This window comes from Nomascus leucogenys, chromosome 9 (genome assembly GCF_006542625.1).
Source record: "Nomascus leucogenys isolate Asia chromosome 9, Asia_NLE_v1, whole genome shotgun sequence".
In the NCBI taxonomy this organism is placed as follows: Eukaryota; Metazoa; Chordata; class Mammalia; order Primates; family Hylobatidae; genus Nomascus; species Nomascus leucogenys.
In genome coordinates this window covers 32,735,724-33,018,056 of record NC_044389.1, presented here as the reverse complement: position 1 = coordinate 33,018,056, position 282,333 = coordinate 32,735,724, and the positions used below count along the sequence as shown (strand labels likewise).

Sequence of the window (282,333 nt, the reverse complement as noted above, 5' to 3'; positions counted from 1 at the left end):
CACCGCGCCCGGCCCTGACTGGTGTTCTTAAAAGAAGAGGGGCTGGGCACAGTGGTTTATGCCTGTAATCCCAGCACTTTGGGAGACCAAGGTGAGAGGATCACCTGAGGTCAGGCATTCGAGACCAGTCTGGCCAAGATGGTAAAACCCCCATCTCTACTAAAAATACAAAAATTAGCCAGGCATGGAGGCATGCTCCTGTAATCCCAGCTACTCAGGTGGCTGAGGCTAGAGAATCGCTTGAACCCAGGAGGCAGAGGTTGCAGTGAGCCAAGACTGTGCCACTGCACTCCAGCCTGGGTGACAGAACAAGACTCCATCTCAAAAAAACAAAGAAGAGGGACATTTGTCATGTAACAATGGAGGGAGTGATTAGGGTGGTGCATCTACAAGCTGAATCCAAGAATTGCCAACAATCCCCAAAAGCTAGGAGGGGGACATGAAACAGATTCTTTTTTAGAGCCTCCAGAGAGGATAATCTTGCCTACACCTTGATTTTACATTCCAGATTTCTAGTCTCAAGGCCTGAGGGGGAATAAATTTCTGTTTTGTTTTGTTTTTTATTTGTTTGTTTGTTTTTTAGGTGGAGTCTCTTGCCTAGGCTGGAGTGTAATGGCGTGATCTTGGCTGACTGCAACCTCTACCTCCTGGTTCAAGCTATTCTCTTGCCTCAGCCTCCTGAGTAGCTGGGACTACAGATGTGCACCACCACACCCGACTTATTTTTGTATTTTTAGTAGAGACGGTTGCGCCATGTTGGCCAGGCTGATCTCAAACTCCTGACCTCCAGTGATCCACCCGCCTTGGCATCCCAAAGTGCTGGGATTACAGGCGTGAGCCACTGTGCCCAGCCTAATTTCTGTTGTTTTAAACACCCAAGTTTGTGGCACTTATAACAGCCCTAGAGAACCAATTCATAATCTTTGATAACTTTTTCACTACATGGTATGAAAATGTGTTTCAGGCTCATCTCGAATAGTCTGTGACCCAGGCCTGCAGTGTTTCTTGGCTGATTTTAATAGAGTAGGGAGAAAAAATATGTATATATGTGAAGATGAAATACTTCATGAGTTCATAGTGATGTTTCCAATTTGAATTCAGGGCTGGTATTTCTGATTCAAATTCTGAAAATCCTGTTTCTCAAGGACCTAAGGATAATAGAATATTCTACAGTTGCTCATCTGCTTTATCCTGCATTATAAATACAATAGTCTCAGAATGACCATATTAATACTACCACAAGTCATTATGATTATTGAAAACAGCTTAAAAAATTTTGCTGCTCCTATACCCATTCTCTGGTTATGCTAAATTTGCATTGTCAGAGCATATAACTATTACATATACTATACCCTCTGTCTTTTAACCTTCAGTTAATGTAATTCTACAAGTGATTATATATTTAATGCTCACCAATCATCTCTATGCTGATTGTTCTCAAGTCATTTGGGTTGTCTAATGCATATTGTTTAATAAATTCCTTAAGAAGGGCTCATGGAAGCGATATTCCTTAAGTTCTTCTTACATGATAAATTTGTCAGTGTCCTTTCTGCTTTAAGGTTAAATTTGGCCAGATTTAAAATCTTTAGTTTATATTTTCCTTCCTTGAGCACCTTAAATATGTTACTCCATTTGCTTATTAAGCATTATTGTTGAAAAGTCTAATGATAAACTAATTTTCTTTCCCTTACAAGTAACATGCTCTTTTTACCGAGATGCCAAATGGATTCCTTCGTTTCCTTTAAAGTCTAAAAATTTTACTAATATATGTTTTTGGCTTTTTTTTGTTCATGATCCTAAATTTTCTAGAACTGTTAGAACATGTCAAAAATTTTACTAATACATATTTATTCTCAAGCACATTTATATACTCTTGCAATATATAGTTTCAAATCTTTTCCTTGAGGCAGGAGAATCGCTTGAGCCTGGGAGGCGGAGGTTGCAGTGAGCCAAGATCACGCCATTGCACTCCAGCCTGGGTACCAAGAGTGAGGCTCCATCTCAAAAAAAATATTTTTTCCTATCTTTTTTTCAATTTTAGAAAGTTTTTTTTTTTTTTGCTTTTTGTTTTTTGTTTTCTAACACAGAGTCTCACCCTGTCATCCAGGCTGTGGTGCCATCACAACTCACTGCAGCCTCGACTTCTTGCACTCAAGTTTTCCTCTCCTCTCAGCCTCCCAAGTAGCTGGGACAGGAAAGTTTTCTTGAGTTTTAGGGTTGAGTATTCGTTCTGTTTCTTTGTTCTGGTTTCTTCTTCAGAACTCTCATTATCTTTATATCATATCTTTTAGCCTGTCTTAAATATTTGTCATTTTTCTCAAATCCTTTTTTAACCTTTCTGCATTCCTTTTTGATTCTTATAATTCTCTGCCTTTTGACTTTCTATTTCTGTTAAGTTATATTTGTTATGTTTGTTTGGTTTTGTATTCATTCTAGTTTGATCTTTATTTTGATTTTTTTCCTTTTCTTTCTATTGCCTAAGTTTTGTCACCTCCTTTCTGAGCTTATTTAATTCTGATTTATATTATCTAATTCTGATACGACATTATTTATTTATTTTTAATTTTTAATTTTTTTAAATTTTATTTTAAAACTAGAGATGGCATCTCACTATGTTGCCCAGGCTGGCATCAAACTCCTGGGCTCAAATGATCCTCCTTGGCCTCCCAAAGTGCTAGGGTTACAGGTGTGAGCCAATGTGTCCAGCCTCTATTTTTTTATATAATTTTTTTAAAAGATGAGGTCTCGTTTTGCTGCCCAGGCTGGAGTGCAGTGTCGTGATCGTAGCTTACTCTACCCTAGAACTCCGGGGCTCAAATGACCCTCCTGCCTCAGCCCCACTCCTGAGTAGCTAGGATTACAGGTGCACCAACATGCCCAGCTAATTTAAGACATTTTCTTAGTGTCTTTTACTTCATTTTGAAAAAAGAATACTATTATTTTGATCAGGTATTTTGGATATTTCTGTTTTTCTTTTTTCTTTTAGCATATCTTCCTGTCATGATTTCATGATCTATGGGGACATTATTACTGTTTTCCTTATAAACATTCTGTTTGAATTTGAATTTGACACATTTCTGTTGCTCATTTTTATGGAAATTAAATTTTCTAGAACTGTTAGAAGGAGCCTTGATTCAGGTAGCTTCTCTAATTTCACAGAGCTTCCTCCTCTATTGTTTTTGGGTCATATTGAAAAAACAAAACCAAACAAAAGCCTATAGGGCTTGCTTTCTGAGATTTCAGGGTTCTGTTCTCTTCCACCACTTTGCTCTGACCTTCTCTTTCAGTTTCTTTATTGTGCTGTCCTGTTTGTTCTTCAATGCACACCCAGCAGTTCCTCCTCACATAAGATGGTGTCCAGGATACCTGCAATGGTCAGCTCCCCAGGTCCGGGGACTGCACTCCAGCCCCTACCTGCAGGCCTTGCTGCAGGCCTTGCTGCAGGCCTTGCTGCAGGCCGTTGCACCACCTGCCAGTAGAGTGTGTTTCAAACTACCCTCCTGTGCTTTCCATACAATAACTCTTGGCTATTTTGTGGCTCTCCTGTTCTCAGGCCCACCAAATACTCTGACCCTTTCCTCTGCCTTGATGCTGATACCTGTCCAGGTCTGTGGCTATAAGTAATTTGTTTCTATCCACTTCTATTTTGGGGTTCATAAGGATACTTCATCACCTAGTTTTGAGCTAAATGTTGTCCAAGGGTTTTCATTCTCATTCCATTTTTTATTTTTTATTTTTTAGGGGGATGGGAGCACACAGCGGTGCCTTCTTGAGTCACTGCATCCTTGACCTCCCAGGCTCAAGCAATCCTCCTGCCTCAACCTCCCAAGTAGTTGGGACTATAGGCACACGCCATCACACTTGGCTAATTTTTGTATTTTTTGTAGAGATGAGGCTTCACCATGTTTCCCAGGCTGGTCTCGAGATCCTGGGCTCAAATGATCCTTCTGCCACAGCCTCCCAAAGTGCTGGGATTACAGGCGTGAGCCATGGATCCCAACCTTGGTTCTCATTCTATTTTCTGTTTCTATGTGAGGATTCAGAAATATCCAAAAACTAGGCTAACACTGCTGTTGCCATCTTTCCAGAGGGATTCTTTCCAAAAATGTCAGATCATGCCGCTTCTCTGTTCAAAAATCTTGAAATGAATCCCCATTTCACTCAAAGTGGAAGCCAAACTACTTACAAAGGACTTACAAAGCACCATAGGATCAGTTAGTTCCTCAATGCCCATCACCTCTCTGAAGCTTCTCCTACTTTTCTCCTCTTTGCTTCCTCTGCTCTAGCTACACTGGCTTCTGTGCTGTTCCTTGATGTAGCACACATCTTCCCATCCCTGGGCCTTTGCTTTAGCAGTTTCCCCTACCCTGATCTCTCTTCCCCCAGCTGTGAGCCTAGCTAAGTTAACCACTTCCTTCACATCTTTGCAGCTCTCTGGGTCAATGACGTCCAGCCTGACCACCCTATTTAAAGCTGCAACCTCCCCATCCAGCACAGATTTCCTTTACTCTACTCTGCTTTCTCTTGTTTCCTTAACATTTAATGCCGTTTAACATATTAAACATTTTAGGCCGGGTGTGGTGGCTTATGCCTGTAATCCAAGAACTTTGGGATGCTGAGGCCGGTGGATCACTTGAGGTCAGGTGTTTGAGACCAGCCTGGCCAACATGGTGAAACCCCGTCTCTACTAAAAATACAAAAATTAGTCAGGCGCAGTGCCATGTGCCTGTAATCCCAGTTACTTGGGAGGTTGAGGCAAGAGAATCACTTGAACCCAGGAGGCAGAGGTTATGGTGAGCCGAGATCATACCACCGCACTCCAGCCTGGGCGACAGAGCAAGACTCTGTCTCGAAAAAAAAAAAGCAAAACAAAATTTTACTGATTTATTACGTTCATTTTTAATTATCTGCTTTCCCTTTGCTAGAATGTAAAATCGTTGAAAACAGAAATGTCTGTTTTGTTCTCTTGTGTGTATCAAGCACCTAGAAGAATCTCTGATAGGTACAATTGCTTAATAAATGCATGAATGAATAAAAGAAGCAGCCAAGGGTGCAGTGTGCTCTAAACCAGCCACTGGGGGCTCTTTCCATGCAGTGTCACTGTTTTCATCACCCTCCTGCTCCAGCCCCTCTGGATGCCATGGTTGGCAAGCCCATGGGTCTGAGTCAGTACAGAGCCAGGCAGGGTTTGTCCCTGGGCTTCATGGATTCTCAGAAGGCAAACAGTGTCAGAAACATTCTTTCTAGGACTTGTGAGTTCAGCCCAGGCCAGAAATAGCACCCAGCCATGTGCCTTCTAGTATTTCTGCACATCAGCTGCTCCTCCCACTGGAATGGCAAAGAGGAGCGTGGAAGGCTGAAAACAACAACTCCAGGCCTCGGGAAGAGCTTCAAAGGTAGGGCAGAAGATGAGAACGCACCGCTTTGCGTGTCAGTTTCCCTGCCTGGTGCCGGCCCAGGCCCAGCTGTGTGCTTACCTCATGGGAGGCCTGTAGCCTGAGTCAATTGTATCCTTGCCCCTTTGGAAGGCCTGCCTATTACTTACTTGGTGTTCCCAGTGAGGTCTCAGGGAACAGACGTCACATTGCCCGTCTTCTAGCTGTTCCAGCATAATTAACCAAGACTGACTAAGCAAGTACAGGGCTCAACAGTTTTACCTTCTGAACAAACCTAGTGAATCGCAGGCAGGCAGGCCCCCTTCTTCCCTTCCCTCAGGACAAGGAAGGCTAAGGTGCAGGCTACTTTAAGGGGGGCCTTGCACCAAACATTTTCTTCTAAACTCTAATGAGTCTTGGAAAATGCTCCCTGAGCTTGGATGCCCAAATAATCATTGTCCAGTGAGGAGGTTGAAAGCATATTGCCAGCCCCTTGCCCCTCCCCCCACCCCAAAAAACAGGAAAAAATTGAGGGCTTTTCCAGCCCTGAACTTAAGGTGCTTAGCTCTTTCCTTCAGTTCCTTTTTATTTGGGTGGAAATTGCAAACACAGCAACCAAGATTAGCTCCCATATTCTCCCAGGTTGTCACTGGGCAGGACTGTGTCAGGGCTTTCTCCCCCACCACCCATCTTTAGGGTAGTCCAAGAAGCACATTTCAAAGCCCTTTCTTCTCTTCTTCCCACCTGTCCCCCTGCCCCTTATTGACATCCGTGGATAGATATTCCTTAGCCAGTCAGAATGAGTGGGGTCCATGTTGATCAACTGAGAGTAAGCCAAGAATCCTCAAATCAGAGGAATCTAAACCTCCAATCATCACTCAGGGTTTCCAGAGTTTTCCTGAACCTGGACCAATATCCAATGATCCCCATCACCAACAGCACCTGCTGGGGTCCCCCAATCCAGCTAAGAAAGGGACTGCTATGTACTAGACATGGTATATATTATATTTCATTTGCTCCATGTGAGCCCCTGAGATAAATACCACTATACCCATTTTATAGGTGAGGAAACTGAGTGCAGAGAGGTTGCATGGCTTATCCAAGGCTATCCAGCTTGGGAAAGGCCCCATTAATTTGTACTACCTTGTGAGGTCTCCCAGCCTGTTCAAAGGGCTCAGCAGGCTGGGTGCGGTGGCTCACGCCTGTAATCCCCACACTTTGGAAGGCCAAGGCAGGCAGATTGCTTGAGGTCAGGAGTTCGAGACTAGCCTGGCCAACATGGCAAAACCCCATCTCTATTAGAAATAAAAAAATTAGCTGCGCATGGTGGCACGTGCCTGTAATCCCAGCTACTCTGGAGGCTGAGGTATGAGAATCACTTGAACCCAGGAGGCAGAGGTTGCAGTGAGCTGAGATCGTGCCACCACATTCCAGCCTGGGCAACAGAGTGAGACTCCATCTCAGAACAAAACAAACAAACAAAACAAACAAACAAAACCCAAAGTGTCTCAGAGACATTTGCACTCTGGGCTTTTGAGAAACCATGAAAACAGGACTTTCAAATAGGGAGAACATATATCCTGGTCTCCCCAGGAAAGTTCTAGTTGCAATCTGATATCACAGTGTAATTATTGGTATTGCCCACTTCTTGAAATTGTCTTAGTCACTATCCAATATATACTGGGAGCAAAAGAGTGGGAAAAAACTACACAATGAATTGCTCGAGAGGTCACTCAGCAGTCACCATGAGAAAGGTCTGGTTAGAGCTGTGACGTTCTCCAGGCTTGCCCCACTCCACATTCTCCTGCTGGCCTTGCCTCAAATGTTCCCTTCCTTGCACAATCCCAGAGATATGACCTACTGAACAGGAGGAAATGAGGTTGGACCATGCCAGAGAGTTCTTACTACCTCGGGCGACCCTTCTAAGGGGTCCCTGAATCACCACAAACACACTAATTTTCCAGGTGTGTCCTTCCAGCCCTAACAGGTAAAGCATTCTCTTCTGTACAGGAGAAATCTAAGCAACCACTAGGGGTTTGAAGGCCTGTCAGGGAAGAAAATAAAAATGTCTTTGACCAAAGCTTTTACTCCACATTGGAGATTCCCCTGAGACTCCCCTGTATGACATACTGGGATGACACAGTGGAAAGAGTAAATATTTAGAAATTAGAGATCTGATTTTATATTCTAGTTTGCTTATTAGTTGGTGACTTTGGGTAAGTTACTCAACCTCTCTGAGCTTCAGCTTTCTAATTCATCTGAGAAGTGGGTATAACAATGCCTGCTTTGCAATGTAATTGCAAAATATTGGATAAGATTATGTTAAAGTGTCTGGCACATAAAAGTTACTTATTAATAGTGATGATGATGATGATCATGATGATGAAATTTATCTTTCACTGAATGTAACAAAGCAATGCTGATCTCTGGGCATAGAAGGAATATTCCAAAGACATGAACTCCAAAAAGAAGAAACAATAAATACTTCTAAAGCAGTCATAAGGTTTGAGAGGAGAAGGTTCAATTATTTAAACAATCCAAACTAAACAACATTTGTTTAGCAATTAGTATGTGCCAAGTGCCATCATAGGCACTGGAGATTCCAGGGATACATATAAAAAAGTTCATGACCATAAAGTGCTCACAGCCAAATGGAGGGGCCAGGTTAAAGGGGGACATGTGTCTCCACTTCAGCATGATGTCAGGCAGTTTTGAAACATTACCAGAAAGAAAGGATGAGACAGACTTGTTTTGCTTAGCAGGTTCAGGAACCTCATAGAAGAGCGGGCAAGTGAACTGGTCTTTGACAGCCAAGCAGGATTTCCAGGCATCTGACAGCATGTTTGTGTTCTAGGCTGGGAAATTCTGTTCTATTCTTCCCTCTGAAAAGAAGAACAAGTTGTGTCTCAAGAAGGAGGACAGAGGACACTCTTTCATACTTCTCTTCCACTTTCTCATCCAAAGCCAGTGGCCAACTCCAAAACTGAATGCACGTTCTGAGAAACACTGAGAAGGAAACAGAACTTTTGATGCAGAAATTCATCAAGACTTGGATACAAATTTGTCACATATAAAAAAAGTTTCAACTTCAAGTTAACTTTGAGACATTTAATGGAAAACAAGGCATTGATTCACAACATACATATATAAAATATGATTTATCAAAAGTAAAAAGACAAACAGTACTTGAGATATGTGACTGCGAAGAAATATCAACCAAAGTCACTGGCTGGAAAGAGAAATTCACAAATTTATTCATTATCCTTTGGCTTCCACCTCTATTCTCAAACCTTTTTTAAACTAGTAAGTTAGAGCTTCTTGGTTAGATAAACAAGTACTTGGCTCTGGAACAGAAAATGAAACAGAAGCATACTTCGGTCTAATAGTTCTTTCTGTCTGGATACTAGCTAGTAGACTATGAGGTGTTTCTATTTTTCCTCCTTTTGCTCTAAGGCTGCAGCAGTATTTCTCAAGGTGGGGAGATTGCTTCCTAGAAAACACTTGGCAATGTCTGCAGACATATTTGATTATTAAAATGGAAGCTGGGGAGGCCTGGAACAGCGGCTCACATCTGTAATTCTAACACTTTGGGAGGCTGAGGCAGAAGGACTGCTTGAGCCCAGGAGTTCCAGGCCAACCTGGGCAACAAAGTGAGACCTCATCTCTACAAACAATCAAAAAATTAGTCAACCTTACCAAGCAGAGTCTCATATTTAGAATTAAACTTAAAAAGAGAAAAAGAAAATGTAAAAAGGTAAATACATTTTTTAAAAATTAGCTGACTTGAGCCCAGGAATCCAAGACCAGCTGGGCAACATAGTGGGACTCTGTCTCTACAAAAAGTAAAATAAAATAAAAAAAATAGCTGAGTGGGGTGGCATGCACCTGTGGTCCCAGCTACACAGGAAGCCAAATCATGGGGGTCACTTGAACCCAGGAGGTCAAGGTTGCAGTGAGCCGTGTCCATGCCTTCATGTGGGGAGAGGAATGCTGTTGGCATTTAGTGGGTAAAGGCCAAGGATGCTGCTGAACATCCTACCATGCACAGGACAGCCCCAGAGCCAAAAGTTATTCCCCAGTATGCCAATAGTGCTGGGGGTGCCATGGAGTGAAGCCTGGGTAAGGTAAGAAAAATCTTGTAAAGTGAAAACCAAGGATAGGATTCAGAAAATTAATAGCTTTCTTAATCATGAAAATGTGAGAATATTAATATAAGCAGGTATTTAAAATCAAGAAAGTATATATTCAGGGAAACTTGAATCTATGCTCCCAGGAAAAAAACAATATTACAAAATAGATACGTAAATAACATCTACAGCAATTTGAGAAGACCCGAAGGAAAGAGGCCAGCACTGCTTCCCAGAGCGCAGCCGTCACTGTGCTGCTCAGGCCCTGCCTACAGTGATTAGATTTTATGAACTCCAAATTAAAACCATGGGGCCTGGGCATGGTGGCTCATGCCTGTAATTCCAGCACTTTGGGAGGCCGAGGCTGGCTGAACATTTGAGGTCAGGAGTTTGAGACCAGCCTGGCCAACATAGTGAAACCCCATCTCTACTAAACAAACAAACGAACAAAAACCAAAAGTTAGCCGGACATGGTGGTGAACACCTGTAATCCCAGCCACTTGGGAGGCTGAGGCAGGATAATCACTTGAACCTGGGAGGCGGAGGTTGCAGTGAGCAGAGATCGTGCCACTGCACTCCAGCCTGCACTACAGAGTGAGACTTCATCTCACAAAAAAATTTAAAAAATTAAAAATTAAAAAAAATTAAAACCATGGGTTGTTTTTCTTATTAATGGATTTATTTTTATAAAATATTTAAATAACAAAAAAAGTAACGTGCATGTATATGTATGTTTACATCTTTATCTATATATACATACACTTATAGCAATTCCCACTTATCAAAAGGTTCCCACTTATCAAATTATACATATTATTCCCACTTATCAAATTATATATTATATATATAATTTAATGTATATTATTTTTAATATATAATATTAAAAATAATGGTGGGTGCAGTAGCTCATGCCTGTAATCCCAGCACTTTTGGAGGCTGAGGTAGATGGGTAGCCTGAGCTCAGTAATTCAAGCTAACAAAAAAGTTAGCCGGGCACAGTGGCCCATGTCTGTGGTCCCAGATATTTGGGAGGCTGAGGTGGGGGGATCTCTTAGGCCTGGGAGGAGGTTGCAGTGAGCCTAGATCGCAATGCTGCATGCCAGACTGAGTGACAGAGACTCTGTCTCGAAAAAAAAAAGAAGAAAATTTTTATGGACATATTTATTGATGAAATGATAGGCTGTCAGGAATTTCCTTTAATAGAGAAGCTCTCTGTGTTTTCATGTGGAAATATCTTTGAGATATAATGTGAATTGAAAGAACCAAGGGGTAGAACACAGGTGGGGCTCAGCGGGCCTTAGAGAGGAGAGAGAAAAATGTCTTTTCATATGTACCAGTACTTGAATAAATTCTCAAATAACATTCAAGAAATTGATTAAAGTGGTTACCTGGGGCATGGGTAAAGGAGTTGGGAACCAAAAGGATGAGGGGTAAGCATGGGAGTAAGATTTTTCAACATATACCTTTTGGTATTTTTAACCATGTGATTGTATTACGTATCCAAAAACCTCAAATAAGTAAAAGTGCATTATATAAAAAGTAATCTGTCCTTGGGCTGGGCACGGTGGCTCACACCTGTAATTCCAGCACTTTGGGAAGCCGAGGTGGGTGGATCACCTGAGGTCAGAAGTTCAAGACCAGCCTGGCCAACATGGTGAAACCCTGTCTTTACTAAAAATACAAATAATTAGCCAGCATGGTGGTGGGCGCCTGTAATCCCAACTACTTGAGAGGCTGAGACAGGAGAATCACTTGAACCTGGGAGGCAGAGGTTGTAGTGAGCCGAGATCACGCCACTGCACTCCAGTCTGGGCAACAAGAGTGAAACTTCATCTCAAAAAAAAAAAGAAAGAAAAGAAAGAGGGGAAGGAAGGAAGGAAGGAAAGAAGGAAGGAAGGAAGGAAGGAAGGAAGGAAGGAAAGAAAGAAGGAAGGAAAGAAGGAAGGAAGGAGAGAGAGAGAAAGAGAAAGAGAAAGAGAAAGAGAAAGAAAGAAAAAGAAAGAAAGAGAAAGAAAGAAAAAGAAAGAAAGAAAGAAAAAGAAAGGAAGAAAGGAAGAAAGAAAAGAAAGAAAGAAAGAAAGAAAGAAAAAGAAATCTGTCTTAAAAAACTAGGACATACTGGTGTTATATTTACATTCCAGCCTTGAACAGAACTGGATACTGCTTTCACAAAGATTATCTCCTTTATCTTCACAAAAACCTTGAAAAATTAAAAATGAGGGTAGTAGGGGAAGAGGTAGGAATTTCAGTCTGTTACAGGCTGGGCACATCATGTGAAACAGGAATTAGATTTGTTCTTCCTGACCTAAGGGGCAGAAAAGGACCAGAGTATACTGTTGGAGATAACATTAGACTCAACAGAATTTTCAAACACAGAAAACAGTCTAAGGAGACCTCAGGATGTATTATAGCAAATTCTGTATGTAATCACCAGACAAAATCTTCGTGGGGCGTGCAATTTAACAAACATTTATTGAGCTTAGACTGCTAGACCCAAAGGTATTCCTGAGTTAAAGATGAAAAAAACACTTTCTTAGATATAGCTATCTCTGGGTGAGAGGAGAAAATTATTTGGCAATATCTTTAAATATTTAAGAGGCTCACATTCTGAAACCCAGACATTTCATTTTATGGTATTTACATAGGCATCAGAGGCATATGTACACAGATATTCTTTGTGCAGTTATTTCACAGTAGCATAAGTTGAAAATAATCTATTTGTCAATTAATAGGGAATTGGCTAAATAACCTATAGTATTATCCATACTAGGAAATACCAGAAAGCAGTCTGGGAAAAGTAAAGAAAACTTGGGAAACCATGTGTATTTTACTTTTGCCATGGTTGCCAAGCTATATGGTTGATTTTTTTTTTTAATAGGGAGTTAAAGAATGATTCAAACAATGTGACACAAGTGACATTTTTTAAAACCTTCATGTCCGCAGAGGGGTTAAAAAAAAAAAAAAGACTTATTTTCTGTGGGTATATATATGCATATAAAATACGTAGGAAGTGGACAGAAGGAAAAACAATAAATTGGTAACAATGTGTACTTCCAGGGGTTGGGAAAAGGGATGGTGAAGGGTAGGATTGTCAAAGAGGACTTTAGCCTTTTCTGTGATGTTTTAAATTTTTACAAGGCAGGTGAATTTATGTCTCACTTGTGTAGTTAAAAATATTTGCTTTCGATACTTAAAAGTGGAGGAGGAGAGAAGTAGCAACCTTGGCTCAAGGAGCTCACAATCTTTTAAATGATATACGTTAAAATATAATTCAGTATGATCTGTACAGCAATTAAAAAATAGCTAATATTTTTTGAGTTCTTATTATATACCATGTGCTATATATCTATTAAATTGTTTAATCTTGACCACAACCATAGGAGGTAGGAATAATTATTATCCCCACTTTACAGGTGTGAAAACTGGGGCCTTGAGTGACTTGACCAAGCCCACAAAGCTAATGGGTGGTAGAATAGGGATTGGAACGCATTTCTGACTCCGGAGTCTAGACTTAACTATTATGCTGTATTGCCCAAATATAGAGAGAGCATGGATGATCTACAGGGGTAGAGTCAGGGCTTGGAAATATTTGTGAGCTTATTGTGGGTACTGTGGAAAAAGTTCTATTTGGCCAGGCATGGTGGTTCACGCCTGTAATCTCAGCACTTTGGGAGACCAAGGCAGGCGGATCACTTGAGGTCAGGAGTTCGAGACCAGCTTGGTCACCATGGTGAAACCCCATCTCTACCAAAAATATAAAAAATTAGCCAGGTGTGGTGGCAGGTGCCTGTAATCCCACCTACTTGGGAGGCTGAGGCAGGAGAATCACTTGAACCCGGAAGGTGGAGGTTGCAGTGAGCAGAGATCGTGCCGCTGTACTCCAGCCTGGGTGACAGCGCGAGACTCTGCCTCAAAAAAAAAGAAAAAAGAAAGTCCTATTTATGGCAAACAGGGCTAACTACCTACAAAATATCCATTTTCCCTTTCTTTTTCTCTAAGAGAACCCTGACTTGGTGTTCAGTGGCAAAGTCCCTAAGTCAAAACCCTCAGCCTCATTTGCATGTTAGGGGCAACCAGGTGACAGTTCTGGCCAATGAGATGCAAACAGGGGCTGCATCCAGGAAAGGGCTTGTTAAAGGGGCAGACCCTTTCTGTAATTATAGAGGCAGAAGAACAAAAGCAACGGGGGTGGGGGGCAACCTCAGCTAGTAAGTGCCACCTGGCCTTTTGCCCTTTACCATTCATGCCTTTTTCTTGCCTAGATTATAGAAATGATGCTGGGAGATTCCAAAGGCCATCTATAGACCATAAGGAGAAGAGCCGCTTACTAAGGATGGTGAAGCAAAAACATATAAAGAGTTTGGAAAAAACAGTTCTGCTGAGCAATCCAGGGGGGAGAATTTAAAAAATTTAAAAAAAAAGAAAAAAGTTTGGACATCATGACATCTGGGTGCTGTTGCACAGTCCTGGCAGCTACTCCTCACCTAGTTACATGAGAAAAACAAACCTATTTTTTGTTAAGCGCACAGTCAGTTTTCATTCCATGGTGACAAATGCAATTTAATGAACTCACTGGGGTTTAGAGAGCCTCATCCTTAGGAAGGAATAGAGATACCTGAAAGGGTTAGCCTGCCTAGCCTGGCTTTGAAAATAGGAAAGTATTGCTCTTCCACCCTGACTTACCCTAGGATCCCCTGAGGCCCAGGGCATGTGCCAGCCACCAGAAGGAGCCACAGCCCTCAAAGACAGAGGGAATCATGAAACGGAGCCAGGGGATTTATGGGGCTTCAGATTCCCCTAAGATCCCCCTAAGCAGGAGTAGGGCAGCAGAACGGCCTGCTAGAGGGTTGAGCATTGGCAACTTGACTCCAGTGTTTGGGGGTATAGATCCCATTCTATTTATAGCACCAGCAGGTGGGCCAGGAGGAGGCAGTGGTGCTTTTGGCAGCTGTTTGTTTTGAACCTGCCAAGGCAGCTCCCTGAACATTTGTTTAAAAAGCAGAAGAGGGAAGAGTAGAGTTGGGATGGGGATGCAGGAACAGAGCTTGGAAGAAAGAAGAAAAAGAATGGCACACACCTCCGAAATGGAATTGTAGGGTCTAAACTCTATGAGGGTCACATTTCCCCAAGGCAATCTTGATGTTTTTGGATGGGCCAAATATCCCCCGACATGATTCCCTGAGCCTCACCATCCTTTGGGCCTGGGCTTGGCTAGACTAGAGTTAGAGGCTGTTTGAAAGTCAAAAGCAGTCAGAAGAGACAAGAGTGCCAGGTCACTGACACTAAGGGGAAGAATATTTTGAGAAGAAAACTGGGCCAAGCTTTTCAGAGAGGCAGGGACGTTGGGGGTGTGACCAGCTGGCTTGCCAGTGGAGGTGGCTGGGGTTGACCATTCTCTCTTAAAATCTAGCAGTGAACAGAAGAAAAAAAATATGGTAATAGCTTGATAAGTGATGGAGTCAAGGAAAAAAGGAAGATAAGCCTGTCCAGGCCAAAGAAGTATCAGATAAGACTGAAGGAGCAAGCTGAGTGAGAATTTTAGATTGTGACAGGCTACCGTCATGCTCCTCGGCCACCTCCCAAGGGACCTATTGCCTCTTTTTTGCTGTTAGTGTCCTTCCATCTTTTTTACTTTTAGTATCTCCCAGAGGATACAAACTTCACTGGACACTGTTTATGTTTGCTGTTGTTGTTGTTATTTATTTATTTTTTTTCTTTCTGTGAGACAAGAGTGCAGTGGCGCTATCATGGCTACTGCAGCCTCGAACTTCTGGGCTCAAGGGATCCTCCTGCTTCAGCCACCTGAGGAGCTAGGACTTCAGGTGCACATCGCCACACCCGGATAATTTTTTTATTGTAGTAGAGATGGGGTTTCCCTAGGCTTGCCCAGGCTGGTCTTGAACTCCTGGCTTTAAAGTGATCTGCCTGCCTTAGACTCCCAAAGTGCTGGGATTACAGGCATAAGCCACCATGCCTGGCTTGGACACTCTTAAAAATGTGAAGCATTTGTAGTATCCAAAAGCATAAAGTTATAATGGTAGATGCCAAGTGGCAAGAGCAATGTGACCATCTAAACTACACTCCATAGGCAGCTGTCTATTCATAGAGCCGGCACTTGGATAGAAACTTGGGTGTATTTTCCAACGACTAAAAGGAGGTCAGGAGATTTGAACTTGAAAGTGAAAAAGAACTTGTGTCCAAACCCCTTACTTTATCAATGAGAAAACTGAAGGTCAGAGAGAGGAAATAAGTGGCCCAAGTCACGCAGCTAGTTTAGGGTTATAAAAGTAAACATGGACTGCGTATAGCAGGAAATTTACCATTTATATCTTTAATTCATTTGATTTTTACATTAACCCTGTGAGGTAGATATTCTGACAGGCTAAATCATTCACCTGTGGTCATATAGACACTCGGGGCAGAGCTGAGACTTGAACTCACATAATCCTGCCTTCAGAGCGTCTGTGCTCTTCACCACTGCTTTTTCATCCCTTAGCACTTTGTCTCCATTGTCCCAAGCTACTTCCTCCCACCAACCCCTGACTCTCCTCTATCCCTGCCTCCTCCTCTCAGGGTCACCAGGTCGTCCTTGCCTTGCTCCTACGCTCTGATAGGGGCAGATGAGAAGTTTAGTTTTTTTAGGGGTGAAAATAATGGCAGAGGAAGAACAAAAAGGAGATGCAGATTTCCGTGTGAACACCGTGGGAACCAGGAAGGGGCTGAGCATGGGCCAAAGAGGGTCAGAGTCTACAGTGTCTGCTGAGTGCAAGGAAGAGGGGGAGGGGATGAAGTGGCCACATGTCCCTTTCTCTTAGTCTAAGCAGGAAGTATGATGTGGGATTCACAGATACTTGGTGAGGTGGGGACGATGAGCCCCAAGAAATGGTATGCAAAATTTTCATCATTTGCACCCCTGTCATCCCAGCTGCTCAGGAGGCTGAAGCAGGAGGATTGCTTGAGCCCAGGAGTCCAAGGCTTTAGTGTACTGTGATCATGCTCTTGAATAGTCACTGCACTGCACTCCAGCCTGAGCAACAATGAGACCCCATATCTAAAACAACCAACCAACCAAACAAACAAACAAAACCATTTCTCTTTTTTGGAGAAATATATTTAAAAAAATGTTTTTAAGAAAATAATTTTGAACATGTGCATTTTTTCTCCATCTTTCTCTGTCCAATATAAAAGCTAGTCTAGAAAGAACCATACCCTTGATGCCGCCCTCTCTCAGGTCTAGGATCCCATAAAATGCAGCCATTATGTAGAGGCAAGAGCACTGACGCTGGAGTTAGAAAACCAGTGCTGAAATCCTGGCTCTGCCTCTTACCTGGCTGTGTGGCCTTGAGCAAATCACACTACTTCCTGGAGCCTCAGTTCCTTGTTACTTAAGTGAGGATAATCTACCTCTCATGCAGAGGAGCTGTGGGAATCAGATGAAATCCAGCTGAGGGTGAGTGCGCCTTTAAATGTTTTCATTATAAAGTAATACATTCTCAGCTGGGCGTGGTGGCTGATGCCTGTAATCCCAACACTATGGGAAGCCAAGGCTGGAGGACCTATTGAGCCCAGGAGTTTGAGACAAGGTTGGGAAACTTTGTGCGACCCTGTCTCTACAGAATATTTAAAAATCAGATGGCTATGGTGGTGCGTGCCTATAGTCCCAGCTACTCAGAAGGCTGAGGCAGGAGGATCGCTTGAGCCCAGGAGGTCAAGGCTGCAGTGAGCTGAGATTGCACCATTGCACTCATGCCTGGGTGACAGAGTAAGACCCTGTCCCTATAGAAAAGTAAATTCTCATTACTAAACATTTAGAAAATGTAAGAGGCTTCCTTTTTCTGGGAAGAAAATAAAATGGGAAAATCAGCCATAGTTCCACCATTTAATTTTAACATTTAATATACTTTTGCCAGCTTTTTCAATGCATGCTTCTTCTTTATTTTGACTTTGGTAAGATAATTGATAAAAATAATCTAATTAGGTTTTATTTGATCGTAGGACAAAATTATACTCCCTGTATTAGTTAGGGTTTTCAGAGAAACAGAACCAACAAGAGATTATCTATATCTATATCTGTGTAAATGGGTAAAATGAAAGAGAGAAAGAGAAAGAAAGAAATTTATTTTAAGGCATTGGTTCATGCAGTCGTGGAAGTTTAAGGAGTCCAAAATCTGATGGGGTAGGCCAACAGGCTGGAGACTCAGGGAAGAGTTGCAGTTTGAGTCCCAAAGCATTCTGCAGGCAGAATTTCTTCTTGCTCAAGGGAGCAAATCCTTTGTTCTAAGTCTTTATTGTAAGTCTTTTGTTCTAAGACTTTCAACTGATTTTATGAGGCCCACTCACATTAGGGAGGGTAAATGCTTTGCTCAGAGTTCACTTATTTAAATGTTAATCTCATCTAAGACCACATCTCAGAAATATCCAGGGTAGGCTGTTGCGGTGGCTCACGCCTATAATCCCAGCACTTTTGGAGGCTGAGGCAGGTGGAACACCTGAGGTCAGGAGTTTGAGGCCAGCCTGGCCAATGAGGCAAAACCCGTCTCTACTAAAAATATAAAAATTAGCTGGGTGTGGTGGCAGGTCCTGGTAATTCCAGCTACACGGGCTGAGGCAGGAGAATCACTTGAACCTGGGAGGGGGATGTTGCATGAGCCGAGATCATGCCATTGCACTCCAGCCTGGGTGACAAGAGTGAAACTCCATTTCAAGAAAAAAAAAAGAAAGGAAAGGAAGGAAGGAAGGAAGGAAGGAAGGGAGGGAGGGAGGGAGGGAGGGAAGGAAGATCCAGAGTAAAATTTGATCAAATATCTAACACTTTGTGAGAGCTTTTTATAAATAAAAGCTATGGAGCTCTGTGTGAGTTTTCTCATACCAGAACAATATTTGCATAAAGCTTTGTAGAAAGCAGTTCAGATGTTCAACCTTGAGCAGGTTGAGCTTAACTCTAGGAGGCACTTGTTTTCCAGTAAGCCATGGTAGTCTATGTGGCATGAGTTTACTGTCTGGAGCTGCCAAGCACACTGTGCTGTTTAGATTGTATGATGGGGATGGGGGTGAGTGGAGCTGATGAAGATCATGATGGGGGTTAAAGTCCCCTAGACCTTCCCTTGGTGGTATCACTGGGCTTGAAGAAACCAGGTGGGACAATGATACACTGTCAGTGCCTCTTAAGGAGATATGTTCTTCTTCTTTTTCTTTTTTTTTTTTTTTTTTTTTTTTTTGAGACAGAGTCTCACTCTGTCACCCAGGCTGGAGTACAGTGGGGCGATCTTGGCTCACTGCAACTTCCACCTCCTGAGTAGCTGGGACTACAGACACGCACCACCACGCCTGGCTTATTTTTGTATTTTTAGTAGAGACGGGGTTTTGCCATGTTGGCCAGGCTGATCTCTGGTGATCCACCTGCCTCTGCCTCCCAAAGTGCTGGGATTACAGGCGTGAGCCACCACACCCAGCAATGAAACATTCTTATCAGTTTCCCTATCCTGTCCTCTGGAAGGCCTGTCAGCCCAACCCTGCTCCTCTGACAAAGTTCTATTACCCTCAGGATAGAGCTTCAGGCAGCCATGGCAATGAAGTAGAAGAAAGCTCTGACAGCGTTGGAGAGACTTCAGGCCGAGAAGAGGCAGGGACTTAGAGCCAAGAGCCCTGCTATTTCTATCTTCTCTGAGATTAACAGTCTCCAGGCAGGCATCTCTATCAAGAGAAAGTTGCAGAGTCTGTGAGCCAGTGGGTCATATGTATCTGATGAATGCACAGTCCCACCCCTGCCCCACCTCCCAACACACCCCCAGCAACCTCTGTCATCAGTAACCTTAGTCACTGACAGCCTAAGATAGAGGTGTCCTGGAGCCCTAAAAGGAAAGGTCAGCCGATTTAAATAGCTACAGCATCTACAGCAACTTTCCTGGCCTCAGAAAGGAAACCCAAGCCGTGAGAGATGACGTTCCACTGGCTCTACCGCTGCCGGTGGGGGGGACAAAAAGGGAGATGTTTGCTATGTTCCCTACAGTGTGCTTTGTCACGTAAATGCGGCAGCCTTACTTCATCCTGAGGGCTGTACATCACTGTAACCACTTTATAGACGATGAAACTGAATCTCGGATTAACTGACTTGCCCAAAGGCAATCAGATCAGATACTGCTCCTTCACTGAAATCTTTCCATAAGATCTTATGATCTTATGAAAAGATCATAAATGCATGGTTTAAAAAAAAAAACTTTAAGCTTGGAGAAAAACAACAACACACAATTCTCTCCCAACCCTGCCTCCAGGTTCCCTTCCTAGAATAAGTCACTGATATCAGTAATTGTAGACTTTCCGGCGATAGTATATGCATCTGGAGTGTGTGTGTGTGCTTTTATATATACGCATATATACACACACACAAATGGTGGGATGCAATATGCTGTTTTGCACCTGTTTTTTTCACTGAATGGCATAGCTTCAATTTCCTTACCAATGCACATAGATCTGTTTCATTCTTGTTAACAACTGCATAATGTTTATACGTAGATGGGTCATATTATCTAATCAGTTGTTTCTTCCAGTAGTTTGCTAATATAAACAATGGGGCAATGAACTTTCCTATACATATGCCGTTGTGCACATATGCAAGTACATCTATAGATAAATTCCTGGAAGGAGAGTTCCTCGGTCAAAATGACATGTCCATTGGAAATAATATTAAAATTGTAAAACTACGCTCCCCGAAAGATGTCTCAATTTACGTTAACCATATTTCAACCTGCCAGAAAGGTTTGGAGCTTTCTCTACCTAAATTGTGTCTAGCAGAACCAGTGCCCAGACCAAAACCTTGTTTTTTAATCTAGTGTTTGTTTATTTTTCCTTTTATGCAAAAGTTCCCTTCCACACATACATGATTTAAAGGAGCTGGGAGAAAGTTAGAATATAAATGAAATAGAAGGAGTAGCGTCTCTACTCTTGGAGCTTAACTTCTAGGAGTAAAGAAAGCAAATTTTTCTGCCAGACACTGTGGCTCACACCTGTAATCCCAGCACTTTGGGAGGTCAAAGCAGACAGACTGCTTGAGTCCAGCAGTTTGAGACCAGCCTGGGCAACAAAATGAGATGCCTATCTCTACAAAAAATTGAAATTAGCCAGACATGGTGGTGCACACCTGTGGTCCCAGCTACTCAGGAGGCTGAGATGGGAGGATCACTTGAGCTTAAGAGGTTGAGGCTGCAGTGAGCCGTGATTGTGCCACTGCATAACAGCCTGGGTGACAGAGTGAGACCCTGTCTCAAGAAAAAAATAAAATACAATTTTAAAAAAAGAATTTTAAAAGAGATTTTAAAAATTTTAAAAAGAGAGAAATTTTAAAAAAAGAAAAGAAAGCACACTTCTGAATAAAAGTCACTAAGGAACCAAAACTCCAATGGCCAGTCTTATTTTGAACCTCCCAAGTCAGGAGTTTGCATGGAGCTGCTTTAAAATGCTACATCGACTGCACTGGATCTCCTGATGCTCTCCCTGAGCCTCACTGGGTTTTCACTATGTGGGTCAAGAAAGCTTTTTTGAGGCCGGGCACAGTGGCTCATACCTGTAATCCCAGCACTTTGGGAGGCTGAGGCGGGTAGATCACTTGAGGTCAGGAGTTTGAGACCAGCCTGGCCAACATGGTGAAACCGGTCTCTACTAAAAATGAAAAAATTAGCTGGGCACGATGGCGGGTGCCTGTAATCCCAGCTACTAGGGAGGCTGAGATAGGAGAATCACTTGAACCCAGGAGGCAGAGGTTGCAGTGAGCTGAGATCGTACCACTGCACTCCACCCTGGGCAACAGAGTGAGATCCTGTCTCAAAAAAAAAGAGAAAGAAAGCTTTTTCTTCCTTTCTTGTCCATTCTACTAGTTTGCCCAGAACATTGAAGGTGCCCAGAGCATTTCTTCATTCATGCCATTATGTTGGGAAGGAAACTATAGCAAAAACATTCCATAAAGGGTTCTTAAATCATTCTTAAAATGACCTTATTGGGTTGTAATTTTGTGAATGTGAACATCTTTAGAAATGCTGCACCCAGTGTTCAGTAGTAGGAAAAATTCTCTTTACCAATATTTTATAGATGTTATGTCATCAATCCTAACAACAACCTTACAATTCTACATTAACCTTATTCTACTGATGAGAAAAGCAAGGCACAGAGAGAGTAAATTGCCAAGATCATGTAATAGATAATGACACCTAAAATTAATCTAGATTCCAAGTCCCAAACTCTTTCTAGTATATCATATTGGAAATAATAATTATTCTAAAGAATATAGATAACAAACACAGAAATGAATAAGAAGGATGATAACATTGTGCTAATTATAATACTTGTCCTAAAAGAAATCCTAAAGTTGATGTGATAGAACCTAACAGAGGAAAGAGTAGAGGTGTTAGATGATGTGATGATAGAAGGCTTCTCTGAGACCTGTGAGAATCAGACAGCTCTTCTTGGAACTTCAGGATGATCCTCTTGGGCCTGAAGAAGCAGCAAATTCAAAAGTCATTGTCTTGGAGTGGCCTGAGAACTGAAAGCAGGACAGTGGAGCTGAACACAAGGAGTAAGTGCACCCTGCTCTGACATGAAGCTGGAGAAGCGGGGAGGGTCCAGATCAGTACAGGGTCTAAGAGATGACAGAATGGAGTTTGAACTTCATTACAACAATGGCGGAGAGCCATTAGAAAGCTTGAGGAGGCTGGGCATGGTGGCTCACACCTGTAATCCCAGCACTTTGGGAGCCCAAGGCAGGTGGATCACTTGAGGCCAGGAGTTCAAGACCAGCCTGAACCAACATGGCGAAACTTCATCTTTACTAAAAATACAAAAATTAGCCAGGAGTAGTGGTGCATGCCTATAATCTCAGCTACTCAGGAGGCTGAGGCACGAGAATCACTTCAACCTGGGAGGTGGAGGTTGCAGTGAGCCAAGATCATGCCACTGCACTCCAGCCTGGGCAACAGAGCAAGACTCTGTCTCAAAAAAAATTTTTTTTGAGAAAAGATGGGACATAATCTGATTTAGGTTTCTAAAAGATTACCCTGGTTGCTGTTAGGAAATTAATGAAAGATTAGAGTTGAAGAAGAAAGACCATTTATGAGGTACAATATAAATACGACTGAGAGATGATGGTGACTTGGACTAGAAATGTGATGGTAGAGAGGATAAAAATGGAAGGATTCAAAATATAATTGTCAATAAAATGTGCACTATTTGCTGATGGACAAGATGGGGAGAAAGCATGCCATAAGTGGAAAGGAGAAATCAAGGTTCACCACCAGGTTTAGGGTAACAATGGAAGGTGCTAGAGAGATAAGGAAGAAAAGTCTTGGAAAGAGGGTTTGAGGCCAAGTGTGGTGGCTGACACCTGTAATCCCAAGGCTGTGGGAGGCTGAGGCTGGAGGATTGCTTGAGTCTAGGAGTTTGAGATCAGCCTGGCCACATAGTGAGACTCTGTTGCCACTAAAGTTTAAAAATTGGCAGGGCATGGTGATACATGCCTGTGGTCCCAGCTACTCAAGAGGTTGAGGTAAGAGAATTGCTTGAGCCCAGGAGGTCAAGGCTGGCATGAGGCATGATTGCATCACTGCATGCACTCCAGCCTGGGTGATAGAGCAAGACCTTGCCTCAAAAACAAAGAGAGAGAGAGAGAAAGGGAGGAAGAGAGGGAGGGAGGGAGGAGGGAAGGAAGGAAGGAAGGAAGGAAGAAACGAAGGAAGGAAGGAAGGAAAGAAGGAAGGAAGGAAGGAAGGAAGAAACGAAGGAAGGAAGGAAGGAAGGGAGGAAGAAACGAAGGAAGGAAGGAAGGAAGGAAGGAAGGAAGGAAGGAAGGAAAGGAAGGAAGGAAGAAACGAAGAAGGAAGGAAGGAGGAAGAAACGAAGGAAGGAAGGAAGGAAGGAAGGAAGGAAGGAAGGAAGGAAGGAAGGAAAGGGCTCTGAAATCAAGAGTTCCATATTGGACATATTCAAGTTTTAGATTCCTGTTAGAAATCCATTCAATGGTATGGTGTCATAAAAAAGGAAAAAAGGGAGAAATCCAAGTGGGGTTATCAAGTAGGTAGTGGGATGTACAAGTCGGAGCCCAAGAGAGAGATATGGACTGAAACTAAAGATTGGGACATGTAAACTGAGTGAGATTAATTATGGAGAGAAGTGCATTAAAAAGAGTCTAGAACAGAGCTCTGGAAAATCTCAAAAATTTAGAGGTTGGAGCCAGTCAAAGGAGGAGTAAAGCCAGGTAAAGAGATTGAAAAGGAAGGGCCAGATGTGGTGTGGAGGATGAGGAAGAGACAAGAACCCATGGAGATATCTGGGAAGCCAAGAGCTCTGGACTCATATGTCCAGCAGGCCGTGAAGGAAAGCCTTGTCTGTTAAGGCAATGAGATGGGGGGGAATGTGCAGAGAATAAATTAGTACTTTAAACAAAGCCACAAACCAGGGGCCCCAGGGAGCAAGGTTAGAAGGGTGTGATATGGGGAAGAGAAGAGTACATTGGTCCACATTAAGGACTGTGTGGAGCAGTGTAGGTGTGAAGACCCTGTGATAAAATTTGAGGTCTGAAGCTCTGGCTGGATTCAGAAAAACAGGGAAGGCCGGGTGTGGTGGCTCACACCTGTAATCCCAGCACTTTGGGAGGCCGAGGCAGGTGGATCACAAGGTCAGGAGTTTGAGACCAGCCCATCCAATATGGCGAAACCCCGTCTCTACTAAAAAATACAAAATTAGCTGGGCATGGTGGTGCACACCTGTAGTCCCAGCTACTTGGGAGGCTGAGGCAGGAGAATCACTTGAACCCGGGAGGCAGAGGTTGCAGTAAGCCGAGATTGTGCCACTGCACTCCAGCCTGGGCAACAAAGCGAGACTCCATCTCAAAAACCAAAACCGAAACAAAACAAAACAGAAAAACAGGGAAGGGGGCTTGATGGAATTGGTCTTGGGTAATCAGCTCAAAGTATGGTCCAGAATAGTCTTAATGTATGGAGGAGGGGACTAGGCTTTTAGCAACAAGCTCTCATCTGCAGTTTGGAGTATTATAATTCCCACTCTACAAGTATAAAAAAATTAATCTGGATGAATTTATGTAAATCAGTGCCAGATGGAGAGTGACCATAGGTCCTTGGAGTCCAAAATCAAGGTTTTGCTCAGCACTCTAAAGCCGGCTGTTAGGTATTTCCTGAACTGAACTAATAAGAACCATTTGAGATGGTTCATAAAAATACATACTCCCTCTCTCCTTCCTCTGGAGTTAGGTCTAGAGTGATTTTGAAAGTTTACAATTATCTCATACTGCAGGTATGGAAAGGAAATGGTGCTAAGAACACAGAAGTCTTTGGCTTGGGTAGTTTGGAATTTCAGAGGACTGACTCTTCTATGGTGGTGATGTTTGAGGAAAAGGTGGAAGGAAGGTGAAAGGTTATTTCTAGCTTAGTCTAGTGTCTCCCTGACAGTTAAAAACAAATAGCATACAAATAAGTGCTTTGCCTTTTGAAAAGCAAAACGTATGTGGCCAAAGAATATACTCGCTGCATAGTAATTGCCACTTTCATATCTAGAAAGCATTTTAGAGACTTCAGGGACACCACCCTTAAATGCTGTGTTCCTTTCTTTACTCGAACCTCCCCTTCTACCCGCCTTATAGGGATATCCTGAAGCTGCGACAGGTTTGCTATCCCCTAGTACTTAGACGGAGGGAGCCCAGTGAACAGCGAGAATCATAGGGGAAAATTCAAGCTGTTTGTGTTCCCTCACATCTATTTATTTTATCTCCCATTGCAGTTCTTTAAAAATATATTAGAGCCAGCTTTGTTACGCTTAAGTCTTTTCAGATCACAAAGGAAAGCAAAAAGGATATGACATATTTCCTTCAGGATCTTCTCTCGTTCTCTCCCTTTTCTCCCAGCAGAAAGTCGCCTTCCAGTCAGTGTTCATTAAAAACTGGGCGGTTCTACTTTGCAAGGGAGAAGACAGAACACGGAGGCATCAAGAAGTCAAACTTCCCTGAGTTATAAATGTGCCTTTTCTGTGACATGAAAGCAAAGGAGCACGCACAAAGAATACAGTTTCTTTTTTGTTGTTCTTCTTCTTTTTGAGTCACAGTCTCACTCTTGCTTAGGCTGAAGTGACATGATCAAAGCTCACTACAGCCCAAACTCCTGAGCTCAAGTGATTCTCCCACCCCAGCCCCCTGATTAGCTGGGATGACAAATGTGCACTACCATACCTGGCTATTTATTTATTTATTAGACATGGGGTCTTGCTATGTTGCCCAGGCTGGTCTCAAACTCCTGGGCTCAAGGGATCCTCCCACTTCAGCCTCCCAAAGTGCTGAAATTACAGGCATGAGTCATGTTGTCTGGCAGAAGAATATGGTTTCTAAGATAAAACGGTGCCACGTCACAAAAAGTTAAAACAGAAAGGGATCCGTAACTCTTGCAACCAAAATAAACACACGTTGTTGTCACATTCATACAATGGTATACATAGGGAAGTTCTCACTGCTATTTTAAGGATGAGAAAAAAAGACTCTGAGTCCTAGCAAACTGTAGGGCTACACTACCTGGGATCAGATCCTGACTGCTTCTTACCAGTATTTGGTCATTGGCAAGTCATTTAACCTTTAAGTACCTCAGTTTTCTTCTCTATAAAATGAGGATAGTAAGGCCAAGCACAGTGGCTCATGCCTGTAATCCCAGCACTTTGGGAGGCTGAGGCAGGCAGATCACTTGAGGTCAGGAGTTCGCGACCAGCCTGGCCAACATGGTGAAACCCCATCTCTACCAAAAATACAAACATTAGCCAGGTGTGGTGGCGGGCACCTATAATCCCAGATACTCAGGAGGCTGAGGCAGGAGAATCACTTGAACCTGGGAGGCAGAAGTTGCAGTGAACAGAGATGGTGCCACTGCACTCAAGGGCAATAGAGTGGGACTCAGTCTCAAACACACACACACACACACACACACACACACATCATAATAATAATAATAAAATGGGGATAGTAATAGTAACACTACCTCATAGAGTTATTGTGCAATTAAATGAGTCAACACAACTTAGCATGCAGCAACTACAATGCAGGGGAAAAAAAAACAACAGATCTTTTTTTGGGGTGAGGGGCGGGGGAAAGGATCTCACTCTGATTGCCCAGGTTGGAGTGCAGTGGCACAATTTTGGCTCACTGTAGCTTCAACCTCCTGGGCTCAGGTGATTGTCCCACCTCAGCCTCTCCAGTAGCTAGGACCACGGGCTCATGCCACCACGCCTGGCTAATTTTTGTACCCGCCTCGGCCTCCTAAAGTGCTGGGATTACAAGCATGAAACACCGTGCCCGGCCAACAATAGACTTTTCAGATAAAGTATCATATAGAATTTTGTAGAGCTTATAATTTTTTAAAGCACAAGCTCAAAAGATAGAGGAATACAAGCAAATAGCTTAGATCCCTAAGAATTCATCCACTCCTTCAACAACATTTACTGATTATCTTCTAGGAACTTGGCTAGACACCAGGAGCAAATGCCAGTAACAGGTTAGAGGGTTCTGAATTTGCACCCACACCATGTCACTTTATTTCATTTGCTTTAATCAAATTAAATCTGAAGCCAATAATAGTGGTGCTGAGACATGGCCTGGTGGCTTTAATAATACCATTAGAATCCCTACCCAGCCATTCCAAATAGATTTACAAACTGAGTAAAAATAGTGTCCCTGCTATGCAAATGCAGCTCCCTGATATGTCTTCTAGCTGCTCTCACACCCAAAGGGCTGCCCCGTGTCTCTCTTTTTAAAAATGAAGCTCTCACTTAACTCTGAGCCTTCATCCGGTCAGCCTGGCAGGAAATTCTGCAGTGTTGCTGGGGTCCCTATCCCTGCCCAGACTTGGAAATAAATTCAAGAGAATTACCTAGTGCCCAGAAAGCAAGGGAAAGGTAGCAAGTGGCTGCAGCTATATGGTTAAAGATCCTGTGGTCTCTTGGAAGCAGGTGGCCTGCTCAGTTCTTTGAACCAGCCTCTTCAGGTCCTATAGTCCATCCCATTTTTCTAAAAAGTTCTCTCACCTTCCCAGCATCCTCTCATCTCCCACAAGCAATGTCAATGTCTTTTCTGTCTTGCAGAATGTTTCCTTGAAGGATTCACAGGGGATCCCTTTCTTGGGTAGCCCCCTTTCCCATTCCCCATAAGATTCAGCGTTTGAGCTTTCACTAAGGACTATTGGAGAGGCGGCCTTGCAGCAGCTTTGCATTTCCACCCAGTAATCCAATCCTCCCTTGAGGCAAAGAAGCAAAAATCCTGCTAATCTCTGGTCCAGGGAGTGAGGCCCTCCAGACTAGGGAAAAGGAGAAATACCTGCTAATGAGATCCTGGAACCATTCTCATTAAACACGCAGAAACATTCAGAACAGAAGTATACCGTACACTGGGTGAACGTTGCCCACATTTCTTTCCTTCTTTCTTTCCTTTCTTTCTTTCTCTTTCTTTCTTTTCTTTTTTTTTTTTTTTTTGAGACCAAGTCTCACTCTGTCACCCAGGCTAGAGTTTCATGGCACGATCTTGGCTCACTGCAGCCTCCACCTCCTGGGTTCAAGTGGTCCTCAAGCCTCAGCCTCCTGAGTAGCTGGGACTACAGGCGCACCACCATGCCTGGCTAAGTTTTGTATTTTTTAGTAGAGTTGGGGTTTCACCATGTTACCCAGGCTGGTCTCAAGCTCCTGGGCTCAAGTGATCCACCCACCTCAGCCTCCTAAAGTGCTGGGATTACAGATGGGAGCCACCACACCCAGCCTACATTTCTTAAAATACAATTTTGATAATGAGACTGACAAGTTTTGTAATACTGGCAAAATTGGAGAAAAATTATTAGAGCAAAGTTTCAAGTGGTGATCAGAAACAAAAATTGTGATCATGATGAACAAATAGGCTAATGAAGAGAAAGTTATGACAACTCAGATTTTCTTTTTCTTTTTTCAAATAATGTCTCTAGACTAACAGATAAGGACAATATTTTATTTTGACATAATGCATCAATTTCAGTAAGACATTTGAAATAAAACCTCTTATGAGCAAACTAAACAACCTAAAAAATGAACTGGATAAAGGAAAGTTACAAAGATGGTATCTGGTGAAGCAATCACTATTCGTAGAACATTGATTCCAACCTGAAAGGAAGACTTTTGAAGTTTTGCAATGGAATGTTCTATTGACCTGTGCCCCCATTCATCTTTTTGTCATTTACTTGATTTAATAATTTATAATAATGCACTTAATAATCTATCAGTAACTCAAAGAGAGAGAACAAGGTAAATTCAAAAAGATCACAATGGCCTGAAAACGATGTACAAAATTAGCAGGATAAAATTTAATGAGGATAAACTTTAGATCCTTATGATGTCCCAAAAATCAACAGTGCAAGTGGATAGATGCTGGGTTTAAGAGCAATGTATCCTTTCTTTCAGGATTTTAATAGGACTACAAAGGAACAGGTGTGATAAGACTTCCAATAAGTCAGTGACATTTTTATGTTAATTAGAAATTTGGTGTCTTCTGAATAGGCATCTCCTTCTTCTGATGCCTATTCAGAAAAGACCCTGTCTCAACAACAGCAAAAAAGACCTTTCACCAGCCAGCTCAGCTCTCATTCCTGTAGATATTTTTTGGATTATCAATCCAGAGAATAGTTCCCTAAGACTGGTCTTACGGGTGTAACTTCTGAATAGACATCTGCTTAGCCTTAGAGAACTGGCCTTTTAAAGAACTGGGTTGACAATCCAGAGAATACCTAGAGGAATGAGAGCTGAGCTGGCAGGTGAAATATCTTTTTTTGTTGTTATTGAGACAGGGTCTCACTCTGTCACCCAGGTTGGTGCAATCATGGCTTGCTGCAACCTCAATCTCCTGAGCTCAAGCGATCCTCCCACCTCAGCCTCCTGAGTAGCTGAGACTACAGGTGTGCGCCACCTCACCTGGTTAATTTTATTTTTTATGGAGATGAGGTCTTACTATGTTGCTCAGGCTGGTCTCCTCCTGCCTCAGCCTCCCAAAATGCTGGGATTACAAGCATGAGCTACTGTTCCCAGTGAAGGTGAAAGATCTTGAAGTCATGATGAAACAAGTAACTGAGAACGTTTAATCTGAAAAAACAAAAAGGACTCAATGGAGATGTGAGTCCTCTCTTCAACTCTCTCAAGGATTGTCACATGAAAGAAGCATCAGCCTTGGTCTGTATAGATTCAGAGGGCAAAATAAGGACAATGGCAAATGCTACATAGAGACACATATGACCTCATCATAAAGAAAATCATAAAGCAGTTCATAAATGGAAAGGGCTTCCTTATTATATATTGACCGCCCTGCCTTAGAGGGTTTGAGCATATATTGGATGATCACCTAATAGTGCAGCACCGTACAGCAAAAGATTCTTTACAAAAGTTTCCTAAACAAACAGAGTGACCTGGAGACGAGGGATTCTTAACCCCAATCCGTGGTTGAGCTTCAGGGAGACTTTAAACACACTGAAATTATATTTAAAGCATATTTTCGAGAGAGAATATTTGTGACTGTTTTGTTTTAACCAGAGTATCAAAGAGGAGAATAACCCAAAATAAGTTTAGGGTGAGTGACCTAGGCTGACTTTCAATTCTGAGATTCTAGGATTAAAATTCATACACCAGGCCGGGCATGGTGGCTGATGTCTGTAATTCCAGCACTTTGGGAGGCCGAGGCAGGTGGATCACCTGAGGTCAGGAGTTTGAGACCAGCCTGGCCAAGATGGTGAAACCCCATCTCTACTAAAAATACAAAAATTTGTTGGGCGTGGTGACACGTGCCTGTAATCCCAGCTACTCAGGAGGCTGAGGCAGGAGAATCGCTTGAACCCGGGAGGCGGAGGTTGCAGTGAGCCAAGATTGCGCCACTGCACTCCAGCCTGGGCGATAAGAGTGAAACTCCGTCCAAAAAAAAAACTTAACACACCAACATCTTTGAGCACCAACAGCCAACGAAATTTCCATTGAGCATGCACTGGTGGGAAAAGAAGATTCTTTATATGCTTGGAACATTAAATAGTGGGTTATGTTTTTCTGAAATACAGAATAGGAGAAAGGCCTCAGGTCTCCAGACTCTTTCGTGCTTCCCCATTCACCAGCCTCCAGACTCATATAGTCAGCATGGAGTTGTGAAGAAGGCTGGGCGGATGGAGGCAATGTCATTCATGTCTGTTTGCCTTCCACCAAGAACTATCAGTGCCACACCATGCCAGGCAGCTGCTGCCTCCAATAGTGATTCCTGCAGGATGCTGGCACTCAGCTAGCTCCCCCCAATAGTGTGAGCTGAAGACCTGATGCCCAGCTAAAATGAGGGAAGAAGAACTTTTCAGGTAGCATATCCTGTCCACTAGAGCCCAAGAACATAGGAACAGGCAGTAGAAATTACATAGTCTCACTCTGTCTCCAGTCTCGCCTCCATTTTTTTCTCTTTCCCTTCCACTTCTCTGGTCTTTCTCTCCCCTTCCTAATTCTCCGTTTCTTTGTTTTCCTCCCCATTCCCCTCCCCTTCTGCTGTGACCTCTAACTTGGCTCAGCATCATTGTTCAAGATGTTAGTTATATAACACGGCTTATGAAAGCAAAAGCAAAATAATATGCTGCCTGCCATGCCAGGTGAAACCCAGCATGAAAAGAAACTACTGGTATGCGGCACTTCTGGGCTTTTTTGGGCTATGAGGAGGATCAGCTGAAGAGGGCTTAGATGTTCCATGTGCACCAAACTTCAGATCTCTCTTGAGACTAACTCACCCAGATTTGGGAGCATTTCAATTTTTTTTTTTTTTTTTTTTGAGACAGACTCTCATTCTGTCGCCCAGGCTGGAGTGCAGTGGCACAATCTCGGCTCACTGCCACCTCTACTTCCTGGGTTCAAGTGATTCTCCTGTCTCAGCCTCCTGAGTAGCTGGGATTGAAGGCGCCCACCACCACACCTGGCTAATTTTTGTATTTTTAGTAGAGATGAGGTTTCACCGTGTTGGCCAGGCTGGTCTCGAACTCCTGACCTCAGGTGATCCACCTGCCTCGGCCTCCCAAAGTGCTGGGATTACAGGTGTGAGCTACCACACCCACCCATTTTTTTTTTTTTGAGACACAGTCTCACTCTGTTGCCCAGACTGTAGTACACTGGTGGGATTACAGCTCACTGAAGCCTCCATCTCCCTGGCTGAAGCCATCCTCCTGCCTCAGTCTCCTAAGTAGCTGGGACTACCATGCTCGGCCCATTTTTAATTTTTGTAGAGATGGGGTCTCACTATGTTGCCCAGGCTGGTCTCAAACTCCTGGGCTCAAGTGATCCTCTCACCTTGTCCTTCCAAAGTGCTGGGATTACAGACATGAACTACCACCCCCAGCCAAGAGGATATTATTAAAGGACTTATGATATTAAAGGAATCAAAGGAAACGAAAACCTTTCTCCCTAGGGTAACACTTTAACTTTGACTATTTTCTCAGGGTCAAACTGCTCCTCGTGGTAGATTTACAGAGAGTTCCACAAATTCTTCGATACTTCTTCCTTCAAGAAATGGAGCTTTCCCTTCCCCTTGAATGTGGACGAAATTTAGTGATTCACTTTTAGCAAATGAAGTATGGTAAAAGTAATGGGATGTCCCTTCCAAGATTAGCTTATAAAGGAACTGAGGCTTCTCTCTCTCATTTTTTTCTTTGGATCACTCACTCTGGAAAAAGACATGGCATGGGCAGCACTATGAAGAGGCCCACGTGGCAAGGAACTGAACCCAGTCAGATCTTCAGAGACTGCAGCCCTCACAGTTTGACTGCAACCTGCTAAGAAACCTCAATGCAAAAGCACTCGGCTAAGTCACTCCCAGATTCCTGATCCTTCGAAATTGTATAAGATAATACATATTTCTTATTTTAAGCTGCTACATTTTGGGGTAATTTGTTATGCAGCAACAGATAGTACACTCGTGATGCATTTATTTATTTATTTATTTATTTATTTATTTATTTATTTATTTTTGAGGTGGAGTTTCACTCTTGTTGCCCAGGCTGGAGTGCAATGGCGCGGTCTTGGGTCACTGCAACCTCGCCTCCTGGATTCAAGCGATTCTCCTGTCTCAGCCTCCTGAGTAGCTGGGATTACAGGCATGGGCCATCACGCCCGGCTAATTTTGTAGTTTTAGTAGACACAGGGTTTCTCCATGTCGGTCAGGCTGGTCTTGAACTCCCGACCTCAGATGATCTGCCTGCCTCCACCTCCCAAAGTGCTGGGATTACAGGCGTGAGCCACCGCTCCCGGCCGATGCTTTTAAATGATATATAAACCCTCAGGGATAGAGAGTGCTGGGCTGAGTTACCTGAGGATGATGGCTATATAGCTTTAGGACTCCTAAAGTACAGAAGCCAGAGCCCTGGAACAGAGAGAAATGGTTCTTCCTAATCTGAAATAAATCTATGCTAAATCATTTTACGATTAAATATTCCTATCACTACTAATATAAAATGCTGCCTCATATGCCCTTCCCTACCCCTCCATGAAACCAAAATGCTGTGTTAAAATATGGCCAGGCATGGTGACTCACGCCTGTAATCCCAGCATTTTGGGAGGCTGAGGTGGGCAGATCACCTGAGGTCAGGAGATCAAGACCAGCCTGGCCAACATGGTGAAACCCCGTCTCTACTAAAAATGCAAAAATTAGTTGAGTGTGGTGGTGCACACCTGTAATCCCAGCTACTTGGGAAGCTAAGGCAAGAGAATCCCTTGAACCCAGGAGGCAGAGATTACAGTGAGCCGAGATCACGACACTGCACTCCAGCCTGGGTGACAGAGCAATACTCTGTCTCAAAACAAAACAAAACAGCTTTTTCATCTTTTTCCAACTTCTCCAACACTTAATTCAGCTGTGAACCTTGATGACAAATAACCAATCATAGGCTGGAGGAGCTCTTTTATCCTCTAAGATAGCACATTTCACCAAAAACTGCTTAACTTCAATGTTGGGTGTGATGGTTCACAGCATAAAATTCCAAATTTGGAAGGAATTTTGGGGATGTCATAGCTTATCTCAGGCTGATTTTGTAAAGAATGGTGTCAATTCCTGGAGGAGTGAACCATTTAATGACACAGATAATCTAAGTATATTCCCAACCATCCTCTTCCAAGAGAAGGGAAGAACCTGGAAACTCAGCAGCTTCCAGGACATAGCATTTCAGATGACCACCCCAAAGACCCTGCATTTGGCATCAGGGAGAGGAGGATATTTCTGAACTAAGTAATTTGGAATTTACTGCAGGAGTGAGGCAGCTCATACACAAATCATTAATACCTATGATTAATGCTATGATTAATAGGCCTCACACCCCAGCCTTCTATCTACTTTCTTTAGCCAGTGACATAGTAGTGACCTTTCTCTGATAATGTAACTCAACAAACATTTATTGAAAGCTTCCTTGGCTAAGTGCTATGCCATAGCGGTATTTATATAAAAATGTTAATAGATTGGTAGTTTCTGGATCTTAGGCCCACCTAGGAATGAGCCTGGTGGTAGATTGTTTGGAGAGATGGATCCTCTCTTGCAAAGGAAGTTCTGGAAAAGTGCATTCTCTTACTGTACTGTCTCTCTAAATTTAGCTAATTAGATCACAGGTTCCTTCCCAGAGTCCAGGCAAGTGTTCACTTCTTCCAAAAAACGAAAAAAGGAATCCTTTTCCCTCTCCTCCCACAATGTGATACTATATTTCATTCTGTGTAGCCTTATTTAAACAGTTACCAAAACAGCTTACAAAATCATTTGAGAATCAACTGGGATACATAGCAATGGGCCCAGGAGTCCCCTTCCTTTTGGTGCTGCCAGTGACAACCTTTAGCTATAAGCGGAGGGTCATAAAGGAGACTTGACCATTCACTTGACCACCCCTCATTCATATGCTTTCCCCAACACACCAAAATAGTGCCTATTTGACCCCCATTTCACTTGATTATTAATTTTTTCGTATCTTAAATGCTGATTCAATGTAGTGTCAATAGAGGAGTAAAACAGAGTCACAAAGAAGGAGTTATTCTAAACCTTTGTTGAAAGGCAAATGCAGAAAGGCTTCAGCACAGAGGATAGATTTAGTGACTGAGGGCCCACTGGAGTTTAACTAAAAATCTGCTGACTACGCCGTATAGTGGGGGAGACAGGCTGCAATCTCAAGACAATGCAGGTAAGTCAATCTGAAATCCATCAAAAAGAGGACAACTTGCTCAGGTACAAGGCCCCTGAAAAGTAACTCATCAAATGACAATAGGAACTGTGTGGACACTCCCTCTGTATCATGGACTAGGATATCACTCTCCTATGTTAGAGGAGCTCTAAGCAGTGTATCATGCTCAAGTATTTATTGACAGTGCCTGACAACCTCCTGTCCATAAAGCATGGTAGAGTGGGTAATTAATTGGAAAAGAGTTGGCAGTAGAACTTTAAGAACAATTATACCTTCTACATCTTACCACTCCCCATTCCTAGTGACAACTTTCTCATCTCAGCGAATTCTCTTGTGTACTGTTTCTGGAACATATATTCCTAAATTCCTGTCTCCTTTACAAAATGCTGTATCTTGGGCAAAAGGCATATGTATTGTGCTTGTAATGTGTATCTAATGTGTACAGATATGCATATTCTCACAAATATGGTATACATTTATATTATGCATGTGTATGGACATATATCTGCATATTGTAAAATGAAATAGAATTTTTTTTTCTTGAGATGGGGTCACACTCTGTTGCCTAGGCTGGAGTGCAATGGTGCAAGCTTGGCTCACTGCAACCTCCGGCTCTTGGGCTCAAGCGATTCTCCTGCCTCAGCCTGCCACTCGGCAGGGTGGGATTACAGGTGCCCACCACCAAGCCCAGCTAATTTTTGTATTTTTAGTAGAGACGGGGTTTCACCATGATGGCCAGGCTGGTCTCAAACTTCTGACCTCAAGTGATCTGCCCACTTTGGCCTCCCACAGTGATTGGATTACAGGCTTGAGCCACCATGCCCGGCCTGAAGTAGAATTTTTTTTAATTAATGGTCAGAGATCGAGCTAAAGGCTATAAAATGGCAGGGCTCTAATCAGCTCAGTTTACAGTAGAAATGTACACAAAGTCTTTGGAGTTAAATGATGAACTGGCACTTTATTTATTCATTTATTTATTTATTTAGAGATGGAGTCGCCCTCTTTTGCCCAGGCTGGAGTGAAAGTGGAGTGATCTTTGCTTACTGTAACCTCTGCCTCCCTGGCTCCAGGGATCCTCCTGCCTCAGCCTCCTGAGTAGCTGGGATTATAGGCACCCACCACCACATCCTGCTAATTTTGGTATTTTTAGTAGAGACAAGGTTTCACCATGTTGGCCACACTGGTCTCGAACTCCTGAACTCAGGTGATCCACCTGCCTTGGCCTCCCAAAGTGCCGGGATTACAGGCTTGAGCCACCACACCCAGCCTAAACTGCCAGTTTACATCAGTTATAATTTTTTTGTTTTTTTTTAAGACAGGGTCTCACTTTGTTGCCCAGGCTGGAGTGCAGTGGCACAACCATAGCTCACTGCAGCTTCAAGTAATCTTCCCACCTCAGCTTCCCAGGTAGCTAGGACTACAGGTGCATGCCACCACGCCCAGCTAATTTTTCGTATTTTTTGTAGAGATGGGGTTTTGTCATGTTGCCCAGGCTGGTCTCAAACTTCTGAGCTCAAGTGATCTACCTGCCTCGGCTTTTCAAAGTGCTGGGATTACAGGTATGAGCCACCATGCCCGGCCTCAGTTATAACTTTTTTTTTTTTTTTGAGATGGAGTTTCCCTCTTGTTGCCCAGGCTGGCTGGAGTACAATGTTGCAATCTCGGCTCACTGCAACCTCCGCCTTCCAGGTTCAAGCAATTCTCCTGCCTCAGTCTCCCAAGCAGTTGGGATTACAGGCATGTGCCACCACACCTGGCTAATTTTTTGTATTTAGTAGAGACAGGGTTTGTTTCACCATATTGGTCCGGCTGGTCTCGAACTCCTGACCTCAGGTGATCCACCTGCCTCGGCCTCTCAAGGTGCTGGGATTACAGGCATGAGCCACTGTGCCTGGCAGTTGTAACTCTTAAAGCAACACAAGGCTCTTGGTAGCCTGATTACAAGAAGAATTAATTAAGTACACTATTTTCCACAGTACACTCCCACGAAGTTTTTAGTCCTGCCATAATGTTTGTAGTAAAAAGAATCGACATTTTCAATTTTTTGGGGGGGTTTTGTTTTGTTTAGGCAAGGTCTTGATCTGTCAGCCACGCTGGAGTGCAGTGGTGCAATCACAGTTCACTGCAGCTTCAATTTCCTGGGCTCAAGTGATCCTCCCATCTCAGCCTCCTGATAGCTGAGACTAGAGGCGTGCAATTTAAAAAAAGTTTTTTTTGTAGAGTCTGGACTTCACTACGTTGCCTAGGATGGTCTCAAACTCCTGGGCTCAAGAGATCCTCCCGCTGCAGCCTCACAAAGTGTTGGGATCACAGGCGTAAGCCACTTCACCTGGCCTTGATTCTTTTTAAGCTCAATAAAAATGGAACTTTGTCTTGCTTTCATGGCCAGAGTTAAAATACAGTCAAACAACAAAGACCTCATAGAGTTAAAGCTCACAAAACTGATACTTAAAAATAATTTATTAAATAAGTATTGCAGGCACTACAACAGGTCCCAAGATACAGTGGTGAGCAAGAAAAACAGGATCTCTTGCTTTCATGAAGTTCAATTAGAAAGTCCTATCAAATGATGAGACATCTTTCTTTGGGGCAGCAAGTTACTTTCACTTAGTGGTAAAAGGGCCAGGAATAGTTCAGGAACTTCTCATCCATTTGTCTACCCTTCTACACAGCAGCACAGATCTGGCTTTTTAAATGGCCCTAGGCCAGGCGCGATGGCTCACGCCTGTAATCCCAGCACTTTGGGAGACGGAGGAGTTCAAGACCAGTTCAAGACCTCACTTTGGGAGGTCAGGAGTTCAAGACTAGCCTGGCCAACATGGTGAAACCCCATCTGTACTAAAAATACAAAAATTAGCTGGGCATGGTGGTGCACACCTGTAGTCCCAGTTACTTGCGAGGCTGAGGTAGGAGAATCGCTTGAATCTGGGAGGCAGAGGTTGCAGTGAGCCAAGATTGCGCTACACTATACTCTAGCCTGGGCAAGTGAGACCCCGTCTCAAAATCAACAAAAGGCCCTAGACAGCACCCATCCATGGAATTCTTTCAAATTCCCTATAGCCTGTGCTATCACTTAGTTGTTATCTAGTACCTGGCAAGATGATATTAGGGGAACTCATATTTAAGGAGTTCATGGAGACCTCCTTTTGTAAATACTGGCCTAACTCCTTAAGGTTGAAAGCTTGGTCATTATTCTGTTTAATCTATCACTGATAAAAGTTATCACATAACCCATTGTCTGCATATGAACTATAAAAAACACCTTAGAAATACAAGGGGATTGCACTGTGACCTGTAGGTCAAAGCTAATTCTAGGTGAGAGGGTGAAGAAACAAATATGCTGGTTGTTTTCACCTAAATTCTGATCCCATGAATTTAAAATTCCTTCTCATGCAATCATTTTCTCAGGCAATTGATTACAATGAACAAAATCCAAAGTGCTCAGGTCACTGCCTCTTCAGTTTAGTGCTTATACTGTGTAGGATACACCATCCAAGAGGCTGTAAGGGTGACCAAGCAAAGGGAAGACAACTTCAGTTGGGGAGGTGGAAGTAGAGAATGAATGGAAATAAGGGTATACATCATTTAATGACAAAATCAAGAAAATGCTAAGGATGAAAGAGGGTACTCAACAATCATGCTGAAACAACAGGCGTAAACTAGGACCACGCCAGCAAGCTAATAGGTAGATGACTCTACTTTGAATATTAAATCATATCAGGAGCCAACTTTCTTAAGAAAAACCGTGGATATCTAGGATTACTTGACTAGTGTAAAATACATAGTTGCCTGAAGAACTTGTGTTATCTCTAAAAACGATCACAGGCCCCAGCTACCTACACTGATAGAGTATACTGCCTTTTAAAAACAATCAGTACTGCCCACATTATTAGTAGTATTAGTGCTATTAATAATATTGCACGCCAATGTGTCCAATAATTGCTTTTTGCTAGGTATATGCACAGCATCATGGGAGCTGGAGGGAGCTTTTACCCAACCTCATGAGGAATGAATGTAGGAATTGGCCAGGATAAGGTGGAAGAACTCCCAGATATACGGACCAAGATAGAGCAAGAGGCAAGGGGCACAGGTGACAACACAGAGCTTTTGAGAATCACAATCGGTCCACTAGTGTTCCTGCAAGGCAAGATACACCCAAGGACGAGCCCATGCCTAGGGCATAGCCAGCCTTGGAAGGCTTCAACCAGAGTAGCAGGGTAGCTAATATTTGTTATTTAAATGAATCACTGACAGCAGAGAGTAGAAATTGTAAAGCCAGTTAATCATACATTAAGTATGTTAGGCTATTCTATTAGGCCAGGAATGGTCAAAACAATGTTATGCTAAGCCAAAACCAAACTCAGGGGAGCACAGGAAGGGGGAGGAGTGGGGCTCGTACCCTGCTACAAAACTCTAGGCTACGAAATGCCAAGATTGTGTGTTACTAAGACTAGGTGAAAAACTTAATCCCTTAAGTCCCAAATACCCAACTTAGAGAGGTACAGGAAAAGGGCTGGTCAGCAACATCACTCCAGTGTTTTAAAAACTCATATATAAACTTGAGCTTATTTTGCCTGTTTTAGGAAATAAAGGAATATAATGGCACATAGGGATTTGAAAGAATCACAAACACATGAGAGAGATCTTATGTTAGGCTGATTTATAAGTGCTGCTTTGGGCAGTTACAGTTTGTTTACAATGAGGAGTTATTTGACTTTGAACATACTGTACATGGCAATTAGAAGTTGTCATGGCAAAAGAAAACCACAGCTGGGCTGCCACAGCCAACACAAGAACCAGAAAACGGTAGATGAAATGAAGGAATAAAGGTGGGGTTTATTTCTTATTATAAAAGAAAAAAAATAATTCCTCATCAGTCTTAACAAAGACATCAGGATACAAAATTACAAGTGTTTTGACTCCAGCCCTGTCCCCATCTCCTCCAAGAGCAGAAGTAGGAGACAGTTGAAGCAAACAAGCAATTCTGTAAAAATTACCTAGAAACCCTACAAATTTGATTAAAATCTAAACTTCTATAATTTTGCTTTTTAAAAAATTTAATATCAAAAGGCCTGCTTTAGTGACATGCTATTCCTACCAGAAAATAACCCCAATACCCCCTGTCAGTAACATGCTCAAGTTGACCAGCCAACTCTTATCTCTAAATCCATGTGGACAAGTGTGTCTTTTAAACCAAAGCCACGGAGATCAAGTGACTGCTAGTAACGTGTCGTCTGTTAACTAATCCATTGCCCACCTTCTCCAGAGGGTGGGCAGGGCAGAAACCCAAAAGGGTCATGAGGGCCTAACCCCAGATCACCATCTTTCTAAGAACCACCTCCCTCGCTCCCTACTCTAAATGAGATGCTTTATTTCTAATCCGACTATTTGTCTCAAATTTGGTGCTCCGTGACCTGGATGGTTTTTTCCTTTAGCAAAACACACATAATCCACAAAACCATACATATAGTTTTTTGTCTTTACATTTAAATATAAAAATACTATTCTGCTTTGTGTGATAAATCAAGGACCAAGCAATAAGAACCTTTTCTTCTTTCAAGGTAGGGATATCCATCAGTTTATACTGAGCTTTGTGTTCAGAGCAGGGCATTTAGTCCCAAGCCAGGCTAGTCCCACAAGCAAGAGACCAAAGCCATTCTCTCTGATTCCCAACCCCTACCTTCTCTCCTAATTCCCACTTTTAATAGAAAAGTTGGTTATAACTTCTTAAAAGTTTCCACCACAAGGGCAAGTCCTAACCTAACCAGAGTAAGTCAGGTCTTCCCCTTTCAGCTACCTGGAAGAAAAGTCCTCCTCCTGCAGACGTGCTCTGTCCGGATAGCTACGCCTATTGGACAGGTGCACCCCATTAAATGGAAGCAGTGGTTATGTTTCCCCACCCTCCTCCCCACTAATGCACTAAAAAGCCTCAGTGATAGGGAAAAAAGGGAGGGTAGGTGTGAAGAAATTAATAACTTGACCCCTCTATCCCAGCCAAACAAAGAAAGCAAGATTAACTGGGCACATGGAATGAAAAAAACGACCTTGATATTCCACCCTTTGAGTTACAATCGGGACAACTGGGAGAGGGGGAAGAGTTGGAGTGGGATGAAGAACTAGGAGGGGCTCAACAGCTGGAGGTCTAGTCCACTTAATTTTTGTACTGGAAGGGCTCATCGCCGGTTTCATTGAGAAGACACGTGCGGATGAGGGCTTCTGTCACCGAAAAGGGGTCGCAGTTGGCAGACGGGCGACGGTCTTCAAAGTAACCCTTCTTCTCCTGGCCAACAGTCCGGGGAATGCGTATGCTGGCGCTACGATTGGCTACACCAGCAGAAAAGTCGTTGATGTTGGAGGTTTCATGGAATCCAGTTAGACGTCGGGCATTGTCCAGGCCTCCCTTGGGATCATAGGCACGGATGTGGTACTGGTGCCGCTTGCTTAGTTTCTCAATGGCCTCCTCGATGTACCTAGAGGAAACAGAAAAGATGGCGGTCCAACCTTGTCTCCAGGTATGGAGCCAAGAATGAAGTGCACCAAAATACGATACCAGTAGAACAAATACTTCATGAGGGCAGCGGCTGCGTCTTCTTACCTGTGTGTCTCGGTGGTCAGAACAGTGCCCGACAAGCAGTAGAAAGTTACTATTTGTTGAAAAGACTAATCATCTGAAACTTTCTCCCCCTCATAAGCATTAAGCTTATCCACATGCCTGTATTGTTACTAATTTAGTTCTAAAAGGTTTTCAAATGCATGAATTTGTCAGCTTTTCCCTGTCACCATGACATATATGTCACAAATATATATAACGATATATATTTATATAATGATATATGACGAATATATATTATATAAATTATAACAAATATTTATCACTGTGAATCAAAAGTATTATTTGGTATTTTTCAAATAGGAACAAAATGAGAGAATTTGAAGGCAAGTGTCAACAGCTAAAATACATCCAGACTGAGAAGTCAAGTTTACTCATCTTTAGCAGATATTTGCAAGTCATCCTGCAAAGGAGACTTTGCTGAGAGATTGCTAAGTCTCCTCCCAAGTTTTCGCCACAAGAGATTAAAGATGGCCCCAGCAGAAGGTACTCACTTCAGACCATTCTCCTCCCGCATGGCCTTGGTGCTGAAGTTGGTGTGGCAGCCTGCACCATTCCAGTTCCCAGGAATGGGCTTAGGATCAAAGGTTGCTATCACTCCAAAGTCTTCACACACACGATGCAAGATGAAACGGGCCACCCAGAGATGATCTCCCATGCTGATTCCTTCACAAGGTCCAATTTGAAATTCCCACTAGAAACGAGAAGCTTGGCCATTAAAACAAAGCCAACTGCTCACTCCAACTCGGAAGCTCCTAAACCTGTTCTCTTCTCACCTGTACTCCAACCCGTTCTTAGATTTTGGGTTAGTGAGTGGTGTATCAGCAGCCCTTACTAGCAAAAGTCCTATGTGCACCTACCTACCCTTCTTGATGGATTGGAGCTATATTTACCTGGGCAGGCATGACCTCGGCATTAGTCCCCGCAATCTTGACTCCAGCATACAAGCAGGCCCGGTAATGGGCCTCCACGATGTCCCTGCCATAGGCTCTGTCTGCTCCCACACCACAGTAATATGGACCTACAGAAGCATCAAGACAAAACGCTAAGAGTCAAGAAATCCAGAGAATCCTGAAGTCAGAGATCAGAAGGCCCTTAAGCCTTGCCCTCTTGAATCATTATCCTTGCCTTCATCTGCAGGTGCAGGGCAGGGGAGGGGCAATAGGGAGTTCCTCTTCACTACAGCTTCAGTGGGGCCAAAGGTTCCCCCTAAAAACCTTACTTTATATATTTATATCCATTTTTGGACTTTGGTGATGTGAGGGCTGTTTCGCCTTTACTGTATTATTTTGCTTCTTGATTCAGAAAGTCACTCCCATCCCTGGGAAGGGGCATTCCTGAACAGTTAGACACTTCTGAGAATTTCACCGCTAACCCAAGAAGACTTACCCTGGGGGCCTGGGAAGCCGTTGGAAGGCCAACCAAAGGGGTGCCCATCTGTCCCCATGAGGGTATATTCCTGCTCCATGCCAAACCAGGGGTGCTGGTTGCTCACCATGTCCATTATCCGTTTACAGGTGTGCCTCAAATTGGTCTCTAGAAAAAAGAGTCAATAATACGCCATCAGGGATCTAAAGACATAGATGCTGAATACCAATGCTGATGGGAGAATAGTCCTTGAATTCTATACAACTGAGGTGTGCACTATGGTACGAACTGAGCCAGTACAGGCGTTCTTGGGATCACTGAGTCACTGAGTCAGAAAAATGAGAGAAGCTGTTAATTGTACATCTGTAGGAAGACTCTGAAAGACTTCAGTTTTAACTAAACTCAGTTACAACCAGGTCATATGGGAGTGGATTTAGAACAGGGCAACTTTCACTTTATCTGCATTCTGGCCACCTCCCAAGCACCAAATGCCAGGCACTTAACCCTCTATTCACAAGACAGCTGCTTCTGGTTGTCAGATTTATTCTTCATTTCTCAGGCACTTGGAGCCATTCTCTAATTTTTGAGAAACATTTGTCCATTGGTTTACATTTGTCCTGGCCTACATTCCAGGCAGGAAGGCTGTTACTGGGGACTCCAAGACCGGCAAACAGATCTGGACAAATCCAATGCTATTTTATGCCACCAGAGAAGACCATAGAAAGATGGGCCATATTATCTCTTCCTCAAAGCAGAAGTTCAGGGAAGAGAATCACTCAGATTCTTAAAATAGTCCTGCAATAGCCTAGTCTTCCCAATACTGATTTCAGAATGTCTTCTCCCTCCCCTTCACAGCATTCACAGATTGAGGAGGGGCATCCATAGCTGTGCTATACACACCTGCAGGCCTTCGATTGTACTTGAAAACTTCACATAACACCAGCTTGTTAGGGTCCTTACGGAAAGGGTCCCGAAACATGGCAGCAGGCACGAGATACATGTCACTGTTGGAACCCTCAGACTGTAAAGTACTAGAGCCATCGAAATTCCACTCAGGCAACTCTGGGGCAAAAAGAGGGAAAATTACATTTAAAACATACAGGAGCTTTCCAAGCAATGCAAATACAGCCACCCCTTCACTCACCTTCCCATCTCTAAAGATCTCTTTTCCAGGAATTCATTAAGGCATAAATGCCATCATTAATATGTATACTCTGGCACCTGTACCTGATCCTATAGCCCTTCCTATCTGAGTTCCAAAGTAAGACCATTGTACCAATTCCTTAAAAGAAATATACCAGATACTCCCTTCCCAAATGTCTTCCAGGAGACAACTGAAGCATTCTGTTATCACTACCATCCTATCAGTCACTTAAAATATTGAGATACTGAAGGATTCTGATTCTTCCTTTAGGTAATGTGTCGCTTCCTTCTTCTCATGCCCTCATGCCCCAGTGTATTCTGGCAAGTTATGTCCTTATTTTACAGATGAGGGAACAGACAACTAGCAGGATGACTTACTCAAGGATGCTCCCTTATCATCTATCCACCTTTCCCACTGTTTTAAAGGCTGCTTTGTCTCTCTAGCTGACTGAGTTCTCTGAAGGAAGAGACCAGACTCTCACTTTGTATCTTCAGTGTCTGTGCACTATCTGCCACATAACAAGTACACAATACAGGCTTTGTATTATGATCATTCACTTACTCAAAAAGGAAAAGTAAGCTATCCTAAACTAGGTAGGAGGTGATACTTTCTTATGGCCCCTTTCCAGAAGAGGGAAGACTATGGCTTGTTCTAGACTGAAAAATGAAGGTCACAACTATAATCTAACTGTAGCTCCTACAGGGATAAGCAATTAGTTTAGGAATTTCCAAAAGTGGCATCAACTAAAAATTAGTCGTATTTAAAAACCATCGTAGAGCATTTGCTTCACATCTAGAAGCCAGTGATATGAATATTAAACACAGTTTTCTGAGAGTTTGTAAACTAGATGGTATTCTCAGGTTAGAGCAGTGGTTTTCTGAGGGTGCCTTAGAGCCAGGTAAGTGGGGATGTCCAGGTCGGCAATCTCTAAGCCCCATGCCAACTCTCCATAAACCAGACTTAGTTTTTCTTCAATACACTGGCCTACATGCACAATTCCATTGAAACCAAGGGTTCCACTGTCGCTCTGCTTTGAGGCAGTGTAGGAGCTTAATGTTGACTGAATGAAGTCTGAAAAGCCCTGCCTTAGGAAACCTTTACAAACAGAAGAAAGAGGCCTAATCCAGAGGCTGAGTCAAAGGCTGCTGCCCACCCCTCTGCAGATCCCACCCAGTGTGTGCCCCACTCCACATTGCTGTCTCACCTTCCACACACTTGGGCTCACTGTCCAGGGTCCGGGTCTTGCAGCGCAGTCCTTCTCCAGTACCATCGATCCAGATATACATGGCCTGGACTTTCTCACCCTGAGGCAGGGACATGTACACCTGCTTGATGCCTTTATTTAAGTGGGAACTTGCTGAGGTGGTCATGGTGGAAGGTGTTCTGGAGAGAAAAAAAAAAAATAATGACATTGTTAACGTCCACTCCAAACTGATCCCCTGCAAAAATGGCTCAAGAGGGATGACTGAATCAAAAGTCAGAGTGTAAGTGCCAACTCCTTCCCCTGTGGAAGTCAACACACAAAAAGTTACGTTTACTCACTCTTTCAGGGGGATTAGTTTTATAGTAGGCAAAAATCTCCTTTATAATAGGCTGTAAAACTGATCACCACCTTTCGAAACAATTAACACAGATGCCTGCTAAAGAAAAGATCAGGCCCTTGGTAGTAACTCAATGCCTCTGCATCCCTGAGCTCAGAGGCTTAAGTTCCACAGCTACTGCAGAACCCAGGCTTCCAAGCTAGAATTTATACTTGTGAGGACTAAGGTCTATTCCCGCAGTGTAGCTGAGGTAACACTAAACTATCCAAATACTAAGCTATCAGAGGAAACAAACCAAAACCAATACACAAATTTACAAAACATAGAACTTCTTCCAATACAAGTAAAATCCAGCCACAGAACAGGCTTGGCTTCCACAGTTTCTGTTTTTCTATTTGCCTTTCATCCTAGCTGTGGTCTTAACTCAAACCCACCGCCCCTCCCCACCAAAAGAAAGCTCACTACACATTTAGATTCAAGGATGAAACAAGGTTACAACATATTTTTTAAAAAGGCTAGCAGTTTCCTACAACAAAAGCTGATTCAAGCCAGATTCTAAGGGGCATGCTGCCATAATTTCCATAGGTCTCATGCAAAGTCTCACTTAAGATAGTAAGAATCACAACATTATGGAATTCTACAAGAAGACTTCAAGTAATTAGGAAATTTCCACTTCTAAATCAAAAAAGTCTAGAAATTTAAAAGCCATGAGGCATACTAATAACTGCCAGCCACTACCACAAAACCTCTGAAAAGCCACAACAGCCGAAGGGGAAACGTTCTCTCCCTCCCTCCTCCCTCCGTGGCCCAGGATGGCTAGAAAGGGAACACATTGTTCTCCTCCAACGACTAGGGCAACGTTCTGAAGTACAGTGGTAAAGTTTCTATGGGCAACCGTCCATGTTTGCCCAGCTGAAAACATAACTGCTTCTCCCTCTGACAGCCTCACCACCCTTGCCCTTGGGGAAGACCAACACCCCAATATTGCCTCTAGAAGACTCAGCTGGCCAAATCCTACTTCCCACCTCCATCCCAGAACCCTTTAGCTCCTGCTAAAAGCTACAACCCACCGAAGCGGGCGGATCACCTGAGGTACGAAGTTCGAGACCAGCCTGGCCAATATGGTGAAACCCCGTCTCTACTAAAAATACAAAAATTAGCCGGGCGTGGTTGTGCACGCCTGTAATCCCAGCTACTCGGGAGGCTGACACAGGAGAATCGCCTGAACCACAAAGGTAGAGGTTACAGTGAGCCGGAAGATTGCACCCCTGCACTCCAACCTGGGCAACAGATCGAGACTCTGTGGAAAAAAAAAAAAGCTACAACCCAATTTCTCGGCTGTCCTCTCCAACATGTTACACCACCAATATCACGCACACTTTGTCCTAAGCCTCAGTTTCGGATCTCTTGCTCTTTTCCGTGAGCCGAGTTGGATGCCAGCAGCCTAGTGCCACTCTATCAACTGCTGCTGCCGCGGTGCCAAGTTTACGTGGGGGGAATCGATTCTGAAGTTTTCAGCCGTTTCTGCAGCTCCCACCAACTCCGGGGTCGTCCTCCCTGCCCCCTCACTCACCCCAGCCACAGAAAGTCAAGCGTATTGTTAGGGTTGCCCTCTTTAACCCTTCTCTTTTTGGAGCGGCGTTCGCGCCTCTCCTCTTTCTCAGACTCTAGCTGCTCCAAGCACCGGAGCTTTCTGGGAGAGGGCGATGGAGAAGGGGACAGACAGCGGCCGGCCCGGGGGGTGTCGGAACAGGCAGGTTGGTGGGTTAAGGTCTTAATCTTGACTCGAGATTTCTCCCCGGAGTTCACGGAGTAGGCGACAAAGCCGAAGCAGCTAGAGCGCGACCCCGAGGAGTCCGACTTCTCGTCGTCTTCATCATTTTCATTCGTTGCTTTCTTCGTGGACTTGCGGCTGGGGGAGGATCCCCGCTTCCCGCCCCCGAGGGAGTTATAATTATCCACTTTGAGAGCAGCCCCTTCTCACTGAAATGTCCCTAAAGTGGGCGCCCCGCCCCTCGGGCCCCCGTCCGAATCTCAGGGCCTCACGGAGGTGGCCATACCCCGCCGCCGAGGGGTTGGGGGCTCCGGGGGAGGGTGGGGGCGCAGTCCGGAGGGACTGCACGCTGCTGCTGCTGCCTCCGCTCGGCCCGGCTTCTCCACTGACTGCGCCGAGGCCCGGGCTCTCCATTGTTCGGTCACATTGGAAGGCCCCCGGGACCCCGAGGCGGGAGCCGGCCGCGCAAACAACGCTCACCGTTACACGCCGCAATCGTGGCGTCTCAACCATCGCCAGAACCACGACGATTGTTCCGAACGCCCCACCACGAGGAAGGCAGCGAGGCGCCCGCGCCAACCAAGCGCCTTGTTTGCGCTCCACTGGGGACCACACCGCCACTCCATCCACAGCACAAACACCACTGCGAGCCCCAGGGCGCGGGCCGGCCCAACGGCCTCCAGGGGCGGCGCTTCAGCCGCAAGTAGTGAAAAGAAGATCAAAACAACTCACCCCGCCCTTCCCAGAGCCTGGCCAAGGGCGCGCCCCACCAGCGCCGGCCCCGACGGGTCCAAGCCACCGGCGGCGGAAGCACGCGGGAGAAGCACTCGTGCCGGACCTCAGGCCCGGGCGGGAGAGGCTGCAGCGTAGGGCTGGGACTGGAGGGGCAGGCGGCAGAAAAAAGAGAATGGGCGGCGCGCATCGCTTGGGTGCCACCGGGCCGTCCGGGGTCTTACCTGGGCGCCGAGCAGGCGGGCGGGTAAAGGTAGGCCGAGAGAGCGAGGTTAGGAGAGGAGAGGAGGCCGCAGTACTGCTCACACGCTCCGCTCTTCTCCCACTCTCGACTCTGCAGGCCGCCAGCAGCCCCGCACCCTTTATCCGCGGCCCGGGGCCGCCCCCGGTGCCCTGATTGGCTCCCAGCGGCCAGGAGCCCGGGCCGATCAGCTGATGCGTTCCCGGGCCCCGCGGCCATTGGGCGAGGAGCCCGGCGGGCGCCGCTGGGGTGGGGGCAAGCGAGCTGGGAAGGAAAGAAAGAAAGAGAAAGGGGCGTGGGGGAGGGGCAGGGCGGCGTGGGGGAGGGGAGCGGAGCCGGGAGGGCTGAGGGCGGAGGGGCGAGTTGCTGCCAGGCCGGGAAGCCTCCGCTCGCCGCTCGCCGCCCGCCCGCTTGCAAGGTGCCGCCCCACGGCCCCCAGCCCGGGGTCCCGAGGCTCCCAGCAAAGCGCCCTGGACCTCTGCCCTGCAGCCTTCACGGGGAATAGTTTTACGAGGAGAGCTCCCTGGGGAAATGCGGAACCAGGGAAACCGAATTTAGCCTTTTGTTGCGAGGGAGCCTCCGAGCCCCGCTTCCTGCGGACAGGGGTTAGCTTGAGAGGGAGCGCGGGGCGCGGGACCCGAGGGAACCTTGGGCGGGCCTGGGCTAGGGCGGGTGCCGCTCGGGTCTGGGGACAGGCCCGGGTTCCCAAGGCCTGGAAGAGCCGCCCGCTCCGGCTCTCTTGGGTCTGGGGAAATAAACAGAACTCTGCCATTTCACATTGGAAATCAACGTGCTGTTTCTCTTGTTTCTCAGAGAGGATTCTGGAGGGCGGTAGAAACTAAGTCTGGAGACCTGTCTCATACCGCTGGCCAGACCCTAGGCAGGTCTTTGAGGGCCCAAGTTTCCTCATCTGCAAAATAAAGTGGTCGTCGAAAATGACCTGTGGAGCCGCCCACTAGATTTGAAATTCTGTGTGCAAACTGCCCCCGGAGCAGCTGAAAGGAAATCGAGGTGTTCACTTGCCCTCTTTGAAGTCCAGGGATTGTCAAGAAATTCCTTAAACGAATTCTCCCTGGTTTTGCTTAATCAAGTGCGGCTTCTTGTTAATCTGGAAAATGGGAATACATACCTCTCCTCTCAGCTTGCCGTGATGGTTGGGAAAATGTGTATGTGAACACAATCTTGAAATGTACCTAGAGACACAACATAGGTAGATAGGTAGGTAGGTAGGTAGATATTGCTACCCGTACTATTACTCGATCATTCTGTTTTTAGTGCCTGAAATCCACCTGATGGTGTCCAGCTTTTATTGGTTCTTTCAGTTTAAAGAGCAAGAATTTATGCTTCCAGTGCCTTTGGAAGAGGAAGGGAAGAAGTTTGTTCTGGTTATGTTTTGTACCGCAAATGTGGAAAAGAAATGTTGCCTGCGACCACACACACATAACTTAGCTTCTTCGGTCAACATCCCTTTCCTTTAAGAGTGTATAACACTGTAGTGCTTTTACATGACAGATGCAGCATTCATCTCAAACAGGGGTTTTGTTGGGATTTTTCAGACTGGTGACATTTTGGATTGTGTAAGGTGCCTTACAAATTCCTTGTTAAATTTCAGTGCTGCCCCTTGAAGCATTACATTGTGGTGGCTAAAGGCACGGCTGCAGGTCAGGCAAACCTGGGTTCAAATCTGGGCTTTACCTTCATACCAGCTTTATGTTGGCCAAATCACTTAGCCACATGAAGCCTGTTTCTTTGTCTATAATAAAAGAGGGATAATCATTTTTACCTTATCAAAGGATTAATTGTGATAGCACATGCAGAAGAGATTGAGTAGTCCCTGGTGCATCGTAAATGTTTAGAAAACAGCAATTATATTATCATAGGCCAAGTTCTATAATCTGAGGTGATTGGATTCTTTCTTTCCCCAAAGTGACTTTTGAATACAACTTTTCTGACTCAGTGTAATGCTTTACCATTCATTATATCAAACTGGACTTAACCTTGGTAACACAGTGAGCTGTCTTCATTTCTTTCTGTAAAGGTTTGAGTTTAAATGGTCGAGGAAGGGGAGCAAAGGAGGAGAAAAGTGATGTTTTTATTTTAAAAGATGTTATTAATCATTTCCAGATACCAAACTACCGAACCATAAGCCAGAGCCTCTGCTGCACACACCACCAGCACCTGAGGTGGGGATGGCAAGCATAACAGTGGATGGAATGGTAAGGCGCGAGTGCGGTTCTGCAGGCTTATAGTATTTCTGCCATTTGAGTGCCTGCTTCCCTTGCTAGATGTCTTGACCTCATTGAGCAGTTTATTCATTGTCATATCCCCCAGTAGTGTCCAGGGTGAGTGTTCAATAAATGATATTTGTTAACCACGCAGAAGTGACATGGGCACCATCAAGAGAACATGTGCTTTGAGCTGCTTTTCCGAGAATGGAAATGGATTTGCTTTGATCCATTCATGTGACCAGGGGCACGCTTTGTGAGGGTTAGGAACATAATGCATGACCACTGACTCTTTCAGGACTGAACGAGAGGCCTTGTCCTCCTTGGCCAGCCCCACATTTACTTAAAATGATGAAATTAGGGCCCAGATGAGTCCAAGAACTGACCAGGGAGGCTTGAGCATAGGCAAGAAGTAAAAGCAGAAGAAAACCCTTAACTGGTTCACCCCCAGAAACCCAGACTGTACTTTTAGAGAAGTTAAAAGTAAAACAGCCTGTTTCATCCAGTTTGACTTTGCTGTGTCTGCTGCCCTTTCTTCTCCTTCCCCTTCTTCCCTAAATTGCCACCTGCCCCCATTCTTCACCCCCACCATAAAAAGAGCATTAGAATGCTTGAACCCATGAACTTTTCTGTGTCTTGGTACACACCGTATCAGTGCTGACAAGGGGTTCCATTGCATGTGTTTTGAAGTCATGTTTTTCTCTCTTAGAGTAGAATTGCCATGTCCAAGGGCGGGGGGGTGGAGTGGGAGAGCAATTACAGGGAAAGATTTTGTTCCAAATCTGCAGAAATAGACTGAGATTAAAAGTATTTCTTCAATATTGTTCTGCTGCCTTAAATAAAAGCTTTGTATTAGGATTTTGCTCTACCCCCAAATCTTATCTCTATTAGGAAACAACTTTTCTTTTTTTTCCTTTTTCTTTTTTTTTTTGAGACGGAGTCTTACTCTGTTTCTCAGGCTGAATGCAGTGGCACGATCTCAGCTCACTGCAACCTCCACTCACTGTAACCTCTGCCTCCCGGGTTCAAGCAATTCTCCTGCCTCAGCCTCCCAAGGAGCTGGATTACAGGTGTGTGCCACCACATCCAGCTAATTTTTTGGTATTTTTAGTAGAGACGGGGTTTCACCCTATTGGCCAGACTTGTCTTGAACTCCTGACCTGATCTGCCTGCCTCGGCCTCCCAAAGTGCTGAGATTACAGGCGTGAGCCACTGCGCCTGGCCCTTTATCTGTCTTTTAAAGGATCCATTCTCCCTCTGCAAGTATGAAGTCCTTTACCTGGGGATCTGGAGTGCCTTCCCAGGGCCTGTGTGGTTGCCGTATACACATTAGACACAAAATTTAGGGTAGGGCTCACATTGACCCCGTGTATGAATGATTCAACCGGCATTCAGTGAGACCTTTAAATCATGTTAAAGAGATACAATTGAGACTCAGGGTTGGGGAACACCCTGGAAACCCAACCCAGAATTGTAAAATATTCTTTTAAAAATTATTGTTATGTAATAAACCAACATCAATTCTTTCCAAAAGAATGGACCATAGTAGAATCTTAAACCAAATCAAAATAATAAGAATAAAACTGAAGAAGAAAAGAAACAGCTCTGGAAGTTGATAGCATTATTCTTAAACCATAATTTAGGGAAAAGCTGTAGTTGGCCAAGCTTTCAAATTTCACTTTATACAATTAGAGAAGGAAAGACTACATTTACATTATACTTCAGTTCAATAACTAGCACTGAGAATGGAGGAATTGTTCTTTATAGTTTTTGATTGTTTGATATTTTTCAGTTCAAGACAGGAAATTGGAAATATCTGTAGCCTGATTTGAGTTTTGTAGGATGCGTGCTGAAATCAGTCAAATACAAGGAACACTTCATTTCCCCAACTGCATGTTATGATGGAAGGTTTGGGTCTGTTTGAGCTCTACCCTGAATCATGTCTGTAGCAGGAAACTACGTGGAAAGTTGGGAAGAATGAAGTTCATCTTAGTTAACAACCTGGGGAAATATGTCCTATTGAGAAAATTAAAGCCATACAATTCTAGAATTAGATCTTCACATCATTCTATCTTAAAGATGAGGAACTGAGACTTAGATAACTCATAGTAACTTGATGAAGTCACATTAGGTTAGTATTTTAGGGCCTAATGAGCTTTCGAGGTCCTGTTCTTTTTCTGTTCCCTTTCCTTTAGTCTCTTTGGTCTGTGGGTGATCTGTTCCGGGGCCACCATCTCTAAAATACTGAAATTCCTACAGTCTGTGTGTGATCTGTTCCAGGGCCACCATCTCTAAAATACTGAAATTCCTACAGTCTGTGTGTGATCTGTTCCAGGGCCACCATCTTTAAAATACCGTAATTCCTACAGTCCTCACTGAGGGAGGTGCAGAGGACAGGGAGCGACCCTTTACCTCTCAATCCTGGGTATGCTTACCCAGTGACTTCTGTATAGCAGACACTCAGTATATATTTTCTTTGTGAATAACTAGATTAGCAGAAAAAAACAACACCATAGGACAGATTCTCTTTGAAGGACTCTTTGGAGATCATTTTTCACATCTGATAATCTGCCTCCAGTTTCATTGTTTTGTGAATGTGGGGTTTTTGTAGATACATTTTGTCCTTTATTCTCAATTTACACTGTACAAATCTTTGTTCTGTAGATTGATTGGAACATTATTGAAGCTAATTAAAAAATTTAGAGAATTTAGCATTCTGATCAAAAAATTATTTAGATCAAAGTATGTGCTTTAGTTGGTACCATTCCCAAAGAAATCCTCGATGGGATCCACAGCCCTTCCTCCCTCCCCTCCCACCTCATCAGTTAATTTGGATCCCTGTTTATTTCACATTCACTCGCCAAATTTTAACGGGAAACAAACAGCCCTAGGGTATGTTTTCTGGATGCTTGGGCAATTCTTAGTCTGGTTCTGGATTTTTCCTGTCCGTTCTCCTCTCCCACTTCTTTTAAACCCGTTCTCCGGAGACTTGTTTACTGGGGTTGGAGAATCAGAAGCCTGGCCGGGGTGGTGTGAACCTAGTGCCCTCTGGTGGAATTTTGTGAGAATGACAAACTTCTCCCCAAAAGCTTGAGTGTTTTGAGTTTTTTCTTGGGTAGCCTTTAGTGGGAGGACCTTTCTGTTACATCTTAAATCTAGTAAGTTAATAACATGCAGGCTTATTGCCTACACTGAATATTTGAAAGCTATTATGTTGGGGGGTATCACTTGATTACCAGAGGTTTATTGTTATAGAATTAGGCCTCATTACAGGAAACAGGCAGCTAAGTGTTTGTGCTTTTTCATCACCTCCCATTAACGTGTAAGAGAGGTAAAGAGAAAAGAAAGGCTCCCAAAGAAAAGTAATTGAAAAAAGGCTAGGAACCAAGAGTAAAGGGGAAATGGCAAACGTTAGAAGCCTTGGTCACAAACAAGTCTTATCCCCAGCCCTTGCTTTGGATTTGAGCCCAGAAATGAAAGACCCAGCCAGAAGTTGAGAGTCTGCCAGATTCTCACCCCCCGGGGGTGATGGGGGTCAGGGTAGGGGACAGAAAGTGTTGCATAAACACACTCCTAAGGGAGGTCTAGGGTGTTTACACTGTGCTGTTTGCTTTACCTGGGCTTTCTGGCTTGCTTTCTTTTCTTTCTCCTTTCTTTTCTTTTTCTTTCTTTCCTTCCTTCCTTCCTTCCTTCCTTCCTTCCTTCCTTCTTTCCTTCCTTTCTTTTTTCTTTTTTTTTTAAGACATAGTCTCACTCTGTCACCCAGGCTAGGGTGCAGTGGTGCAATCTCAGCTCACTGCAGCCTCCGCCTCCCAGGTTCAAGTGATTCTCCTGCCTTAGCCTCCCGAGTATCTGGGGTTATAGGTGCGGGCCACCACGCCTAGCTAATTTTTGTGTATTTAGTAGAGACAGGGTTTCACCATGTTGACCAAGCTGGTCTCCATCTCCTGACCTCAAGGGATCCACCCGCCTTGGCCTCGCAAAGTGCTGGGATTATAGGCGTGAGCCACAGCGGCCAGCCATCTTTCTTCTTTCTTTCACAATTTCATTTTTTTCATTTTGAGATAACTCGCTTCTCCATTGCCATTAGCAAAGTCATTGTGGCCCAGAGGACACAGTCACACTTGCGTCAGACACACCTGCACTTAAATTCCTGTGTTGCCTCGTACCAGCTGTGAGACTTGGGCAAGTCAACCTGCTAGAGTCTTAGTTTTCTAGAGACTCCTTATAGAAACATTTGTGAGGATTAAAAACAATAACAGAGTCAACTTCAGAAACAAGTTACTGGATTTTATTATACCCCAAAACAAGGAAGAGAGTGGGCACATTACTAAGGCAATGACTCAGTGTTCAGGACTGTTGTTGTCACCCAGAGAGATTCACAAAGCCTCCAACCTGTCCAGCAACGCATTTAGAAGAAACAGGATTAGGGAAGACTCTGGAAGCAAAGAAGCCTTTATTAAACATAACCATGATCCATAGCTGGAGTATACATAGGAAATTTGGTAACTTGGATAAGGCAAAGTCTTTTCCCTTTAGGAGCCTATACTTTAGTGGGTGAGGAAAAATCTTCTGAAAGAAAATGATTTCAGCAGCAGTATAAAAGAAAGTGTGTCACCTGTATGAGCAAACTAACAAGGCAGATTTAATGTAAGTGCCCAAGAGTTCCAAAACAAGGGAATCAATAAGAGTTCTGGAGAAGGCCACCCTGGGGATACTTGGTGCGGTGGGGGGTAGATGTAGGTTTATTCTGGGAATCGAATAACGTGGTAAATATGTGACTGTAGGATGACTGGCTGTGATATGCAAGGAAAAGAAATTTGCAAAGACCCAAGAATGGTATCTGCTAAATTGCATGTGCAAGGGTGGTCATGGTGAAATAGGAAAGTTTGGGCTAGAGTAAGAGTAATAAAATGAGAAGTCAGGAAAGTACCAAGCATTTGAATTCTATAAAAATGCTGTAGCATTTGAATTCTATACAAATTTAAATTATGGAAATTTGAAATGTTATTAAGTATTTAAAAAGTCTCACTTTATGTGTAAAGTTTGAAATGAAGCCGATTCTTGAAAGCTGCGGGGAGAGAAGGAGGCAAAAACGAGCATAATTTCAGCCTGTATGAATTAATTATAAATTCTATCATGCTATTTCCACATGGTGGCACCACTTTGGTGAGCATATAAAGTACCCACTTTTCTTTATCAAGATGGGACTTGAATGGGTCCAGTTTTGAGTTGTGAGAAGTCTTTATTCCCTCAGGTAAAAGGCAATCCCTTGTGCTGACGAAGAAGCTAGTGACAGCATAACTGCTAGACTCTGTTCTCCTCCCTTCACAGCTCTTCCTTTTGTTACGTTCTCTTCCCCCAGTGGCTTTTCTTGCACACTAAGAAAAAGTGTTCTCCTGGTCCTTTTCCCTCCCTCCCGCAAATCCCATTAGCGTCTCTTTTTCAATCCCTCTCCCCTTATCTTCTCAGTAATTAGAGGCTCAGGGACAGAAAATGCACCAGCACGGGCATGGTGGCAGGCTCCTGTAATTGCAGCTACTCGGGAGGCTGAGGCAGGAGAATCACTTGAACTTGGGAGGCGGAGGTTGCACTGAGCTGAGATTGTGCCTTGCACTCCAGCCTGGGCAACAGAGCGAGATTCTGTCTAAAAAAAAAAAAAAAGAAAAGAAAAGAAAAAAGAAAAAAGAAAAGAAAAAAAAAAAAAAAAAAAAAAAAAAAAAAAAAAAAAAAAAAAAAAAAAAAAAAAAAAAAAAAAAAAAAAAAAAAAAAAAAAAAAAAAAAAAAAAAAAGAAGAAAAGAAAATGAACCAGCAGACGGGACCAATTGCTAGCCTTCAAGGCCATTACCTTCACCAAGGAGGGTAGCATGCTCGTGGCTGAGGAGCCCACAGGAGGAAGATGAGGTGGACGATGTGCCAGCCACTGTAGGCCCTGTCTCAGGGGGAGCTCTTTGGAAGGAGGAGAGCCTGGTCCTCTTTCTCTGACTGCTCCACTTCCTGTAGCAACTTGTAGAGGGGTCCTGGAGTGCTTGCGTAATATGGAGCTTCTTTGGGCCCAGTCAGCTTCAAGCTGGGTCTGAAACAATGATACCAAAAGGAAGAGAAGCCATAGATTCCCAACAGGAATGAGGCATCGATCATCACATGCCAGCAGAAGAAGGTGGTGACAAACATGATGTCACTGATGTCATCGTCCTGCCATGGATAGCCAGAGACAGGTCTGTACAGAATAAAGCCTGCCTGCATCAACCAGGAGCCCATCATCAGGATCAGAAAGGTCTCCATCAGCTGGAGATGACACATGTTGGGAGCCCACAGCTCTGCAGTCAACACCAGCAACAGCAGGAACACCACCAAGAGGAGCAGAGAATGAACGTGCAGCTCCACCCCTTCTGAATCTTTAACATGTGACACCATCAGCAGCAGGAGCTCGTAGATGATCAGGACCAGGGTACCTTTTTCTAGGCCCACACACCTCTGAGGCAGCATGTTCTTGCTCATGAAGTCCACACAGCCATTGAGAGTCAGGAGGATGAACATGGTGAGGTGCTGCCACTCTTTGGGGTACATGAACCTTGGTGGCAGCTCCCTGTTCATCAATATCAACCCTCCTTTAATGCAGCTGACCTCATAAACTGTCAATAGGGAGCCAGTCGCCATCTTCAACAAACCTCCATAGGATATTTTCCACAGCCTAGCACATCTTCCCTTATTCCTGGGAGGGGACGAACGATACAGGAGAGAGTCACTGAATATTATAGCTTTGGAGATTACTACTGCCTGATACAGTCCATATAAGAACAGAAACAGCCCTGGATACACATGACCAATAAAGGTTCCCATGGAACCATCAATCTGTCCACTGAAGGAGAGAAGCGTGATACTCAGGCACAGCCTCACTTTATGCAGCCACTTCAAGTTCTGGGCTTTGGAAAGAACTGCCTTCCACCTACTTTTATTGTCTCACCGCACCCACTGCTCCCCCACAAAGAGGAAATGTTTCTCAAGACAAGCCTACACATTCGGTGGAATATGGCCTATCATTCCATTCCATTCCGGTACATTGGGAATGCACTAGCTTCTGCCAAAGTAGTTGGTGAATGGGCTTTCAGAGGACCCTCTTACAGCCCTTGAGGTGCTTCTGGTTACACTCATCCCTGTGTCCCATGGCTTCCTTCCTCTTGTCCTGCCGAGAGCTTGGAGGAGAAAAGGAGAGGAAAATGGAGTGGGTTGCCATGACGGTATCTAGCACAACATGGACACTCATAAACTCTTGAGTATGCTTCAGTCCTTCTTAGACATTATTTTGGTCCAATTGTAAAGTCAGACATTTTCTTTAGGGATACATACTTTTGAACATTTGGATATATAGTATATTTAGCACCCATCTGGCTTTTCTACTTATCTGTGATAGACACATCTTGAAGACCTCCAAGAAAACCCCCTTCAGCATCCCCCCGTTATCCGCTCACATTCCGCCAACCACCACCACTTCAAAATTTCTACTGGCCAGGAGATGAATCTGAAAAGCCACCCCTGGGTATTGATTGTAGGGGCTGTGGTGATTTTGTAGTAGTGTCAGCATAACTGAGCTTGAAACCCGGAATTTCCTTCCCAATGTGGTTCCAAATTAGGTATGTCTACAGGTGGAATTTACATGAGAATCCGAAGGCAGAAGTGAAGCAGCAACCTAAGAATACTCCGAAGGCGTAGGGTGCTGGGTACTGCTGTAGCTCATGCATTGTGTCACTGTTCTGCGGGCTCACCTCCCAGATGAGCAGCAGCCAGGCCTAGAGCTGCCCCGAGCTATTTCTGCAGGTTGCCTGCCATTGAGGTATGAGATAGGGAGAGGAGGACATGGTCTGCAGTTTGTCCTGGTAGGTTCTGGTTTTGGTTTGTCTTTGGTCTTCCCTCGTTCATATAATATGGTTCTTGCTGACTGCTGCCACCTCAACCTGAAATGACTTCAGGTCCTCCACACAGCAGAGAGAAAACAGCTTTCCGTAGATGTTGTCACCAGATCCCATGTGTAGTCTAGTTTCTATCAGGCATCCATATCCCATCGCTCTACTTCCATCAGCCATCCCTAACTGATACAAGGAAGTAAGATGAGTCCTGAAAATGGAGATACCACTGAGAGGAATCACCCTAGTGAGCTGGTATTGGCCACTGATATTTTAATGTGAAATAGCCACCAGCTTCCTTTCTCAGTGATTACTTGATGAATGTCTAATACATCTAGGAGGACAGAGTTCTAGGTATTGGGTAACAGCCCTCTGAGCCTGAGAAAGGGGAATGGTGAACAAGGTACAGGGAATGCGAAGCATCCCCAGGCACACAAGTAGTTCTGGGTTTATTGCAGAGGGTCCCAGCAGCAGGAGTTTCTCTGAGGGCAAATAGGTGTGCTGAGGCGAGCGGAAGTTCATCGCAGATGATGAACCTTGCTGACTCAGTCCTCTGCGTAATCATCCGTGCTCACACTACAAGCAATGCTATAAAGCAGAGGCAACACCTGTGTGCTGATGGCGCCCCCAGTGGGGGGGAGGAGAGTTTACACACAGGGCACAGTGCTGCCTCTGAGCCCACTCTCCCATCCAAATGCCTACCTTACACTTTCTCAAGCCCACTTTATGCCAGAAAAATTAGATATCTCTCTCTGCAGTTGCGCGTGGCAATAATTCATACTTCTTGCAGTTGTGAGATCTGGTGTGGCTGGGGAGTGGAATGTGAAGGTAGGCTATAAAAACAAAACTTAATTCTGCTTTCTGAAGTAATTTACTTTGCTTAAATTTTAATTTTTAGGTGTTCTTATAGAATTAATATAGAGTCATTGTAGAAGAATCAGGTTTTTTTTTTCTTTTTTTCTTTTTAAAGACAGATTCTTACTTTGTTGCCCAGGTTGGTCTTGAACTCCTGGGCTCAAGTGATCCTCCTGCCTTGCCTCCCAAACTGCTGGGATTGCAGGTATGAGCCACTGTGCCAGCCTTTTTTCCCTCCCTCCCTCCCTCCCTTCCTGCCTACCTGCCTTTCTTTCTTTCTTTCTTTCTCTTTCTTTCTTTCTTTCTTTCTTTCTCTCTTTCTCTTTCTTTCTCTCCCTTCCTTCCTTCTTTCTTCTTTTTCTTTTCCTTCCTTCCTTCCTTCCTTCCTTCCTTCCTTCCTTCCTTCCTTTCTTTCTCTCTTTCTTTCTTTCTTTCTCTCTCTCCCTCCCTCCCTCCCTTCCTTCTCTCTCTCTCCCTTTCTTTCTTTCTTTCTCTTTCTTCTTTCTCTCTTTCTTTCCGTTTTGTTTCTTTCCACATCCCGTCAATACAACATAAATTATATAAGCAAAAAGAACATTAAAAATCATCTGTAAGGCCAGGTGTGGTGGCTCACACCTGTAATCCCAGCACTTTGGGAGGCCAAGGTGGGTGGATCACTTGAGGTCAGCAGTTCAAGACCAGCCTGACCAACATGATGAAACCTCGTGTCTACTAAAAATACAAAATTAACCAGGCATAGCAGCACATGCCTGTAATCCCAGCTACTTGGGAGGCTGAGGCAGGAGAATTGTTTGAACCCAGGAGATGGAAGTTGCAGTGAGCTGAGATCGTGCCATTGTACTCCAGGCTGGGCAACAAAAGTGAAACTCCATCTCAAAAAAATAAAAAATCTGTAATCCCACAACCTGGAGGTGACCATTGTCACCAGTGAGATGTAGAGACAGTCTTCAGAAGGCAGCATGAGGAAGCAGAAAATACATTGATGTGAAGTCAGAATCTGGGTTCTAGTTCTAGTTTTCTCTTGATTTCCTGAGTGTCATACCCTTATCTATTTTCCTACAGTGAAAATAAAAAGGCATAGATGTTGTGACACAGAGGTAAGCATGTTTGTCTCCTGTCTCCTTCTCCCTTTTGGTGAACTATCAAAATACATGGAAGCACTATAGACCTGAATGCTCAGAGGAAGGAGATTCAAAGAGAAAATCTGAGAGCAATACTTCTGAATGAATCACAAAGAAGAGAATCTTAGGGACTCTCCTTGGTTCTTGGATTTGTCCTGGGAGAAACAGGCAGTCATGGTGTTCAGGCCTCAAGAATAAATGCATTTGGTCACTCTTTTTTGGTGGTGTGGTGGGGGGCGGGGTGCAGTATATGGCATCTATCACAATGGTTACTCTTAATATTGCTTCTTGAATCTCAGGTTTGTGGTCCACACAAGGTGGAAGTAGCAGAGCTTATTCCGGCTCTCACACTCATTTCTATAGCTGCTCCTGGCAGCTGAGAGCTGGGCACCAGTGGTCAGAAGAGGAGGGAGAACAGCAGCACTGACTCAACAGCAATGGGAGGTTGAATGTGGCATGAATGCAGGACATGCAGCCCCACTTACGTTCCTGTCTGGGATGTTCAGTCCTCTGCCTTGGCCAGACATCAAGGCTGCACATAGTTCATTAAAACATGAACATCCTGATTCCAGGACTTTGAAGATAGGAATCGCCCATTCCAAACCAGACACTGCCCACAAGCAGCTGAACAAGGAGCCAAAGATGGTGAATGATTAGCAGAACTGCCAGACAGCTCCAGAGTCTGTGGACACGAAGTACCTGGAAAGCTGTTTCATGGGTGTGATATTATGATTATATACATGTTGGTGTTTGTCCATGGCTCCTAGCTCATATCTCCCTTAACCCTGATATAGTCTTTTGTCTTAATGTTGGGAGCATTTTAGGCTTCAGAAGCAGACCTCAGGAAAAAGACTCTCTCTCTCTGACCTTCTCCTCCCCTCTTTTCACTTGCCCAAGGCAGGACCCTAATCTGATTGCAGGTCATAAGACCTTCATTCCAGAGAGGGTCGTGCCCCATACTCTGGAGGAAGGAATGCTGCATGGAGAGACCAAGAAGAATCTGAACAGACAGGCCTTCCTGGGTTTCCATCATACCCTTTTTGTCGAATCACATTTTGACATAGTTGTCCATGCATCATTCATGGACAATCAATGAAGTCTCCTTAAAAGGCCCAAAGGGCTGGGAGTGGTGGCTCACGTCTGTAATACCAGCACTTTGGGAGGCCAAGGTGGGCAGATCACTTGAGGTCAGGAGTTCGAGTCCAGCCTGGACATATGGTAAAACCCCGTCTCTACTAAAAATACAAAAATTAGCTGGGCGAGGTGGTGCACGCCTGTAATCCCAGCTACTCAGAAGGCTAAGGCAGGAGAATTGCTTGAATCTGGAAGTGTAGGTTCCAATGGGCTGAGATCATGCCACTGCACTCCAGCCTGGGCGACAGAGTGAGACTCCATCTCAAAAAAAAAAAACAAAACACAAAAGCCAAAGAAGTGTTGAGAGAGCTTCCAGGTAGCTGAACAGGTGGAGGTTCCTAGAGAATGGCACACCTATGGAGGGCATGGACGCTCTGTGCCCCTTCCCCCATACCTCACGCTACACATTTCTTCATCTGTATTCTTTGCAATATCCTTTATAGTAACTTGGCAAATGTGTTTCTTTGAGTTCTGTGAGCTGCTCTTGCAAATTAATCAAATCCAAAGAGAGGGTTATGGGAACCCCAACTTAAAGTTGGTCGTCAGAAGTTCTGAAAGCCAGTACTTGCAACTGCTGTTGGGGGGGGGCAGTTTTGGGGATTGAACCCTCACCCTGTGGGATCTGACGCTATCTCCAGGTAAATAGTGTTGGAATTTAATTACCAACACCCTGCTGGTGTCTGCCAGTTGATATGTGTGAAGGAAAACCCCCCAAATTTGCTTACAGAAGTCTTCTGTGTTGAATTCTGTGGTGTGAGAGCAGAGGAAAAACACAGTTTAAAAGTTTTTCCTAAACAATGGGAAACTGAGTTTCCAAACAGTTGCTTGACCATGGGCGTCCAGGAGGTCCCTCCTTGCCCATTTGCTCCACGGCGAGACTCCCCCCAGACCTGCCTCCCCACCTGCCGCCCCACATTCCTGAGGGACCCCAGGTACAACCACTGCCTTTTGTCTGGCATCATGAAATGCCAGAGTACTCAAGAATGTCCTCAGGAACCCAGTAAACATTGGATTTCCTAACTGCTGTGGACCCTTCTGAGTCTGCAGGGCTTATAAAGGAGTATAAACACAAATTATTTCCGTCTAAGAGCTTACTGTTTAGTTAAAGGCACAACACCTCTACACACACATGCACACACATACACACACACATTAGGGAACTATTTAGACTACTTTTTAGGCTACTTCTGTTTCGTAGAAATCAAACGTCACGTGTAAATTTAAATTTTCCAACCCCCACATTCAATAAGTATAAAAAAGGTGAAATTGGTTTTAATGAGATTTGACCCAATATATCAAAAATACTATTTCAAAATGTAATTAATATAAAAGTTACGAATTACTTTTTTTTTTTTTTTTGAGGCAGAGTCTTGTTGTGCCACCCAGGCTAGAGTACAATGGCACAATCTCAGCCCACTGCAACCTCCATCTCCCAGGTTCAAGCAATTCTTGTGCCTCAGCCTCCCAACTCCTGGGATTAGGTATGTGCCACCACGCCTAGCTAATTTTTGTATTTTTAGTAGAGATGGGGTTTCACCATGGTGGCCAGGCTGGTCTCGAACTCCTGGCCTCCAGCGATCCACCCACCTTGGCCTCTCAAAGCACTGGAATTACAGGCATGAGCCACAAGTTGTTTTATTTTGTTTTGTTTTGTTTTGAAGAGACAGGGTCTTACTCTGTCACCCAAGCTGGAGTGCAGGGGTGCAAACACAGCTCACTGAAGCCTCAAACTCCTGTGCTGAAGCTATTCAAGAGCCTCAGCCTCTTGTATAGCTAGGACTACAGTTACACACCACCACACCAGCCAATTTTTAAAATTTTGTGCAGAGACAGGGTCTCCTTATGTTACCCAGCCTGGTCTCAAATTCCTGGCCTCCAGTGATCTGCCCACCTTGGCCTCCCAAAGTGCTGGGATTACAGGCATAAGCCACCATGCCCAGCCTGAATGAAGTATTTTATATTTCTTATTTCATACAGAATCTTCAAACTCCAGTGTGTACTTCACTCTTACAGCCCATGTCAATTTAGACAAGTTCTCAATATTATTATTATTGTTATTATTATTATCTTAATATGATTATTATTCTCAATATTATTCCAGGTTCTCAATAGCCACGTGTGATTAATGGCTACCATGTTGGATTACACAGATATTGGATGGGATCGAATGACCTATTGAGGGAAATATCCATTTTAAAGTTTCAGTGAAAGAAGCAGTTCATTGAAGAGGTAGAAGTTTGATCAGAAATGGCATCTAGAGCACTACACTATAAACTTCTTAATGACCTTGGGATTTTTCCCACAGACTATGATGTTTTTCAAAGGCATATTTTAATTTAACTCTGTTTAGGAGGGGCATCGTCGGCAAAGCCAAGTACACCTTAGGAAGACAAGGTCAGAAGGCTGGAGGCTTGAGAGGGTCATACAGAGAGTGGGTCCAGGGAAATCAGAACAAGGTCAGAGATACCTCATCTGCTCATGTTTCAAACTTTCATCTTCTTTCAAGTAAGGGTTACTAAGCCTTGGGATTTGTCACTGACTTACCAAAACAAGGCTTGTAAGAGCTGGAAAACTTGCTGCTGCCTGCGCCTGCACCACTGGCCCAGGCACTCAGGTGGAGGCACAGCAAAAAAATTAAATCAGAAAAGAAAAAGAAAAGACAAAGAGAAAAAAATAAAAGATATGGAAAGCAACATTCTAATTTTTTAGTTCAAGAGTCATATATCCTTTGGCCGGGCACGGTGGCTCACACCTGGGAGGCCAAGGCGGGTAGATCACCTGAGGTCAGGAGTTCGAGACCAGCCTGGCCAACATGGCAAAACCCCGTCTCTACTAAAAATACAAAACATTAGCTGGGCGTGGTGGTGGGTGCCTGTAATCCCAGCTACTTGGGAGGCCGAGGTAGGAGAATTGCTTGAACCTGGGAGGTGGAGATTGCAGTGAGCTGAGATCGTGCCATTGCACTCCAGCCTGGGCGACAGAGTGAGACTCTGTAAAAAATAATAAAAAAAAAAGAGTCATATATCCTTGATTTCACCTGGCACACTAGCTCATAATTTTTCTCTTCAAAATTGTGTATAATGTGAGCTTTATACCTCCATTGCATAACCATGACTTCGTTTTCATCATTTGTATAAGTGGTTTCAGGTGCTTTTCAACAATTGCATTTCAATAGCTGCAAACTTCTTTTTTTATGGAAACTTTTGGCAAGGTGGAAGCACATACTCACCCTACCTCTGTTATTCCTTTTTTTTTTTGGTTTGAGATGGAGTCTCACTCTGTTGCCCAGGCTGGAGTGCAATGGTGCAATCTCGGCTTACTGCTACCTACGCTTCCTGGATTCAAGCAATTCTCCTGCCTCAGCTTCCCAAGTAGCTGGGACTACAGGTATGTGTTACCACACCAGCTAATTTTTGTGTTTTTAGTAGAGACAGGGTTTCACCGTGTTGGCCAGGCTAGTCTTGAATTCCTGACTTCAAGTGATCCGCACCCCATTGGCCTCCCAAAGTGCTGGGTTTATAGGTGTGAGCCACTGCACCTGACCCCTACCTCTGTTATTCCTATGTCTTCTCTTATGACCATGCTATGGACTCATAACCCGTGGCTGAGGACAGAACTCAAGCTCCCTGAATCTGTTTTTCCAAGATCATTTTTCTTTCAAACCAGAATATGCATCCCCTAGTTAGGAGTTAACCTTTACTTCCTTTTGTTCAGGATTCTTCATTCTGCAGTTTGGGAATCCCCCTAAACTTCAAGTTTCATGTGGAAAACACAGCTATGTGACCACCAAAAAGTCTCACTCCGTTCCACAGGTAGAGCGGTGGGAGGGGGCTGCCCAGGCAGGGACTACATTTCCCAGCCTCTCAGGGACTGAGCTTGAGCCAATGGAATGTGTGTAGAAGTGCCGTATTTCACTTCAAGGCATGGCCCATGGAGGCCTCCCTCCTGATCCCCATTTCTTTTTTCATATCTGTTGGCTGAACATAGAGAACTGGGGGGCTCTGCAGAAGGGCAAAGACACAGGATGGGTCTTTGAAATACTTATGAAAGACTATGTGGAAGGCTCTCTGCCAACTAGGAATGCTGGCATTCAACTTTATGTATAGGGATTAATAACCTTCTATTGTGTTAAGCCAATAAGATGGAAAGGTTTATCTCTTTAAATCAGTTAGTTAATACATGCTGTCTACCATTTCTCTAAGAGGACCACGGGAAGCTCGTATAAATGCAACTCCTGGCCATCAATTATGACCAACTACCTGAAGGGTTAAGCTAATTATTCCCACCCAATCCTCTCCTCTGCCTTCACTATCTCAGGTCTACAATATTTATGTGCCCTGTCTGAGTCATCTGCTTTCTGGGGCCCAGGAACCTAAGTTCACAAAGGCTTCCTCATGACTATAGACCCAGAGCACAAGAAGTAAATGGCTGTGAAGCTGCTTCTTCTCAACAGTATCTGCTTCATTTTATTATTTTTCTTTAAATTTTAGATTCAGGGGTACTTGTTTGTTATATCAGACAAGGGTATTACATGCATCATGGTGGGGGTTGAGCTTCTAGTGTACCCATCACCTAATATTGGACATCATACCCAGGAGGTAATTTTTAAACCCTATCTCCCTACCCCCCATCTCTTGGAGTCCCCAGAGTCTATTTTCTCTCTCTTTATGTCCATGAGTATCATTTGTTTAATAACAATGGTACTCATGGACATAAAGATGGAGAAAGCTCCCACCTGTAATTGAGAACATGCAATATTTTATTTTCTGCTTCTGTGTCAGTTCACTTAGGATAATGGCCTCCAACTCCAACTATGTTGCTGGAAAGGACATGATTTTGTTCTTTTTTATGGCTGCATAGTATCCCATGGTGTATATGTACCACATTTTCTGATAAACTGTTGGTAGACATTTAGGTTGGATCCATTACTTTGCTTTTTGTAAATAGTGCTGCAATAAACACGAGTGCAGGTGTCTTTTTATATAATGCTTTCTTTTCCTTGGGTAGATAGCCCGTAGTGGGATTGCTGGGTTGAATGGTAGTTCTGTTTTCAGTTCTTTGAAATATCTCCATAGTGTTTTCCATAGAAGTCAAACTAATTTACATTCCCACCAGCAGCGTACAAGTGTTCCCTTTTCTCCGCATCCTCACCAATATCTGTTATTTCTTGGACAGGCGAGGTAACTCACACTTGTAATCCCAGCATTTTGGAAGGCCAAGGTGAAAGGATAGTTTAAGCATAGGATTCAAAACTGGCTGTGGGCAACAAGGCAAGACCTCACCTCTACAAAAAATAAAAAATAAAAAATACCCTTGTGTGTTGATGCTCACTTGTGGTCCCAGCTACTAGGAAGACTGAGGCAAGGAAGATCACTTAAGCCCAGGAGTTCTAGGCTACAGTGAGCTGTATTCATACCACTGCACTCCAGGGTGAGACCCTGTCTCAGAACTAATAATAATAAAAACATAAATAAAAGAAAAGGAAACATCTGGGTTTTTTTTTTTTTGATGTTTTAATGAAAGCCATTCTGACTGCTGAGAGTTGGTATCTCGGTTAGGTTTTAATTTGCATTTCTCTGATGATTATTGATGTTGATCATTTTTTCAGGTGTTTGTTGATCACTTGTATTTCTTCTTTTGAGAAATGTCTGTTCATGTCCTTGGCCTAGTTTTTAATGGAATTGTTCATTTTTTTCTTCTTGAATTGAGTTTCTTGTAGATTCTGGATATTAATCCTTTGTTGGAGGCAAAATTTGTAAATATTTTCTCCTGTTATGTAGGTTGTCTGTTTATCTTGTTGATTTCTTTTGCTGTGCAAAAACATCTCAGTTTAAGTCCCATTGTCTATTTTTATTTTTATTGCATAAATGCTTTTGGAGTCTTTATCATAAATTTTTTGGCTAGGCTGATTTCCAGAAGAGTTTTTTTTTAGGTGTCCTTCTAGGTTTTTTTTTTTATAGTTTCAGGTCTTACATTTAAGTATTTAATCCATTTCCTTTTAATTTTTGTATATAGTGAGAGATAGGGGTCCAGTTTCATTCTTCTGCATATAGCTAGCCAGTTTACCCAGCACTATTTAGGGTCTCTTTCCCCCATTCTTTATTTTTCTCCCCTTTATCAATAAAGATCAATTGGTTGTTGCTATGTGGCTTTATTTTTGTACCATGATCTATGCATCTATTTTTGTACCAATACCTTGCTGTTTTAGTTACTTTAGCTTTGTAGTATAATTTGAATTCTGGCAATGTAATGCCTCTGGCTTTGTTCATTTTCCTTAGGAGTGTTTTGGCTATTTAGGCTTTTCTTTAGAGCCATATGAACTTTAGGATTGCTTTTCTAATTCTGTGAAAAATAATGTTGGTAATTTGATAAGAATTGCATTGAATCTGTAGATTGCTTTGGGTAATATGGTCATTTTAACCATATTGATTTTTCCAGTATATGAGTATGGGATGTTGGGATGTTTCTCCATTTATTTGTGTCTTCTACAGTTTATTTTGTCAGTGTTTTGTAGTTTTCTTTGTAGAGATCTTTCACCTCTTTGGTCAAATGTATTTCTAGTTTTTATTTTTTTGTGTGGCTATAGTAAATGACATTGAATTCTTCTTTTTATTTTTTTTAGATGGAATCTTGCTCTGTCACCCAGGCTGGAGTGCAGTGGCATGATCTCAGCTCACTGCAACCTCCACCTTCCAGGTTCAAGCAGTTCTCCTGCCTCAGCCTCTAAAGGAGCTGGGATTACAGGCACCCACCACCACGCCTAGCTAATTGTTTTATATTTTTAGTAGAGACAGGGTTTCACCATGTTGGCCAGGCTGGTTCCAAACTCCTGACATCAAGTGATCTACCTGCCTCGGCCTCCGAAATTGCTGGGATTACAGGCATGAGCCACCGCGCCCAGCCGGAATTGAATTCTTAATTTGATTTTCAGCTTGAATATTTTTAAGGTATAGAAATGCTACTGATTTTTGTACATTGATTTTGTATCCTGACACTACTGAGGTTATTAATCAGATCTAGGAGTCTTTAGAGTTTTCTAGGTCTACAATCATGTAGTCGGCGAAGAGAGATAATTGGACTTTCTCTTTTCCAATTTGGATGCATTTTATTTCTTTCTCTTGCCCAATAGCTAGGACTTCCAGTATTTGTTGAATAGTAGTAGTGAGAGTGGACATCCTTGTCTTCTTCCACTTCTTAGGGGGAAATGCTTTTAGCTTCTCTCTATTTGTTATGATGTTAGCTGTGGGTTTGTCTTAAATGGCTCTTACTATTTTTACATATGTTCTGTCCATGTTTAGATTTTGTTTGTTTGTTTTTGTTTTGAGTCAGAGTCTCACTCTGTTGGAGTCATGAGGCTGGAGTGCAATGATGCGATCTTGGCTCACTGCAACCTCCACCTCCCAGGTTCAAGCAATTCTCATGCCTCAGCCTACTGAGCAGCTGGGATTACAGGCATGTAATCCCACACCTGGCTAATTTTTATAGTAGAGATGGGGTTTCACCATGTTTGCCAGGCTGGTCTTGAACTCCCAACCTCAGGTGATCTGCCCACCTCAGCCTCCCAAAGTGCTGGGATTACAGGCATGAGCCCCTGTACCCAGCCATTTTTTTTTAGGGTTTTTTTTTTTTTAAATCATGAGTCGATGTTGGATTTTATCAAATGCTTTTTCTGCATCTATTGAGATAATCATATGGTTTCTGTTCTTAGTTCTGTTTACGTGGTGGATCACATTTATTGATTCGTGTATGTTAAACCATACTTGCATCCCTGGAATAAAGCCCAGTTTAATATAGTGAATTAACTTTTTGATGTGCTATTGTATCTGGTTTGCTAGTATTTTGTTGAGGATTTTTGCATCTGTGTTCATCAGGGATATTGGCCTGTAATTTTCTTTTTGTTTTTGTTGTATCCTTGCCTGATTTTGGTATTAGGGTACTACTGGATTTGTAGAATGAGTTAGGAAGGGATTCCTCCGCTTAGAGTTTTTGGAAGAGTTTCAGTAAGAATAGTACTAGCTCTTCTTTGTTCACCTACTTCATTTTGGATATAATCTCTCAGTTACAGGGCCACAAGTCTCAGGATGATACAGTGTTTTCTATGCTCACAGTGCTGGATAAACCTTTACTAAAATTTAACACCACCTTTACTAGTTTCCTATTGCTTTGTAACAAATTAACACAAATTTAGGAGCATACACAATGAAAACTTACCATTTCAAAGTTTGCATGGGTCAGGAATCCAACAGGAGTGAACTGAGTCTTCTGCTCTAGAGGTTGCTCTTGGTTCTTGGCACATGGCTTTCATAGGCAAATCACGACATGGCTGTGAGTTTTCTTCCATGCCAGCAGGAGTGAATCCTTGATGATTCACCTTCTTCTAATGGGCTCATTAATATATTTAGGAATCCTAAATATATTAGGGATGGGTCAGACTCATCCAGGACAATCTTCCTGCTGATTAATTCAAAGTCAATTGATTAGTAACTAAGCTTAGATTTGATATTTCCTTATATGAACTGGTCCCAGCAACACTCAAGGCAAGGGGATTAACCTGAATATGTATACCAAAAGCAGGAATCTTGGGGACCATCTTAGAATTCTGCTTACCAAACCATCTAATTATCCTTTTCATCCATTACCATAGTTACAATATAATTATGTATATTGTTATTTGCATTTTTCTCATTATTTTATTGTCAATCCTTGCATAGTTCCTTGAAAATAGTAGCTCTTTAGGATTCCTAAATAAATTAATCCCTTGGTCATTTTGATTGGAGGTGAAAAATCTTCTCCATTAATTAACCACATGTTTACAAATAAGTGTCCTTCATTGGATCTTCACTTTTGTGAAATTCAGTAGTGAAAGTTTTCTTTTTTCCCTCTTCCCAACATCTGAGGGTGAACTCTTCCTAAGGTTTCGGCCTGCGGTGTAATTCCTCTACTGGTGTTTCAGGTAGGGTTTCAATTAGAAATAAATGGAAACCCAAATTGGGATAGTTCAAAGAGGGTTTAATAAAGGTACTCCTGGGCTGGGCGCAGTGGCTCACACCTGTAATCCCAGCACTTTGGGAGGCCAAGGTGGGTGAATCACCTGAGGTCAGGAGTTCGAGACCAGCCTGGCCAACATGGTGAAACCCCATCTCAATTAAAAATACAAAAAAAACTAGCTGGGTGTGGTGGCGGGTGCCTGTAATCCCAGCTACTCAGGAGACTGAGGCAGGGGAATTGCTTGAACCCAGGAGGTAGAAGTTGCAACAAGCTGAGATTGCACCATTGCACTCCAGCCTGGGTGACAGAACGAGAATATGTCCCAAAAATAAATAAATAAAATACATAAATAAAGGTATTTCTTTTACAGATGTGGACAGAGTATAAGGAAACCATAAGGGATACTTGAGTAATAGTTGGAGCTGTTAACTGCCTCTAGGCCCCAAACAGAGGTAGGACATGGGACATGAGACTTCTTTATATATGAAAGGATAGTGAATTGAATGGTGGCACCCAGAAAAATAGGTCCAAGTCCTAACTGCTAGAACCTGTGAATGTGATCTTATTTGGAAAAGAGTATTTGCAGATATAATTAAGTTAGGGACCTCAAGATGAGCTCACCTTGGATTTGGGGTGGGCCCTAAAGCCAATGGCAGGTGTCCTTATAAGAGAAAAGCAGAAGGAGATTAAAGGCACAGAGATACACACAGGAGAAGACAATGTGAAGATGGAGGCATATACGGGAGTGATGCAGGTATAAGCCAAGGAATGCCAAAGATTACCTGCAGTCAGTGGAAGCTAGGAGGGAGATACACCGCATATTTTATATCAGAGCATCTACGAGGAACAAACCCTGCCTATACCTTGAAACAAAGTTGTTGTTTTTACAAATAAAAAGCCAGTTATTCCTCACATTAATTGAAGAAACCATTCATAATATGTATTTAATTCTCACATTCCATATTTTTGTTTCTGGAGCCTCTATTAAGCTATACCATGTTCATTTATGGACCTATGTTACTTGCTTGCTCCTATACCACACTGTTTTAATTCTTGAATTAATTTCACAATGGACTATGAAAGCTGGCAAAGCAATTTTCTCCCTCATTTTTTTCTTCTGGGAAAAAAAAGGCTTGAGCTGTCTCAGTGTTTCTTTCTCGGGTATATTTTACAATAGGTTTGCTGAATTTTGTTAAACTTATATTGGGAATGTTTTTGGAGGGGAGTACACTCAATTTAAATATGTTTCTACAAATGCAGGTATATCAGTTGCAAGACATATTTTATGAGGTATTATATTGGGAGAAATTCACTAATTATCAGAGATTTGCTTAGCAGTTTAGAACTAGGATATGAATGACTTGATAAGATCAATAAGGAAGTGTTTTCTGGGTTTCTTCATTATTTACCATGACTGTATTCAAGAATGGCAATAAGGCTGGGTGTGGTGGCTCATGCCTGTAATCCCAGCACTTTGGGAGGCCAAGGCAGGCGGATCACCTGAGGTCAGGAGTTCAAGACCAGCCTGGCCAACATGGTAAAACCCAGTCTCTACTAAAAATGCAAAAACTAGCCGGGCATGGTGGCACATGTCTGTAGTCCCAGCTACTTGGGAGGCTGAGGCAGGAGAATCGCTTGAACCCGGGAGGCAGAGGTTGCAGTGAGCTGAGATCACGCCACTGTACTCCAGCCTGGATGACAGAGCAAGACTCCGTCTCAAAAAAAAAAAAAAAAAAAAAAAAACAATAAAAAATGAGAGCCCAGATGATAAATAATGAAAAAGAGCCCAGTAATTAGTAATTAGACATAACCCAAGAAACAAGAAGGATTAGAAGCATCTTGTCTCAGGCTCCAGTCTGACCTGTACCCAAAACATTAGCCCTGCCAGGGGTATGGAAGCCCAGCATCCTCTGCACACCCAGGGCAGCCTAGGATGGAGACAGAAAGTATGACGTGCACATACTCTTTAGGAGGCCTGAGGATCCTTGCAGTGTTCTATTCATGCACAGTGGGGCTTCTTGCCCCCTGCTTTCTACCCATCTTGTTTTCCACATCAGTCACACTCCTCCACCTTTCTCTGCAGAGAAGTCATTTGAGCCCAGACAACAGAAGCAGGGGCTTGACTTTCAGAGTGTATGCTCCTGTCCTGTCTCGGGCCAGCCATGAGTCTTTGGGCACAGACACCTATGGAAGTCTTCAGGTTTTTATATGTAAAATGGAGACATCTGGGAAGCCAACAGGGCATACCTCATAGAGGTCCAGTAAAGGATGATACACAGAGTAAACTGATCTCCTAAACAGGTCAGTGGAGTTTGTTTTATACACAGACCCACTGCTATGTGATGCAGTCTTAGCCTGTGGCTGCCTCTCCGAGAGTTCACATAGCAGACACTACATTTAGAAGAGACAGGAAAGGGAGGCGCTTGAAGCAAATGAGACTTTATTAAGCATGAATTGTGTGGAGGACAATGTTATATTCTTCTGGAACATGCAGCGGAAATGGGTAACTAGGACATGATAAATTCCCTGCTGTTCAGGAGCCTGCCTTATAGTTGGTGGGGCAAAACTTCCTGGAGAGGAGCAATATGAGATACAGAACAAAGGAGAGTGTATCAGCAGCACGGGCAAATAGCAACGCAGATTTACACGAGTTGCTGAAGATCTCCAGACCCAAGGAGTCTATGAGAATTTTTCTGGAGGAGGACTTTTTGGTGGAAGTGGTGCAGGAAATTTATGGCTGAGTGTAGAATGACACTGTGTAGTAAAAATGTGACTGCCAATGGGTTTTGTAGAGAGCGTTATTTCGAGAGGCTCAAGTGCAGGATATAGTAAATCCGGATCTAGTAAACTGCTGCTGGGGCTAGTGGTGGTTAAACAAGTAGAAAAACACTTTGCTTTGTCTAGATTAGAGGTCAGGAGTAAGAGATGTGGTGGCATTTAGTGAAAGTTTGGTTTATGGAGACTTGAAAAACTATGATGTAAACAGTTTTAATTTTCACTTTATGTGCAGAATTTGAAACTATGCTAATCCACCCAAGTTAAAAATACATGTGAGATTCTTGTTTCAATCAGGTGAGTTAAGTGAATGGTACTCCATCTGTTTACATTGTTTCACCTTAGCTGGCCAACAGAAATACCCATCACTGCAATCTTGATTTGTGAGAAGTCTTTATTCCTTAGGTAAAAACAGGGCCAGGCAGCTGGTGAGGGCATCACTGCTGGGCTCCACCCTCCTCCTTTCAGAGGCCTCCCTTTGATTGTTTTCTTCCCGCTATGGATATTTCTTGGCCACATTCCTACCCCTTTGGGCCTCTTCCTCCTCTCCCACTTAACTCCATCTGTGCCCCCTCTTCAAGTTTCTCTCTCCCTATCTACTCAGCAATCTGAGGCCCAGCTACAGGGACAACAGTCGGGGCCAATTACTGTCCTTCAGGGCCATTCCCTTCACTGGGGACCAAAGAGGGTGCCATGTTCGTGGCTAAGGACCCCACACGAGGAAGATGAGGTGGACGATGTGCCAGCCACTGTAGGCCCTGTCTCAGGGGGAGCTCTTTGGAAGGAGGAGAGCCTGGCCCTCTTTCTCTGACTGCTCCACTTCCTGTAGCAACTTGTAGAGGGGTCCTGGAGTGCTTGCGTAATACGGAGCTTCTTTGGGCCCAGTCAGCTTCAAGCTGGGTCTGAAACAATGATACCAAAAGGAAGAGAAGCCATAGATTCCCAACAGGAATGAGGCATCGATCATCACATGCCAGCAGAAGAAGGTGGTGACAAACATGATGTCACTGATGTCATCGTCCTGCCATGGATAGCCAGAGACAGGTCTGTACAGAATAAAGCCTGCCTGCATCAACCAGGAGCCCATCATGAGGATCAGAAAGGTCTCCATCAGCTGGAGATGACACATGTTGGGAGCCCACAGCTCTGCAGTCAACACCAGCAACAGCAGGAACACCACCAAGATGAGCAGAGATTGAACGTGCAGCTGCACCCCTTCTGAGTCTTTAACATGTGACACCATCAGCAGCAGGAGCTCGTAGATGATCAGGACCAGGGTACCTTTCTCTAGGCCCACACACCTCTGAGGCAGCATGTTCTTGCTCATGAAGTCCACACAGCCACTGAGAGTCAGGAGGATGAACATGGTGAGTGCTGCCACTCTTTGGGGTACATGAACCTTGATGGCACCTGCTTGCTCAATAGCACCATCCCGCCATCAAGACAGAAGACCACATAAAATGTTAAGAGGGAGCCAGTCACTATCTTTAGTAATCCTCCATAGGCTATTTTCCACAGCCTGGCACATCTTTGCTTATTCCTGGGAGGGCACAAAGGATACAGGAGACAACCTTTGAGTATCATGCCCTTGGAGACCACTGTGGCCTGATATAGTCTATAAGAGAAAATAAATAGCCCCAGGTAAAAATGACCAATGAACTTTCCCATGGAATAGAGGCCTGTCTGACTGAAGCATGAAGAACAATACTCAGGACCTCTCTGCTCTCCTCTCCCTCACAGGCCTTTTGAGTTTTGGGTCTATATATACCTACTTTTATCATCTCCCTCTGCCCACTGCTCTGTCACAGAATGGAAAGTTCTGGGCAGGAGCCTAGGTTTTTAGTGAGGTGGGTCTCATTGTTCCATTTCATTCCAGTACACTGGGAACTAATCGAGTTCTGCCAAAGTAGAAACATAAATATTTTTTAGTATGCACCTGTGGGAATTTGTGCTCTCAGGAGCTCTGCTTTTGGGCCCCTGAGGACCTTCTGGTCACACTTGTCCCTCTCTCTCATGGCTTGCTTCCTTCTGCCCCTGTTCAATGCTCAGAGTAGGAAAAGAGAGGTGCCTGAGCATGGAGATTATCCAGAGAAGACCTGGGTTACTCACAAACCTTAATGCATCCTTTAAGACTCCTTACTCGGACAGGCATGGTGACTCAAGCCTGTAATCCCAGCACTTTGGGAGGCCAAGGCAGATCTTGAGGTCAGGAGTTAGAGATCAGCCTGGCCAACATGGTGAAATCCCATCTCCACTAAAAATACAAAAACTAGTTGGGCATGGTAAAGAGTGCCTGTAATCCCAGCTACTCGGAAGGCTGAGGTAGGAGAATTACTTGAACTCGGGAGGCGGAGATTGCAGTGAGCCAAGATCATGTCACTACACTCCAGCCTGGGTGACAGAGCGAGACTGTCTCAAAAAAAAAAGACTCCTTACTCATATGTTGGGTCATATACTAAGAGCAAATACATTCTTCCCAGACATAAAAGTTTATAAACATTTGGATGTGTGCTCATATATATAGATACTGAGCTCTTGTCCTCTTCATTCTTCTGTAACAGTTTTTGGGGATCACAAAGAAAGCCACTCAATTGCCCCAAATTATCTTTCCACAGAACAGTAGATGAACGTAAAATGTCACCTTTTGAGATCAACTTTGGAATGTTAAGGTGTAATTTTTTATTAAAATGCAGATATGTTGAGATAAGTAGATCCAACAAGCTGCTTATATTTTAATGTGAATTAGGTCCTCAACTTTATTCTCTCTTTAATTATCATTTACTATGTGTCTCACACATATAGGCAGAAAGAGTTCTAGGCACTAGGTAGCAGCCAGATGCATATGAGGGGTTGCATCCAAGGCAAGAGTCTTCATTTATTTATTTTTATTTTTATTTTTATTTTTATTTTTAGACAGTGTCTTGCTCTCTTGCCCAGGTTGCAGTGCAGTGGCTTGATGACGGCTCACAGCAGCCTCAACCTCCTGAGCTCAGTCAACCCTCCTGCCTCAGCTGCTGAGTAGCTGGGACAACACACATGAGCCACCACATCCAGCTATTTTTTGTAGAGATGAGGTCTCACTATGTTGTCCAGGCTGGGTCTCAAACTCCTGGGCTCAAGTGATCCACCCACCTCAGCCTCCCAAAGTGCTGGAATTACAGGCGTGAGCCACCGTACCTGGCCCCATTTATTTATTTATTCATTATTTTTTATTTTTTAAAATGAAAGCACGTTTATTAAGAAAGCAAAGGAATAAAAGACTGGCTACTCCATAGGCAAAGCAGCCCTCATTCATTTTTTTTTAATAAAAATTAGTGTCTATATAGCCCCTCCTTATCCATGGGTGATACTTTCTAAGACTCCCAGTGGATGCCTGAAACCTGGGATAGGTTAGTACTGAACCCTGCATATACCGGTTTCCCCATACATATATACATACCTATAATAAAGTTTAGTTTACAAATTAGGCACAGCAAGAGATTAGTAATAATAACTCAAAATAAAATAGAACAATTATAAAATGATGCTGAAATAAAAGTTGTGTGAATATAATTTCTCTCTCTCTCTTTCAAAATACTATAATATTTTCAGACTGCAGTTAACTGTGAGTAACTGAAACCTAAGAACATGAAACTGCAGGTAAGGGGGGACTACTGTATTTAAAGTGTACTACTTTTTTTTTGTTTTGATTTTTGTTTTGAGACTGAGTCTCTTTCTGTTGCCCAGGCTGGAGTGCATTGGCACAATCTCAGCTCACTGCAACCTCTGCCTGCCGGGTTCAAGCAATTCTCCTGACTCAGCATCCCGAATAGTTGGGACTACAGGTGCATGCCACCACACCGCTTAAATTTTCTATACTTTAGTAGAGACGGGGTTTCACTATATTAGTCAGGTCGGTCTCAAACTCCTGACCTAAAGCGATCTACCCGTTGGCCTCTCAAAGTGCTGGGATTACAACCATGAGCCACCGCGCCAGCTGAGGTTCATCCATATTGTTGCAAACAGCAGGACCTCCTTCTTTTTTAAGGCTGAATGATATACCATTATATATATGTTTCTTTACTTATCCATCTGTTGGTGGATCCATCTGGGCTCAAGTGATCCACCCGCCTCAGCCTCCCAAAGTACTGTGATTACAGGCATGAGCCACCGTACCTGGCCCCAACTTAGGTTGTTTCTGTATCTTGATTATTGTAACATAAGAGTGCAGATACCTCTTTGAGATACTGATTTCATTTAATTTGGATATATACCAAGGAGTGGGATTGCTGGATCATATGATAGTCCTTTTTTAATTTTTTGAGAAACTTCCATACTGTTTTTCATAATGGCTGAACCAATTTACATTTCCACCATATTGTACAAGGGTTACCTTTTCTCCACATCTTCAGAAATACTGATTATCTTGTGTCTTTTTTATTATAGCTCTTCTAAGATGTGAAGTGATATCTCCTTGTGATTTTTGTTTGCATTTTTCTGTGATTGGTGATGTTGGGCACCTTTTAACATACCCACTTGCCATTTTTATGTCTTCTTTGGAAAAATGTCCAGAAATGCAGGTTCTTTACTCATTTTTATTTATTTATTTATTTATTTATTTTTATTTGAGACAGAGTCTGGCTCTGTCCCCCAGGCTGGAGTGCAGTGGTGCGATCTCGGCTCACTGCAAGCTCTGCCTCCCGGGTTCACGCCATTCTCCTGCCTCAGCCCCCCGAGTAGCTGGGACTACAGGCGCCCGCCACCACACCCGGCTAATTTTTTTTGTATTTTCAGTAAAGACGGGGTTTCACCGTGTTAGCCAGGATGGTCTCGATCTCCTGACCTCATGATCCGCCCACCTCAACCTCCCAAAGTGCTGGGATTACAGGCGTGAGCCACCGCGCCCGGCTCTTTACTCATTTTTAAACTGGGTTATTTGTTTTGTTGTTTTGAGTTGGGACTACATTTAACCAAGAAGGCGAAAGATCTGTATGCTGAAAACTATAAAACATTGAAGAAAGAAATAGACGAAGACACAAATAAATGGAAAAATATCCCATACTCATGGATTGGAAGAATTAAAATGTTTAATATGTCCATACCATTCAAACCAATCTATAGATTCTACACAATCTCTATCAAAATTCCAATGGCATTTTTCACAGAAGTAGAGTAAGTAATTCTAAAATTCAAATGGAAACAAAAAATATCCCAAATAGACAAATCAATCTTGAGAAAGAAGAACACAGTTGGAGGCATCACACTTCTGATTTCAAATTATATTCCAACTCTATAGTAATCAAAACATTTTATGTCTCACATAAAAACAGACACATAGACCAATGGAACAGAATAGAGAGCCCGGAAAGTAAACCTATGCATATATGTTCAACTAATATTCAACAAGAGAACCAAGAATACTCAGTGGGGAAAGGATAGCCTTTTTTTTTTTTTGAGACGGAGTCTCGCTCTGTCGCCCAGGCTGGAGTGCAGTGGCACAATCTCGGCTCACTGCAAGCTCTGCCTCCCAGGTTCATGCCATTCTGCTGCCTCAGCCTCTCCGAGTAGCTGGGACTACAGGTGCCTGCCACCATGCCCAGCTAATTTTTTGTATTTTTAGTAGAGATGGAGTTTCACCATGGTCTCGATATCCTGACCTCGTGATCCGCCCACCTCGGCCTCCCAAAGTGCTGGGATTACAAGCGTGAGCCACCGCGCCCAGCAAGGATAGTCTTTTCAATAAATGTCTTAGGGAAAACTGGAAGTTCACATGTAAAATAATGAAATTGGACCCTCATCTTATACCATATACAAAAATTAATTCAAAATGGATTAAAAACTGAAATGTAAGACCTGAAACCATAACCCCTATAAGAAACATAGTGGGTGGTCATGTGTGGTGGCTCATACCTGTAATCCCAGCACTTTGGGAGGCTGAGGCAGGTGATCACTTGAGGTCCAGAGTTCGAGACTAGGCTGGCCAACATAGTGAAGACTGTCTCTACTAAAAATACAAAAAATTAGCCGGGTGTGGTGGCACATGCCTGTAGTCCCAGTTACTTGGGAGGCTGAGGCAAGAGAATTGCTTGAACCTGGGAGGCAGAGGTTGCAGTGGGCCGAGATTGTGCCACTGCACTCCAGCCTCGGTGACAGAGTGAGACTCTGTCTTAAAAAAAAAAAAAAAAAAGAGGACGTGTGACCTGAGCTATCACACACAGCTCCCTCATTATTTGATGCCCTGTGCTGTCTCAGGACTCCTCAGGGAGTCCTCACCAACAAGAAGACACTCACCAGATGCAGACCCTTGTTGTTGGACTTCCCAGTCTTCATAACTATAAGAAATAAATTCTTTTTCAGTTTCAGGTATTCTGTTACAAGCAACAACAAATGGACTAAGGTGCCATATATTTGGTGAGAGGCAAATTCCCAAAATATATGAAAGTCTTCATTTAGAGGGTGTGGAAAACAAGGTACAGGGAATGTGAGGCATCCCTAGGCACACAAATATTTCTGGGTTTATTACAGAGGGTACATGGAATAGGAATTTCTCTGAGGGTGATAAGTGTGCTTAGGGGAGAGGAAGTTCATCACAGAACATGAACCATGCTGACTTTGATCCTCCACATCTTGTATCATCTGTCCTCATGATACAAGCAATGCTGTAGGGCAAAGAGACAGCATCTGTGTGCTGACACCCCCAGTGGAGACAAGGAGAGTTTACACCTAGGTCACAGCGCTGCCTCTGAGCTCTCTCTCCCATCCAAGTATGTCCCCACTTAATCCCATCTCATCCAAATATTTCTCACACTTACTTAATAAAATTATGTGCTGCATAATGATGATGGACCACATATTCAACCATGGTCCCATAAGATTATAATGGACCTGAAAAATTTCTGTCATGTATTGACATCATAGCTGTCCAACATCATAGCTTAACACATTACTCACGTGTTTGTGGTGATGAAACCATCCATATAAATTTTATAAATTTAATCAGGGAAGAAGGAAGGGAGAGAAATAAAAACAAACCAAGCTTGCAGCACATTCAGCATTAATCATTAGGTGAGCTTGCTCTCTGACCTGCTTCCTCATAGTTTTTTGCTGTCTATTGCCCCAGAATCATGCAGAGCCTAGATTGTAGTTCTTAACTGCTCTACAAGCAACAACTTGAGCATTGTGAAACATTACTTTTTTCATTTGAGATATTCTTTCAGGTCCTATATATCAGTGAAACTACTGACGTCAGCTAGTCCGAAAGACCCCACAAAGAACCGACTCACTAAAGAATTCAGTCTCTACATCCTGATGGTTTCATCACCTTTACCCCAACCAATCAATTACCTCAATTTTCCAGCCTCTTGCCCTCCATGATCTCCTTAAAACTTCAGCCCAAAATTCCTCAGGAAGATAGATTTGAGGGTTTCTCTTATCTCCTCACTCAGCTGCCCTGCAATCCTTAAACTCTTTCTCTGCTACAAACCCTGCTGTCTTGGCATATTGATCTGTTGCTGCACAGTGGGCAAATGAACCTGTTGGTCCTGTAACAGTAATGCTGGCATAAACAAACCTACTGCACTGCCAGTCCTATAAAAGCATACAGTAATGTCCTAGGCCTTCACATTCACTCACCACTCACTGACTCACTCAGAACAACTTCCAGTCCTGCAAGCTCCATTCATGGTAAGTGCCTTATACAAGTATACTATTTTTCTTAATCTTTTATACCATATTTTTACTGTATATTTTCTATGTTTAGGTATGTTTAAATACATAAATACTTAGCGTGTTTTACAATTGCTCACAGTATTCAGCACAGTAACACGCTGTACAGGTTTGTAGATTAGGAGCAATAGGCTATTCCTTTTAGCCTAGGTGTGTAGGAGGCTATACCATCTAGGCTTATATAAGTACTCTCTAAGATGTTTGCACAATGATGAAGTCACCTAATGACACATTTCTCAGCACATATCCCCATCATTAAGTGACACATGATTGTATCAGGAAAATCCAATCTCTCTATACCCTGGTGGGTGGAGGCCACTTTTTGCCAGTGGGAGAATGGAGATTTGCATGTGAAAATACTGTAGGGAAGAGAGCGTAAGGTTGCTTTCCAGAGGGACTTGACTTCCTTATTCCATTTTAACTTCAACCTTTTTTTAATCTATATACAAGTGTGGCATATACTGACTAGCAATTCATAGAATTTGTTTCTTTTTCTTCTTTTGTTTGCCATCCTTCCTTGCAGTTAGATGCAGGCTTGTAACTGAGTCCTAGCCAATGAAGTGTGAAGGAAGTGATATATATTACTTTCTGTTCTTATCCATAAAATCCTCCCTCACATACTTTTCTATGCTACTTTTCTTTCTTCTGGCTTAATACAGAATATCCCAGCCTAGTTAAAAGTCATATTTTGTTGAGGATGGAGGAGCTCCAAGACGTAAGGGACAGATTTCCTGGATTACTCATTGTAGGAGGCTTATACGCAGATCATGAACACTCATTTTGGACTATGCATGAATATAAAAATAAATTAACTTTTTTAAAATTAAGGAATGGAAATTATTGCATTTGTTTGTTAGTGCAGCTAGTTCATCCAAGCTAATGCGAAGCTAATGCATAACCCTTATAGAAAAATCTGGAAAAATACAGAAGCCAAAACTGAGAGTAAAAGAAACACTTTGCAATCCCATAACCTGATGATAACCACTGTTGACATTTTGTTGTAGAAACCCAGCTTTAGGAAGACAGGGTGATGAAATGGAAAAAAAAGATTGACTGGAAATTAGTAGATCAGGGTTTTGATCCCAGTTTTCTCTTAATTAGCAAAGCCTTTTTTCTATTACAGGAAGGAACGGCTTCGAAATGTGTTTTCTAAATTGAGAGAGAGAACAGGGTTGTTGCATAAAAAGAGAGTATTTATTACCCCACAATTGTCTTCTTTTAGCTAGTGGTCAAAACATCCAGAAAACTTCAAAGAGCTGCATGCTTAGGGAGAGGAGGTACAAGGGAAGCTGTGGGTGTGACTTTGTGATGGAGCAGACCAGGGAGGAGAAATGGTTGGGATTCTCTTTGATTCTTGCCTTTGCTCTGGGAAATCACTGAACTGCCGTGAGGAAAAGTGGTCCCTGGTGCAGTGAACTCTAATGCTCCCATAAGTGTTTACCATCAGCAAAGAACCAGTGCCTGCTTCTGAGTAACCTAGTTCTACCTAGAATGGACTGCAGGCATGCAGGTGGGCTGAATTTGTTCACTAGTAATATTACTTCTACTGCCTTTGGGGCAGTGGGTCTAGGGACGCAGTAGATGTGGGGGACAAACAAATACCATTCATCTTCTGGCTACCCTATTTAACTCCTGACAACTGGAACAGGGGTGTCGACAGTCAGAGGAGAAGAGCAGAAGTGTGCACTGGAACACCAGATGTTGGAGGCTGAAAATGATATGGATGCAGAATAAATAGCCCCAAAATAACCTTCTATCTGTAGTGTCCAGTCCCCCTCCTTGGCCAGGCATCAAAGCTACGTGTTGTTCATTTAAAACATGAACATCCTGATCCCAGGACTTTGAAGATAGGAATCACCCATCCCAAACCAGACACACTGCCCACAGTAGCTGAGAAAGAAGCCAAAGGTGGTGAATGATTAGCAGAACTGCCAGACAGCTCCAGAATCTGGACGCAGAGTACCAGGAAAGCTGTTTTGTGGGGGAAACTCAGACTGACCAAAAGAGCCCAGGAGGTCCTTTGTGGCCTATCTACTCCATGGTGGGACTCCCCCAACGCCTGTCTCCCCGATGCACCATCCCACAGTCCCAAGGGGCCCCAGGCACAGCCTTTACCACTGTGTCTAGCATCATGAAATGCTCCAGTGAGCAAGAAGGCCCTCAGGAGTCCAGTAAATATGAATTTGCTAATTGTGGTGACGTAATCTTGTCCTCACAGAGCTTATAATATTGCTAAAAGTGTAGCACACATACACACTACATATACAAACCTGTATTAAAGAATTATTTAGAATTACAGAGTATCATGCTGAGTGATGTGTAGAATGCATTTTAGAGGATTTCAATAACAAGATTTTTTTGTGGGGTAGGTACAAGGAATCATCTCTAGACATGTCATAGAAAACTGCCTGTTACTATGTTTTACTATAAGATTCTTTCAAAATCACCTTTTTAATTTGTCCCACTTTGGTTGCTTAAGTTTTTCCTCACTGTGTTTGTCATCATTAATGTTTATAACTCATTTGATTTCATGAGGAAATAGCTCCAGGAGAGGGAAGACCAGCTGCCTTCATCAGGAACTCACAGGTGGCATTTCTGTGGGGAATCAGCACAAGGTCAGAGTCCAGGCCTCATCTGTCCAGACTTTTTTCTTAATAGTTCAAACATGGCTGAGCTACTGTAGTAGCACAAACAGAGAAATGTTTTGTTTGCTACTCTAGAACCACCCTCCACCCTTACCCACCCTTTATGCCTCTGGAGGCTGTACTTTATGGATGGCAATAACAACCTTCTTCACATTCTGGCCTCTGGTTGGTTTGTTAAAGGAAGGCACAGGAAGGCGGAAGGAGGGTGGTGAGCAGGAGGAGAGTGAGTCTGATGTATCCATTCCCAGGTAGCCTTTCTGCTGAGTGCAGAGATTGTTTGCATCACCTACAGAGGGCCCCAGCTCCAGCAGGAGGCCAGCTTCTATAGCTAGAGCTACCCCTCAGGTCTGGTCAGCTGCTTCCCTGTGCCTAGGTGTGGTTAGTGCCTCTTCACTGTTGCTAACCCTTGGGTATGTTAGCTTTCCTGCCAACACTGTTTTAAATGGCTCCTTTAGTTAACACTTAACAGTTTTACCCCATTTGAGTGTGCAATTCTAGATCAATGATTGATAGAGTAACAGATATCAAGAGTGGCCCTGAAGATAGAATTCTGGGACTAGGTTGCTCTCACACTTGAGAAATGCATGGATGACCTCCTTGCCAGGGAAAAGGAGACATTTCATTTCTAAGTTATGGTGGCATCGCAATTACACCATTATTGCATGGACTGAAGTGCAAGTGGAGGACAAGGGGTTGGGAGAGGAAGTGGCTTTGGCAAATTGGTAAGACGATGACAATAATGATTATAAAAATTTTGGGTCAGCTAACTCCTTTTGGTGCCCTAGAGCTGCGCTGTCCACTCTGGTAGCCACTAACCGCATGTGGCTATTTACATTAAAATTAAGATTAATTAAAATTAAATAAAATTTAAAGTTCGGTTCTTCAGTCACGCTAGCCACATTTCAAGTGCTCAAAAACTGCATGTGTCTAGTGACTGCTATATTATAGGGCAGCACAGGTAAAGAACACTTTTATCCCTGCAGAAGGTTGTATTGGACAGTGCTGCCCAAGAGAGTGTACAGAGTGAAAAGAAAAATTGAAGGCCTTAAATACTCAATTCAGAAGATGGGTGGGAAATGAAAGCACTTTTATGCCAACTTTAAAGGAATCCCTAATTTCTTCTAGTTTCATGGCAGATATGGCAAAGATGACATCAAGTGCTGTATTGTATGGCTTGTACAGTGGCAGAGCCAATTAAATGCTTGCCCCTGCCAGTCTCTAAGACTAACTTAAGGGCATTGGTGGGAGAAGGAGTGAGATCCTGAGATATGAGAGGGAGAAAAGGTGAGGCTGAAAACTTTGGTTTTTTAGTTTTGTTTTGTTTTGCTTTTTTGAGACAGGGTCTCACTGTCACCCAGGCTGGAGTGCAGTGGCACAATCTCAGTTCACTGCAACCTCCACCTCCCAGGCTCAAGTGATCCTCCCACCTCAGCCTCCCAAGTAGCTGGGACTACAGGCCCACACCACCACGCCTAGCTAATTTTTGTATTTTTAGTGAAGACGGGGTTTCACCATGTTGGCCAGGCTGGTCTCGAACTCCTGACCTCAAGCAATCTGCCTGCCTCAGCCTCCCAAAATGCTAGGATTATAGGTGTGAGCCACTGCGCCTGGGCAGGCTGAAAACTTTGAACTCCCCAGTTCCATATGACCTCCTTTTTTGATTGAGGAAACCCCTCTTCCCACCAGAGAGGGCACCTTTCTCTGTATAAACACCTTTCAATGACTGCACCTGGGAGAATGCCATCCCCGTGGGATGCTGACCTCTGTAGGATCCACTCCCACTTCTCTAAGTACCTCCAGGACCATAACAAGGGTAGGTCCAAGGTAACGATGTACAAGACCTGGTCTGAGATAGGAGAGGAAACTGATACACTACAATAATTATGAGACTTTACCAATCAGTTTTGGCCAGAGTTTGGGGAGCATGGCTATGAATGAATCCTAAAGCTATTTGACCATCTAAAGTAAAATTGAAGAGCTGACTTAACCACATTTCTTGATATGAGTTTACTTCCCTGAGATTCTGAATTTAATATATTGGCTTGAGCGAATAGAAGTAGTACATACAATCTGCTAGGTTGGCCAGTTGAAACCTGGACTCGGTGGTGGCCTACAGTCAGTGGAATTGACATTTTGGAATGTCCCTGGCAAACATTAGAGAAGCACTGCCAAACAGAACTTTCTATTTCTATGATGGAATGTTCTGTAGCTTGTGCTGTCCAGCACAATAACTTCCAGCCACCTGTGGCTATTGAGTACTTAAAATGTGGCCAGAACAGCTAAAACACTGAATTTTAAATTTTATTGTTACTTTGATTAATTTAAATTTAGCACTTGGGGCTAGCGGCTACTGTATTGGATAGTGCCACTCTAGTTTAAGAAGTCTGAAGGCTCAGGGGAATTGGCAATGTGGGATGAACCTATAAGGGGCAACTAGCTCAGCCACCCCTTAATCATAATCCCTGGATGGTTTGGAGGAGACTTTCTTTTTCTTCTGATGCTACTCTGGCTGCAGTCTAGAGTCTCTGATACATGGAGTTACCATTCACTTCTTACTAGTTTTTCCATTTTTATTTTTATTTTCTCATTAACACAAAAGTTACCTAGAAGAATGTCTTAATTTCCAAATAAATTGTTTTGTTTCCTTTTTACCATTCTTTTTATGTTGATGTTATTTCTGTTTTGAGCAGGGTGGGGGGGAGCAAGGGGATGTATTTTTTTCTTAATAAATGTTCCTTGTGCAGTATTCAAATCTTCAAAATAATTCAAATCTTCAAAATTAATTCAAAAATAATTTTTATTAATTTTATATATGATATGATTATTTCTGAAATGAATGTATTATGTTCTTTGACCATGGCTCTGTATTATTTCTCTTTATTTCCATCAGCATTTATTTAATGCATATACTTATATATACAAAAATATAATGCCACATTGTCAATGCATTAAGATTCATAACTGTTATATCTTCTTGGTGAATTGAATACAATTGAAAGAAAAATATCTTTGTCCCTCTTAATTGTTAATGCTTCTCATTTCATTTTCTTTTGTCAGATATTAGCATTATAGCATGTGCTTTCTTTTATTATTTATCTAGTATACTTTAATGCCTATTTTTCAGCCTTTCTGTACCCCCTTAGTTTAAGAATATGTCTTTTCAATATTTTTAAATATTATATAGTTTAACACTATAGTTTAGAGTATTCAGAAAATCTGTGTTACTTTGACAAAGGAATTTAAGATACTTAAATTTATTGTGATCATTCATGTATTTAGACTTACTAATATATTTTGGACCCCAGTTCTTCCTTTAAAAAGAATTCCATAGGAATGAGTAACTTACTAGAATTAAAATTTCCCCTAAAACAAAGATAAGTATGTTAGAATGGAAGATTAGAGAAGTCTGAGATTGAGGACAATTTACCATGTCTCTGTGTTCTCCAGCTTTCCTCACTCCTCCAGCTCCAGCTTTGTCAAACTTTACAAACAATCCATTGGATCTTAAGAATCTTGACATGCCATAGAGGCATGTCACAGGCAAAGATGTCCTTGGTTTCTCATAGCACCAATAGTTTGTGTGAAGCCCCTACTTTTTTGTTCCTTAAATAAATGAATTTTATATATGAGATTTAATTAACATCAAGGCCTCACCTCACTGGTACCTCACTCAGAGCAGCACCATCTAATGCAGCAGTTATTGGCTAGTGTCTTTTCTTCCTGTTAAGAAGGACAAGGTGCAATCCCAGCACTTTGGGAGGCTGAGGCGGGCGGATCACGAGGTCAGGAGATCGAGACCATCCTGGCTAACACAGTGAAACCCCGCCTCTACTAAAAATATAAAAGATTAGCCTGTAGTCCCAGCTACTCAGGAGGCTGAGGCAGGAGAATGGCGTGAACCTGGGAGGCAGAGCTTGCAGTGAGCAGAGGCTGTGCCACTGTACTCCAGCCTGGGCAACAGAGTGAGACTCTGTCTCAAAAGAAAAAAAAAAGAAAAAAAGACAAGGACATTTTGAGATACCCTAACAAGCAATACAGTGAGGCGTTTAGTGGTACGGACTCTAGGACTACTCCTGCTGTGGTTGGAGCCTCACCTTTGTCATGTTTTCTGCCACTCAGTCGTTATAAGAGCTCAGGCCAATAGCTTAACTTCTCTCACTTCAGAGGGTTACTGTTATTGTATGGATTAGAAGACATAATTTATGTAAAAATACTCAGCACAATCCTTGTAGTAACTCAGAAAATGGTAGCTGATGTTAATAATTATTAATAATTGGTGTCTTAGTCCTTTTCCAGGACTCTAGACGAGACTTCTTACAAAAATTGTCATTTCTTTCTTTTCTTTTCTTTTTTTTTTTTTTTTGAGACAGATTCTCACTCTGTCACCCAGGCTGGAGTTCAGTGGCACAATCTCAGCTCACTGCAACCTCTGCCTCCTGGGTTCAAGTGATTCTCCTGCCTCAGCCTCCCGAGTAGCTGGGACTACAAGGGTGTGTCACCACGCCTGGCTAATTTTTGTATTTTTGCTAGAGATGGGGTTTCACCATGCTGTCCAGGCGGGTCTCGAACTCCTGACCTGAAGTGGTCAGCCCGCCTCAGCCTCCCAAAGTGCTGGGAATACAGGTGTGAGCCACTGCGCCCAGCCAGTTATTTCTTTAATACCCCAAGAAGCAGAACTGAGGAGCTCCTTGAATACTTTAAATATCTCTATAAAGAGACATAATTGGCTTTCCTTGATATTCTTAGCATCCCCCAAGCTGACTGAAGATATCAGCCCATGAACAGAGGGCCTGAGGTTTAAACAGGTGCCACATTTGCTGGCCTCATACTCAGAACCTCTGCCCTATTTTTACCTGTTTTGTCTGCAGTTGCTGCATTAAGGCCTGGCCTTAATGAAATATTTGGTTCTGGATCTTTTCATGTCCCAAATTAACTTTAATGAGCAAATAGGGAAAGATCAAGAGAGCTGCGGCTGGGGCTTAGGAGAAACTTTGAAGCAGAAGCCAGGATGGGGTAGATGCCCTCTGGCAACTGGCCAGCGTTTGCTTTTGATGACAGCGAACCCTCAGATCTAGTTCATCTGAGCTGCAAACAAGGGGCTGTGGTACCAGCATACCTGAGATTTCATCTTTTGCAATGCCTCTTTGTTTCTCATGCAACCAACATGTGTCAAACACCTACTGTGAGCAAGAAACTTCTCTAATGCTCCTATGAAATTCTTTGGGTCATACCTAGTTGAATGAGACACTGTTACTGTTCTTAAGGATTTCACATTCTAGGAGAGGAAATAAGATGTACATAGGTGGCCACATTAGGAGAAGACTGTGACATGTCAAAAAGAGGTAAAAGTCCCATCTGATAGAGAAAGATACGCTTGCTTCCACCTTGGAGTCATCTGAGATGGCCAGATGCAAGAGTTAGATGAGAGTTGCCCTTTTAAGATTAATGGGGGTTGGGTGCAGTGGCTGACACCTGTAATCTCGACATTTTGGGAGGCTGGGGCAGGAGGATCACTTGAACCCAGGAGTTTGAGACCAACGGGGCAACATAGTGAGACCCTACTCTACAAAAAATAAATAAAAAATTAGCCAGGTGAGTGTGGTGATGCATGCCTGTAGTCCCAGCTACCTGGAAGGCTGAATTAGGAGGATCATTTGAGCCCAGGAAGTTGAGGTTGAGCTGTGATCACATCACTGCACACCAGCCTGAGCAATGGAGCGAGACCCTATGTCAAAAAAAAAAAAAAGAAGTGGCCCTTTAGGTGGAACACACAATGTGAGCACTGGCAGGAAAGTCCAGGGAATGTTCTGGGAGAAGCAAGTTGTACCCACCCTGTTTCTTCCATCTGTGTTTTCATGGGAAAATCTCTCAATCAATTTGAGCCTCATTTTCCCTATAAGTTAAATAAAGCTAGTTCCATCCACTCCTCAGAATTGTAAAGGTCAAATGATTTGTATTGTAATAGGCTAGGGAGGTAGATCATTGTATGTGCTCAAATAATGGTGGTTAGTGTCTCTCACATCTATTTCTGTTTCTCCTTCTTTATTCTAGTCCTTAAGCTGGTAAGAAGCAGATCTCCAAGACTTCCTACTGGGATATGGAGTTTTGGGGCAAAAAGGAGAGTGGAGATCAACACTGATATTTATTTATTCATTTTAAAATAATACACTTTCAGATAGAGGTTGAGAAGTACTGATATTTAAATATGGAGGTTTGGGATTGCCAAAGGCAGCCCCCAGCAGGGGCAGTTCCCTTCTGTCATAAAAGGACCTCAGCGTCCTGGGGAGAATGAGTTCTGGCTTGGAACCTCCAGACTGAATGCCCCCACTGTTCCTCTCCTTGTTACTACTTCCCCAGTGGTATGATCTTTTATTCCCAGTGTCCTGCCACATTCACATCCCCAAAGAACTCTTTTTTCAAAGACATTTCTTTCCCTGCCTCCCCAGTCTGAAGATGTTCCTGGCAAGGTGCTTAAGAATTCATCAGATGCTCTGTTCTGGGCAGCACTGGTCTTCTGAGCATGGCTCGGGAGCAGTAGACCTCCTTTGGAGCCGTATCTTGTCATTTTCCATTTTTGGAATTCATTTCAACCAACATTTGAAACAAGATCTTCACAGTAATCAATCCTCTTGTCTCTGAGTTTCAGCAGAAGCTAGTAATAAAAGTGTTGGTGGGAAGTCCCACTGTCATTCCAAGGCGTGGTGCTGGAGCCCATGCAGGAGTTTGAAATACAGTGCCGCCATCAGTCTTTGGTCATCCCCAGCTTTGGTCCATGTAAGGAATAGAGGTTGGCAAGAGGTTGACAAGGGAGATTTCTCTGCAGAGAACTGCCAGTGTCCTGTGCACTCTCTGCAGCCCACCCTTCCCCTGGTAGTGGGAAAGATGAGGGGTACCCACCCCTGCCCTTCAACCACATGAGAAAGGCTTCAAGGATGCTATGTGGAGAGCAGGCATGTGTTCTTCAGGGTCTGAGGGACAAAGAGGCTGTGTCATGTGGGGCTGGGCCTGCCTGGTCAGAGGGAGGAGGGGCTCAGAGTGGGAGTTGGGCACACACCCACTGATGGGAGAAGGGCAGTGGCAGTTGTCTGTAGGGTGTACATATGAACCCCAGGGAAGCCAGCAGCATTGGGATTTTCTTCATGGGTTCTTCCCCCAGAAGACACCCTGGAGGGATAAGAGACCTTTGGAGTTAGAGGAGGAGTAGAAGGCTCCTCCTTCTATTTCACTGTCTGGAAGAGGGGCATCGTAGGCATCAAGGATGCCTCAGTGCTTGATCTGAGGATCTCTGCAGCAGCCACAGAGACACCTCTGGAGAGAGATGATTCTGAGGACATGAGCAAATGCATCAGCCACAGAAGACAGTGCTCTTTCCCCAGTCTCTCCTCCCTGGGCCCCAGGGAAGCAGAATAACAGAGGGCAGTTACAGAGTGGTTAGGAGGTGAAGCCAGGAAGAGAGAAGCTGACCAAGGCCCTGCCACAGCCAACTCCAACCTCTGCAGGCTCCTCAGCCTGAAGCAGCCCAGCGAGGTGGAGGGGAGTTTTAAGTTGGAAAGATGTTTATAGTTTAGATATTACCTTGAATTGGGATGACTTATTTGATGACTATACTGGACTGGACCTTTTTTATCTGAGTGACTGAGGTTTTTGTCCAAGAGCAAAGAAAATTAGTTCCACAGGGCAGGTTTATAGGGGGCTGCGGTAAGAAAGATAAACTGCTTCCAGCTTGCACTGGGATGGGTTGAGCTCATTTTGTTAGCCACAGCTTGTGTCATCTACCACACCATTAGGAGCTGTCTGAGCCACACAGACAAGACCCGATACCTGCAATTTAGGAGCTGGTAGAGAACAGTGACAACTTTAATAAAAAGCACACTCTTGGGGAGAAAAGAATTTTGGGAAAAGACTAGGAGTTTACTTGGGGGCATTTAAAGTTTGAAATGTTCAGAATAGTAGGAGTGATAAAAATAAAATAAAATAAAAATCTTGAGATGCCTGAATGATGTTTAAGTATTGATGGCCGTTGCTGGTTATAAAAGTCTGGAGTTCAAGGAAAGGTCAGGAAGAGAGTATAGATAGATTTGGGAGTTAGCATATAGTTCTGGTGATTTTCAGTGGAGTAAGTATGAGGAACTATGAAGAAAGTGAGATTTTTCTCCAATTTACAGGCTAACAAGTTAGCCTGCCACAGGTTCACAGATGCTGCAGAAGATACAAGACTCTCAGCTCACAGACAGAGGGCTTTACTGCTGCAATAGCAGGAGCCAGAATATCTGCAGTTTGCTACCCCAGATCCCAGGTCTCAATTCCTCAAGCCGCATGAAGAGTGCAGAAGATGCCTGCACATGCAGTAAGTCGCATTAGAGGAAAGCAACCCAGGCTTAGGAGGCCTGAACCTTTTCTAATGAGCAAGAAACATACCTACCTTTTGCTCCAATGGATCCACTCTTTCCATATCCCAAAGCTTTTTGCTATACAATTATCCTTGAAAAGACAGTCCAGAATAAAGCCAGTCAGTGGCCCCGCTCATGAGCCATGCAGAAATGAGACAGATCCATGGGAAATTGTCTGTCAACAAAGTATCACCTTCCTAAGGAGCACTGCGGAAATTTTAAAGGGCAGTTTTGATTTTCACAATGATTGACAGTGCCACTGTCATTTCATGGGCCAGGGCCAGGTATATTAGATATTCCACAATGTATGAGAGAGTATCAAGCAAAATGAAGTATCTCATGCCCCACACAAGTTTTGAATGTTCTGGTAAGCATTTACTTAAGTGGGGAAAACAAAAACTCTACAATTTTTTTAATTTTTTTTTTTTTTTTGAGACAAGGTCTCACTCAGTTGCCCAGGCTGGAGTGCAGTGTCGCGATCTCAGTTCACTGCAACCTCCACCTCCCGGGTTCAAGCGATCCTCCCACCTCAGCCTTCCTAGTAGCTGGTACTACAGGTGCGCACCATCGTGCCTGGCTACTTTGTGTATTTTTTGGTAGAAACTGGGTTTCACCATATTGGCCAGGCTGGTCTTGAATACCTGACCTCAAGTGATCCACCCTCCTTGGCCTGCCAACATGCTGGGTTTACAGGCAAAACACCTATAATTTCTGAGCCTACACCCTGTCTCCACTCTACAAAGTATTCTTAGTACAGCTTAATATACACTTAAAATTAAATCATTTAAATAAAAGAAACGTTGTACTTTGTTTTGTTCAGAATTCTATTAAAAGTTATTCAACATTGGGGGAAAAATACATTGCTAGCAGCAACACCAGTTGTTTGAATCACCACACTTGTATCAGACTCCAATTATGGCTGATATAATAGTGATTTTGCTTATATATAAAAATGTACTTATTCGGCCTTTAGTTCATAAGGTGAAATACGAAGAAAAATATTTTCTGGAACATTATCTTACTTCTCTTAAATAATACTTCTTCATTAAAATAACATGTTGTCAGATGCTTGTATCAAATATTGTTGAGAGGTTAATGAAGAAGAGGATTAAAAATTGACCACTGGGATTAGCAGTGTAGAAATCATTACCGACTTTGAACAATTTCAGTGGAGAGGTGGGGTCAAGATTCTGTTTGAAGTTGGTTCAAACAGCAGGGGAAGACAGGAATTGAGAAATGACTATAAATGGCATATCTGAGATTTCCTGTAAAGAGGAGCAGAGAAATAAGGTGGTATGCAAGGCAGTTGGTGCCTAGGACATAAAAAAGACTCAGTAAATGTTGTCCAAAAAGGAGCTCCATGACCCATAGGAGGTGCCCAGTAACTGGGGGCCTACTGAATAAGTGTTAGTAAAAAGGACTGCAGGGATAGGAGCATCTTTTTATTTGAGTTTTAAAAGAAATTATGCTGTTAGAGGAGGAACATAGAGGTGAAAGGGTGTTTTAAGCATAAGCCAAGGCACAAGTATGGGAGGGAGAGGGGTTTGGGGAGGAGCAGCTTGCCTGCCAAAGTTGCAGGGGGAAGGGGGGTCGGTATAAGGGGAGGTGAAGGGGTGGGAGGACCAGAAGGCTTGAATAGAGGGACCTGGAGTGACAGCTGACAAAAGATCTTGAAGGCCTGATTGTGGCGTTTATGTTGGGTCTGATCAATAACAAACAAGCCAGAGGTCTCGAGCAGTCAGGGACATAATGGGAATGTAGCAGTAGCTCTATTTTTCTGTGCTGTGCTTCTGTTCCAAGTGTTGAAATGGGGCAGGTTACAACTCAGGCTCTGGATGATCTAATGAGAAGTACCCGTTTTTATGCTAAGCTAACTCCAACCTTCAGTTTCTTCTCTGAGTTAGGGCAATCTTGGGAGTAAAATCCTGAGGATAAAGAGTAATAGGAAATAGAAACTTGCTTCAGGCATTTAAGGGTGGGCTGGGGAGAAAGGGTCCTCCTGAATGAGTGCATTGGATGCTGGCTTTACAACATACTGTGCAGAAAGCCAGGCACCGTCCTTTCATCTGGCTGACAGCAGCAAGCTCTGATTTCTCAGACAGGGGCATGTATGCCTTAATGAGCCCTCTCCCATTTCCATGGATCCAGGTGATAAAACAGTGAAAACTCAGACCTAACTGAGTACCTTAGAGGCACAGTAATTCATCTTGTCACATATGGTATTGAGATTGGCCAGGCATGTTGGTGAAGTCCATTTACCCAGAGGATAGAGTGGTGAGGATGGGTCCGAGAGGCAGTGAGTATGGCACAGCCACAAGCAAACCAGGCTTTGGCCCCAGCTGGACCTGGCTTTGAATCCTGATTCCGTCTCCTGGCTGCATGGCCTTTGACAAGTTCTTGAGCCTCGATTACTTTACATGTCAAGTAAGAATGATGCTGATTATGAGGATTAACTATCTACAGTGTTTGCTGCATAAGAAGAATGTTTCTCGTCAATACGAATTTTTAAAAATATCATCCTGTTCTGGCCAGTTCGTAAATGACGGAGCAAGTGGACAACTGCAGAAGCACTGATGTTTTTCTGGCCTAAACTTGACAATTCTGCCTGGTGAAGTCCAGTCAGCTGCAGATGATAGTCTACTCTTTGACAATCCTATTTTGTTCATACGGTCCAGGTTATCAGGAAAGCTCTAACAGGAGGATGCCATCATTTCGGAATTCTTCAGACTATGACTCAATATTCTTTTTGATCTTGGGGATTCTGTTTGAACTTTTAGATTCTGGGGTACATGTGCAGGTTTATTACATGGGTATATTGTGTGACACTGAGGTTTAGGGTATGAATGATCCTGTCACCCAGGGAATGGGCATAGTACCCAATAGGTAGTTTTTCAGCCTTTGTCTCCCTATCTTCCTCCCCCTTCTAGTAGTCCCCACTGTCTGTTGTTTCCATCTTTATGTCCATGAATTCCCTATGTTTAGCTCCTACTTAAAAGTGAGAATATACGGTATTTAGTTTTCTCTTCCTGCATGAATTAGCTTAGGATAATGGCTTCCAGATAAACCCATGTTGCTACAAAGGACATAATTTCATTCTTTTTTATGGCTGTGTAGTATTCCATGGTGTATATGTACCACATTTTCTTTTTCCACCCCACACTGATGGGCACCTAAGTTCATTCCATTTCTGCTATTGCGAATAGTGCTGTGATGAAAATACAAGTGCATGTGTCTTTTTGGCAAAATGATTTATTTTCTTTTGGGTATATACCCAGTAATGGGATTGCTGGGTCAAATGGTAGCTCTGTCTTAAGTTCTTTGAGAAATCTCCAAACTGCTTTCCACAGTGGCTGAACTCATTTACATTCCCAACAGTGTATAAGTGTTCCCTTTTCTCTACAGCATCTGCAGCTTCTGTTATTTTTTTAGTTTTCAGCAATAGCCATTCTGACTGGTGTGAGATGGTGTCTCATTGTGATTTTGATTTGCATTTCTCTGATGATTAGTGACATTGAGCATTTTTTTAAACGTTTCTTGGCTCATGCATGTCTTCTTTTGGGAAGTGTCTGTTCATGTCCTTTGTTCACATTTTAATAGGGTTATATTTTTGCTTGTCAAATTTTTTTTTTTTCTTTTTGAGACAGAGGTCTCACTCTGTCACCCAGGCTGGAGTGCAGTGGTGCAGTCTCAGCTCACCACAATCTCCGCCTCCCAGGTTCAAGCAATTCTCCTGCCTCAGCTTCATGAGTAGCTGGGATTACAGGAGTGAACCACCGCGCCCAGCTAATATTTTTGTATTTTTAGTAGAGACAAGGTTTCACCATGTTGGCCAGGCTGTTCTCGAACTCCTGACCTCAAGTGATCCACCCACCTCGGCCTCCCAAAATGCTGGGATTACAGGCGTAAGCCACCATGCCCAGCCTGCTTGTTGAATTGTTCAACTCCCTCACAGATTCTGGATATTAGACCTTTGTTGGATGCATAGTTTATAAATATTTTCTCCCATCCTTTAGGTTGCCTGTTTACTCTGTTGATAGTTTATTTTGCTGTGCAGAGCTCTTTAATTAGGTCTCATTTATCAATTTTTGATTTTGTTGCCATTGCTTTCGAGGACTCAGTCAGGAATTCTTTGCCAAGGCCAATATCCAGAATTGTATTTCTTAGGTTTTTTTCTGGGACTTTTATAGTTTGAGGTCTTACATCTAAATCTTTAATCCATCTTGAGTTAATTTTTGTGTATGGTGAAAGGTAGGGGTCCAGTCTCATTCATCTGCATATAGCTAGCCAGCTATCCCAGCACCATTTATTAAATAAGAAGTCCTTTTCCCATTGCTTATTTTTGCCAACTTTGTTAAAGGTCAGATGATTGCAGCTGTGTGGCTTTATTCCTCGGTTCTCTATTCTGTTCCATTGGTCTATGTGTCTGTTTTGGTTACTGTAGCCTTATAGTATAATTTTAAGTCAGGTAATGTGATACCTCCAGCTTTGTTCATTTTGCTTTGGCTATTTTTCTTTTTGTTTACATATGATTTTAGAATACCTTTTCCATTTTTAAAAATTTTAATAGCCATGTGCAGTGGCTCACGCCTGTAAGCCTGTAATCCCAGCACTTTGAGAGGCTGAGGCAGGTAGATCATCTGAGGTCAGGAGTTCAAGACCAGCCTGACTAACATGATGAACCCCCACCTCTACTAAAAATACAAAAAATTAGCTGGGAGTGGTGGTGGGTGCCTGTAATCCCAGCTAGTCGGGAGGCTGAGGCAGAAGAATCACTTGAACCCAGGAGGCAGAGGTTGCAGTGAGCCGAGATCATGCCATTGCACTCCAGCTTGGACAACAAGAGTGAAACTTTGTCTCAAAAAAAAAAATTTTTTTTTAAATAGAGATGAAGTCTCACTATGTTGCCCACACTGATCTTGAACTCCTGGGCTCAAGCGACCCTCTTGCCTCAGCCTCTGAAAGTGCTGGGATTACAGGCATGAGCCACTGTGCCTGGCTGAATTTTTTTCTAATTCTGTGGAAAATGACATTGGTAGTTTGATAGAAATAGCATTGGAATCTGTAGATTACTATGACCTTCTTAATAATATTGATTATTCCAATTCATGAGCATGGAATGTTTTTCCATTTGTGTCATCTATGATTTCTTTCAGCAGTGTTTTGTAGTTCTCCTTGTAGAGATCTTTCACCTCCTTGGTTAGATGTATTCCTAGGTATTTTTTGTGTATGTAGATATTGTAAATGGAATTGTTTTCTTGATTTGACTATCAGCTTGATTATTATTGGTATGTAGAAATGCTACTGATTTTTTACACTAATTTTATACCTTGAAATTTTACTAACTTGATTAGCTCTAGGAGTCTTTTGGCAAAGCCTTTAGTTTTTTCTAGGTATAGATTCATATCGTCAGTGAAGAGACATAATTTGACTTCTTCTTTACCTATTTGAATGTCTTTTATTTCTGTCTTTTGCCTGATTGCTCTGGCTGGGACTTCCAGTACTATGTTGAATAGGAGCAATGAGAGTGGGCATCGTTGTCTTGTTCCTCTTCTCAAAGGGAATGCTTCCAGCTTTTGCCCATTCAGTATGATGTTGGCTGTGGGTTTGTCATACACAGCTCTTATTATTTTGAGATTTGTTCCTTCAATGCCTACTTTGTTAAGGGTTTTTAATCATGAAGTAATGTTGGATTTTATTGAAAGCTTTTTGTGCATCTATTGAGATGATCATATGGATTTTGTTTTTAATTCTCGTTATGTGGTGAATCACATTTATTGATTTTTGTGTTTAACCAATCTTGCATTCCAGGAATAAAGCCTACTTTGATCTTGGGGCTTTTGATACTGAGAGGCTGGGCAGGTGCATGGGCAGAGGGAACAAGTAGGCAAAGACAATATTTGTAAACTGGTGAGTTTTGGCTCTATCAGCAGCTCAAAACTATAGCTTTCTATTGGATTATTCACTGTTTTTTACTTTTCTTTTCAAATAAACCTGTTTGACTTGGAATGAAATATCTAAAGCTACAAATTCTCATTGCAAATAAAAAATCTGAAGGCTTGTTAGTAGCTGGGCTGTGAAGAGGCCTTAGGCCCTGGATGGCATTATCTAGACATCAGATATATTTCCCTGAGTGCTATGGTCTTGCTTGTTTCGTTTTGTCATGGAGAAGCTGCAGTGTCAGCTACATATGGGCAGGCGTAGAAGCCCACGGTGCCCTATGAGAGAAGAAAGTCTGACACCTCCTCCTAGAAGGGAGTTTGAATTCCTTCAAAGTGGAACTCTGAAGGTTGACTATGGGAACCAGCAGCCAGGACTGCCTCTGGGGTGTGATCTGAGGGGCCTTTGCAAATTTCATCCCCTAAATCACCTCTTCTCTTTCCCTGATCCCCAGCCCCAACACCCCCAGCCAAGATATCTGAATTCTGTCATTATGTGGAGACTTGGGGCTGGGGTCTGGAATTGGTCTGCCTGAACTTAAACCCTGACTGTAACGTGTATTAACTGCATGAACCTTGGGTTAATTACTAGGCTTTCTAAGCTTTAGTTTCCTCATTCTCAAAATGAAGATACTAATTGACATTATTATTAACACAAATTAGGATTTTTTGTGAGATTACATGATAAAAAATATATAAAACCTAACTTAGCATCTGTCACAGAGTAACTCATAATAAACCTTGGCAAAGTAGCACTAAAAGCTTAAAGAATAAAATAGATAAATAGATAAAAAAGAAATAATAAAATAGATAAAACATGGACATGTGAAAATGTTGCCTTGGATAATGATAATATAGAAAATATTCTTACTAGCATTATTATTTTCAATTTGGACAACCTCCTAGTGACTAAGTAGAATTATCAGTCTTTTAAAATAGATGATGATTTTTGAGGTTCAGAGTAGCTATGTGACTTTCCAAGTTTATGTAGCGAGAAAAATTAGGAATTCAACTGGATGGCCTAACTCTGAAAGCCAATTTTTTTCATTGCAATGTGCTGCCAGCATGAATGCTTAGAGAGGAGAGGACGGGGCAATATTCGATGTCACACAAGAAGGAAATGTGAAAGGGTGCCCAGATTGACACTTTTGTGCATGGAATTAGGTGTAATCGTGGAATCATTGAGAGTCCACATTCAGTTGCACTCCACTATCTTTTAAAAAATCTTATATAAGAAACTTCAAGTATCCAAAATATAGAGAATGTTCAAGAAAGAACAGGCCAGGCAGACTGGTTCACGCCTGTAATCCCAGCACTTTGGGAGGCTGAGGCAGGCAGATCACCTGAGGTCAGGAATGGAGACCAGCCTGGCCAACATGGTGAAACTCCATCTCTACTAAATTAGCTGGGTGTGGTGGTGTGCACCTGTAATCGCAGCTACTAAGGAGGCTGAGGCAGGAGAATCCCTGAACCTGGGAGGCAGAGGTTGCAGTTTGCCAAGATTGCACCACTGCACTCCAGCCTAGGCGACAGAGCAAGACTCTGTCTCAAAAAAAAAAAAAAAAAAAAAAAAAAAAACCAAAAGATTACCCTTAAAAAACTTCAGCTAGAATCAATGTTCTAAAGTTTCAGGCACTGAAAATTATGCAGAGAGCCACTTTACTCAGAGCCATTTACTTTCTTTAGACACAATGTTAACCAGTTTGCCTAACTGATTCATTCCCGACATAATAGGAGATTACAAGAAACATACTAATTGAAGCAGAAAATTGGCAGTGACAGTGGAAAGAACAAGACAGCAGTCTGACAAGAGAATAAACTCTGACAAGCAGAACAAAATCCTAAAAGATCTTAACAGTTTGGGGCTAAGTGTAAATAATCACAGCACTCACCCTGCATCCTCCTCCCACTGCTCATGGTGCTCCTGTATGATGTGGGACAGGACAAGTAAGTGAGCCATAAACAATTAAAAGTTAAGTACATTCAACATACTTTATCAAAGATGGCAGAGATGGCTCAACACACTTTAACAGTATTAATGTCTAACATGGTTTTAAGACTAAAAAACCAAAAACTATTTTCATTCCAGTTTCCTAAACAATTTGATGGCAGATAAACTGAGGTTTCATTATCACTAAAAAGTGATTCGTGTGCATAACGATTATTAAGCTCAGAGGACTAGCAAAAGCTTCAAATCTCAAAGTCATCATACCTCATTTTCTGGTGTAAAAAAGTAAATCAACAAAAACACAACTTTAAATCAATAAGATATTTCAAAAATAAATAAAAATTGAGCAGAAATGGCTATTATGCCATCAATGTATAAGTGGCACAGTATATTATATATGAAATTTTTTTTGAGACAGGGTCTTGTGCTATCGGCCAGGCTGGAGTGCAGTGGAACAATCACAGCTCACTGCAGCCATGACTTCCCAGACTCAAGTGATGCTCCCATGTAAGTTGGTGGGACTACAGGCATGCACCATCACACCCAGCTAATTTTTTATTTTTTGTAGAGATGGGGTCTTGTCATGTTGCCCAGGCTAGTCTTGAACTCCTGGGCTGAAGCCATCCTCCTGTCTTGGCTTCCCAAAGTGCTGGGAGTAAAGGTGTGAGCAATCACGCTTGGTCTATGTATGACACTTTTTAAAAATTATTATTTTTTTCTTTTTTGAGACAGAGGCTCCCTCAGTCACCTAGGCTGGAGTGCAGTGCCACTATCTTGCCTCACTGCAACCTCCGCCTCCCAGGTTCAAGCAATTCTTCTGCCTCAGCCTCCCACGTAGCTGGGATTACAGGTGCCCGCCACCACGCTGGGCTAATTTTTGTATTTTTAGTAGAGACAGGTTTTCACCATATTGGCCAGGCTGGTCTTGAACTCCTGACCTCAGGTGATCTGCCTGGCTTGACCCCCCACAGTGCTGGGATTACAGGCATGAGCTACTGTGCCTGGCCAAAAAATTAATTTAGAAAAACTGGAAAACTGAAAAAGAAAAAGAAAGAAGGGATGAAAGGTCTTGTCCTGGGTCTACCAAAAGGGTGGCAAATAGGCCTTTGCGTTCCTGAAGTCTGGATCCTTCTAGTCACCCAGGACAGAAGACAGTTTTTTTGTTTTTTTTGTTTTGTTTTGTTTTTTCCCTAAAATGCAAGCCCCTTCTGGTGGTACAGTACTCAAACTATTGAAGAAGGGTCAGAATGGACCTTTTGGGTTTTAGGAGATTAAAAAGCAAGCAACAGTCCACCCTGCAAGAAATCCCAGAGACTGGGAAGGGCACAAGACTGTGGGTTTGGCTGGCAGTAGATGCAATCACTCATTCTGAGCAAGATCTCAGAGGAAACAGCAAGAGCTGATGGGATCCAGTGGGACAGAAGGCTCTGAGGCCCATGCAAGGAGCACTGGTGTTGGAGGTGGCTCAGGGTGAATGTGGTCGCTCAGAGAGCTGTCCTCCTTCAAAAGCCCCTGCTGGCTTGAGCAGGGACCAAGCTGTGGCAGTCCCTTTATTTCAGTGGGCTACAGCAGTAGGGAGTTATGAAGTCAGCTCCCCATGGTAGATGAGGGTGAGAGGTGGAGGGTAAGAAGGGTAGGGGCTTGTTACCATAGCAACAACAAGAGCACTATTCATGCCTCTCCCTTTTCTGAGAATGGCTGGCTATTCAACAGATTTTGAGACTGTATTAGCCGTGGGGTTCTTAGAGAAAAGGGGAAATCGAGGTGGATGATGAAGGGTCCATTTCCTGACAGTCTTGGGGGCTAAAGCCAGTTTTTTCATTTCAGAAATGAGTGACATGGCCAGACACCATGGCTCACGCCTGTAATCTCAGCACTTTGGGTGGCTGAGCTTGGCCAACATGGTGAAACCCCATCTCCACCAAAAATACAAAAAATTAGCCAGGCATGGGTGGCAGACACCTGTAATCCCAGTTACTCAGGGGGCTGAGGCATGAGAACTCGAGAGGCAGAGGTTACAGTAAGCTGAGATTGTGCCACTGCATTCCAGCCTTGGTGACAGAGTGAGACTCCACCTGAAAAAAAAAAAAAAAGTGAGTGACATTACTTCTGCTCAGAGAGTGTGAAAATGTTTATGTATAATTTTTACATCTGCATAGGCAGAAAATCAGGAAAAACAGCTATGTCCTCTCTTGTCTGATGTTCACATAGCCAAGCTGTTGATTCTTATGACCATTCAAATGATGAGAGTTATTTTGATGCACCTGAGTCAACTTTCAGAATGACTCCAATAACTACAAATTGTTGCTCTGGGTAATATGGAAGTTCTCACTTCTCTTGATGGGAAACTCAAGCAAGTTTCCTCTCGCAGTGGCATATTCAGGGCCCAGGCCTGATTTTCAATGTGGTGTGGCACAAGGCTGTTCTGGAACATCTTGGGCTGGGTAACTATTAATACTTGTCTAAAGCACCACAGTACCAAATCTTGTTGATGCAGTGGGACTGGTAAGACCACCTAGGAGGGACTTCATGTTCTCAGAGGCCTTAAAGTAGCAGACCCTCATCTGTTTCCCTCATCTGAGAAACTGGGCTGGGTGTGAGTCCATGGTGGAAATAATGCTAATGAGAGTGGGCAGGTACTCTTACTTATGATCTGAAAAGGCTTTAGCGGGCTAAACCTTACACTGAAAAGGGTTTAATGGGTGATTTGTCATGCTCTAACCTTGACTTCAGTAGTTTGGATTTTCTGTACTTGGCTCTCTTATGTCTCTCCTTCCAAGGAGAGGAGAAATGGAAATCCTTTTCAGGTGGCCCAGGACTCCATTCCAGTCCAGCAATGTTCTCTGATTTTTCCTGAGTATTAAAGGTTCCTGATGAGAATGGAGAGGAGGAGAGAGAGTCACACTAAGGACCCTCCTGTGGGAGGAACCTTAGCCTCCAGGAGCAGCTCTTTCCATATTGTGGAACACCCCCTCCCCACCACATGCTTACAATGGCTTGGCTGAACCATGCCCCAAGAAGAAACAAAGCACTCACCTGGATGTGAGAACTGCCCCAACTCAAACGCCCTTACTTTCTCTAGAAAACAGACTTTTCTCTAATACCTACTCCAAGGACTTCCATTTTTGGCAACATGGCTGGCTGATTTAATTCTCCACCTCCCAACCCTGCAGGAAAAGACATGCTGGATAAAATAAATAAGATAGAGCATTAAAAAAAAATAATTGTTTTTAGTCAAGATCTAAAGAAGAAAAACAAAATCCCCAGGTGATGAACCATAATATGTGACTCATAGCTAGAAGACAAATTCATGAGTTGATCCTGTGGCTGGCAGGGTGAGACTGGCCCCACATATAAGTCCTAATAGCTGGGGTTTCCATGCAAAAATGCGGACAGGAGATATGATCTTAAGGAACTAAAGCTCAGATTCCTACATAACAGCTGGATTAGGAAATTTGGAAATGGGGCCCCGTCTTCGTAAGGGAGGCTGGATGAACTTCTCCAACCAGCTCAAGAGATAGAAAAGAAACTGCTCTCTGCTAAGAGCTCCAGGTGGAAAATAAAACAAAGCTCCCATGAGAATCTGAAACCTCTCCAAATTCACACTCCATGTACAGGGAGTGCATACATGCCAAACTAAGATATTAATGTAAAATCTGGTACTGGATTAGTAAAATCCAGTGATGTCCAGCACAAGCAGATGAGGCTCCCAAAGGAAAAAGCAATCCTGACTGAAGTGCGTTCAGAACTGCATTTAGAGCCCCCTGCCTAAGGAGACTATATTAGCTTGCCGGGGCTGCTGTCACAAAGCACTTCAAATGGAGTGGCTTAAACAGCAGAAAGTTATCGTCTCATGTTCTAGAAGCTAGGATTCTGAGGTCAAGGTGGCAGCAGAATTGGTTCCTTCTGAAGGCTGTGAGGGAGAATCTGTTCCAGGCCTCTTCCTCCGCTTCTAGTGCTTTGTGGGCAATCTTTGACATTCCTTGGCTTATAAGCATTATCCACATCTCTGCCTTCATTCCATATAACCTGTGTTATAGCTATAACCTGTGTTATATCTATAGCAATCCACCTGTGTTATGTCTACATTCTAATTTTCCCTTTTTATAAAGACACCAGTCGCATTGGATTTGAGGCCCACCTACTTCAGTATGCCCTCATCTTAACTTAGGTAATTACATCTGCAATGATACTTTTTCCAAATAGGGTTATATTCTGAGGTACTAGAGGGTTCAACATGTGGATTTGGGGAGGAACACACTTGAACCCATAACAGAGGCAATCCCAGCAAGGAGGGTGAGCGACACACAAACACGGTAGGAGAGTAGCACCCCAGGAAGTGACAGAACAGTCTGAAAGGAGCAAGGCTCTGAAACTCACTCAGGCTCAGTTGCCCCAGTAGTCACAGGTAGAGAGCATCCTTCATCTAACACGGCTTTTATAAGGATCAGACTAGATAGCGTATGTGCAAGCACCTTGCACGCTGCAACATACTATGCTAATATTAGTTTTCATTTTTATTACTTTAGTTAATTAAAGACACTGTGATAACTCTTATTTATTCAGGGCTATGCTAAACTCACGTTATCTCATTCAATTCTCACCCATAACCCTGTGTGGTAAATATCTTCATTTTGTGGATAACAAGATTACAGTTTAGATAAATTAAGTCATTTGCCTGAAGCCATATGGCTAGTCAGTGGCAGGGCTAGAATGGAAACTTTGGCCTGTCAGGGTCCAAAGTCTGAGCCCTTCTTTATTCTGAATCTTTCCCAGGTGTTAAGGCTAAGTTTTAGGCAGTGGCCAGGGTGAAGAAGAGGCAAAAGAAAGGCAGCGTACTCTATCCTGAGAAGGAAAATCCAGTGAGGAGGGTAAATGGAGACTTATTTAAAAATCAAATAAATATGATGTTGGGGACACGGGGCAAAGAGAAAGAGAACGATGAATGAGACCCAGTCCCTGCTCTGGAGGGCAAACAGTAGATGTGCATGAGTGCTCAAGGGGGCAGGCAAGCCTTGTGACCCTGGAATGAAGAATGGCTTGGAGGTGCGGGTCAGAAGAGCTTCAGGATGAGGTGACGTTGGACCTGATCTGGAATATTCCAGGGTATGGGCTTGTTTTGAATCCCAACTCTACTGCTTACAAGTTGTACGACCCTGAACAAGTTACTTAAATTCTCAAAACCTCAGTTTCTTGCACTGTAAAATGAAAATAATTATTTGCCTTCTTAATAGTCACGTGCCTCTTCTTTCTTCCTATAGAACCCCCATTTTGGTTTTTTGTTTTGTTTTGTTTTGTTTTGAGACAGGGTTACCCACACTAGAGTGCAGTAGAACAATCTTGGCTCACTGCAGCCTTGAACTCCTAGGCTCAAGCGATCCTCCCACCTCAGCCTCTCGAGTAGCTGGAACTACAAGTGTGTGCCACCATGGTTCACTATTTTAAAAACAAATTTTTTAGAGATGGGGTCTCATTCTGTTGCCCAGGCTTGTCTGAAACCCCTGGCCTCAAGCTACCCTCTTGTCTTGGGATCCCAAAATGCAGGGATTACACGGTGCCTGGCTTTTTTTTTTTTTTTTGGTATCTATTCTCCTTCCTCTGCTGTGCATCAGAGGAGGTGGCCTGGATGCCTGCATGGCTGCAGAGACTGAAGCAGATGGAGCCCAGTCAATCATAGGGACTCCCCTTTCCTCCCGTGGTGATACACTGAGATGTGGGTGGGAAATCCAGGTCTAGTTAGGGAGATGTGTGAAGGATTCTGCTGCAGGGTCTCTGGATAAAGTCCTCCCTTGTCATTAATGTGAAGACTATAAAGAAATATACTATCTAGTATATAGATACAGATATGTATTTATAGAATAAAGCTCTCTTTTCTGCCCCGGACATCTGTGAGGATGAGGTAACGGGAAGTGTTGCAGCCATCTTGAAACCACATTGGTTGCTAATCTGAAGATAAGGTCAATAAGAATGACAGAGAGAAAGACTCAAAGTAACCTGAATCCCTGATGACTTTGTTCAGCCACTGAATTTAGCAGCTCAGGCTCTGTACTACCTCTAGAGTTGTTGCTACGTGAGAAAATAAATGTTTTACTCCTTAGGGTCCTCTATTATTTATAGCCAAAAACATCCTAAATGATTTACCTCATATATCTGTAGGGAGTAAATGAAGTAATCCCTATAAAGTGTTCAGCACTGTGAAATGTTAACAATTATCACTAATATAGTATTTTATTATGAAATTATATACTGCTTTCTTCTTTACTAATGTTGGGGCTGGGAAGCTGATATCCTACAATATGGCACTTTGACATGCTGAACTGAAGAAGCCTCAAGGTCTCTCTGTTCTCTTCCCCACCCCGCTGTCTTTCCCAAAACCTTTACCTGCCTGAGATCCAGACCCAAGAGAAACAATTGTTTCTTCTTCCGCTCCCTGTAAGACCAAGAATGTAACCACACCTGAACAGGCTTTTTCACAAGATAATGAGCAAGTTAATCTTTGTTCACTGATCCATTCATTCACCTTAGTAATCCTCTCAACAGATCACTCTTCTCTCTGCTCCCATAACCTGTTTTGCCAGGATGGTATACAGGCTTCTGAACCCCGCTGGGAGGTGGACAGTCGCTCTGTGATTCTCCCCATGTATACACGGTGAACACATTTGTATGCCCTTCTATTCATCTGCATCTCGTCAGTGGTTTTTCCGCGAACCTTCAGAGGGCCGTAAGGAACATATTCCTTGGCTCCTACACTAATATGTATCCTATTTCTCCAAATATATGTGAGATTATTTTTGGCCAGAACCCAAGCTGCTTCTTCTTTGATATCCCACTCAGCAGACAAGCAAAATGCATAGTTGATGTTTAATATTTATTTCATCATTAATCACTACATATATATTTTCCCTAAATATAACCCTGATGGACAATCCAACCCAGACGCTGCCTTTTTTTTTTTTTTTTTTTTTTTTTTTTGAGACGGAGTCTCACTCTGTCGCCCAGGCTGGAGTGCAGAGGCGCAGTCTCGGCTCACTGCAAGCTCTGTCTCCTGGATTCACGCCCTTCTCCTGCCTCAGCCTCCTGAGCAGCCTCCTGAGTAGCTGGGACTACAGGCTCTCACCACCACATCCGGCTAATTTTTTTTTATTGTGTCCCCACGAATGTTTTATTTTGCCACAGAGAGGTGAATTCCAAGAGAATCAAAGTAGTTTGAAAAAGGGGAAAATGGCAGACCTTTCTTGAACTGGAAGCTGCCAGAATCACAGTCACAGGCTAGAAAGGACTTGGGAATCATTTGGTCCATCCTCATTTTATAGTGGAGGCCCAAAGGCTTCCTGAAAGGCACAGCAAGATGCCAGGCTGGGACTCCTAACCCAAACCCTTTTCATTATTTTTCATAACTTCTCTAATTTCTCCAGAGTCAACGTTCCTCACAATCCGAATGAAAAGGAAGTCCTCTCCCCAGAGTCTGTTTGGGCTGCCAGGAATCCGTGCATCTACTTCTTACCAAGGTCGCTCTGCAGAGCTACAGCCAGGGGCCAGGTGGCCTGGCACGAGATCTGAGATTCGGCATCCTTTGCTGAGTGCAAACATCAGCCCCTCATGCCTGAGGGGTCACTGAGGGCGAGGAGCTGGGAAGAACCCTCTCCCTGTCCACACACTGATCAGCTCCTAGTGTGGAGGTCTGGTGACAAGGATCATGAGAGACTCCACAGCTTCATCTGTATCAGTGCTAAGGGGAGCGTGGCACTGACAGGCTGGGTGCGACCATCCATTCCTGGGTGAGATCTTGTTCCCGCTGTCCTAGGCTGGCTTTTCAGGGGGCCTACCTCCCGCCTCCCAACCAGAATGCTCCTACGCTCACCCGCTTCCCCACCCCCAAGTTCTTGGCCTGTTCCACTTAAATTTCAATGCAAATGTCTACTGTTCCATAAGGATTTCCCTAACTTTCCCCCACCAAAATTAACCACATCCTCCTCTATGTTCCCATTGCACTTTTTAAAAATACCACCAATATAAAATTTAAGGATGATTTTAGTTCAGTCTTTTCTGCTAATCAGTCCTTTTCAAACTTTATATGCCTACAAATCAACTAGGGATTTGGTAAAATGCAAATTCAGATTCTGTAGGTCTGGGATGGGGCCTGGGAGTCTACATTTCTAACAAGTTCCCAGGCGATACTGGTAGCCTTTGAAAGCTGCTATTACAAAGATACATAAAATATGTTACCTAGCCTTAAAGAATTCAAAAGGTACTGTTTTTGAATTTCTTAAGGCTAGGTAACATATTTTATGTGTCTTTGTAATGCCAGCTTTTAGCACAGGATCTGGCAGATTATAGTTGGTTAAGAAATATTCATTGAATTGCGGTGGCTAGTAGGTTAAGATTTCTGGGGTGTTCCTTTTATACACAAATATGTAATTTCTTTTCTTTCAGATTATTTTATCTTTATCTTTATTATTTATTTATTTATTGAGACTGGGTTTCAGTGTCACCCAGGCTGAAGTGCAGTGGCAGGATCATGGCTCACTGCAGCCTTGAACTCCTAGACTTAAGGGATCCTCCTACCTCAGCCTCCCAGGACTACAGGCTAGTGTAACCACGCCTGGCAAATTTTTAATTTGTTTTTTTGTAGAGATGGGGTTTTGCTTTTTTGTCCAGGCTGATCTCAAACTACTGGCTTCAAGCAATCCTCCCACTTCACACTCCCAAAGTCCTGGGATTACAGGCATGAGCCACTGCACCAGACCCATTTTATCTTTAATAACCTGGTAGTAATTTAAAATATGAAGAAAAGAGTCAAACTTTTTCACTTTATGGGAGATTCTACCATGATTGCCTCACACAAGCATGATCAAAGAACTTGATAAGACTGAATTCCAAAGGGCATGGCTGGTAAAAAGGCTTCACGGCTCACAGATTGAAGACTTTGGTTACAGAGTCTCTGAGGGGTAGCAGGCAGCAGAAGAGACAGGAAATTTAAGAGATCCTCAGAGAAGAGGTCACAATTATTAGGTCAGGAGCACCTTGAAGCATTTCTTTTTCTTTTCTTTCTTTTTTTTTTTTTTTTTGAGACGGAGTCGCCCGGGCTGGAGTGTAGTGGTGTGATCTTGGCTCACTGCAACCTCTGCCTCCTGGGTTGGAGCAATTCTCCTACCTCAGCCTCTCGAGTAGCTGGGATTACAGGTGTGCGCCACCACACCCAGCTAACTTTTGTATTTTTAGTAGAGACGGGGTTTCGCCATGTTGGCCAGGCTGGTCTTGAACTCCTGACCTCAGGTGATCCACCCACCTCAGCCTCCCAGGGTACTGGGATTACAGGCATGAGCCACTGTGCCCAGCCGAAGCATTTCTTAATGGTGCTTCAGTGTCACGAGTATTTGTCACCTGGGGAGAATCCAGCAGAATGGGTTGAGCATGATTTTGGACTTCCAAGTAAAAAAATAAAACAAAACAATAAGGATGAGCTGAGCAAGTTTGTTGTCCCATAGGGTCAAATTTCTTCGGCATATAGACCCAATCTCCCTGCTCATTAAGGTAATATGGAAAAACATGACCACACTTAAGCCAGAGGTTCCAATTCTGTCTGCAGCTGCATCTGCCAGACTGCCTCACACGTTTCCACATGTTTTTCATGTATGTGATCTGAACAGTATTAGATACTGTTGTAGCTGAAATGGCAGAAAGAGGGGTGGGAATGTGGGGATCACAGAAGGCAGGATAAATTCTGAGCAGACCAAAACCTCAGCTTTACAAATCCAGAAACTCAATTTTATCATTTGATTAGGCTTCTGAAGGACTGACTGACACTAATATATAAACCAGAAGGCCTACTTATTCATTAACATTAAAGGAGCTATCTTTCCATGACTGAAATACTCATGCCTGCTTAGAAGACCCCCCATCCCCCATTCACACCACCCACACATGCACACATACCATCCACACTTTCCTCTTCTCATGCCCTGGGATTAGGGTTCCTAGGGACAACTTAATTAGTACCTCCTGGTGACCATTGACTCAGCATATAGATAACTGGGTACATGCATAGGAAAAATACAGCAGGTAAAGGAAAAGCTAGACAAATTGTTCCTTCTCCAAAATGATTTCACTTCTGTAATAATTACTTTTTTTCTCCCAAATAACATCTTTCTCTTTGGGCAATACTGGATAAAGTCAGATAAATTCTTACTTTTAAATATCTGTGTTTCTGGACTCTATGTTGACCAGCCTCTTCCCTTCTGCCTTCAAAATAACTGGAGATTTGCTTAGAGCTTTTATCAATTGTGTTCTAGACTTCAGGATTTATACAAGCGGGCATTTGAATGGTAGGCATGTGGATGGCACTGGGTATCTCTTAGTGTAAGACACTTCTGCAGAGATGGTTGCTGTTCTTTGGTGCTGACTTTCCTTGTCCCCCAGTTCTGGTCTCTACTCCTGACAATATCACCGAGAGGTTAGACAGTGTGGAACCGAAGATCAAGATCCAGCTCATAGACCTGCCTGAGTGCTCGGCTCTCCCATGAGTTTGTGGGCTGCCTGGGAAGAAGGGCTCTCAAAAGACTGCAGTGACAGCCTTGGCCCACTTAACATTTGTGCCTTGTGCTGAGCTGGATGGGGTGTTCTTGTGTTTCTTGTTGACAGTTGCCTTGTGACTGAGCATCTCAGCATATATTTTATTACCAACTAACCCACTAACCATGTGACATCCAGTAAGTCACTTTTCTGTGGGCTTCAGCTTCTTCATCTATAAAAGAAAAAGAGAAATTTGGAAGAAATTAGCTTTACTGGTCTCATCCAGTCCTAAGACTAACAAGGTATTTATTTATTTAATATATTTATTTTATATATACTTATTATACATTTAATATATTTAGCATATAATGTAATATAATACAATACATAGATTTAATATAAAAGGATTTATTTATTTAGGTTTTGGTGTTTTGTTTTGTTTTGTTTTTGAGATAGGGTCTTGCTCTGTCACCCAGGCTGGAGTGCAGTTACATAATCATAGTTCACTGCAGTCTTGAACTCAAATAATCCTTCCACCTCAGCCTCTTGAGTAGCTGGGACTACAGGCACACACCACCAAGCCTGGCTAGGTATTTATATTCACAACTTGCTTTAAAATACAATATTTCATGGAATCCCCATAATTCCCTATTTACGTATGAGGAGATTGAGTCTTAGAGAAGATAAACAACTCGTTATTGTTGTTGTTTTGAGATGGAATCTTGCTTAGTTGCCCATGCTGGAGTGCAGTGGTGTGATCTCAGCTCACTGCAACCTCCACCTCCTGGGTTCAAGTGATTCTCCTGCCTCAGCCTCCTGAGTAGCTGGGATTACAAGTGCATAACACCACAGAAGGCTAATTTTTGTATTTTCAGTAGAGATGGAGTTTCACCATGTTGGCCAGGCTGGTCTCAAACTCCTGACCTTAAGTGATCCGCCCACCTCGGCCTCCCAAAGTGCTGGGATTACAGGTGTGAGCCACTGCACCTGGCCTAATAACTTGTTTTAAAACATCCACCTAGAAAATGGCCAAACCAGGTCTCAAACACAGTCAGGCTCCTCATTTTCTTAATCACTAACCCATAATGTCTCCAGGGGCCTGGACCAGGAGGAATTCTAACTTCACCCACACCCTTGAGAGAGAAAGTGCAGCTTTCCGGCTTCCTTGAACCCCCTTCCTCACTTCTGCCTTCTCAGAATCTGGACTGCTTTCAACCTCTTTGTGTTCTTTCTGACTTCTCCGTGTTCTCTCTCAGCCTTCTCTATCTCTCTTTTTCTCCTTCTCCTATGCCTCCCTCCCTTGGCCTTCTCCCTCCCCTGCCCTCCCTGTCCCCAGCTGAGTGCCAGCCTCTCCTGGTAAACATCGCTGGCTTCTGCTGTTATAAAGATGTTGCCACACACTCCTGAGTGAATCTGTGGGTCAATGAGGGTGGGGAGATGGTGTCCAGGTGTGGCCTAATGACCAGGTTGGTGGTTTCCAAGCACCGGTGAAGGATGGCCTGTACTGGAGTCACCAGTGGTGGGAGAGGGGTATGATTTATAATGCAGATTCCTGGGATCCAGCCCATTAGGGTCGGGGTGAAACTTGGAAATCTGTGTTTTTAAAAAGCTCCCCAAGATGACTCTGATGTGTAGCAATGTCCCCACTTCACTGTTGGGACTTATGCCCCCTAGAGACTATCCCTGAGGGGTAAGCCAGAGAGCAACCAAGTATCCACAGGCTTACCTGCAGGGTTGTCTCAGGTAGAGGCCATGTGTGAAGATTGTGGAACATCAGTTGGTAAGTTTGACCACTTGCTCCTTCCCCATCCTAGGTGTCAGTGGTACATCTGGCTCAATAGCAACAACTCCCTGCTCCTGCTACCTTTGGACACGCAGAGTGACGTTAAGTCTTCATAGGGAGAAGGTGGTGAGTAGAAACATGTTGAAAAAGGCTTCTTAGGGACACAGATATGAAAAAAAGTGTTAGAAAACACTGGTTTATGCAAAAGGGTCTGTGTCTCTGGCTGAGAAGTTATAATTACACCAAGTGTTCCACATCTTTTCATTTTGCATCTCTGTGCCCAAAGACAAAGGAGTCAAGGTTTGAACTCTCTTATCATAGTCTCTTCATCTTGTTAAGTAAGAATGATCACATATGCTCTGATTCTGCAGTTGGAGTGAGCTCTCTTCTTTAATTGCATAGCTCTGGTCATTTTTTCCACTCATTTGGCACTTAGCACTTAACAAACAGTGACCTGGCATCGTTTGTATGTATCTGTTCTGTCTTCATAACTAGATTATAAAGGCTTTTACGGTAGAGACTACATGATCATTTGATAGTTTATGTACTTATTCATCCATAAAACATTTATTCAGCACCTCCAGGCATGGGGCTAGATACTAAAGAGGCAAAGATGACGAGACATAGTCTCTGACTTTACAGACATCTCCGTAAATAAACAGTTATGAAATGGTGTAACCAGCGCAATGATACAGATATGTGCAAGTTGCATAGAGAAGTATTCTCCCCAGCTGGGAGGATGCAGTGCTTAAGCTGAAACTTGAAGGAAAAAGGAAGAAGAGGAGTTCTCCAGATAGAGATGGCGTAGGGGCCAGAAAGATGATTCCAGGTTGAACTAGAAGCTTCTGATAAGCCTGGGGCAATGGCACATGTGGGAAGGGACTGGAAATGAGACCAGGCCAAAGCATAAGGATCCTTGAAGCTTATTCTAAAGGCATGGATTTTATCTACAAGGCTGTGAGATTCCACTGGATAACTTAAATTAGTCAATATTATGATTAGCTCTCAATTCCCAAAGCTCATCTATCTGTTATTTGGAAAGGAACAGATGAGTATTGGAACTTGATTAGACATGTGTCAATAACTCAGAGTTGGTGATACCTGAACAAGGGCAGTGGGTGGGGATGGAGTGGAAAGAACTGCCTGGAAAGTTTACTTGTGGCAAACTTAAAGTACTTACTTATTTATTCTTATTTATTTAATTATTTATTCTGTTTTCTGTTGCTATAATAGAGTATCACAGGCTGGGTAATTTATAAAGAACAAAAGCTTATTTGACTCACAGCTCTGGAGGCTGGGAAGTCCAAGAGCATGGCACCAATATCTGGTGAGTGAGTGGCATCGCAGAAGGCATCACATGGCAAGTGAGTGCATGAGAGAGAGAGAGAGGAAATTGGGCAGACAGAGGAAATTGGGCAGAACTCATTCTGTTTATGAGGGACTCACTAAGTACCCATTCCTGTGATAATGGAATTAATCCATTCTTGAGAGCAGAGCCCTCATTACCTAATTACCTCTTAAAGGTCCCACCTCTTAATACTGTCACTGTGGCAATATTACATTCCAACGTGAGTCTTGGAGTGGGTATTCAAATCACAGCAAAACTGCCTTTGAAAAAATTATAACAGGCCAGGCGCGGTGGCTCACGCTTGTAATCCCAGCACTTTGGGAGGCCGAGGCGGGTGGATCACGAGGTCAGGAGATCGAGACCACGGTGAAACCCCATCTCTACTAAAAATACAAAAACTTAGCCGGGTGTGGTGGCAGGCGCCTTTAGTCCCAGCTACTCAGAGAGGCTGAGGCAGGAGAATGGCGTGAACCCGGGAGGCGGAGCTTGCAGTGAGCCGAGACTGCGCCACTGCACTCCAACCTGGGCGACAGAGCGAGACTCCATCTCAGAAAAAAAAAAAAAAAAAAGAAAAAATTATAACAGTGAGAGAAATCTAACCTAACTGACTCCATCTTGCATCTAGACTCACAGGCTGACTGTCCTTGCTCATTTCTGAGCATAGGCCAAGCTAACCGTGGGAAGAATTTAGTTTATAGTTTAACTTTGAAGCAAGAAAGATAATAGTCCCTCCCTAAAACTGACTCCCTCCTTGTTTGGAGACTGAAACTACCTTTGTTTTTCTTGTTTTTTTGTTTTTTGAGACAGAGTCTCACTCTGTAGCCCAGGCTAGACTGCGGTGGTGCAATCTCTGCTCACTGCAACCTCCACCTCCTGGGTTCAGGTGATTCTCCTGCCTCAGCCTCCTGAGTAGCTGGGATTACAGGCACGCACCACCATGCTCAGCTAATTTTTGTATTTTTAATAGAGACAGGGTTTCACCATGTCGGCCGGGCTTGTCTTGGAGTCTGGATCTTAAGTGATCCACCCACCACAGCCTCCCAAAGTGTTGGGATTACAGGCGTGAGCCACCATGCCCAGCCTGAAACTACCTTTGTAAGACTAATGAAAGGCCACAAGATTAGGTGATCATGGCTCTCTGCAGCCTTGACCTCCTGGGCTAAAGGGATCTTCCTGCCTCAGCCTCCAGAATAGCTGAGGCTACAGGTGCACACCACTGCACCCAGCTAATTTTAAAAGAATTTTTTTGTTTTTTTTATTGGTAGAAATGAGGTCTCACCATGTTGCCCAGGCTGGTCTCGAACTCCCAGGCTCAAGCAATCCTCCCATCTCAGCCTCCCAAAATGCTGGAATTACAGGCATGAGTCACTGTGTCTAGCCAAATTTCTGGTGTTTATAAGCCACAAGTTTATGGTATTTTGTTATAGCAGCCTGAACAGACTAGTACAGGAGAGAGGTAAGGAAGGTAGTGATGGGGTCGAGGGTTAGTGGGAGGAGAGGAAAAAGGGGGACCTCTAGCATAGTCTCCGAGAATGGCAGACGCCCAAGGATTATGCTGGAGAATATGCTTATTTCATTGTTTGTCAACGGTTAGCTGATTACCAATGAACCAGAGCAGAAGACCAGACGGAAACCATGACACCCACCCAACCATAGGTTTGGGCCTCCTCCAAAACCATTTCCTTTCTGTATGTGGATTCAGTGGGCTGGATAGAGAATATAAGTAAGCCTCAGGAGGCCCCCTCCACACTCTAGAGCCTGAGGTGGCCCTGAGTGAATGGTCATTCCTGAGCCTTTTGCTTCTGCCTTTGATCAGACCTACTTTCAGTTCAATGGGAGGCTTCGAGGGTCATCTGTACCCAGGGCTGTCTTTCTTCTTCTATGGACTTTATCATGCACAACTTGTCTCCAGAGCCTTGATATGCAATGCCCCTGTCCAGCATCCACCACGCCATCCCTGGAGCAAAGGAAGATGGGCGAGGCTATGGCAAATATACTACATTGGGTTGGTGAAGATACTGAGTGCCTGCATTTTAGTAGCCCAAGAGTTGCACAGCATTCCTAGACAGTTTGTACTTATCAGCAAGATGTATCATCAGAGAAACTTTATGTTCCGCAAACAGTGGCAGCATCTCACTCTCTATATGACTTTCTTGCTGAGTGGGTGTGTAGACATGGTGAGCCAGAACCTGCTGCCCAAGAGATGTGCTGCTCTGGAGCAAGGTGCCCAAGCTCTGGGCATGTTCATATTTCTGCCCCTGATGGTGTCTCACCTGCAGGACACAGAAGGAGTGGAGCTTCAGTCTCACGTGCTTCTCACCCAGGCCATGTTCCTGCTGACTCTGGTGGTGACCGCAGAGCTGTGGGCTCCCAATATGCCACTGATCTGGATCATGAAGGCCTTTTTGTATATGATCACAGGCTCTTGGCTGATGCACATAGGCTTTATGCTGTTCAAACCAATCTCTGGCTATCAATGGATGGATGATGACAGAAATGACATTATGTTTGTCACCACCTTCTTCTGCTGGCATGTGATCTTCAGTGCCATTTTGATGATCTGGATCTATGGCTTCTCCTTTTGGTGGTATTGCTACATTTTTGTTAAGGCCTGAACCTGGATGTGCCACAATTGGTTCTCTATTGCCTGCATACTCCAGGACATCTGGATGAGAAGTTGTGGGAGGTGGAGCTGCCAGAGAGGATAATCCTGCATCCTTCTTTCAGAGGTGTCTCATGCTGAGGCATCAGACTTCTCTGGGACAGGCATACCCTCCTTCCCCTTCTGGTTTCTCTCAGTCTCATTTCCTGAGCAGTGTGCAGAGGACAGGAGAATGAAACAAGGCATGCAACTATGGCCCTCACTCTTAGCTCCCCAAGTATTTCCCTCCCCTTCCCTCTCTCCTCAATTCCAGCAATAGTAATCTGTGTGCCCTGCATGTCTCTGCATCCCTCATTCTCCTTCCATGAGGATATTAAAATAAATTCATGATATCCTGGCTTTGGGCCTTTTTATAAATATCCTTCACCCAGCACATAGAATTCCTACGCTAGTCATATTTAGTACGTAATAATCTACCCATTACAATAACCACCTCCTCATTCTTTCTTGTTCTGGACCTCTTCAATGCTCATATTGAAGAGACTGTTTTTGACTCTACAGATCTCCTAGAATGTTCTTGAGGTCTTTCCTTTGATTACTTTGTGATTTATCAAATGAAACATGGGACTCTTGAAGGTAACTTCTTCTGCAGGATTTTTTGTTTGTTTGTTTGTTTGTTTGTTTTAGACAGGGTCTCACTCAATTGCCCAGTTGGAGTGCAGTGATGCAATCACCACTCACTGCAGCCTCAATCTCCTGGGCTCAAGCAATCGTCCAATCTCAGCCTCCCAAACGGGTCTGCAGGTGCAAGCCATCATGCCATGCCCAGCTAATTTTTTATTTTTGTAGAGATGAGTTTTCCCTATGTTGCCCTGGCTGGTCTCAAACTCCTGGGCTCAAGTGATCTACCTGCCTCTGCCTCCCAAAATGCTGGGATTACAGATGTGAGCCACCATGCCCAGCCCTCTGCAGGGTTTAATAGAACAAAGCAACACCCTGCATGTAGTGAGAGCTCAGAGGCTTGTCTGCTTCCAGACTTTCTTCAGCCCTGTCTCCCCAAGTGTAGAGTCTAGAAAATTCTTCTTCCAGGCCTTTCAGCTCACTGCTCTGTACATATCTTATTGATTTCCAAGCAGTAAACTCATCTGGAACCACTCCTTTGTGGTTCTCATGTATAATAAAGTTCAATGGCTTGTTTATGCTCTCTGTATTTTTCTTTTTAATCCTCACAAATGTCTTATCAGGGAGGTTTAGAGGTGAGTAATCTAAAACTCAAAAGGGTTAAGAAAGTGGCTTAAGGTAGCTAGATATTTAGCTATGTCACACAATGCTATAGCTGGGTGTCAAGGAGGGTAGAACGCCAAGTAGAGTCAAATTACTGAGGACTTGCAAAGAGTGCCCCTTCATGCCTCCCATTCTGCTGCTCCCCTGCTTTTTTTTTTTTTTGAGACACAGTCTCGCTCTGTCGCCAGGCTGTAGTGCACTGGCGTGGTCTCGGATCACTGCAACCTCTGCCTCCTGGATTCAAGCGATTCTCCTGCCTCAGCCTCCCAAGTAGTGGGGATTACAGATACATGCCACCACACCCGGCTGATTTTTGTATTTTTAGTAGAGATGGGGTTTCACCATGTTGGTCAGGCTGGTCTTGAACTCCTGACCTCGTGATCCACCTGCTTTGGCCTCCTAAAGTGCTGGGATTACAGGCGTGAAGCACCGCTCCCGGCCACTCCCCTGCTTTCTTCAGGACATGAAGAATCTGTCAAGCTTTCCTCACTCCTGACAAGACTAAAGCATCCAGTTAGGATAGAGGAGGGCGGGATGAGGGACTCTAGAGGGTTATCATCTTTCTTGTTTCCTTTTCTTTTCTAGTTCCTAGAGCAAATGCATTCTTTGGTTCTGGCCCTACTCTTCCTTTTTAATTTTCTCAGTCAAAAGCGAAAGTGCAGCAGGAATGAGTTGTTTGGTTGTCAGGGACCTACACCCCCTGGTTTTGGGGGTTGGTGGGCATTCTGAGTTATTGCGGGGGTGGAGGGTGCTTCCCAATGTCATTGAGAGGTGGGGGCTCAGCCACGTCTCAGAATATGGGATGGCATGCGTGTGCTGGATGTTCGGCATGTGACCAGCAGGCAGCTGCCACAGAAAGCTGACACCTGCATTGTTGGAATGATCAGGCAACAACGCTGCTCCCCACTAGAGATAAACAGGCGTCCCTTGAGTGGAAGTAAAATATACCTAGGTGCAGTTCAGATTCCGTGCTTCTCTCTGGTCCTGGGGACCAGTGGAGCTCTGCAGCACCCCCTGTAGGTTCTGCCCTTTTCCTGGTTGTCACCTCTGGCACCCAACCCCTTGTTTCTCCCCAACAACGTTGGATATAATTGCCTTGGCCAAGCCTTGCAGCTCCTCCTTCCTCTAGCTTTGTTGAACCTCCTCTAGTACCCTTGAAGTTGAGGGGGCAGGGAATCTGCTCCCCTGTACATGCTTTCCCATTGATATGGTAAAGTTGTTTTCTACTTCACTCAGGCCTCCTCCCGATTTTTTTTTTTTTTTTTTGAGACAGGGTTTTGCTCTATCACCCAGGCTGAAATGCAGTGGCGCCATCTCAGCTCACTGTAGCCTCGACCTCCCTGGCTCAAGCAGTTCTCCCGCCTTAGCTTCCCCACAACCCACCCCCTAGAGGTGGAATTACAGGTGGCACCACCACACCCAGCTAATTTTTTTTTCTGTTTGATTTTTGTAAAGACTGGGTCTTGTCATGTTGCCCAAGCTGGTCTCAAACTCCTGGGCTCAGGTGATCTTCCAGCCTTGGCCTCCCAAAGTGCTGTGAGCCACCACCCCTGGTGACACCTCCCCTTTTTGATATTAAGAGCATATTTTAGATTTTTTTAACCTAAAATTGACTTTCTGTTTTTTGCTATGATAATCTGACCTCATCTTGATGCAAGATCTTTGACTAATAGAGGAAAAGTCATCTGCAAGTGTTGGGAAGCAAAACCCAAGTATTAGTATTTCAAGATATTATTTCTCCACAAAGATGAAAGTTGAAGAAATACCAAAATCACGTGTTAACCCTTAGACCCGTTTCATTTTGAGTACTTTTGAAGCCTTGTTAAATACTAATTTTCACTCGCGTCCATGTGAAGAGACCACCAAACAAGCTTTGTGTGAGCAACAAGGCTGTTTATTTCACCTGGGTGCAGGCGGGCTGAGTCCGAAAAGAGAGTCAGTGAAGGGAGATGGGGTGGGGCCGTTTTATAGGATTTGGGTAGGTAAAGGAAAATTACAGTCAAAGGGGGGTGTCCTCTGGCGGGCAGGGGTGGGAGTCACAAGGTGCTCAGTGGGGGAGCTTTTGAGCCAGGATGAGCTAGGAAAAGGAATTTCACAAGGTAATGTCATCAGTTAAGGCAGGAACAGGCCATTTTCACTTCTTTTGTGGTGGAATGTCATCAGTTAAGGCAGGAACCCGCCATCTGGATGTGTACGTGCAGTTCACAGGGATATGATGGCTTAGCTTGGGCTCAAAGGCCTGACACTAATAAATTCATCTCTTGTAGTAAATGATTGCCTCCAAACATTATATCTCACAACATGTATCTTCCAGGTAAAATAATATTAGCAGGCGCCTACAAAGCTACAAAGAATTATAGTTAAGGCCAGATACGATGGTGGAATAGGCAGACTTACTGTTTTGTAAGTCCCTCTCCTGGCCCTGGCAGTAAGGACATGGATATCCTGTCCTAGACTCAGCAATCAGCTCCTCCACCCAGAACTTTTATGTATATATATTTATATTTATAAATTTATATTTAATTATGTATTAAAACAGACTTACTATTTGGTTGATAAGGGCCTTTCTGTACTTCTCATGTCACAGCAGGTGTGAGCACTCTGACAGTGATCCTAATTACTTTGGAAAGTAAAACGAACTGAAGATTATGTTTGGGGAAAAACAAAAACAAAACCTTCAAATTACAGAGTGGAGTTTTGAAAAGAAAAGTGTAATGTTCAACACTGTGCACCAGAGGGCACCATATTTACATGAGCCTGGAAAGGGAACTTGCTCCCCATTTCATATTGAATGACCCATTTAAACGAAGTGACAGAGGGATAGAGAGAAGAGCAGGAAAAGTATATAAGCAAGTATTGTCCAAGCACCCAGTAAACATCATGTAGTTCTTCTTCCTGTTAAACTTAGATGCATATGACTAAGCACAGAATCCAGTTAACATAGAGATACGTGTATCTCAAAAAACTTTTGGTCACTCACTCTCTGACCTTCTTTTTTATTTAGAGTGAAAATTTATTGTGTGAGTCTTGGAGGTACTATCTCCCACTATGGATGCCAGAGGGGACCAAACAGTCCCTCTCCTGGCCCTGGCAGTAAGGACATGGATATCCTGTCCTAGACTCAGCAATCAGATCCTCCACCCAGAACTTTTATGTATATATATTTATATTTATAAATTTATATTTAATTATGTATAATGCATATTTAATTTTAAAATTACATATATGATATATACATTCGCTTTTAAAATTTAAATATGATATAGACATTTAATTTTTAAAATTAAATATATGATACAGACATTTAATTTTTAAAATTAAATATATGATATAGACATTTAATTTTTAAAATTAAATATATGATATATACATTTAATTTTAAAAATTAAATATAAATTAAATATATGATATATACATTTAATTTTAAAAATTAAATATAGGCCGGGCGCGGTGGCTCACGCTTGTAATCCCAGCACTTTGGGAGGCCGAGGTGGGCGGATCATGAGGTCAGGAGATCGAGACCATGGTGAAACCCCGTCTCTACTAAAAAATACAAAAAAAATTAGCCGGGCGTGGTGGCGGGCACCTGTAGTCCCAGCTACTCGGAGAGGCTGAGGCAGGAGAATGGCATGAACCCGGGAGGTGGAGCTTGCAGTGAGCCGAGATTGCGCCACTGCACTCCAGCCTGGGCGACAGAGCGAGACTCTGTCTCAAAAAAAAAAAAAAAAAATTAAATATATGATATATACATTTAATTTTTAAAATTAAATATATGATATATACATTTAATTTTTAAAATTAAATATATAATATATAATTAAATATAGAATACATACACATTTAATTTTAAAAATCATTTTTTAATGGGGGGGAGTCTTACTATGTTGCCCAGGCTGGTCTCAAACTCCTGGACTCAAGTGATCCACCTGCCACAGCCTCCCAAAATGCCGGGATTACAGGCTTGAGTTACCGTGACCAGCCCAAAACTTTTCATCTTGAAGGAAGACTCAGAAGCTCAGGAGCAATGAGAGGTTATGCATGGCAGTGCCTATGACAACAAACACTCAATAGTGGTGGTGCTGGCAGTAGTGGCACAATGGGGACAACCACAAATGCTGAAAAAGATGTGTTGTAGTTAAAATTGGTTCTTATTTCTACTGGAGGTCGTGTTAACCATCAAAAACAAAATAAGTATATTTATCATAATAGGCAGTTGAGCCCATGTGGATATCTGAATGATCTAACCCACAGATTCTTTGTAGTGGTTATTGATCATGGAGTCCTTAAAAAATGTGTGTTCATTCAATAAGATTCTACTGGAGAGTATAAGCTCTGTGATGGCAAGGATTTTAGACTGTTTATTCAGTGATGCATCCCAAACACCTAGAACAGTTTGTGTCACATAGACCTGCCCGATAAATATTTGTTGAGTGAATGAACAGGAGCCTAAAATGAGCCATCGTGGTAGAGAATCAGGCCCCCATCCAATTTTCAGCCCTGAGTCAGATCTAGAAGCTCTGAAATAAAAAAAAAAAAAAAGCATTTTACCAGTTAAGAAGAATCTTGCAATATTTTGCAAGTATTTACCATGAATATTCTTCTTAATCTTTGCCAAAGAGACCTGCTGTCATTTCCAGAGTAACTGTGCACTTGGGAAAAGGAGATGCCCAGAGTTTTGCAAACAGGATCAGATCTAGTAAATGTCAGATTTGAGATGTGAATGCAGCTCTATTTCATTTAGAAACCAATTTTTTTGTTTGTTTGTTTGTTTTTGAGACAGAGTCTCGTTCCGTTGCCCTGGCTGGGGTGCAATGGCACGATCTCAGCTCACTGCCTCCCAGATTCAAGCAATTCTTGTGCCTCAGACTTCTGAGTAGCTGGGATTACAGGTGTGCACCACCACATCTGGCTAATTTTTTTGTATTTTTAGTAGAGAAGGAGTTTCCCCATGTTGGCCAGTCTGATCTCGAACTCCTGTCCTCAAGTGATCCACCCACCTTGTCCTCCCAAAGTGCTGGGATTATAGACGTGAGCCACTGCATCTGGCCCCAATATTTTCTATATTTGCCTGATGATAATAATTATCTGGGGGCACTTGGAAAATATACAGACTCCTGAGCCTCACCCCTTCTAAATCAGAATTGCCAGGGGACGGTCCTGACAATTTAGGTTTTTAACAACAACCCTGTCAATAAGGTAATTCTTATTACCACACATTTGGGAGACATCTGGTGCCCTTTTCTTTTGGGAACTAGAAGGTCATGAAAGGGTCAGGGATCTAACCATTATGCATTTCAAGATTTAGCCAGTGATACTGGCTTTTCATCTTTACCGTTTTTTAGAGTGACCCCATTTGGTCGTTAATTGCTCCAATAGTCAGCCTTTTTGAGCTGTGGGAAAGACGGTGGGGCAGCAATTAGGACTCAAGGGTAGGTGCACACAGCTTGATTGTAAACAGTCTGAAAGCATTCCATCTTAAAGAATGTGAGCATATATTACTACTGTATATGCCATTATTTTAGAAGGAGACCACTCTATTTTGCAAAAGAGGTGATAATTCAAGGAATAATACGACATTGTAGAATCATGCAATGCTTCACACTGAACTCTCTTAAGATGTATGCATGTTAAACTGACTAATTAATAAGGTGAATAAGGTAATTGATAACAGATTGAAGAAGTATGGTAAGCTACAAACTCATCTTGCAATACATAAAACATCAAGATGTACAGCAAGAATCTCTTCTCACTAAAATCACTTTAAAATGCAGTATTTGGTCTTTATATATTCTAAAGAAAGTACAGCACTTTTTCAAATGTAAGTGATATTTTACTGACGATTCATTATTAACAATAATCCTTCCAGTTTTCAGTTTTCCCTCAACCCCCCATATGAAAGCCTTTTGGGCATTATATAAGCTTCCCTACAATCCCAAGACTTAAAAACCCTCTCTGGGTGTGACACTGAAGAATTCTATTCTCAGTAATTCTTGGCTAAATTTTGAAGGGTTATAGGGTTTTTGGTCTTTCATCTTAATATTTACTTCCTATTAGGGAAGAACAGGAGAAATGAAGAGTTGTTTAATGAGAAAACCAAGTGCCTGAAGAGCCTTCAGAGAAAAGGAGTTCAAGCCTCTTGGAAGCTGATGTTTTAATTTTAATTTTTTAAAGATGAGGTTTCACTCTGTTGCCCAAGCTGAAGTTCAGTGGTGTGATCATAGCTCACAGCAGCCTTGAACTCCTGAGCTGAAGCTATGGAGGTTGATGTTTTAAATGGGCAGACTATCCAGGAGATACTGCTTATTAAAATTACATCAAATGTAATCATTTACAAGACCCTTAGGAGCTGAGTTTAGCAATGCAAAAGTCACCCTAGCATGGGAGAGGTTGGACAGACAAGAGATCTTGGGCACAGTTATAAAGAACTTGTCAAATAAAATAGTATGAACTAAAGGCTTAAGTATAGGAGGAGTCTTGTATGTCCAAGGGGATTCAGCAGATTAGGTAAGATAAAGACTTATCTTCATATTAAGGCCTACGCCAGAGGTAAGTAGGTCACTGCCAGATAGAATCTGGAACCCCTTAGAGAAGGTGTCATTACGTGTTCACAATGGATAAAGTTCTGTTCGCTGGGGGGTAATTCTGCCCCTAACAAATTACTGTGTCAGGAAGAGCATGGCAACATGAGCAGTGCTGGTGAGTCTCTGCGAGGGAGGTCTCCAAGGCCTTGAGTCTCTCAAATAAGGCAAACCATTCATCTTCCCAATTGTTAATAGATCTGAGTCATTCAGGGGCACCATGGGTGACTTTTATGTTATTCATGCCTTTGTTTTCCTTCTCCTTCTCCTTCTTCCCCTTCCTTCTACCTTCTGCCACCAGATCTTTGAGGATAGTACAGAGCCTTATTAATAAGACAACTAAGGCAAGAGGGAGGAAGTAAAATGTGGATTGGGCCACCTCTCCTCCAGAGAGAAGACTGGTATGGGGTTTGAGATTATGCAGTGATTTCATTTGTTGCCAAGTCAATATTATTATGGTGTGGAAAGCCTTATTATGGTGTGCTAAAAGCCTTCTCAAATTATTAGGAAGTTTGAAGGCAGAACAGGTAAGAAGGAAAAACAAGAATGGAGAAATGAGAGGATGAGGAAGGGAAGGATGTACAGAGCCTTGTCTCTATATCTCCTTAAGACTGTTTTGTCAATGGCAAGCCCTAGCATAGTCAAGCCCCTTGCCACCAGCAGTGTGTGTAGCTATGAAAAACAATCACTAGGGAATTTCTGGCAAACCCCACTTTTCTGTATTCAGATGGGCTCAGTAATGTACTCATTCAACAAATCCATGTTAGACTCTACGAATGATAAACAAACAAAAGTCCAAAAGATTGAAAATCATCAGCTGGGAGCGTTGGCTCACCCTTGTAATCCCAGCACTTTGGGAGGCCGAGGCAGGTGGATTACCTGAGGTCAGGAGTTCAAGACCAGCCTGGCCAACATGGTGAAACCCCATCTCCACTGAAAATACAGAAATTAGCCAGGTGTGGTGGCATGCACCTGTAATCCCAGCTACTCGAGAGGTTGAGACACAAGAATCACTTGAATCTGGGAGGCGGAGGTTGCAGTGAGTTGAGATCATGCCACCGCATTCCAGCCTGGGTGACGGAGTGAGACTTTGGCAAAAAAAAAAAAAAAAAAGATTGAAGATTATCTTTTGAAAGAACAATTTATTCCACATTTATAGAACTTAGACATTGTGCAAACACTTTTAGAGCCTAGAGGAAGAAAGGTGAAAAAACAAAATCCCTCCTCTCACACGCTCAGTCTGATGAGGAAGACAAATATATCAATGGATAAAAACAGTAAGACTTGTTAATTGTAATAATGGAGGATATACGTGATGGTATAGGGAGATAGTGATGAATTCTACCATTGCGGTAGATTCTACCATTCTTGGTTCACCAAGAAGATTATATGTAAACCAGTTCTTAATGGATGACTATTAATTTGTGAGCTGACTGTGCTTGAGAAAACATTTTAAGCAATGGGAATATGGGAACAAAGACATGGAGGTTTCAAGTGAGAGTACCTAGCACATGCAGTAAACAGCAATGCCTTGGCTTAGCTTGCAAACAGGAGGCAGAGTGTGCGGAGAGGCAGGAAATGAGGCTGGGAGGAAACTCAAAAGTCAGATGGGGTAAAGCCTCAGATACTATACTAGAGAGTTTGGACTTTACCTTCTAGGACATCGAGGAGATTTTGAAAGACTTTAACAATAATATCAACAGATTATGGTGGCAGTACGTGGAGTGTGGTTGGAAGGGCAAGAGGTGGGAGCTAGGGAGACCATTTAAGAAGCTGATGCAGAAGTCTAGGTGAGAGAGCATAGAGGCCTGTAATGGGAGAGTAACTTTATGGATGGAAAGGAGAAGACAGATTCCAGAGATAGGTACAAAGAGAAACCATATAGCATGGTCCCCCATTGCATGTGGTGGCGTGGAGGGGAGAGAGAGAGAACAAGAGAGTAAGAGCAAGAGTGAGAGAGATTGAGAGTGAGGGTGAGAGTGAGAGACAGGGACAGAGACAGAGAGAAGAGTCTCAGTTTTCAGGATTAGATAACTTATTGAATGATGATTCCAGTAACTGGGACTGGGAATGTAGGAAAAGGAGCAGGTTGGGAGGCTTGGATACATTGGACACGTTGAGATGAAAGTGCCTGATGCATATGCACGTAGAGCTGGCCCACAGCTCATGTATATTTAAAACCAGAGTCAAGAAGAGAATCCTGGACTGAAAACACGATTTTGGAATCACCCATATGGAATAGATTAAATAAATCAAGGACTGCTTATAAAAAGAAGAGCGGAAGGCTTGGGAGGGGTACAGATAAAACACACATAACACTTGACAGCAAGAAAAAAGATGTATGTGAACAGAGGGCAAGTGCTGATACCAGCTGTGTCACTCACAACAGTGTTTGTCTGGGTTTCCTTTTTTTGTTTTTTTGAGACAGAGTCTCACTCTGTCGCTCAGGCTGGAGTGCAGTGGTGTGATCTCAGCTCACTGCAGCCTCTACCTCCTGGCTTCAAGTGATTCTCCTGCCTCAGCCTCCCAAGTAGTTGGGATTACAGGCTTCCGCCACTATGCCTGGCTAATTTTTGTATTTTTAGTAGAGACAGGGTTTCTTCATGTTGTTCAGCCTGGTCTTGAACTCCTGGCCTCAAGCAATCCACCAGCCTCAGCCTCCCAAAGTGTTGGGATTATAGGCATGAGCCACCGTGCTTGGCCAGGAGTTTCTAATTCTATTTCTATTATATGAAGCCAACAACCACCAGTGTCATCAGGAAAAATGATTGTTTAGTTTTCTTATATCATAACTACATGTTTGTGACTGCATGGCACTTACTGTCCTCATCAGATGCTTAGGTTGAGAGATGAGCTTAAGGCATAGTATTCGGACCCATTTTTCAGTCTTTCATTATGAACTTTGGGTATGACTGAGTGATGGTGGGCCATTGACAAAACAATTAGTTTATTATTCACTAGCTGAACATTGTGCTCTAAGGAGCATAGACAGTAAATTAGAGGAAACTCTAATTTACTAAAGGAGTTAGTTGCTTCATTCACTGGAGTCTCCGTGTTTGGCTTTATGACATTCAATATTTATCTTCTTGAATTAACTTGGGCAGCACGATGATCACACCTGAGCGAAGTAATAAGTATGTTGCATGATCAAATTAATATTCAAGAAAGCTCTTGTCAGGCAATAATGTTGGACCAAACCTACCAAGTTGAAATTTGACTGGAATAAATGTACATTCCTGCCCTTGGTTTCTGAAATGTGACTGCATAAGTAAAAGCATAATGGAGTTAATAGTGTAATATGAGAGCCCCCAAAGCTAACCCCATTTCAGGCCCCATTACACTAGCATCAGATGCGACCTAGGCAAGAGTTCTCTTATGTTCTGCTCTGGGAAGCATTTGAAGTGTTTCAGTTGTGAGTACCACTCCAGCCAATGAGAGAGCCAGATGGAGAGAAGGCCATGTGAGGAATGGGTTGAAGAATTGCTTGGTGACTAGCTAGCAGGGTTGGAGGTAAGCAGACGTCTGTGATGTCTTTATAAATACTGGAAGCACTGTGCCTTTTAAGGGGACTTAAGTGAATTCTGTCAAGCTTCAGAGGGCATAATTTTTACATATAGAAGGTAAAGGAAGACAGTCACAGTAGGAAAAAAGAAATCTACCACTTCACCTTCTTCATAAACGGAATGGGCATACCTGAGTCAGTGAGCTCCCCACAGCTGGGAGTGTTTAAGCAGAACGATATTGAAAAAGAGAGTCCTGGAGAAGGGGAGAAATTGAATTGGATGACCCTAAAGGCTGTCATCATGCTGAGATTTGGCAATGTGAAATGATCCATTCGATTGCTTCATTTTCTGAACCTGAATGCAATTCTGGTTCATGTTTTGTTTTTTTATTTCTCTCTCTCCATATAGAGATAATTGGTTCTACAAATCTTATAATTCTGCTAGAGGATGAAATCTTTGCCGATTTTTTCAACACATTTCTTTCCCTCCCGGTAAGCATTCTCAGATTTAAATACAAATATTTCATTAGCAGCTGAATAGTGAAACTCACAGAGATGAGCAACTTTTTTTCTTTGTTTGTTGTTATTTGGGGTTTTACTAAATTTCTTCTTAAATAAAAATCTCTTTTAATTTGAGCAAATAAACATGATTCAGAGCCACCTTTAAAATCTCCAAAAGCTTCCCATTGTTGATGTCATCAGATCCTAAATCCCCAGTCTCCTTACTTGCCTTTACCTGTCCAAAGTTACTTCTCATCATACCCTCTGCTGATTGCCAGTGCTCTGTTGACAGAGGTCTACCCTCACTGGGTACCCCTGGCATTCCACCACCTCTGAACCTCTCCTTCGGCTGTGTTTGTTTTCTGCCAGGAATACCTTTCCCGTAGTTCCACCTATGAAAATCTTAAATACTCTTCAAATCTCTGCTTAAATTCCATTCTCCTTAAGGAATTCCTAGGTCCTCAGCATTGGAACCTCCTGGTGGGAACTTCTCTGCTTCTGAGCCCCTTGGCACTTTGCAACTCTCTTGAGTTGCGTGTGTGTGTGTGTGTGTGTGTGTGTGTGGCCCCCAGTAGATTATGAGACAGTGAATTTCTGCAGGACAAGGACTGAGGATTATTTATTCTGCTCTACTCCCTTTACCAGATGTTTAGTGCATAGAAATTGTTGTTGACTGGAACAAGCCTATTTCCCTAATCTATGCAACTAAAACAAACCTCAAACATCAAAGTATTCTTAAACTCAAACCTGGACTTATCCTGAATCTTTTTTGGTTTAAATCCTTGGTGACATTTTAACACTGGTGCCTTATGAATTGTGGCTCATCTTGATGCACCCTTTCCCATAAGATGGTATATACTAAAAGGCGAAATTTCAGTCAAGTGGGAAAAGCACCCTCTATATCCCACACATGGTTATTGGGTGGTTACTTTGTGCCAGCCCCTGGGCTGGGCTTAATATTGGGGATGCACATATTAATGACACCATCCCTGCATCCCTGTCCTCATGGAATTCCCAGTCTAGTGTGAGAGATATTTATTGAAATTCTGGGTGACATGACGGAAGTTTTTAGGAGGCAGTGGGGGTACAGTACTCACGAGAGAGAGAGAGATCATCCCTACCTGGAAATTCAGGAAAAGCTGACACAAGACAAATATTAAAAGACAAGGAGGTACTTGACAGCTAACTGGAAGCAGAAGGTGAGGAGGAAAGGATACATAAAGAAATAGGAGGAGGCCGGGCACGGTGGCTCATGCCTATAATCCCAGCAATTTGGCAGGCCAAGGTGGGGGGATCACCTGAATTTGGGAGTTTGAGACCAGCCTGGCCAACATGGTGAAACCCTGTCTCTACTAAAAATACAAAAATTAGCCAGGCGTGCTGGCGGGAGCCTGTAGTCCCAGCCACTCGGGAGGCTGAGGAACGAGAATCACTTGAGCCCAGGAGGCGGAGGTTGCAGTGAGCCGAGATTGCACCGCTGCACTCCAGCCTAAGTGACAGAGCGAGACTCCACCTCAAAAAAAAAAAAAAGAATAAAAATAGGAGGAAAAGACTAGGGAGTGAGTAGCAAGAAAAGCAAAAGCATTATAGACAGAACAGAGAAAGTAAAGGCACCAAAGAATACAATCCTTTGACACTTTGGGGCAAATTGTAAGTAACTCAGGAAGGCTGAAGAATGGTTGTGAGGGTGAGACGCCACAAGAGATAAGCTGCACAGGCAGGCTGTGCCAAGCCCTGGAGATCAGGCAAACTATGCCTAGGAGTTTGGACATTACCCTAAGGCGTTAGAGAGCCATCGAAGGATTTGAAGTAAAAGAGTAACATGTTCAGGCTTTCATCTGAGAAAACTACTCTGCAGAGGTCTGGCCGATGGGTGGGCAGGAGACCTTAATGGAGGAAGGGAAAGGGGTCGTTTCAATCATCTAGGTGGGAAGTAATGAGGGTCTAAAGGGAAAGGGGAGAGGAGGATGGGATAAGTAGAGGAGACTGTTAACAAAACAAAATATAGAACCATGTCACTGTTTAAATGTTGGGCAAGGTGGTAACAGGAAGAAAGGAAGCAAGGGTAACAGGCTTGGGTGCTTGGATGGATGGTGGTGTCAGGCAACAGGATTAAAACGAGGATAAGGAAAAGGTTTCTCTGAGAGTGGGTCTTTTATGTGTTTCTCACTCTTACTATTGTCTCTGCCACTGTCTTAATGAAGGTTTCAGAAGTAATCTTTTTTTTTTTGAGACAGATTTTGCTCTTGTTGCCCAGGCTGGAGTGCAGTGGCACAATCTCAGCTCACTGCAACCTCCACCTTCTGGGTTCAAGTGATTCTCCCGCCTCAGCCTCCCAAGTAGCTGGGACTACAGGCATGCACCACCACGCCCAGCTAATTTTTTGTATTTTTAGTAGAGACGGGATTTCTCCATGTTGGTCAGGCTGATCTCAAACTCCAGACCTCAGATGATCCGCCTGCCTCAGCCTCCCAAAGTGCTGGGATTACAGGCGTAAGCCTCCACGCCCGGCCAAGAAGTAATCTTAAGACCCGTTAATCAGTCAATTCACCAACACAATTAAAACAATTCACAATAATGTTCTAGAAACAGAGAGTGATGTGGGGAGGGGAGTTCCAGCCAAGAGTATAAGAAAGTCCTGGCCACTTAGGCAGCTGTGGCCTATAAAGAAAGACAGCAGTAGTAGTTCATGTTGAATACTCCTTAAGTTTACAAATTTCTACCACTTAATTCCCATAGTCACCGTGTGCAGTAGGAAGTATTTTCCCTTTTTACCAACGGATCTCAGAAGTTAAATGATTTGCTGTAATCCCAGCACTTTGGGAGGGCGAGGCAGGCGGATCACTTGAGGTCAAGAGTTCAAGACCAGCCTAGCCAACATGGTGAAACCCAGTCTCTACTGAAAATATGAAAATTAGCTAGGCGTGGTGGCACATGCCTGTAATCCCAGCTACTAGGGAGGCTGAGGTAGGAGAATCGCTTGAACACGGGAGGCGGAGGTTGCAGTGAGCCAAGATCATGCCACTGCACTCCAGCAAAGGTGACAGAGCCAGACTCCATCTCAAAAACAAAAACAGAAACAAAAGTTAAATGATACGCCTAAGATCACACAGTGAATCTAGGGCAGTTCTAGGAGCTGACCAGGTCTGCTGGCTCCAGGCCTGATGTGTTTTCCACATTAGCCTGTGCCCTCTATGGTATAAATGTCGGGTAGTGAAACTGCTTCCAAATCCCACTCCCACATAATCTCACAACTTCACAGTCCTACTGCCACTCCTTAAAGGTAGCTTAACACACCACTCAGGGTGTGTTGTGTTACACACTGAGTGCAGAGCAGAGAGAGATCCCTAAGGACTGAGTCTCCTTTACAGACTTATAATTGTAACATGCAGACAGCAACATCACCTTCCTTCAGCACCTCACAGCCAGTGTGACAAGGGACAAATGGGATTGAGGGAAGAGGGCCATAGACTAACAAAAGTGTGAGGCTGTTCATCTTGGGGAGATGGTCAGACTGACATGATGTGCTGAGAGTTCAGCCAAGAATTGGAGCTTCAGCCCCTCTAGTTTTCTGCAAATACTTCTGGGACACTTTGAAGACATTTTGTTGCCCATGGTGAGACTGCTTAAGTTTACATATCTGTAAACATAGAAGTCCTTTCCCATCCATTTCAAAGGTGGTTGCCTAGGTGACAGTCTCTTTTCCATGACAAAAGGGGATGGTATCCTAGAATTACATTATCAATTTTGGACACCCTCAATGCCTCCCTATGTAATTTGTATCCCCAGTCTCCACATCTTTAGTCCTCTCTGTCTTCTCCAGTTTAGGTAAATCCAAAGCTATTTTTCACTGGGAAAACGTTTTAGACATTTGCTAAGTCCAGGGAGAAAAGTGAATACTGAATACACAAAGTAAATACGTTCTAATATCATGGACCTTGGCCTTTGCACACAAGCAAATAGCTCTCAGGTCGGCTCAGGCTCCACAGGAAAGATAGCTCCCAGGTTGGGGCAGGGTGGAGCCAAAAGATAAATGAATCTTGCAATTCAGTCTGTTTAGAGCTTGTTTGCATGTGTGCAGGGCAAGTTGATGCAGTAGAATAAATTTAAGAATTAATGTCCCTTGAAATAAAAGAGCCATGGAACCTCCCTTCCTCTGTGGCTGTAGATGGACTGTCATATACATGAAGAGAAGCTCTACTCCCTTGACTGTTTCCTAGCTTTCTTTTGCAGGTTTTTGGTCAGACACCATTTTATACTGTTGAAAATTCACAGTGGAGCTTGTGGCCAGAAATACCTTGTAACTTGGTGAGTAAAATTATTCAGAGGTAGAGAGTTTAGGGTGGGAGAATGAGGGAACTATAATTGTTTTTTGTTGTTAATTTGTTTTTGTTTTTGAGATGGGGTCTCATTCTGTCACCCAGGCTGTAGTGCAGTGGTGCGATCTTGGCTCACTGCAACCTTTGCCTCCCTGGCTCAAGCAATCCTCCCACCTAAGCCTCCCAAGTAGCTGGGATCATACAGGCATATGCCACCATGCCCGGCTAATTTTTTGTATTTTTGGTAGAGACGGAGTTTCACCATGTTGCCCAGGCTGATCTTGAGCTACTGAGCTCTAGCAATCCACCTGCCTCGGCCTCCCAAATTGCTGGGATTACAAGCCTGAGCCACCGTGCCTGGCCTGAGGGAACTATTTGAAATGTGAATTGGGAGAGGGAGAAAAAGAGGAGGTCCAGAGGGTAACTATAGGAGAAACTGTAAAGCAGGTGAGTAGAACAGACAGCATCAATCCAGGTCTACATTTCTCCTTTTTACATTTTTTACCTCTTATCCCAAGCAATTGCTGGTGAATTCTTTCCATTATATTCTAGTCCATAGTTAGGAAATGGGATTCTCACATCTACCATGATAGGTTAGACACTTGGGAAACTGTGCTGAGAAGAACTTTAAGGGCACATCTGAGCAAGAAAGAGTGTGGGAATTGACTGGCAATGTCTGTGATGGGTGTGGGATGGGAAGTGGCAGCCCATGGGCCACATAATTATTGTCAGTATGCATTATCAGATATAGATCAAAATAAGATGCTTCTCTGCAATTTCTAATGACTACTCGACTATTCTCCAGAGGGATGTTTTTCTCCCAATTTTTTTCTTTATGCCCTTTTTCTTTTTTCTTATTTTTCCCCTTGTCCCCACGCCTGTTTTCCTTTTCCACTATGTAGACCTTAGACTTACCAATGGCTTCCACATCCCCTACAAGGGGGCATATGGGATCAGAAAGACCACTCTAAACCCTGATAACAACAAGGTTTTTCTTTCCATGAGTTCTGGAGAGTTGAGAAGAGACATTCTATTCTGATGCTTACATTTGATTTCCTAAGGATAACCCTGAAAGCTGAAAAAAATTATCTCCTTTCTCTGTGGCTTGATCCTTCAGGAATATATCCTGTATTCTAAACGATGTTATGTGTGAATCTTTGTTTTTGTACCTGTAGTGTAATTGATAGGGGTTAGGAGTTTGTTAGAAATTATGAGTGTGTTTACAAAGAAGCAAGTTGAATAGAGTTATGATCTGACATCACAGACCCAAATCTTTTCTGCTTTTCTTCTGTCAAGCAAGACTTAGATGTTTTCTTTAACAACTTCACTCAGGGATAAGAAAGAATTTTTTCATGAAAGATCAAGCTTTTTATTTTCTACCAATCCACTTACTTCTTTGCAAGCCTCTGCTCCTCTTTGATACTTCTTTTTTTTAGGTCCAGGTTCCAGGTTTATAGAAATTATTTTTAATCAACACACCTCTCCTTCTGGCCAGACACTGCAAGTGTGAGGCGATTAGTTGCCCCTTACTAAGTTGTATTTTTTTTAGCAGTTCAGTTTCATTTAGCATTTTTGTTTCCATTTTGCTTTGACTCTAGATTGCCAAATACAAAGGGTTATTGACCTGGTTGGAAAAATACCGATTACCTTTCTTCTGTAAAACAAATTTGTGTTTCCATTACATTCTCTGTCAGGAGCTCATCAGTTTCATTAAGTCCCCAGAAGGAGGTAAGCATTGGTGTGCGTGTGTGTCTGTGTGTGCGCAGAAATATAGGAAGTCACATTTCATAATGATCTTATGCAGGTCAGTACTATAGTAAGGTATAAATATTGGCTGAATTTATAGATATGTGCATAGCCTAGCCCATGTTATGGCAATAGGTAAACTCTTAGCCTGAAATATTGGTATCAAGAGAAATATGCAGGAGGCTGACAGACTGGGCTGTTTATCTCACTGTAGCCAGAAATGAGAAAATTAATGGCGGCTGCAGAACATAGTAAAATTGCCTAATCTAGAACCAACAGATTTCACCACATTCATTTCTACCATCTGGTTTAAGCCAGCAGAATTTTTTACCTAGTTAATGAAATCATCTCTTAATTTGTCTACTTGCTTTTACTCTTGCTCTTTTGCTCATAGAAGCCAGAGTGAGACTCTTAAAAAGTAATTGGTGGTGGTGCTGGAGGGACTCCTAGGAAGATGATGAAATAGAAAGCACTAGGAATCTGTTTCCTCATCCAGGCAACAATTGCACTGGCAGAATCTATATGATGTAAATATTTTGAAACTCTGGAATCTATTGAAGCTTGCAACATTCAGGGGAAAGTTTAGACAGTAAATTGTAGTTGATCTCATTCAGTTTCAGCTCTTTGCACAGTAGCAGCTACTTACCCTCAACCCCAGCCCCATGGCACACAGTTGTGCACATGTTCCTGGGGCAGCTTACAGGAGCCAGGGTGGGCAAAAAGAACCTTGTCTTCCAAATATTAAGGATCTGTGCTCCGATTGCTGCTTCTGATCACAGAAGTACAGACAGACGTGGGCAGTCATTGTTGTTGTACTTTCCCATTGTTGTAAGCCCCTTTCCCTCTAGCTGAAGCGACTATTTAGGGGATTTACAGAGCTGACATCTTCCCCCTTCTTCATTTTCTTTTTTTTCCTTTTGGGAGGCAGATCTTAAGGATTAGGACATTCAAAAACAACTGCATATATGGAGAAAATTAGAAAGTAACTGCCTATGCTTAAAGAAAGTTGCAGGCTCAGAAAAGATATAGGAAGACAAGTTTACACCTCAGGCCAATTCTTGGCACAGAGATATCCTACAATAACAATAAAAAAAACCCAAAAATAATAACAACAAAAAAAACCCCAGCAAACTCTGTGAAAATGAGGGAATCTGATTTCCAGAGTTAACACATCATTAGGTTCAAATATTCAGTTTTTAACAACAACAACAAAAAAAATTCAGAAGGCACACAAAGAGGAAAGTATGTCTAATTTAAAGAAAATAAAGATAAACCTAAAGAAGCTGTCCTTGAGAGAGTTCTGAGGGCAGATCTACTAGATAAAGACTTTAAAACAACTGCCTTAAATATGGTCAAAGAACTAAAGGAAGATGTAGAGAAAGTCAGGAAAGTGATAAATGAACAAAATGGAAATATTAATACAGAGAAAAACCTTAAAAAAACAAAAGTGATTCTGTAGCTGAAAAGCAAAACTAAAATGAAAAATCTACTAGAAAGATTTAAAGGCAGATTACAGCAGGCAAAAGAAAGAATCCATAAACCTGAAGATAGCACAGTAGAAACTATTTAATCTGAGGAACAGAAAGAAAGAAGTTTAAAGAAAACTGAACAGAGCCCCTTGATGGGACTTGTGGGGCACCATTAAGCAGGCCAACACACACACATTATGGAAGTCTAGAAAAAGAGTAGAGAAAGAAAGGTGCAAAGAGAATATTTGAATATATAATGGCTAAAAACCTCTCAAACTTGATGGAATACATGAATATAGACAACAAAGGGCCCAATGAACTCCAAGTAAGATGAACTCAAAGAGATCCACACCAAGACATATTATACTCTTGAATGCCAAAGACAGAGAGAGAATGTTGAAAACCGTAAGAGAGAGAGAGAAATCATTCATCACTTTACAAGGGATCTTCATAAGATTATAAGCAGATTTCTCATCAGAAACTGTGGAGTCCAGCAGGCAGTAGGTTGATATATTCAATGTTCTAAAAGAAAAAAAAATAACCAAGAATCCTATATTCAATAAAACTGTCCTTCTAAAGCAAGGATGAAATTAAGATATTTCCAGATAAACAAAAGCTGAGGGAGCTTTCCTGCAAGAAATGCTCAAGAGAGTCCTGCAGGGTGAAATAAAAGAACACTAGACAGTAACTTGAAGCCATATGTAGTAAAGATCTCAACAAAAATAAATATAATTCTAACGTCATAAAATAATAATAAAAGAAATATTTAAAAGCTATCATCATTGTAATGATTTATAACTGCACTTTTTTAAGATTTAAGAAATTAATATATGTTTTACAAGAATACTAGTCTAAAAGATAGTATTATTGTAACTTTGGTTGGTAACTCCACATTAAATTTTGTTTTCCACATAATTTAAGATATTAATGCATGTTAATTAATTATTAGTTTATATTTTGGGGAACACAATGTAATTCTGTGACATCAACAACCAAAAGGGGGAGACAGAGCTGTCAAAGAAGCAAAGTTTTTGTATGTGACTGAAATTAAGCTGGTATAAATCAACTTAGAGTGTTATAAACTTACAATGTTAAATGTAATCTTCATGATAATTGCAAGGAAAATAGCTACAGAATTTACACAAAAGGAAATGACAAAGGAATTTAAATGTTTTACCAAAAAATCAGTTAAACACAAAAGAAGACAATAATCATGGTAATGCAGAACAAAAGAGCTATAAAGTGTATAGAAAGCAAACAGCAGAATGACATTAGTTTCTTCTTAATAGTAAATTACTTTAACTGTAAATGGATTAAACTCTCCAATAAAAAGACAGAAATTGGCAGAATAAATTTTAAAGCAAGATCCAATTACATGCTGTCTGTAAGAGATTCACTTTAGAGTCAAAGACATAGACTGAAAGTGAATGGATGGAAAAAATAATCCCTGTAAATAGTAACCAAAAGAGAGCAGGGGTGCCTATAATGATATCAGACAAAATAGACTTTATTTAATTAATTTATTTTTATCCTACAAAAAATAGACTTCCCTCTCCTTCCAAAATAGACTTTAAATTTTAAAAAAAGTTTACAAGAGACAAAGAAGGACATTACTTTTTAATGCAACATTCAACATATCAAGATGTAACAACTATAAACATCCACACACCTAATGATAGGCCCTCAAAATGTATGAAGCAAAAATGGACAGAACTGAAAGAGAAAATAGACAATCCTAAAATAATCACTGGAGACTTCAATACCCCACTCTTAATAATGAATAGAATAGTAAGACAGAAGATAGGTAAGGAAATAGAGACTTAATACATTAAACTAGCTAGATCTAAAAGACGTATACAGGACACTGTACTCAACACCAGTAGCATACACATTCTTCTCAAGTGCACATGGAACATTTTCCAGGATAGATTGTATATTAGGCCAGAAATTCTCAACAGATTTTAAAAGATAGCATACAAAGTATCTTCTCTGACCACAAAAGGATGAAATTAGAAATAAATAACAGAAGTTAAAGTAGAAAATTCACAAAATTGTGGAAATTAACACAGTATTAAACAATGGATCAAAGAAAAAATTACAAGGGAAATTAGAAAATACTTAGAGATAAATGGAAATGAAAACATAACAAAACTTATGTGATAAAATAAAAGCAGTGATAAAATAAAAGCAGTGCTAATGGGAAAATTTATAGCTACAAATGTTTACATTTTAAAAAGAAAAATCTCAAATAACAAACTTTACAACTTAAGGCTCTAGAAAAAGAACAGCAAATCAAACCCAGAGCTAGCAGAAGAAAATAAATAATAAAGATTACAGCAAATAACAATGAAATAGAGAAAATCAATGAGATCACAAATTGGTCCTTTGAAAAAGTCAGCAAAATAAACCTTTAGTTAAGTGGATTAAGAAATAAGAAGACTGGCTGGGTGCAGTGGCTCACTCCTGTAATCCCAGCTACTCGAGAGGCTGAGGCAGGAGAATCACTTGAACCTGGGAGGCAGAGGTTGCAGTGAGCCGTGATCATGCCACTGCACTCTAGCCTAGGTGACAGAGCAAGACTCTGTCTCAGAAGAAAAAAAAGAAAAGAAAAAGAGAAGACTTAATAATTACTAAAAAAGACTATAAATCACTAAATTCAAAATGAGTCTGGGCATGATGGTTCATGCCTGTGATCCCAGAACTCTACAAAGCCAGGATGAGAGGATTGCTTAAGGCCACAAGTTCAAGACCAGCCTGGGCAACATAATGAGACCCAGTATCCACAAAAAATAAAAATAAAAAATCCATACAGGTGTCATGCACCTGTAGTTCTAGCTAATTGGGAAGCAGAGGCAGGAGGATTGCTTGAGCCCAGGAGTTTGAGGCTGTAAAGTAATTACATTAATTACATTAATGTAATGTAATGAGGCTGTAATGAGTTCTAGCTAATTGGGAAGCTGAGGCAGGGGGATTGCTGTAGCCCAGAAGTTTAAGGCTGTAATGAGGAGTTTGATATGCCACTGCACTCCAGCCTAGGTAACAGAGCAAGACCCTATCTTAAAATAATAATAATAATAAAATGAAAGTGGGGACATTACTATCAATTCTACAGAAATAATAAGGATTATAGAAGAGTACTCTGAACAATTGTACACCAACAACTTTGGTAGCCTAGATGAAATAGAAGGATTCCTAGAAACACAAAATCTACCAATGCTAAATTAAAAGATATAGAAAATTTGAGTAGAATGGAATACTATGCAGCCATAAAAAGGATGAGTTCATGTCCTTTGTAGGGACATGGATAAAGCTGGAAACCATCATTCTCAGCAAACTATTGCAAGGACAAAAAAACCAAACACCACATGTTCTCATTCATGGGTAGGAATTGAACAATGAGAATACTTGGACACGGGAAGGGGAACATCACACACCAGGGCCTGTCATGGGGTTGGGGGAGAGGGGAGGGATAGCATTAGGAGATATACCTAATGTAAATGACGAGTTAACAGATGCAGCACACTAACATGGCACATGTATACATATGTAACAAACCTGCATGTTGTGCACATGTACCCTAGAACTTAAAATATAATAATAAAAAAGAAAATCTGAGTAGACCTATAACTAGCAAAGAGATTAAAACAGTAATCTAAAATCTCCTGACAAAGAAAAGTCCTGGACCTGATGGTTTTACTGGTGAGTTATACCCCAAACACTTAAAGAAGAATTAATACTAATTCCTCTTAAACTTTTGCAAAAGATTGAAGAGGCAGGATCACTTTCTCACTCCTTCTTTGAGGCCAGCATTACCCTGATACTAAAGCCAAACAAAGCACTATAAGAAAATAAAGGTATAGGCCAATATTCCTGATGAACATTGATGCAAAAGTCTGCAATGAAATACTAGCAAACCACATTCAACAATATATTAAAAGGATTAAACACCATGACCAAAAGGGATTTTTTTTTCCTGGAATGCAAGGATGCCTCAATATACAAAAATGAATGAATGTAATATGCCACATTAACAGAATGAAAGAAGAAAACTACATAATCATCTCAATAGATGCAGAAAAAGCATTTGACAAAATACAACACCATTTGATGAAAAAAAAAATCCAACAAACTAGGATTAAGAAGAAACTATCTAAACATAATAAAAGCTACATATGAAAAACCCGCAGTGAACATCATACTCAATGATAAAAAACTGAAAGCTTTTCCTCTAAGATCAGGAATAGGAAATGCCTGATTTCACTACTTCTATTTCACACCATACTGGAAACTCTCACCAGAGCAATTCGGCCAAAAGAAGAAGGAAAAATAAGAGACATCTTAATTGGAAAGGAAAAGGTCAAATGATCTTCATTTGCAGATAATGTAGTATTTTGTAGAAAAATCCAAAGATTCCACACATAAAAAAACTGTTAGAACTAAGAAATCAATCCAGCAAAGTAGCTGGATACAAAGTCGACAAAAAAAAAAAAAAAAAAAAAAAAAAAAAATCAGTTGCACTTCCATACACTTACAATGAACAATCTGAAAGGAAAATTATAGGAACAATTTCATTAAACAATAGCATTAAAAAGAATAAAATACTTAGGAATTCACTTAAGGAGGTGAAAGACTTTCACAATAAAAACTACAAAACATTGCTGAAAAAAATTAAAGAAGACATAAACGCCTCCCATGTTTGTTTATGGATTGGAAAACTTAATGTTGTTAACATGCCAATACAACCCAAAACAATCTACAGATTCATGCAATCTCTATCAAAATCCCAATGACATCTTTTGCAGAAATAGAAACGTCAATCCTAAAATTTCCAAGGAACTCCAAACAGCCATAACAATTTTGAAAAAAATTTCAAAAAAGCTGGAGGACTCACCTTCTGATTTCAAAACTTACTACAAGTTTATTGCAATCAAAACAGTGTGGTGGCATAAATGCAGACATATGGAAAGATGGAATAGAATAAAAAGCCCGGAAATAAACCCTCACATATATGGTAAAATGATTTTTGACAAGGGTGCCAAGACCATTCAATGGGGAAAGGACCATCTTTTCAACAAACGGTCCTGGGTAACTGGATGTCCACATGTGAAATAATGAAATTGGACCCTTACATATCACCATATATGAAAATTTACTCAAAATGGATTGAAGACCTAAATTTAAGGCATAAAACTATAAAACTTATGAAAAAACATACGGAGGGCAAAATCTTCACAACATTGGATTTGGCAGTGATGTCTTGGATATGACAGGAAAGGAAGAAGCAACAACAAAGAATTGGGCTTCAAAAAAATTAAAAAATTTGTGCATCAAAAGATACTATCAAAAGTAAAAAGGCAGCCTAAAGAATGGAAGAAAATACTTCAAAATCATATATCTGAGAAAGGATTGATATCCAGATTATATGGAGAACACCTAAAACTCAACAACAACAACAAAGAGCAACATGATTCAAAAATAGGGAAAAAATTAAACAAAACATTCCTCCAAAGAAGATATACAGATAGCCAATAGCACATGAAAAGATGCTCTACATGACTAATCATTAGGGAAACACAAATAAAAACTATAATGAGATACCATCACACACCCATTGTGTACCAAAAAAAACAAGATAAGAAGCATTGGTGAGGATGTGGAGAAATTGGAACTCTTTTGCATTTGTTGGTGGGACTGTAAAATGGTACAAACTGGAAAATAGCATGGAGGTTTCTCAAAAACTAAAAATAGAATTACCATATGGTCCAGCAATTTAACTTCTGAGTATATACTCAAAAGAATTGAAAGCAGGGTCTGGAGAGATGTTTGTACATCCATTTCCATAGGAGCATTATTTGCAATAGTTAAGTGTGGAAACAGTCCAAGAAACCATCAATGGATGAACGGATAAGCAAAATGTGAGATATATATAGATAGATAGATAGATATGCAATGGAATATTATTCAGCCATAAAAAGGAAATTATGACAGACTTCCACATGAATAAAACCTGAAGACATGCAAATTGAAGTAAGCCAGTCACAGAAGGACAAATACCGTATGATTTCACTTATATGAGGTACTTAGGATAGTCAAAGTCATAGAGAAAGGAAGTAGAATGGTGGTCGTCAAGAGGTGGGAGGAGCGGGGAAATAGGGAGTTACTGTTTAATGAATAAAGAGTTTCAGTTTTGCAAGATGAAAAGAATTTTGGAGGTGGATGATCATGATGGTTGTACAAAATTATTAATACATTTAATGCCACTAAACCATACATTTAAAAATAGTTAAGATGGTAAACATTATGTTATATGTACTCTCCCACAATAAAAATATTGGAAAAAATGTATTTCAGATCATATTACTCCTTTTCTCACTGTCTGCACTGCTTCTCAACACCCCCAATACTACCAATGACTCCTGTGTCAGTGAGAAATTCAACACCCCTACAGTGACCTTCAAGATCCTAGAGAACTGGCCCCATTTCCTCTCTTACCTCGTCTCCTTCTACTTCCCTCCCCTCACTCATTCCATTCCAGTCACATTGGCCTCCTTGCAGTTCCTCAAACATGCTGGACACATTTCCACTTAAAGGCTTTGCACTGGCTTTTTCCTCTACCAGGAATGCTCTTTCCCTAGATACTCACATGGCTCCCTCTCTCACCTCCTCAACTCTTTGTACAAATCTTGTCTCCTCTTTGAAGCACTACCAGTTTATTTTATCTTGCTCCACTTTTTTTTCTATTCTGATTATAACCTTCAACCTCACTAGATAATGTACTTATTTATTATGCTTATCGTGTGCCTGTCTCCTTCACAAGCATATAGACTCCTTGGAGGCAGGGATTTTTTGTTCTGTTTGCTGATGTATATCAAGCACCTATATTGGTACCTGATACTTGGTAGGCATTTAATAAACATGTATTGAAAGAATGAATGAATAAAATTTTTACCTAAAGTTGAATTAGTAACTTTTGGCTCACTAGCCAAAGGAAACTGAATATGTTTCACCCCAGGCAAACTGAATATGTTTCACCCAGGAGCATTCACAGAGCAAAATGTTGTAAGAAATCACCTGCTATATTCAACTAACGCCCTTCAATATATGTATATAGGTAAAGTTGGATTAAAATGCACACTAAGGGCAAAGTCCCTGTCAGGTTGAGACTGTAGAAAGGAAGGGGCTTTGGTTGGAGGGTGTTTATGTGAATTGTGTGCATGCTTGTGGGTCCCTCCCATGAACCTTAACACATGTCACCAGATGGTGCCTAGCTTCAAAAGTACCACATAATCCAGACCCTGCTCATCTAACTGGTCACAATTTGTCCTCACCACACTAAACAAATGGGGGTCTGGCAGTGTGCAAGGTTGGGAGAGGGGCCAGGGGAAAAGTTCATTCTCTCTCTCTTACGGTGGAATTTTCCTGGCAGCCAAGATGATGAGATGGAAAAAGGCAGACCAGTGGCTACTCCAGAAATGCATTGGTGGGGTCAGAGGGATGTGGCGCTTCTATTCCTACCTCGCAGGCAGTGCAGGTGGGTTCTTGGGGTTGTTCCTGGGGCTTTTGCAAGTTCCTAATGGTTTTCAGTTTGCCCTAAGCCCCATTTAACAGTTATGTGTGTCTGTGGTGAATATAAAAATGTTTAATAATGAGATTTGGATAAAAATCTTTGAAAACTGAGGTCCATAGCTTAGGTTAAGGGAAAAGTAGTCAGAGTCCCTTTTACTCATTTATTCATTCGTTCAACAATGTCATTGAGCACCACTATGTGGCAGCCACTGTGCTGGTAGGTTGAGTTACAAAGGTGAACAAGAGCCATAAGTCCCTGCTTCACAAAGCTGCCATTTTGGTGGGGAGACAGACAAGGAACATGTAAACAAATCCCTGTAGTGGGAGTGATGGGAACACTGGCTTCTGTTCTATTGGGTCCATAGTTACTGGGTTCTGGGAGGCTGGTAGCTGGTCCTGGCTGACACTCCAGCTTAACAACATTAAGTTTCACCCAGGCCCTAGCCCTAATTTTAAGGGTGAAATCCTGGATCTCCAGGGAGCAGGTAGGGAAGAACTAGATGGACTACATCTTTCACTTTGCCACTCAGCGTTCAGGCTTGGCCAAGTTTTAACAAAAGGGAATGTAATCTTTGGCATCTTTTGGCTCCAGTGTCCTTCTGCAGGACATTCTCAATCCATGATCTAGGAAATGTGGTTTTTCCCCCAATCTTCACTTTTTTGGACAAAATTTAATTATTTCATAATCCACCCCCAGAGTTTTGCAGTTTTCCCTACAGTGATGGTTTATCTAACACCAGCAACAAAAAGTCAAAGGATTCCCACGCATTAAGCCTCTTCTCCCCATGCCTCCAATTCTCCCCCACAGTAGAACTTTTCTAGAGATGATACCTTGAACCAATCACCAGGAATGATGGTGAAAAAAAAAAAAAAAAAAAAAAAAAAAAAAAAATGATGGTTGATGCAGTGGAACAGGCTGGTGGGGGATGTCAGCGATTCACCCAGCTGCAACCACCAAAGGGGCAAAACTAGGGTATAGCTCTGTACCTCTTCTGTCTCACCCGTAGGTGAAGAATTGGTGGATTTCTGGATCCTTGCTGAGAAGATCCTGAGCATAGATGAGATGGACCTGGAAGTGAGAGACTACTACCTGTCCCTCCTCCTCATGCTGAGGGCCACTCATCTGCAGGAGGGCTCCAGGGTGGTAACCCTCTGTAACATGAACATCAGTAAGAATTATAAAGCATATTTTTGGGGGGATGCAACAAAAAAGTAAATCCAGTGTCTGATAATCCTCAGTCTCCTTCTTTGCAGGAAACCCCACCTTCTTTCCATCTTCTATGTATCAGAGAGGCTAGTAGCAACCCCAACCCATAACCAGGAAAGTATTGAAAGACACAGTTGTCCTTAAGCTGGCACTTGCCTCTCTCTGAGATACTACCTGCCCATGAAGTCTGGCTGGAAGGAGGGAGGAGGAATTGGGGCAGGATACTTGAAAGGCACCTGTAACATTTAAGTATATGTACTTTTGTAATTTTATTTTTTTAATTGGAATTCTCTAGAACAAACTACAGCCCACCAGCCAAATGCACTGTATGTGGCCTGTGAGCTAAGACCGTTTTTACATTTTCATAGGGCTAATTTTATGTGATTTACAAAGCCAAAATATTTACCATCTGGCCCTTCACATAAAAACTTGCCAACTTCTTCTCTAGAACGTAAGATTTATTTATATTTGTTTGTTCATTGATTAGATGATGAGGCATTCCTAACTCAAATACAAATGTGCTCCAAAAGATGTGCTGTTTGGGATTAGTCACACTCCTCTCTACTCACATAGGTAATTGAGAATTAACGACATTAAAATCAGGGCTAGTTCTACTTATCCAGTCCAAACCTCTTCATCAAAAATCCTGTTCAGACGTAGATGTCTCTTGTTCTTAATCGTTTTTCTTGTGCTTTTGCTTTTCTTTAAAATAACATTTAATAATCTAAAAAGTAACTAGAGGAATCCCATAACATGGCTTATTTCTATGGAGAATAAGATAAAGGGATCACTGTGTGCTGAGAAAACCATAAAAATATGTCAACTCTATATTTAAACTATTCATACTCCAGGATTGTGTGAGGAACTAATAAAATGCTATACTCAAAGACATTTGAAAAAATTTAAAAACCTCTCTAACACCATCATCACTGCCATCATCACATCATTTTCACCCATCATTTCTCTGTTTTATTTCCAGAGTCCCTCCTGAACATCTCCATCTGGCATCCCAACCAGTCAACCACTAGGAGGGAGATCCTGAGCCACATGCAGAAAGTGGCTCTGTTCAAACTCCAGAGCTACTGGCTTCCCAACTTTTACACCCACACCAAGACGACCGTGGACAAGGAGGAAGCATGCCATGGTCTGATGCAAGAGTACGAGACTCGCTTACACAGCATGTGCTACACCCACGTAGGAGGGCTCCCTCTGAACATGAGCATCAAGAAGTGCCACCACTTTCAGAAACGGTACTCAAGCAGGAAAGCCAAGAGGAAGATGTGGCAATTGGTAGATCCTGACTCTTGGTCTCTGGAAATGGACCTCAAGCCAGATGCTATTGGTATGCCCCTACAGGAGACATGCCCTCAAGAGAAGGTGGTTATACAAATGCCTTCCCTGAAAATGGCTTCTTCAAAGGAAACAAGAATCAGTTCCCTGGAAAAGGAGATGCATTATGCAAAAAAATCCAGCATGAAGAATAAAGCCAAGAGCCACCTCCACATGGAAGGCCTCTTTGAGACAAAGATCTCTACCCACCTGAGGACTGTCACCCCCATCGTCAATCACTCCTCCAAGATGACAATTCAGAAGGCCATCAGGCAAAGCTTCTCCTTAGGATACATCCACTTGGCCTTGTGTGCTGATGCCTGTGCAGGGAACCCTTTCCGGAACTACCTGAAGAAGCTGAATTTGAAAGTGGAGATCCAACTTCTTGACCTCTGGCAGGACCTGCAGCATTTCCTCAGTGTTCTTGTGAATAACAAAAAGAATGGGAATGCAATCTTTCGTCACTTGCTGGGTGACAGAATCTGCGAGCTCTACCTAAATGAGCAGATTGGTCCATGCTTACCACTCAAATCCCAAACCATTCAGGGCCTGAAGAAACTATTGCCTTCTGGAGATGTGATCCCCTGGATTCCCAAAGCCCAGAAGGAGATTGGCAAGGTAGGCCATGCCTCACAGAAATGAGTTAGTATCTGGCAAATTAGGTCAAAACTGACTAAAAATCCCATCTGGTCACCTATACTGGCTAAGTGACTATATAATTACCCACATAAACCTTTACATATTGAAGAGTTGGTTGATCTGTTAAGGCAGGGGTCCCCAGCCCCTGGGCCACAAATCTATATCAGTCCATGGCCTGGTAGGAACTGGGCCGCACAGCAGAAAGTGAGCAGCGGGTAAGGAAGCATTACTGCCTGAGCTCCATCTTCTGTCAGATCAGTGGCAGCATTAGAGTGCAAACGGTATTATGAACTGTGAATATGAGGGATCTGGGTTGCACCCTTCTTATGAGAATCTAATGCCTGATTATCTGAGGTGGAACAGTTTCATTCTGAAATCATCCCCCCAGCCCCAAGTTCATGGAAAAAACTGTCTTGCACAAAACTGATCCCTGTGCCAAAAAGGTTGGTGACCGCTGTCTTAAGGCACAAATTTTGCAACGTCTCCCAAATCAGCCAAAAACTCTAAAGTACAATGGAGGTGGGGAGTGGTTGATGTCCATTCCTTCTTCACTTTCTTGTTATATGAAGCCTCCCCAAACCATGAACCTCAGAGTATTCTATGAGGAAACTTTTAAATTTCTGTTATAAACATTATGTATTGAAAAGCAAGGTCTCCTTTTACTAGACTAGCCATCAAGGAAATGTTCAATTAGAATGAGTTTATTTTTATCTCAAAACATTAGATAAAAGCAAGAGAATACTCTTAAGACTCACAGGGAGTGATGCCCATCATATAGCTATTGTATTATCAAGTTCTTAGCAGAAAGCAAATGGTAAAGTCAAGTTGGGTAACAGATGAGAGACAAATAAGAGGGACTACTCATAAAGGAATGGGTGGTGCAGTGGGGAAACCACAGAGATAGTGTCATACCATAAGGTCAGTAAGGGCAGGGCACCTTTGTCATTCCTAGGTATGAAAAACTGAGGACAGGAAGCAATTACTAGAACCAGGAGAGAAATAGCTGTATGGAGTGGGACACTTACTTGGCAGAAGCTGTTATCATCAGTTGAGGGATATAACTAGTTCACAGTGATCTAGGTCGGAGGGATTGGAGAAATAGATACCCTAAGCTCACTCTGCTCCTGATTTCCCATCTCCTACCAGGACACCTCTTCTGATAAGCCCAAACAGAGGACAAGGGGACTGATTGATGTGGCTCATACAGGTTAATCTTCCAAGGCACAAACAGGGTGAAGAATAGTAGAAAGTAGATCTGGAGGAGCAAATAGATAAAAATCATCAAATTATTTAGTGCATTGTAACGTATTTACCTTGTAAAGCATGTTCACACACATTGTCTCCTTTACGCTTCTTATCACTCCCAAGAGACAGAGTAGTTTTGTTGCTTCTCTTGTATAGATAAGGGAAGTGAGTCACACAGAGAGTAAGTGAATTAGCCCAAAGCCATGCAGCTAGCTAGTAGATAATCCAGGATCAGAATCCTGGAGTTTTTGGCTCTAAGTCTGGCATGATTTCCAGTATATCATAATTATCCAGGGTTGTACAGTGAGGTAATTTCAGAATAGATCAGTCTAATGGATCCACAGCCAAAGTGCTCCTTTGCTCAATTTTTGATTAATTAAAGCACAGTGGTCTTTCTGCATTTTGTGGAGGCATTTTAGGACAGAGATTCAGACTGGGACTGTGCTTTCTGGATCAGCAGATTCTCACAGCAAATACTTCTGCTTGGGGCTTGGTGCAAAGATACTGAAGATATTTGTATGTGGAGAAGACTGGCCTATCACAGTTACTCAGACTAAACATTTTTATATAATTCTTGACTCACCTCTTTGTCTTACACCCATGTCTAGTCTATTGGCAAACCCTGTTGGCACTACCTTAAGAAATCCAGAAGTGACCACTCCTTTCCACCGTTGTTACAACCACTCTCACCCAAGCCCTGTCCTCTTACCTATAATATTGCCATTGTCTTCTAACTGATGCCTCGGTGTCTACCCTTGCCCCTCATCAACGCATTTACATGCCAACCACAGTGATTCTGTCAAAACATAGTGTAATTTAACTGAAAATAAATAAAAGGAAATGAGTGAGGACCTTGAAAACAGATGGCTGTCTCAATGAAGATTTTTACTTTCAGTAAAAATTTTACTTTCAGTAAAATCCAAAGTCCCTAATAAATCTAGCAAGGCCCTACATGATCTGCATGCCACCTCTCCTCTCTGGCTTTATCTACTATTCCACCCCCACCCCATGTTCATCATCAACTGTGCCAGGCACAGTACCAGCTTGGCTGTGCTCTGTAACATACAGATACCTGTATGGCTTAGTCTCTCACTCTCTCAGGTCTCCATTAAAGAGTCACCTTTTCAGTGAGGACTTCCTTGGCCATTTGATATAAAATTTCAACCAGATCCCCATTTTATTTTTCTCCTTAGCACGTATCACTAAATACATACATACTCAGAGTGACATCAGCAATATGGTGAAATAGGAGGTCCCCAGCTTTTGTTCACCCATAGAAACATGGACTTGCCAACTATCCACAGACAAAAGTGCCTTTTGATGAGCTTCGGGACCCATGTCAGAGGTTCCACCACCCCAGTGGAGTTCAAGACCAAGGAAAGCTGCTTTGAAAAGGCAGTCTCATGCCTCCAGTAGCAGGCCTGTCAATCAGGATCCTGGCTGCAGATCCAGAATCAGCCTCATCTCCTGTGGACTCAGCTCCAGCATCATTTGTCCATAATTTTGCCACCAGACTCACCCTCCCATGGTCTTAGCAGAAACTATGCCTGCCTAACACCCTGTTAACGGCCCAATGCCTTTGGGTCTCATTAGACATGGAAGCAGCCCTGTGACCCAGCTCCACATTACTCAACTGCAGTCACAGAGGAAATATCATCTGCCCTGAGATCCAGCAGGAACCACACCCTGATAACAGGCTTGTGGACCCCAGTCCTGATGAAAGACTCTGAGGCAGCCCTGTCCACCCATGGACCGAGAGACAGCCACATTCAATGGCTTTTCCAGACTGCTAGCATCCTCAGCTTTATCCCTGACCACCTGTGGACTCAGCTGTAACCCAAACCACCTGCAGACCTTGAGACTGCCCCAACTGCCTTTGAACCAGGCTCTAACTCCATCTGCCCACAGGTACAGCTCCAGATTCACCCACCCATAGACATAATGACCTTATTCATGGAACCCAACAGTAGGCCTGCCTATAAACATTGCCAGCTAACCAGCCCAGAATCTCCAACTGGCTAATTGCAAAGGCCTTTATGTGTGTGGCAAAACCAGTCCGTGATGACCAGAAGAGGTGACTGCTCCATCAAGTATACACACACCAGTGCAAGGATACAAGGGTCATGAAAAATCAGGTACATGTAATGTTACCAAAGGAAATTAATAACATTTCACTACCTGACCCTAAAGAAATGGAGATCCATAAACTGCTTGACCAAATAATTCAAAATAACATCCTAAAAATTTTTTTCTTATACTTTTTATAAAGAATTTCTAAACTTTTTAACAAAATAATCGTTTTTTTTAAGAGACAGGGTCTCACTCTGTCACCCAGGCTGAAGTGGAGTGGAATGGCATGATCATAGCTCACTGTAGCCTCCAACTCCTGGTCCTAAGCTGTTCTCCCACCTTGGCCTCCCAAAGTGCTGGGATTACAGGGGTGAGCCACCATGCCCAGCCAGAATAATCATCTTAAAGAAGCTCAATGAGTGCTAAGAAAACACAGATAAACATGAACAAAATCAGAAAAAAATGCATCAATAAAATTAGAAGTTTGATAAAAAATAAAAAGCATAATAAAAGAGCCAAACAGAAATCCTGGAGCTGACAAATATAATGACTAAACTGAAAAATTCAATAAAGAGCTTCAACAGCAGGCTTGATTAGGCTTCAAAGGCTTAAAGTAATTGAAGTTGTTATCAGCTTAAAACAGATTTATATTTTAAGCAGAAGAAAGAAATGAACTCAAAGACAGATCATTTCAGAAATAAAAAGATGAAAAAGAGCAAAGAAAACCTAAAGGACTTACGGGACACCATCAAGTGAACCTACGTGTATATTATACACATAGAAGTCTCAGAAGGAGAAGCAAGAGAGAAAGGGAAAGAAAGCTTCTTTAAAGAAGTAACGGCTGGAAACTTCACAAATCTAGGGAGGCAAATGGATATCTAGATTTCTGAAACTCAAAGATCTCCAAATAAGCTGAACCTAAAGAGTTCATACTCAGACATATGATAAATACATTATTAAAAGTCAAAGACAAAGAATTTTGAAAGAAGAATGGGAAAAGGGACTTGTAATATACAAGGGAGCCTTTAAAAGACTATCAGCAGATTTCTCAACAGAAACCTTGTAGTCCAGGAGAGAGTGGGCTGATATATTCAATATGCTGAAAGAAAGAAAAGGAAAACTGGCAATTAAGAATTATTTACCCAGAAAAATTATCCTTTGAGAGTGAAGAAGAGTTTAAAAAAAACTTTCCCAAACAAAATAGGAGTTTGTCACCACTAGACCTGCCTTACAAAAAGTGCTAAAGGAAATTCAAGAATAAGGTGAAATGAAAAGATGCTAAATAACAATACAAAATCATATGGAAGTATAAATCTCACTGCTAAAGGTAAATATAAGGACAAACACATAATATTGTAATATTGTGATGAAGGTATATAAATCACTTTGAACACTAGTATGTAAATTAAGACAAAGTCATAAGAATAATTATAACCACAGAAATTAGTTAATGAAAACACAATATAGAAAAAATAAAAGCTGACATCAAATATGTAAACTATGGCAAGTAGGGAGAAAAGTGTAGAATTTTGTATGCAATTGAAGTTATCAGCTTAAAGAAATTGAAGTTAAGTTGTTATCAGCTTAAAACAGATTTATGACTATAAAATGTTTAATGCAAGGTTCATGGTAACCACAAAAAATGTATAGTAGCTACCTAACAGATAAAAAGAAAATAAAGTATATCAGTACAAAAAAAAAATCAAATCACAAAGGAAGGACAGTAATAGAGAAAGAGAGGGAAGAGGAGAACTACAAAACAGAAAACAATTAACAGAATGGCAACAGTAAGTCTTTACCCAACAATAATTACTTTAAATGTAAATCATCTTAATTCTGCAATCAAAAGACATTGAGTAGATGAATGTATAAAAACACAAGATCCAAAGATACAAAAGACTCATGATAGATTTAAGAACACAGATAGGTTGAAAGTGAAAGGTTGAAGAAAGATATTTTATGCAAGTGGTAACCCAAAAAGCATATTTGGCTATACTAAATCAGGTAAGATAGAATTTAAGTCAAAAGCTGTCACAAAAGCCAATGGAGGTAATTATATAATGATAAAAGGGTCAATTTAATAGGAAGATGTAACAATTATAAATACATATGCACCCAACATCATCACCTAAATATATAAAGCAAACATTGACAGATCAGAAGGAAGAACTTAATCTTCTATTATTATTGTGTTGCTTTAATAGAAGACTTCAACACCCCACTTTTCATAATGGATACATTATACAGACAGAAAATGAACAAAGAAAGAGCAGAACTGAACAACCTCATAAACCAACTGGACCTAACAGTCATATACACAACTTTCTACTCAACAGCGACAGAATAATTATTTTTCCCAGGTGCACATGAATATTCTCCAGAATAGATCATGCGCTAAGTCACAAAAAGGTCTTAACAAATTTAAGATTAAAAATATTCCATAGCCAGATGTGGTGGCACATGTTTGTAGTCCTAACTGCTTGGGAGGCTGAGGTGGGAGGATCACTTAAGCCCAGGAATTCAAGGTTACAGTGACCTGTGATCACACCACTTCACTCCAGCCTGGGTGAAAGAATGAAACCCTGTCTCTAAAATAATAAAATGAAATAACATTACAAGTTTGTGTTTTGTTTGTTTTTTTTTTTGACAGAGTCACGCTCTGTCACCCAGGCTGGACTGCAGTGGCACAATCTTGGCTCACTGCAACCTCCGTCTCCTGGGTTCTAGCAATTCTCCTACCTCAGCCTCCCGAGTAGCTGGAATTACAGGCACCCGCCACCATGCCCACCTAATTTTTGCATTTTTCTTAGAGACGGGGTTTCACCACATTGGCCAAGCTGGTCTCAAACTCCTGACTTCAGGCGATCCACCCCCCTCAGCCTCCCAAAGTGCTGGGATTACAGGCATGAGCCACCACGCTTAGCCACAAGTTTTTTTCTTATCAAGTGCAATGGAGTGAAACTAGAAATCAAGAATAGGAAATGGGAAAATTTATAAATACACAGAATTAAACAACACACTTTTAAACAACTAGTAGCTCAAAAAAAAAAGTCAAAAAGGGCATTTGAAAATACTTGAGACAAATGAAAATAAAAACAACATACCAAAACTTATGGGATGCAGCAAAAGCAATACTAAGATGGATGTTTATAGCAATAAATGCCTACATTAAAAAAGAAAAATCTCAAATAAACCACATAACTTTACACTTCACAGAACCAGAAAAAGAAGAACTAAACCTAAACTTATCAGAAGGAAGAAGATAAAGATTAGAGAAGAAATAAATGAAATGGAGAATAGAAAATCAATTTTTAAAAACATAAAACTAAGTTTGTTTTCTTAAGCAATAAATGAAACCAACAAATCCTTAGCTAGGCCTAAAAAGAGAGAGAGAAGTTTCAAATAAATAAAATTTATAAATGAAAGAAGAGCTGTTACAATTTATTCTCACAGAAATAAAAAGGATAATGAGAGACTATTATTAATATTTATACACCAACAAATTGGACAACCTACAACAAACAAATTTCTAGAAACATACAACTTACCATGACTAAGTTGAGAAGAAATTGAAAGCCTGAACAGACCAATAACAGTTAAAGAGACTGAAGAAGTAATAATAAACTTCCCAAAAAAGAAAAACCAGGGACAAGATGGCGTCACTGGTGAATTCTATCAAATATTTTAATAATTAATACCAATCCTTCTTAAACTCTTCCCAAAAATTTAAGGAGAGAGAACACTTTCAAAGTAATTTATGAGGCTAGAACTCTGACACCAAAGCCAGACAAAGACACAAGAAGAAAAGTAAACCATGGGTCAATATCCCTGAGGAAAACAGATGCAAATATTCACAAGAAAATACTAGCATGGCCAGGTGCAGTGGTTCATGCCTGTGACCCCAGCACTTTGGGAGGCTGAAGTGGGAGGACTGCTTGAGCCCAGGAGTTCGAGACCAGCCTGGGCAACATGACAAAACCCTGTCTTTATAAAAGATAAAAATATTATCTGGGCATGGTGGTATGTGCCTGTGGTCCTAGCTACTTGGGATGCTGAGAAGGGAGGATTTCTGGAAGAATTTGAAGCTGCAGTGAGCCATGTTCATGACACTGCATGCCAGCCTGGTGACAGGCAAGATGCTGTCTTTAAAAAGAAAAGAAAAAAATACTAGCAAACCAGATACAACAGCCTATTAAAAGAATTATACACAATTACCAGGTAGGATTTATCCCTGGGTTATAAGGATGGCTTGACCTATGCAAATCAATCACTGTGATGCAATACATTAACAGAATTAAAGGTAAAAATCACATGATCAGCTCAATAGATGCAGAAAAATTACTTGACAAAATTCAAAATATTTTCATGACAAAAACTCTCAAAAATTACACATAGAAGGAAGGTACTCCCACACAATAAAGGCCATTTATGAAAAGCTTGCTGCAACATCATACTCAATGGCAAAAAGCTGAAATCATTTCCTCTAACATCCAGAACAAGCTAAGGATCCTCATCCTTGCCCCTCCTGGTCAACAAAATACTGAAAGTCCTAGCCAGAGCAAGTAGACAAGAAAAACAAAAAATAAAAAATAAAAGGCATCCAAATAGAAAAGGAAGAAGTGAAACTATATAGAAAAAGTAAAACTACCATGCCTCTGTTGCAGATGACATGATCTTATATGTATATAACCCTAAAATTACCACAAAAAACTATTAAAACTAATAAATAAATTCAGTGAAGTTGCAGGATAAAATCAATATTCAAAAATAGTTGTGATTCTATACACTGACACTAAACCTGCATACTATTTTTCACACTGGATGCCCAAATTTACATTCCTGTTTGTGGGAGTGTAAATTGGTGTGACCAGTATGGAAAACAGTATGTAGGTTTCTCAAAAAATGAAAAGTAGGATCACCTTTTGATCCAGCAATCCCACTTCTGGGGATATATGCAAAGGAATTAAAATATGGATCTTGAAGAGATATCTGCACTATCATGTTCATTGCAGAATTATTCACAATAGCCAAGATATGAAAACAACTGAAATGTGCATCCAAAGATGAATGGATAAAGAAAATGTGGCATATATGATGCAGTATTATTCAGTCTTTAAAAAGAAGGAAGTCCCGCCATTTGCAACAACATAGATGAGACCCAGAGGACATCATGCCAATTAAAATAAGTGAGACACAGAAAGATAAATACTGCATAATCTCACTTATGTGTTGAGTCTAAATCAGATAAACTCAGAAGCAGAAAATAGAATGGCAGTTGCCAGAGGCTTCACGGAGGTGTTGATCAAAGTGTACCATGTTTCAGTCATGAGAGATAAACTTACTGTACAACATATGAAATATCATTTAACAATTCTATATTGTATACTTAAAATTCACTGAGCGAATAGGTCTTGTGTTAAGTGTTTTTACCACAAAAGAAAAAAAAAGCAAACAAAACCAAAGGGAACAGGAGGAAACTTTTGGAGGATAGGTTTGTGGTTTTGATTGTGATGACAGTTTAATGAGTGTATACTTATCTCCAAAGACATCAAGTTGTATACATTAAATTTCTACAGGTTTTTGTATGTCAATCACACTTAATAAAGGGCTTAAAAATAATTTTTAAAATACATACATAATATCTGTGTGTGTATATATAATAAATATATAATTCTCATAATGTATATGAATACATATGTGCATATAATGTACATCTATTATGTACACATAAAATATACTTGTATTATATTTAAAATGAGACATAATATGTATATGTAATATTTATAGACATATATTTCTATTATTTTGCTTATTTTCTTTTTTTAACTTTCATTTTAGATTCGGGGGTACATGTGCAGGTTTGTTATATAGGTAAACTTGTGTCACAGGAGTTTGTTGTACAGATTAGTAGCACTTGGGTCTTGGGGTGCACGTTCACTTTATGTGGAATGGTTGGATGTAGGCTACCCACAGAGCCAGGATATGTGACTCTGCAGCAGCCCCTTGTAGCTCAAGCCCAGGGGTTCGATTGTAACTGTAATTCTACCCTGAGGGACAGAGCACAGCTCTGGTCCAGCTTTGGGGAAGAAGGGGTACTCTGGAGGTTTGGGCCCACAGAGTGGGTTTGGGAACTTGAGCCAATAGGGCTCAGTGGCAACTCAGGTCCCTAGGGATGAGGCACCAAGTAGTGGTGACTCTAGACCGTGGGATGGTGGGGCTCAGAAGTATCCCAGACTCTGAAGCCAGGTGCAGTGGCACCAAGTATCCTAGAATACTTGGGATACAGGGAAAGGGATGTCTTAGCAGCCAGGACTCTAGAGGGCTAGTTCAGCTCCAGGGAAGCAGGGTACTATAATTCTTTTGGCCTCTAGTGTGGGGTGCCTCAGCTCAGCCACTGTTCTGTTTCCCTGGGACCCGGGGTACTATGTCATCTTAGTCCTGGAATGCACAGCTGCTCAGTGCCACTTCAGCTTAGGCCCAGGGGTGTGACTATTCACAGGTAGCCCAGGCACTATTTCCCTGGGATGTAAGATGCCACTCAGCTTAGGTATTGGTGTACATGACCACTCTTCTGGGAGGCAGGACACTGCTTTAAATCAGGCACTGAGAAGATGTGACTGCTCTGAACAGCCAAGGTTCTGTTTTCCCAGGGGCCAGGGTACAGCAGCAACTGGGTGGGATAGATGGAGCAGTTCCACCAACGCATCATTTTCCCAGGAGGGTGTGTGAAGCTTTGGCTTCAGTTCACAGGTTCAGGGCTCAGCAGTGACTGGGAGAGAAATATGGGGCAGCTCCAACAAGGCACGGTTTCCTCAGGAGGCAGTGTGCCATTTCAGTTCAGGCCCCTAGGGGCAGGGTACAGCTGCAGCTGAGAGTGGTAGATGAAGCAATTCTACCAAAGTGCTATTTCCCCAAGAGGGAGTGTAGAGCTTAATGTTCAGCCTGAAGGGGTTAGGGAGAAGTGGGCAGAGCAGTTCCACTTGTGGTTGGCCCCAAGGGGAAGAGTGTGACAGCTGCCTGCATCTTGGGTTGGGGATGTCAGGCCATCGGGTGGGGGTGGTTTGGCAGCAGTTTACCCTCAGGGATGAAGGGAAGCTGTGGCTGCTTGCCCCTGGAGCAAGACACATTCCAGCAGTAATATCAGTTCCAAGATGGTACAGCACAGTAGTCTTGCAGGCCACAGGAGTCAGGGCACAGTGTCAACTCCTTCTCTGGCGGGAGCATAGCTGTCTGGCCCTTAGGCCGCTCCCTCAGCTGGGCTTAGTGCCTGTGAGGACTGCAGGGGACCCCAGTGGTGAGGACTGTAGGTGTCTAATGTTTTAATGAGGGCTGCTGAGATCTTCTAGCCTAGGTTTTCACAATAGGAAGAAGTTCCTTCCAGTCCCCAGCTGATCCAGGCTCGGGGAGTGGGTGGTGGAGGCCTAATGTTTCCTTTCATTCTCTCTGTGGCTATCCTGAGTTTCTGTGTTCATCAGGGTTTCTGTTACTCCTTCAACATACACTTTCCTTTTGTTATTTTAACTTTTATTAGAATGTAGTTATTCATGTATTGTTTCAGCTGTGTTTATGGAGGCAGGGGCAAGTGCTAGGGGCTTCTAGTCAGCCATCTTCCTGACATCACTTATCTTGATCCTTGGTTTTCTCATCAGTACATTGGGGATCATAATGGCTACCTCAAAGACACTCTATATGCAGCGCCTGGTAGTGAGTAGGTAAATACGTGTTCATCCTCTTATGACCTTTTATCAGACACATATAACCTTAGAATAGGTCATTAGAGATTCTGTCATCCCTTCTCTCATTGTACAGCTGATGGGCCAAATTCTCAGGTCTCACTGCTATTTAATGACAAGTGCAGAGCCAGTGTCCAGATTCCTGCTCAGTCTATTGCAAGGTTAGCAAACTACAGTCTGGGAACCAAATTCAGCTTCCCACGTGTATTTGCGTGGCCACCAAGCTAGGGATGATTTAACATTTCTTTATAGTAGGAAAAAAAATCAAAAGAAGAACATATTAGGGCACATGGATAATACATGCAATTCAAATTTTAGTGTCCATAAATGAAGTTTTATTGCAACAAAACTGTGCTCTTTTGTTTACGTGCTATCACGTCCTACAACTACATAGTTGAGTACTTGCAATAGACTATGTAGCCCATATATCATAAAATATTAACCATCTGGCACTTTATAGAAAACGTTTGCAGAGCCTTCCTTCCTTCCTTCCTTCCTTCCTTTCCTTCCTTCCTTCCTTCCCTTCCCTTCCTTCCCTTCCTTCCCTTCCCTTTCTTCTTTCTTTTCTTTCTTTCTTTCTTTCTCTCTCTCCTTCCTTCCTTCTTTCCTTTCTTTCTCCTCCCTCCCTCCCTTTCTTCCTTCCCCTTCCTTCCTTCCTTCCTTCCCTTCCCTTCCTTCCCTTTCTTTCTTTCTTTTTTTTTTTTTTTTCTTTCTCTCTCTCTCCTTCCTTCCTTCCTTCCTTCCTTCCTTCTTTTCATTCGTTTCTTTTTCTTCTCTCTGTGGCCCGGGCCGGAGTACAGTCGGCTCGCTGCAGACTCCCTCCCTCCGGCTCCCGTGATTCTCCTGCTCCGGCCTGCGGGCTGCCTGGGATTGCCGGCGCGCGCCACCACCCCTGCTTGCTTTTCCTCCTTTGGCTGGAGGCGCGGTTTCGCCAAGTTGGCCAGGCTGGTCTCCAGCTCCTGACCTCGAGTGGTCTGCCCGCCTCGGCCTCCCCGCCTCGGCCTCCCCAGGTGCTGGGACTGCAGACGGAGTCTCGCTCACTCGGTGTTCGGTGTTGCCCGGGCTGGAGTGCGGTGGCGTGGTCTTGGCTCGCTGCAGCCTCCGCCTCCCAGCCGCCTGCCTTGGCTTCCCAGGGTGCTGGGATTGCAGCCTCTGCCCGGCCGCCGCCCCGTCTGGGAGGTGGGGAGCGTCTCTGCCTGGCCGCCCATCGTCTGGGATGTGAGGAGCGCCTCTGCCCGGCCGCCACCCTGCCTAGGAAGTGAGGAACGTCTCTGCCTGGCCGCCCCGTCTGGGAAGAAGTGAGGAGCGCCTCTGCCTGGCCGCCCATCGTCTGGGATGTGAGGAGCGCTTCTGCCCGGCCGCCCCGTCCGGGAAGTGAGGAGCCCCTCTGCCCGGCCGCCACCCTGCCTAGGAAGTGAGGAGCGTCTCTGCCTATCCACCCCATCTGGGAAGTGAGGAGCACCTCTGCCTGGCCGCCCCGTCTGGGATGTGGGGAGCGCCTCTGCCTGGCCGCCCCGTCTGGGAGGTCTACCACGGAGGCCAGAAGCAATGTGGGGGCTGGACGTGGTGGCTCACGCCTGTAGTCCCAGCACTCTGGGAGGCCGAGGTGGGTTGATCACTTGAGGCTAGGAGTTCAAGACCAGCCTGGCAAACATGGCGAAACATATGAAAAATACAACAGACAAACCAACCAACCAACCCAACGACAACAAAACAGGTCTACCCTGGAGTCATACTCTAATTTTTTCTATTTTCCTCCCTTTCTGATCCTTTATCCTACTTTCTTTTTCTTCCTCTCCCTTCTCCTTCTTCTTTGTCAAATAGAGGATTGAGTTATTATCATTAAAAAAAAAAAAAGAAAAGAAAACGTTTGCAGAACCTTTATCTATTGCATCACACACTGCTCTGAGAAGGGGCCGGGAGGGTTTACCAAGTGATGAACAAGCTCAATTCTAAAGAAAATCCTAATACATTCTAACAAAAAACTATTATAGGGTTTTTGATGCTGTTTTATCATATTTATTATTTATGACTATTATTTTAATGCATATCTGGTTGTTTCTTTTAATCAAAAATGCTCTATTAAGCATTGTTTCTTAAGAAATAAATTTATTTGTCTATTAATTATTAGGTAGAGTCATAATTTTTTTTTTTTGAGACAAAATCTCCCTCTGTTGCCCAGGCTGAAATGCAGTAGCACGATCTTGGTTCACTACAACCTCCACCTCCCAGGTTCAGGTGATTCTTCCACCTGAACTCCCCAGTAGCTAATTTGTGGTATTCCTCTTGGGTGGCATGCACCTCCCATAGGTGCACACCACCATGCCCAGTTATTTTCTTATTTTTTATTTTTTGGTAGAGCTGAGGTTTCACCATGTTGCCCAGGCTGGTCTCAAACTCCTTGTCTCAAGTGATCTGCCCACCTTGGTCTCCAAAAGTGCTAGGATTATAGGCGTGAGGTGTGAGCCACTGTACCCAGCCTGAGTCATAAATCTTTTTTACTTATTTATTTATTTTTTGAGACGGAGTTTCTTTCTTGTCGCCCAGGCTGGAGTGCAATGGCGTGATCTTGGCTCACTGCAACCTCTGCCTCCCAGATTCAAGCAATTCTCATGCCTCAGCCTCCCAAGTAGCTGGGATTACAGGCATGTGCCACCATGATGAGCTAATTTTGTATCTTTAGTAGAGACGGGGTTTCTCCATGTTGGTCAAGCTGGTCTTGAACTCCCAACCTCAGGTGATCCACCCGCCTCGGCCTTCCAAAGTGCTAGGATTACAGGCATGAGCCACCGCCCCCGGCCTAGTCATAAACCTTTTAAACCAAAAGGGATGTTAATAGGGTGCTCATTTCACACATGCTTTTTTATTATTCATATTTAATATATGTTTACAGTTTATTTATTAATGAGTAACATTATATTACATTACATATTGCTCGGATTCAATCACTGAACTGAATTGTCTCAGGAATGTACTTCACTCAAGTTTCCCAGGAGCCAAGGAGAGTTGTTAAAGCTAGTAAAATTTATATCCCTAAACTCACCTTTTCGCTGCATGATTGAGGCAGTTGGCGGAGATAATCTTACATTCTTAAAAATTACTATCAACAATTCATTGCCTACAAGATAATCCCCAGATTACTCAGCAAGGCATTCAAGTCCCTCATATGTAATTCCAATGCATCCCTGCCTCCTCTCTTGCCACTTCCCCATCCCTGGGCTCTTCACATGAATGCTACATTTCAGCCCACACTGGAGTACTCATGATTCCCAAACATGTTCTTTCCTATCCCCATGCCTTTGCTTAAGCTCTTTCTACTGCCTGGCGTGATCTTTACTCGACTTCCCTGTGGTGAGCCCTACTTATCCTGCAAGGTGCACATTAGATTAAACCTCCTTACCTTTATGAATTCTTCCTGGATTTCCCTGACTGAATCAGAAGCTTTGTTAATACCTCTGTTAGAGCATGTGTTATGCTGCTGTTCACGCTGGAAGTTGAGCTCCTTGTAGCGACACTTGCAGCATGTTGATCCCTATATTCCCAGCAATTTGTAAAGTGCCTGACACATAGGAGGCATTCATAAAGCATTTCTCAAATGAATGAATGAATGAAACTGAGAGTATGGGTTAATATATCTAGCTAAGCACTAACTCATAGGTTTTGTTGTTGTGTGTTTGTTTGTTTTAATGTAATAAAATGTTCTTCACAAAAGGGTAAGGTCTTCAAGTGGGAGATATGAGTAGACACACCAAAGAAAGACACTTGGTTTTCAGGGCCATTTTGAGAAAAAATGAGATATTACTTTGGAACAGAATGAAATAATATGCAGATGTTAAGTAATGGTTCTGTAAATTATTTGTCATCTCTCTTCTTAAGTAAATATTTAGTACTCTTCTCTGAGACTTAGAGAGAGGCTGTGTTAGCTGCTCTATTCAGAGATAAAAGAATGCCTCCTAGTTGGTCATAGCTAATGTTTGCTGTTCCATTAGATCTCCAAATTACAGAACCCAGAATCTTCAGCCTACTCTGCTCCCAGGTGAACATATGCAGGAAAGATGCAGCAAGCTGACCATCCACCTCATAATGCATATGCTGTGTTTGGTTTTCAGATGCTCAGTCCCTGGTATGATGAGTTTCTGGATGAAGAGGACTACTGGTTTCTCCTTTTTACGGTAGGAAGGACTTTGGGTTCGGAAGGAATCATGAGGATGAGGGAAGAAGAGAGAGTAATTACTGTTTTAAAAGGGTTATGTGTTAAAATAAATGAAATTGTTATTTTTCCTAGAGTCAACCAAAGATTGGCATGGTCCCTGTTGTTCTAAAGCTAAACCTCTCAAGGAAAAGGACTCAGTGCATAAGATGACTTGAAAAATTCACAACCACAGAAAATTTCTCCCTTATAGAAAATGAGTTTGATTAGAAAAGGGTGGGAGTTGGCATGTAAAGGAGCAATGGTTCTTAACACTGAAAACAGCCTGCGTAAGACCATGTGACAGGGAGGCATGGAGCACTGAGCTATTACAAAATTATTGCTTCTGGTTTAGTTCCTGTAACAAATGCAGTCTTCCCCTCACCCTCTTCTCTTAGACACAGAACAGGTTCATCAGCTCCAGACAGCGTACAAGAGAATTTATAGGCAAAGAAGAGAACATTCTTCTTTATAAGAGGATTCAGCAGTCTCTAGAGTTAAGCCAGGCTTTGGCTGACATGAAGGAAATGGACTATATGCAGTGGCGAAAGATAGCTACTGAGGACCTGAAACAAGGAGGCTCTCTCCAGGTAGAGCTGACATCTCCAGTGTTTCTAACAGGTCAGAGCAGTCACTGTAATTTTTTTGACCTTTACATATGGGCAACTGGAAAATAATATTTAACATTTACTAATTATTTACTAAGCATCAGCACAATGCAATGCAGAGATTACCTAATTTGGTCATCAAAACAGCCTATGAGGTAAGTACTAAGTAACTGAGGCACAGAGAGGATGTGACCTCCCCAGGGTCAGAGTAAGTTGCAGTCAGGATTTGAATCCAGACAGACTGACCGTAGAGCTCCCTGCTGGATCTGAGGGAGCCAGAGTGCTCAAGTGTAGCTAGACTCTTGCCCACGAAAGCATCACCACAGTTGATGCTGAATACTTCATTTCGTGCATCTGATAAGCATGTTCCACCTCACAACATTTCCTCCAGAATAGGGTCCAAGTGCATTTCTGTGAACGTATTTTACAGTTACCCACTTCCCTAATATAACACACCAGCCCACCCAGGCAGTGGAGAGACGTCTTTAGGAGCAAAAGGCTTTGCTGTCCCAGAAGTCTGGGGTTACACCCGTGCTCTCCTACTCACTTGTATGCTTGAGCAATGTATTTAACCTCTCTTTGAGCCCCAGTTTTCTCATCTGTAAAATGGGAATAATAACAAATTTACTGTGCAGGTGACCTGAGATCATCTATGAAAGCTATTAGTACAATGTTTCACAATCACTTAAGAGTTCAATACTGTAAATGTTATTCATTATTATTCAAATTGAGCATACTGCTTTAATTATCTATGTTGAGACAGTTGGAATACTGCATATTTCTCAAAACTTTGATCCACAATAAATGTTTGACTTCATAATTCCTTAAACATACCTGTGTATACGTGTGCACATATATATGGAGAAAAATTTCCAAAGCAATACTTGCCCTTATTACGTAAGATGCTGTACTCCAACACTCTTTATTCTATTATGTTTCATGTCATATGAAAGCTAACAATGTCACCATTTAGTTTTTGGCATACTAGTGAGTCATGACCTACACTTTGAAAAACATGGATAAAGAGTAAGCAAAAGCTTTGAAAATTCAGTTGTACCATTCATATGCTCTGTGAGCTTGGGCAAGTTACTCCATCTCTCTGAACCTAATTTCTTCATCTATGCAGTGGAGATAATGGCTCCTAATTTGTTTAGGATTAGAGGTGATGTATTTACATAGCAAGCAGGTGCTAAGTAAATGGTACTTGTTAGATTACCAAAAGAATGTAACATCAGCTCTTTTTTAAAACTTTAATATGCACTCTATATACAAACCAAGATGCCCTGGATGCCTGCCCCTCAGAGCCATGCTTGGGCATAAATTATTTAAATCTAGCATGAACAGGCCCTCCTTTTTAACCATAGAGATTCCACTCTCTCTCTAAATACCAAGGATCTTAGATTCTTTCCCAGGAATCAAGACCAAAGTAGAAGAAAAGATGGCTGGTAAGTTTCACCACACATATGTTGGGCAATGGGCATTACTTTGGTGGCTATGGGACACCAGAGATAGCCAGTAAGAATGTGAACCACCCTCCATGGAAGCTCTTTGTCTCTCTCCAAAGCACATATCATTACTTCCTCTATCACTGCTTTTTTGGAGCACAAGTCTGGCCTAATAAAAGGCCTTCTTTGCATTTGGCCGAGTCAGAGTCTTGAACTCAGGTAGGTTGGTGTCTCAAGCTGTACCCTAAACTCACAGAGTACCAGAGCTAGAATATTATCTTTTTTTTTTTTTTTGAGATGGAGTGTAGTGGAACAATCACAGCTCACTGCAGCCATGACTTCCCAGACTCAAGCAAAGCTCCCACCCCAGCCTCCTAAGTTGGTGGGACTACAGACATACACCACCACACCCAGCTAATTTTTTATTTTTTGTAGAGATGGGGGCTTGCCATGTTGCCCAGGCTAGGCTTGAACTCCTGGGCTGAAGCCATCCTCCTGTCTTGGCTTCCCAAAATGCTGGGATTAAAGGTGTGAGTGACCACGCCTAGCCTATGTATGGTACTTTTAAAAAATTATTATTATTACTATTATTTGAGATGGAATCTCCCTTTGTCTCCCAGGCTGGAGTGCAGTGGTGCTATCTTGCCTCACTGCAGCCTCCACCTCCCAGGTTCATGCGATTCTCCTGCCTCAGCCTCCAGAGTAGCTGGGATTACAGGCACCCACCACCACGCCCTGCTGATTTTTGTATTTTAGTAGAGACAGGGTTTCACTATGTTGGCCAGGCTGGTTTCGAACTCCTGACCTCAAGTGATTCGCCTGTCTCAGCCTCCCAAAGTGCTGGGATTACAGGTGTGAGCCACCACACCTGACCACTATCATCTTTTATACAGGGAAACATGACTTCCAGAATGGTGAAAAGACTTGCCCAAGGTTGCTCAGCAAGGAAGGAAATGATACAGGACTAGAAACCTGGATCCACTGCGGAAATAATCCACTGCTTTTAACACTTATGGTCAAGATGCTCCTTGATTACACATCATGATGATGATGATGGCTCACATTCACGGGTCCACACCCCAGTGCTGTTTATAGACTCAAATAGTATAGCTTCAGAAAGTACTGAACTGCCTAGAGAGTTCCAGGAGAACTCTGTGCATTTAGATATACTCTAAATCCCAGAACTCACAACCGAAATGAATATTTCTCATCATTAGGAAGTAAGGTGCTACTATTCTGCTTCTGTTACCCAGATCATTGTTAAAACCTCTCTTACTATCTCAGCCTCATTGTCTCACCACATTTTGGATACAAAAAGGTATTCCCTCTCAATTCATCATGCATAACTTAAGATGATATATGGCTCTCTCTAGAAAAAAAAAATCCATTCCAAAGGACAATGATTTGCAACTATTGATAATATTCAGATGTGTAAGTTAATTCTGAAAGTAATTCCCAAAGTCAGAGCTGAGAAAGGGAAAACATAGCATAGCATGTTCATTGCCATTTGTTATTATTAGGGGCTTCAATTTTTTTTTAAGCAATAGTAGAATGTTTGAAATGCATTTGTAGTTGTGGTCTCATCCCCGCACTTCGGGAGGCCAAGGCGGGAGTATCGCTAGAACCCAGGAGTTCAAGACCAGCCTGGGCAACATGGCGAAAACCTGTCTCTGCAAAAGAACAAATACATTTGCTACTCAATCCCTCAACAGGTGGATGCTTTGAAGGAATCGCCATTCATTTGTATGAGTTACTTCTCATATATGGATTAAAAAATAGTGCTCTTTCAAGTCATATCTTGGTTACCCTAGCATCCCTCAGGCAAATAATCTCCATTGCTCAGTTTTCCCTAAGAAGGAGAGGATCTTCTCATTCTGGAGGGGAGAGGAGGCTTATGTCCTTGCTTATAATTTAGCTTAGGGAACTTGTATTATTTCTGTAAACATCCCATTAAAACACTATTGGCCTCTTTAAATAACTTTTTTTTTTTTTGAGATGGAGTCTCCCTCTGTGGCCCAGGCTGGATGGAGTGCAGTGGCCCAATCTCGGCTCACTACAAGCTCCGCCTCCTGGGTTCACACCATTCTCCTGCCTCAGCCTCCCAAGTAGCTGGGACCACAGGTGCCCGCCACCATACCTGGTTAATTTTTTTGTATTTTTAGTAGAGACAGGGTTTCACCATGTTAGTCAGGATGGTCTCGATCTCCTGACCTCGTGATCCGCCCATCTCAGCCTCCCAAAGTGCTGGGATCACAGACATGAGCCACCACTCCCAGCATTTTAAAGGCAATACCTTCAACAAAAGTATATGAATCTTTGAACCCAGACTTTGGACAACTAAACTATATCTCTGTTTTTCCTTACTTCACAGACATAACTAAAATGTCCTTTGAGGAGCTTTGCTACAAGAATCCAAAGATGGCCATACAGAAGATCAGTGATGACTACAAAATATACTGTGAGAAAGCACCTAAAATAGGCAAGTGTTTAAAATCAGGGATAGACGAGGCAACTAGGTTTTTTCAAATCTAAGAGAAAATCTGTAATCTTATGTTCCTTAAGGAACATAAGCCAAAAGAGGAACCATGCTTTGTCGGAAATGGAGAGGTGGTTAGGGGGTAATGACTATGTCTTTTTTCTCCTACGAAACCATAGAAGCACATCATGAAAATCAAATGTAATCATAAATGAATGAAGTGATGATGGTTAAGATTGTTCATTTCTACTTTCTTATCTAGTTATCACTCTGGGGTTTTAATTAATGTGAATTCTTCTTCTGTCAAGTTACCTGGAGGCTGAGATTTGTGAGGGGATGTTTGTTAAGGAGTGCTCTTAGGAATAATACCTATAAGAGAGTGAGGAAGGCAGGATTGGGGAGAGGTAGATGCTCAACTGTGAAGCAATCACAACAGGCCTCAGCAGATGCCATAAGAAACTTTGATGCCAGGGTGGCCCTTCAGAGTTGTCCCTCAATGAGGTAAGAAGTTTAATTTGGGCTTTAGTTCTTCCACATTGATCCACTGGATATGTGAATGTCCCTGGGGAGGATATAACCTAGGGCTTATAGCCAGGCAGTTTCCTTTGGCTGAAGCAACTTCCAGAAGGGGCCTCCTCTCTGGGCCATCAGCAGCCAACACTCAGGCATCTAGGGGAATGAGCGTTTTGGCCCTGAAGGGAGGTTCTAGGTAGTACCCAGTACCACCCACTACTGTCCATTTGCTTTGTATAGAAATTTCACCTCATCTTGGAGTAGCTCCTCCAGGAATCTGATAGTTTCTTGTCCTGGGAAATGTATTTGAGAAAGGCAGGCTCATATTACTCTACCTTATCTGAAGACCATTGCTAATATTCCTCTTCTTCCTCTCCTGCTCCCCATCCTAGATTCCTCTCATGCTCAGCTAGCACCTCTGCTGGTCTTGGGGTCTTACTAGACTCTCATCTCTGGGATACCTGAGCCCCTGGTCATCACGACTTCTCAGGCTGTGGCTGATTCACTTGTCAACCTATCATACAAATTGGGCCAGGGAATACCAAGAGTGGCAAGTGAATTGTCCAGTATCTGCTATGTAACATGATCTTAATGATTAGGATCAATTACCCTATCAGTACAGTGACTCCTTTGCTTGCCTGCTGACTTCTTGGCATAAGGAGCTTAATGCAATTGAACGCCTACCATTTCCTCTAGTAGAAGCATTCTGCCTCCAGGAACTAAGATCTCTAGACTGGCACTGTCCATTACAGGAGCCACTAGCCCCATGTGGCCATTGAGCACTTGAAATGTGACTGGTATGTGTGGGTAAATAAAATACATTGTTAAAATTAATTTCACCCTTTTCTTTTTAGCTTTTTCAATGTGACTACCAGAAAATTTTAAATTATATACATGGCTCACATTATATTTTTATTTGGACAGCACTGGTCTAGGCCTACAGAACCTAAAGGTATAAAGATGACAAATTACTCAACCTCAGGTATTTCTTTATAGCAGTGTGAGAATAGATTACTATACCATCACAAACTGGGTTACTCAAGATCACCCAGTCATAGGTGGCTCAACAGTAATTCATCACAAAATGGAAATGGTACATCTGGAATCAGGCATGAGGCAGGTCAGAAGGTACAAGAAACTACCTAAGCAGGTGACCCAGACACCCATGTCATTACCACTGTGGCACTGCCACTTCACTGTCATCACATCTATGGCTGGTCACATTGATGACCAGCTGACAGAAGAGGAAAAAAGCTGAACCTGTTTCATGAATGGATCATCTCAATATATTGGTGAAAATAAACAGCTGAAGCCCCTATCAGTGGTGATCCTGAAAGATGATGGGTAGAGAAAAATCCCCTGCAACCCCATGAGCAGAACTTTGGCAGCGAACCTGTGCATTCGTTTGTGTGGAAAGAGAAGTAGCCCAGGATAAGAATATATACATACTCATGGGCAGTGATGAATGGCTTGGCTGGTAAGCCAGGGGCTTAGAAGGAGAAAGATTAGAATACTGGAGATAAAATGGTCTGAGAATATACACATGTGGATGGATCTATGAGAATAAACATGACATGTGGAGGTCTTTGTATTGTATCTTAAAGCCCACCAAAAAACAACTACCATGAAAGAGGCACTAAACAACCAAGCAGACAGAATGACACTCTGCCAGTTGATGCCAGAAAGTCTCTGTCATAAGCCACTCTAGTGCTGGCACAGTGAGCTCATGGACAGAGTTCTAGGTGGCAGGGATGGAGGCTATGTACAGACCAACAGCATGTGCCCCATGTTTGAGTGCCAAACACTCAAGTTGCTGGCAACAGAAACAAATGCAGAGCCCACAGTATAGTAACATCCCTAATAAAAACCAGCCACTTAGTGACAAACTGATTACACTGAACACCTTCTATTCTGGAAAGAGCAGCAATTCATTTTGACAGGAACTGATATGTATCTTAGCTGCAAGGTCTCAGACAGCATCACCACCTCGGGGCTTATAAGTGATTGATCCCTCAATGGGATCTCACATAACATTGCCTCTGACCAAGGGATACACTTCATAGCAAAGAAGGTGTGGCAATGGCCAATGGGTCCCATGAAGATGAGATCTACTAGTTCTATTTCCTTTGAGAGCTGCTGGCTTGATAGAGTGATGGATCCACTTTTTGAAGGCACAGCTGTGAAAGCAGCTTGGAGCTACCAGAATGCTGGGGGAGAATGACGATACCTTGGGAAAATGAGGCATCATCTTCCAGGATAATTCAAAGACCATTTTAAGGTGTGTCTTCAGTAGTAGAATAAATGGGCCCAGGTACCAAGGAATGAAAGAAGGGTTCCATTTACCATCAGTATCAGAGACTTACTTAGAGAAATTTGTCATCTTTATACCTTTAGGTTCTGTAGGTCTAGACCAGTGCTGCCCATTGAATTACATTATGTCAGAGGATAGAAAAGTTAATATAATTATGGCAAGACAGTAAATATATATGCTGTCCATCCTACATCAGTGTGAACTGCTTCTTGTCCTTTATGATAGGAATGAAAAAGAGATAGATAGAAAGATAGATAATAGACTGTGTGTATGTGTATATGTGTGTGTGTGCATGTGTGTATGTGTGTCTGTGTATATTTTTCAGGAGATACATATTTATATATATATATATTTTTATATCTCCTGATATAAAAATATATATATATATGTGTCAGGAGATATGTATTTTTTTAGGAGACAGATAAATATATATATCTGAATAAAGTTGCTATTTTCTCTTGAAAATAACAACTAACTTATAGAAAAAAAAGTACAGGAAAAAAATCCTTTATTGAACCACTTGACAGTAACTGTCAACCTAATGCCCCATCATCCTCAAATAATTCAGTGTATACTTTCCACAAACAAGGACATTCTCCCACAAAGCCACAATACAATGATCAGAATCGGGAAATTAACACTGATGCATTACTACCACTTAATTTTCAGACCAAATTCAATATTTATTGAATGTCATCTTACTCAGATTTTCTTTGACTTTTATATCCTTGACACTTTTGAAGATTCCAAGTCTATTTTTCAGAGGTCCCTTCATTTTTGTTTGATATTTTCTCATGATTAGATTCAGGTTATGCATTCAGGTTATTCAGAAATATTGCGGTTCTTTTCATTGCAGCAAGTGTTGCACGATTTTGCTTTGTTCCATTACTGATGATGTTCCCACCCCTCTTTTTGTAGAAATGGAGTCTCACTATATTCTCCTGGCTGTTTTTGAACTCCTGGCCTCAAGAGATCTTGCCTTGACCTCCCAGAGCACTGAGATTATAGGCATTGATCTTCCCTTTGATCATTTGGTTAATGTGGTACCTGCCAGGATTCTTTGTTATAAATTTATTATTTTTCCTTTCATGGTTAATAAGTATTGTGGGGGGTGTACTTTAAAATTATGTAAATATCTCATTCTTACACTCTTAATTCATTAATTTATATCTGTATGAACCTTTTTTTTTTATTCAATGGGTTATAATTCATTACTGTGATTATTTTGGTGCTCAAATTTTCCCCAGTTTGGTAAGTGGCACCCATTTCAAGCTGGCTTATGTCTCGTTTTGAAATGTCTCTTGAGCATGCTCTTGCTTTTTTGTATATGCCTCCCAGGTGCATTTTCTACTTTCCCTGCTCCAGCTCTAGAATCAGTCGTTTATTTGAAGAGCCTCATTCCTTTTCTTAGAGAATGATGCTTAAAAGCCAAAATCAAGAAACTAGATTAACTCATTGCTATTGGAGTTGTCACTGCAATCAGATCTTTTTAGTGGATCCAGCTAAAGAATGTGTGTGTCCCAGAGATTCTGATATGTTGTATCTTTGTTCTCATGGATTTCAAAGAATTTCTTGATTTCTGCCTCAGTTTTATTGTTTACTCAGAAGTCATTCAGGAGCAGATTGTTTAGTTTCCATGTAATTGTATGGTTTTGAGTGATCTTTTTAGTGATTTTCTTAGTGATTTCTATTTTTATTGTGCCGTGGGCCAACAGTGTGGTTGGTTTTTGTTTTTTGAGACAGAGTCTTGCTCTTGTTGCCCAGCCTGGAGTGCAATGGCACGATCTTGGCTCACTGCAACCTCCACCTCCTGGGTTCAAGCAATTCTCATGCCTCAGCCTCCTGAAGAACCGGGATTACAGGCGCCCACCATCACACTTGGCTAATTTTTGTATTTTTAGTAGAGATGGGGTTTCACCATGTTGGCCAGGCTGGTCTCGAACTCCTGACTTCAGGTGATCTTCCTGCCTCAACCTCCCAAAGTGCTGGGATTACAGGCTTGAGCCATGGCGCCTGGCTGTTATGTGGCCAATTTTAGAGTACGTGCCATGTGCAGATGAGAAGAATGTATGTTCTGTTGTTTTGGGGTGAAGATTTCTGTAGATGCCAGTTAGGTCCATTTGGGTCAAGTGCTGTGTTCAGGTCTGGAATACCTTTGTTAGTTTTCTGCCTCAAAGATCTAATACCATCAGTGGGGTGTTGAAGTCTCCCACTGTTATTGTGTGATTGTCTAAGTCTCTTTGCAGGTCTCTAAGAACTTGTTTTATGATCCTGGGAGCTCCTGTATTGGGTGCATACTTATATATTTAGGATAGTTCCCTTTACCATTATGTAATGCCTTTATTTGTCTTTTTTGATTGTTGTTGACTTAAAGACTGTTTTGTCTGAAATTAGAATAGCAACCTCTGCCTTTTTTGTTTGTTTTCCATTTGCTTGGTAGATTTTTCTCCATCTCTTTACTTTGAGCCTGTGGGTGTCATTGCATGTGAGATGATTCCCTTGAAGATAGTAAACAGTTGGGTCTTGCTTGTTTACCAGCCTGCCACTCTGTGCCTTTTAATTGGGACATTTAGCCCATTTACATTCAAGGTTAATATTGATAGGTGTGGATTTGATTCTGTCCTCATTAGCTGGTTATTATGCAGACTTGATTTTGTAGTTGGCTTATAGTGTCACTGGTCTATGTACTTAAGTGTGCTTTTGTGGTAGTCAATAACGGTCTTTCATTTCCATATTTAGCACTCCCTTAAGGACCTCTCGTAAGGCAGGTCTGGTGGCAACAAATTCCCTTAGCATTTGCTTGTCTGAAAAGTTAAATATTAGATTCTTACCAGATATATGATTTGCAAATATTTACTTCCATTCTGTGGGCTGTATTTTCACTATCTTGATAATGTTCTTCGATGCACAAAAGTTTTCAATTTTGGTGAAGTCCAATTTGTGTTTTCTTTCATTTTTTTGCTTGTGCTTTTAGTGTCATATTTAAAAATTTTTGCCAAATCCGCAGTCTTGAAGATTTATCTCTTTGTTTTATCCAAAAGCTTTAAAGTATTAGCATCTACACTGAAGTTTGTTGTTCATTTTGAGTTTTTTTTTGTGTGTGGTGTGAGGAAGGAGTTTAACTTCATTCTTTTGTGTATGAATAGCCAATTGATCCAGCACCATTTGTTGAAGAGACTCTTTTTCCCCCCATTGAATGGTGTAGACATGCTAGTCAAAAATAAATTGACTGTACATGTATGTTTTTATTTTTGGAATCAAAATCCAATTCCATTGATCTCTGAGTTTATTTTTATACTAGTACCACACTATTTTGATAACTGTGTTTTATAGTAAGTTTTAAAATCAGGAGATGTGAGTCCTTCAATTTTATTTTTTCAAGGTCGTTTTTGCTATTTCGGATAGCTTGCAATTCTATGTGAGTTTTTGGACGAACTTTTCCATTTTTTCAAAAAATAATCATTGGGGTTTGGATTGAGATTGTACTGAATCTGTAGATCATTTCGGCTAGCATTGCCATATTCAATCTTCCAATTTATGAACACAGGATATATTTTTCTCTAAGTCTTCTTTAATTTCTTTCAGCAATACTCTGTAATTTTTAGTTTACAAGTTTTACATTTTCATGATTACATTTATAAGTATTTAATTCTGATGCTATTGTAAGTGGAACTACTTTTATTTCATTTCAGATTGTTCATTGTGAGTATATAGAAATACAACTGATTATTGCGTGTTGAACTTGTATGCTAAAACTTTGCTGAATTTGTTTCCTAGGTTTAATAGTATTTTGTGGATTCTTTAGAATTTTCTATACATTGGATCGTGTCACGTGTCACCTCTGAATAAAATAGCTTTGCTTGTTCCTTCCCAATGTGGACATTTTTATTTTATTTTCTTGAATAAGTGCTCTGTCTAGAACTTCCAGTACAATGCTAAATCAGAACAGTGAAAGAAGGCATGCTTGTCTTCTTCCTCAGCTGAGGGGCAAAGATTTCAGTCTTTCACCATTTACTATAATGTTTCCTGTGACTTTGCCCTTTATCATGTTGAGGATGTTCTCTTCTATTTCTAGTTTGTTAGATGATTTTTATGATGAAAGACTGTTGGATTTTGTCAAATGCTTTTTCTCCATCAATTGAGATGATTTTCTTCCTTCCTTCCTTTCTCTCTTTCTCTCTTTCTTTCTTTTTTTTCTTTTTTTGAGCTGGAGTCTTGCTCTGTCGCCCTTTCTGGAGTGCTCTGTCGCCCAGGATGCAGTGGCACATCTCGGCTCACTGCAACCTCCATCTCCCAGGTTCAAGCGATTCTCCTGCCTCAGCCTCCCGAGTAGCTGGGATTACAGGTGTGTACCATTACACCTGGCTAATTTTCGAATTTTTAGTAGAGATGGGGTTTCACCATGTTGTCTAGGATGGTCTTGAACTCCTGGCCTCAAGTGATCCTCCTGCCTCTGCCTCCCAGAGTGCTGGGATTACAGACGTGAGCCGCTACACCCAGCCTTGATGTGTAACCTCCTTAATATTCTACTGGATTTGATATGTTCACATTGTATTGAGGATTTTTGCATGTATATCCATAAGGAATGTTGGTCCATAGCTTTTGTGGATTGTCTTTGTCTGATTTATTATTAGGATCATGCTGACCTCAGAATGAGTTAGGAAGCATCTCCTCCTCTTCAATATTTTAGCAGAGTTTAAGAAGAATTGATGTTAATTCTTCTTGAAATGTTATGTAGAATTTACCAGTGAAGTCATCAGGTCCTGAGCTTTTCTTGGCTGGGTGGTTCTTGATTATTGGTTCAATCTCCCATTTAAACAGTTATTTTTTCTTGAGTCAGTTTTAGACGTTTGTGCATTTTTTGAACTTTGTTTATCTAGATTACTGAATTTGTTGCCATAAAATTGTTTATAGCAGTCTCTTGTAATCCTTTTTATTTCTGTAAGTTTGGTAGTAATGTCTTCACTTTTATTTCTGATGTTAGTAATTTAATTCTTTTCCCTTTTTTTTTGATAAGTCTAGCTAAATGTCAATTTTGTTATCTTTTCAAAAGAAAAAGCTATTGTTTTTGTTGATGGTCTCTATTGCTCTCAGGGAGTAGATGCTTCTACTCTCTATTTTGTCTACTTCCACTCTAGTCTGTATTATTCCTTTCTTCTGCTGGTTTTAGATTTAGCTTGGCTGGGTGCAGTGGCTCATACCTGTAATCCCAGCACTTTGGAAGCCGAGGCAAAAGGATACCTTGAACCTAGGAGTTTGAGAACAGTCTGAGCACATAATGACACCCTGTCTCTACAAAAAATTAAAAAATTAACCAGGCATAGTGGCACATGCCTGTAGTCCCAGCTACTTGTGAGGCTGGGGTGGGAGGATTGCTTGAGCTTAGGAAGCTGAGGTTGCAGTGAGCTATCATCACGCCACAGTACTCCAGCTTAGGCAACAGAGTAAGACCTCTAAAAAACAACAACAAAAACAGATTTAGCATGCTCTTCTTTATCTAGTTCCTGAACCTGCAAGGCTAGATTATTTACTTGGTATCTTCTTTTTTAATATCTGCATTTATAAGTTTCTTTTTGAGCAGTGTTTTCACTGCATCCCATAGGTTTTGGCATGTGATGTTTTTATTTTCCTTTAGCTCAAAATTAATGTTTTGAGCTAAAGGAAATTAATGTTTTAATATCTGCATTTGTAAGTTTCTTTTTGAACAGTGTTTTCACTGCATCCCATAGGTTTTGGCATGTGATGTTTTTATTTTCCTTTAGTTCAAAATTAATATTTTGAGCTAAAGGAAATTAATGTTTTAATATCTGCATTCGTAAGTTTCTTTTTGAACAGTGTTTTCACTGCATCCCATAGGTTTTGGCATGTGATGCTTTTATTTTCCTTTAGCTCAAAATTAATGTACTTTTCAAGGTGCCCAACATCATTGATCAGAGAAATGCAGATTGAAACTACAATGTGATGTCATCTCACCCCAGTGAAAATGGCTTATATCCAAAAGACAGGCAATAACAAATGCTGGCAAGGATGTGGAGAAAAGGAAACCCTTGCACACTGTTGGTGGGAATGTAAATTAGTACAACCACTATGGAGAACAATTTGGAGATTCCTCAAAAAACTAAAAATAGAGCTATCATATGATCCAGCAACCCCACTGCTAGGTATACCCAAAAGAAAGGAAATCAATTATCGAAGAGTTATCTGCACTCCCATGTTTGTTGCAGCACTGTTCATGATAGCCAAGATTTGGAAGCAATCTACACGTCCATCTTGATGGACGTGTAGGTTGCTTCCAAATCTTGGCTATCATGAACAGCATCAAGATGGACGTGGATAAAGAAATGGATCCAGATGAATTGATAAAGAAAATGTGCTCCTATGCACAATGGAATACTATTCAGCCATAAAAAGAATGAGATTCATTCATGTGCAACAACATGGATGGAACTGGAGGTCATTATGTTAAGTGAAATAAGCCAGGCACAGAAAGACAAACATTGCGTGTTCTCATATATTTGTGGGATCTAAAAATCAAAACAATTGAACCCATGGAGATAGAGAGTAGGAGGATGGTTACCAGCAGCTAGGAAGGGTAGTTGTGGGGTGGGGGGAGGGGGGGTTGTGTAGGGTGGTGAGGGGGAGATAAGGATAGTTAATGGGTACAAAAATGTAGTTTGAATGAATAAAGCCTAGTATTTGATAGCACAGCGGAGTGGCTATTGTCAATAATAATTTAATCGTACATTTTTAAATAACTAAAAGAACATAATTGGATTGTTTGTAACACAAAGGATAAATGCTTGAGTGGATGAATACTCCATCTTTCATGATGTAATAATTACACATTGCATGCCTGTATCAAAACATCTTATGTATCCCATAAATATACACACCTAAGTACCCATAAAACTTAAAAGTTTTTTAAAAAAACAAAGTTATCATGCTTTTCAGCCCCCAAATTTTTATTTGGTCCCTTTTGTAATTTCTCTCTCTCTTCTTTTTTTTTTTTTTTTTTTGAGACAGAGTCTCACTCTGTCACCCAGGCTGGAATGCAGTGGTGGAATCTTGGCTCACTGCAACCTCTGCCTCCCGGGTTCAAGCGATTCCCCTGCCTCAGCCTCCTGAGTAGCTGGGACTACAGCAGGTACACACCACCATGCACAGCTAATTTTTGTATTTTTAGTAGAGACGGGGTTTCACCATGTTGGCCAGAATGGTCTCAAACTCCTGACCTCAGGTGATCCGCTAGCCTACAGCTTCCCAAAGTGCTGGGATTACAGGTGTGAGTCACCACACCCGGCCAGTTTCTCTTTATTGGTACTCTCTTTTGCTTAGACATAATTCTCCCGGGTTTTTGTAACTTTCTTTGCTCATGGTTTCCTTTAGTTCTTTGAGCGTATCTGAGACAATTGATTGAAAGACTAGTAAGTACAGTGGCTGGACTTCTCATGGACAATTTCCATTGGTCCTTTTTTCCTGTGAATGGGCCATACTTTTTTTTTGCATACCTCATAGTTTTTTTGTAGAAGACTGGACTTTTTAATATTATAATGTAGCAACTATGGAAATTAGATTCTCCCAAGGAAATTAGAAACTCCCCAGGATTTGTTGTTCTGCCTTTGGGGTTGGTGTTGTTTATTTAGTGACTTTTCTCAACTATTTTTGTAAAGTCTGTATTCTTTGTCATATGTGGGCACTGAAGTCTTAGTTCTGTTAGCCTGTGGTCATATAGTGTTTTGACAGTTTCCTTAAATTCTTGGAGCCAAAAAAGAAAACAAAAGAAGAAAAAAAATAAATTACCGGTCTTCGTAGATTGGCTCTGTGTTGGGATGCTCTTTCAACACTTAGCTAGCTAGACCACTTATATAACTTTTCTTTAGCCTTCACTCCTCGCTTGCTTGGAAACTAAATTTCAGCCAGAGGTGAAAGTTTTGGGTCTTCTAATGCCTTTTCTGAGCATACATCCAGTTCTAGGTATATATATGGACTTCCTGATTCTCTGGTATACATACAAGCTTTGAAAACGCTTATTACCCCATATGTATCCTTCCCCAACTTCATCTTTTCCCAGCTTCTTGGTCTGTCAAATGCTATCCCAACTGTTGTCCCTAGGCCCAAGCTATGGTGGTCAATACTTGTGCCCTTAAATTCTTTTAGTAATTTCACTTGGGAAGCCTCCCCAGCCTTGGAAACACTCCAAGTATGGCAAAATAAAGGCTAGTCTTTGTGTCAGTTGTTCAGGGAGCCAGATAACTTTAGGTCAAAACAAACAACCACAATTTTTTGAAAATAAGATTCATATTTCGCCTTCTGGCACTAGCAACCTGCATTACAATATGGGCTGCTGTCATCATGGCCACCACTGATGTGGAGATTGGGGGTGGAGGGTATGTGGACAATTTAAAATGCCACACTTTCTTTACCACAATGCATCCTCATCTTTCTTCACCAAGACTTACCCTGGTTGTCATAAGTTCTTGACTAGATTCAAGAATTCTCCAAAGCTCTGATTCTCACCATTTTTGTCGTATCCTTAGTTGCTTTTGTGGAGGGATGAAGTCTGAGAGCTCCCTCCTTTGCCATTTTCTGTGACATCATTTCCAACTATATATTTTAATCCATGGATTTGGCATATTCCTCCATTTATTCATGTATTCATTAATTTGTATTTAAAACTAATAATTTTTATAGTTTTCCACTTAACATTACTATATATCTCCATTATATTTATTTCTAGACCTTTGATGTTTTCTGATGCACTTATAAATGTTTTCTGATGTACTTGTAAATTTTTAAAGTTTTATTTTTAACTTTGTCTAGCATATAGAAATATAATTGATTTTTATGTAATAGACCAGTATTTCAAAACTTTACTGAATTAGCTAATTCTACAAGTTCATTTGCAAATTCCTTTGATACACACAGTTATGTCCTCTGTGAATAGTTTCATTTTTTAAGATTTTTATATATTTGATTTTCCTTTATTACTTTATTGCTCTTACTAGGTCTTCCATTACCTTTTTAGATGGATGTGGCATTACATTGAGACACCCTTGCCTCAATCTCAATCTCAATTTAATCACAGATTTAATCGCTTCAAAATATATAGGACTGTTTAGATTTTCTGTTTCTTTTCATGCCATTTTAGTATGTTGTATATTTTATGAATTTGGCAATTTCATTTGACATTTCAAATATACTGACATGAAGTTGTTTGTGATACTCTCATTATATTTAAATGTCTATAAGACATGTAATGTTGAGTGCAGTATTCTGTATATGTTAGTTAGGTGTATTTGGATAAGCACAGTAACACTTTCTGTATTTTTACTGATAGCTTTGGTTTACATTGCTATCAGTTAGAAGAGACATTACTAATCTCCCGCTCTGGATTTTTTCATTTATCTTTTTAGCACTTTCAATTTTTGCTTTATTTGAGTCTACATTGTTAGATGCAAGCAAATTTGGAATTATAGATCCCTGCTAGAATAATTATTTTTCTCTAATAACACTTCCTGCTTTATAGTCTTTGTCTCCATTTTGATAGGCATTACCTTTTATCCCATCTTTTTATTCTTTAATATCCCTTTGTTCTTATATTTAAGCTAAGCCCCTTTTAAGCCTAATCTTATTTCTTATATTTTTGTTTCCATTTAAATCCAATCTGACAATTGCCTTTTAGTAAGCATATTTAGTCCACTTACATTTGATATGATTACTTATGCATTGGGTTTAAAATGCTACCTTACCATTTTAAGTTTTTTTTTTAACTGCTGCTGTAGTAGATGTACATAGTTTCAGGGTACATGTGACAAACACATTCACATAATTTGTAAAGATAAAATTAGTATACTTGGGATATCCATTACCCTAAACATTTGTTTTTGCTTGCTTGCACTGGAACCATTAACATTCTTCTCTTCTAGCTAGCTTGAAATATACAATAGTTGTAAGCTATATTGCTATATTCACTCTGCTCACTTTTTTTTTTTTTTTGATACAGTGTTTCACTTTTATTGCCCAGGCTGGAGTGCAATGGCACAATCTTGGCTCACTGCAACCTCCACCTCCCGGGTTCAAGCAATTCTCCTGCCTCAGCCTCCCAAGTAGCTGAGATTACGGCATGTGCCACCATGCCCGGCTAGCTTTGTATTTTTAGTAGAGACGGGGTTTCTCCATGTTGGTCAGGCTGGTCTTGAACTCCCGACCTCAGGTGATCTGACTGCCTGGGCCTCCCAAAGTGCTGGGATTACAGGTATGAGCCACCGTGCCTGGCCTCACCCTGCTCATCTTTCTAACACTAGGTCTTATTTCTTCTATCAAACCATATATTTATACTCATTAATCAATTTCTTTCTTCCCTCCTTCCCCCTAACCTTTGCAGCCTTTGGTAACCACCAATCATACTCCTTGTCTTCATGAAATCCCTTTTTAAGCCCCCACATATGAGTAAGAACATGTGATGTTTGTCTTTCTGTGCTTGGCTTATTTCACATAACATAATGACCTCCAGTTTCATTCATGTTGCTGCAAAAGACAGGATTTCATTCTTTTTTGTGGCTGGATAATATTCCATTGTGTATATGTACCATGTTTTCTTTATCCATTCATCTTTTGATGATTACGTAGGTTGATCTCATATCTTGGCTATTGTGAATAGTACTACAATGAACGTGGGAGTGCAGATTTTTTTTTTTTTCTTTTTTGGGACAGGGTCTGTCTCTGTCCTCAGGTTGGAATGCAGTGGTGCAATCATGGCTCACTGTAGCCTTGACCTCTTGGACTCAAGCAATCCTCCCACCTCAGCCTCCTCAAGTAGTTGGGACCACAGGCACATGCCACCACACCCAGCTAATTATTTTATTGTTTTAGAGATGGGGTTTTGGCATGTTGCCTAGGCTGATATCGAACTCCCGGGCTCAAACAATCCACCCACTTCAGCCTCTCAATGTGCTGATAGTGTGAGCCGCCAGGCCCGGCCCAGATATTTTTTTGATATGTTGATTTTCTTTCTTTAAACTATATACCCAGTAATAGAATTGCTGTGTTATATGGTAGTTCTATTTTTAATTTTCCAAGAAACCTCCAGACTATTTTTCATACTGGCTGTACTAATTTACATTCCTACCAACAATGTGCAGGTGTTTTCCTTTTTACACAACCTCACCAGCATCTGTTATTCCGTCATTTTGATAAAAAGCCATTTTAACTAGGACAAGATCATATCTCATTGTAGTTTTGTTGTTGGTGGTGGTGGTTGGCGGTGGTGGTGGTTTTTTTTGGTTTTTTTTTTTTGTTTTTTTTTTTTGAGATGGAGTTTCACTCTTGTTGCCCAGGCTGGAGTGCAATGGCGTGATTTTGGCTCACTGTAACCTCCGCCTCCCGGGTTCAAGTGATTCTCCTGCCTCAGCCTCCTGAGTAGCTGGGATTATAGGTGCCTGCCACCACACCCAGCTAATTTTGTATTTTTGGTAGGGATGAGGTTTCACCATGTTGGTCAGGCTGGTCTTGAACTCCTGACCTCTGGTTATCCACCCGCCTCAGCCTCCCAAAGTGCTGGGATTGCAGGTGTGAGCCACTGCGCCTGGCTCTCATAGTTTTGATTTGCATTTCTCTGATGATTAGTGATGTTGAGCATTTTTTCATATACCTGTTGACTGCTTGTATGTTTTCTTTTGAGAAATGTCTATTCAGATCTTTTGCCCATTTTTAAATTGGATTATTTGGTTTGCTATTGAGTTGTTTGAGCTTCTTATATATTCTGGTTATGAATCCCTTTTCAGATGGATAGTCTGCAAATATTTTCTCCCAGTCTATGGGTTGCCTGTTTATTTTGATAATTGTTTTTGTTACTGTGAATAAATTTTAGGATGTAATCCTTTTTTGTATATGTTTATTTTGGTTGCTGGTGCTTTTTTTTTTTTTTTTTTTTTTTTTTTTTTTTGAGGTCTTATACGAAACGTCTTTGCCCAGACCAATGTCCTGGAGCATTTCCCCAATGCTTTCATCTAATAGTTTTATAGTTTCAGGTCTTAGATTTTTGTCTTTAATACATTTTTATTTGATTTTTGTATATGATGAGAGATAGAGGTCTAGTTTCATTCTCCTCCATATAGTTATCCAGCTTGCTTTCTTTATTTTTTTGAGACAGAGATTCGCTTTTGTTGCCCAGGCTGGAGTGCAATGGTGTGATCTCAGCTCACCACAACCTCCGCCTCCCAGGTTCAAGAGATTCTCCTGCCTCAGCCTCCCAAGTAGCTGGGATTACAGGCATGTGCCACCATGCTCGACTAATTTTCTATTTTTAGTAGAGATGGGGTTTCTCTATGTTGGTCAGGCTGGTCTCAAACTTCTGACCTCAGGTGATCTGCCCGCCTCGGCCTCCCTAAGAGCTGGGATTACAGGTTTACAGGTGTGTGCCACCGCGCCTGTCCAGTTATCCAGCTTTCTTAGCACCATTTATTGAAGAGACTGTTATTTCCCCATTGTGTATTCTTTGCACATTTGTTGAAGATGAGTTGGTTGTAAAGGCATGGATTTATATCTGGGCTCTGTGTTCTGTCCCATTGGTCTATGTATCTGTTTCCATGGTGCTGGTTTGGTTACTGTAGCTTTGTAGTAACTTTTGAAACCAGGTAGTATGATGCTTCTAGCTTTGTCCTTTTCGCTTAGGATTGCTTTGGCTATTTGGGGGTCTTTTGTGATTTCATATAAATTGCAGGATTAAAAAAATTTCTCTGAAGAATGTCATTGGTGTTTCAATAGGATGAATTTATAAACTACTCTGGATAGTATTGTCATTTCAACAGTATTAATTCTTCCAGTCATGAGCATGGAGTAAGCTTTCATTTGTGTATATCTTCTTTTTTGTTCCTTTCATCAGCGTTTTGTAATTTTTCTTGTATAGATCTTTCACTTCTTTGGTTAAATTGATTCCTATATATTTTATATTTTTGTAGCTATTATAAATGGGATTCCTTTTTATTTTCCAGGTTGTTCACTATTGGTGTATATAAATGCTACTAATTTTTGTATATTGATTTTGTATCCTGAAACCTTACTGGATTTATCAGTTCTAACACTGCTATTATTGTATTGCGGTCTTTGTCTCCTTTTATATCTATTAATGTTTGTTTTATGTACTTTGATGCTGTGGTGTTAGGCACATAGATATTTATAATTGTTTTATCCTCTTGCTAAGTTAACCTCTTTATTACTATATAGTGACTCTCTTTGTCTCATTTTACCATCTTTGATATGTTGTCTATTTTATCTGAAGTAAGTATAGCTACTCTTGCCTCTTTATTTCTGCTTGTATGGAATATCTTTTTCCATCCCCTCACTTTCAGTCTGTATATGTGAAATGGGAGAGTTCTCTGGCCCCCCGCCCAATGCAGAAGGTACAACAGGGGTGTGGCTCATCTGTTCGGCTGCTGCATGCTCAAACCCCTTACAGGAGGAAGTGCATGCAGACAGGCAGATGGAGGAGCCAGGACGAGCGCTTCTGGGCTCCGGCCCCACGGTAGCTTCTACAGGTGGGTGCCTGCAATTCTCAAAGCCCCAGTGTGTGTGCCACAGTGCTGTTTAGCTCTACCATCCACAGACAGCTTAAGTTAACCAGCTCAGTGCCCTCTTTGTACCTGGGTTCTTATCTGGTGTCCAGCAAGAATCAAATCACATACAGATTTGAAGGATGGTGAATGCAGAGATTTTATTGGATGATGGAGGTGGCTCTCAGCAGAATGGATGTGGAGCTGAAAAAGGGATGGAGTGGGGAGATGATCTTCCCCTGGAGTTTGGCTACCCCATGGCTGATCTTCTTTCTGACTGTCCCCAGCTGAACTCCTCTCAACGTTCTGATGCTCCTCCTCTCCTCTCCTTCTCTGCCATGCCACTCTTCTGCTTCTCTGCTCTTCTGTTTGTCTGTCCATGGAGTCTGGGGTTTGGGGTTTATATGGGCACAGGACGGGGGTGGGGCATGGCAGGCCAAAAGGCAACATTTGGGCATGAAAACAGGAATGCCTGTTCCCATTTAGGGTTGTGGGTTTCCAGGCCTAGGGGTGGGGCCTTTGCCAGGGAACTGTCCTTGTCTACCCAGTATTTCTCTGTCTTCTGTTGATATCATTTTCCCCCTCTGAAGAGGCACATCTAACTGCCATTAGAATATGGACGATGACCAATGTTAGCTACTTCCTGCTGACAGGGGGCATTGTTTTAGGGAAAACAGAAGTCAGATTCCTCCCTGATCTATGTAAGGGTCTCTGGCAAAACGAAGCCATCACCCGAGGCTTTGGTTGCCTGACCATTTGGAGTTTGATGGCCTAGGTGAGAGAGAAAAAAACAAGTTTTATAAGGTTAAGTATGCATGGGTTAAACATGTGTATTATACAAGGAAAGAATCTAGTGCCAAAGATACAGAAACAAGAAGTGAAATATACTAACAACTTGCACCCCAAGCTGTTTTACCCTAGTGAAAGAAATTAAACCTTGTATGGGAGCAGTTAAACTTTAGAAGAGAGGTAACTGTTTTTGCCACATCTGTAGCAGTTAACAGTTGCATTCTGGGAATTCTGCGGTTTGTGGACTTGCATGGTAGCCCTTAAAGCTTCTGCCTCTTTCTTGTGTCTCCCTATCTTTATTGTAAAAAACCAAGGCAGCCACTTTCAGGAGGTTCTCCAAAGTACTATCTGGTCCCAGGGCCTATTTCTGCAACTTCTTCCTTACATCAGGGGCTGCCTGAATAATAAATTTATCCTTTGGGGTTAGCTGTCACTTGACAGAATCAGGAGATAGAGAGGTGTACTTTACCAAGGCCCCTCTTCACCTCTCCAAGAAGGCAATGAGATTTTCTTTTCTCTCTCTCTCTCTTTTTTTGAGACAGAGTCTCGCTCTGTTCCTCAGATGAGAGTGCGATGGTGCGATCTTGGCTCACTGCAACCTCCGTCTCCTGGGTTCAAGCGAGTCTCCTGTCTCAGCCTCTTGAGTAGCTGGGATTACAGGCACCTGCCATCATGCCTGGCTAATTTTTGTATTTTTGTAGAGATGGGGTTTCACCACGTTAGCCAGGCTTGTCTTGAACTGCTGACCTAAGGTGATCCACCAACCTCAGCCTCTCAAAGTGCTGGGATTACAGGCGTGAGCTACGGTGCCCAGCCTGCAGTGGGATTTTCATTAAATCCCTGGTCTATCATGGATAGCTTGCTGTAATTGAGAGGCTTGGTCCTCGTCCTACATAAGCCTTCCATTATGCATACCTGAAAGTGTCCCCTCTTCCAGTCTCCCATCTCATCACTGGGATCCCATTTAGGGTCATTCACTGGTACTGCTTCTATTCCAGTTGGATAAATTTCGCCCCCTTCCCTGATGCCATATGTGATACAAAGCTCATCCCCAAATCTCTCTGCCGCTTGCAGAGTGGACTGCTTCTCAGTGTTCGTCAGGGTCCCATTCAAAAGTAACATCACATCTCTCCAGGAGAGTGCAAATACTTGGGTTAAATTCTGGAAAACCCCTATATATCTGTCGGGGTCATCTGGAAACCTGCTAAGATCCCCGTTAATTTGCTTCAAGTCCTGTAGAGAGAAGGGGACCTGGACCTTACTAAAACCAAATTCACCAGGCATCTGTTGGAAGGCAAGAGTGAGACTGGGGCTTGTCTACAGGGAGGACTTCTAGGAGGGGGCAAGCATGAGACTGAAGCTGGATAGGACCTTTTCTACAGAAAAGGTACAACTGCCAGATGGTATTGAAATGAATGATTCCTTCCTGAGGCCAAGCCAATCCTTCATAATTTGGTGAAACCTTTGTGCAGAGGGATATGAGGCATTTTTTTCTCCAGATTCTGAGGGTCAAAGCAGTCCCAAGCGTTCAGGATACACTCCAGAGGAGTATAAGCTGGGGGTGGTGAAGAGAGCTGGTTGCCTATTTTGAAAGACAGGAAAGTAGAAGTGTCCCTCATTTCCCTTCCTTCTTTCAGTGAAAACTCAGGGTGTGAGGGAGAGAGAAAACAGGCACTCCTTTCTCTTCCATCTTTTCATCCCCGAGTCCTAGCAACCATGGCAGGTGCCACCCATGGGTGTCACTGCAGCCCACACCCGTGAAGCAGGGAGGGCCTAGAGAATAGGAATTGTTCGCACTCACCTATGCCTCCATCCCGCTACTGTTGGCAACTTTGCGTTCCCTGGGCCTTATCTATGCCATGGAGCATGGCCTCCTTTCATGAAGCAGGGATTTAGTCGACAGGAATTGGTCCTGCGCATTTACATTGTGCCTGTTGCCTGGCTTTGAATCCTTCAGATCTGGTTTTCCTTTCTAGGGCTGCAACCTGGAGCCTGGAATCGAGTTTGGGACAAAAAAGGTATTTCAGAGGCTGCACGGATCTGTTTAGATTAAGTCTCAAATGGGCCCTGGCGAATTTGCAGTTATCAGCCAGCAGGGGTTTCTCCTCCCTATCATAAGCAGAGTGCATGGGGGAAGGAAAGAAAAGAAAAGAAAACAGTCTAAAGTACAAAAAAAAAAAAAAAAAAAAAAAAAAAAAGGAGGGGGGTGGGGGAAGAACTTCTTGCTTTGAGCAAATGGGTTCCTTTAATTATTGTATCTTTCCACCAGTTTAGACCAGTGAGGATCCTTCAGCCATGGGGGGAATGGCTCCGCTGGCACAGCAAACGGGAGGCACTGGCCAGCTGGCTACGCAGGGTGCCAGTGGCAGCCGTGGTTTTTTCCCACCCCCGCGTGGCCATTGGGCACAGCTCGTACGTGCTGCAGACTCGCCCAGGTGCCCTAGCCAGAAGGGGAGGGGATAACGAGAGGAGCCCCTGTGGCCATGGGGTGGGATTCAGGGTCGCACCAAACGGAAACCACATCGTTCTTGAATTGCACCTCTGATGGCTGGGCCAAATGCTCATTCTATTTAATGTCATTGCCACAGTCTGTAGCAAAATCCTTAACATTATAAAAGAAGAGATAGGAGCCATTTCAAACCGTGAAAGAGATAGCACAGCCAAGTCCAGGTATCTTGGCTGATGGAGTTCAGTCTTGGGGTCTTCCAGCAACCAATGATGCCTTCGTTGCCCCAGGGCTTTACTCCGGTCCTATGTGATGGGTAGACCTCCGTGAAGGGAAACAGCCGATATTCCTTTACCCACAGGAAAGAGAGAGGTGGCAGGCCAGAAGGCAACATTCAGGCACAAAAGCAGAAATGCCTGTTCCCATTTAGGGTCGTGGGTTTCCAGGCTTGGGAGTAGGCCCTTTGCCAGGGAACTGCCCTCTTCTACCCAGTATTTCCTGTCTCTATCTCCTGTCCATATCATCTGTATGGGTGAAGTGAATTTCTTGCAGGTAGCATATAGTTGGGTCTTGTTTCTTTATCCATTTAGCCACCCTACACCTTTTAATTGCAGGATTGAGCTCATTTACCTTCAGTGTTATCGATAAGTAAGGACTTACTACTGCCATTTTGTTGCTTATTATCTGGTTGTTTTATAACTCCTTTCTTTTTTCCTACTGTCTTTCTTTGTGGTGAAGTGGTTTTCTCTTGTAGTATGTTTTAATTTGTTGCATTTCATTTTTAGTGAATGTATTATAGATTTTTGCATTGTGGTTACCATAAGCCTTACAAAAAACATCTTATAGATACGTTATTTTATAAAGAAGTTAATCTATCTTAGATCATAAAGAATAAAAACAAGAAAAATAGTTTTTAAAAGTTTTTACACTTTAACCCCACCCCTCCCACAGTTTGACTTCAGTTATCTTAATTTACGTATTACTAATGTTTTAACAGTTCTGTAGCTATTATCATTTTTGATAGCTTTGTCTTTTAGGCTTCATACTAAGTTATAAGTGGGTTGAACACCATAATTATAGTATTAGAGTATTCTGTGTTTGTCTGTGTACTTAATTTTATCAGTGGGTTTCATACCTTCGAATGTTTTTTCATTTGTTTGCTTAAGTTATTTTTTTCATGTTAGTGTTTTTTTCTTTCAGATCAAAGAATTCCCTTTAGTGCTTCTTGTAAAATGAGTCTAGTGTTGGTGAATTCTCTCAGCTTTTGTTTCTCTAGGGAAGACTTTATCTCTCCTTTATATTTGAAAGATAACTTTTCTGGATACAATATTCTTGCATGGCAGTGTTTTTCTTTCAGCACTTTGAAAATGTTGTTCAACTCCCTGCTGGTCTGTATGATTTCTATTGAGAAGTCTGTTACTAGATGAACTGGAGGTCCTTTATATGCTATTTGCCTCTTTTCTATTTCTGTTTTTTTGTATTTTTCTCTCTGTCCTTGACTTTTGGGTGTTTGATTATTATAGTCCTTGGGGTAGTCTTATTTGGGTCAAATCTGTTTGGTGTTCTCTGACCTTCCTGTACCTGGATGCTTATCTCTTTGTCAAGTTTTGGAAAGTTTTCAATTGCTATTGTTTTTTTAATAAATCTTCTATCCCTTGCTCTTGCTCAACTTCCTCTCAAACACCAGTAATTCGATTTTCTCTTTTGAGATAACTTTCTGTATCTTGTAGGCAACCTTTGTTGATTTTTATATTTTTTCTTCTTTTTTCTCCTCTGTGTATTTTAAAATAGACTGTCTTCAAGCTCACTGGTTCTTTTCTCTCCTTGATCCATTTTGCTGTTGAGAGACTCTAATGAATTTTTCAGTTCAGCAAATGTATTTCTAAGTTCCAAGATTTCTGTTTAATTTATTTTATTATTTCAACTTCCTTGTTAAATTTCTTCAATGGATTTCTGAATTGTTTTTCTGTGTTATCTTGGAGATCACTGAGTTTTCTTAAAACTACTATTTTGAATTCTTGGTCAGAGAGCTCACATATCACCATCTCCTTAGTGTTATTTTCAGGTTCCTTGTTTTGATCCATTTGGGAAGATTGTGGTTCTCTGTTTGCTCTTGTTTCTTGTGGGTCTACATATGTGTCTTTGCATTAAAGGGTTATTTATTCCAGTCTTCTCTGTCTGGCTTGTTTTGTTTTATATTGGATATATTTGCTTAGAGGTGTTTTTTTGTTGTTTGTTTGTTTTGATACAGGGTTTTGCTCTGTCACCCAGACTGGAGTGCAGTGGTACAAACATGGCTCACTGCAGTCTCAACTTCCTGGGCTCAAGTGATCCTCCTGCCTCTACCTCCCAAGTAGCTGGGACTACAGGCAAGCACCACTATACCCAGCTATTTTTTTTTTTTTAATAGAAATGATGTCTCACCATGTTGCCCAAGCTGGTTCTGCTAGGTCACAGCCTCCTTTTCAGCTCTAGGAGGTACCTAAACCTCAGAATTGCCTCAGTTCTAGTAGAGGATTGGAGCACTGCTCTTCCCAAATGGAGGAGATCCCAAAGGGAATATCCTGGCAGTGTGGGAAGGCTAGCTAGGGGTTTGTGCCTACGGGACCTGTGGGACAAACCTCCTACAGTGTGATGTTGCTGAACAGTCACTCTGATTTGATGTCTCCTTTGGCTGATTTATAGAGCAGAGTTTCCAGAACTGGGGATGGTAGTCCCACCTACCCGCTTTGCCTGTCCTCAGGAACAAATTTCCCTTCAGGCACTCTGAATTCTTCCCATGAAGATACTTCCCCTGCCAGAAAACCCAAGATGGTGGAGAAGCTGCTTTTAAACCTCAATCTCACTTTTTCTGTTGTAAAAATAGCAAGTTGGGGGAAAACTTTCCCCCACGCTTGTTGCTGGGCATAATGTGGGGAGGGGTATCTCAAATGTGGAATTCTAATTCTCTTACCATCTGCTCAGAGTTTTTTCACTTCTCTGCATCTCTGGGAACTGTCTCATATTATATTTGAGTTCCAGGATATTTCTGGCAAAAATCTCAGCATTGTATAGATTTGTTTTTGTTTTTCTGGGGTGTGGTGCGTGGGGAGTGAAGCCAGCATCCTTCCATGCTGCCATTTTGGTACTCTATATTACTATTTTTTATTTGTCCCTTCTGTTCTGTATTTCTTTTTCTTTCGTTTTAGTTTTCTTTTAGATTAAAATGAGGGGGTTAGGTCAATAATTTCTATATTTTTTCTCTGGTCATGTGTTTTCTTATTTTAGTGACTACCATATAGATTTCCAAATGCATCCCTGACGTATTAAAGTTTGATATAAACCAGTATTCCTACTGCATATATATTATTGTTTTATGAGTCAATATTTATTTAGATTAACTCACATATTTACCTGTTTCTTTCTTTTTCATCGATTTTTCTTCTGCCAAGCTGCCATCTAGAAATTTTTTTATGTCTAAAGAACGCCCTTTGATATTTCCTTTAGTGTTCATCTGAAAAATGTCTTTATTTTGCTTTTATTTCTGAAGAATATAGTTTGTGGATGTAAAATTCTTCTTGGAGTTGTTTTCTATTAACACTTTGAAAATGTTATCCCATTGTCTGTTGGCTTCCTTGGTTCAATTTGAGGAGTCACCTGTCAGTTTTCATTGACATTGCTTAGTAGAAGAAAACAGTTCTTTTTTTTCCTTGTTTTTTTTTACTCTCACATTTTATCTTTGTCTTTGCTTTTGTGTAACTTTACTATAATATGCCTCAGGTTTTATGCTGCTTGTAGTTTCGGAACTTCTGGACTAGATATCTTTTGTCAGTTTTAGGGAATTTTCAGTTATTATCTCCTTAAGTATTTTTCCTGCTCCATTCTATCTATTCTGATAATTTTATTATACATATTTTTGACATTTTAAGTATATTTCATATACTTTTTTCTATATATTTCATTTTTCCCTCTCTGTGTGTTTCAGTCTAGATATGTCCTTTGCATCTAACTCCTAGTTCAACGATTTTCTCTTTAGTTGTGTATAATCTGTCATTCAACTCATCTGCTAGTTATTACTTTTCTTACTTATAATCATTAAACTTTTTATTTCTAGAATTTCCATTTTTTTATGTTGTCTATTTTGATATTTTCCTTTTTGTCTTATAATTTCTTGAACTATATTAACAGTAGTCACTTTAAAGTTCATATTTGAACTTTCTGTGCTTATTTCAAGTGCCATTTTCCCCCCTCCTTGGTTTTTGGTGAAGTCTTTTAAAATATCTTGTTATTTCTGCTTGGTTTATGAACATCACTGGTGAAAATTTGTAGAGCCAATTTGAACCTCTGGATGAAGTTATTTTCCTCCAGAGAATATTTTTACATCTGACATACACTAAACTAGTAGCATCCAGATAACCTTAATTTATTCAGGGATTAAGTTGTTTCAAAGCTAGTTCTCATTCCCTTGATGATGAACTATTTCTTGTTTTCTTTAGTCTTTGGAGTTCCAACTGAAAGCTTGAGGTGTTTATCAGGGCCTCTTCTCCTTTTGCCCCCTTCTGCCCTGAGAATCTGCCAAAAGCTCTGCTAAATTCCCCAGTAGCAATTTGTTTACATAATTGTCAAATGTCTTAAGAATAAAAGCAATGTCCAATGTTTTGCCCATTTTCTAAATACCTATGGCTTTGTCTTGTGTCCCATTGTGACTTTAACACTGCAAATGCCTTTAGGGTGGCTATTGTTATAAACTGACATTCCTGGTTTTTAGTATCCTCATTGTTTCTAACCTATATTTATTGATTTTGTCTTAATTTTTTATAAACTTACTTTCATTTTGAAAGTGTATTATTTTTATGCAGTATTTCTAGGTGTTTTGTATTGGGAGGGTTTTTGTTTTGTTTTGTTTTATTTATTATTTATTTTATATCTGGTCTTCCATAGTCTAGATTTTCTTTTTTCACTTAGTTGCATTTATTTAGATCCAACATATATTTCTATTGCTTTTAATACTTTTTGTATGCTTTCTGAAAGTATTGCCAAACTACACACAAATTTCCTGTGTTGGTACATTCTATTTAAAAACTGTTTTAAAACAATGACTATATAACTAGGTCATGTTCTAATTTCTGTAAGTCAGATGAGTAATACACCATCTCTGCCCTTGATGAGTTCATAGTCTATGTTTTCTTCTGCAATATTAACCTCAAAGGACTCTTATAATACTGAGATCCATGAAATCTATCGTTCTTCAATAATAATGTTTTGTTTTTATTATTTAAAATTATTTTTATAGACAGAGTCTTACTCTGTTGACCAGGCTGGAGTGCAATGGTGTCATCATAGCTCACTGTAGCCTCAAACTCCTGAGCTCAACTGATCTTCTTGCCTCAGCCTTCCAGGTAGCTAGGACCACAGGTGCATACCACCACACCCAGTTAATTTTTAAATTTTTTTTGTAGAGATGGGGTCTCACTGTGTTGTCCAGACTGATTTTAATCTCCCAGCCTCAAGTGATCCTCCCACTTTGGCTTCCCAAAGTGCTGGGATTACAGGCATGAGCGACTGTGCCCAGGCAATAATGACGTTTTGATATATTTGGGAGAATAATGGTTTCTAAATGGCAATAGGGAAACAGACACCCATTCTGAACTTGCATGGTGTGCTAGAATATCATTTGAGAAGCTTACAGGGGAAGCAGTGTCCGTGGGAAAGAAAATGGTTTTTATTAAAACAAGAAGATGGAGGGAACTCTTAAAGAAGAAGTCAAGCATCTGTGAAAGTTTGCTTATTACAGAGCAGGGATTCCAGGGGACAAGTGGAAAGATTTAGGATAGGACAATAGAAGTGTCAAGGAATGTCATGTGGAGTATGGTCTGGTAAAAGCAGCTGATTGGAGGAGGCCTGACATTTGGCATTAACTAATGTAATGAAGAGAGAGGCAATCTCTGTAAGGAAGGTGGGCACTAGACCTAAAGGCCAACATACTTAGATAACATAACCTGGACTGATGTTCATGTCAGGGGTATCAGTCATCCCTAAGTCTGTTCTTAACACTAGATGAACTTAACCTGAGATGGCAGCAGTTGTGGAGACAGTGATTTTTTCACATGGACTTAATGTGTGAAAAATGTCCTTGCTACTTTTTCCCTTTTCATTGCTTATAATATAGTGTTCTCCAACTTAGTGATTTTTTTTTTTAGGTTTTAAAATGGAAATTATCAAGGAACCAAAGACAGTTTCACGCTCAAATAGGAAAATGTCCTTGCTCAAAAGAACCCTTGTAAGGAAGCCATCAATGAGACCCAGGTAAGATATAGAATCTGGCTACAGCAACATCTTCAGGTACATGCTTTTGAAAAATCTCAACATATCTAATGGTAAACTTATCTTTCTATGTGTAGGTTTTCAGACCCTTTTCCATATACAATACATACCGGTACAGACATTCTTAGTATTTTAAATCATTTATTTTCTAAAATTAGCACTATGCAATATATGTATATATTATACAATAACATTTCAAACAAACTATCATAGACATCTCATGTCAGTATGTGCAGATCTACCTCCTTCCATGAGTGCAGTATAACTTATATAGACATTTACATTGTCTTTAATTTTTTAATTGCTATAAATGGCATCACAATAAACATCTTTGTACATGTTTCTTTGCGTATTTGTGTCTTCTGGATTATGTACTGCTGTAGTAGCCTCCTAACTGGTTCCTTACTTCTTGTCTCTCTCCACTTATAATCAATCCGAGAATCAAACTCTGGTAAGGTCCCACAGCTAGGCAAATACCCTGTGCCCTTTTCTTTCGGGAGTGCCCACCCACCTTTCTTTCCATGTACCTTAGCATAAGTGCCACCTATACATAAAAATTTCTCCAAATATTATGTTTGCTATAACTTCCTTCTCTTCTGGAACCCTAAATATCTAATGTACAATATCAAGCATTTATATGTACTACTTTTTACTGATCTTTACTTTTTAGGTATGTTTTCCAACTTCTTGACTTGAGTATAATTTTCTTGTAGGCCATGGCATTCACTTACTCATGTATTCATTTTTATTCAGTTACTATCTATTATCTATCTATAATGGCTAGCTATATAAAAGGTCCTCTTCTAGATGTTGAGGATATAGTAGAACATACACATTTGCTAGTCAAAATCTCCTACAGGATATTTTGCGTAGAAAAAACTCCCACAAAACATTTTCTTTTTCTTAATTAATTTTTTTTTCTTGAGACAGAGTCTCATGTTTTATGTCCCAGCTGGAGTGCAGTGGCTCAATCACAGCTCACTGCAACCTCGAACTCCCTAGGCTCAAGTGTCCACCTGCTTCAGCCTCCTGAGTAGCTGGGACTACAGGCACGTGCCACCATGCCTGGCTTTTTTTTTTTTTTTGTAAAGACTGAGTCTTGCCCTGTTGCCCAGGTTGGTCTCAAACTCCTGGGCTCAAGTGATTCTCCCACCTCAGCCTTCCAAAGTGCTGAGATTACAGGCATTTGTACCCGGCCAAGAATATTTTTGTTTATTGATGACATTCATTGAGGGTGATAAGTCTTTTGTCTCTTCTAACCACTCTAGATAGATCTTCCTCCCTTTCAGCAACTGAAATTATTCTCTGAGGTTCAATCATTTGTTGCCTTTGCTTTTCCAATTTGTCCTAGTCACTGGTCTCCATTATGCCTATAGAAATACTTATTTTCCAATTTACTTAAGCATGAATACCACAGAAGTCTTAAATCACATATCTGTAAGATCATTAAGTCCTAGAAGACATATCAGGGTCATATCATCTAGTTTCATGACTTAAGTTAAGACCAAGCAGAATAGCTCAGGGATACCACAGCTGCAATTCTCTTAAACCTTTTCCCTATCCCTTATTCAATAAGTAAATGGCTATTGATTATATACTGTATTCTAGACATTCTGTGAGTGCTAATGCTACAAAAACTAAGACATAGTCCTTGCCCTTAATCTAATTATGTAACTAAATAAAATGCAAGGCTGACCTTAAAATGTTATGATAAAATATTAGCTAATTACTATGGGAGTGAAAGGAGAGAGAAATTTTGAGTGAGGATCAGGAAAAGTTAGAATATCAGAAGATGCTCAGAATAGCATGTGCAAATTCAATTACAAAGAAATTACAGTATGTTGTAGGTAGGGATAAACCCTACTCAAAGGTGAAGATACAACACAAAGCTACAAACGCATGAATATAAACGTAATATTCAAAGACTTAAAAATAGTCCAGTGATGTTGACGTATAGAGTGCATGCGGTGAAGGGACATAAAACATAAAAAGCCAGATTGAGACCAAATAATTAGAAAAAGGTATTGGGTAGATTATTAAGGAATTCGCATTGATTAAATGGCAATGAGGGGATTCTTTGGGGTTTGTTGGAGCACTAGGTGGCAGAAATATCTACTATATGGATTTTTAAAATATTAGTCTGACAGAAATGAGAGTATAAGGAGTCAGACATCCAGAGGTTGAAGGCAGAGATAATATAATTGGAAGGTCTTTGCAGTTGTTCAGGCAAATGATAAAGATCTGAGGTAAACAGTGGAAGTGGAAGGGAAAATACAGATGTACAAAGCAATGAAGGGAGAAAATCAGACTTCTGGAATGGTAGAGCAAGAACCTTCTAAGTAGTCTCTCCATAAAAGTAAAACTGGGAAAAGCTGTCAAAAAGAATTTCAGAGCTCTGTAAATTAACTGAAGGCATTTAACAAATAAAAAATTGCTTATCCAAGAAAACTACCAAACCTCAGTAAGAATAGTGTAATCTGTGGCATTTTAATTTGTAATCAGTCACATCACCAACAAGCTTAACAGCCATGAGTACCAGCCATCTTACTGCCAGCAGAGGGCACTGATATGGTTTGAAGCTCCACAAAAAAGCCAATGACCAGGAGCACTGTCAAAACCAATAGTAAGCCTTGTGGCCAAAAAATTGGGAGGCCACTATCACAGCCACTTAAGGCAGTGATACTAGTTGGGCAAGCAATAAAACATTTAAAAGTAAAAAAGGGAAATCTGGGAGCAAGATATTCCCAAGGGATTGTGCAAATGCTGTGCAGATGCCCAAGAGAGACCAAAGAGGAACCCAGTTATCTATTTATCATTGGGTGATCATGAGGCCCTGAAAACTAGTATAAAAAAGAAAAATAAGAATTAAAAAGAGAAAAAAGTGAGAAGACATTTTAGTAGCCACACACTCTAGGGGAGATATACTCTACAGAACTAGCCCAATAAGTCATTTAACAAAAAACAAAATATAAAAAGCAAACAAAACCATCAACAGCAGCAACCTCTGGTGGATGAGGGATGGGGTGTAAATTCAGACTCCAGGATTGTGATAATATATTATCCCAAACTCAACTTTAAACAAAAAATTATAAGACACACACACAAACAAAAATCCCAGAAAAGTATGATCCATCCACAGGGAGAATAAAGGCAGTCAACAGAAACTCTCTCTAGGGTGATTCAGATGTTAGACTAAACACTTCCAAGCAATAGGTTCAACAAACTAAAGAAAATCATGTCTAAAGAATTAAAGGAAAGCATGATGATACTGATTAACCAAATATAGAATATCAATAATGAGATAGAAATTATAAAATATAATGAAAAAATCTGGAGTTGAAAAGTACATAACTGAAATGAAAAATTTACCAGAGGCAATCAATAACAGATTTAAGTTAACAAAAGAATCACAGAGATCCATGCATAGACACATCACAATCAAACTGTTGAAATGTAAAGACAGAAAAACGTTGAGTGCTGCAGGAGAAAAAGAACATATATTCAAGGGAACTACAGCAAGATTAAAGTTTATTTCACATCAGAAACAATGATACCAAAGGTAGTGAGATTACATATTTAAACTAAACTCAAAAAAAAAAATAATAACTATTAGTGTGTAGATACATAAAATAAAGAGAAAAACACAGAAAATCCAGGAAAATAAGTTAGTTTTTTGTAGAGATTAATAAAATTGTTAAACTGTAAGATATATTGACCAGGGGAAAAAAGATGACACAGATAATCAAAATTGGATTTAAAGAGGGCATATAATCACTGCCCTGCAGAAATTAATAAGATTGTAAGGAAATGCAAGAAACAAACTAGGCAACTTAGATGCAATACATAAATTTCTAGAAATACCCAAATTATTGAAGTCAGCTAGCTACGTTTCAAGGAAAAGTAGAAAATGTGAATAAATCTATAATAAGAAAAAAATTGAGTTGGTAACTTAAAATTTTCTCACATAGAAACACTCAGGCACAGACAGCTTCACTGGAGAATTCTATGAAATATTTAAAGGATAAATAATGTCAATATTCCATGAACTCTTTGAGGAACCAGAGAAAGAAGGAACACTTGCCAACTTATTCTATGAGGCCAGTATTTTCCTGATCCCAAAGCCAGACCGAAGACATCATAAGAAAAGAAAACCACAGACCAATACTCCCTCTAGTTTCTAGATATGAAAACCTTCAATACAATATTAGCAAATCAAATCCAGAAATATATAAAAAAAGATCAGCGGCCAGGCATGGTGGCTCATGCCTATAATTTCAGCACTATGGGAAGCCGAGGTAGGCAGATTGCTTGAGCTCAGGAGTTTAACACAAGCCTGGGCAACATGGTGAAACTCCATCTCTACAAAAAAAAAAAATACAAACATTATTAGCAGGGCGTGGTGGTGCATGCCTGTAGTTACAGCTACTTGGGGGCTAAGCGGGGAGATCACTTGAGCCTAGGAGGTCAAGGCTGCAGTGAGCTGTGTTCATGTCACTGCACTTCAGCCTGGGTTACCAAGTGGAATTTATCCTAGGAATACAAGGAATGCAAAAACCAGTTAATACACCATGTTAATAAAATAAGGGGGGAGAAATTCACATGATTATCTCAATTGATGTAGAAAAAAAGGCTTTTACAAAATCCAACACATATGTGTGATTTTTAAAACTCTCAATAAAATTAGAATAGATGGGAACTATCTCATTCTGATAAATGGCATCTATTAAAAATCTATGGCTAACATTATACTTAATGAAACAGGTGTATAAAGGAAGAAGAATTTGGTCAAGATGTGGGTGTGTGTAGAGAGGTTTGAATAACTATAACATAAAGATGAGGTCTGATGTGGGCAGTTGAAATGTAGAAGTGGAGCTCATGGGAACTGGAGATAAAGTTTTGCTATATCAATAAAATTTAAAATCACTTCCTCATATCAATAAAAATTGAAATCACAGAGGAGGCACAGATTACCTAGGAAAAACCATAAGGCAAAAGAATAGAGGGTTAAGGATGAAACATTAGGGGCACCTTTATTCAAGGAGCAGTGAAAGAAGAAATCAGCAAAGGAAATTTAGAAACATTAATCAAAAACTGCTAATCATGCTCCACCTCACAGAAATGACTGCTAATTAGGAGTTGTTTTGAACCCATAATATAAAAAGAGAATTCTCTTGAAAAAATTGTCCCCATTAAAATATCTTCCTTCATCTTCCATTGGGAAGGAAGATATTGGACCAAGCTTAGAAATAGTACACAAAATTTCAAGTTAATCACCAAAGAAATAGACAGATTTAGCCAATCCATCCACAATGCTCTTCACATATGGCTAAAGGCCCTATAGCCTGGTCAATGCACTTCCCCATTTCCTAATTGAAACAGAATCCAGAATCATCATTCCTTTCTCTCTACCAAAGATGCTTTCCTGTTTTCCAGAAACTTGACAGAAGTCCTCTTAAATACACAGCACTTGGAGTTCTTCAGGGAGTTCCTCAAGGAACGGAAGGCTGAAAGCCCACTGCAATTTCTCATAGCTGTACAGAAGATCAGTATAGAGACCAATGAAAAGATTTGCAAGTCTCTCATAGAAAATGTAATCAAGACTTTCTTCCAAGGCCGACTCTCTCCTGGTATGCATCCTCTTCTGATCCTGTTTTCTCTCTCTCTTTAATGTCTTAGGAGAATAGCCTGGGAAATAGCCTATCTCATGTGAGCCCCCAGAGAGAGCAGTACAGAGCAGCAGCCACATGGGGCAATATTGAGACAGATTAAAAGGGAAGGCAAAAGCAGAGAACAGTAAGAATAAATCCAAAGTCTTAATACGAGTTATATGAGTCTGTTCTCACATTGTTATGAAGAAATGCCTGAGATTGGGTAATTTATAAAGAAAAGAGGATTGATTGACTTACAGTTCCACATGGCTGGGGAGGCCTCAGGAAACTTATCATCGTAGCGGAAGGCACCTCTTCATGGAGCAGCAAGAGAGAGAATGAGTGCCAAATGAAGGGGGAAGCCCCTCGTAAAATCATCAGATCTCATGAGAACTCACTCACTATCATGAGAACATCATGGGGGAAACCACCCCCATGATTCAATTATCTCCACCTGGTCCTGCCCGTGACACATGGGGATTATTACAATTCAAGGTGAGATTTGGGTGGGGACACAGAGCCAAACCATATCACTCCACACCGGCCCCTCCCAAATCTCATGTTCTCACATTTCAAAACACAATCATGCCCTTCCAACATTCCCCCAAAGTCTTAACTCATTCCAGCATTAAGTCCAAGTCCAAAGTCTCATCTGAGATAAGGCAAGTCCCTTCTGCCTATGAGCCTGTAAAATCAAAAGCAAGTTAGTTACTTCCTAGATACAATGGAGACACAGGCATTGGGTTAATACACCCATTCCAAATGGGAGAATTGGCCCGAAGAAAGAAGCTCAATTCCCATGCAAGTCCAGAATCCAGTAGGGCAGTCGTTAAACCTTAAAGTTCCAAAATGATTTCCTTTGACTTCATGTCTCGCATCTAGATCACACTGATACAATAAGTGAGCTCCCACAGCCTTGGGAAGCTCCACCCTTGTGGCTTTACAGGGTACAGCCCAACTCCCAGTACCAATTTACTGTATTAGTCCATCCTCACACTGCTATACCTGTGAAGAAATACCTGAGACTGGGTAATTTATGAATAAAAGAGGTTTAATTGACTCACAGTTCCACATGGCTGGGGAGGCCTCAGGAAACTTTCAGTCATGGTGGAAGGCACCTCTCTACAGGGTGGCAAGAGAGATAATGAGTGCCCAGTGAAGGGGGAAGCCCTTGTAAAACCATCAGATCTCATGAGAACTCACCCACTATCACAAGAACAGCATGGGGTAAACCACCCCCGTGATTCAGTTATCTCCACCTGGTCCTGCCCTTGACACGTGGGGATTATTACAATTCAAGGTGAGATTTAGGTGGGGACACAGAGCCAAACTATATCACTAGTGAAAGGAGCAAAGTCTAAGATACTTTCACATGTATCCTCTCATTTAATTTTATTTAATTCTAAAAATAGAATTTTATTTAATCCCTGTAATATAGGGATAGGCAGCTTCACTTTACTAATGAAGAAAAGGAAACACAGAGAGGTTAACTAGCTTGTACACTTGGTAGAGCTTGAATTCAAATTCAAGTCATTTGACCATTAAACCAACTAGCCTGAAGTTAGATACAAAAACCAAGAGTTAGCTGCCTGCAAAGGTGGAGTATCCACCACCCATGAATTGTGAAGAGAGTTGTACTGGGAAGGAGAACTGTATGCCTGAAAATCTTTGTTCCATAAGTTGTGTCTTATTTTGTTTCCTAAGGTGGGAGGGTAAATATGGTAAATAAAATCTTAGCCAAAAGCAGAAGTTGCAAGTAATGCAAAGCAATGAAGATAGAGCCTCCTGTTTTGTCACAGATGGTATTTTTGTGTGTTTGGTTTTTGCTTGTAGTAAACCAAGATAAGAAAATAAATTTTTATGAATATAGAAAATATAGAAAAATAGGTCAAATTAACAAATCTTTATTTGTAAGCAATATTTATTTGTTGAATCTCAAGATGTTGAGATCTGTACAATATTTTGAATGAGCTAGAAGAGGAAGAGTGTCCAGATCCTATCTTTGATTATTTTCCAGTCTCATTAATGAGCACAGCAGTTTCTGAACAACTGGAGAACTAAACTGCCCTTACAATACTTATCTGGAATCTTGGATTCCCCATCTGCCTAGCAATTTAACTATAATCCCTTACCCTTCTGCTCTCTCTCTAAATCCAAATTTTTCAAACCAGCTGCAGAAATAAGTCCTTTAAAAATTTCTTTCCCCTTAAGCACTTGTCCTCAAAATTTGAATGAAACTAAATGAGGAAAGTATTTGGTTTACAAATGCATTTGTACATAACATTTCAAGTATGCTTTGGAGATTTTCAAGCAAACTATGGTGGGATCAGAGTCTAGCCAGATTGAAAATGGGGGCTGTGAGACTCTAAGATAAAAAAAAAACACACCAGCTATCTCAGAAATGGTAGATGAGGATTACAGCTTCTTTTCTCTCTTGCGTTTTCTAGAAGAAATGCTGCAGTGTGATGCCCCTATTATCAAAGAAATCGCTTCCATGCGTCATGTCACCACAAGCACACTGTTAACGCTCCAGGGACATATTATGAAATCTATAGAAGAAAAGTGGTGAGTATACTCAATGAAGGAAAGGATTCTTCCCGGAGTTTCTCCATGGCTTCTAAAAGCCATATGCATCAAGGGTTTCATAATCCATTTTCATAGCTCATTGCCAGAGCCTCTCTACAAAATAAAAAGTCAAACTTATCTTGAACTTTCCTACCTATCTACCTGACACACACACACACACACACACACACACACACACATTTCTGTTTGTTTGCATTAACAAGAAACAATACAGTGTTGATCAGGAAGGTTAGGCTGACATTAACAAAGGTCTGATAGAGTAAAAAGAGAATTGTTTAGTATTTTACTATTCCCCAATTACCACTGAGACTTCCTCCAGAAGCTGAGGTAGGTTTGCCTGGACTGTTATCTTTTATGTGCCAGGTTTTTGCCCTGTTTGATATTCCTGATGTCCTTCTGGCAGGTTTAAAGATTATCAAGACCTGTTCCCACCTCGCCCTCAGGAGGTGGAAGTGCAAAGTGAAGTACAAATGTCGTCTAGGAAGCCCTCAAAGACAGTGTCAACTTACCTACAGGAATCCCAGGTTAGTGAAGAAGAAAGTGAAACAAGTCATTAGAGACAAGAAAACCATCATCTTGGGGGTAGGTTTTTAAATCCCCATTTTGCAAAGGAGGAATCTGAGACTCAGATAAATTACTATACTAGGAATTTAAGCAAGTCCCTCTCTTCTCTACCTGTGATTAGAATCAACTGAGTAATAGGTACAGGGGTTGGACACATGGAGTTCTTCTAGTTGAAAGTTAGTGTAGAGGACATGGATTGGCAATGAAGCAAAGTGGTTTTGCTGGTCCTCTGCACCCAAATTAAACTTACAAACCCAGTCACTGGTCTAACGGAACAACTTAGACCTCCACTTACCAGGGTGAGCCTCTTACTCTATAACAAAAGGTGGGCTTGTAACAAGTGTCTTGCAGACAAACAAACCAGAGAGAGAATGCAATGGGCTGAGAACACCATTTCCTTCTTTCAAACTATCTAGCTCATTCTTTCTCCTATGGGAGAACAGAAAAAAGGAAGAAAGAGGAGACAGGAATGTTACTCAGGAAAGTCTCTATATGGTTTGAGAACAACAATAACAAAAAAATACATGCCCCCTTAGAGATTCACTTGCTCACTGTGTTTTAGAGTTGGTCAGTATCAGAAAAATTTTAGCCCAGCTCAATCTGACTGCAAAGATCATTCTAAGATATCTCAGAAAATAATGCCTAAGTCCATTGATCCAATACTCAGGGACGAAAATGTGTTATTCTTCCTTTTCTCCTCTGTATTTCCTCCATATATGAATAAACTCCATGTCAGGGCACCATGAATAGTCATATAGAGTACTAAAAAGAATACTGTACCCAGAACCAGTGCACTTGGTTTAATTTCAGACCTTCCAGTTGTTCTTAGAAAATAAGATAAAAGGAAACCAGCATGTACTTAATGCTACTCTTTGCCAAGCATTGCATTGAAGTTTATGTATATAACCACTAAGTCTCACTGCAACCCTGAAGACTATTGTTTCTATCTTACACATGGAGACGTTGAGACATAGGTTAAGTAACTTGACCCAAATTACACAATTAGGTTCTGAGAAGCTAAGCTCCAGACTCAAACTTTTTGATCCCAAATTCAGTGCTTTCTGTACTTCACTGCTTTCTGTCTAAAGCCCTGCTTATGTTGTTTCCCTCTCTGTAGACTGAGACAACTGAACTGGTTAATCAACAAGAGTCTTTCTGGCTCTAAGTATCAATTTCTTGAAGGACAAATAAAATGTCCAGTGGTTCCTGGGTACCTATTAAAAAACAGATGAAGAAACTTATGAAATAAGTTTGTGTGTGTGTGTGAGTGTGTGTGTAGGTGTATGAGTAGGTGCAAATAATTATATTTTCTGAAGTGCTTAGAAATGGTTTTGCTCATTTCCTTCTTCCCTCAATGTTTCCAAATTTGCCCGAGCCTTTGGTTCTTCATTTCTGTCCTCTTTTCTTCCAGTTTTTAGCTCTCATGCTCCCTCTCCCAATCACGGCATCTCACATCTTCACTGTTGAAAGCCTATGGTAGAAGGAGCATGGGCAAATGGCTCCAGTCTGGAATCTTTCACCGACCAGCTACTTAATTTTGGGCAGATTATACAAGCTCTCTAACCTGAGTTTCCTCACCTTTAAATTGGAGCTAAAAATTATTCCTTTACGGAGGTGTGGTGAGGATTAAATGTAATGAATACCAAGTTTTGGCACACAGTAGACTCTCGGTGAACAGCAACCATACTAATGAACATGTTATACTCCTCTTTCTTTCCCCAGAAGAAAGGCTGGCTGAGAATGATCAGCTTTATCAGGAGTTTTTGCAAGTACCGCAGATTTATGTTGAATCCTAGTAAGCGCCAGGAATTTGAAGACTATCTTCACCAGGAAATGCAAAATAGCAAGGAAAGTAAGTCATTTCTGTATTTACCCCCACTCCCTGTTGATATTTTAGCCATCAGGGTCAGCCCACATAAGAAGCTTATTGCTTTGTGTCATGCCTGTGGCAGCCTGGAGTCTAGCAAAAAACCCCAGGTCCTGTGTGCAATGCAAAGCCAGGCCCAGGCCTTCCTAGAGAGGATGCAAGCCCAGAGGCCTCTGCTTAAGGAGCCAGCAAGGGTAGGGAATAATTAACCTATGGCACTGCAAAATCTCACATTTTACAAAATAATTTCCTTATGTTTTTGAATTTACTCTTTAAAAATTATTTTCAAAATTTTTCTGCTTATAAATTAATACATGCTGTTAATAAAGAGGTAATAAAAATTACAGAAATATACAATATTTAGTATAGAAGTGAAAGTCCCTCAAGAGATAACATTGTTAATGCTTGTAAACCTACCTCCTAATTATTTTTCTGTATATGTATCTTAATATTTACTTTTCCCACAAAATTGATGCCACATATTTGATTCGTAACTTGCTTTTTTTTTTGCTCAACAATGTATCTTGGACATCATTTTATGTCACTACACATATATCTGCCTTGTTTTGACTGCCATAAAATGTCCATTATATGGATTAATTCAACAGCTTCACTCATTCATTCATTCATTTAACACACTTTTTTTTCTTTTTTTATTATTATACTTTAAGTTTTAGGGTACATGTGCACAATGTGCAGGTTTGTTACATATGCATCCATGTGCCATGTTGGTGTGCTGCACCCATTAACTCGTCATTTAGCATTAGGTATATCTCCTAATGCCATCCCTCCCCCCTCCCCCCATCCCACAACAGTCCCTGGAGTGTGATGTTCCCCTTCCTGTGTCCATGTTAACACACTTTTTGAGAATCTACTATGTGGCAAGCAGTTTGCCAGGTGATGGAGATACAGTTGTGAACAGTAGTGAGCCTGCAGCAGAGGATCTGCCCTGTGGCACCTACAGATTTCAAACAGAAAATACAAGCCACAGATGTTGGAGCTGGAGTGCCTAGATTTGAATCTGTCACTTTCTAGTTGAAGGACCTTGGGAAAATTACTTTGTATCTCCGTTTTCTCATCTGTAGAATGGGAATGAGAATTGTTTCTATTTCACAGGGTTATTAGAACTATGCTTGGCAATAGTACATGCTATAAGAGGGTTAGCTAGTGTTACTGCTATTATTATACAATTTTGATGAGTGATCTCAAAGATAATTGCAGGGAGAACCTATTAGTCAAGGCAGGAGGGCCAGAGAAAATGTCTCCTAGAAAATGGCATAAAGTTGAGTTTTCAGAAATGACCAAGTTAGGTAGGTGGGATGGGAGGAGAGTGATTTCTAGGTATGCACAGAATCATAAAATAAGAAAGAGGACTGTGCAATTCAGAAACTGCAGTCAGGCCAGTTGGACTAGAGATTAATGAGATGGGGCAAATGCTTGAGATGAGACTGGAAGGATTGGCAGTGACAAATCATGACTCTCTTGATGATATTTGGGTTGTTCCAACTTTCACTTAAACAATGCTACAAAACATACATATTTTGCCATTGTGTGTTTCTATGAAACAAGTTCCTTAAAATGGGAATGATGAGTAAATGGTTAAAAACAGTTAAATTTTGGCCCTCCAAAATCATTGCACTAATTTAAATTCTTGCCAACCATCTAAACTAGTGTCTGGTTCCTCACATTCTCGTCAACACAGTGTGTTGTACATTTTAAAAGCTGCCAACCTGGTAAATGAAAAATCATGTGCCAGATAGTCTATTCTTATTTATATTTCTTTAGTAGTTGAGCATCTTTATTTACTGGCCATTTGTATTCTTTCTTGAACTGTTTATGCCCTTTGTCTATTTTTCTATTGGTATTTTAATATCATTTATTTTAATTTGAAAAAAGTTTGTATATATCTTTTATGAACTGCTTCACAATCAAATATTTTGGCTTCACTAATAGTTCTAGCAGGCTGGGCACGGTGGCTTACGCCTGTAATCTCAGTACTTTGGTAGGCCAAGGCAGGTGGATCACTTGAGGTCGGGAATTTGAGACCAGCCTAACCAACATGGTGAAACTTCATCTCTACTAAAATACAAAAATTAGCTGAGCGTGGTGGTGTGCACCTGTAATCCCGCTACTCGGGAGGCTGAGGCAGGAGAATCACTTGAACCCAGGAGGCAGAGGTTGCAGTGATCCGAGATTGCACCACTGCACTCCAGCCTGGGTGACAGAGCGAGACTCCATCTCAAAAAAAAAAAAAAAAAAAAAAAAGTTCTAGTTCTTTTGTTTCTTCCTTTAAATAAAACCAGCTCAAGCCCTCATGCCCCAGAATGGTAGGAAGTCCTGTTTTGTCATTCTTTGACTTCCCACTTCCCTAACATTATGTGAGAACCCAAGACCTATACTTATCCAATTCAATAGGAGGTCTACCTGACTTCCAATTCCCCTTAGATGCAGGGAAGAGCTTGTGACACTCAGCCTGCCACTGGTCTAAGTTATTTTATTTGAAATATAGCATACTTATAAGTGACTATATGAGCAGCTGAATACCCATCATCCAAGCCAAGAAATAGAAAATGGCATAACTCAGATGACACTTGGTGCCCCTCTTCAATAGAACTCCCTCTTTACCCATCACAGATGCAACCCCTATCTTGAACACAAGCATTTATTTTACTATTGCCTTTTAAAATGTACATGTGTTTTCATACTCTTTCTATAGTTTCCTGCCTAAAACAAACTTTGATTCGCATTGGAACTTCCACTCCATTAATCTTACTGATTTTCTTAGGCCAGAGTGTGTGTGTGTTTGCTATCTGAGAAAACAGAAGCAATCAAAAGAGGAGTTTTACAGCTTCCCTCCTCTGAATCACCTGGTCAGCCTCCTCTGTATTCACAGGCTCTGGTCACTGAGTAGGCTGCCTGTCATTTCTCCTAAGGAAGCATCCAGGCCCTCATCTACTCAAGGGCATTCATCCATTTTTGCTTATTCTCCTGCATCATTTTTATTTTCTCTGCTGGATTACTCGATTGGCACCAAATATGGCATAGTACCTCTCAACCAAAAATTAATAATAATTTCTCCCTGATTCTACATTCCCCTCAAATTATCTGGCACATTTGTCTGTTTCCCTTTTGAACAAAAATCCTCAAGAGTTATGCATTCTTGCTGCTTTGTTTTCTTTTCTTCCCGTTTATTTTTTAATTACTTTTTAGAATCACTTTTTAAGCTACAATTTTATACAGTAAAATTCACCAATTTTAATTGTGCAATTTGATGAATGTAAGTATCTCTGCAGTCATGATATAGAATACTTGCTTCATCACAAGAAATTCCTTTATGTGTCTTTTTAATCAACACCCTCCCCCTTCCACTACTACTCTCTGGTCTGGCAACAGCTGACCTGCTTTCTATTACTACAGTTTAGTCTTTTAAAGAATTTAATATAAATGGAATCAAGCAGTAGTCTTAATGCATGCATTCAATAGTCTTTTGTGACCAGCTTCTTTTGCATAGCATGATGCTTTTGAGATTCATCTATGTTATTGCATATATCAGTAACTCATTCCTTTTTATTGCTGGGTGGTATTCCATTGTACCATAGCACAATTTGTGTATGCATTCACCAGTTGTTACATATTGGGTTGATTCTACTTTGAGGCTATTATGAATTACCCTGCTATGAATATTCAAGTACAAGTATTTGTGTGGATATATGTTATTTCTTTTGGGTAAATATCTGAAAGTAGAAATGCTGGGTTATGTGGTAAGTGCATGTTAACTTTATAAGGAATTGCCAAGCTGTTTTCCAAAGTGATTGTACCATTTTTGCATATTCACCACTGATGTATGAAAGTTTCAATTGTTCCCCATCCTCACCAACCTTTGGTATAATCTGTCTTTTTAATTTTAGCCATTCTAGAGGGTATGCAATGGTATCTTGTTTTAGTTTAATTTTTATTTTGTCTGATGACTAATGATGTTGAGTATGTGTTCATGTGATTGCTTGCCATATTAGTCCATTTTCACACTGCTAATAAAGACATAGCCAAGACAGGGAAGAAAAGGAGGTTTTAATGGACTCACAGTTCCATGTGGCTGGGGAGGCCTCACAATCATGGCAGAAGGCTAGGAGGAGCAAGTCACATCTTACATGGATGGCGGCAGGCAGAGAGGAGCTTGTGTGGGGAAACTGCCCTTTTTAAAACCATCAGATCTCATGAGACTTATTCACTATCATGAGAACAGCATGGGAAAGACCTGCCCCCATGATTCAATTATCTCCCACCAGGTTCCTCCCACAACACATGGGAATTCAAGATGAGATTTGGGTGAAGACACAGCCAAACCATATAATTTACAATACATATAGTGCGTTTTTTAGTGAAGTGTTTGTCCGTATCTCTTGCCCATTTTTAAAAAACTTTGTTGTCTTGGCCTTTATTGGGTTATAAGAATGCTTTATATAATCTGGATATATTTTTGATGGACATATTTTGAAAATATATTCTCTCAGTCAATGGCTTGCTTTTTCATTTTTTAAGTAGTATCTTTTGAAGATCCAAAATCTGAAATCCTCCAAAATCCAAAACTTTTTGAGTACTGATATGACACCACAAATAGAAAATTTCACACCTAACCTCACGTAACAGGTTGCAGTCAAAATGCAGGGAGGGGCACAATACAAAATTTATTCAGTGTCCCCAAGGAAAAAAATAAAATTAAGGCTATATGTATAAGGAGTATACAAACATAAATAAATTTCGTGTTTAGATTTGGGGCCCATCCCCAAAATATCTCATTGTGTATATGCAGATATTCCAAAAATCCAAAATCTGAAACACTTCTGGTCCCAAGTATTTCAGATAAAGTATATTCAACCCATAGTATAAGAACCTTAAAATAGGTTTCCAGACGTAAATTTTATCTTTTTAGGTGTTGGATATTTTTGTCTTCTTATAAAAAATGCCTGAACTTTGTTCTGGGATACAGTTAAGTTACTCGAAAATAGTTTTATTCTTTTGGATCTTCCTTTTATGATTGGTTAAGTGAATCCAGAGCCATGTTATTTGTATGGCTCTTCTCCACTACTGAGGTAAAACCTTCCTTGGTATTCTACTAGATTCCTCATAAATTATGAGTTTTTCTAGTCTCTCAGTGGAAACAGGCACTATTTCTGCTTCTGTGTGAGCACCAAGGACCGTTCTTTAATGCTTTCAGATCCCCTACCCTCAAGCTTTGGGTAGTTTCCTCATATCTTGAGCTGGTCAGCACTCTGCTGAGTACTTGAGGGAACCTCTGCAGATTTCCAGGTTCTCCCTCTCCTCTTTGAACTCTGTCTTGTAAACTCTAGCCACATTGGTCTCACTGGACTCTCAGGTCCATCTCCTTAATTCAGAGAGTCCACCGAACTTGACCTGGGTTTGCCCTCCCTGACTGTGGAATGGATCCTATGTCAAGGTGGTAAAGTGGGGCAAGAGTAGGGTTCACTCATTTTTCCCAAGTCTCAGTGATCACTGTCCTTAATTCTCTGATAGTGTGTTAAAAACTGTTTCAATATATTTTGTCTGATTTTTAAAAATCATTTCGGAAGGGAGGATAAATCCAGTTCTTGGTACTCTATCTTGGACAAAAGTGGATGTTCCAATAAAAAAGTTTCAGCAGGCTGGGGGTGGTGGCTCAAGCCTGTAATCCCAGTACTTAGGAGGCCAAGGTGGGTGTATCACCACAGGTCAGGAGTTCGAGACCAGCCTGACCAATATGGTGACACCCCATCTCTACTAACAATACAAAAATTAGCCAGGTGTGGTAGCACACGCCTGCAATCCCAGCTACTCAGGAGGCTCAGAAGGGAGAATTGCTAGAACCCAGAAAGTGGAGCTTGCAATGAGCTGAGATTGTGCCACTGCACTCCAGCCTGGACAGCAGAGTGAGACTCCCTCTCAAAAAAAAAAAAAAATTTTTTTTCAGCAGAATAGTAACAGTAGCCAAGTTAGAATGATCATCCTGACTGTAATGTAGGGAATATACTACACAAAAGCAAAATTAAGTGTAGGAAGCACAGTCAGGGCTGGAACTAGGGTAAGGCAAGGGAGGCATATAACACACAAAAATTAAGGAGGCACTGACTGTCAGGCTCATGTAGATGCCAACCCCGTACTTGTAACACGTTGATAGTGAATGCTTCCTTAAACTGTGTCCTAGGCACCTCCCTCACCTTAGCAGGTCAGGGCCTAGTCCTGACCCCAAGAACACTGAAGTGGCTTTTGGAACAAATGAAAAATGATGATGCTTTAAACAAATGTCACTGCAAGAAAGACCAATAGTAGATACATTTGAAATATATTTAGAAAGTAGAATCAATAGTATTTGGTGACTAACTGGATGTGGAAAGAGGAAGAAGTCAAATATGATTCCCAGGTAATAGTGAGCTGGAGCTGCTCATACTGGTTGGTAAGAGCCAGCTGTTAAATATCCTGAAATTTTGTGAACTACTCAACAAATGTCAGTAGCTAAAAATCTATTGCTGTGAGAATATTTACTATCTAAATCAGTGAATAATACAAATTAGGTCTTCTCCTCTACCACCAGAGCCAGTTTACAAGCATCCCATGGCTTCCAGGTTTATTTGGTGAATTTATCACCCTCTTTTCCTAGAATCCCTAACCATCATATCAATTTCCACTGTTATCTAGACTTTTTTTCCCTTCAGACTCAAGTCTAAGAGAGAAAGATTGAAAGATAGTAGGAAAGGGATCTTATGTCTTACTCAGTATGGTAACCCTAGGGTCAAGCACAGTGTCTGAGACATAACAAGTACTAGGTATTTATGGCCTCTCATAGTTACCCTCCCATTCTATATACAACACTAAACCAAAAGGAACCCCACCTACACCATAGGGAGCACCACACCCACTTCAATAAATCCTGAACAGCACTCCAGAATAAAGGATTTGCAGGCAGAATGGTAAATTCTAGAGCCAGATTAGACATTTTTCTGAAACCCAGCTAGATAATTAACCAGGGTCTATTTGTCAGATCCAGCCCAAACCTGTTCTTTTCTCATACCTGAATCTCTATGAATAGATGTCTTTGGATATAGTCTAGTCAAGAAACTTTCTAAAGGAAGCATTCTATTTTTCTGACACACAATCCAAATCTTCTAGTGGCTCTTGTGCTCTCCTTTACTCGTTACTGTCTTCTGTACTCTAGCTTTCTACCCTCGGTTTCCTTAGTAAACTTCTTTACTCTTGATATTTTGACTTTTTCTTTGTGCTGCTTTCCTCATTTGCTCCTAAATTACTTCCTGATAAAACTTGAGTATAAGCATCATCAGTGCTACACACTCCATTTGGAAGGTCACATCTCATGTTTCATTTTCAGTCTCTGCAGAAACCTTAAGGATTAGCGTAACTGTGGTGTGATTCTATTTCTATTAGATAAGCACCTTCAGTGCTCAGTTGGCTTGTGTTTTATGTGTGTTGTCATACTATCTGAGTATATGACTTTTTCAAGTCCAAGTAAAAGGTTGAACCCAATGGCAGAAAGTGACTATTTCAATAGGCCAAACGGATGGATCCACAGTCTCCTTTCTTCTTTTTGTTACGCCCAGGTTGAGGGTAAGAGTGACTTGATCAAACAAGATTGTAATTCCTTCTTCTTTCTCTCTCAGATTTCACCACACCACACAACACATCGGGACGTTCAGCTCCACCCTCTACAAATGTCCGGAGTGCAGACCAAGAGAATGGAGAAATAACCCTTGTAAAGCGTCGTATATTTGGCCACAGGATTATCACTGTCAACTTTGCGATCAATGATCTATATTTCTTTTCTGAAATGGAGAAGTAAGTTTTCACTTCTCCTTCTTCTGCCCAGAAAATGACTTTTCATCCTTAGAACTGCCCAGCAGAAACTAGTTTGATCTGTTAGAGACACAGTGATTTCAGCCCTGTCCAGTAAGAGTCTCTCCTGAAAATCTTACTGAATGCTGTCACTCACTTGATTTCCATCTTTCTTTTCTTTGGGTCCTAAAAGCTCTTCAGCGTTCCAGAAATTCCACTGTTAAAATGCAGTTACTTAGTCCCAGAAAAGGGGCATGTTTTTCTCCATTATTTACAAATGTGAAAAAGTCCTATTATATAACACCATGAGACCAATATTCTTTAGTCAGAGCCAGGAATTATAATAATACAAATTGTGTGTGTGTGTGTGTGTATGACATTAAACAGATATTTTTAAGTTAAGACATATTAGTGTATATTAATTCACCTCTCAATTTTTTTTACCTGTCAAATTTTTTATGTAAAGCCAAAGTCAATCCACAATGGAAGGTCTGTAAATTTTTCTTGTATAGACTATACCCCGAAAGCTGTCTACTAATTATTTTTTTAATTGGTACATAATAGATTTACATATTTTGGAGACATATGTGATATTTGGTATACTCATATAATGTGTAAAGATCAATCAGAGTAATTGAGATATCCATCATCTTCTTTATTTTTTCTTTATGCTAGACAGATTCAAATTATTCTCTTCTAGATATTTTGAAATGTACTATAGATGATTATTAACTGTAGACACCATACTGAGCCATTGAACACTAGGTCTTATTTCTTCTATCTAACTGTGTATTTGTACCTCTTGATCAAACTGTCTTCATCCCCCTACCCCCTACCCTTCCCAGATTCTGGTAACGACTTGAGATCCACTTTTTTAGCTCCCACATATGAGTGAAAACGTGATATTTGTCCTTCTGTGTTTGACTTATTTCACTTAACATAATCACCTACAGCTCCACCCATGTTGCTGCAAATGACAGGATTTCGTTCTTTTCTGTGGCTTAATACTATTTTATTGTGTATCTGTATACACCACATTTTCTTTAACCATTCATCCACTGATGGGCACTTAGGTTGATTCCATATTCCAGCTATTGTGAATAGTGCTACAATAAACATGGGAGTGCAAATCTCTCTTCAACATACTCATTTTCTTTCCTTTGGATATATACCCAGTATTAGGATTGCTGGATGACATGGGAGTTCTATTTTTAGCTTTTTGAGGAAGCTCCATACTGTTTTCCACAGTGGCTATGCTAATTTACGTTGCCACCAACCAGGTACAAGGTTTCCCCTTTTTATACATGCTCACCAGCATCTGTTATTCCCTGTATTTTTGGTAATAGCCACTTTAACTAGGGTAAGATGATATCTCATTGTGGTTTTGACTTGCATTTCTCTCATGATTTGTGATCTTAGCAGTTTTTCATATACCTTTTGGGCATTTGTGTATCTCTTTTGAGAAACGTCTATTCAGATATTTTGCACATTTAAAAAATCAGATTATTTGGGTTTTTTGTTATTGAGATGTTTGAGCTCCATATGTATTCTGGTTATTAATCTCTTGTCAGATGGATAGTTTGCAAATATTTTCTCCCATTCTGTGGGTTGTCTCTTTACTTTGTCGATTGTTTCCTTTGCTGTGCAGAAGCTTTTTAGCTTGATGTGATCCATTTGTGTGTTTCTGCTTTGGCTCCCTATGCTTCTTACACAAAAACCTTTGCCCAAACCAATGTCCTGCCATGTTTCCCCAATGTTTTCTTCCAGTAGCTTCAGAGTTTTAGATTTAAGCCTTTAGTACATTTTTATTTGATTTTTGTGTATGGTGAGAGATAGGTGTCTGGTTTCATTCTGCTGCATATGGACATTCAGTTTTCCTATCACCATTTATTGCAGAGACAGTCCTTTCCCCCACTGTACACTCTTGGCACCTGTGTCAAAAGTGTGTTGGCTGCAAAGGCATGGATTTATATCTGAATTGTCTATTCTGTTCCATGGGTCTATGTGTCTACTTTTATGCCAGCACCATGCTGATTTAATTACTATAGCTTTGTAGTATATTTTGAAGTCAGCTAGAGTGATGCCTCCAGCTTTGTTCTTTTTGGTCAGGATTGCTTTAACTATTCAGGGTCTTTTGTGGTTCCGTGTAAATTTTAGGATTGCTTTTTTCTATTTCTGTGAAGAATGCCATTGGTATTTTGATAGGGATTGCACTGAATCTATAAATTTCTTTGGGTAGTGTAGACATTTTAATAATATTATGTTTTCCAATCCATAAGTACGGAATATACTTCAATTGTGTGTGTGTGTGTGTGTGTGTGTGTGTGTCTTCTTCAATTTTTTCATCAGTATTTTCCTTGTATATATTTTGCAGTTCTTTAAGTTAATTCCTAGGTATTTTATGCTTTTTGTAGCTACTGTCAATGAGATTGCTTTCTTGATTTCTTTTTCAGATTGTTCATTGTTGGTGTAGATAAATGCTTCTGATTTTCACATGCTGATTTTTTATTCTGCAACTTTACTGAATGTCTGAGTTGTAATAGGCTGTTGGTGAAGTCTTTAGGATTTTCTAAAGATAAGATTATGTCAGCTGTGAACAAGCCTAATTTGACTTCTTCCTTTCCAGTTTGGATGTCCTTTATTTCTTTCTCTTGCCTAATTGTTCTGGCTAGAATTTCCACTTCTATATTGAATAAGAGTAGTGAGAGTGGGCATCCTTGACTTGTTCCAGATCTTAGAGGAAAAACTTTCAATTTTTCCCCATTCTATATGATGTTAGCTGTGGGTTTATCATATATTTGCATTTACTATTTTGAGGTATATTTCTTCCATACCCAATTTGTTGATGGTTTTTATCATAAAGAGATGTTGAATTTTATTGAATGCTTCATCATCTGTGAAACGATCATATGGCTCTTATTCTTGATTCTGTTAATGTGATATATCACGTTTATTGATTTGCATATGTTGAATCAACCTTGTATTCCTGGGATGAATCCCGTTAGATCACGGTAAATTATCTTTTTAATGTGTTGTTGAATTTGGTTTGCTAGTATTTTGCTGAGGCTTTTTGCATCTGTGTTCATCAGTGATATTGGCCTGTAGTTTTCTTTTTTTGCTGCATCCCTCTCTAGTTTTGATATCGGGTCAATGTTTGCCTTGTAGAATTAGTTTTTAGTATTCTCTCTTTTGAATTTTTTAAGAGTTTGAGCAGAATTAATATTAGTTTTTATTTAAATTTGTGGTAGAATTAATGCCACCAGGTCCTGGCATTTTCTTTGACTGGAAACTTATTATGGCGTCAATCTTGTTACTCATTATCTGTTCATCTGAGTTTTCTATGTCCTCATGATTCAACCTGGTAGTTTTTATGTGTCCAAGAATTTATTCATTTCTTCTAGGATTTCCAATTTGTTGGTGTATAGTTGTACATCATAATCTCTGATGACTACGTCTCTTTTTTGTTTCTGATTTTATTTATTTGGGTCTTCCTTCTGCCTTTATCAGTCTAGCTAAAGGCTTAATGATTTTCTTTATATTTTTTAAAAACCAACTTTTTGTTTCATTAATCTTCTGTATTTTTTAGTCTTAATTTCATTTATTTCTGCTCTGATATTTATTATTAATATTTTATTCTTTCTACTAATTTGGGTTTGGTTTGTTCTTGTTTTTTAGTTCCTTGAGGGCAACATTAGGTTGTTTATTTGAAGTCTTTCTACTTTTTTGATGTAAGTATTTATTTTCTAAATTTTCCTCTTAGTACTGCTTTTGTTGTATCCCATAGATTTTGGAATGTTGTATTTCCATCTTCATTTGTTTCAAGGAATTTTTAAATTTTCTCCTTTATTTCTTCACTGATCCATTGGTCATTCAGGAGCATGTTGTTTAATTTCCATGTACTGTAGGAAACAGTTTCCAAGGTTCTGCTTGGTATTGATTTCTAGTTTTTTTCCATCATGGTCAGATAGGATGCTTGATTTTATTTCTACTTTTGGAAATTTTTTGAGACTTGTTTTGTGGTCTATTTTGAAGAATGTTCCATGTGCTGATGAAAAGATTGTATATTCTGTAGCAGTTGGGTGAAATATTCTGTAAATGTCAGTTAGGCCTATTTGGTGTGGTGTGTAGTTTAACTGCAATTTTTTGTTGTTGTTGATTTTCTGTCTGGATGATCTGTCCATTACTAAGAGTGGGGTATTGAAATTTCCTACTATTATTGTATTGTAACCTTTCTCTCCCTTTAGATCTTTTAATGTTTGCTTTATATACTTGGGTGCTCTCATGTTGGATGTGTTGATATTTATAATTGTTATATCCTCTTACTGAATTGACCCCTTTATCGTTATATAATAATTATGTCTCTTTTTAGAGTCTTCAACTTGTAGCCTATTTTATCTGATATAACTGTAGCTATCCTAACTCTTTTTTTGGTTTCTACTCACATAGAATATCTTTTTCCATCCCTTCACTTTTAGTCTATGTGTGTTTTTATAGGTGAAGTGGGTTTCTTGTAGGTAGCATGTAGTTGGGTCTTGTTTCTTCATCCATTCAGCCACTATATGTCTTTTAATTAGAGAATTGAGTCTATTTGCAGTCAACATTCTTATTAATAAGTAAGAACTTACTACTGCCATTTTGTTGCTTGTTTTCTGGTTGTTTTTGAACTCCTCTCTTCCTTTCTTACTGTCTTCCTTTGTGATTAAGTAATTTTCTCTGGTACTGTATTTTAATTCATTGCTTTTTATTTTTAGTGTAACTATTATAGGTTTCTGCATTGTGGTTACTATGAGGCTTACCAAAAATATTTTGTGGATATAACAAATTATTTTAAAGAGATGACAGCTTATCTTACATCACAAAGAGAAGAATAGAAACAAAGAAAAAACTAAAATGAATCTCCACACTTTAACTCTATCCTCTCAATATTTGGACATTTTTTCTCAATTTGCATATTTTATATTGCTTGTCTCTTATCAGATTGCTTTAGCTATTGTTCCTTCTGACAAATTTGTCTTTTAGGCTTCATACTAGAGTTATGAGTGAATCACACACCACAATTACTATATTAGAATATTCTGGATTAGTCTGTGCACTCACTTTTACCAATGAGTTTTATACCTTCAAAGGCTTCCTTCTTGCATGTTAGTGTCATTTTCTTTCAGAATAAAGAACTCTCTTTAGCATTTCTTGTAAGACATGTCTGTTGGTCATGAATTCTCTCAGCTTTTGTTTGTCTAGGAAAGGCTATCTGTCCTTCATGATTGAAGGATAGCTTTGCTGGATACATACAGTACGCTTCGATGGTGGGTTTTTTTTTTTTTCACTTTGAAAATGTTTTCTCAAATTTTCCTGGCCTTTATGGTTTCCATTGAGAAGTCTGTTGCCAGATGAATTGGAGCTTCTTTATATGTTATTTTCTTCTTTTTCTGCTTTTAGGATTCTCTCTTTGTCCTCGACCTTTAAGAGTTGATTACTATAATACTTGGAGTAGTCTTATTTGGGTCGAATTTATTTAATGTTCTCTGGCCTTCCTGTACCTAAACATGTATGTCTTTGTCAAGTTTTAGGATGTTTTCTGTTATTGTTTTGAATAAGTTTTCTTTTCCTTGCTCTTGCTCAACTCCCTCTTGAACACCAATAATTTTTAGATTTGCTCTTTTGAAGTAATTTTGTATATCTTGTAGGTGTCTTTGTTACTTTTCATTCTTTTTTCTCCTCTGTCTCATTATATTTGAGTTCTGAGATAGTGCTGGTAATAATCTCAATACTATTTGTTTGTTTTGAGTTTCCATATGAGAGAATGAAGCCAACTTGCTTCTATGCTAACATTTTGGAACCTAAAGTGTCTGTCTACTGATTTGAATTTTTATTTCTTTAAAGTGGAACAGAATTTAAAGATTACTGTGAAGCAATTTAATCCTTCTGGATTTTTATACCTTTTTTTATGTTTTAAACTGCATGGCCACACCTAACTCAACAGTATTTTGTTTTTGTTTTTGTTTTTGTTTTTATGAGACGGAGTCTCACTCTGTCGCCATGCTGGAGTGTGGCACCATCTTGGCTCACTTCAACCTCCACCTCCTGGGTTCAAGCGATTCTCCTGCCTCAGCCTCCCAAGTAGCTGGGACTACAGGTGCATGCCACCATGCCCAGCTAATTTTTGTATTTTTAGTAGGGATGGGGTTTCACCATGTTGGCCAGGATGGTCTCGATCTCCTGACATCATGATCACCCGCCTCAGCCTCTCAAAGTCCTGGAATTACAGGTGTGAGCCACTGCACGCAGCCAACAACACTTTTTTAAAAAGCTACGTGCCTTCATTAGAATTTCCAAAACATTCTAACTTGTTTTCATAGAAATAATAACTTTTCTTTAATGTTCATATTTTATCAGTTTTCACAAGTTACTAATTATAGCAATTATAGTTACTAATTATCTTTACAATAGGGAAAGATACTTGGGAAGAAACACAACTCCTGGTACACATTCACTTCTACTAGTTGGAGAAAGGTGAGAGTGTACTAAACGTGTCCCACTAATCTATGCAGTCAGCATGTCATGGGCATCAGTCAGTGTGTTTTTCAAAACTGTAGACACCTGATAACTCATGCGTCAGTTAGAAGAGTTTGGTTAAGAGATCTTCTACTCCCCCCAGTGATGGATTTAGCTCATTTCCACAGATGCTTGTTGATTGCTCACTCTACTGAACACTGGGTTTGACACTGGATATACAAAAAACAACTATGACGTGCTCTCTACTTCTAAGATCCCACAAACTAATAAGGATGGCAGAAAAGACACAAACAAAAGTTAGGAAGTGTCTCAGGATGATAGGTGCTATGGGAGAATCAGGCACAGGAAGTGTATTTAGACAACTGTAAGTCCTCAGGTATGGTTTCTTGGGAGACCCAAAATTCTTGGGTAATCTAAGCTAAATTTTGAAGGAAGAGTAGGGGTTAGTCAGATAATAAAGGATGTAGGGGGAGGTAATGGAGGAGCAGAGGGAGATACTAATCAGAGTGAATAGCCTCACCTGCTGCTGCTCTGATTCCCACCACGTTGCGTCTTCTTCCTCGCTTGACCTCTACAAACTATTCTCTATATAGCCACCAGCGTAGCCTATTAAAAACATAAACCAGACTAGATCATTCTCCTGCCTAAAGTGTTCTACTGGCAGCATGGCACGGTGGCTCATGCCTGTAGTCCCAGCACTTTGGGAGGCCAAGGTGGGCGGATCACGAGGTCAAGAGATCGAGACCATACTGGATAACACAGTGAAATCCCGTCTCTACTAAAAATACAAAAAATTAGCCAGGCATGGTGGCAGATGCCTGTAGTCCCAGCTACTCAGGACGCTGAGGCAGGAGAATGGCATGAACCAGGGAGGCCGAGCTTGCAGTGAGCCGAGATCGCAGCACTGCACTCCAGCCTGGGATACAGAGTGAGACTCCGTCTCAAAAAATAAAAGTGTTCTACTGGCTTCCCATTACCACTGGAATTAAGTCCAAACCTCCTCTCATTGCCTAAAGTGCTCTGCAGGAGTGGGACCTGCCTGCATCTCAGGGCTTGCCTCAGGTCAGCACAGGAGAGGGAAGAGCAAGATAGTCCTTAGGCCTTGAAGTCATTAGAGGTGCAATGCTGCAGGGTCCGAATGGGTAAAGAAGGGAAGGTGGGATAAACAAGGGGGTTTGTGGTGAAGAAATTCACTTGAAGGGGCCCTTGACATGTTATCTGACCTGTGATAAGTGCTCAGTATTTGCCAATGGATGAATTATGACTGAATGAATAAAGTCACAACCTGGCCTAGAACTGTCCTTGCCTTTCTTGGGCCAGAAATGGGTCTAGGCTGGGTGCCTTGTTAGTCACTGTTTTCATCTTCTCCTCCTGATTTCCTACTTCACATTTCTTTTTTAGATTTAATGATCTGGTAAGTTCAGCCCACATGCTGCAGGTCAACCGGGCATACAATGAGAATGATGTGATCCTAATGCGGTCCAAAATGAACATTATCCAAAAACTCTTCCTGAATTCTGACATCCCTCCAAAGCTGAGGGTAAGAAAGACTCCCACTCCACTTGCCTTTCACCAAGAAGCATTTCCCCCACAAGGACAATTAGAAAGCTAATTGTCAGGCACCTCATAAGTCCTGGCCAACTAAATATCCTTTACCTAGCAACTCCATGAAAACCGTCTGCCTTTTGGAAAGGGGGTGGTCGTGGGGTTCTGGGGGCCAGGAGAGGTTTTCTGCCTTCCCGTGGAGCCTCTGCCAGTGACAGGCTCCCACTCTGTGGGTAGGTGAATGTCCCTGAGTCCCAGAAGGATGCCATCCTTGCTGCCATCACAGACGGCTACCTAGATCGGAGCATCTTCCACGGGGCTATCATGTCTGTCTTCCCCGTCGTTATGTACTTCTGGAAAAGGTAACTGTTTCTCCTTATTCAGTGACTGCTAGGTCAGGAAAACACACTTAGTTTGGAGAGAGTTTTCTGCCTTCCTCTAGCACTCTGTTTCATAGTTTCCAGTTTCTAAGGGGAACTAAGATGTTGTTTTCTTATCCTAGTCACCTCACTCCATCCCTCACACAGAGCACCAAACACTGAATCCACAGATGGAAAGCAGAGTAAGACTGAGAGCCAGACGCCTAGTTTCCCACCCCTCCTCTTTCTATGCTTGCTTGGAGCAAGAATGTGAGATTTTCTTAGGCCTGGGTTTCTCACAAGAAGGTAAGAGTGAACCACAGCCCCTTGGGGAGAAATTCTGTCAAGACTAACACAACTGCTTGTGCTTAAGAAGCTACATGAAGAAAGTAACCCAGAGTGTTTTGCTCTGTTATGCCCAAATCCCCATAATTACCACTGAGGGGGCACAGTTGCTAGATACTCCAATTATCAAGAGGAGCTAGACATTCAAATGTGTATTTCATCTCTCCCAAGGTTAAAGTGGCAAATATGGCAACTAACAAAACTAAAACACGGTGAAGAACCTGTGAAGGCCAAAAACCAAAAATGAAACAAGCAAAATATATGCAGATTTTTTGTGGCCAAATGCAATCTGTGGCCCACTGGTTTCTAACCTGTCCTGTGGAGATTTGGCCTGAGCCTTCCCAGCTGGTTATTTATTCCTGTGGTCTGCCAGAGTTCCAGCTCATATCTTCCACATGGTGAATGGCAGTGCCTTGGGTGGTAGTGACCAGAGGACACCTGGCTGAAATGTTCCCAGACAAAGCTAATCAGGACACTTAGATTATCATGTGACTTTGACTCTTAGAAGTTCCCATCTTCCACCAAAAAAAAAAAAAAGTTACTTTATTAAAATAGAAGTGTGAAATGCTTACCGATCTCTAATCTTTATTTTAAAATCCTTAAGATAATAAATTATTTAATACAGAACCAAGAGAAGTACAAAAATCTAAGTTCAAGACAAGCAATTTAACCTTTTGAACATCAAATGTTGTCTAGAACTTAATTCTAGTTCTCCTAGCAAGGACTAAATAGACATTCACCCAGAGACTTTTGGAGGGATTAGGAACCTCTGGGAAATACATACTTCTCTTGAATGAGCCAGTGTTTAGCTGTCTCCCATGTGCTTAGAAAAATGAGACGTGCTTTAGGGAGGCTTTGGATTCCTGTTCCTCCTGCAGTTTCTTTACTTACTTTCCTACATACTTATAAAGAAATTTATGTTATGCAAACTGTGTTTACATATGTTATCTTAAATGAACCTCTCCACAGCCCTACGCAGTAGGTGGGGAGGAGTATTATTATCCCTGCTTTACAGATGAGGAGACTGAGGTTCAGAGTGGTTGAGGGACTTGCCTAGAATCACTTGGTAAGTGGTAAAACCAGCATTAGAAACCAGGTCTCTTGGTCTCTCATCACCACAAATAATGCATGTGCGGCATACTGGGAGGTCCATTAGGGGAAGGAGACCCAGTTCAGCAAGTGAAATGGGAAAAGCCTACTGGGATAGAACAGACTGTCCCTCAAGGAGAGGGGAGGAGGGCAGCAGGCAAAACCACCAGATCCAAAGTGCCATAGAAAATAAATTCAGTCTTAGCCAAGACTGACCTCCAAGGGGTCCAATCCAAGGACTGGTTGAAGGTAGGGATAACAAGGGGCTTGGGGCCAGGAAGGAAGAGATGATGGGGAGTATTGCACAGGCTTCTAGAGAACATAAAGGTCATAAAGAGTACATAAATCTGAGTTCACATGAGAAACTAGGTCTATTCCAGAGAAGGGCCCGCTGGGAATAGAGTAAGGTGGTCAAGGCTGTCAGTAAGGGGCAGGGTGGAAACTAGGATTAGGACCTGAGCAAAAGTCCTTCGGACACTCTGGCCATACCAGGTGGGGTTAGATAGGAATGTCAGAGTCTGATGCTGGGGTGCACCCCAGAGGTTAACCTCACCCCAGTCCTCAGGATAGCAGGCCCTTTACAGGCTCCATTCACTGATGGTTCCAGAAAGAAGCCCCAACAAACTGCCCATGCCAGGCCCACGCTGGAGCCAGGTCTGGACAAAGAGGAGGCCTCAGAACAAAGGCCACTGGCAGGTAGCACCCCAAGGCCAGGATGCTCTCCTCTTCTCTGTTGGACACCCACATTCTCTGAGGACTGGCCCGGCCCCGTTTCTCCTGTGCTTGGTGCTCCAGCCCCCTCCACTGGGGGTTCCCTCCTATGACCAGAAGCCATTCTTCCCACAGGTTTTGTTTCTGGAAGGTGACCCGCTCTTACTTACAGTATAGGGGGAAGAAGTTCAAGGACAGAAAAAGCCCTCCTAAATCTATGGACAAGTATCCTTTCTCGAGTGGAGGTAAGCTCCACCACAACTCACAGCCCCATTCTCTAGCAACCAAGACTTGCGAAGAGAAAGCAAGGGCCCAAGGGGCCAAATTCAAGACTTCCTCGAGGGTGTTTGCTGGAGCTGGGACAGCTCATTTACTTGGCCCTCAGGGAGACAGAGCACTCAGTGTAAAGCATGAATTATCTGTCACTAGCAGTGCTAGCAGAGGGTACCTCTCCCCAGCAATAACTCCAGGACAGCTCTGTGCATGCCAGTCACAGTCTATGTTGAGGGTACATGGAGAGGATGATCTGCTTCTCTGCTGCTTAAGAAGCCCCCTGCTCTATCTCCATTAAACCCTCCCATTAAGAAAGCATTTATTTTATAGCATTAAGCGACAACATTAAAAACTGCATATATAGTTTTAATGTGATAAATGTGCATATATTTGTTTTATGCATATATATGTTTTTATGCATATATAATTTTTAGGAAAGCAGACATATATATGTAAAAAAGCAGATATATAAAAACATACACATATTTACTTATGTACAAATTCATAAAAAATAAGTAAATATGCATATATATATATATATATACATACACAGCCATGCACCACATATTGATGTTTCAGTCAATAATAAACAATATATACAATGGTAGTCTCATAAAATTATAGCACTGTATTTTTACTGCACTTTTTCTATGTTTAGATATGTTTAGATGCACAGATACCATGGTGTCATAATTGCAAGAGCATTCAGTACAGTAGCATGCTGTATAGGTTTGTAGCCTAGCAGCAATAGGCTATTCCATAAAGCCTGAATGTGTAGTGGGCTCTGCCATTTGGTTTGTGTAAGTACATTCTATGATATTCACACAGCCACAAAATCACCTAATGACACATTTCTCAGAATGTATCTCTGTCATATAGCTGTGATTGGTACTTGAGCAAAAGGGAATTTTTTTTTTTTGTTTTGAGATGGAGTCTCGCTCTGCTGCCCAGGCTGGAGTGCAGGGGCGTGATCTCGGATCACTGCAAGCTCCACCTCCTGGGTTCACACCATTCTCCTGCCTCAGCCTCCCGAGTAGCTGGGACTACAGGCACCTGCCACTGAGCCCAGCTAATTTTTTGTATTTTTAGTAGAGATGGGGGTTTTACCATGTTAGCCAGGATGGTCTTGATCTCTTGACCTCGTGATCCGCCCCCCTCGGCCTCCCAAAGTGCTGGGATTACAGGTGTGAGCCACTGCACCCTGTGCAAAAGGGAATTTTAACAAGAAAGAGGTTGGTGAACAGGGCAGTGGCTGGTGAGGACAAGACTGGGTATCTTTCAGGGGAAAGTTCTGAAAACCAAAGAAAACAGGTCTGTGAATCTGAGAACAGCATCAGAGAGTCATAATGTACAAGTTGTGAGACCTTGAGCATGGTGATCCCCTCTCTCAGCCTCACATCCCTGATCTCATGTCTCAGCCCATTTTGTGTTACTAAAACAAAATACCTCATATTGGGTAATTCATAAAGAAAGAAATGTATTTGGCTCATGATTCAGGGGACTGGGAAGTCCAAGAGCATGACACTAACATCTGGCAAAGGGCTTTATGCTGCATCACCTCATGGTGGAAGGCAGAAGGGCAAGAGAGTGTGAGAGAGAACAAGAGACAGCTGAACTCACCTTTATAACAAACCCACTCCCATGATAATGGCAATAATCCATTCATGAGGGCAGACCCCTCGTGGCTTCATCACCTTTTTTTTTTTTTCAAGATGGAGTTTCACTCTTGCTGCCCAGGCTGTCAATGGAGTGCAATGGCATGATCTTGGCTCACCACAATCTCCACCTCCTGGGTTCAAGCAATTCTCCTGCCTCAGCCTCTCAAGTAGCTGGAATTACAGCTGCACACCACCATGCCCAGCTAATTTTGTATTTTTAGTAGAAATGAGGTTTCACCACGTTGGTCAGGCTGGTCTCAAACTCCTGACCTCAGGTGATCCACTTGCCTCGGCTTCCCAAAGTGCTGGGATTACAGGCATGAGCCACTGTGCCCGGCCAGCCTCATCACCTTTTAAAGGTCTTGCCTCTTAATACCATCTCTGTAGCAATTAAATTTCAACATGAGTTTTGGAGGCAAAATTCAAACCATAGCATCTCACATGCAAAGGTTTAGATTTAGATAATGTTTTATCATTAACATTTTGTAATCTAAGCATGTTAAACAAGAGCTTTATCGCTTACTTAGAAAGATTTATTTCAGTAGTTGTTGCAAGTGTTTTTAATGCTTGTTTTTGTCCTTCCCCAGGAGACAATGCTATCTTAAGGTTCACCTTGCTCAGAGGTATTGAGTGGTTGCAGCCTCAACGGGAAGCAATAAGTTCAGTTCAAAATTGTGAGTTGGAATTGGATCCCCACTGACAGTTTGCTACTCAATCAGAGGGGGACTTTAAAACCAGCTTGGCCAATCCCCTTATTGACCATAAGGAGACTGAGATCCCCAAAATGTGAAGTAACTTGATGAAGATCACATAGCTTGTGAGTGGCAGAGAGGAGGTGAAAATTTAGTCTCCTGACCTCCTTCCATGGCTCTGTGAGTGACTCTCATCTAAATAATCCTGTCTTCTTGGTTTTTGTAACCCCCGGGAAGGCAGGTACCTTAAGCTTCTCTATATCTCTGCTGACTCCTCTTCTCATTTCCAGGCAAGACGTACGATCTTTATTAAGAGACTATCACAATGTCCTAATTGTTACTTCCCCCTCACACTGAGACCAACTGCTGGTTTGAACACACCATTTCATACCTCCTGCTTCCTGGAGGCTCCTGCTATGAATCTCTTCCCTGTCACAAACCCTGCAGTTCTAACCTCGCATACTGAGGCCATATTATATTCTTTTTCTTCCCCATCTTCAGTCTCAAGGAGTCAACCCCACTCCCACACACTAACCCTGCCTTTGTTTCCACATAGTCTCTCCTAACAAATCTTCCCTTTCTATCCCAACTGCCAGCTTCTATTAGGGGAAGAAGTTGGAAATGCTGCTTTTCTGCTTCTCACAGGCATGAAATGCCAGGGTACCTGCCCTGCCCATTTGTACGTGTTTCCTCATTGCTTCACGGGGGAGGCCACTATGGAACATTGCCTGTGATCCATGGGCTCCAAACAGCCCTAAAGTCTTGCGATTCTAGTGTTCACTTGCCCTAATCTCCTATTTTACTTCCCTGGGTCTATGTGATTGACATCATGGCCTTCGTGTCTGGATGAAAGGTCTCCTGGGACACACACGAACACACAAATTGCAGCATAGAAACCAGGTCTCCTGAATATCCCTGGAACAGGCCTGCTTTACCTTCACTTTCCAAACCCTACCCTGGAGGTGTCCGTGGAAGCCCACCTGGCATGGTCCTCCAGGCTGGAGGCCTTTCAGTGACTGCGTCTGTGTCATGAGTCCTGATGCAGTTTTTCTCTGTATTTCTCTTTAGCTTCATCAAGCAACCTTACTCAGCCAAGACTCGTGGTATCTGCCATGCAGCTGTATCCTGTCCAGGGGTAGGCATGAGCTGGAAATCCTCTTCTTCTGTTCAGAGCTGCTAAGTCCAAGCATGCAATGGGAGATGGTGTAAACTTTCCAGAGACTAGCCTCATACCCTGCCTTTCCTCGGCATGCAGAACCTAGAAACTGAGCTTGCTGCCTCTGGTGAGAAGTTAAGGAGGTGTTTCTCTGTGGGAGTCCTTTCTCACCTCCAACTAGGACAGGCACTTTTAAGAAGTTGGAGTCTCTGACCCACTTTTCAGTAGAACACCACTGCTATGGAAGTGTCCCAGATGATCTTTGATTTTTATTTTTAATTTTTATAGATTTAAGGAGTACAAGTGCAGTTTTGTTACATGGATATATTGGGAAGTAGTGAAGTCTAGGGTTTTAGTGTAGTCATCATCCAAATAGTACACATTGTACCCATTAGGTAATTTCTCACCCTTACCCACCTCCCACTCTCGCACCCTTCCGAGTCTCCAGTGTCTATTATTTTACGGTCTATGTCCAGGTGTACATATTATTTAGCTCTGACTTGTAACTGAGAACATGCAATACTTGACTTTCCATTTCTGAGTTATTTCACTTAAGATAATGGTCTCCAGTTCCATCCATGTTGCTGCAAAAGACACGATTTTATCTTTTTATGACTGATTAGTATTACATTGTGTATATGTATCCTACGTTCTTTTTATTCAGATGATCTTTAATTGCCAGCTTCCTAAATATTCCAGGCTGCTCAGGGCGGGGTGCATAAAGTGGGAAAGAAAGAAGATCTGTTCTTCTGCTTGGCAGGATCTTGGCAATAAGAATAGAAGGGACTTGAGTCTGTTAAAATCTGCTTCAGCCTAACTCACTTCTGCACAAGCTTCCAAGTGAAACTGATGCTAAGTTAGGGCTCTGGGAGAATCCCCAGGGGTCATGAAAACTATAGCTGAGGAGAGCCAAAGAGTTATTTGAAGGCCAAGGTGGTAGACAGCAGCCTCTGAATGACAGGCCTGGTGTCCTTGCCAGCCATGTCACTTCTCAGGCCTGTTTCCAGACTTGTCCTTCCAACGGGGACTTGGAGCTGCCCAGGATTTATTCGCCTGTTCCAGTGCCCAGAAGACAAACCAGATACTTTGAAGCTCTTTACACTGGAAAAGCAATGCATGGCTTCAGAGTTTATAAGACCTTGGGGAAGAAGGTGAGACTAAGAATGTGAGAAGCCCTATTCTGAAGCCTGAAGGTTTCAGTTTTGGCTATTGCCATTCCTAAAGGAAATGACAGCGACAAACCAACACAAAATGCAACTTCAATTACTGCATCATAGTTGTGATAACTGGCTGTTTTCTCTCCCTTCAGACAAAAATTATCCTACACCAAAAAAGAGAAGAAGTAATCAAGCCAGACCCCCAGCAGAGGCAAATCATCTCTCAGAGGCCTCCTAACACTGACAGAACATTTTCTGGTCAAAAACGAAAGGCCCTGCGAGGCACTGCCTCACTCGGGAAGCGCAAGGGGTCAGGGAGTTCCCTTTCCTAGTCAAAGAAAGGCGTGACAGATGGACAGCACCTGGAAAATCGGGTCACTCCCACCCTAACACTGGGCTTTTCCGACAGGTTTAAAAAACGGCACCCCAGGAGATTATATCCCGCATCTGGCTGGGAGGGTCCTACACCCACAGAGTCTCGCTGATTTCTAGCACAGCAGTCTGAGATTAAACTGCAAGGTGGCAGTGAGGCTGGGGGAGGGGAGCCCGCCATTGCCCAGGCTTGATTAGGTAAACAAAGCAGCTGGGAAGCTCGAACTCGGTGCAGCCCACCACAGCTCAAGGAGGCCTGCCTGCCTCTGGGGGCAGGGCACAGACAAACGAAAAGACAGCAGTAACCTTTGCAGACTTCAATGTCCCTGTCTGACAGCTTTGAAGAGAGTAGTGGTTCTCCCAGCACGCAGCTGGAGATGTGAGAACAGGCAGACTGCCTCCTCAAGTGGGTCCCTGACCCCTGAGCAGCCTAACTGGGAGGCACCCCCCAGCAGGGGCAGACTGACACCTCACATGGCCAGGTACTCCTCTGAGACAAAACTTCCAGAGGAATGATCAGGCAGCAACATTCACAGCTCACGAAAATCGGCTGTTCTGCAGCCACCACTGCTGACACCCAGGCAAACAGAGTCTAGAGTGGACCTCTAGCAAACTCCAACAGACCTGCAGCTGAAGGTCCTGTCTGTTAGAAGGAAAACTAACAAAACAGAAAGGACATCCACACCAAAAACCCATCTGTATATCACCATCATCAAAGACCAAAAGTAGATAAAACCACAAAGATGGAGAAAAAACAGAGCAGAAAAACTGGAAACTCTAAAAAGCAGAGCGCCTCTCCTTCTCCAAAGGAATGCAGTTCCTCACCAGCAACGGAACAAAGGTGGACAGAGAATGACTTTGACGAGCTGAGAGAAGAAGGCTTCAGACGATCAAACTACTCTGAGCTACAGAAGGAAATTTAAGCCAAAGGCAAAGAACTTAAAAACTTTGAAAAAGAATTAGACGAATGTATAACTAGAATAACCAATACAGAGAAGTGTTTAAAGGAGCTGATGGAGCTGAAAGCCCAGGCTCGAGAACTAAGTGAAGAATGCAGAAGCCTCAGGAGCCGATGCGATCAACTGGAAGAAAGGGTATCAGCGATGGAAGATGAAATGAATGAAATGAAGTGAGAAGGGAAGTCTAGAGAAAAAAGAATAAAAAGAAATGAACAAAGCCTCCAAGAAATATGGGACTATGCGAAAAGACCAAATCTACATCTGATTGGTGTACCTGAAAGTGATGGGGAGAATGGAACCAAGATGGAAAACACTCTGCAGGATATTATCCAGGAGAACTTCCCCAATCTATCAAGGCAGGCCAACATTCAGATTAGGAAATACAGAGAACACCACAAAGATACTCCTTGAGAAGAGCAACTCCAAGACACACAATTGTCAGATTCACCAAAATTAAAATGAAGGAAAAAATGTTAAGAGCAGCCAGAGAGAAAAGTCGGGTTACCCACAAAGGGAAGCCCATCAGACTAACAGTGGATCTCTCAGCAGAAACTCTACAAGCCAGAAGAGATTGGGGGCCCATATTCAACATTCTTAAAGAAAAGAATTTTCAACCCAGAATTTCATATCCAGCCAAACTAAGCTTCATAAGTGAAGGAGAAATAAAATACTTTACAAACAAGCAAATGCTGAGAGATTTTGTCCCCACCAGGCCTGCCTTAAAAGAGCTCCTGAAGGAAGCACTGAACATGGAAAGGAACAACCGGTACCAGCCACTGCAAAATCATGCCAAATTGTAAACACATAGGCTCAAAATAAAAGGATGGAGGAAGATCTACCAAGCAAATGGAAAACAAAAAAAGGCAGGGGTTGCAATCCTAGTCTCTGATAAAACAGACTTTAACCCAACAAAGATCAAAAGAGACAAAGAAGGCCATTACATAATGGTAAGGGGATCAATTCAACAAGAAGAACTAACTATCCTAAATATATATGCACCCAATACAGGAGCACCCAGATTCATAAAGCAAGTCCTGAGTGACCTACAAAGAGACTTAGACTCCCACACAATAATAATGGGCAACTTTAACACCCCACTGTCAACATTAGACAGATCAACGAGACAGAAAGTTAACAAGGATACCCAGGAATTGAACTCAGCTCTGCACCAAGCAGACCTAATAGACATCTATGGAACTCTCCACCCCAAATCAACAGTATATACATTCTTTTCAGCACCACACCTATTCCAAAATTGACCATATAGTTGGAAGTAAAGCTCTCCTTGGCAAATGTAAAAGAACAGAAATTATAACAAACTGTCTCTCAGACCACAGTGCAATTAAACTAGAACTGAGGATTAAGAAACTCACTGAAAACCGCTCAACTACATGGAAACTGAACAACCTGCTCCTGAATGACTACTGGGTACATAACGAAATGAAGCCAGAAATAAAGATGTTCTTTGAAACCAACAAGAACAAAGACACAACATACCAGAATCTCTGGGACACATTCAAAGCAGTGTGTAGAGGGAAATTTATAGCACTAAATGCCCACAAGAGAAAGCAGGAAAGATCCAAAACTGACACCCTAACATCACAATTAAAAGAACTAGAAAAGCAAGAGCAAACACATTCAAAAGCTAGCAGAAGGCAAGAAATAACTAAAATCAGAGCAGAACTGAAGGAAATGGAGACACAAAAAACCCTTCAAAAAATTAACGAATCCAGGAGCTGGTTTTTTGAAAAGATCAACAAAATTGATAGACCACTAGCAAGACTAATAAAGAAGAAAAGAGAGAAGAATCAAATAGACACAATAAAAAATGATAAAGGGGATATCACCACCGATCCCACAGAAATACAAACTACCATCAGAGAATACTACAAACACCTCTATGCGAATAAACTAGAAAATCTAGAAGAAATGGATAAATTCCTCGACACATACACCCTCCCAAGACTAAACCAGGAAGAAGTTGAATCTCTGAATAGATCAATAACAGGCTCTGAAATTGTGGCAATAATCAATAGCTTACCAACCAAAAAGAGTCCAGGACCTGATGGATTCACAGCCAAATTCTACCAGAGGTACAAGGAGGAACTGGTACCATTCCTTCTGAAACTATTCCAATCAATAGAAAAAGAGGGAATCCTCCCTAACTCATTTTATGAGGCCAGCATCATCCTGATACCAAAGCCGAGCAGAGACACAGCAAAAAAAGAGAATTTTAGACCAATATCCTTGATGAACATCGATGCAAAAATCCTCAATAAAATACTGGCAAACCAAATCCAGCAGCACATCAAAAAGCTTATCCACCATGATCAAGTGGGCTTCATCCCTGGGATGCAAGGCTGGTCCAACATATGCAAATCAATAAATGTAATACAGCATATAAACAGAACCAAAGACAAAAACCACATGATTATCTCAATAGATGCAGAAAAGGCTTTTGACAAAATTCAACAACCCTTCATGCTAAAAACTCTCAATAAATTAGGTATTGATGGGATGTATCTCAAAATAATAAGAGCTATCTATGACAAACCCACAGCCAATATCATACTGAATGGGCAAAAACTGGAAGCATTCCCTTTGGAAACCTGCACAAGACAGGGATGCCCTCTCTCACCACTCCTATTCAACATAGTGCTGGAAGTTCTGGCCAGGGTAATTAGGCAGGAGAAGGAAATAAAAGGTATTCAATTAGGAAAAGAGGAAGTCAAGTTGTCCCTGTTTGCAGATGACATGATTGTATATCTAGAAAACCCCATTGTCTCAGCCCAAAATCTCCTTAAGCTGATTAGCAACTTCAGCAAAGTCTCAGGATACAAAATCAATGTACAAAAATCACAAGCATTCTTATACACCAATAACAGACAAACAGAGAGCCAAATCATGAGTGAACTACCATTCACAATTGCTTCAAAGAGAATAAAATACCTAGGAATCCAACTTACAAGGGACGTGAAGGACCTCTTCAAGGAGAACTACAAACCATTGCTCAGTGAAATAAAAGAGGATACAAACAAATGGAAGAACATTCCATGCTCATGGGTTGGAAGAATCAATATCATGAAAATGGCCATACTGCACAAGGTAATTTATAGATTCAATGCCATCCCCATCAAGCTACCAATGACTTTCTTCACAGAATTGGAAAAAACTACTTTAAAGTTCATATGGAACCAAAAAAGAGCCTGCATCACCAAGTCAATCCTAAGCCAAAAGAACAAAGCTGGAGGCATCACGCTGCCTGACTTCAAACTATACTACAAGGCTACAGTAACCAAAACAGCATGGTACTGGTACCAAAACAGAGATATAGATCAATGGAACAGAACAGAGCCCTCAGAAATAATGCCACATATCCACAACTATCTGATCTTTGACAAACCTGACAAAAACAAGCAATGGGGAAAGGATTCCCTATTTAATACATGGTGCTGGGAAAACTGGCTAGCCATATGTAGAAAGCTGAAACTGGATCCCTTCCTTACACCTCATGCAAAAATTAATTCAAGATGGATTAAATACTTACATGTTAGACCTAAAACCATAAAAACCCTAGAAGAAAACCTAGGCATTACCATTCAGGACATAGGCGTGGGCAAGGACTTCATGTCTAAAACACCAAAAGCAATGGCAACAAAAGCCAAAATTGACAAATGGGATCTAATTAAACTAAAGAGCTTCTGCACAGCAAAAGAAACTACCATCAGAGTGAACAGGCAACCTACAGAATGGGAGAAAATTTTCACAACCTACTCATCTGACAAAGGGCTAATATCTAGAATCTACAATGAACTCAAACAAATTTACAAGAAAAAAACAAACAACCCCATCAAAAAGTGGGCAAAGGATATGAACAGACACTTCTCAAAAGAAGACATTTATGGAGCCAAAAAACACATGCAAAAATGCTCATCATCACTGGCCATCAGAGAAATGCAAATCAAAACCACAGTGAGATACCATCTTACACCAGTTAGAATGGCCATCATTAAAAAGTCAGGAAACAACAGGTGCTGGAGAGGATGTGGAGAAATAGGAAGACTTTTATACTGTTGGTGGGACTGTAAACTAGTTCAACCATTGTGGAAGTCAGTGTGGTGATTCCTCAGGGATCTAGAACTAGAAATACCATTTGACCCAGCCATCCCATTACTGGGCATATACCCAAAGGATTATAAATCACACTGCTATAAAGACACATGCACACGTATGTTTATTGTGGCACTATTCACAATAGCAAAGACTTGGAACCAACCCAGATGTACAACAACGATAGACTGGATTAAGAAAATGTGGCACATATACACCATGGAATACTATTTAGCCATAAAAAATTATGAGTTCATGTCCTTTGTAGGGACATGGATGAAACTGGAAATCATCATTCTCAGTAAACTATCACAAGGACAAAAAACCAAACACCGCATGTTCTCACTCATAGGTGGGACTTGAACAATGAGAACACATGGACACAGGAAGGGGAACATCACACTCCGGGGACTGTTGTGGGGTGGGGGGAGTGGGGAGGGATAGCATTAGGAGATACACCTAATGCTAAATGACGAGTTAATGGGTGCAGCACACCAACATGGCACATGGATACATATGTAACAAACCTGCACATTGTGCACATATACCCTAAAACTTAAAGTACAATAATAAATAAATAAATAAATAAGTAAATAAATAAATAAATAAAATGAAAGGCCCTGGTGCCATCTTCCCCAGAAACTATCAAGAAGGGCAATGGGTTGACAGCCCAGATGTGGCAGGACCAGACTGCAGTGGGTAAGTCTTGGGCAGAGCATGAGAGGAAGCACTTCTTTCCACCACGGTGAGTTGGGTCAGGAGATCTGGGGTCTAGGTGTTGCTCCACAGCTTCATGGCTGTGTGCAAATCCTGGCTCAGGTTGTTAAAGAATCCCATGACAAATGGATGTAGAGATCACTGAAGGCAATCAGCAGGGACAGATGGTGTCTTTTAATGGTAGGATCTCTCATTTAGACAATGACTCACACCCATTGTCTCAGTAAGTCCTCACAACAACCCTGTGAGCACCCATGTCAGAAATCATTTATTTTTAAACAGTGAAAGAATCTGACTCACAGAGAAGGTAAGTGACTTTCCCAAGATTACTGGGCAGTAAATGGCAGCATCTGGACTAGAACACACCATTTCTGATTTTTTGTCCTATTCTTGTTCTATGCCAACCATTTACGCAACTTTTCATGCACAAAAGGAATAGTTCTTCCCGAGAGTTCTGTTCATTTGCCAACTAGTGGATAAAAAACTTCAGGGTTTTTGACCTAAAGCTCTAAACTATTGTCATAATTTTAAATGAATAGGCATATTTTCTCTCCTTTGAGAAAAAAAATCAGAAGCAAAATGAGTCAGAATTTCCTGAACAAGCCCTCCACCTGAGGTAACTGAGGACAGGTTGGCTTGTCATCTCTGTGGGTTACAGAACAGGAAAGGACTGGAAAGCTATTTGGAGAATCCTTTCAAATTTCTGGCCAAAGCTTCCTGCTGTGCCAATGTTTTTTTATTTCCCAGACTTTTCACAAGATGAAAAAGGTGATGTTGGAGCAGAGCTCATGAACACCTGAGACTCTGAGGTCACTTGGTGGGGCTGTGATTGCAGGAGATCCAGGAAGACTGTAGGCAGACATGACTCTAGAGGAGACTGAAAAAAGGCCAGGTGTGGAGAGCCCCTTGGGCCCCCGGGAGAAGGCCCAGTTAGACAGGAAGGCCTAGACAAAAGGGCATGAGGCTTCCCTTCCTTATCAGGGCTAGAGCTTTAGAACAGGACTGCAATTAATAGAAGGAAGAGTGGGCATGAAACAGAATCCCAGTTCCTAAAAATCGGGCAAAAAGCTAAGGCAAGACCCCAGGTAAGGAATAAAGAAGAGCTCAGTTAGTGGAATTGAGGTAACAGGGAAGCGCTTCATCAAAAAAAAACAAGTCACAAGCCCCAGGCATGAAACTAGAGAGGATGTTAGGCCAGCAACAAGGTGACTGACGAGGATCTAGCAAAATACTAACTCGTGGTCACATACTGAAATACACTCACATTGGAGTGGGACATGGCTGAACCTGCATGTTGGCAATAGATGGGCTGCACTTAAGGAAAAGAAAGGTACTTTTCCTGATCTATTTGAACTTAGATCTTTGCCCCATCTTCCTATTTCTTAATTATCTTTCTCTCCACATTCACCATGGGTATACTCATGTGTAAGTATGCAAACACACAAACATGTTATTTAAAAGGATTAGTGATACTTATTAGGTCACCCCTGAGTTGGAAAAAAAAAACTTCTGTTTTGTTAAGTCTTGCTGATTGCTTCTTTTGGTTTCTTACATACTCCCTTCAAAGATCCCAGATCTACCATGTTCTAATGCCAGTTAGTCTAGTGTCACTAAGTCAGTCACCTGTAGAATACAGGCAGGGTTTATAAATGAGTAAAGCAGTCCATGAGAGATAAGAGGGAGTGGTAGAGACTGTGGTGAACTGGAGAACGTGTCCCAAGAGGTCAGAGACAGTCCACTCAAGCCAGCCAACCTAGTGTTGCCAGAGCTTCTACTTAGGAAAAAAGAAGGAAGGAAGGAAGGAAGGAAGGAAGGAAGGAAGGAAGGAAGGAAGGAAGGAAGGAAGGAAGGAAGGAAAAAAGTGAGAAATTAAAAATGTCTGTAACATTACAGTTAAAACAAAACTTAGTTAGGGACAAGACTGACCCACAGCCCAACAAATTGCATTCCTTGCTTTAATATTTTTCTTTGCCCTTGAAATTAGATTTGGGTCTTGGGTCTAGTTTGAACAAAAAATATGGGAGGGGAGGAAAAGGAGTCCCAACACTAGATCCAGGGGCCACTACCATCTAAGGAAAAGGCCAAGAAAGAGCGACCAGGTAAGGAACCTGGCCCACTTCAGTTCCTGTGTTAGTTTCCTTTTGCTACCATAACAAGTTACCAGAAACTTAGTGGCTTAAAACAACACAAATTATTATTTTACAAGTCTGTAGGTCAGAAGTCTGACCTGGGACTCAAGCTAACATCAGGGTGTCAGGAAGGCTGTGTTCCCCTCTGGAGGCTGTTGGGGAGGATCTGTTTCCTGGTTCATTCAGGTTATTGGCAGAATTCAGTCCTTGTAGGTACAGGATGGAGGTCTCACTTCCTTCCTGGCTGTCAGCTGAGAGCCGTTCCCAGTTTCTGAGAAGCCACCTGCATCCCTTGGCTCTTGGCCTCCTTCCTCTGTCTTTAAATCCAGGAATGGTGGGTCAAGTCCTGCCCATTCTTTGAATTTCTCCTGCCTCTTCTTCTATCATCACATCTCTCTGGTTCCCTCTTCTGCCTCCCAACTCCCTTTTAAGGGCCCACCCAGACAATCCAGAATAATGTCTCTGTTTTAAGGTCCTTAGCCTTAATTCCACCCAGCAAATTCCTTTTGCTATGTAAGGTCACACATTCACAGATTCTAGAGATTAGAGCATAGATATCCTAGGGTAGTCACCAGAAATTCTACCGACCACAGTTCTAGACCACCTTCCTTAGAAAAGAATGTATGAACTCACAATCTGGGCCTCTGATATGATTACTGCCTCCTAGAGACTTGGGAACACCATTTTTTTCTTTCTCTTTTCATAGCTCTGACTATTCTTTCTGATTCTTCTTCACATTTCTTCTGTTTCTTCCTTAGATATCAGTGCCTCTTGTGGCTCTCCTGTTGAACTTACCTTCTTACAATGCACTCTCCCATTTGCTTGAGATCCCTAGCCCCTAGCTTCTCCTCTAATAGGATCCACTGCAAATTTAATCCATTCTAACAGGATCCACAGCACAAATTTAATGTATCCCAAATCAATTTTGGCCCCTTTATTTCTTTTCTCCAATCAAACCCATCTTCCAAGCTAGAAAACTCAGAATCAGGTCGGGTGCGGTGGCTCAGGCTTGTAATCCCAGCACTTTGGGAGGCCGAGGTGGGCGGATCACAAGGTCAGGAGATCGAGACCACGGTGAAACCCTGTCTCTACTAAAAATACAAAAAAATTAGCCAGGCGTGGTGGCGGGCGCCTATAGTCCCAGCTACTTGGAGAGGCTGGGGCAGGAGAATGGCGTGAACCCAGGAGGCGAAGCTTGCAGTGAGCCGAGATTGCGCCACTGCACTCTAGCCTGGGCGACAGAGCGAGACTCCATCTCAAAAAAAAAAAAAGAAAACTCAGAATCATCCTCAACTCATTCCTCTGCCTCCCCTACCATATTTTACCTGCAGGAAAGGGAAGTTCTGCCACTCTGCCTTGGACATGTCGCTGCTATCCGGACCTTCCTCTCTATCCCACTGGCACTGCTTTTCTCAGGCCCTTGTCCCCATCACTGGCCCTGTGAAGTCACCACATTCCCCTCTCCACACACACCCAAGACACGCTGCTTCATCCCACACACTGAGAACAAATCTGACCTGCTCATTTCCTCAGCATGAAAGCTTTTATTCCCCTCCTTCACCTGGTTGGAAAAGTCTCACTCCTTTGTGGGACGTAAAAGGCCATTGCTAATACGGCCTCAGTCCAGGTTTCCAGGTTTATCTTTTTCCTCTCTCTGTCTCGTACACACCATTCTCCAGAAACTTGGTGATTGTCTAAAGGGCCCCTTCCCTTTCTTCTCCATCACACAGACATCACACTGTGATACCTCCTGATTCTCCTTTCTCCTCTTACTCTCTCCTCTTAGTTTCTGAGACACATTTTTTCCTCTCCTTGAGATACTTATTCATGTATGTGTCTCACCTACTAGACTACATGCCTTTGTAGGGCAGAGACCAAGTCCTACTTTTATTTGTACCTAGAATAGACCAAGAACTATTTTTCACCTTACCTAGCACAGTGACATGCAGATAATAGTTGCCTCATAAATACATATTGAATGCATGAGTAAATGAACTGTGCTGGGTGCTGGAAATGCAGTGGAGAAAACAGAATGTGAAGTTCATGCTTTCACTGACCTTATAGTCAGACTGTGCTATTAACAGAAAATCAATTCAACTATCAATTACAGTTGTGACTACCACCATAAAGAAGAAATAGCAAATGCTATTGTCTTCATGAATTTTTCTATATTCCAATAAATCTTGATGCTTTAAGAACTCTTTGTTTTTTAGGAATCTCATACAGCCCATTCAGACTAAAGGGTGATGGAAAGAGGCAGAGGAAAGCAGAGAGAGCAAGAGTGACTGAGACTTGCCTTCATCTATATAGAAGCCTTTTCTGATACATGTCAGAGAGTGACATGAAGTCTCCCCTCTTTGTACAGAAGTATGAAAAGACATCTATCCCTCATTTTGAGAGCCTCCAACTGATCCAAGTGTCATCCAGAGGAGGAGGTGGCCCGTGTGTGCAGGACCTCAGGGTGCCAGCCCTCACCCATACACCTCCAGGGCTGCAGGTCATTAGCCAGAATAAAGGGTGTCCACAATCACAATCTGTGAGCCTGCCATCCTCTTCATAAGTAAAAGGGCACAGGGAAAATGATAAGTTGCTCCCAAGGGGGCTCCCAAGGCCATTTCCAATCCAAATGATTCGTGGATACAATACTTCTTTTCCCAGATGAAGATCACAAGCCAGCTAGCCCCACCCGGTGACTTTGACACATTTGACACATGGGCCCTCCCCCAGCCAACAGAGTCCAGACCAAAAGGCCCTGCACCCTCTGTCAGAGCTCATGGTTTTCCATGAGACAGTCTTGTTTAAATCCTATCTCTGCTCCTAGCAACTTTGTGATCATCAGCAAATTACTTACCCTCGCTGACTCCCAACACTATATGTGAAATGCAGCTGGTTATGTCTACCTCATAGGGTTGTTTGAGGACTGACTGCATATAATGTAGTCCAAGAGCACAGCATAAGGCCAGGAACAGATGGAGGGTGGGGGACTTTAGTTGCTTCCCCTCCTTCTGTCTTTTCCTTAAACTTCCCAGGACATGAAGGAAGTGGTTGGTCAGGAGTGGTATAGTGAATATTCCTGGGAAAATTCTGAATATATTTTCTCCAACAAGTTACATGGTCCTTGGGGGCAGAATGAAAAGGGCATCACAAGTCCCAGCTACATGGGAGGCTGAGGTGGGAGGATCACTTGAGCCTGGGAGGTCGAAGCTGCCATGAACCAAGATCGCACCACTGCACTCCAGCCTGGGCGACAGAGTGAGACCCTGTCTCAAAACAAAACAAAACAAAAACAACAAAACCCCACAAGATCCGTTTAATTCCTAACACATAGGTAGTCCTTTGGAAGATATCTGTGTGTTATATGTTTATTATTAATAGGGAGTAATAAGACTTCTTTCCATGCCCTCTACATGCACACCCTGAGTTCCTGACAGATATGTACTTTTAAAATATTAGTGAGCCTTTATTGCACACTTACTATGTGACAGCAGCGCTAGGAATTGTAAGCTTCATTCTATAGGCAAAGTAATGGAGGCAGGAAGATGCCAGCACTACACATCTTGTCAGTGGCTTCAAAATATGTGACGCTTCCTGGTGTCCCGTGGAGACTCTGTACACAAAGACTCAACAATTTGCTTAAATGTCAGAGGAAAATCAGAGAGTCTATACGAGTCATTTTTTTCAAGAATTGTATTTGTGCCAAAATATGGGTTTGGGTAGGTGGAAATGGGAACAGTAGAACAAAAAAAAAGATTGAAGAGATGTAGGACTGCCAGACTTAGCAGATAAAAATACAGGCACCAGGTTAAATATGAATTTCAGTTAAGCAATGAGTACTTTTTTAGCTTAAGTATGCCCAAATATTGCATGGGACATATTTAGCTGATACTAAAAAAGTTATCTGTTGCTTACTTAAAATTCAAATTTAACTGAACCTCCTATGTTTGATCTAGCAACACCCCCTGTTCCCCACCTCCAGCCAAAATGGGATGGGCCTGGGAATTTGAATACTCAACACTGGGGCTGGGACTGGGGTTGGGGCAGGGTCCCAGCAGGGATGAGAGCAGCTTCTGCTTTGGTGGGGGAATTACTCTCTCCAGTCCTGCCTCCCGAGGCCCCATCCTGAACTTTCTGAGGATGAAAGTGAGCTGTGAGTGCTGAGTCCCTGCAGGTGAAGGAAGGAGCGAGAAGAATCCAGAGGGCTACAGAAAGCGGGGAGGGAAGGGGAACCACAAGTCCTCTGGGCACCTTCAGGACGGGAGAAGACAGCTGGGTGTAAAACAGCAATTATACTTGGTCTAAATGGGCACTGATGGCCTCATCTGACAAATTCAGTGCCAATGATGGTATTGTTTCTGTGAGACATGATGATTCTGCTTCCAGCTACCATCTGTCAAAGAAATTTGGGAATTAAACCCATTCATATGCTGCAAACTAGGGACCAGTGACCGGTGTGGCGCCATGGATAGTGAGGAAGGATAGAGGCCCCAGGAGAACATAGGAAAGGTCCCAGCAGAAGAGAGATGGCACTCTCTAATTAGGGTAATCTGAGGTGGTTTGGTAAAGGGACAACTTACAAAGGCAGAGTACAGTGCAGGGAGGTTGTGAGGGAAAGTGCAGTACCCAGAGCTAGTTACACAGGGGCTCCAGGACCAACCCTGGGCTCTGGGGATAGGGCACCTGGTAGCTCCACCCAAGGACAGAATTGGGAAATCAGACCTCTTTGCCAGGGGGTTGGGCCATAATCATGAAAGACACAATCCCAAACACTATAATCTTGAAGGCTGAAATCCTGAAAGATTTCACAGTCCCTAAAGTCTAAAATTCAAAAATCACAAGCCTGAAAGATCAAAATCCTGAAAACACAATTCTGGAAAAAATAATTTTAAAAATTCTTTAAAAACATTTATTTACATTTTTAAAGGGGATGTATTTGGAAGACATGAAAACACAGAAGAACTCTTCATAGGCCATTTGACACGATAAAATAGACAATGATAACATTTTGGTAAGGTAAATTCTCAGCTATACTAATGACAGCCACACAAACATAACAGTATGAGCAGACGAACCATAGTCATAAGGAAGTAAGTCAAAAACAAAATATATAATGCATATCACTGTGCTTGGTAATTGTGTGCACCCAGCTTTATAACTGCAGTCATCTGGGGTGGAGCCAAGATGGCCGAATAGGAACAGCTCCGGTCTCCAGCTCCCAGCCCCAGCGACACAGAAGACGGGTGATTTCTGCATTTCTGCTTGAGGTACTGGTTTCATCTCACTAGGGAGTGCCTAACAGTGGGTGCAGGACAGTCGGTGAAGTGCACTGTGCGCGAGCCGAAGCAGGGCGAGGCATTGACTCACTCGGGAAGCGCAAGGGGTCAGGGAGTTCCCTTTCCTAGTCAAAGAAAGGGGAAGCAGACGGCACCTGGAATATCGGGTCAGTCCCACCCTAACTGCGCTTTTCCAACGGGCCTGGAAAACGGCACACTAGGAGACTGTGTCCCGCACCTGGCTCGGAGGGTCCTATGCCCACGGAGTCTCGCTAATTGCTAGCACAGCAGTCTGAGATCAAGCTGCGAGGCGGCAGCGAGGCTGGGGGAGGGGCGCCCGCCATTGCCCAGGCTTGCTTAGGTAAACAAAGCAGCCAGGAAGCTCGAACTGGGTGGAGCCCACCACAGCTCAAGGAGGCCTCCCTGCCTCTGTAGGCTCCACCTCTGGGGGCAGGGCACAGACAAACAAAAACTCTGCAAGAACTTCCACAGACTTAAATGTCCCTGTCTGACTGACAGCTTTGAAGAGAGTAGTGGTTCTCCCAGCACGCAGCTGGAGATCTGAGAACAGACAGACTGCCTCCTAAAGTGGGTCCCTCACCCCTGAGCAGCCTAACTGGGAGGCACCCCCCCAGTAGGGACAGACTGACACCTCATTCAACCCGGTACTTCTCTGAGACAAAACTTTCAGAGGAACTATCAGACAGCTGAATTTGTGGTCTCACGAAAATCTGCTGTTCTGCAGCCACCGCTGCTGACACCCAGCCAAACAGGGTCTGGAGTGCACCTCTAGTAAACTCCAACAGACCTGCAGCTGAGGGTCCTGTCTGGTAGAAGGAAAACTAACAAACAGAAAGGACATCCACACCAAAAACCCATCTGTACATCACCATCATCAAAGACAAAAAGTAGATAAAACCACAAAGATGGGGAAAAAACAGACCAAAAAAACTGGAAACTCTAAAAAACAGAGCACCTCTCCTCCTCCAAAGGAACGCAGTTCCTCACCAGCAACGGAACAAAGCTGGGTGGAGGATGACTTTGATGAGTTGAGAGAAGAAGGCTTCAGACGATCAAACTACTCTGAGCTACGAGAGGAAATTCAAAACAACAGCAAAGAAGTTAAAAACTTTGAAAAAAAATTAGAAGAATGGATAACTAGAATAACCAATGGAGAGAAGGGCTTCAAGGAGCCGATGGAGCTGAAAGCCAAGCTTCGAGAACTACGCGAAGATTGCAGAAGCCTCAGTAGCAGATGCGATCAACTGGAAGAAAGGGTATCGCTGATGGAAGATGAAATGAATGAAATGAAAAGAGAAGGGAAGTTTAGAGAAAAAAGGATAAAAAGAAATGAACAAAGCCTCCAAGAAATTTGGGACTATGTGAAAAGACCAAACCTACGTCTGATTGGTGTACCTGAAAATGATGGGGAGAATGGAACCAAGTTGGAAAACACTCTGCAAGATATTATCCAGGAGAACTTCCCCAATCTAGCAAGGCAGGCCAGCATTCAGATTCAGGAAATACAGAGAACGCCACAAAGATACTCCCGAGAAGGGCAACTCCAAGACACATTATTGTCAGATTCACCAAAGTTGAAATGAAAGAAAAAATGTTAAGGGCAGCCAGAGAGAAAGGTCGGGTTACCCACAAAGGGAAGCCCATCAGACTAACAGCTGATCTCTCAGCAGAAACTCTACAAGCCAGAAGAGAGTGGGGACCGATATTCAACATTCTTAAAGAAAAGAATTTTCAACCCAGAATCTCCTATCCCGCCAAACTAAGCTTCATAAGTGAAGGAGAAATAAAACACTTTACAGATAAGCAAACGCTGAGTGATTTTGTCACCACCAGGCCTGCCCTAAAAGAGCTCCTGAAGGAAGCACTAAACATGGAAAGGAACAACCGGTACCAGCCACTGCAAAAACATGCCAAATTGTAAAGACCATCGAGACTAGGAAGAAACTATAGCAACTAACGAGCAAAATAACCAACTAACATCATAATGACAGGATCAGATTCACACATAACAATATTAACGTTAAATGTAAATGGGCTAAATGCTCCATTCAAAAGACACAGACTGGCAAACTGGATAAGGAGTCAAGACCCATCAGTGTGCTGTATTCAGGAAACCCATCTCACATGCAGAGACACACATAGACTCAAAATAAAGGGATGGAGGAAGATCTATCAAGCAACTGGAAAACAAAAAAAGGCAGGGGTTGCAATCCTAGTCTCTGATAAAATAGACTTTAAACCAACAAAGATCAAAAGAGACAAAGAAGGCCATTACATAATGGTAAAGGGATCAATTCATCAAGAAGAGCTAACTATCCTAAATATATATGCACCCAACACAGGAGCACCCAGATTCATAAAGCAAGTCCTGAGTGACCTACTAAGGGACTTAAACTCCCACACAATAATAATGGGAGATTTTAACACCCCACTGTCAGCATTAGACAGATCAACAAGACAGAAAGTTAACAAGGATATCCAGGAATTGAACTCAGCTCTACATAAAGTGGACCTAATAGACATCTACAGAACTCTCCACCCCAAGTCAACAGAATATACATTTTTTTCAGCACCACACCACACCTATTCCAAAATTGACCACATAGTTGGAAGTAAAGCTCTCCTCAGCAAATGTAAAAGAACAGAAATTATAACAAACTGTCTCTCAGACCACAGTGCAATCAAACTAGAACTCAGGATTAAGAAACTCACTCAAAACCGCTCTACTACATGGAAACTGAACAACCTGCTCCTGAATGACTATTGGGTACATAATGAAATGAAGGCAGAAATAAAGATGTTTTTTGAAACCAACGAGAACAAAGACACAACATACCAGAATCTCTGGGACACATTCAAAGCAGTGTGTAGAGGGAAATTTATAGCACTAAATGCCCACAAGAGAAAGCAGGAAAGATCCAAAATTGACTCCCTAACATCACAATTAAAAGAACTAGAAAAGCAAGAGCAAACACATTCAAAAGCTAGCAGAAGGCTAGAAATAACTAAAATCAGAGCAGAACTGAAGGAAATAGAGACACAAAAAACCCTTCAAAAAATTAATGAATCCAGGAGCTGGTTTTTTGAAAAGATCAACAAAATTGATGGACCGCTAGCAAGACTAATAAAGAAGAAAAGAGAGAAGAATCAAATAGATGCAATAAAAAACGAAAAAGGGGATATCACCACTGATCCCACAGAAATACAATCTACCATCAGAGAATACTACAAACACCTCTATGCAAATAAACTAGAAAATCTAGAAGAAATGGATAAATTCCTCGACAAATACACCCTCCCAAGACTTAACCAGGAAGAAATTGAATCTCTGAATAGACCAATAACAGGTTCTGAAATTGTGGCAATAATCAATAGCTTACCAACCAAAAAGAGTCCAGGACCTGATGGATTCACAGCCGAATTCTACCAGAGGTACAAGGAGGAACTGGTACCATTCCTTCTGAAACTATTCCAATCGATAGAAAAAGAGGGAATCCTCCCTAACACATTTTATGAAGCCAGCATCGTCCTGATACCAAAACCTGGCAGAGACATAACCAAAAAAGAGAATTTCAGACCAATATCCTTGATGAACATTGATGCAAAAATCCTCAATAAAATACTGGCAAACCGAATCCAGCAGCACATCAAAAAGCTTATCCACCATGATCAAGTGGGCTTCATCCCTGGGATGCAAGGCTGGTTCAACATACGCAAATCAATAAATGTAATCCAACATATAAACAGAACCAAAGACAAAAACCACATGATTATCTCAATAGATGCAGAAAAGGCCTTTGACAAAATTCAACAACCCTTCATGCTAAAAACTCTCAATAAATTAGGTATTGATGGGACGTATCTCAAAATAATAAGAGCTATCTACGACAAACCCACAGCCAATATCATACTGAATGGGCAAAAACTGGAAGCATTCCCTCTGAAAACTGGCACAAGACAGGGATGCCCTCTCTCGCCGCTCCTGTTCAACATAGTGCTGGAAGTTCTGGCCAGAGCAATCAGGCAGGAGAAGGAAATAAAAGGTATTCAATTAGGAAAAGAGGAAGTCAAATTGTCCCTGTTTGCAGATGATATGATTGTATATCTAGAAAACCCCACTGTCTCAGCCCAAAATCTCCTTAAGCTGATTAGCAGCTTCAGCGAAGTCTCAGGATACAAAATTAATGTACAAAAATCACAAGCATTCTTGTACACCAATAACAGACAAACAGAGAGCCAAATCATGAGTGAACTCCCATTCACAATTGCTTCAAAGAGAATAAAATACCTAGGAATCCAACTTACAAGGGATGTGAAGGACCTCTTCAAGGAGAACTACAAACCACTGCTCAATGAAATAAAAGAGGATACAAACAAATGGAAGAACATTCCATGCTCATGGGTTGGAAGAATCAATATCGTGAAAATGGCCATACTGCCCAAGGTAATTTATAGATTCAATGCCATCCCCATCAAGCTACCAATGACTTTCTTCACAGAATTGGAAAAAACTACTTTAAAGTTCATATGGAACCAAAAAAGAGCCCGCATCGCCAAGTCAATCCTAAGCCAAAAGAACAAAGCTGGAGGCATCACGCTACCTGACTTTAAACTATACTACAAGGCTACAGTAACCAAAACAGCATGGTACTGGTACCACAACAGAGACATAGATCAATGGAACAGAACAGAGCCCTCAGAAATGATGCCGCATAGCTACAACTATCTGATCTTTGACAAACCTGACAAAAACAAGAAATGGGGAAAGGATTCCCTATTTAATAAATGGTGCTGGGAAAACTGGCTAGCCATATGTAGAAAGCTGAAACTGGATCCCTTCCTTACACCTTATACAAAAATTAATTCAAGATGGATTAAAGACTTATATGTTAGACCTAAAACCATTAAAATCCTACAAGAAAACCTAGGCAATACCATTCAGGACATAGGCGTGGGCAAGGACTTCATGTCTAAAACACCAAAAGCAATGGCAACAAAAGCCAAAATCGACAAATGGGATCTCATTAAACTAAAGAGCTTCTGCACAGCAAAAGAAACTATCATCAGAATTAACAGGCAACCTACAGAATGGGAGAAAATTTTTGCAACCTACTCATCTGACAAAGGGCTAATATCCAGAATCTATAATGAACTCAAACAAATTTACAAGAAAAAAACAAACAACCCCATCAAAAAGTGGGCAGAGGACATGAACAGACACTTCTCAAAAGAAGACATTTATGCAGCCAGAAAACACATGAAGAAATGCTCATCATCACTGGCCATCAGAGAAATGCAAATCAAAACCACAGTGAGATACCATCTCACACCAGTTAGAATGGCCATCATTAAAAAATCAGGAAACAACAGGTGCTGGAGAGGATGTGGAGAAATAGGAACACTTTTACACTGTTGGTGGGACTGTAAACTAGTTCAACCATTGTGGAAGTCAGTGTGGCGATTCCTCAGGGATCTCGAACTAGAAATACCATTTGACCCAGCCATCCCATTACTGGGTATATACCCAAAGGACTATAAATCATGCTGCTATAAAGACACATGCACACGTATGTTTATTGCGGCACTATTCACAATAGCAAAGAGTTGGAACCAACCCAAATGTCCAACAACGATAGACTGGATTAAGAAAATGTGGCACATATACACCATGGAATACTATGCAGCCATAAAAAATGATGAGTTCGTGTCCTTTGTAGGGACATGGATGAAACTGGAAAACATCATTCTCAGTAAACTATCGCAAGGACAAAAAACCAAACACCGCATGTTCTCACTCATAGGTGGGAATTGAACAATGAGAACTCATGGACACAGGAAGGGGAACATCACACTCCGGGGACTGTTGTGGGGTGGGGGGAGGGGGGAGGGACAGCATTAGGAGATACACCTAATGCTAAATGACGAGTTAATGGGTGCAGGAAATCAACATGGCACATGGATACATATGTAACAAACCTGCACATTGTGCACATGTACCCTAAAACCCTAAAGTATAATAAAAAAAAAAAAAAAAAAAAAAAAAAAAAAAAAAAAATAACTGCAGTCATCTGAAATATTATGACACACAACCTACGTATTTTGACAAGATCAATCAAAAACCACACTAGGCCACTACTACCACATACGCAGTTGCCCAAAGAGCTGAGATCTTGAGAAATGTTATCTGTCATAAAAGCAGATGTACAAAAAGGACCATCTCTTTATTTACTGAGAAAGTTTCAATGTTTTTACATACATGGACAAAGTCAATGAAGGAGTCAAATTTGCAAAAAATGCATAAAACAAATTAGAACTCTCTAAAAGTCTTTACACAATTTATACCCCCAGTATTGGAAATGATGCAAAGATGGAATACATAACAAATTGTCAAAAAAAAATGGGGACAATTTAAAATAGTAGGGGAACAAAACAAAACTAAAAAACTAAAAAAATTCAACATATGTAAAGGTATATTACGTATTATGGGCAATTGCTCGGAAATAGTCCGTAAGAGTGGACTGACTTTTATGATCATGATATTTTGAAGTCTTGCATCTTGAATAGCTGTTTTTTTTTTCTTTTAGGGTGTGTCTCTCCTTGGAGAATGTGTTCACATTCATTTTCTATATGGCGCTACTTATTTTGAAATTCTTCTATGATTTGATGTAAATGGACATGAGTACTTCCTATTAAATTTTCTCATCTTCTATGCAATGCTTCTATGTTGCTTTGGGTATTCATAAATCCATTCTGCACGCATTCATATATAAGACCACAAATTTGGCAGAAACAATCTACTGTGCGAACAGCAACATCTTTGTGTGTCTTCTTATCCTACAGTGTATGTAACTGTTTTCAAATCTGTCAGTAACTTCGCTATTTACTTGTTGTTAAGATGGAGTGATGACTTCTAAGCTCCTAACAGACCAGACGAGACACTGGAAGTTCCTGCGAGATTTTTTAATGCTGGAGCCTAAGCCCCACCCAACGTTCTGATTTAATTGGTCTAGGGTTGAGCCCAAGTGATTCTAACTTGCAGCCAGAATTCAGAACTACTGATTTGTATCACATACGCTTTATTGCTGAAAAATGAGAGACAGGCAATCAGAATGGGCACAGAGGACTTTGTCTTTGGTCAGTCCAGTCAGCCTTCTCTGGACTGGCTACAGTTCTGTAGGTCTTATTAAAAGAAGTGTTATCCATGTGGCATTTGTTGTTCTGCTCCTGGCCCTGCCATTCTCAATGATTTCTGTGTGTTTATGCTAGGAATTCGTGACATCGACAGCTTTAGACTTTTCTTTAGTTGTCTTCCTGATGATAACTCAACATTTCTGTGGCTTCAAGAACAGTGCCAGTTTGCCTCAATCTCTTTAGTCTGCAGTGACTCTGGGATTATCTCCAGGAGCGTGACAGCAAATGTACTCTACCAACTTCTTAAAAATAAACATAATGATATCTTTCTCCCAAAGAAATATGTTTGTAAATTTTTCTCACACCTACATAGTCTCTCAATTTAGCCCAATCCCTGTGGCATTTTACTTGGATTATTATAGCATCACTGTCAAATTTAAAGGTTTTTCTATGACATCATCTTTCCCCAACCTTTATTTAAAAAAAGAAAAAGAACGAATGTTGTAGCAGGTAGGTACTCCATGATCTAAAATATGTCAGCAATTTCACATTATTTGCATCTTTTAAAAGATTTTTTAGCTGGGTGTCGGGGCACACACATGTAGTCATAGCTACTCAAGAGGTGGAGGTGGGAGGATCACTTCAGCCCAGGACTTTGAGGCTCCAGTGAGCTTTGATCCCACCACTGCACTCCAGCCTGGGCAACAGAGGGAGATCTTGTCTCTAAAGTTAAAAAATGTATTTTTCAAAAATTTAACAACTTTTTTGAAATACAATTCACCATACAATTCACTCCTTTAGGTTGTATATGCTATAGCTTTTAACAGTATTCACAGGTTTTTACAATCAATACAATCTAATCCTAAAACATTTTTGTTGCCCCCAAATGAAACCCCATACCCACTGGCCATCACTCCCCATTTCTCCTCACTATGCTCCCCAGCTCTGTGCTACCACTAAACTACTTTCTGTCTCTATAGGTTTGCCTTTTCTAGACATTTCACATAAATGGAATCATACAACATTTAGTCTTTCGTTAACTGGCTTCTTTCACTTAACAGAATGTTTTCAAGATTCGTCTAAGTCATAACAAATACTCATTCCTTCTTATCACTGAATAATATTCCATTATATGGATATACCACACTTTATTCATCCATTTATCAGTTTATGAACATTTGAGTTGTTTTTCGCTTTTTGCCTACTATGAATAGTGCTGCTGTAAACATTCATGTATACGTTTTTGTGTGGATTTATGTTTTTATTTTCTTTGTGTGTCTATCTAGGGGTAGAATTGATGAGTCATATGGTAAGTCTGTTTAACACTTTGAGAAACTACCAGAATGTTTTCCAAAGCACAGTTTCACATTTCCACCAGGAATGTATAAGTGTTTCAATTTCTCCACAACCTCACCAAAACTTGTCATTGTCTGTCTTTTTTATTATAACCATCCTAGTGAGTGCGATGTGAAACCTCATTGTAGTTTTCATTTGCATTTCCTTAATGGCTAATGATGTTGAACTTCTTTATGTATGCATACTGGTTGTTTGTGCATCTTCTTTAGACAAATGTCTGTTCAAATCCCTTGCCCATTTCTAAGTTGGATTATTTTTAGTTTTTCATTTTTAAGTTGTAAATGCTTTTTATATATTCTAGATACAAGTTTCTTATCAGATATGTGATTTGCAAATATTTTCTCCCATTCTGTAGGTTGTTTTTACACTTTCTTAGCATTATTTGCAGCATAAACTTTCAAGCCTTGATATAGTCAATTTTCTTATTTTTCCTTTTGTAAGTTGTGCATTTGGTCTTACATCTAAAAAACCATTGCTTAACCGAAAACCACAAAAATTTACTCCTATGTTTTCTTCTGAAGGTTTTATAGTTTTAGCTCCTACATTTAAGTGTATTATTCATTTTGAGTTAATTTTTGTGTATGGTGTGAGGAGGGGTATCGATTTCATTCTTTTGCATGTGTATATCCAGTTATCCCACCTCCATTTGAGGAAAAGACTATTCTTTCCCCCATAGAATTGTCTTCCATACTCCTGGCAAAGAGTCAACTTGTGATCAACATAAAGGTTTATATCTGAACTCTCAGTTTTATTTCATTAATCTACATGTCTGTTCCTATGCCAGTACCACACTGTTTAACTATTGTAGCTTTGTAATAAGTCTTGACATCAGGAAGTGAGAGTCCTCCAATTTGTTCTGTTTTTTTCTTTTTCCAGATTGTTTTGGCTAAGTTGGGGCTGTTGTATTTCCATATTTTAGGATCAGCTTAATTTCTGCTAAATAAGTAAATAGGTAAATAAACAAATGTCAACTGGATTTGATAAAGATTGCATTGGCTCTGGAGTTCAACTTAGAGTGTATTGTCATCTTAACAGTACTAAGTCTTCCAATCCATGAACATAGGATGTCTTTCCATTTAACATAGTAAAATTGAGACTTATAGATTCTTAAGACTAAAATCAGCATTGCAGGTAAGTCTTGCTTTGGATAACAGCTTAATTTGCTAACAGTTGAATAAAAACCCATTTTTTATATCAAATCACTTTTTCATAGCTAATAATAATAAATTTTCATAGAAATTCTTGGCCACCCTCCACCCATACATACAATTTAAAATGATGCAAGGCCACATGCCAAAAGTATTTCAGTTAAATTGAAAAAGTAGAACAATTTTAAAAATTCAAAGTGAAGGCAAATAATCTTGGAAAGGGAATGACTTTCTAAGCATAACACAAAGGCAAAAAGCTGAAAGAAAAATACTGATGTATTGTACTACTTAATGATCTAAAGTTTCTATTCTTCAAAGTTCCTCATAAACAAAACTAAAAGTACAATTTAAAAACAGGACTACATAGAAGATACTTGACAAAGTGAATAATTTCAATATATAAAGAGCTCTTTAAAAATGACAAAAAATGAACACTTCAAATTTTTTGTAATGGAGAAAGAACATGAGTTGTCACACAAATCATTATCTACTAATAGAGGGTGTAAATATTTGGCTTCAGAAGTAGTCAAAAAAACCCAAAATGAAGCAGGAGAGTTAATTTCTTACCTACGAAACTGATAGAGCTATTTTTTGTTTGTTTGCTTTTTAAATAAAGAGACTGCCTCTTGTTAAGTGTGAGGGAAAACAGACATTCTCATATAGAGAAAACAAAATTGTAAGTTGACGCAGCCCTTCTAGAATACAATATGCTAATATATTTCAAAATCATAAAAATATGAAAACTTTTAAACCGGTTATTGAAGTTCTAGATATTTAACTCTGAGGAATTAATCAGAGATGGGTGCAAAGGCTGACCTCAAATTAATTTTACTGTTGTTAATTGCAGTAAATAAAAATGCTAACTGTCCAGTAAGAGGGGTGCAGTTAGATAAATCATGGTGCATGTTGCAGACAAATATTTAATAATATGAGAAAATATCCAGAATGGAAGTCAATGCAGATACAAAAGCTTCATTATGCTATGACTCAAGTTATGACTAATAGTATGCAGATACATGAATCTATATTGTTGTGAACATAATAATACAATGTATATACATATTAAAAATACCAGAAGTTGGGAGGCTGAGGCAGGAGAATTGCTTGAACCCGGGAGGTGGAAGTTGCAGTGAGCCGAGTTTGCGCCACTGCACTCCAGCCTGGGTGATGGAGCGAAACTCCGTCTCAAAAAAAAAAAAAAAAAAAAAAAATCAGAAGTTTAACACTGATTACTGTGTGTCAAGATTACAAAGTGCTATTTATTTTATTCTTTCTTCTTTTCTAAAATTAACTTTCCCACAGTGAACTAAAATTAAACATACACACCCAAGTATTTCACATATTTCAAGTAATAATTATGTATACATTTTTACAGCAATATTTAGAAAGAAGAAAATAACTACATATATATTTTTTAAGGAATAAATTATATGTGTGACATAGGTCTTTGGAGTATTAGTCATATTAAAAATGGAAGCAAACTAGAAATCAGCAAAAGGAAAATGTGTAAACAATCTTGGATACTTTAATAGAGTCTTAAATATTCATTTAAATAATTACTATAAATCAATATGATGCTATATTTGTAATATAAGTAATTTTATCTAAGTAAAAATGCAGCATCAGAATGAACTAATACACTAGGGTGTCAATTATGTGAAACTCTCATATGCATGTAAATGAGTTCAAGATAAAATACAAAAAATTAAAATAGCTTGTTAGAGTAAAAACAGTGTGAGTATTTACGATACTTTCATTGTATTATTTATCAAATAATATGAATTATAACATAATTGGGTTTCTCACAGGACACTACTATTAAACTTATAATACATCTGATTACTCATTTTTAAATTGGTTTATGTCTTAAAGTTCACCATTTTTTGCTTCTGATCTTTTTCAACCCACATCATTTACCCAAAATTTTCTTAAAAAGTAACACCCTACAAGTGCTATTTTGCTGTTCTGTTCTTTATGGGAAGTGAAAAAAAGCTCCCTCATCTCTATGTGTTCAGGGCCCAGCACACAGCCAGTACTTACTGCATATCAGTGAGATTAATTCAAGTATAAAAACTGGTAAAACATAAGCCTCAATTTCCACTCAGACATGGGTAACTGGCAGATGCCTGTAAGGCAAATTTCTCCTTTCAATTTTTATTTGTTTGCTTGTTTGTTTGTTTGTTGAGACAGGGTCCCACTCTGTTGCCCAGGCCAGAGTTCAATGGCATAATCATGGCTCACTGTAATCTCAGGCTCACACCACCACAGCTATTTTTTTTAGGTGGGGTTTCACTACGTTGCCCCCTTTTTAGAATGTATTTGCTACCCCTTCTCTTTGCTTCCACTTTAATGTCTTGTCTTTTTATTTTTTCATCACACTTCTCCATCCCCTTTTTCTCCCTCCTCTACGCCTCCCTAACCTTTTTTCTCCTCTTTCTGTCCTACTTCACCTCTTCTCTTTTCCTCATATACTCAAACTCCTCTGCATTCCCGCATTTATATTCCCCCCTCCCTCCTTTTCCTCAACTTTCTCTCCCCAGTCCCATCTTCTTGTTCTTCCTATTCTTGTGACTGTTGTCTCTGCCTTCTCTTCCCTTTTTTCATTAGATGCATCATAAAAACACCAAGTTGGAAGCCACTGCTAACTGTTCTTCTTGTTTCCCTTCTCCTCGTCTTATTTTTAGTAATAGAACCCCCTACATTTTAGCTGCGCCCCTGGTTACCCAAGTAGAAATTTCATTCCCCAACCTCCCTTGCAGCTGGGTAAAGACATGTAGCTGAATTCCACCCAAAGGAATGTAGGCAGAAGTGATGGAAGTAACTATTTGACCTCTCTTCCTCTTTCTCCCTGTTATTTTCTTCCCACACTCATTCTCTCAATAATCATTTCTCATTGCAAGGCCTTTAATACTATCATTAGATGACTCATGAATTTCTCCCCAGCCAATCTCCCTGAACTCCTGATCTGCACATCTAACCCTATATGACATCTCCACTTAAATGTCTATTAGAAATATCACTTTTGGCATGTCCCAAATGAAACTCTTGGTCTTCCCTCTAAACCTGCTCCTCTAGAAGCCTTTCCACCTCCATTTAATAGCAGCCCTACTCCTCCAGTCACTCAAGCCAAAATGCTGACAATTGTCCTGGACTCTTCTCTCTCACACCATATCTCACTCTGTCAGCAAATCCTGTTGGCTCTACCTACAAAATACATCCCCAGTCTGCCTGCCCACTTGAAGTCAACCTCACTGCCATCACCGAGCGTCGGCTACTAAAGTCTTTGCACAAACTATTTAATAGTCTCCTAACTGATCTTCCTGTTTTTACTCTTGCCCTCTGCTTTCTGTTCACAGAGGACGCAGAGTGATTCTTTTAAATGTTAAGCTACATCATGCCACTCCTCTGCCCACAGTCCACTGAGGGCTTCCCATCTCAGTAAAAACCCAAACCCTTCCATGTGCTTTGGGGCCCTCCCTCCCTGGTTCCCTGACCCCTCTGTCTTCTCTTCTTCTTGCTGGTCTTTGCTCACTCTGCATGGCAATCATGCTTTTGTGCTCCTCAAACAGCTCAGGTATGAACAGGCCCCAGGGCCTCTGAACTGACTATCTGTTCCCTCTGTTTGCTTTCCCTCAATACCTCCACAGCTTGCTCTTTTGCTCCCTTGCGGTTTCCCTTGGTAGGCTCCCTCTTGATGCGGTCCACCTGACCCCCGTCTTTAAATTTAATCTACTTTCCCTAACTACTCTTACCTTGCTTAACTCTCTTCCTGCTTACTAGTACCCTCCAGTATACTCTGTCCTTATAGATGTTGGTTTTCTTCCCCACCCCACCCTGCTCCCACCTCATGAGGACAGGGATTTTGGTCTTATTTGTTCACTGACTCATGGAGCATCACTTCCTACTTCCTGGTCTGCTGAACAGCTGAGGCTTTAACAGGAAAGACACATAATCTTCTACCTTGTCTGAGTCACAGTCATTTGGTCCCTGTTAAAAGAGCTAAACAAAATCTTCACTGATTATTGTTTCACAAAATGTATTTTTTAAAAGACTTGATTCTCAAGAAGAGAGAATTTTCAGTGAGCAGAAAGAATGAAATTCTCTGTGTTTATGTTTCTCATTGCTTTGGGTTCACTCCTGCTGTGGACATCAAATCACTTCAAGATTCGTGGGTTAAGTTTTTATAGGCCAATATTAGTGGCTAACATAGTAATGTTATGTTATTATTTTTGAATAAATATTATTAATCAATAATATTAAATATAAATATTATCAACATAAAATCCTGTTGATGGTGTTCTAGAGCCTCAAAAAATCTAATTCCTTTGCTTTTTCCCCACCCACTTCTCTCCTCTTGTTAGTACCATCTTTGGGTCTTGTTGGGAACTGGCCCCAAAACTGGCCATAAACAAAATCTCTGCAGCACTGTGACACGTTCATGGTGGCCATGATGCCCACACTGGAAGGTTGTGGGTTTACCGGAATGAGGACAAGGAACACCTGGCCCACCCAGGGCAGAAAACTGCTTAAAGGTGTTCTTAAACCACAAACAATACCATGAGCAATCTGTGCCTTAAGGACATGCTCCTGCTGCAGATAACTAGCCAGAGCCCATCCCTTTATTTCAGCCCATCCCTTTATTTCCCATAAGGAATACTTTTAGTTAATCCATAATCTATAGAAACAATGCTCATCACTGGCTTGCTGTTTATAAATACATGGGTAGATCTCTGTTCAGGGCTCTCAGCTCTGCAGGCTGTGAGACCCCTGATTTCCCACTCCACACCTCTATATTTCTGTGTGTGTCTTTAATTCCTCTAGTGCCACTGGGTTAGGGTCTCCGCGACTGAGCTCGTCTCAGCAGGGTCTTTTGTTTGTTTGTTTGTTTTTGAGACAGTCTGGCTCTGTTGCCCAGGCTGCAGTGCAGTGGCCTGATCTCTGAGCACTGCAACCTCTGCCTCCCAGGCTCAAGCTATCCTCTCATCTCAGCCTCCCAAGTAGCTGGGACCACAGGCACATGCCACCAGGTCTGGCTAATTTTTTTTTTTTTTTTTTTTTTTTTTTTGCATTTTTAGTGGAGACAAGGTTTCACTTTGTTGCCCAGGCTGGTCTTGAACTCCTGACCTCAAGTGGTCTGCCTGCCTCAGCCTCCCAAAATGCAGGGACTACAGATGTAAGCCACCACGCCTGGCCCCATCTTTTGGTCTTAGTCTAAGCAAATAGGCCATAAAGCAATGAAAAGTTTACACAAATGAAAAACACCGTGGAGGTGATGAAAAAACATTCCTTTAAAAAAAATATATGGCTGGGTGCCGTGGCTCATGCCTGTAATCTCAGCACTTTGGGAGGCCGAGACCGGTGGATCACGAGCTCAGGAGATCAAGACCATCCTGGCTAACATGGTGAAACCCCATCTCTACTAAAAATACAAAAAAATTAGCCAGGCTTGGTGGCAAGCACCTGTAGCCCCAGCTGCTGGGGAGGCTGAGGCAGGAGAATGGTGTGAACCTGGGAGGTGGAGCTTGCAGTAAGCTGAGATCGCACCACTGCACTCCAGCCTGGACAACAGAGCGAGATTCCATCTCAAAAAAAAAAAAAAAAATTCTGTTCCTGTGATAGGAGAAGACCGGAGGAGCATAAACATTTGCTGCAAGCCTATGGTGATTGTCTTAGTGACTTTTGTCCATTGGAGTCCTGGTGAAGACTCTCATTATGGCTTGCAGACGGACACTTTCTTTCTGTGTGCTCATAAGGCAGTGAGAAAGGACAGCTCTTTCTGTCTTCTTATGAGGTCATTAATCCCAACATGAGGGCCCTATCCTCATGACCTCATCCAACACTAATTACCTCCCAAAGACCCCCATCTTCAAACTAACACATTGGGGGGTTAGGGCTTCAATGTATGAACTTGGGAGGGACACAATTCACTCTATAGCAATAATTAAGAACAGCAACAAGTAAAACTGGGTGCGTAGTATATGCCAGGCACTGTACTAGGCACTTAGGCAAGCCTGAGAGAAAATCTCCACAGAAGGGAAAAAGGAATGCTGAATTTCCCAGGGTCTCCTCCAGAGGAAGGTTGTGCTGTTCTTTGCCCAAATCATCTTGAGAGCCCACTGTGTCCTAAAGCTGATGGAGTAGAGAACGGAAGAGCTGCCCCAAGAGTCAGCTCCAAGACTTACCTCTCTCCTAGGCTGCAGCTCCAGCAAAGACCCACCAAAAATCAAATGTTAAAGGTTCTTCTCAACCAGTGAATTCAAGGAGTATCTTATAACTTAAACACACTACACACTTATAACACACCAGGCACCATGTGAGGAACTGGGATATGACCTCTGCCCTCCCAGGCCTATTGGAGAGACAGGTAAATGCCACCAACTGCTGAGTAAAGCAAACAGGGATAGAGCTTTTACCCCTGAGCAAGAGTACAGAATCAGCCTGCCTAACACAGGACCTGATATGAACCACATGCTCAATGAAATGTTTGTGGTGACAACAACTGAACGAGAAATGTTTGCAGAATGTCAACAGAAACTCTGAGAGAATTCAGGCAGAGGGGAAAATGATCATTTCCTCCCTTCTCTTGCTATATGCTAGGCCCACATTGTTCCAGAATTACTAGAAAGTGAAAAACAGCTCCTTTTCCCATTTTCAGACAGCAGGATGACCTTTCTTAAAACTTACCCAGGAATTACTTAGTGAATATTTTCTATTGTAGATATCACCCACTCCCTAAAGTGGAAATGTCACTTAAAGAAAATCAGACTAAATAAGACAATTTAAAGTTTTATTGAGTAAGCTTCACAAATGGGCATTTTAATTGACATATCCAGGTGCTCATTACAAATCAGACAACCAAAGCTTCATTTTAAAAGTTAAAGCAATCTTGCTGCTCATAAAGTATTTTTTAAGCTTTAAAATCAACATTTAATTTCATTCAGTGATATCTATTTATCTATTGCTAGATACCTCCATTTCAGAAAGAACCTAAGGTACTGTTTTATTCCCATTACAAAGCTCCATCTCAACCACCACAACGATTCATGGAAAGAACATCAGACTTAGCACCAGAAAATTTGTTCAAATCAAGATAGTAACACTTCCTAGCTATACGTCCTAGAGGAAATCAAAATGTTTCTAACCTTAGTTTCCTCATCAGCAAAATAAGGATAACAATGTTGACCTTAAAGGATTGTTTTGAAAATTAAATAAAATAAAATATGCAGATGTCATGTATACATTATAAAGCACTTGAAAAATGTAAGACAGTATTATTATTCCTGTACGAAGATGGTTCATTCATTATTCAATGAATACTTATTGAACATTCCCACTTGGCAGACTTTTTGCTTGGCAGGGAAGATACAAAGTCAAGAAAAGATAGCCATCGCCTGTGAGGAGCCTACATTCCAGTGGAGGAACCAAAACTAAAAGGCAGAGGAAAGCTCTGGGTGCTTGGGAGCCAGAAAGAGCTCCTAGACTGGGTATGGGAAGTGAGGGAGGCCTGGGAGCCTCCTGTGGGGCTGACACAGGAAGGAACTCCATCACTACAGATCCAGCAAGAGTAAACAAATCTGAGTCCCTCCTCTGTGGGATGGTCCACACACTCCACAGTCCTGGGCCCTAAGCTAGTTCAAAAGCATCCCAGCCCCTTAAGGCAGGTTTTCTCAAACTCGGCACCATTGATATTTTTGTCTGGATAATTCTTTGTTGCAGGGGCTGTCCTATGCAAGGTAGGTTTGGCAGCATCCCTGGTCTTTACCCACTAAATGCCATAGCATGCCCCCCACAAAGCTGTGACACCAAAAACTTCTTCAGACACTGCCAAATGCTCTCTTCAGTGCAAAATTGCCCCCCAGTTGAGAACGACTGCCTTAAGGTCACAGAAAACCAATACAGTTGGTTCTGGAAGGAGTGGAATTCATGCACCCAGTGCCCAGACTTATACTAGATGCTCAATAAATACTGAATGAATGAATGAGATTTCTGGAGCCCCTATATATGTTTTGGGCCTCATCTGGAAGAGCCCTGGAAGGATAGTTAAGTTTTAAGGTGCCTAAATGAGAAGTACCAATAACACCACATAAATTTATAAAGTGCTAGGTATAAATTGAATTATCTTGGGCCAGTAGCTCACACTCTCTGAGTCTCAGGTTCCTCGGTTCTTAAAATGGGGATGATAATCCCTGTTTTGCAAGATCATTGGGAAAATTAAGTGAGAGAATTGTAACATATGCAGCATTAGGGGTCAAGGCACTCATTCTTTTGGTGCAATTGACAAAAGGAATCTTAGCAGAATGTCCTCCCAGTTAGTGGGTAAATCTTATGGACTAGTGTAGTCTGGGCATATATTGCTTTTGTTATAGACATATGGAATACACAATGCCAGGGATTGACATATCAGCTATGCAACTCATCCCTCACAAGCAACCTGGTGAGTTAAAAGGCCCAGAACATTGTGACTTGCCAAGGACTCTACAGCTAATAAGTAGTTTCCTGAACTCCAGCAAATCAGTCCATCAGCACCCAGGGCTGGCCAACCCACTGGCCCCACCAGCTCCATCACACTGAGGCTTGTTTGGACTGTGGGTTTGGGGGAAATGCTTTCTATATTCTGTGTTCTGTAGTTTTGTATAGACATAGATCACCAGATCTGGAAACGTCTTCTGAAAATACCGGGAAGGGTCTCCGATTTTTAATTTCATCCTGAAATAAAACACAAATGGTTCAGCATGCTTGCCCCAAATTATTATTCCCCACTTCACAGCATATGACCCTGAAGATCTCTTTGCTCGCTTGATTTCTATTGCAGAATGAATAAGGACTTTGCAATCTGACAGAGCAAGACTCCTCCCCTGACTCTTCAACTAATTGTGCAACCTTTGGCCACAATCTTTCTGAACTTTAATTTGTTCTTTCATAAAATGGAAATAGTGCAATGCCACAATCCTCTACCTACAATTCCAAAATCCAGAAGAGCCCTGAACTGCAAGGCTTTTTTGTGAGTTTGCAGCTAACATTTTTGTCAGCAAAAGCTGATCTAACTAATGTGGGCTATTTTTAGACGTATATAACTCTACATTCACTTTATCTAGCTGTCCAGTCTCCTGTGTTACTTCACAGAAGGGAGTCACTAGCTCCTGTTCAATTTGTTTTACCATTTATCCAACAAAAAAATGACAAGGAAGACGAAATCCTGCTGGACATGTCCCTCATTGATTGTAAAGCCACAGTGATAGCCCTCTTACACACAGAGGGAAGGAATTACTTTTCTTTCATCAAAATAAATTTTCTTTTTCCCGTCGTAGATATGAACTTAGAATTGGATTTCTTAAATTGTTCTCATTTCACATATAATTTGTAGGAATGAAAACAATACTTACTTTTTATGCTTTTCTTCATCAATGTGTTCTCCCAAATTCCGGATGAACTTTAGCAGATCACCCACAGTGTTCTGATAGAAATTGCCATTTTTTTTATAAAACTTATTCATTTCTTTCATAACACATTCATTAATCTAAAAAAACAAAAAATAACACAAAAATGTGGCAGCAACACAAAATAAATCCTGATGGAATATTCATACCAAAAGGCAAAATATAAATTTGAATATATTCATATATTCTATAATTACCAACTAATAAAGCAAAATAATTTTAAAATGGAAGTAAATGCTGTATACCAAAATGCTAACTACAATTGTGTCTGGGCTGGGCGCGGTGGCTCACATCTGTAGTCCCAGCACTTTGAGAGGCCAAAATGGGCAGATCACCTGTGGTCAGGAGTTTGAGACCAGCCTGGCCAACATAGTGAAATCTCGTTTCTACTAAAAATTTCTACTAAAAAATTAGCCGGGCTTGGTGGCGCTGCCTGTAATCCCAGCTACTTGGGAGACTGAAGCAGGAGAGTCGCTTGAACCTGGGAGGTGGAGGATGCAGTGAGCTGAGATCGCACCACTGCACTCTGGTCTCAGTAACAGAGCAAGACTCCATCTCAAAAAAATAATTTTTTTTCTTTTTTCGAGACAGAGTCTCACTCTGTCGCCAGGGCTGGAGTGCAGTGGTGCGATCTTGGCTCACTGCAACCTCGCCTCCCGGGTTCAAGCAATTCTCCTGCCTCAGCCTCCCAAGTAGCTGGGATTATAGGCACCCGCCACTATGCCCAGCTAATTTTTTTTTTTTGTATTTTTAGTAGAGACAGGGTTTCACCATGTTGGCCAGGCTGGTCTCAAACTCCTGACCTCGTGATTCGCCCGCCTTGGCCTCCAAACTGCTGGGATTACAGGTGTGAGCCACCATGCCTGGCAAAACAATTAAAAAATTTTAAAAATTAAAACTATATATATAATTGTGTCTGGATGTGAGATTATAAGTATGTTTAAATGTGTGTCTGTATTTTCCAAGTAAATTGTTTTCATAAGAAATTAAATATGTTAAAATATGGTTAAAAAATCTTTGACTACTATACTAGGAAACTTGTTCATTATGCTATACAATATTTTTATCCTGTGGCCACCCTTTCAAATTCTTACTTGATTACATTTCTTTCTTTAAAAGGGCTGCTCAGACTGAAACTGGGCCTGGCAACCACGGCCAAAGTGAACGGTTTTGTTTGTTTGTTTGTTTGTTTTTGTTTTTTTAGGTATATTTCCAAAAGGAATAACTAATATCACCCTGCCAAAAGCAATCTACAGGTTCAACACAATCCCTATCAAAATACCAACATCATTTTTCACAGAATTAGAAAAAACAATCCTAAAATTCACATGAAACCAAAAAAGAGCCCAAATAGCCACAGGCATCTTAAGGAAAAAGAACACTTGGAGGTATCACATTATGATATACCTCCAATTATTCTGCAAGGCTAAGATAACCAAAACAGCACAGTACTGGTATAAAAATAGACACATAGATCAATGGAACAGAATAGAGAACCCACAAATAAAGCCACATATCTACAACCAACTGATCTTTGACAAAGTCGGCAAAAACATACACTGGGAAAAGGACACCCTATTCAGTAAGTGGTGCTGGGAAAATTAGATTGCCCTATGTAGAAGATTAAAACTAGACCTCTCTCTCTCACTGTATACAAAAGTCAAATCAAGATGGATTAAGGACTTAAATGTAAGTTCTGAAACTACAAAAATACTAAAAGAAAACCTAGGAAAAACCCTTCTGGACATTGGTCTAGGCAAAGAATTCATGACTAAGACCCCAAAAGCATAAGCAACAAAAATAAAGAGACAGATGGGCTTTAATTAAACTAAAAACTTCTGCACAGCAAAAGGAATAAACAGAGTGAACAAACAACCTGCAGCATGGGAAAAAAATTTTTGCAAACTATACATCCAATGGAGGACTGATACCCAGAATTTACAAGGAACTCAAACAACTTAACAATAAAAAATAATAACCCCATTAAAAAGTGGGCAAATGACATGAATAGACATTTCTCAAAAGAAGACATACAAATGGCCAAAAACCATATGAAAAAATGCTCAACATCACTAATCATCAGAGAGACGCAAATTAAAACCAATGAGATATCATCTTATACTAGGGGCTACTATTAAAAAGTCAAAAAGTAACAGATGTTGATGAGGATGCAGAGAAGAGAGAATGTACTGAGTATCTGCCAAAAGAATCTTTTTTTTTTTTTTTTTTTTTTTGAGAAAGAGTCTCACTCTATCGCCCAGGCTGGAGTGCAGTGGCACCATCTCAGCTCACTGCAACCTCTGCTTCACAGGCTGAAGCAATTCTCATGCCTCAGCCGCCCAAGTAGCTGGGATTACAAACATGTGCCACAATGCTTGGCTAAGTTTTGTATTTTTAGTAGAGGCAGGGTTTCACCATGTTGGCCAGGCTGGTCTCAAACTCCTGACCTCAAATGATCCACCCATCTTGGCCTCCCAAAGTGCTGGGATTACAGGTGTGAGCCACTGCACTCAGCCCAAGAAATCTTATATCAAAAAGATACCTGCACTGATATGTTTACTACAGCACTATTCACAATAGCAAAGATATGGAATCCACCTAAGTGTCCATCAACAGATGATTGGATAAAGAAAATGTGTCTGGGCCATTTCGGCCATAAAAAAGAAGAATGAAATCATGTCTTTTGTGACCACATGGATGGAACCGGAGGCCATTATCTTAAGTGAAATGACTCACAAACAGAAAGTCAAATATCACATGTTCTCTCTTATAAGTGGGAGCTCAATAATGTGTACACATGAATGTACAGAGTGGAATAATAGAATTGGAGACTTGGAAAGGTGGGAGGGTTGGAGGGAGAGGGATGAGAAATTACTTAATGGGTACAATGTACGTTATTCAGGTAATGGTTACACTGAAAGCCCAACTTTACCACTACACAATATATCCATGTAACGAAACTATACTAGTACCCTCTAAAACTTACATTTTAAACAAGGTTACTTGTTTCTCCTTGCCTGCAGGTGTCCCAGGGCAACTCCTTTCCTATCATAGTAATGTCATCCTCTTTCTCTGTGCTTGTCACCCTCATAGATACACAGCCATAGATGGCTCTCATATTTAGAAAGAGTTTGGGCTACGAGATCAAGATGCAACAGTCAAGAATCCAGTGGGTCACTTAGGAAGAGTAACTGATGAAAGAGCAATGCTAGTGAGGATGCTGCTGAGACTGGCCAGGCGCACTCTGTGCAGAACACCCGTGAGAAATGCCAAGCATGTATGTGTGGCAGGATGGGGCAAGTCAAGAACCAACACAGTCATACAAGCTGGAAAACTTGGGCTCCAGACCTATGCTGACAAAATTAATTGTGTGACCATGAAAATGGGCAAGTCAACAGGAAAACAAAGTGTAAAATGGGAATTAAAAGGTAAAACTTGAAGTCTATCAAAATTCAACATAAGCCCATGGAATACAGGGAAAAGAACCAATAAATTGGAAATAAAAGAACAACTTCCTCTTTCTAGCTCTGCCAATCTCTGGCTGTCCAGGCATGAGTAATTTGAGTGTGGTCTCTGAGCCTCAATTTCCTCAATGAGTAAGTGAGTTGGTAGACTTGATGCCATCATAGCTTTGTGTAGTGGTGTGGCTTAAGCACATGGCCTCTGCAGCCATCCTTCCCAGTTTCAAATCCTGGTGCACCACTTACTGGTTCTGTGTAGTTGAAAAAATTATTTGTCTGTGCCTCAGCTTGCTCATCTGCAAAATATAGATGATTGTCTCAGAAGTTGTGCTAAGGATTAAATGTGGTAACTCATGTAAAGTCCCAAGAACTATGGCTGCCACATAATCAAGCACTACATAATCATTAGCTATCACTATCATAGCTGCTTTCAAATTTCTTTGTTTCTACAAGTTAAAGTTTTAGCCAAAGTTTGATAGACATTCGTTTAGTAAAGAGTCACGGCACATCTACTCCATGCCAGGGATACAATAACTGACAAGACAATGGGTAGTCTCTGCCTTCATGGAACTTACAGTCTAGCAAGGAAAATGGACCGTAAGCCAGTAATTATGAGTGTGATGTGCAGTCTAGAGACCAGTGAGGGAAGGAAAGCAAAACAAGAATCAAGAGAAGCAGAGTCCCAGGTCAGACCTAGGATAGGAAGCTGTTGGTTTCCAAGACCTGAAGATTATGAGTTCTCCCACAGTGCTTTGCACATGTCCCTGGGATGCCCAGCACACATCCCACAGCATCATTTCCATGGGCTTCTCAGCCCCACAGGGACACACTGTATTCTGCTTTGTATGTTCAGGGCCTTGCATGGGCCTAGCACATAATTGATATTATATAGATGTTTGTTAATTAATAATGAAAGTTCTGACAGTACTGACTAGATTGAGACAATGACTAATTTTGTAGAGTTCCACTATACTTAATGCAAGTTATGTGGAACTTTTCTTAAAGAGAGCAATTTGAAAGATCATCTTTTCTTCATAGTCTATTTCCTCAGGCAGAATGTAGGTCTGTGTGTGGATCCTGAGAACTGGGCTGTTTACAGGCAGTGGAGGCAGCCAGGCTGTAATTGGACTGAAACACCTCATGGTGAAGCACTTCCCTTGGATTAAGCTCTATTTAGTCAGCTGCTGTTGCCATAATGGCAATAGGATTATCAGCTAAGTGTGAGGGAAAGGCTCATGGGCTGGGATAAGGCCATCCATGGGAAGCCTGAATAACAGTCTATCAGAGGGGCATGGGTCTGAACGGGAGAGAGGGAGGGCCAGCTTTTGAAAGTAGAAGTAGACACCCTGGCGGGGAGCATAGGGGGATAGGGATGGGGAGGGCAGGAGGCAAAATCACCTCTTTCAGCCTCTAGTTTGCCACTGGTATAAAATAAGATAGAAAAACTAACATAAAACATTACACAAATTCTTATTCCTGGAATAACCCCTGCACTATAGGAATTGTTCATACCTTAGTTGTCCACTTGTCAAAACTTTTGGAATGTTCAGAAGGCCCGGGTTGCAGTAGTTTGAGGATCTCACTTTCAGGTTTTCGTGTTTTGATGTCAGATTCATTTCCCACATTCCGAAGTGTCCTATAGCGGCTGAAGATGACTAAATGATCTAAATGATCGTGATCATCCCATCCCACCCTTTCCCTTTCCAGAAAAAGAAAACTGTTAGATTTTGGTGTTTTTTGTGCTTTCTTGGTTTTGCTTTTTTTTTTTTTTTTTGAGATGGAGTCTTTCTCTGTCCCCCAAGCTGGAGTGCAGTAGCGCAATCTTGGCTCACTGCAACCTCCACCTCCCGGGTTCAAGCCAATTCTCCTGCCTCAGCTTCCCAAGTAGCTGGCATTACAGGCACCTGCCACCACGCTCAGCTAACTTTTGTATTTTTAGTAGAGACGGGGTTTCACCATGCTGACCAGGCTGGTCTGGAACTCCTGACCTCGTGATCCGCCTGCCTCCGCCTCCCAAAGTGCTGGGATTACAGGCGTGAGCCACCACGCCTGGCTAGATTTTGGTTTTTAATAAAAGTAATACAACCATGTCTTCAAAAATTCTGCATGATGGGAAAGGCAAGCATCTCTTCCCCTCCCCCCCATCCTTATTCTTCAGAAATGAAAAGCAGACTCCAGAGAGGTTAAGTCATCTCTCCAAGGACACACAGCCAGTAAATCCCAAGCTGAGAAAAAAGCCTGGGTCTCCTGATTTGCAGCCCAGACTTCTGTCTGCACCACCTCACCCTCTCCATCCTGGAGGCCCGTGGCATCTGCTCAAAGTTTTACTTACCTCTCCCAAGTCCAAAAGAAGGGATGACCCAGCAGGTCACTCAGACAGTCCCTCACATGTTCCCCAGGATGGAAAAGACGATGAATGAGGTCCTTAGTTTCCTCATCTGGAGAAAGTTGAACCACCTCTACATTGCTTTGAGCCTTCAGCTCCTCAAATGAGATGCTTCCCTTCTTTACCACATAGAGGACCAGCCGTCCAAGGTCCTGCACAAAAGCCATAAATCAAGCCAAAGATGCTTACTAATTATTTGGGTAACCCTGGAAGGAGTGATGCAGGCTATTAGCAAACAAGATGATGGGAGGAATCTCAAGGAATTTGCAGGCTTTTTAGGGAGGGAAAACACAGATTTGTGCATAGAGACCTCTTCAAGGCAGTATATCACCCATACCACTTAGTTTTATGAAGGGCAAAAGAAACATATGAGTCACAGTTGTCAGGGTAGACTGCTTTAGGATGAGAGTTTAGACTGTTAGGAAGAGTTAGACTGAAGGAAGAGATTTGAGCTGGGCCTCAAATGTAGATAAACTGAGGAAAGGGAGAATGCTTTAAACACAGGGAGAACTGGCAGCCTGGCTGGGAACTGGGACTTTGGGTCTGAGGCTGTATCATGCAGCAAATAAAAAAGTCAGTCCAGGCCAGGAGAGGCAAAGTGATGACCCCAGGGATTAGACCAGGAGGAAAGCCCAAGAAGAAGGTCGCCTAAGGAACTCTTTGCACTAGCCACCAGTCAAGGAAGGAGCTGAAATCTGATGCCACCAAACCAGGAAGCCAGACATATGGATGGAGAGTCTTGCCCATTGGGTTGAAAGTGCAGCACCCTGTAAAACTCTCCAGGAAAGACCTACCCTGACAGGGTCAGAATCAGCCTAGGGGCTTTGGTCTACAGTGGCCAATCTCCATGTCCTCTCAGGAGCAACAGCTATTTCAGAGTCTTCATCTTTTTGGCCAAGCTTAGGTTCTTTCAAGCTGGGAATTGACCTGACTCCTCCCAGGAGTTTTCAGAGAACCTTAGTATCCGGCCTTCTGCAGAGCGTAGCCCACGAGTTTGAGTTCGTGGTGAAAGAAACCTCACTTACTTTGTTCTTAGGTAGAAAAATAACTCCTCAATGAATATTGGAGATATTTGAAATTCTCTCCTGGAGAGAAGATGTGGCACGCTCAGTTTATTTACTTATTAAGGTAGTGGAGGAAGAGAGATTCAAAGAGATACAGTAAGGGGCCACAGCGACAGCCAACTCCACACCGACCCAAGCTGTTGCACCTTCCCGTTGTCATCTTGAAAGCTCTGCTGTGGGAGAAGCCCAATGAAATGCTGCAGCCTGCAGGGGGGTCAGGACAGTCAGCAAGATGGGGAAAGCCTTGAACGTTCTTTTTTTCCTGATTAAAATAGAATGCCCTCCAATTGCCCATAGGAAATAAGGTAATGAACTGTGACAGTTAATATTGAATGTCAACTTGATTGAGTTGAACGATGCAAAGTATTGTGCCTGGGTGTGTCTGTGAGGGTGTTACCAAAGGAGAGCAACATTTGAATCAGTGGACTGGGAGAGGCAGACCCACCTTCAGTCTCGGTGGGCACCATCTAATCAGCTGCCAGCATGGCTAAAATAAAGTAGGCAGAAAATGAAAGAGCAGACGACTTGCTAAGACTTCTGGCCTTCATCTTTCTTCCGTGCTGGATGCTTCCTGCCCTCAAACATCAGTATCAAAGTTCTTCAGCTTATGGAGTTTTGGACTTACACCAGTGGTTTGCCAGGGGCTCTCAGGCCTTTGGCCACAGACTGCAGGCTGCACTGTCGGCTTCCCTACTTTTGAGGTTTTGGTACTCAGACTGACCCACCACTGGCTTCCTTGTTCCTCAACATGCAGATGGCCTATTATGGGACTTTATGTTGTGACCGTGTGAGTCAATTCTCCTTAATAAACTCCCTTTCATATGTACATATGTCCTACTAGTTCTGTCCTTCTAGAGAACCCTGACTACTACATGAAAGAATAAGGAAGCAGAAAGAAGAAAGGTAAACTGGATTGTAGAATTTACCTCTAGATCTCTCTTGACTTCCTGTGGATCTCCAGCCCACTTGATGCTCTTATCAAAATCTGCCAGGTGAGCAGCTTTCTTAGAATCTAAGGAAAAGTTTGCAGAGGCCTATTGAAAATACTCATTCTCCATAAAATGAGAGTCAATTGATTTATATAAATATGTAACATGCTATAAAAATCATCATCTCTGTGGAAGGCAATAATAAACCTTATATCTGTATTGCCATTCACCCCTCAAAACACTGCCATGTGCACTGTTTCATTTGATCTATTAGGTATCTGCCAAGAGCAGCACTTACATTTTATTTTTTCCAGGCCGGGGGGTAGGAAGGGTTGAGGACAAATTTAACCAGCTCCTCGTTCATGCAATTCCAGGAGCCGAAAGCACAGATTTGTAAAGGAGCTGTTCCCTTACACTGAGCTTAAATCTCAGTGTGTGTCTATGGATCAGGTATGTAGTCTGCTTAGACCTTTAGGCAAGAACAGCCTTTCCTGAGTACCTATGATGTACCAAATGACTTACTACTTCATCATTGCACTTAGACCTCATAACAAACTAATGCAGGAGGCATTATCAGCCTCAACTGAGGAACTGAGGCTCACAGTATCAAGTGACTTGTCTGAAGTTATAAAGCTACAAACTGGTGAGACTAGGCTTCAAGCCACCCTAATCATCACTGAAGCCCTGGCTTGCTCCCCTGCACCATATTGCTTCCTGGGACTTTACGGTCAGCTCTGCTTTTCTTTTAACATTTAAAAGAAAATGCTATTTTCCTTCCCTTTATTTGGCTTGGACCAGTGGATTCTGACTTGTTCTGCCTTGGAGTCTGCGTCTTCACTACCTCACATCTTGTCCTGACATCCTCAACTTTGACCTCAATTTTCTCAGTAAGTTTCATGGTTACCGCCACCTTGTCTGAAGGAACTCATCTCTAGGATTCTCAAATTTCTGGAGCTACTTTGATCCATGACATGCCTTCATCTGTTTATTTTGCCAATGGCAATCTAAGGCTAGCCTGGTATTCTGTTGGCATCTACCAAGCTTCATGTAGACTAACAGAACCCAGATATAATTGGTAGCAGGAGACACTGCACTGTAATTATGAATTTGTTGTAACAATGATCCTCAAAGTGAATCATCCACATTTACTCTAGGCCTTTCCTCTGCAATGAAAAACTTTTCCTTTCGTAAACAAAGATCCCACAATTTCTAAGAGAGAATTGGGGATTGGGGACTCACCTATTAAGATGTTTTGTGGTTGCAGATCCTGGTGGGTGTATCCACAGGATAAGTGCAGTTCTTGAACAGCCTTAAATATAGATGACAGGACATTTCGGGCAAACTCATCTTCCTCATTTTCCACATCTTCCCCTCTGTGCACATCCAAACACGCTTCCAGAGTCTGCTCACAGAGGGTGACACACACAAACAAGTGGCCCCTGTGGCTCTCACTCCCATAGAATGTCACCAAGTGACTGTTCTGTCGGCTGCTTTGCAGACAAGAGACTTCCTGCTGTGCACGTGGGCTGCCCTCACAGAACGTCTTCACAGCTACTTCTTGCTTCTCATAGAACCCCAGGTAGATGCCTCCTTCCGAAGTATCAGCAATTTTGTATTTTTCATCAATAAAGAACTTGAGTTTGCCAATCATAGGGCGGTATATTCTGTGGAGATCCTTCAGGGCTGCCCCCCAGTGTGAGCTCTGAGGCTTCCAGTCTTCGACAGGAGGGTGAAAATGTTCTTTGGCTCCATGAGAGAGAAGAAACGTCACAAGGGAACTGTCATAATTCCGCCTCGCTATCATTACAAGATCCCCACAATCTGTACTGGCTCCATGGTTGCACAGCAACTGGGCGATTTCCTTCAGTTTGAGTTCAACAGCAAGCAGCAGTGCTGTTTTGCCGTCACTGTCTGTGTCATTAATCTCTATGTGCTCTTGCTCCAGAAGCCTCTGCACCAAACCCAAGTGCTTCTTCTCCACTGCCAGGATCAGGGGAGTCTTCCCTCTTTCTCCCTTCACATTGACATCAGCCCCATGGTCCAGCAGCAGATGTGTAATAGCCTCCACATCCCTATTGTGAGAGCTCAGGAGAGCATGGATCAAGGCATTTCTGCCCATATTGTCACAGGCGTTGACATCTGCCCCCATCTCATCAAGGAGAATCTTCAAGACCTCTACGTGTCCTTGTTCAGCAGCGTCCATGAGAGCTGTGGCCCCTCCTTTCCTCAGCCGTTCTTGATCCTCCTTTGTCTTTCGCCTCAAATTCACATTTGCTCCTCTCTCATAAAGGAATTTTAGGGCTTTGACCTCACCATAGACAGCGGCTTCCATGAAGGCTGTGAAGCCATAAAAATCACACTCATTGACATCTGCTCCTTTAGAAAGGAAAAGTTCCAGCAGCTTCACGTTCCCCACAATCGCTGCGAGGATAAAGGGCGTGGCCCCATTCTTCTTCCTCAGAACAGGGTCAGCACCATGACGAAGCAGAATTTCCACAATGTCCTCCCTGCTCATTTGTACTGCGTTATGCAGAGGTGTCCAGCCCCCTTCCTTTTCCTGGAAATTAACATTGGCTCCTCCTTCCAGCAATTGCTGGACCAGGCCAACATCTGCTTTTTGAACAGCTTTAATCAGCAAGTGATTGTCTTCCACTGCAGCCCTTCTACTGCTGGAGGACGTGGGTCCCTCCTGGGGGTTGTTATGAACCCTGGTCTCCATCACGGTAAATGCCACCTGCTACTTACTTTTTGCCTTTTCCTTGAGAAAATGCAAACTTATCTCCTTGCACTTAATCAAAGAAGCTTTGAGGGTAAATTGGGATTCTCTGGCAACAGAGCTGCAGTATGAGGAAAGAACAATATTCTCAGTCTTCTGACATTCCACCTGGCAACGAAGAGAGGTGCTTTGTAATTTTACAATAGGGAGAAAACACTTGAATCAGAGAAATTAATTATATTAGCATTTTTTCTAAATATATATTTATTTATTATAAAACTTTTAAATTACAGAATATTATAAATATATGTAAATTCAAAATAAGAAAATTATTTCTCTAGTCCCAATGCCCAGAAACAGCCAATGTTAATATTTTAGTGTACTTCTATATATTTTTAAGACATTTGGAATTATACTCTGTAAGTAACTTTGTATCCTACTTCCTTTCATTTAATACCATACTGTAAGTCATTTCCTATGTTATTGCAAAGTCTTGTAAAACATTTTTCATGACTATGTAATATGAAATCATACAGTTGTTTCATTTCTCTATTACTGAGTGATTTTCAAAAATAAGTTTTAAAGGGTTTTTTAAAATTAAAAATTTAAAAATTCTAAATGATGTTGCAGCAAATTCAGCTTATTTTAGTTTATTTTCTTTTGATAGATCTTATGATAGATTTCATATGATACAGTTCAAAGAATTTAATGACTATTCAAAAGATATGATTGTATTTAGGATTTTTAACCTATATTAACAAATTGCTTTCAATGTCATATAAATATATTCTTACCAGAGATAGGTGGCTTCCTAAAAAAAAAAAAAGACCCTGAAAATGTGCACATCAATTATTTATCAATAAAAGAAGAAGAACCCTCATTCAATAAGAAAAATATATTTCTTGGCTTTTTTCCCCTTTGCATTTCTTATGTCACCAGGAAGGTTGATCACTGTGTTTGCTGACTCTGTGCATGCCCTCTTTGTACAACCCTGTGCCCCTATTTAAAGTACAGACAATATCTGACTTATGTTGGTTCAACTTATGATTTTTTGACTTTGCAATGATGGAAAAGCAGCAAACATTCAGTAGAAACCACACTTCAAGTACACATACAACCATTCTGTTTTTTATTTCAGCCTAGCATTCAATAAATACATGAGATATTTAACACTTTATTATAAAATAAGCTTTGAACTAGATGATTTTGCCCAATTGTAGCCTAACGTAAGTGTTCTGAGCACATTTAAGGTAAGCTAGGATAAGCTGTGACGTTCAGTAGATTAGGTGTATTAAATGTGCTTTTGACTTACAATATTTTCAATTTAGGATGGGTTTATCTGTATGTAACCGCATCATAAGTCAAGGAGTATCTGCAGTAGTGAAAAGAGCTTGTACTCTGACCTTAGGGAGATCTAAGTTTGAGCTTGTGGCTGTGTAATTTTTTACTATTACTTCCTGTAACCTTGGATTGTTGAATCTCAATTTTCTATTTCCTGAAATGGAGACAAAAATAAACAGTCATGTGTGTAAAGTACGTTAAAGTATGGTGTGTTGCAAATATTAGCCACTCAATGAATGTTAGAGCTAATTATATCCCTTTATGAAAAAATAAATTGTTTAGTGAATTCTATTCTCTCTGCACATCTGCATATAGCTACTACACAAACAGGCAACTGGCAGCTATCAATTTCGTCCAATTGTCAATCAGATCTGAGAATTACAGATCCAGTTCAATCATCAGACAGCCCGAAACTGTTACCTGAATATTGAAATAATTGCATCTGCTATAGAATTCACGAAGCAACCCTTTTTCAGCAATCTCACCACCCTGACAGTTTCAAAGCCTCAGAAGTTAATTGATTAGCCTCTTAGAAGTTTAATTAATTGTGCACCACAAACACGATCACCAGGCAATGAAATCTTTGAACCAAAGTGTTTGTGTAGACCGTCCCCATTACAATCAGATGTGAGGTGGGCTGGTATAAACAAAGGAGCCGAGAAGGAGAGGAAATATCAAGGAAGCCCTGAGTGATGCATCAGAGTGGAGAGGAGACGAGCCTGCGGAAGCACTGCAACAGACAACCCTGCTTTCAGTTTCACTTTCACTGTGCGACCAGAGATGCCTGAGAAACTGAGGACGTGGATAAATGACGTGTGGACTGTGACAGAACCATGGAAGGGCACTGGAGGAAGATCCCTCCAGGCAGCCAAGGGCTGGGAGCTCTCCTCCCACTTCCCAAGTCCTCCAGCCCCTGGCCTCTCCAGTCTCCAAAGCCCAGGAATTCTTCAGGAATCGACTTCCAGAGGTTTTCTAGCTTTCCTCCTTCTGCCTGCCTTACCTGCTCAACTCAGACGTCTCAGTTATTCCTTTGGCAGCCGCTAAGCCTGGAAGACTGTTTGCAGCCTGAGCAGTTTCCTCCTGCTGCGTCACTGAGCCAGCAGGGCGGAGCCAAGAAAGGAGTGAGGGATGTGGGAGGGAAAGAAGCCACAGGCTCACTCTGGCACCAGGAGCCAAGCTTCTGCTTGCGCACCTTCTGGAGGAAAGCAATGGCCACTTCCTGTCTGCCGATGAGAAATATGATGCCCCGGGTCATGTCACTCACCTCTCAGTCTTGCAGCATTTCAGGTGGCAGCAGCCAACTGCATCCATCACTCTTGCATCCTTTCTTTGTCATTGCAAATTCTGGTCTTCTTGGAAGAAAGGAATGGAAAGTAAACACATATTGAGCACCTATTGTGTGCCAGACACAATGCTTTACATGCAGCATGGTCCCAGTTAACCCCTGACAATCTTGTTGATTGTGAAACTCAGGCTCACAGAAGCTAAGTAAGCCCAAAGCCCAAGCCCTGTCACCTGTCTCAGCTCACTCAACTCACAGTTCTGAAGCAGTGTGGCCTCCTCAGAAGGGTACTGGACTGGCAGTCTGCAGACCTGATCCTACAGCCAGCTCTGTGGCTGCTTAGCTGAGTGACCTCGGGCATGTGATTTAACTGTGTAGGGCCTCAGTTCTCTCCTACAACTTGGTTTTGAAGGTTCCTTTCTGCTCTACAAATTCTGCTCTTGACTATCTTCCTAGCAATGAGCTGTGTACTGTGTACTTAGTGTTGCAGTGGAAAGTATTTCCATCCCCAAAGAATACCCAGTCTTGCTGGGGAGACAAAGCCCTGAGACTTGTGAACAGCAAGTAGTGCATGGTCACTTGACGACCACCTGTGTCACGCCATCCAGACCCAGGGCCTCTACCACCCCTTATACACCAGGGATTTCCAGGCCTCACTATCTAACCCCAGCCTCTCTGCTGAGCTTTAGACCTACAAATCTTGAGTATGTGTCAAATGGAAATACTCATCTTTTCCTAAATCTGCCCCTCCTCCCATTTATCCCATCTCCACAAACGGCACCATCACCTGGAGGCCACCCCTCATCCTCATCCCAACACCAAGTCTCCTGCTTTCATCTGCAAAGGGATGACCAGTCGAGTCCTCGTCATCATTTATAGCAAAAAACTGATGACTTGCTTCCTAGCCCTTCATCCATTGTTCCACCCTGCACCATTGACCCACCATCATTTTCAGGACAAAGTTCAAAAATCCTTAACCCATTATTCATTTAATTAATACTTGTTGGACAGGCGCGGTGGCTCACACCTGTAATCCCAGCACTTTGGGAGGCCGAGGCAGGCAGATCACCTGAGTTCAGGAGTTCAAGACCAGCCTGGCCAACATAGTGAAACCGCATCTCTACTAAAAATACAAAAAGTAGCCAGGTGTGGTGTCATGCACCAGCTACTCGGGAGGCTGAGGCAGGAGAATTGCTTGAACCCGGGAGGTGGAGGTTGAAGTGAGCCAAGATAGTACCACTACACTCCAGCCTGGATGACAGAGCAAGACTCTGTCTCAAAAAAAAAAAAAAAAATTGAGCACTGACTACGTTACCAGTGACTATTCTGTATGTCTGGCATAGAGTGATTTACCACGCCAGTTCCTCATGGAGTTCTTCTTGGAGATTGCATCTTAACAGGCAGAAATATATCATAAACAGTTGAAAAACCCAACATATCATGATTTCAGGTTATAATACAGTCCCTGCCTGTCCCTACTCCTCATGGGCATCATCAGCACTAGTCTCCAGTTCCTCATCACATTATGTCATATGCTTCTACCTCTATATCTTGGCCTATGCTGCCTTGCTACCAGAACTAATGATAGTAGTAAGAGTGATGAAAATGTGGATAATTCTGTTAATAATGATAAACATTTACATAGCTCTTTAATATGGTCCAGGAACTGTTCTGAACACTTTATATATGTATTAAATTATTTAATCTTATCCTTATGACGTAGATACTATTTTTGTCTCCATTTTGCAGATAAGAAAACTGAAGCATAAAGTGGTTAAGTAACTTGCTCTAAGGATTTGATCTATATCACTGAATATCACAGAGAAACAGCTTGTCCCCATTCTTTTCTTTTTTCTTTTTTTTTTTTTTTGAGATGGAGTCTTGCTCTGTCACCCAGGCTGGAGTGCAGTGGCGCGATCTTGGCTCACTGCAACCTCTGTCTCCTAGGTTCAAGCGATTCTCCTGCCTCAGCCTCCTGAGTAGCTGGGATGACAGGCGTGCACCACCACGTCCAGCTAATTTTTGTATTTTTAGTAGAGACGGGGTTTCACCACGTTGATCAGGCTGGTCTCGAACTCCCGACCTCGTTATCCACCCGCCTCAGCCTCCCAAAGTGCTGGGATTACAGGTGTGAGTTTTTTGAGATGGAGTCTTGCTCTGTCACCCAGGCTGGAGTGCAGTGGTGTGATCTCGGCTCACCACAACCTCCACCCCCCAGGTTCAAGTGATTCTCGTGCCCCAGCCTCCCAAGTAGCTGGAATTACAAGCATGAGCCACCATGCCTGGCTAATTTTTGTATTTTTAGTAGAAACAGGGTTTCACCATGTTGGCCAGGCTGGTCTCGAACTCCTGACCTCAAGTGATCGACCCGCCTTGGCCTCCCAAAGTTCTGGGATTACAGGTGTGACCCACCATGCCCAGCCCTTGCCCCCATTCTTACTGAAGCAAGATAATGAACAAAATAAGTAAATCATGTAGTGTATTGTAGGCAACAAATCTACAGAAAATAATAAGATAGAATAAGGAGGGTTAAAAGTGCCAGGATGGGGATGGTGATTTTAAACAAAGTAGTCGGGAAGGGTCTTGTTCAGAAGGTGACATATGAGCAAAGACTTGAGGAAGATGCAGCAACGGGCTATGCAGATGTCTGCATCAAGAACACAGCAGACAGAGAAAACAGCAAGCACACAGGTCCTGAGGCGGGAGCATGCCTGGTGGGAACAAGCAGCAGCAAGGAGGCCAGTGAGGCTGGAGCAGAGTGAGGGAGGGGAGTTGATAAGCAGAGGTTCAGGTCAGGTGTGACCTTAGGGCCTGTTGTAAGGCTTTTGGCTTCTACACTAAACAACATGGTAGCCATTGGAGTATTGGAGCAGAGGAGTAACATGATCTCCACTGCTTTTTTTTTAGAGGATCATTATCAGTCCTGTGCTGAGAAGAATCTGGGGATTGAAAGCAAAGGGAGAAGTTGGAAAACCCGTTAGAAGACTATTGCAACAATTCAGCTGACGGTCAACGGTGGCCTAGACCAGGGTAGTAGCACAGAGGTAACAGTGGATGTTAGTTTGTCCCGAACAGATGATTTGGTAAAAACTCTTGGAGAATGCTGACCTTTCTGGTCATAATGACATATGTTAAAGTCTAGGGAGCAGACCCATACCTGCAGTGAAACCAAGGCAAGTGTATTAGCAACTACAGCGAGGGAGGACTCATCCCAGGAACTGCAGAGTATTTTTTTTTTTTTTTTGAGATGGAGTCTTGCACTGTCACCTGGGCTGGAGTGCAGCAGTGTGATCTCGGCTCACTGCAACTGCTGCCTCCTGGGTTCAAGTGATTCTCCTGCCTCAGCCTCCCGAGTAGCTAGGATTACAGGTGCCTGCCACCACGCTCAGCTAATCTTTTTGTATTTTTAGTAGAGACAGGGTTTCATCATGTTGGCCAGGCTGGTCTAGAACTCCTGACCTTGTGATTCACCCACCTCAGCCTCCCAAAGTGCTGGAATTACGGGCATGAGCCACTGTGCCTAGCTTTTTTTTTTTTTTTTTTTAAGAGACATGATCTTGCTGTGCCACCCAGGCTGGAGTGCAGTGGCACAATCATATAGATCATATAGCTCATTGCAACCTCAACTTCCTGGGCTCAAGTGAACCTCCTGCCTCAGCCTCCCAAATAACTAGGACCCATTGTGAGGCATGCACCACCATGCCCGGCTAATTTTTTAAATTTTTTGTAGAGATCGGTTCTCACTGTGTTGCCCAGGCTGATTTTGAACTCCTGGCTTCAAGCAATCCTCCAGCTTTGTGCTCCCAAAGCACTGAGATTATAGATGTAAACCCTTGCACCCAGCCCCAGGATATCTTCTAAAAGGGAATCAGGATACTCATTTTAGGGTTTGAGCTTTTTGTCAGGGGATTTGGGGAAGGGTTTAAGGAAATAGAGGTTTGTTCTCAATTGGGTGGTGTCAGGAAGCAGAAACACTTTGCTGCCTTCATTATGATCGTCTAGGAATCAGGAGGAACAAAGTGTAGCTAGCTAGCACTGTCACTGCTCAAGAAACAGGTGGCTCATGTTACCCAGGAGAGGGGGTGTTGGTTACTTTTATGGTGGTACGGCATCTTTTCTTCACCTCGTGTTCAGTCTTCATTAAGAACTGGCCTTATTTCTGTCTTGTTCCACTGTAGTCATAGGACAACATCATCACTTATTGTTGGCATTCTGCAGAATTGTTTTGTTCCATGGGAGCCAGGAGTATCAAGGAGGTGGGTGCCCCAAGAGACAGGTGGAGTCTGACAACAGTCCTGGCAGAAGGAGAGATCAGTCTGTCCACAAAGAGACCCCAGTCGCTGCTGGTTCAGAGGCCTAGACTCTGAAGACAGAATCACCAAGAGCAGAAGAGACCCCTCCCAGCAGCGGATGCGAATTCCAAGCTGGGAACCTGGGGAGAGAAACCAAGGCCAAGGTGAAATGTACGGATAGCTTCCTCCTTCCCTCCGGCTCCCTCCTTCCCACACTCGAGATGTTAGAATGAAGCAATGTTCTTAACCTTTCCTTCCTTCGACAAGAAAGATCGCTGAGACTGCAGAGATTTTCTCTAACTTAGGAATAAATTGCACTTTACTTGCCAAAAGCCCTTCTTGGATCTTGGTGAGAAGACAATGGGGTCGAATTGATCACTGCACTCCAGCCTGGGTGACAGAATGAGACCCTGTCTCAAAAAGAAAAAGAAGAAAGAAAGAGAGGAAAGAAAAAGAAGAAAGAAAGAGAGGAAAGAAAAGAAAAGAAGAAAGAAAGAAGAAACAAAGAAGAAAGAAAGAAGATACAAAGAAAAAAAAAGAAAGAAAGAGAAAGAAAGAAAGAAAGAGAAAGAAAGAAAGAAAGAAGAAAGAAAGAAATAAAAAGAAAGAAAGAAGAAAGAAAGAAGAAAGAAAGAAAGGAAAGAAAGAGAAAGAAAGAAAGATTACACTGATGTTCTCACATCAGTAATATGAGAATGGTTTGGAATGGTTTCATGTTATGTAGCAATGGCTAACTGATATAGCTACTTGCTAGCTCTTTGAATTTGGGCAATTTACTTAAACTTTCTAGGCCTTGATTTCTGTGTCTATATAATGAGGATGATAACAATAGTAGCTAACTCATAGGAGTATCATGAGGATTACAGAAATTAACATATGGGAAGGACTTAGAACAGTGCCTGCCACATACAAGCAGCTACCATTTTTTGAACACTTACTTTTAAGTGCTATGATAAATATTTTTCCTAAATGTTCTCATTGTCATCACAAAAGTCCTGTGAAGACAATATTATTGTTATTCACATTTTACAGGAAAAAGTGAGGCTCTGAGAAATTGAGTAATGTGCTGCAGTTTACTCAGCTGATAAATAGCAGATGTGGAACTTAATTCAGTTGCCTAACTTCCGAGCCTGCTGACTCCATGATTAGGTTATACCACGCTGCCTGTGAGGCTGCCCCTTGGAACTGTGAGATTAACTGAGCTAAGGCAATTCTCCTCCCCAGCACGGAACTGTCCCTTAAGTGTCATCCCATTACAAATATAAGATTAATCCACACATTGTTGCTTTTCTCAAAGATTAAATTAAATCATTCTCCAGGTTACAGATCAAAGCTTGAAAATCACCAACACTGTAAATCAAGAAACATCTTTTCTAAATGATGGGGACTCAAACTCCATTATCCAGCACCTAACCACCGCATATCTCTTACCCTTAGGAGCACATCTCAGTTATGTAAATTTCAAATCTTTCTTTTCTTCCTTAAAGCAATTTGAATAACTGGACCAATTTGAAAGATTCATGACAGCAAATTACTTTGCAGTCAGCTAGGCAATAGGCCCTGACACTTTTTTTTTCTTTTTAATTGGAGTTTTGCTCTTGTTGCCCAAGCTGGAGTGCAATGGCGCAATCTCGGCTCACTGCAACCTCCGCCTCCTGGGTTCGAGCGATTCTCCTGCCTCAGCCTCCCGAGTAGCTGGGATTACAGGTGCACGCCACCAAGCCCAGCTAATTTTTTGTATTTTTAGTAGAAACGGGGTTTCACCATGTTAGCCAGGCTGATCTTGAACTCCTGACCTCAGGTGATCTTTCCGCCTCAGCCTCCCAAAGTGCTGGGATTACAGGCCTGAGCCACCGCGCCCGGCCCCCTGACACCTTTTTTCTCTCTACCTTACAGCTTCCATTTTTGAAGGTAATTTCATCCCTATAAACTAAAGAATCTCGTTTTAACTCCTATACCTGCTGTGCTGTCTCAGTAGCGATATTAATAATTCTCGTTTCTATTAAAATTTCACATGTTTATTAAAATGCATTAATAAATAAAACTACAGTGAAACAAATTAAAGCCATTGGATGTATAATTCCAAAGGAAGAAGCCAAACTTTAAAAGCTCGCATTGCCTGGCACGGCCACAATGAGGCAGTAGAGGGTGAGAGACAAGCAGCCTTGCACAGTCACAGGGCACATATTTGAAAACAGCGTTGGCTGACCTGGTTTCCAGGAATCCCATGGTCCCTGTAATACCCTGGCTTACTTAATGCCTCCAGCCTTCCATTTCTTTATCTGAAATTCTAGAATGCTGTAAACATCAGACGAAATATGGTATTGAAGCAGCTAAAACAAAAAGTAGATTTAGAATCCTGAGTTCAAATTCTGATCCTGCCATTTTATTCAAGAAGTCAAAAGACTTTTTGACTTGACTAATGCCTACTGTATACAAGTCACTGTGCCAAGTACTGGGAATCAGATAATAATAATAGCCAATAGTCGTGAGGCATTAACACTGTGCCGCACACTTTTATTTCATTCAGTGTTCCCTGTGACGCTTACTCTTATTATCCTCATCTTACAGCTGAGGCTTAAGCAATTTTCCAAGGTGAATGGCCAGGATTCCAACCCAACATTCCGACTCCACAGCTGGAACTAAAGAATTGCTTTGCTGTAGTCTGTTCTGCCCCATCTCACCAAGGTGAATAATATGACCCTGACTTTGAAGAGCTCAGTTTAATAGGAGAGCAAAAGCCACGAAGAAAGAAGTTATGGAGGAATACCATATGTGCTACAATCAAAGTAAGAACACTGTGTCTTAGAATCATGCAAGTTGGGAGCAATTAACTCTGTACGGGAACATCTGGGAAGGCTTCACTGAGGAGGTGATGTTTTTGCTGAATTTTGAAAGTTGGCATTCTCCTCCTCACACCTCAACCCCCAATTTTTTCTAAAAAAGAGAAGAAAGAGACATTCTAGGCAGACAGAACAGCATGTGTAGCCACAAAAAAATATATAAAAAAAAGAGAGAAGGAAAAAGCCTGAGAGTGAAGGCTGTCCAGGCAGGAGATACATCTGGAGAGGGGCTTGGGTCAGGTCAGAGACCCCCTTGTGTGTCAGGATTAAAGCTGGACTTTATTTTAGAGTCAAAAGTGAACCGCTGAAGGGTTTTAACGTAGCCACAAAGTGTTCAGATCTGTGCTTTAGAGCTGAAGACTGGCACAGTGTGGAAAATGAACCAGCGCAGGGAGAGGCTGGGGTAGGGAGACCCAGCGGGAAATTGTGGTATCTGATTGGAGAGGATGAGGGAGTCCTCTAAGGAAGCCTCGGTGAGGCTGTGGAGAAGCCGGACCCAACGCATTTGGGTCTGAGGGATTTCGATGCACAATACATGCATGTTAAAGGCATAAAGATGGAAGGAAAGCAGTAGGAAAGGGCAAGTGTTAGTACCTCCCTGTCTTCCTGGGTCCTCCGCTCTTCCTTCCCTTATCAGTCACATTCCTCCACCCATCTTTCACAGACTGGACTCCCCCATGGCATAACTGAGTTCAGATCCCCACTCTGCCACTCACTGGCTGGCCGCCCCAAGCATGTCCCTCCCTCTCAGAGCTTGTTTCCTTCTCTGGATGATAAAGTGTTCAGACCCACTCCACAGAGCTGTTGTAAGGACTAATGGAGCTCAGGGCCTGCCACAGTCTTGGTCCCCGTCTTCCTTCCCAGGCCCTTAATTTCAGAATCCTCCCTGGTGTCACCCACAGAATCACTCCTTAGATCTGTGCTTATGGGGCTTTCTACCCCATGTTCCTGAAGTCTGATCACTTTACTCAGACTATCAATAGGGAAGAAATAAAGGTCCATGTAAGGTCCAGATCTGTGTATAAACAGATCATTCAACAGAGAAGAAAACATTTTTTTAAGTAGTGGTAATCAGAAAAAAATGAGAGGGATTCAGTAGGATGAAAAAGGAGAACAAGCAGACAATTGGCAGAGGAAGAACAGATTTTGATCCTTGCAAACCTACCCCCAGGGTCTCACTGTGTCCCCCAGGCTGGAGTGCAGTAGAGTGATCTCAGCTCACGGCAGCCTCGACCTTCCCAGCATAAGCCATCCTCCCACCTCAGTCTCCCAAGTAGCTGGGACTACAGGCATGTGCCACCACACCCTGCTAATATTTGACTTTTTGTAGAAACTGGGTTTTGCCATGTTGCCCAGGCTGGTCTTGAGCTCCTGGGCTTAAGTGATCCATCCTCCTCAGCCTCGCTCCCTCAGTGCTCACAGGCATGAGCCACCGCGCCTGTCTCCCTATCCCCAAATTCTTTCCAGCACAGCTCAACCCTTTATTCCCTCGGCCCACGGAATGGAGCAGCCTCGTGTACAGAGTGGCTTCATATACCTCATCGCAGATGCTTCTATGAAATTATAAAAAGAATAATAATTTCTTGAATATAAATTACAAAAGATTTAATTACAAATTACTTTTAAAAGTAAAAATCCTACAAAAGTCACCACCTAACTGATGACATCTTGCTACTTGACCAAGGGGTACTGACCCCTGCACTGTTATAGGCAGAACTGGGAATGGCTCATGCTGAGTCCCGGCCAGGTGGGCAAAAGATATGGGCTCTGAAATGACAGTGGGCTGAGCCCAGCCCAATCCACACAACAGCCCAACCCAAGTGGGGCTGTCATGAGCTTAAAAAGTCACTGATCATAGCAGCCTCGTTAGAACCTATCCCTTCTCTTGACTCTGGCAGGTACCAGGTGAACATCGAGCTCTCCCTGTACTTCTGCCTGTGCCATGGAAGCTTACTCGCCTGTCCTGTGGAATTCCCAAAAGCCAGCTCCTCCCCAGAGCTCTCCACAACACTTCCCCTTTTCCCCTGACCCACACAGCACTTGAAGACAGGATGTCATATTTGACTTTTGCTTTTATTTTGTAAGAATATAACATGCTGAAACAGGAAAACGGGGATTGCAAACATCATTCATATCTAGGAAACCAGCTCCATTTATCACAATAAATAAATATTTAAACAGTGAGGAGTTCCTGACAGGCTCCAAGAGGTTCCCAGCACATTCAGAGGTAGAGTCTGGTGGAGAGAGGGAAACAGTCAGGCTGAAACCCCTGCTGAGATTCTCCAGTAGATGCAAACTGAAATTACAATAATAAATAACAACAGCACCAACAATAACAAAAACAATGTTATGACAATCACACAAAACCAATGATACAATACACTTAAATAATCTCCTGGAGGAGCTCATGTTACAGAGAGAACAGTGTTGATTATCCTGGGCCGCAAAGGGGCTGCCCTGGGTAATTCACCTCCCCAGCCTGGGCTCTGCTGCAGGAATTCCCATCAGGAAATGTTTGTTTGGTGATGCCCTGAGGTGACAAGCAGGTTCTGATTATCCCCAGTCCTGCCCTTCCAAGCAGCCTCTCCCCCTAGCCTCTGCACTCTAAGAGCGCCATGGTCCTGGGCCACCTCTGCCCTCTCCAGTGGTTCATCTCATGTCCACAGGAAAGAAACACGAGGCTCCCCTTCTATCTCGGGCATCCCTTTTTGCCTGTTCTCACACCACAAAAAACACTGGCTGGATTTCAGCAGGACTCTCGGGGACTGCCAAGAGATTTGTTTCCTAGGATCCTTTTCTGCCTCGTTCCACACTGTGGGGCATGAGAGCTGGAAAAGGCACTCCCCAAGGCCTCCACACTTTCTTCTCCTGGGCCCTGCCTCCAAGAGACAGCACAGAACTCAGAGAGGGCACATCCAGGAAGAGGCCCCAGGGCGGGCCTGCTCACAGGTGGACCCTGCTGCAACACAGGGTCAGGGGCCACCTGCAGGGGGCCACCCAGAGCACTGAGCTGGATTCAAGTGAGCCTCCTTTCAGGGCTCTCCACTGACTTGGAAAGAGCTCACAGGCCAGTGTTTGAGGTATAAATATCTCGCATGGGGCAAGAGTCACATCAGCTTGCTGGCCTTGACATGACTGCAAGGCTGGACAGACACACAGGAGTGTTATGAGGTACAAGCTAAGGGACTCTGGGCTAGCCCAGAGGCCAGTGAGGAGGGCCAAAGGGGAAGACTCCACATCTAGGGTCCCTTCTGTGCCCAGAACAGTCTGGGAATTAGGAAAACAGGATGCGATCAGAATCAACTGAGCAATAGGCAAAACAGCTGATCTGGATGTCTTTCCTCCTCTCATTTTCACGGTTCCCTTTATCCACGTTTCCCAAACCACACTAGAACACTTCCTTCTCCGGTGAGAACGAGAGCCCATGCTAACCCCCGTACCACCTTTTTCCCCCACAGAGAGCCCCACCAACTCTCATCATTAGCCCTTATTCACAGGTCCTAGAAGTGGGCGGCTCCTCTCCAGCATGAGTCCCACAGTATCTGAAGGAGAGACTGCTGC

At 41.8% G+C, this 282,333-nt stretch overlaps 7 protein-coding genes and 1 long non-coding RNA gene across 11 annotated transcripts in view; 3 read left to right on the top strand and 5 right to left on the bottom strand.

The window, feature by feature from the left end:
* Nucleotides 1-38,993: 38,993 nt before the first annotated feature.
* On the bottom strand, nucleotides 38,994-48,725 carry GLUL (glutamate-ammonia ligase). 3 transcript variants are annotated; one of them, XM_030818788.1, is made up of 8 exons: nucleotides 48,101-48,628; nucleotides 46,944-47,299; nucleotides 45,034-45,212; nucleotides 43,586-43,747; nucleotides 42,707-42,853; nucleotides 42,211-42,338; nucleotides 41,812-42,011; nucleotides 38,994-41,177 (listed from the first exon to the last, which is right to left on the bottom strand). In XM_030818788.1, the coding sequence occupies exons 3-8, from the start codon at nucleotides 45,197-45,199 to the stop codon at nucleotides 40,859-40,861; spliced, it is 1,122 nt and encodes a 373-aa protein (XP_030674648.1). In that variant the 5' UTR covers nucleotides 45,200-45,212; nucleotides 46,944-47,299; nucleotides 48,101-48,628; the 3' UTR covers nucleotides 38,994-40,858. The 3 variants fall into 3 exon arrangements, with proteins under 3 accessions (XP_030674648.1, XP_030674647.1, XP_030674649.1); XM_030818787.1 differs by lacking the exon at nucleotides 46,944-47,299 and having other exon boundaries at nucleotides 48,101-48,725; XM_030818789.1 differs by lacking the exons at nucleotides 46,944-47,299; nucleotides 48,101-48,628 and adding an exon at nucleotides 47,625-48,064.
* A 7,555-nt stretch (nucleotides 48,726-56,280) lies between these two features.
* LOC100579934 (transmembrane epididymal protein 1-like) lies at nucleotides 56,281-57,580 on the bottom strand. Its single transcript, XM_030818478.1, has 2 exons — nucleotides 57,469-57,580; nucleotides 56,281-57,155 (listed from the first exon to the last, which is right to left on the bottom strand). Exons 1-2 carry the CDS (start codon nucleotides 57,578-57,580, stop codon nucleotides 56,281-56,283), a joined length of 987 nt encoding a protein of 328 aa, XP_030674338.1.
* Nucleotides 57,581-73,883: 16,303 nt separating this feature from the next.
* LOC100603424 (transmembrane epididymal protein 1) lies at nucleotides 73,884-74,704 on the bottom strand. The gene is given in 2 exon segments (XM_004093066.1): nucleotides 73,884-74,491; nucleotides 74,494-74,704. Coding segments are annotated over 2 exon segments (819 nt in total).
* Nucleotides 74,705-82,456: 7,752 nt separating this feature from the next.
* LOC100603771 lies at nucleotides 82,457-89,648 on the top strand. The gene is made up of 4 exons (XR_001114622.2): nucleotides 82,457-82,865; nucleotides 83,360-83,439; nucleotides 84,074-84,191; nucleotides 89,521-89,648. It is a non-coding gene; the product is annotated as an uncharacterized LOC100603771 (long non-coding RNA).
* A 25,570-nt stretch (nucleotides 89,649-115,218) lies between these two features.
* On the top strand, nucleotides 115,219-116,001 carry LOC105738759 (transmembrane epididymal protein 1-like). The gene has a single exon (XM_012501942.2). It carries the CDS (start codon nucleotides 115,219-115,221, stop codon nucleotides 115,999-116,001), a length of 783 nt encoding a protein of 260 aa, XP_012357396.1.
* A 7,954-nt stretch (nucleotides 116,002-123,955) lies between these two features.
* Nucleotides 123,956-236,628, top strand: RGSL1 (regulator of G protein signaling like 1). The gene is made up of 24 exons (XM_030818424.1): nucleotides 123,956-123,968; nucleotides 127,762-127,844; nucleotides 132,087-132,161; nucleotides 133,771-133,900; nucleotides 142,814-142,918; nucleotides 143,961-144,122; nucleotides 145,140-146,107; nucleotides 161,286-161,348; nucleotides 161,764-161,986; nucleotides 165,790-165,897; nucleotides 191,683-191,788; nucleotides 197,240-197,433; nucleotides 199,902-200,019; nucleotides 200,444-200,564; nucleotides 202,327-202,456; nucleotides 210,139-210,313; nucleotides 218,225-218,363; nucleotides 218,606-218,730; nucleotides 221,008-221,117; nucleotides 223,391-223,477; nucleotides 224,564-224,630; nucleotides 225,961-226,080; nucleotides 231,867-231,948; nucleotides 236,309-236,628. Exons 1-22 carry the CDS (start codon nucleotides 123,956-123,958, stop codon nucleotides 225,995-225,997), a joined length of 3,339 nt encoding a protein of 1,112 aa, XP_030674284.1. The 3' UTR covers nucleotides 225,998-226,080; nucleotides 231,867-231,948; nucleotides 236,309-236,628.
* A 19,163-nt stretch (nucleotides 236,629-255,791) lies between these two features.
* Nucleotides 255,792-271,445, bottom strand: RNASEL (ribonuclease L). The gene is made up of 7 exons (XM_003264433.2): nucleotides 271,356-271,445; nucleotides 267,538-269,182; nucleotides 266,296-266,381; nucleotides 264,252-264,457; nucleotides 263,432-263,564; nucleotides 258,405-258,538; nucleotides 255,792-257,727 (listed from the first exon to the last, which is right to left on the bottom strand). Exons 2-7 carry the CDS (start codon nucleotides 269,015-269,017, stop codon nucleotides 257,541-257,543), a joined length of 2,226 nt encoding a protein of 741 aa, XP_003264481.1. The 5' UTR covers nucleotides 269,018-269,182; nucleotides 271,356-271,445; the 3' UTR covers nucleotides 255,792-257,540.
* A 9,381-nt stretch (nucleotides 271,446-280,826) lies between these two features.
* The window catches only part of RGS16 (regulator of G protein signaling 16), a 6,090-nt gene continuing 4,583 nt past the window's right edge, over nucleotides 280,827-282,333 (bottom strand). For both annotated transcript variants that reach the window (XM_003264434.2, XM_012502066.2), the window contains exon 5: nucleotides 280,827-282,333. This exon is cut by the window's right edge and continues 383 nt beyond it. The gene's annotated coding sequence lies outside the window, so the exon portion shown is untranslated.

What these genes read in the sequence shown, in the direction of transcription:
- GLUL (XM_030818787.1), bottom strand. Translation starts at nt 48,336, where the DNA reads ATGGCCGCGGGGCCCGGGAACGCATCAGCTGATCGGCCCGGGCTCCTG. An exon ending in CCCGCCTGCTCGGCGCCCAG is followed by an intron (nt 45,213 to 48,100) that starts GTAAGACCCCGG and finishes TTTTCTCTCCAG; the next exon opens with AACACCTTCCACCATGACCA. An exon ending in CCGAGGTCATGCCTGCCCAG is followed by an intron (nt 42,012 to 42,210) that starts GTAAATATAGCT and finishes TCTCGTTTCTAG; the next exon opens with TGGGAATTTCAAATTGGACC.
- LOC100579934 (XM_030818478.1), bottom strand. Translation starts at nt 57,580, where the DNA reads ATGGCAACCCACTCCATTTTCCTCTCCTTTTCTCCTCCAAGCTCTCGG. An exon ending in CCAGAAGCACCTCAAGGGCT is followed by an intron (nt 57,156 to 57,468) that starts GTAAGAGGGTCC and finishes ATGTGTATCCAG; the next exon opens with GGCTGTTTCTGTTCTTATAT.
- LOC105738759 (XM_012501942.2), top strand. Translation starts at nt 115,219, where the DNA reads ATGGGAGGCTTCGAGGGTCATCTGTACCCAGGGCTGTCTTTCTTCTTC.
- RGSL1 (XM_030818424.1), top strand. An exon ending in CCTCTGTAACATGAACATCA is followed by an intron (nt 144,123 to 145,139) that starts GTAAGAATTATA and finishes TTTTATTTCCAG; the next exon opens with AGTCCCTCCTGAACATCTCC. An exon ending in TGAGAAAGCACCTAAAATAG is followed by an intron (nt 165,898 to 191,682) that starts GCAAGTGTTTAA and finishes TTTTTTTTTTAG; the next exon opens with GTTTTAAAATGGAAATTATC.
- RNASEL (XM_003264433.2), bottom strand. Translation starts at nt 269,017, where the DNA reads ATGGAGACCAGGGTTCATAACAACCCCCAGGAGGGACCCACGTCCTCC. An exon ending in AAGTCAAGAGAGATCTAGAG is followed by an intron (nt 264,458 to 266,295) that starts GTAAATTCTACA and finishes GCTTTTGTGCAG; the next exon opens with GACCTTGGACGGCTGGTCCT. An exon ending in TTGACAAGTGGACAACTAAG is followed by an intron (nt 258,539 to 263,431) that starts GTATGAACAATT and finishes TTGTTTTTTTAG; the next exon opens with ATTAATGAATGTGTTATGAA.